This window comes from Oncorhynchus tshawytscha, linkage group LG04 (assembly GCF_018296145.1).
Source record: "Oncorhynchus tshawytscha isolate Ot180627B linkage group LG04, Otsh_v2.0, whole genome shotgun sequence".
Classification (NCBI taxonomy): Eukaryota; Metazoa; Chordata; class Actinopteri; order Salmoniformes; family Salmonidae; genus Oncorhynchus; species Oncorhynchus tshawytscha.
In genome coordinates, this window is record NC_056432.1 from 72,139,797 (window position 1) to 72,417,340 (window position 277,544).

Here is a 277,544-nt window from a genome sequence, read left to right on the forward strand (position 1 = left end):
CGAGCTGACAAGGTGAAAATCTGTCGTTCTGCCCCTGAACGCGGATGCAGTCATTGAAAATAAGAATGTGTTCTTTAACTGACCCGCCTAGTCAAATAAAGGTATATAAAAAAAATGTTTTAAATAAATAGGCAAATCGGCGCCCAAAAATATCGATTTCCGATTGTTATGAAAACTTGAAATCGGCCCTAATTAAATCGGCCATTCCGATTAAAATCGGCCGACCTCTAGTGTGGTGCAAAGACAACAACCTCAATACGACCAAGGAGATGAACGTGCACTATAGGAGAAAGATAAATCCACGATAATCGAGAATTTCAATAAGCATCTCTACGGCTGGCCATGCTTTTCACCTGGCTACCCCTACCCCAGCCAACAGCTCTGCAACCCTGCAGCAACTGGCCCAAGACCCCCCCACTTCTCTTTCACCCAAATCCAGACAGCAGATGTTCTGAAAGAGCTGCAAATTCTGGACCCCAACAAATCAGTTGGGCTAGACAATCTGGATCCTCTCTTCCTAAAGTGAGCCGCCGCCATTGTTGCAACACCTATTACTAGTCTGTTCAACCTTCCTAATGATTGGAAAGAAGTCGAGGTCATCACCCTCTTCAAAGGGGAGATACTCTAGACCCAAACTGCTACAGACCTATATCCATCCTGCCCTGCATTTATAAAGTCTTCAAAAGCAAAGTGAACAAACAGATCATTGACCATTTCGAATCCCACCGTACCTTCTCGGCTATGCAATCTGGTTTCCGAGCTGGTCATGGGTGCACCTCAGCCACACTCAAGGTCCTAAACGATATCATAACCGCCATCGATAAAAGACAGTACTGTGAAGCCGTCATCATCGACCTGGCTTAGGCTTTCGACTGTCAATCACTGCATTCTTATCGGCAGACTCAACAGCCTTGGTTTCTCTAATGGCTGCCTCGCCTGGTTCACCAACTACTTCTCAGAGTTCAGTTTGTCAAATCGGAGGGCCTGTTGTCCGGACCTCTGGCAGTCTCTATGGGGGTCCGAACAGGGCTCAATTCTCGGGCCGACTCTTTACTCTGTAAATATCAAAGATGTTGCTCTTGCTGCTGGTGATTCTCTGATCCACCTCCACGCAGACGATACCATTCTGTATACTTCTGGCCCTTCTTTGGACAATTAACTAACCTCCAAACGAGCTTCAATGACATACAACTCTCCTTCCGTGGCCTCCAACTGCTCTTAAATACAAGTAAAACTAAATGCATGCTCTTTAACCGATCGTTGCCCACACGACTAGCATCTCTGCTCTGGACGGTTCCGACCTAGAATATGTGGACAACTATAAATACCTAGGTGTCTAGTTAGACTGTAAACTCTCCTTCCAGACTCACATTAAGCATCTCCAATCCAAAATTAAATCTAGAATTGGCTTCCTATTTCACAACTAAGCCTCCTTCACTCATGCTGCCAAACATACCCTCGTAAAACTGACTATCCTACGGATCCTTGACTTTGGCGATGTCATTTACAAAATAGCCTCCAACACTCTACTCAGCAAATTGGATGCAGTCTATCACAGTGCCATCCATTGTCACCAAAGCCCCATTTACTACCCACCACTGCGACCTGTATGCTCTTGTTGGCTGGTCCCCGCAACATATTCGTCACCAAACCCCCTGGCTCCAGGTCATCTATAAGTCTTTGCTAGGTAAAGCTCTGCCTTATCTCAGCTCACTGGTCACCATAGCAACACCCACCCATAGCACACCCTCCAGCAGGTATATTTCACTGGTCATCCCCAAAGCCAACACCTCTTTTGGCCACCTTTCCTTCCAGTTCTCTGCTGCCTATGACTGGAATGAATTGCAATTTTAAAATAAATATACACACACACACACACACACACACACACACACACACACACACACACTTAATCACTCAAGTTGGACGTATATCTCCCTCACTAACTAAGCATCAGCCATCAGAGCAGCTTACCGATCGCTGCAGCTGTACACAGCCCCTCTAAATATCCCATCCAACCACTTTTTCTGCTCGTTTGCACACTGTTATTTTTCTACTTGCACATATCACTCCAGTGTAAAGTGCTAAATTTTAATTACTTTGCCACTATTGGCCTATTTATTGCCTTACCTCCTTACTTCATTTGCACACACTGTACACAGGTTTTTCTATTGTGTTATTGACTGTACGTTTGTTACACATGGGATAAACTCTTGTTTATGTCGCACTGCTTTGCTCCATCTTGGCCAGGTCGCAGTTGTAAATAAGAACTTGTTCTCAACTGGCCTACCTGGTTAAATAAAGGTGAAATAAATACATAAAAAGAGGAGAGAGCATGTCCCCATGAACATCAACGGGGCTGTTATGGAGCGGGTTGAGAGCTTCAAGTTCCTTGGCGTCCACATCACTAAGGATGGCCCACACACACCCACACAGTCATGAAGAGGGCAAGGCTGCGCCCCTTCCCCCTCAGGTTGAAAGGTTTTGGCATGGGCCCTCGGGTCCTTCGACAACGGCACCAACGAGAGCATCTTGACTGGCTGCATCACCACTCTGTATGGCAAATGCACCACCCTTGACCTCAAAGCGCTACAGAGGGTGGTGCGGACAGTCTAGTACATCACTGGAGCCGAGCTTCCTGCCATCCAGGGCCACTATATCAGGAATGCAAAATTGGCAAAGACTCCAGGCAGCCAAGCCACAGACTGTTCACTCTGCTACAGTTGGGCAAATGGTACCGGAGCGTCGGTTCAGGCTCAGAGACAGCTTCTACCCTCAGGCCATAAGACTGCTCAATAGCCAACTAATGGTACCCAAACTATCTGCACTGACCCTAGCACGCACACTACATTGACACTCCCACAAAACCTCCCCCACACACACTTAAACACTCATAATTTGCTGCTGCTCTGTTCTTTACTCTTATTATTATCCATCCTGATGCCTAGTCACTTTACCTTGCCTTCATGTACATATCTACCAAAAATACCTCGTACCTCTCTGCACATTGATCTGGTACTCCCTGTATATACTGTATCGCCATTTGTGTGTATTTTATTCCTATTTATCATTTTATTATTAAACGGCATCGTTGGGAAGGACTCCTAAGCAAGTAAGTATTTCACCGTAAAGTCGTATTTGGCACGTGACAAATACGATTTGATTCCAGTTGTTCGATACTGTACTACTGGCCTATATCTTTGCAAAATTTGCCAAATTCTCAATCTAACATTACCACCCAAGCAAAAAACTATAACATTAAACAAATCATGCAATACCCAGATCAATGTAGAATATCGAAAACAACGGTGCAGCATTATTGATGTCATCTATCAGGCAAGCTACCAAATGCAAAGGATAGTAAGGGCTACTCCCGTTCTGAGGATGCAGCAAGCTTGCTCCGGCTGTCCCTCACTGGTTGGCTTGCTATATATAACACACAAGCAAATGTTGATGAAAGCGAAACATAATGCAACCTAGATATACTAGCACGGCTAAATACCGATAGATCACGAGCGTAAAGTCAGTAGATAACTAACTACAGTAAGCAGATATGAGCTCGGAAGACCAGTTGTGGGGAGGTAGATTTTTTTTTCAAGTAAAGAGGTCGCAAAATTGCCCACCCGGCTCGCTAGTTACACTAGATTGTACCTACTATAAATCGGTGATCCTCTTTCAAATCCGACCAGCTTGGTACTAGTCGGTTGTGTGGTCAGTTCAAGTGAGCCGAGTTATCCACCTTTGAAGCATAGAAAAATGCATAGACGTAGCTCGTAGGCTAGTATTTATGAATCTGATCACTATTTAGCAGGAAGGTGCAACATAATCTCCGTAAGCGCAGTACGCCGGTTTCATCGAAACTCATGCAGACAACACGGGGCACTATGTTGCAAGCTATTAATACGGCCCTTTAACGCCCTAAACTACAACGAAATCGCCTATCAGGCTCGAGTGGAGAAAAAGTTCGGCAACATAGTTACACAAAATACATGAGAATATCACTGTAACAAACGCTATTCGGTTTGGAAAAGCATGCTTTATTGTACCTTTATTTAACTTGGCAAGTCAGTTAACAAATTCTTATTTACAATGACCGCCTACCAGGGTCTGCCCCTTGTTCAGGGGCAAAACGGCGGATTTTTACCCTGTCAGCTCAGGAATTCGATCCAGCAACCTTTCGGTTACTGGCCCAACGCTCTAACCACTAGCCCCCATAAGCCACACCCAAAGATCTAACGTTAGCAGCCAAGTAACTAGTAGGCTGTAAATTGTCAGCGTACCATAGACTATTAGAAGGGTTCCATACCTATTGTAAACATGTTTGCCCCCCTCCTTAGACAAGTTTACCTATCTTAGTTACCTAGCGTTAGTTAGCTGGCTAGCTAGCTAGCTAGCTACCTTCCCTGACCCTCGAAAGACACTAATTGAAATTGCCTCGCTGGAAGGGCAAACAACATATTTGCAAAAATAATGTCCCAAAACCAATCAAATCACACTAGGTAACGTTAGCTAGTCCACATTCACATTATTTCAGGGATATCTTAAAATAAATACTAAAAGCCAGTTCGCTACCAAGCATTCATAGTTTGATTGTCTTAGAACTTCTTGCAACTGATGCTAAATTGTAGGTTTCTGGTTAGTAGCTACTGAACAGCCATATAACTCCCAAAGACCACAGCTAACTAGCTAGTTATCGACAACCAATGTAAGCGTTAGCTATCTAGGTACTGTAGCTAGCGCTCTGCGACACGATTTTTTTAAAGCTAGAACACAAAAAACAAACCTAATACAACTGGGACACTAGGGTACTATTCCTTGTTACAACAACTGTTGTTTGTGAAGGGAGTAAATTTGTTAAGAGCTTTCAGATAAAAACGTTTTTAATCAAAGTACAGTTGATAAGCGCATCACTTACCAGCTAGCTAGGCATCCACCCTCTTGACAGCGAATGAAGTCTGTATACAACGGATGTGACGTTTCTCTATAAAAACCAGAGCGCGTGAGCTAAACTACAAACATCGCTTGATCACACGGATCAGACACACTCAAAACCTCGAATTCGATCTGAAGTGAATGCTAAGATGAAAGCGTCAGATATAAACATATTTTTAGAACATCATTACTTCATCACAAATATGATGTTTTATGTAGATAATATGGCATGACATCAGTTACAAATTCAAGTGTGGAAGAACAATACATTACGCTTTTCATAACTAATTTGATCATTATTTTAATCGATTAGGTGTATTTATAAACAATCCCACTGAAACAGTAAAACATGTTTTTGTTACAAGAATCGAATTGTCGCACAATGGTATTTATGTATATTCTGTGGAGTTATCCGCCCTCTAGTGGTCTTTTTAAACTGAATAGGTGAAGTATCACTTATCAAACACTAGCGTGCGACAAAGATTCGACACTAACATGTCTCCCACTGGACGAGACGCACTTAGGTGGTCCACACATTGATGCTGTTCTAATAATATAATTATCACCCGGAGCTACAATATTCAGCATGAATTGAGATTTCCCTTGGTCCTATGTTTAAAAACATTTTTAAAAAAATAGTATCACATCTGGAGGCAATTAGAGTTTATTAATTAGATTTTAATGGTGTGCACTGACGTTTATGTAACTTTAGAAGTTGTATTCAATTATTCAATGATACTGTTGTCACTCCATTTTATAAATGACAGGTGTGATCTTTTTTTGTCATGGAATTTGGTAAAACTACTCTATGTCATGAATTGTAAATTCAGTCGGTTGGTAATGTTATGGACTTAGCTACACAACATAGTCTTGATCGCTGCATTATTGATACAGTATGTGTGGCTGTGCTGCACGATCCGAGGTATCGTGTTATTATAGGAGGGGCAAGTGTAGCGGGTTGGTTGCTCTTCAAAAGCCTCTCCTCTCGCGCCTTACGGTCTCACTCAGCCAGGGTAGTTGAGCTGAAAGGACCGCGCCCAACACGCCCAACACTCGACACCATGGGACTCACACACGACCCAACCTTCCAGAAACTGGAGAAATGGTACCATGAACATGCTCTGCACCTCAACATGAGGAAGATGTTTGAGGAAGACAAGGAGAGATTCCACAAATTCAGGTATCTTTATGGTTGGCATTTATTTTGAAATTGTCAGTGTTAATTTGTTGAAGATACACACGTATCCTTATTCTCAAAAACATTATTACATCACCAGTATAAAATGTGATTTAAATGAAAATGCTGTCCATCAGAAAATGTTGTCTTTACTTCAGGCTATTACCTTTAGACATAAGCTAAAAGCACATAATGTGTCATCATAAACAGATGCCACTGCCAATAAAAAACTACCATACAATTTGAGATCTTTGCAATTCATTCAGGTGCAACTGTCTCCTTCCCCAAAATATGAAGTAGTGCCTTTTATCAGAGTAGCTTATGGGCTTCCACACCATAAAATATGCACAGCACTGTCACTGTATGTAGACTTGTGAACTCTGAACTCTCTTCATGTACTGCTAGTGATGTGCGGGTTTGTTGTCTGATGTCTGTCTGTTTTGCTGTCTGTATTGTAATAGCCCTAACCTTAAGTGCATTACAAGCACTTCCACATACACAAGCAAACAGTAGAATTGGGATACCCTGCTTGCCTTGGAATTAGAAATAAGGGGCTTCAAGTTTCGATTGGGCTACCCCTCAAATTCACTACAAAATGCTTGTGGTGAAACAAAACAGATTTATATTTTGTTTCATAGTAAAGGGATGTTTGATTTTGTAACTCGTGGGCAAAAGTTTATTGAGCTAATTGCCTAAATCCAGAAACAGACAGAATTACATATAGAATCCCTCATTTAATAGGATCTCTGTGGAAACAGATCACTCACCCTGTCAAATGTTCTGTCTGAATAGCACAACGCTGAAGACAGATCATGGAGACATTCTGATTGATTACTCTAAGAATCTCATCACTGAGGATGTCATGAAGATGTTGGTCGAACTGGTAAATCGCTGCTTCTCTATCATTATGATTCAAATAACACAACAATTACAAATAGCCATACTGTATTTGGCATTTACCTACAGTCATTATATAAACAGTCTTCTTCTGCTGTGCGTCCAGTAGCATGTCAACCTTTCTGACATGGAAGGCGCATTTGCCCACCAATAGATGTATATATGTTTTCTCTAGGGCAAGTCGAGGGGGATTGAGGCCGCCAGGGACAAGATGTTCCATGGAGACAAGATCAACTTCACTGAGGTGTGTATCTGAGCTTTAGCCTGAGCGTGGTTTATTATCAATGTTATTATCATTGTGATAATGAATGGCCAAATGTAACACACCTGACACCTCCTCAGAAATAGGCTTGAAACAAATTAATGGCACTACATACATTTGCTGTAATTCTTATATCAGTGTGTGTGTCCTTACTGTATCTTCTCCTCCTGTTTGGTTAGGGTCGTGCTGTGCTCCACGTGGCTCTGAGGAACCGCTCCAACCATCCCATCATGGTTGACGGACATGATGTGATGCCTGAGGTCAACAAAGTCCTGGAGAAGATGAAGGGCTTCTGCCACGTGAGTGGGAGCTGACCCAAGGGTCTCAATTTCATAGCAATCCCCCAAATTGCTTAGTGAGACCGTTTGTATTTCCAAGTTACAGTACCGTTAATACATAGAATTGCTAGCTATCTCCCTGTGGCTTTCAAGGCATAACAAATCAAATTTGACTGAACTGTGTAGGCACTTTATTCAATGGTCTACTCATTTGTGTCTGGTGTAGAAAGTTCGCAGTGGCGAGTGGAAGGGCTGGACTGGAAAGTCCATCACAGACGTTGTCAACGTCGGCATTGGTGGATCGGACCTGGTAGGTAACATTTTCACCGTATCATTTGGTAAAGTGTCAATATTTTATTTATATTTTTTATTTAACCTTTATTTAACTAGGCAATATGATGTTTCACTATTAGGTGTGAAAGCTACCTCTGCCATCACTGTGTATTTGTTGTCTTCTTTGCCAGGGTCCTCTAATGGTGACTGAGGCTCTGAAGAACTACTCCAAGGGAGGTCCCCGTGTGCATTTTGTCTCCAACATTGACGGCACACACATCGCCAAAACCCTTGCTGAGCTCAATGCTGAGACCACCCTGTTCATCGTGGCCTCCAAGGTGCCTGCTTTTAATTGTCTTCACCATACCAGTGCATTCAATGGTTTTATTGTTTTGTCTGAACACTTGAGAGAGAGATATTCTTCTTCAATATTGGTCTAAAAAAATTACAAGAAAGACATACAAAAAGACATTGACAAAGAGAAAAGAAACTGCATCTGATAATATGGAAACTCGTAAAGTTCCACTCAGCTTTAGGAGCAACAGTTGTTTGATACAATGGACGTTTCCATTGAAACAAAGGGATCAGTTGGTGCTGCATGCCATGTTGTACCTTCTCTCCTATGCCTCTGCCTCTGTAGAGTGGTAGCCAAAATTATGTCTGAATGGCTTTCCTATTGTCACCCAGCCCTGAGAATTGATGAAGAGATTAGCATGAACTGTTAGTGGTTTAGTACTGTACACAGTAGCCTAAACACACATTGCATTTCTAATGTCTTTGGTGTTACTGTATTGATCTAACTGTCCCTTTTCAGACTTTCACCACCCAAGAGACCATCACCAATGCAGAGTCTGCCAAGGAATGGTTCATTGAGCACGCTAAAGATGTGGGTAGCCTTTTTACCTTTATAAAAATACAGGGAAAGGAGTTGAATTCTATTACCGAAGATAAATGCAAAGTATGTTAAATTAAACCTTGTCTTCTTTACAGAAATCTGCTGTTGCCAAGCACTTTGTGGCGCTCTCCACTGCCGGCGTAAGTTCTTATTTTTGCAACACACCATCGTAAATGCAGTGATATGCTCTGCATGTGTTTCTGTAAAATAAAATAACATTCTAATTCTGTTCTTTCTATCTCCTCTCTTCTGCAGCCTTTAGTGAAGGCCTTTGGCATTGATCCTGACAACATGTTTGGCTTCTGGGATGTGAGTGCATGTTATCTGATAATGCAGAATATGTCATGTGTGCAGTGCATTTGGGGTAGTACAGTGCTCTTCCTGCAATCACCGGCTTTTGACGGGGGACTTAGGTAACAACTATAAATAGCATAGACTTCTGACCTGTGAAGTAGGTGGCTGGGCTCACAGGCTGGCAGCTGTGGGGTAATCAGAAGCCGCACTCTCCAGCTCTGCCCTCAAAGAGTATTATATTATTGGTAGCGACCTTCTCCCTTGGAGAGGTTACTGTAAAGGCTGGGTCACATCAAAGGTCAGAAAGCTACATTTAGTTACATTGTTGGTATTTAAAGGGTAACGGCTCTAACATGCCGTGCCCTTTCACGTCTGAGTAAAGATAGCTGCTTGCTCTCAGAAGTAATATGTATAAAAGGCAGCAGTGTGTATTCATGGATGCCAAGGGAAGCCAGGCTTCCCCAAAAATGGACCAAGAAAAAATATTTACTCTACTCTGTGTTTCATAAATTTCCTTCAATTTGCAAGAGGCTGAGAAAGCATCCGAGTGAACGAAACAGCGCCCCCTCTGTCTCAGCATGTGTAGCATATATCTGAAAAGCCTTGAATTGTGGCATCTCATTGTCCTGTTGTCCTCTGGTGGCTAGATAGCTAGGTAAAATCATCCCTTTCCTAAATTAGCCATTGATGGAAATAGGGATTTGGACTTGTGGTTTTACTTAATTTTCCGTTCTGGTCAATGACTATAACAGTGATTCTGACCTAATCATAAATTCATACATTGTTCCCATGGCCTGAGAGGATGGAAGTTCAACATGTAGCTAGATGTGGTATGGTAATGTTAACTAGCTGGCCTGGCATATCGTTGCCCATGAAAGGAAGTTAGGCTAGCGAACAAGTATGTTAGCTAGGTAGTAGGACAACAAAAACTAAAAGCGTGTACTGTCATAGACCGTTTAGGCAACATAAAAGAGGAGGATGGCATTAGCGTTTCTCAACACGTAGGGTGAGTCAACATGTTTTTTATACTCACACACACACCAGTGGAGGTTCTAGACCATTTCAACTGGGGGGGGCAAGCTTGGGCCTGTTGTACTGTTAGAGGGGCCAATTACATTGGACGTTACTGTTGTCATATCGTTTTCTTCACTGCATTGCAGGCATAAGCAGGCAAAAGATCATGTTCATAATCATCATCGTTGCTGTCTAATAACGGATGTAAATAAACAGCGATAGCAAAAATTAGTTGTGTAAAAATTATATCATACTCTACATTTAGGGGGGCCACAAGGGGGTCCAAAATTGTTGTCACAGGGGCACTGACACACACACAGACAGAGAGAGAGATAAATCATCACCATGGACAGCCACATCATATTTACCTTACGTTGATTGGACTAATAGTTTCTTGTATCTTTTAGTTGTCAATGTATTATACTAAGAATAGGTGATTCGATGATGTTGAAATGTTGAAGTTGAAATGGTGCTGGAGTAGTGGAGGCAGCTCCTGTTTTCTTTACGACTTGCAGTAACTCTGTGTTCTAAATCAATAGTTGTTTAGTAGTTCGAAAATGTTTGAACTACCAGATTATAGAGAAAAAACGCAATTTTCACAACACATAGATTGTAATATGGCTTTTTTTCTGGATTGGCTTTCCCAGTGATTTTACCCACGCACCATTACTGATTAAAGGTGGCATTCACATTGAAAATAATTATGAGAAGTGAGAATATTTAGAAGTTGGGGTCTGCCTTTTCATATATAGGCCTACCCGGCTATTTGTGACTTATTACACACTGTTTATTATATTATTACCCACATGAAGTGCTGTGTAATATGGGTTTCACTTTCGTTAAAGCGATGAGACCAAGTCGCCGCGTGATGTGAATACATCTTCTATTTTAATGAAACGAAGAACACTTCAACAAACTTACAAAACCGCAAAGCTATATAGAATAAGTGCAGACACAGGCAACTAATACATAGACAATCACCCACGAATTACCCAAGGAATATGGCTGCCTAAATATGGTTCCCAATAAGGGACAATGATAAACAGCTGCCTCTAATTGAGAACCAATCTAGGCAACCATAGACATACAAAACACCTAGACTAGTAAACAACCCCATAAACATACAAAAACCCTAGACAGGACAAAAACACAACAAACCACCCCTTGTCACACCCTGACCTAACCAATATAATAAAGAAAACAAAGATAACTAAGGTCAGGGTGTGACAATGGGGGATTCATTCTCTGCAGTGGGCTGAAATGTGTCACCGGGAGGAGGTGAGGGCCCTCGGAGTGTGGTGTCAGGAAAATAACCTCACACTCAACGTCAACAAAACTAAGGAGATGATTGTGGACTTCAGGAAACAGCAGAGGGAACACCCCCATCCACATCGATGGAACAGTAGTGGAGAGGGTAGCAAGTTTTAAGTTCCTCGGCATACACATCACAGACAAACTGAATTGGTCCACTCACACAGACAGCATCGTGAGGAAGGCGCAGCAGCGCCTCTTCAACCTCAGGAGGCTGAAGAAATTCGGCTTGTCACCAAAAGCACTCACAAACTTCTACAGATGCACAATCGAGAGCATCCTGGCGGGCTGTATCACCGCCTGGTATGGCAACTGCACCGCCCTCAACCGTAAGGCTCTCCAGAGGGTAGTGAGGTCTGCACAACGCATCACCGGGGGCAAACTACCTGCCCTCCAGGACACCTACACCACCCGATGCTACAGGAAGGCCATAAAGATCATCAAGGACATCAACCACCCGAGCCACTGCCTGTTCACCCCGCTGTCATCCAGAAGGCGAGGTCAGTACAGGTGCATCAAAGCTGGGACCGAGAGACTGAAAAACAGCTTCTATCTCAAGGCCATCAGACTGTTAAACAGCCACCACTAACATTGAGTGGCTACTGCCAACACACTGTCAATGACACTGACTCTACTCCAGCCACTTTAATCATGGGAATTGATGGGAAATTATGTAAATATATCACTAGCCACTTTAAACAATGCTACCTTATATAATGTTACTTACCCTACATTGTTCATCTCATATGCATACGTTGATACTGTACTCTATATCATCGACTGCATCCTTATGTAATACATGTATCACTAGCCACTTTAACTATGCCACTTGGTTTACATACTTATCTCATATGTATATACTGTACTCGATATCATCTACTGTATCTTGCCTATGCTGCTCTGTACCATCACTCATTCATATATCCTTATGTACATATTCTTTATCCCCTTACACTGTGTATAAGACAGTAGTTTTTTTTTGGAATTGTTAGTTAGATTACTTGCTCGTTATTACTGCATTGTCGGAACTAGAAGCACAAGCATTTCGCTACACTCGCATTAACATCTGCTAACCATGTGTATGTGACAAATAAAATTTGATTTGATTTGATTTGATTTAATGGTAAGGAATTTCAAGACAATGGTATGGAATTTTTAGATGCTTGGGGCCTCTTTCTGGGGCAAGCTGTAGGGCCAAGTGAGATTGGGCACAGTTCCCTGTCTCTGTGTCACATTCAATTACGTAAGCTTCAGAGTGCTCTGAGGTTTCTGAATCTTCTCAGGACACCACCAGACACCAATTAATATAAAATACATAGACCAGAATGCACAGCACTGAAATAGTAAAGTAATTTCAGTAAGAGTCATGTTTCTCAGTTACATAACATTGGTGTTAGGGTCACTACATTTTGGTGGGGGGAGATACATGTTGCATATTCAAAGTTGTACTGTGAAAATGATTAAGCTCAAGAAATGTTTGTTGATTTTGTGCACATTTCTAACCAGATTGTTGCTGTGTTTTAGTGGGTTGGTGGACGTTATTCCCTGTGGTCTTGTATTGGATTGTCCATTGCTCTGCACATCGGTATGTACATTATGTTGTAGGTTTATTCTCCCGGTTTAGATATTCTAATGCTTTGATCAGCTGCCTGTACTCTACCTGAGTAGAATAACCTTTGTAATCAGTTGTTAAAAGGAGATATTTGAAGTATAACTCAAAGTCTCTGGTCTTTTCTTTCTTCCCAGGCTATGACAACTTTGAGAAGCTTCTAGAAGGGGCTCACTGGATGGTAAGTACAGCCAATTATTCTCACTGTCCAAAGACTTGGAAACTTTTCTATTGGTCAGATGAATACGTGTGAGTTGACCCCCTCTTGTTCCTGTAGGACAACCATTTCAAAACAGCCCCTGTGGAGAAGAACGCTCCCATGCTCCTGGCTCTGCTGGGTGTCTGGTACATCAACTTCTTCCAGGCCGAGACCCACGCCATGCTGCCTTATGACCAGTACATGCACCGATTCGCTGCCTACTTCCAGCAGGTCTGTCACTCACTAACTGGGTTAAGAGCCTTTACCAGGGTTAAGAGTCATTTCCACAATTAAGACATGACTGAGTGTAACATAAGTAAACTACCAAAGCAAAACACAGTGAAGAATGTGTCAGTCTACTTTGGCAATTTACTATAAATACTATAAAAATGTATACACCCACTCCTTGTCCTGAAGGTAGGCTGTTGTCGGATATATTGTCAGATTTGTATTGATCAAATGGAAATGTGTTTTACTGTGCATACTAAGTCTAGGTTAAATAGCCTGATGATAATGTTGTTTTAGTATTAGTTTAAATTGAACTGAAACGGAACACCGAAGATGTTCAATTTATGTGATGTCTATAGGGTGACATGGAGTCCAATGGAAAGTACATCACTATTCATGGCAAACGTGTCAACTACCATACTGGCCCCATCGTATGGGGAGAGCCTGGCACCAACGGACAGCACGCCTTCTACCAGCTCATTCACCAGGGTACTGCCTCCTTAAAGGAACTGTCCAGTTAAAATCAGACTTTTGAAAGTTCATATTCTCTTAACTCATACCCAAATAATGTTGCTGACTGGTCCATAAGCTCTTCAACATATTGATTAATGGTCAGCTGAAATGGATGAGTATGTATGTTATGGAAGAGTAATATGTTATTAGTCACAGATGCAGTGTTACTGCTGTGTCCTCCACAGGAACTCGTATGGTCCCCGCTGACTTCCTCATCCCTGCCCAGACACAGCACCCCATCAGGGAAAGTAAGCACCATAAGGTAGGCTACCCCTACAGGACAGATCTTCCAGCACTACCAACCCACTGGGAACCAACTGGTTAAATCAACATTGTTTCAATGTAATTTGTCAATTTGTCAAGGTATTGTGATGTGTAAAATATATTGGATCTAAAATATGTTGAATTTGGACCTTTTTAAAACAACGTCACATCTTCTTCAAAACAATAAGGCTGGGCAGCCCCTCCTACTGGAGAATGTATCTATCTGCAGCTACCCTTTGACCTCCCATCCAGGGTTTTAACCAAGCCCAGCACAGCTTAGCTATGAGATTTTGTTACAGACAATTACCAATATGCTATTGTGAGAATGATTGTTGAGAGATCACCTCTTAAAAACTAATTAGATTTACTGTTGCTGTCAAGTCATTCCAAAGGGAAGGTTTAAGAGAGCAAATAAACAACAACAAAAATTCACCTTTATTTAACCAGGTAGGCTAGTTGAGAACAAGTTCTCATTTACAACTGCGACCTGGCCAAAATAAAGCAAAGCAGTGCGACACAAACAACAACACAGAGTTACACATGGAATAAACAAGCATACAGTCAATAATACAATAGAGAAAGTCTATATACAGTGTGTGCAAATGATGTAGGATAAGAGGGGTGAGGCAATAAATAGGCCATAGTGGTGAAATTATTACAGTATGGCAAATTAAACACTGGGGTGATAGATGAGTGTGCAAGTAGCGGTACTGGGGTACAAAGGAGCAAAATAAATCCAATAAATAACAATATGGTGATGAGGTAGTTGGATGGGCTATTTACAGATTGGCTATGTACAGGTGCAGTGATCTGTGAGCTGCTCTGACAGCTGGTGCTTAAAGCTAGAGAGGGAGATGTGAGTCTCCAGTGATTTTTGCAGTTTGTTCCAGTCATTGGCAGCAGAGAACTGGAAGGAAAGCTGGCTGAAGGAGGAATTGGCTTTGGGGGTGACCAGTGAAATTTACCTGCTGGATTGCGTGCTGCGGGTGGGTGCTGCTATGGTGACCAGTGAGCTGAGATAAGGCTGGGCTTTACCTAGCAACGACTTATAGATGACCTGGAGCCAGGGGGTTTGGCGACGAGTATGAAGCGAGGGCCAGCCAACGAGAGCATATAGGTCACAGTGGTGGGTAGTATATGGGGCTTTGGTGACAAAACAGATGGCACTGTGATAGACTGCATCCAATTTACTGAGTAGAGTGTTGGAGGCTATTTTGTAAATGACATCGCCAAAGTCAAGGATCGGTAGCATAGTCAGTTTTACAAGGGTATGTTTGGCAGCATGAGTGAAGGATGCTTTGTTTGCGAAATAGGAATCCAATTCTAGATTTAATTTTGGATTGGAGATGCTTAATGTGAGTCTGGAAGGAGAGTTTACAGTCTAACCAGACACCTAGGTATTTGTAGTTGTCCACATATTCTAAGTCAGAACCATCCAGAGTAGTGATGCTGGACGGGTGGGTAGGTGTGGGCATCGATCGGTTGAAGAGCATGCATTTAGTTTTGCTTGTATTTAAGAACAGTTTGAGGCCACGGAAGGAGAGTTGTATGTCATTGAAGCTCGTCTGGAGGTTAGTTAACACAGTGTCAAAAGAAGGGCCAGAAGTATACAGAATGGTGTTATCTGCATAGAGGTGGATCAGAGAATCACCAGCAGAAAGAGCGATATCATAGATGTATACAGAGAAAATAGTCGGCCTGAGGATTGAACCCTGTGGCACCCCCATAGAGACCGCCAGAGGTCCGGACAACAGGCCCTCCGATTTGACACACAACTCTGTCAGATAAGTAGTTGGTGAACCAGGCGAGGCAGTCATTTGAGAAACCAAGGCTGTTGAGTCTGCCGATAAGAATGTGGTGATTAACAGAGTCGAAAACCTTGGCCAGGTCGATGAATACAGCTGCACAGTATTGTCTTTTATCGATGGTGGTTATATGATATTGTTTAGGACCGTGAGCGTGGCTGAGGTGCACCCATGAGCAGCTCGGAAACCAGATTGCATAGCGGAGAAGGTATGGTGGGATTCGAAATGGTTGGTCATCTGTTTGCTAACTTAGCTTTCGAAGACCTCAGAAAGGCAGGGTATGATAGTTAGAGGTCTGTAGCAGTTTGGGTCTAGAGTGTCTCACTTTGAAGATGGGGATGACCGCGGCAGAATTCCAATCTTTGGGGATCTCAGACAACACGAAAGAGTTTGAACAAGCTAGTAATAGGGGTTGCAACAATTTCAGCTTTTAATTTTTGGAAGTGAGAGTCCAGATTGTCTAGCCCTGCTGATTTGTAGGGTTCCAGATTTTGCAGCTCTTTCAGAACATCAGCTATCTGGATTTGGGTGAAGGAGAATTGGGGAGGCAAGTTGCAGTGAGGGGTGCAGGGCTGTTGACCGGGGTAGGGGTAGCCAGGGGTAGCCTTATTTAAGATGGTGAGGAAAGCACTCTTAAAGAATAACCAGGCATCCTCTTCTGATGGAATGAGGTCAATATCCTTCCAGGATACCCGGGCCAGGTCGATTAGAAAGACCTGCTCGCTGAAGTGTTTTAGGGAGAGTCTGACAGTGATGAGGGGTGGTCGCTTGACCACAGAACCATTATGGACACAGGAAATGAGGCAGTGATCGCTGAGATCCTGGTTGAAGACAGCAGAGGTGTATTTGGAGGGCAGGTTGGTTAGGATGATACCGATGAGGGTACCCGTTTTTACGGATTTGGGGTTGTACCTGGTGGGTTCATTGATCATTTGTGTGAGATTGAGAGAATCAAAATTAGATTGTAGGATGACCGGGGTGTTAAGCATGTCCCAGTTTAGGTCACCTAACAGCACGATCTCTGAAGATAGATGGGGGGCAATCAATTCGCATATGGTGTCCAGGGTACAGCTGGGGGCAGAAGGTGATCTATAGCAACGGTAAGAGACTTGTAGAGACCTGGATAGTAAGACAGAACTCTGCAGGCTATCCCTGCAGTAACTCTGCCCCCTTTGGCAGTACTATCTTGTCGGAAAATGTTATAGTTAGGGATGGAAATTTCAAGGTTTTTGGTGGTCTTCCTAAGCCAGAATTCAGACACAGCTAGGACATCTGGGTTGGCAGAGTGTGCTAGGACAGTGAATTTAAAAAAAAATTAGGGAGGAGGCTTCTAATGTTAACATGCATGAAACCAAGACTTTTACGGTTACAGAAGTCAACAAATGAGAGCGCCTGGGGAATGGGAGTGGAGGTAGGCACTGCAGGGCCTGGATTAACCTCCACATCCCCAGAGAAATAGAGGAGGAGTAGGATAAGGATACGGCTAAAGGCTAAAAGAACTGGTCGTCTAGTACGTTCAGAACAGAGATTAAAAGGAGCAGGTTTCTGGGCACGGTAGAATAAATTCATGGCATAATATACAGACAAAGGTATGGTAGGATGTGAATACAGTGGGGGTAAACCTGTACATAGTGATGATGAAAGAGATATTGTCTCTAGTTAAGCTAGCGGGCCGGGGCTAGCCAGCTAGCAGAAGGGCCTTTGAGGGACGTCGTGACGGAAGAAAGTCTGTTGTGGCCCCCTCGTGCTGTTACGTCGGCAGACGGATCAGCAGGGCTCCGTGTGGTAAACCAGGCCAATTGGCAAAATAGGTATAGTGGCCAAAGAATTAGCTCCAGGCTAATTGGTTCTTGCTTCGGGACAGAGGCGTATGAAATGTGACCATACTTTACCACTCATATATCATCAATGATGCTATTTAGGACTATATAGCATTCTCAAAATATTAAACAGCTATTGTTTTAATTCAAATCCAGAATTCAACTAAAAATAGACCATACAATAGGCCTTGGATTTCAAGCAGTGGTTGATTTCAAATGTAATGATATTTAGTGATATTGAATTGTGTTTGGTTGTCAACGCTTCCAACACTTCTGCTTGGATAGTTCCACCTGTGGCATTGACATAGTCTGGCTTGTCTACAAATGAATAATTGATATATTGGATTCACATCTCCATCTCAACCAAAAGTTGAGTTAAAGAATAGGACTAAATCAAATCAAACTTTATTTCAAAGCATTAAAAGTTTGAATTTATTTGATTTAGTCCAATTCATTAATTTAGAATTTTGGTTGAGATGGAGATGTAATCCAGCATATCAATTATTCATTTGTAGACAAACAAAAATTAAAGCCAGACTAAGTAGTGGCACAGATGGAACTATCTGCAATGAAGATAAGTCTCCTTCAAATGTTGATATCAGGCTGCATTGACAACCAAACACAATTCAACATCACTTTTCACATACAATAAATACTGTAGCCTATTATTAACTTGTCGACAAGTTATGTCAACAAATGATATGTTGCATTCACGTCTCCAACTCAGCCAAAAAGTTAAAGAATGGGATTAAGACAGTGGCTCAGATGGAGCTATCCAGGCAGTAAATACATCTCCTTTTAAATATTGATATTTGGTTGCGTTGTCAACCAAACAAAATTCAATACTACTTTTGTAATATAGTAAATAGCTTAAAGTTAAGGCTTTCTTACAAACTAATGTAACATTCAACCTTAAAATGAGTAACACATCCAAGGCCACATTATGAAGTTACTGTCACCATACATTTCTTCTTACTGTATGTAATCATATAAAACATGCATGTTGCTGTAATAATCTATATAGAATCTCAAACTGCATTGATCTCTTGCACCATGCACTTTTAAAATAGTCTCAACTTCCATCCAGGCCATTTGGTTCAGCTATTAGATGAAGCACAGTAATAACACATGCATCTGTTGTATAAATAAACAATATCTGTCAGTGTATTCCTAATTTGAAATTTCCTGTGCTTTTAAATGGATGAAAGCGCAATGACAGACATTTGGGTGATAACTAAACCAAAAATCAGATATTGTTTTTCCATTGGATTTGGTTAAGCTTTAAATACAGTGCCTTGCGAAAGTATTCGGCCCCCTTGAACTTTGCGACCTTTTGCCACATTTCAGGCTTCAAACATAAAGATATAAAACTGTATTTTTTTTGTGAAGAATCAACAACAAGTGGGACACAATCATGAAGTGGAACGACAATTAATTGGATATTTCAAACTTTTTTAACAAATCAAAAACTGAAAAATTGGGCGTGCAAAATTATTCAGCCCCCTTAAGTTAATACTTTGTAGCGCCACCTTTTGCTGCGATTACAGCTGTAAGTCGCTTGGGGTATGTCTCTATCAGTTTTGCACATCGAGAGACTGAATTTTTTTCCCATTCCTCCTTGCAAAACAGCTCGAGCTCAGTGAGGTTGGATCGAGAGCATTTGTGAACAGCAGTTTTCAGTTCTTTCCACAGATTCTCGATTGGATTCAGGTCTGGACTTTGACTTGGCCATTCTAACACCTGGATATGTTTATTTTTGAACCATTCCATTGTAGATTTTGCTTTATGTTTTGGATCATTGTCTTGTTGGAAGACAAATCTCCGTCCCAGTCTCAGGTCTTTTGCAGACTCCATCAGGTTTTCTTCCAGAATGGTCCTATATTTGGCTCCATCCATCTTCCCATCAATTTTAACCATCTTCCCTGTCCCTGCTGAAGAAAAGCAGGCCCAAACCATGATGCTGCCACCACCATGTTTGACAGTGGGGATGGTGTGTTCAGGGTGATGAGCTGTGTTGCTTTTATGCCAAACATAACGTTTTGCATTGTTGCCAAAAAGTTCAATTTTGGTTTCATCTGACCAGAGCACCTTCTTCCACATGTTTGGTGTGTCTCCCAGGTGGCTTGTGGCAAACTTTAAACGACAATTTTTATGGATATCTTTAAGAAATGGCTTTCTTCTTGCCACTCTTCCATAAAGACCAGATTTGTGCAATATACGACTGATTGTTGTCCTATGGACAGAGTCTCCCACCTCAGCTGTAGATCTATGCAGTTCATCCAGAGTGATCATGGGCCTCTTGGCTGCATCTCTGATCAGTCTTCTCCTTGTATGAGCTGAAAGTTTAGAGGGACGGCCAGGTCTTGGTAGATTTGCAGTGGTCTGATACTCCTTCCATTTCAATATTATCGCTTGCACAGTGCTCCTTGGGATGTTTAAAGCTTGGGAGATATTTTTGTATCCAAATCCGGCTTTAAACTTCTTCACAACAGTATCTCGGACCTGCCTGGTGTGTTCCTTGTTCTTCATGATGCTCTCTGCGCTTTTAACGGACCTCTGAGACTATCACAGTGCAGGTGCATTTATACAGAGACTTGATTACACACAGGTGGATTGTATTTATCATCATTAGTCATTTAGGTCAACATTGGATCATTCAGAGATCCTCACTGAACTTCTGGAGAGAGTTTACTGCACTGAAAGTAAAGGGGCTGAATAATTTTGCACGCCCAATTTTTCAGCTTTTGATTTGTTAAAAAAGTTTGAAATATCCAATAAATGTCGTTCCACTTCATGATTGTGTCCCACTTGTTGTTGATTCTTCACAAAAAAATACAGTTTTATATCTTTATGTTTGAAGCCTGAAATGTGGCAAAAGGTCGCAAAGTTCAAGGGGGCCGAATACTTTCGCAAGGCACTGTAGATGGTTGAAAGCAGAGTGATAACACTTTGGAAATTCAACAAAAATCTGGTTGTCTTTTTGAGTGGGTGAATATAGGTTGTAATCTAATTGACTGTAAACTCTCCTGCCAGACTCATATCAAACATCTCCAATCTAAAATCAAATCTAGAGTCGGCTTTCTATTCCGCAATAAAGCCTCCTTCACTCACTCACGCCGCCAAACTTACCCTAGTAAAAATGACTATCCTACCGATCCTCGACTTCGGCGATGTCATCTACAAAATAGCTTCCAACACTCTACTCAGCAAACTGGATGCAGTTTATCACAGTGCCATCCGTTTTGTTACTAAAGCACCTTATATTACCCACCACTGCGACCTGTATGCTCTAGCCGGCTGGCCCTCGCTACATATTCGTCGCCAGACCCACTGGCTCCAGGTCATCTACAAGTCCATGCTAGGTAAAGCTCCGCCTTATCTCAGTTCACTGGTCACGATGTCAACACCCACCCGTAGCACGCGCTCCAGCAGGTGTATCTCACTGATCATCCCTAAAGCCAACACCTCATTTGGCCGCCTTTCGTTCCAGTTCTCTGCTGCCTGTGACTGGACGAATTGCAAAAATCGCTGAAGTTGGAGACATTTACCTCCCTCACCAACTTCAAACATCTGCTATCTGAGCAGCTAACCGATCGCTGCAGCTGTACATAGTCTATCGGTAAATAGCCCACCCAATTTACCTACCTCATCCCCATACTGTTTATATTTATTTACTTTTCTGCTTTTTTTGCAGACCAATATCTCTACCTGTACATGACCATCTGATCATTTATCACTCCAGTGTTAATCTGAAAAATTGTAGTTATTCGCCTACCTCCTCATGCCTTTTGCACACAATGTATATAGACTCTCTTTTTTTTCTACTGTGTTATTGACTTGTTAATTGTTTACTCCATGTGTAACTCTGTTGTCTGTTCACACTGCTATGCTTTATCTTGGCCAGGTCGCAGTTGCAAATGAGAACTTGTTCTCAACCAGCCTACCTGGTTAAATAAAGGTGAAATAAAATAAATTTAAAAAAACATCTCAACTGAATATTACCCAATTATCCACATTGAAATGACGTGGTGTCAGTGGGAATAATCTGGGAGTAAATACCTTCCCATTCGGTGACTGAACTAATCATTCAGTTATTCAAGTGATGCCTACTTTTACTGTTTATCTGACAAAAGAACCTATGCTGTGTGATACTAGGGATAATGCACAGGGATAATGTCATAATGGGATAATGCCTTACTTGTTGTATCCTCTGTGTCTGTAGATCCTGATGGCCAACTTCCTGGCCCAGACTGAGGCTCTGATGAAAGGAAAGACCACAGAGGAGGCTAAGAAGGAACTGGAGGCCGGTGGCCTGACAGGAGAGGCCCTGGAAACCATTCTGCCACACAAAGTTAGTGAGAGCAGATCCCTCATGGCGCAAGTCCACTGCAACCCCAGTCCTGCCTAAAACTTTCTATGGGCTTAAACCCTGTTGTTATACTGGGGAGATTGTGTGTCTATTGCTAGAGCAGACACTGTCGCTCTGATAGGGACGTTCGTCCTCCTAGTGGACAAAATAAGTTTTGCATCAGGATGGAAGAAGCTTCAAACAGGGTGCAATATTGTATAATTACAAGTATGCAACAACTGTCTTACAACAGGTTGTGTGATATAAAATGTTTCCTCTTGTTCTGCTGTAAGGTATTCCAAGGAAACAAGCCAACCAACTCTATTGTCTTCAAGAAGCTGAACCCATTCACACTGGGAGCACTTATTGGTAAGAGCTGAATATGGACCTGTGAACCAACAACCAATGATATTTGAAATATTGATCAAAATAATGTATTTACTTGTTATGCTCCCAGTAACAATGTATGGTGTTGTTTCACAGCCATGTATGAACACAAGATCTTTGTCCAGGGTGTTATGTGGGAGATCAACAGTTTTGACCAGTGGGGGTAAGTGTGACTATTTGAAACCAAGCTCCTCGATAATGTGAAATCTATGACAGATTACACACAGAGCCATTATCCTATGAAATTCTACAAAAAAAATGTTTCACTGACATTCTATTCTGTCCACTCTGGTGAGTTTTCTGGTGACATTCTATTCCGTCCATTATTATCTCTTTCTCTCTCTATCTCAGAGTTGAGCTGGGTAAGGCTTTGTGTAAGAAGATCGAGCCTGAGCTGCATGGCTCCAACGAGGTCCACTCTCACGACTCCTCCACCAACGGGCTCATTAATTTTATCAAGAAGAACCACGCCTAACCTGCCCACCACCGTCATCCATCCTCCCTGTCCTGCCCCTCTGCTGATGGGGGTGCCTGGGCTGTAGTGAAGGTAGACTCACTGCAGCATCAGTCACCATGCAGAGGAGTAGAAGCACTTTCTATGTCTGTAATCATCTGTCTGCGTCCTGTCTGTTTGTTGTGACATCGGACTGTATTTTATGTACTGTTGTATGTTTAAGCAATAAGGCCCGAGTCGGTGTGGTATATGGCCAATATACCACGGCTAAGGGCTCTTAGGCGATACGCAACGCGGAGTGCCTGGACACAGCTCTTAGTCGTGGTATATTAGCCATATACCACAAATCCCTGAGGTGCCTTATTGATATTATAAACTGGTTACCAACGTAATTAGAAGGGTAAAAATAAACGTTTTGTCATACCCGTGGTATACTGTCTGATGTATCACGGCTGTCAGCCAATCAGCATTCAGGGTTTGAACCACCCAGTTTATAGTTTTGGGTTTACCACTGTAAAGGGGAACGCTACTGTAGAGTGAGCCTGTGGAGGGGAGTGTAAACTACATCCCAGACTATCCCACTCCACTTATGGGGAGTAAAGCTTTTAATTAACATCTTTACACCAATCTATTGTCTGTGTCCTTAGTTGATTCTAGCCTGCATTCTGTTCAGAAGTTTGCAGTTGCAGACAATCCTAGAGGATAATGATGCATTTATGTATGAATAATGGAAACTACTTTCAAACCACACTCTCAATAAATCCAATGAGTTTTACTCATAGGGGAATGAAAGTGTTCCTCTATGTCCAAACCATCACTAGATGGCATTAGAGGACCCCAGATTTGGCCCAGTATAAACCAAACCAGCCTCAGAGCAAATCACTGCTGTGCTTATTCTCTGGAACAACAGGGTCAGAGGTCAATCTGTCTCCTATATTTTCCATCCCCACAAATCCCCAGACATCACAGACTGTTAAGTAGCATCCATACTCAGAGAAAAACAAACAGCAGGCAGAAATACATCTGGAAAACATCATTTGATATGCAGGCCCCTCAATGTGAGACAGTTTAATCATCATTAACTCTATGATATGTGGCTAAAACTCCATTAAACAAAATACTCTGTGAATTTCAACCAAACCATGTCTCATCCTAATTTCTGCTTGTACATTACAGATTACTTTGCTGTGCAATGCACAAATATGTCTCATCATAAATACAGCAAGTACATTACCATGATGTTGTATGCAAGAATACACTGAGTGTACAAACGATTAAGAACACCTTCCTAATATTGAGTTTCACCCCCTTTAGCCCTCAGAACAGCCTCAATTCATCGGACATGGACTCTACAAGGTGTTGAAAGTGTTCCACACGGATGCTGGCCCATGTTGACTCAAATGCTTCCCACAGTTGTGTCAAGTTGGCTGGATGTCCTTTGCGTGGGGGACCATTTTTGATACACACAGGAAACTGTTAAGTGTGAAAAACCCAACCGTTTTACAGTTCTTGACACACTCAAATCGATGTGCCTGGCACCTACTACCATACCCCGTTCAAAGGCACTTAAATATTTTGTCTTGCCAATTCACCCTCTGAATGGCACAGATATACAATCCATGTCTCAATAGTCTCAAGGCTTAAAAATCCTTCTTTAACCTTTCTCCTCCCCTTCATCTACACACTGATGGAAGGTGTAGAAGGTGACATAAATAAGAGATCATAGCTTTCACCTGGATTCACCTGATCAGTCTTTGTCATGGAAGAGCAGGTGTCCCTAATGTTTTGTACGCTCAGTGTATGTCTCATCATAAGACCAGCAAGTACATTACAGATGACTTTGCTCCGCACATGCTTTTTCCATAATACTGTATGCAAGAATATGTGATGTTTGTTTCAACCAACCTAGAAGTACTATTTTTCTCTGTACCAAACTGCTCCTAGTTATAATTTATTGAGTGCCAAAGAGCACAAAGAGAAAAACCAAGGGACCCAAGACACTGTGATGGGCTCAGCAATCCTGTTGCTTGGCAACAACTCTATACTTCAATCATAACTTAGCCTGAGTTATTTCAGGCTCAGTGGTACAGAATATAACAAGCGAGTTTTGATATCATTTTGGAGCTTGAGAGAGAGAGAAAAGATGTTTCTTGATTTATATTTGCACCTGCTTGGTCAGGGAGAAAAGTATTTGAGTAAGTAGTCTGCCGAATAGCCTACCAACCCATTCTAGGACACATGCACTTTTCAAGTTACATTCAGGAATGCAGCTCAAACTGTTCCATTGAAACCATGAATTTTGAACATGAATACGACTGCCAGTTCAGAGCATGTTCCTGAGATGTTTCAAAAACCATGCCTACTGCATTCCCCCACATTCCCCCTGCATGCTTTATTGGTTGACCTGTCAGTCATTCTCACTGAGGCCTGTTTAAGAGTTGCCCCTCAACCTCCAACACTACAGTCGCCAAGGCAACGTCACCCCTCCAGTCTGTACACACATTCCCAAGTTCACAGAGGTGACAGAAAGTAGGAGCTGTGTTAACTGGCTATTAGCCAGCTGGTTTGTGTTTGTCTATGCCTCATCATCACTTGAGAGATGATTTGAATTCCTGTTGTTAAGCTATGTGCTTAACAATGAGGACCAGCACAAGCCTCCTGGAATATTTTGAAGTCAATACTGTATGTATGACACATTTCTGCATGTGTAACACGTACCATGAAAACTTCATTCTGAGGAGAAATTCACCCTGCAGTTCGACAGTTATGTTTGCTAGTCACTTGAACTTTGCAGGGATGCCATTGATCAAATATGATCTCATATCTCAACACACTTTCCATGGGATATTTATTTTCTAAGGCAAATATTACTCCTGAAATACTTGCAAAGCAAACTCACAGATTCCTCTCTTATAACCCAGAGGATGGCCCTCTCATTTGATCAGTTGGTCTCCAGTCTGAATCTGCATTTGACATCCCTCACATGGCAGACCCTCGGCCTACAGCTGTAAAAAGGGGCCATTTAGTCAGGCCCTGTTCCATATTTCCCACGACTACTAGAGTTATATAAAGGTTAGTCTAAGTGCGTGGGCAGGCATTGCTCCTCGTCATCATACTGCTGACTAGTATAAAATATAGGGGGACAGTGGAAACAATGGAGCTGTGGGCCTGAGGCTCTGGGTGGTCCCTGGCATTGTGGATCCCAGTCTGCCAGGGGTGGCAGTGATATTGTCAGTCACATCTCTGAGACATACAGTACATGCCAGGTTTTTATGACCCCCACGACAATCAACTTTTTGACTTGATTTCTGCCAAACTACCAGACAGACAGCTGTGGCTTGTTTAGTCTCACGGGCCCGTGGCCGCCTCTCTGTCATTTATTCAAGCCATGTGATTTTGGAGTGAAGAGTAAATCGACTTGAGCCTTCAGTTGGCGTTCTATCGCTCCAGCACGGTGACGTTGTTGATGGTCATAGAGGGCAGTAATGCAAATTGATATTAACATGTCAGAGGTCACACCCTGATGTTTAACTAGTTAACTATTTAACATCTAACACATTTCATTGGTACACTTTTAGATATAACACCACAGACTAACGTGTCTGTAACCATAGAATCATGTTGTGTATGAGGTCATTCTGTTGACTGCATATTTCAGCCTGGGCTCCTGGTGGTGGAGGGATCTCTGTGCTCCAGAGGGAAGGCTTCCTTTGTATGGTGTAACAGATCTCATCTCACAGTGGGTCCCTGGGGCTCCAGCTATACCGCACACACAGAGCTCCCTGAGTAACAGGGCGGTACCCTCACACACACACATAAAGAGTGCTTTGTGCCCCAACTCCTGGAGCTGTCAACCAACACCAGAGTTCTTCCTCACGAAGACTGAACTGAACATGACTGTTCAGAAGCGCTCAGCTCGGCTGCCCAGTTGGGGACAGACTGTTCTGCTGTTTATGCCTACACATATACAGTACAGTACATATCCATACTGAATTATACCTGAGCATGTCTCAGTCATAACAGATTACAATGACATTGAGTGTGATTTATCTGGATGGGTTGAGGTGTATTTTAGGAGACTTGGTAAGAACCTCACACGTCCTCCTCCGCGTCTGACCCTGAATGAGCTCTATTGTAAGTACATATTTTACCAGTAAAATCTACCTGCCCACTCATTCACCAATACAGTCTGAAAGAGAGATGGCGTGAGGGGATAACAGTAGTTAAATGATCTACTTCCAGTTCCTGCAGTCCTGCCCAATGCAATGCCTATCCATTATCCATTACACAGAACAACCAAACGGCAGAAGTAAATACATTTTGGTGAGTATACATTTTAAAAAGTATATTAAGGTGGTCTCTGCCACTGAACCTGTCCTTGGAACCATCCCAACATTCTAGTCCAGCGGGTCAGTTTGTATGCTTTCTATCTCAACCCTGTGCTGACCTTCATTTTCTGCACTGGCCCTGATAAACATTTTCCCAATCCATGTTAGCTCTAGGCTCTGTTCTGTCACAACCAACCGCTCCTGAATTCCAGGCCTGCTGACTGACCAACCTCAGGCCTTCACAGCCTTTGTTCTGGACTTCAGAGGGGAATACCTCAAAATCAAAAGCAGCACATTTCCTGATCAACAATGATTCTGTTCACTACTTTAAAAGCAAAGTCAGGCAATTCAGTTTTGTATGACAAATATAAACCTCTCTACACTCAGAATAGCATTAATTGTGTATGCTGATGGTATTCTCTGTACACTTGACAGAGAATCAAGGCATTGTTGCCATGGCGCCTTTATGGCAGCCTAGGCTGATTGCGCTGCTATTTCATTGTAATGTATTGTTTTAAGTGTTTTTTAACAAGCATTTTTATTTTGAGTAGCTAATCAGGTATTGATATTTTTTATCCAATAATTTTTTACCTCAATGTTGAAATTAGACAAAAAAATGCATCAAGAAAGTAAAGCTAGCTGATTGCTTCTTTTGAATACCTGCATTGAAGAGTTTCACCTATTATCTCCTGGATGACAACAAAGGACAGGAATGGGGCACATTGGCATTGTTTACTTACGGAAGATTCCTTCATAATTTGAAGAAGATAAAACAAAGCCTGAGTAAGGAACTAAAAAAATGAGCAATTCAACTTGGAATCCTATGGAAAAAGCTCAAACATCGAGGATGGAGAGGTGGTAGGAAACGGCAAGGGCGCAACGTTGGAATTAGAAGTGGAGGGGGACATATTTTTTATTTAAAAAATATATACAGTACCAGTCAAAAGTTTGGACACCTACTCATTCAAGGGTTTTCCTTTATTTTTGACTATTTTCTACATTGTAGAATAATAAGAAAGACATCAAAACTAGGAAATAACACATATGGAATCATGTAGTAACCAAAGAAGTGTTGAACAAATCAAAATGTATTTTATATTTGAGATTCTTCAAAGTAGCCACCCTTTGCCTTGATGACAGCTTTGCACACTCTTGGCATTCTCTCAACCAGCTTCATGAGGTAGTCACCTGGAATGCATTTCAATTAACAGGTGTGCCTTGTTAAAAGTGTAATATATTTAATGTGTTTGAGACAATCAGTTGTGTTGTGACAAGGTAGGGGTGGTATGCAGAAGATCGCCTTATTTGGTCAAATAAGCAAAGAGAAACGACAGTCCATCCTTACTTTAAGACATGATGTTCAGTCAATGCGGAAAATAAAGACATTTTTAAATTTCTTCAAGTGCAGTCGTAAAAACCAAGTGCCCTGATGAAACTGATGCCCTGATGAAACCGAGGACCATCACAGGAAAGGAAGACCCAGAGTTACCTCTGCTGAAGGGGATAAATACATTAGAATAACTGCACCTCAGATTGCAGCATAAATAAATGCTTCACAGAGTTCAAGTAACAAACATAACTCATCTTCTGCACATCTATCACCCCAGTGTTTAATTTGCCATACTGTAATAATTCCGCCACTATGGCCTATTTATTGCCTCACCCCCTTATCCTACCTCATTTGCACACACTGTATATAGACTTTCTCTATTGTATTATTGACTGTATGCTTGTTTATTCCATGTCTAACTCCGTGTTGTTGTCGCACTGCTTTGTTTTATTTTGGCCTGGTCGCAGTTGCAAAACTTTTCACCTAAATCCAGTGACATGAAGAAATGTTTGTTTGATGTCATGTTGAATTCACATTAGTTGACAACTCAACCAAATCTAAACTAAAACTAGACATTGAAATGACATGTGTGTCCAGTGGGTATCTCATTTACAACGGGCAAAAAAGTTCCATGCGACTCACGCTGGCGTGTCACAATACCTGGTACTCTAGTCCTGGATCTTGGAACTGCTACTCACGCAGGTCCTGAATTTGTTTCAGACAGGGTTAGTTTGTGTTTCGCATGTGCTTAATAGCACAGATTAGAGCACCAAACGCTCTACGATCCATACAGTCATACTGTATGTGAAAGGGCCCTATAAATCTCCCAATCCCCCCAGTGTGACACTAATCTATCGCCCCCTTAAAACCAACACAGTCTCTTTTAAGACAGTTTTCTGAGCTGATCATCTCTCTGTGTTCTACCCTCTTCAATGTTGTTATCCAAGTTGATTTCAACATTCCGTTGATTCAAGAAAATGTTCCTATGCCACTGACATCCTGACTTCCTTGGAGCCAACAACTCCACACAATCGTGGACATACCCTAGACTTCATTATCACTGGAGAAGTCCCTGCCTCAGACCTGGATATACATGAGATAGGTGTATCTGATGATAGAGATGTGACAATGTCTGTGAGTACTCCTGCACTTCAGCTCCGGCCAAGCACACTATTAAATTCAGAAACATCAAATCCCTTGACACGTCCTTCTTCCGGGAGTCTGCTTGCCCTGCCCTACAAGCTGATGTCATGAGTCCACCCCTGATGAGATGGTTAACCTATATAATAGCGCTCTAAGGAACAACTTAAACAGCCTAGCCCCTGAAAAAACATGTAAAGTCTTCCATCATCAGTCATCTCCTCCCCCCTACAGACTCTGGCCATCCCACAGCAACTACCGAACAACGCAACATATTTGCTGAGTTCTTCAAGGCTAAAATCAACACCATCCAAAAGAACATTGTATCCTCCAACCCTAATCTCACTCTGGCTCCTACCCCACCACCCATATCTAGTCATCCTTTTAGTGACTTTGCCACCCTTTGCCTTGATGACAGCTTTGCACACTCTTGGCATTCTCTCAACCAGCTTCACCTGGAATGCATTTCCAACAGTCTTGAAGGAGTTCCCACATATGCTGAGCACTTGTTGGCTGCTTTTCATTCATTATGTGGTCCAACTCATCCCAAACCATCTCAATTTGGTTGAGCTTGGGTGATTGTGGAGGCCAGGTCATCTGATGCAGCACTCCATCACTCTCCTTCTTGGTCAAATAGCCCTTACACAGCCTGGAGGTGTGTTGGGTCATTGTGCTGTTGAAAAATACTCATGGTAGCATCCACATTAATATAGAAGTGTTTGGAAACATATTATATTCTTATTTACAATAAAAGTGACTCCAAAATGACAATACATTATTTACCATTCATTACTATTGGGCACAAAATATTTTGAAACACAACCAAAACAAACAGCAAATGAATCCAACAAATTTGTTGTCACAAGGTTGATGTAGTCAATGTGTGCTAGGAATATGGGACCAAATACTAAACTTTTGACTTCTTCAATACACATACTGTATAAGTGAATTTGTCCCAATACATTTGGTCCCATTAAATAGGGGGACTATGTACAAAAGGACTGTAATTTCTAAACGGTTCACCAGATATGGATGACAATACCTTTAAATTAAAGCTGACAGTCTGCACTTTAACCTCATAGTCATTGTATTATTTATATTTTATTTTATGCACTTTGAGATTTTTCATCTATAATGAAAAGTTCTTTACATATATAAAAGTAATATTACTTTTCTATAAACATCTAATCATGAGCATGACATGACCCAAATGAAGGAATACAAATCATCTCAGAGAATCTCATCCTGCAATCACAGCAAATAGTGAATAGATTTATTTTAATTTGAAAGTATCTGATTATGTGATTATTTCTGACCTAATGTGATGCCAAAAGCTCAATGATAAATTGTCAAGTGGGATGACACACACTTAACAACCTCAGAGACTGGCCGCCCCCAGGGGGTGAGGGTAGGCAACAACATCTCCACCCCGCTGATCCTCAACACTGGGGCCCCACAAGGGTGCATTCTGAGCCCTCTCCTGTACTCCCTGTTCACCCACGACTGCGTGGCCACAAACGCCTCCAACTCAATCATCAAGTTTGCGGACGACACAACAGTAGTAGGCTTGATTACCAACAACGACGAGACGGCCTACAGGGAGGAGGTGAGGGCCCTCGGAGTGTGGTGTCAGGAAAATAACCTCACACTCAACGTCAACAAAACTAAGGAGATGATTGTGGACTTCAGGAAACAGCAGAGGGAACACCCCCCTATCCACATTGATGGAACAGTAGTGGAGAGGGTAGTAAGTTTTAAGTTCCTCGGCGTACACATCACAGACAAACTGAATTGGTCCACCCACACAGACAGCATCGTGAAGGCGCAGCAGCGCCTCTTCAACCTCAGGAGGCTGAAGAAATTCGGCTTGTCACCAAAAGCACTCACAAACTTCTACTGATGCACAATCGAGAGCATCGGGCTGTATCACCGCCTGGTACGGCAACTGCTCCGCCCACCACCGTTAGGCTCTCCAGAGGGTAGTGAGGTCTGCACAACGCATCACCGGGGGCAAACTACCTGCCCTCCAGGACACCTACACCACCCGATGTCACAGGAAGGCCATAAAGATCATCAAGGACAACAACCACCCGAGCCACTGCCTGTTCACCCCGCTATCATCCAGAAGGCGAGGTCAGTACAGGTGCATCAAAGCTGGGACCGAGAGACTGAAAAACAGCTTCTATCTCAAGGCCATCAGACTGTTAAACAGCCACCACTAACATTGAGTGGCTGCTGCAAACACACTGACTCAACTCCAGCCACTTTAATAATGGGAATTGATGGGAAATGATGTAAAATATATCACTAGCCACTTTAAACAAAGCTACCTAATATAATGTTTACATACCCTACATTATTCATCTCATATGTATACGTATATACTGTACTCTATATCATCTACTGCATCTTTATGTAATACATGTATCACTAGCCACTTTAACTATGCCACTTTGTTTACATACTCATCTCATATGTATATACTGTACTCAATACCATCTACTGTATCTTGCCTATGCCGCTCTGTACCATCACTCATTCATATATCTTTATGTACATATTCTTTATCCCCTTACACTTGTGTCTATAAGGTAGTAGTTTTGGAATTGTTAGCTAGATTACTTGTTGGTTATTACTGCATTGTCGGAACTAGAAGCACAAGCATTTTGCTACACTCGCATTAACATCTGCTAACCATGTCTATGTGACAAATAAAATGTTATTTGACTGTCACAAAGAAAAATATATAACCACCACCTCTTTGCAAACCAAATCTCCATAGGCCCAATGTGTGACTGTGTGGTATTTGTAGTGTACTTGAGGTGGCTCCTCCAGGCTTGTGGTTATTGTGAGGTATTATAGAGTTGGGGGATTCACTTAAGAGTTTAAGAGGAGCATTACAGTAACCATCCTACTTTATGCTCCAATTGGCACAAATGTAGTCCAACAGGTAATTTAAGAATCTGTCTTAAATCCTCTCACTTGTACAATAGGAAACCGTGGGGGTGCCATCTTCTTGTTCATCTAGAAAGTTTGCTAAGTTGATTCAGTTTATAATCCCTGTAGTGTTATTTAAACCTGATTATAGACAGAAAACAAAGGGTAAATGTGCAGAAACAGACCCGGAGCAGATTGTCTGTGTGTCTTAGATGCTTCTATCTCATTTTAAGATTCAGAACTTGATGAGTGAATTGATGGTCAACCCCAACTCATCATAACTCAAATTTAGTGACCAGAACAAGTCCAGTAGTGAGGGTCTTGGGCTGTAAGTATCAAGCGTCTCAGAATGGGAGTGCTGATTTAGGATCAGTTTTGCCTTATAGATCACAATGGGCAAAAGGGAAAACGATGTCAGCAATCGCAATCTGAGATGCATGATACATGGCCTCTGATTCCAGTAAAGTGCAGATGGACTGTTTACTTCCAGAGCCAACAACACCCCAGAGACTACCCTATCAGTGATGTCTGACAGGACCAGAGCTATCATACTGTACATACCACGGTGGGGGCTGCTCTCTGCTCTGCTCTCTGAGGGATCCTCCATCACACGACTTGCTGGAGAGACTTGCGTGCGGGGATGTAATTACACACCACAATTACAGTAGCTCTGATCTGATGATGATATCTTTCTAGAACAAACATCTGAGTGCACAGAGGTAACTGGAAGGCATGAACAACAGCATGGGACTTTCATCCAGAGCTGGGATTTTTCATCTTTGTAAGCATCCATCTTCTCCACTGGGAGACAAGGCAAGGCCATGGGAAAGCCAGTTGTCCATATCACTATCAAGTTCAGGCTAAATCATTCCCATATCCTTCCCAAGTTTACCAGATTTCGTTGTTGATGTATGTCCAATGGCAGCACTACATTACAGCATGCAATAAAATGGTAATAACATGTTAATTGTGGTATTTGTGTTGTAGTTCAACAAAGTGCCATCATTTGGATAGAAATGATCATGACTTCACATACAACAAAAAAGACATCATCATTTGGTTTAAGTTAGCTACAAAACCACTTTATTTAAAAAGCAGATGATATAATCTACAGTTAAATGATACGTCCCGATTTTTAATACATTAAATAACTTTAGACTTTTTCATGTTTAGATAAATAAATCTAGTTTCCTTTTTTATGAACCATCTAGGTAATCAAACACTTATACAAAAGCGATACAAAAGTGATGTGACAGAGGTGTCATATGTGCTTATTGAAAACTACTGATAGGAGAGAGAGAAGTCTTCACTTTCAGAGTGATTTATGACAGAGGATGAAAGGAAAACTAGCCTCTTTATGCACAGGTCTGGGGAAACTAGCTGTGTGCTATGCAATAGAAATGGAACTGAAGTAGTATGTTTTAAAAGAGGTGTATTAAGACATTGTTAAAGGGGATCAACTCTTGTCAAGTTTAAACATTTTCTGATTTAATGGAAAATTATTTGAGATTGATGAGTGGGTCTTATTGTACTATTCAAACTACAGTTCAGAAAATGCCATTGCCTCATTCTTCAAGTGTATTACACATTCCTTGACTAGGAGTCTCATCATACTATGCTGAGATTCAGTTTATCTACCATCAAAGGGAATTTCCCAGCAAAAACATGTACTCCAGGGATACTAGCCTTTTTCACTTTTGAAAATGTACAACTGGGAGCAGAGCAAAAATTAAACAACAGTTTGCCAAACATACACTAATAATTACATTCCAAAGAATTTCATCGAGGGATACATCAGAAAGCACATGATGCCTGTGTCGGCCACTCCTCTCCGTAATCTCTACGTCAGCCTCCTTGTCTGTTAGATTCAGTAGTATGAGAGGACAGTTCCTCTGACTAGGCTACTGTGAGCAGGTACTGGGTAGGCCTGAGTCAGAGCCTTAACCCATCCTTTCTGTTGGAGAGAGATTGAGAGAGCATGGGTCGTTTTGTGGAGCTGGATGGCTGTTGTCCTGCTCACTCAACAAGGTACATGCACCATGGCACTGCCACTGGTGCACACACTCACACACACACACACGCGCACACACACACTTCTGTACACACTGAGTATACCAAACATTAAGAACACCTTCCTAATATTGAGTTACACCACGTTTGCACTCAGAACAGCCTCAATTCATCGGACATGGACTCTACAAGGTGTTGAAAGCCTTCCGGAGGGATGCTGGTCCATGTTGACTCCAATGCTTCCCACAGTTGTGTCAAGTTGGCTGGATGTCCTTTGGCTGGTGGACCATTCTTGATACACACGGGAAAAACCCAGCACCGTTACAGTCTTTGACACAAACCGGTACCTGACACCTACACCAAAACCCGTTCAAAGGCACTTCAATATTTTGTCTTGCTCATTCACCCTCTGAATGGCACACAGAACACAATCCTCAATTGTCTCAAGGCTTAAAAATCAGGTTGAACCTGTCTTCAACTACACTGATTGAAGTAGATTTAACAAGTGACATCACCTGGATTCATCTGGTCAGTCTATGCCATGGAAAGAGCAGTTCGTAATGTTTAGTACACTCAGTGTCTATAGACCAACAAACTAACACACACACACACACACACACACACACACACACACACCGGCACAACCAGCGAGGGAAAACACGGGGGATGGATTCCCAGAGACATGGGTTGGACCAGCAACTCCCACAACCAACCAGACAATCAGATCAACCAGTAGGTATGACACAGTAACGTGTGCATGACGAGGATATGTGGGGACTCTCGATGGTCAGACACTCATTTACTCAGTGCTACCATATGGGTCAAATAACCAGTGTGTGGAACTGTACATGTTAACAGGTCTGTGGATCGCATGACCAAGCAGAGTGACAACACAGAGGCCTCTAGGACATGTGTCCTTGAGGAGAAATTAAACAACGGACCAATACCCTTCAGAGGACCGTTAAGACGGCGACAGCTCGCTTGGCCTCCGATTCCATTTGATAATAATAACGCAGCAAAAAAATACACTACACTTCTAGAATCTTATGTGGAAAATGTCTGCAAAATATATAGGCAATCTACATGCTTCTAACTTTTTATCTTGTTATATAATCGTTGAGACACTGCTTGTGAATTTCTCGAGGTCACGTCTTCTAAGACTGCTAAGTGGAATGAGTGCCAGCCCAGGCTAGCGCTGTGGCTACTGACAGGGCATTTGGTGCCACAAACATCCACTATGCCAAGTAGCACTGGAGCAAAGGGATGGTACAGGAGACTATGTCACAGAGTCACACGAAGGGATGGTACAGGAGGGTGTGTCACAGAGTCACATGAAGGGATGGTACAGGACACTGTGTCACAGAGTCACATGAAGGGATGGTACAGGAGACTGTGTCACAGAGTCACACGAAGGGATGGTACAGGAGTGTGTGTCACAGAGTCACATGAAGGGATGGTACAGGACACTGTGTCACAGAGTCACATGAAGGGATGGTACAGGAGACTGTGTCACAGAGTCACATGAAGGGATGGTACAGGAGACTGTGTCACAGAGTCACATGAAGGGATGGTACAGGAGACTGTGTCACAGAGTCACATGAAGGGATGGTACAGGAGACTGTGTCACAGAGTCACATGAAGGGATGGTACAGGAGACTATGTCACAGAGTCACATGAAGGGATGGTACAGGAGGGTGTGTCACAGAGTCACATGAAGGGATGGTACAGGAGGGTGTGTCACAGAGTCACATGAAGGGATGGTACAGGAGGGTGTGTCAGAGTCACATGAAGGGATGGTACAGGAGGGTGTGTCACAGAGTCACATGAAGGGATGGTACAGGAGACTGTGTCACAGAGTCACATGAAGGGATGGTACAGGAGACTATGTCACAGAGTCACATGAAGGGATGGTACAGGAGGGTGTGTCACAGAGTCACATGAAGGGATGGTACAGGAGGGTGTGTCACAGAGTCACATGAAGGGATGGTACAAGAGGGTGTGTCAGATTCACATGAAGGGATGGTAAAGGAGGGTGTGTCACAGAGTCACATGAAGGGATGGTACAGGAGACTGTGTCACAGAGTCACATGAAGGGATGGTACAGGAGACTGTGTCACAGAGTCACATGAAGGGATGGTACAGGAGACTGTGTCACAGAGTCACATGAAGGGATGGTACAGGAGACTGTGTCACAGAGTCACATGAAGGGATGGTACAGGAGACTGTGTCACAGAGTCACATGAAGGGATGGTACAGGAGACTGTGTCACAGAGTCACATGAAGGGATGGTACAGGAGGGTGTGTCAGAGTCACATGAAGGGATGGTACAGGAGGGTGTGTCACAGAGTCACATGAAGGTGGTACATGAAGGAGCTTGGTTGTTGCTGGTAGACTCAGTACCCTTGCATAGCCAAAAGGAGCCGTAGCTATCTGGATTGTGCCATTGTCACTGTCACCATGCGGTAAGGTTTCTCAGTGGAAGGCCACTCTGAAGGCACAGCATGTCCAACCCTCTAACCCTGCCAGACAGTGCTGGAATGTTATGTAGCGACCTGTTTCATGGCCTCCCAGCCTCCTGGCAGAGACGCTGTCCGGCTCTCTCTCTCTCTGACAGAGGAGCAGTAAATGCATCATGGCATTGGGCTTCAGCTCGAAGGAATGAAGAAAACAGAAAGGCAGTAAAAAAGAGAGGGATGGAGAGAGAGTGGCCCCCTCCCTCCATCCAGGCCAGGCCCCACTGTGATGAATGTGCAGGGGTCATTGTGCTGACGTCAGCCAGGGTATCTGGGTGGGCTGGGGCCTCAGCCTGCTTCACTGTTCATAGACCGAAAGGAGGGAGAAAAAAACTGATGAGAGAGAGAGAGGGAGAGAGAGAGAGAGAGAAAGGGAGAGAGAGAGAGACGTGGACTCTCCCAGCCCGGTCTTGTGACTTGTCCATGGCCCTGTATCTATCTCCTCTCCCCAGGGCACGGCCGGCAAGTAGAGAGCGAAGTCTCCCAGGGTCTGTCTGTTCCGAAGTTCCCGGGATTCCGTGGGCGGGGGATTCCTTCTTCTTTCTGCTATGTTGTCTCAGGTCACCTGGGAGGCGGGTCAGCGGTGGGTTGGGGTTGGTTCCTCTCACAGCTCAGTGACGTGTAGTGGGTAGCTGGGGGCGGGTGGGCGGGCACTGCGACCTTTAGCCTGCGGATGTGGCAGCCGTGACAGAGCAGGTGGCAATCCAGGGGGTAACAGCGGTGACCCTCCTCGTCATTTAGCTGGAGGCCACAGTCCTACAACACCAAGGGAGAGAGATAGACTCAGTGAACTGCAGTAGCTAGACATTTGTGAAGGAAAATATTATATACACCCATCTAGGGTTGGGCGATATGACGATATATATCGTGTGACGATATAAAAACGTCTATCGCTTCATATTATGCTCTATAGTTTATTTCGTTGTGTCGCAAATCAATTGTCAATTGGACAACACTTTGCGTTCTTCCACACGGAAATTTGTAACGCAAACAAACATGGAGGAGAGTGAACGTGACACAGAGCACAGAGACACGGAGCTCGTACCTAAAAGAGGGGATACTACGGTCACGTAGACGTGGTTTGGGGATGAAAAGTTTGACACAGACCAGAAAACCATCCTCTGCAAAAATATGCCGCAGGCCGGTCCCGACAACATTCTCAAACACCACTAACCTCTTTTACCACCTACGCAAGAATCATGTGAAACAGTATGGAGAGAGTCTACAGATGAGACCCAAACAAGTACAGTCGAGTGCTCAAAACAACCCCCCCGACTCAGGCGTTGCAAGAGGCTTTTGCCCGCGGCACAGCATATGGCAAAGCATCACGAAGATGGAAGGAGGTAACAGCTGCCGTTACAACTTACATCTGCAAAGACATGGCCCCAGTTTACACGGTCCAGAAACAGGGGTTTCATGTGCTAACACTCGACCCAAGGTACCAAATACAAATTGATATGTAACATGTATTAATGCCAAAATAACATGCAAAACAGGCAAGCCCCCCCAATATATATATATATATATATATTTTAGGCCTATTTTTATTTTGTTTGCAACTATAGTTGAAGTGTATTGTATTGACCTTTTGAGATTTTATACATTTGACATTTTAGTTGAAACTTTGCACAAAGGTTCTAAATAAAAGGAGAAATAATCAAACATGAGTAAGTACCTTTTATTTGTTGAGTATAATTCAAAATGTAATAAGAAATAGGCCTTTACATGTGGTCATTTAATATAAGCTATTTATTTATTACAGAAAATGTGCTAAATCATGATGTGTATCGTTATCGGGATATGAAATTACCTACAGTGCCTTGCGAAAGTATTCGGCCCCCTTGAACTTTCCGACCTTTTGCCACATTTCAGGCTTCAAACATAAAGATATATAAAACTGTATTTTTTTGTGAAGAATCAACAACAAGTGGGACACAATCATGAAGTGGAACGACATTTATTGGATATTTCAAACTTTTTTAACAAATCAAAAACTGAAAAATTGGGCGTGCAAAATTATTCAGCCCCCTTAAGTTAATACTTTGTAGCGCCACCTTTTGCTGCGATTACAGCTGTATGTCGCGTGAGGGTATGTCACTATCAGTTTTGCACATCGAGAGACTGAAATTTTTTCCCATTCCTCCTTGCAAAACAGCTCGAGCTCGGTGAGGTTGGATGGAGAGCATTTGTGAACAGCAGTTTTCAGTTCTTTCCACAGATTCTCGATTGGATTCAGGTCTGGACTTTGACTTGGCCATTCTAACACCTGGATATGTTTATTTTTGAACCATTCCATTGTAGATTTTGCTTTATGTTTTGGATCATTGTCTTGTTGGAAGACAAATCTCCGTCCCAGTCTCAGGTCTTTTGCAGACTCCATCAGGTTTTCTTCCAGAATGGTCCTGTATTTGGCTCCATCCATCTTCCCATCAATTTTAACCATCTTCCCTGTCCCTGCTGAAGAAAAGCAGGCCCAAACCATGATGCTGCCACCACCATGTTTGACAGTGGGAATGGTGTGTTCAGGGTGATGAGCTGTGTTGCTTTTACGCCAAACATAACATTTTGCATTGTTGCCAAAAAGTTCAATTTTGGTTTCATCTGACCGGAGCACCTTCTTCCACATGTTTGGTGTGTCTCCCAGGTGGCTTGTGGCAAACTTTAAACGACACTTTTTATGGATATCTTTAAGAAATGGCTTTCTTCTTGCCACTCTTCCATAAAGGCCAGATTTGTGCAATATACGACTGATTGTTGTCCTATGGACAGAGTCTCCCACCTCAGCTGTAGATCTCTGCAGTTCATCCAGATTGATCATGGGCCTCTTGGCTGCATCTCTGATCAGTCTTCTCCTTGTATGAGCTGAAAGTTTAGAGGGACGGCCAGGTCTTGGTAGATTTGCAGTGGTCTGATACTCCTTCCATTTCAATATTATCGCTTGCACAGTGCTCCTTGGGATGTTTAAAGCTTGGGAAATCTTTTTGTATACAAATCCGGCTTTAAACTTCTTCACAACAGTATCTCGGACCTGCCTGGTGTGTTCCTTGTTCTTCAAGATGCTCTCTGCACTTTTAACGGACCTCTGAGACTATCACAGTGCAGGTGCATTTATATGGAGACTTGATTACACACAGGTGGATTGTATTTATCATCATTAGTCATTTAGGTCAACATTGGATCATTCAGAGATCCTCACTGAACTTCTGGAGAGAGTTTGCTGCACTGAAAGTAAAGGGGCTGAATAATTTTGCACGCCCAATTTTTCAGTTTTTGATTTGTTAAAAAAGTTTTAAATATCCAATAAATGTCGTTCCACTTCATGATTGTGTCCCACTTGTTGTTGATTCTTCACAAAAAAATACAGTTTTATATCTTTATGTTTGAAGCCTGAAATGTGGCAAAAGGTCGCAATGTTCAAGGGGGCCGAATACTTTCGCAAGGCACTGTATATCGGGATATGAGATTTTGGCCATATTGCCCAGCCCTACACCCATCCAATGCCTTTGAGCAGGTGCTGGATATCAAAACTATCCATATTTCAAATATTTACTGTACCTTTTATACCTCTGGACTGATATGAGAGGCCGCTGATGGGTATTCCTGTCAAGTTTACGAAGAGGTGGAGTTTGGGTATGAAGTTAGAGCGTTGGGCCAGTAACTGAAAGGTTGCTAGATCGAATCCCTGAGCTGACAAGGTCAAAATCTGTCGTTCTGCCCCTGAAGAAGGCAGTTAACCCACTGTTCTTAGGCCGTCATTGTAAATAAGAATTTGTTCTTAACTGACTTGACTGGTTAAATAAATAAAAAAATAATTACATACGGGGCTCTTAACCATTTTTTAAATATGTGATGAATTTTCCATCCCCTGCCGACCTGGACTTCAGACCCCTGTAATGACTATCAACCCCACAGAGGCTGCTGAATGATTACCTATTGTATACATAATACCTTTATCACTCACCTAGACGGGATATGAGCTATTCCCTGGAATGTGTGATAATGAAATGAGTCAACCAGCTTTTGCCATTAAACATGGAATTCTTGATCAAACTCACACACACTTACAATCACACTTTATTTGAGCCCTGATTACAATGACTCACACTTGACACAGCTATCATTAAACTGCTGTGTTAATGAATGCACTGTCAGGAATTCAATTTGGCTGACTTCACTAATTACTTTGATTACACTGAGGTTTGTAAGTCATGTGGGATGATTTCCTGTACATGTGTCTGAGTGAGTAAGTGGTCTGAGCGGTATCTCAGAGTGCTGAGATTCCAGGGTAGTCAAACAACGACCCCTGGTCTGATGTCCAGCTGAGTCCAGCGCTATCAGCCCTACCCTCTCCTCTCCCACAGGTCAACTCTGGAATGTGCCTGGACAATGAGTCACCACATTGGGTTGCCCCTCACTCAGGATCAGTTTGTGTGTGTAGTGCACATACTCACAGAAACATACACCCACACTGCCGTAGCATTTACACTAAAATGGATGAATGATCATAGCCAATGTGCTGGTTACGTTCAACACATACATAAGACAAGAAACACAAACAGGTTGGTAATGACATTGTCTCACCTCACAGTGATAGCACTCCACATGGTAGTCCTTGTCCATGGACACCACCCGGATGGTCTCCTCAGAGCCCTGTCAGGAAACACACACAGTCAGTCAGACCCTCCCGTCTCCACTGGCACCAACAACCAGAGCTGTATATTAAGAGAGTTGGGTCAGAACGGACGCCATAGGTTTTAGAAGGGACACCCTGTTAGTGCCTTTATTCTCAAAATGTAGGAGTCGTAACGATACGAGAGCTTCTCCGACAATTCCCTATGAAATGACCCGCTGTAAACAAGCAAAATAGAGCAGCGAATTTAACAGAGGTTTTTATTGATTAGCATTGGGGATAAAGTGTATCCATGTCGGTACTGTGTTGTGGTGTCAACTAATTGCTCATCTGCCTTCACTGGAAATCTTCATAGATTTTGAAAACTATCAGAAATAAACAGCACAGCGCGGAAGCATCAATTATCACTTAGCAACGGCTATGGAGGAGAAAATGGCAATCTCGGAACGTTCAGACAGAAACCGCATTGGCCCAACCCTCGACAGTATATATTATATATGACTCTGACAACTAGTGACAGGAGCTAAGAGGATACAAGCAGTCATTGTCACATCATTACCTGAGCAGGGAGGATTGGCTGGTTGCATGAGGCACATTTAGGGGCAAAAACCCTGTGGGGGAAACAGAGTAGAAGTTAAGTCTTGGTACATGCTGCATAATTTATATCAGTTTCAGCACAAACCAGGATTTAAAGAGTACTGTGGAATGAAGAAACTCTTGCATGCAGACTTCATCACATGTTGGCATTTTCTATGAGAGACACATGTCCTTACGTGTGGTAGTCTTTAACACAGTAGATGTTGTTCTCCACGTCCACAGTGAAAGGCACTCCGTCCAGACCCTCTGTGCAGACCACACAGCGGAAGCAGCCAGGGTGGTAGGACTTGCCTAATGCCTGCAGGATCTACACACACACACACACACACACACACACACACACACACACACACACACACACACACACACAGAGATAAGAGTGAGGCTAGAGATTGAGGCCTCAGTAGGAGTCAATCACACCAGCCCGTTGGCATTCAGATACAGAAACAAAACTAAACTAGGAGGTATGATGCCACATGTCAAGAAGAGATACAGTACTTCCAAAGAGAGATCCCAGAGAGGGACAGGCATACTGTTCTGCTGATTGTCTCCTATCACTATCTAGCAGGCCCTCCTACAGTATTAGGTTATTTCTTACCATTTCCATGATGAGGTGACCACATACAAAGCACTTCTCTGCCGTCTGCTGAAAGCCAGAGTACTGTGGGAGATTAAAAAAAGAGACTTATCATGGGGTTTGTTTTGATTCTAACATGTAGCAATGGAAACTGTTACATGGTGAATGTTAACTGTGTATGGTTGAGACTTGGGAGTGCAGCATTACAAAAGAGAGGATGGCTAAATTTGACACCTTTAAGTGTTTGAGACAGGGTTGGGGTTAATTCCACAAACTAAATTCTAATTTCCTTCTCCCTGTAAATTCCATTTAATTCAGATTTAATTGTATGTCAGTCTTTGAATTCAGAGATAATTCAATTCCTCTCAATTCCAATGTTAAGTCAATTCCAATAATTCAATTCCCAATTCAATATTTTCCTGAACAATTCCACAAATATTCAATTCCATTTCAATTCAAACAGTCCAAATAGTCTTAATTCCAAGTCAATTCCAATTGAATAGAATAGAATTGTTTTCAATGTAAATTCTCCACTTCTTAAATGATTTCAAGAATTTAATTGGAATTTCAAATTCAATTGGAATTGACTCCAACCCTGGTTTGAGAACCCCTAACACTATGACCTAAATGTAAATGTAGGGACCCAGAGTACAGCCTAAATGACACCATCTATAGGGGGTGCTGCTGGTCTCTTTATATTGATGTGAAAGGAGTTGGTCCTTTTTCCTTTGTCTCCTTTCTTGGTTGAGATGTATATGAGAGACCAGCGGCATTGCTGAAACGATACCTGTCCTAAACCAAACCCATCAGAGCACTCTACTAACAGAAGGAGTACAGCACACATCCAGTCCTCAGCTCTCTACTATTGGTGGTCTCCAAAAGTCTGCACCACAGTCACACAAACACAAGGAGATGTACCCGAACTCGAGGTAAGACATGTGTAACTTGAACATAAGATATCACATTGAAGTCAATGAGGGATTTAAATGTGAGTTATACATGCATTACCATCGTTATGTTTGTCCCATAGTGACCATCTGCAAAGCACATGACCCAGAGGTCATGACCTGATGAGAGGAGGGGGAGGGTAATGGTGGGACAGGGGCAGCAGGTGGAGATGCGGTGGTGAGGGGTGCATGGGGAGGGTGACTCCAGATTTTCACTTTAACCCACCAAGACAGACTATGACGGGGCAAAGCTGGTGGTCAATACTCTTGAGGAAGCTAGGGACTTTATCACATCCACCATCTGATCCCTTTAGGATCTATTCTTTACATCTATAGTATGAGGAAACCCAATACCAGTCTTAGCACTCATCCTCTGAACCAATTAAAAGTCTGTTTTAGGGGGCAATGTCTATGTGTAATGGAGTGATTCATTTACATTAAGTAAGTAAATGGCAACCTAACAACCTAATTCAGTAGTAATAAGGTCTGTATCTTTTTGGAAGTCAAAAACGACTGCTATAAAACACCTGGTTCCCATTGATCATAGATTGACGGACGTCTATAAGAGATCAATACATAGTAATAACTTGTGTCTGTTTCCCATTGTGTTCAGCCTGGGCAGATGGATACATCATACAGGAGTCCGTCTGAGGCCTGCAGCTGCCCACAGCCACTCTGCCTCCCTCTATAATTCTAAGTGCTGGGGAGTAATGGGATGAGAGCAGTGGGGTAATTGTGCTCCTTGGGGAAATTTGGGGGAAATTAGTGGGAATTGGAGGGGTGGTGCTTAACTTTAATTGTAGCAGTGAAAGTCTGTTTTCTCTGGAGGGTTTTGAATGTGCAACCGCTCCTCTCCCAAGTCTGTGATGAACATAACATAAACATAAATGCATGTGCATAAGGAGGCATGCAGGGACAACAGATGTTGTAACTCACCAGGAAGTCCTCTTCACAGTAGACCTTGCCGTTGACGTTGTAGAAAGCTTTCCCTCTCAGCCTCCTCCCTGAAGAGGAGAAGTAAGTGTGTGAGCTGGGGTATAGAAGTGTTCCTGTATCAGACCCTGTCAAAGTGAAGACTGTAAAACTGTTGCTATGTGATTTTACCCAACCCGTAGGCTATAAGAAAGTTAATACATCAAGGAAATAGTGTTTCCAGCCTTTTGAACAATGCTGAAATGCTCCAGGGGCTTCTCCTGATGATATTTTAAATACATTTTACAAAACTGCATTGTTGAGAATAAACAGAAATGGGAGTTGACTTTCTGCCTCCTACTCCCCTGACTCCTCTCTGTTCCATTAAAGCCACAACAATAACAGATGTCAACAGGAAACACCAGTGACTAAAGCAGATGATAGTAGCATAATGTAGGTTTACTCGTTTGAGGTCCACACTACTGTTTCAATACTCTGGTCATCCATTGATCCCCATGGGACTCCTTCTACTTAGAACCAGCAAACAATCAATACAGCCCCACCATCCAGACCAGGCCCAAACTGCTTTACAAACTCCCCTTCCTCCTCACCCCTCCTCGCCACTACCCCTGCCATTGTGTACAGCTCACACACACTCACCACCACAGCCCAAATATAGGAGCCTGAGCAAAGGATTTCCCCATGTCTGGTATAGGCAGGATCATACTAACAGTCAGTCCCTCCCCAAAGTCACCATTTTGGGGCTCCATGAGCACAGTAGCAGTAAATTCCACAGGATAAAAGGGAATTCCACCTAAAAGGAAAGATCTCCTCACTGCTCACTCCCACTGGCCCTGGCCTTTGCGCCCCCTGCGATGCTTCTCTTAATGCATGCCCATTCAAATGCACTAAATGGCAGCAGCAGTCTCTTCTCTTTCTGGCAGCGCAGTGACTTCAGCCTGGCAGACAGAGCGCATGGAGCTCATAAATCTGCAGGATTAGTCAGATTTAATTGCCGTCCTGAGCTGCCATTGATTTTATGCGTGTCCCGGCTTGGGAAAGACATGTCCCCCTTTTTACACCCAAATGAATGCAATCACTGTATTTCACACACAGTGTCACATTGCTGGGAGATAGCAATACATTAACACCCACATAAATGGCTATAGCAGCCGAAGAATGCTGTTCACACAATAGGTGAGACTTAAGACTGAAAGCGAGGAACTATTAGCATTTAGAGTTGGAGGCTGGACGAGAGAGAAAAACATATTTCCTGTTGACTACAGAGGAGGAGCTCTTTTAATTCAGAGTGACTAAACTTATAAAAACCATTACATTCAAATCAACAACACACCAGTGAGCCAGAGTTGGGGCATGTTGCTGTGTGTCTGTCTGGTGACCTTTGCTCTGGCGAGTGCATCTGGAAGGTGAAACACAAAGCCCTCGGCGCTCGCTGACTGTGGTGCTCTGCTAAGGGAGCGGGCCGCCTGAGCAAACGGGCACATTCTTTCTGCCTGAGGTCACTAGTTGGTCCCATTCAACTCCCCTCCACCACCCTCCCTCCCTCGTTCCCTCATAGAGAGGGGGAGGGCTCCCTGCCTCCCTCTCTCTCCCTCTAGCCTTTGTCACAGGAGAGGAAAGTGCTGGGCTGGCTGTAGTGGGCTGGGGCTCAGGGCTCCTCTCCTCTTCTCCTCAGCTCACAGCCCCTGAGCACAGTGGGACATGTGGCATTTTCCATGGAGTTCAGGACCAAATGGCTCCCTGATTGGGATTTTACACTCAAGATACTGTACTTAGTTTTTATTGCTCCAACATTGGTTTCCCATGACTCAGTGCTGCGTTTCAAAGACATGCACATAAAAGGCCGTGCATCTTGAAATAATTGGAGCGATTCTCTCAGCTAGATATTTAACCCATCAGAAATCATTTTAGAGAACTACAACAAACTGCAGTGAACTGGTCAAATAAAATAATTCTCTGAGGAAAAATAAAATCCTTAGTGAGTCATACTCCAGCAATCAAGTCTTGTGATCATGTGGTCAGTGTGGTAGATTGTGGACCAGTCATGGATGCCTGGTGGCGGTACTGTAGCACTGCTGACTGCCACTCCTGGTGCCAACCAGCCCGGCATCTGGACATGTCATTTTATCTGTGTCATTTATAAAATCCCTATGCTACTATGTTGACTTTTAATGACCTGGCTGTTGGCCATAGGCAACTTTTTAAAATTTAATTTAAACTATAGTTGCTAAGCCAAGACATGAGATCACAATAAATACTGAATGAATATCTCCTTATGTAAATAATCTGAATAATGCCCTAGATTACCATATTTTAAATGTTCAGTATCCCCATATTCTTCCTGTAGGAGGGAAACATCAAGCATGTTGCACCCTCTCAGTTTCTATCCCTCCCTCTCCTCTCCTCTCTCCTCTCAGAACAAGTGGGCCTTTATCACCTGCAGGCAGGCAGCGGGGATCTGAGGGGGAGGAGGCAGAGAGGGAGAGGCGGAGGGAGGGCCTGCCCACTACTGTGGTAAGTAAAAGAAGGATGCTGGAGGTAGTGACTCACTCAGATTGCTCAGGACTTCAGACAGGAATGTTTCGATCCCGGCAACGTGAGCATGTGCTGACCTGCTGCTGTTTCCAAATTGTTTTTAAGTAAGTCTCTCTTTAAAGAGAACAGCCAAGTTAAGACACCAACAGAGCCACAAGCACATCTCTCAAATAGAAAACCCAGAAGCTACGGAATCTCCCAGTCTCTCTAATATCATTAAGAGCTAGGATAAAACCATGACCCACTCAGTCTCTCTCAGAAACTCCCCCACAACTAAATCACAGCGAAAGTCATGATCAAGTAGTCGAACCATCGCCAAAGGCAGCACGGGTTACACTACCAAGCTGTTGTACATCATTTAAAACCTTGGCCAGATCCCACAATTTACACTCAGATGAGGGAGTAGCATAGTAATAGAATGACTAGATTATATTTATATGGGGAGTAGCCAGGCTAACTCTACTTGGAGCAGCCATCTACCATACCCAAGACAGATCCCCAATAGCAGACAGCAGAACATTAAGATGTGTGCCCTGTGCCAGCCAGCCAGCCAGGTGCAGCTGGTGAGTGACTGAGGAAACCACAATGCATCATAAACGGGTTTCAGAAATACAAGGCCCTTGGCTGTTTTCTCCTGGCTGGTGTGAGAGGCACAAGCAGGATGTGTTACAGTAACACAGATGTAACTAGTTAATCACTAGCGTGCCCCATTATAGGCATGGATACATGTGAGCTAGCAGACAAAAGGTATGTGGAAGGAGGAAGTGGGTGGTGATCCAGTCAGGAGCTGGGCATCAACACCAGTATAGGAAATAAACAGGAGACTGGTCACAGAGGTATGTCTTATGACTGTATAGTTGAGACTAGTAAATAATGAGGAGTGTGTGTGGGTATGTTTGGGCGGGTGGGGGGTGTTTGTGTGTGTGCTTGCGTGATGTGTGAGCGTATAATTACTCGCGTACACATTTTTCTGTGTGTGTGTGCGCGTTTATCGGTGTGTGTGTGTTTATGTGTGTGTTGTTTGCTCAGAGCCCATTCCAGGCCGACCCCCTCTGATAAGCAGGCCTGGTACACTTTGTGACTGTCTGATTGAGGTCCTCATGGGAAGGCCGGCTGAAGTGGAGGGGGGTAGTTTGCATTCCTGGCCATTTCATGAAAAAAGGGTGCAACCATAGGAGCAAGCCAAGAGGAGGGCTCAATTATGCATGGTTAAACAAAGCCCAAGGCTACCAGCCAGCAATGTCTCAGAGAACTGAACTCTCTCTGCTATGGAGCTCCTGACTCTTACAGAATAACGTTTGTGGCATTTTAGTCAAAAAGTAAAACAAAAACAGTTTGTCAAAAAATAAGTTGATACATCATTAGGTGTGTTTAGAGATCTGCGGGCACTTTAAAACTAAACTTCTCAGAGGGGTTGAAAACAGTCTAAAAAAGCAAACATTCCCATTCATAAGAGACCCAACAATACATCACAGAGTTTACGTTAGGAATAAACCATCGCAAGAGTCAAGATGGGCCTGTTATCATCTATATACAGAGACCACTAGAATAAGAAGGGGGAGACGTGCTTCACTTTTGGATAGATTTCACCAAACGTATTTCATTCTGAATAGCAGAGAAGTATAGATTCTCTTTTTCGGTACTGTTTAAACCATTATAGATGGGCAATAATGTCTGACCAATATAAACAGACTACAGTATATCTCTCTGGTCTGACTCAAGTACACTTTTCAAAGCAGGTCAAAAGGAATCTGTAGAGAAACGTCGGGATTAGAGACACTGCCCCTCATTCTTCAACCACACAATACACCTGAAAGTATATGTATTCAATTACATGTCAATTATATGCATTTCTTCCAAAGCCAAGGGATCAGCATCCATGTACATCAGCGCATGAATGAAAGTAACCTTGCTCCAAACTCTCTCCAGCTTCACCCTCGTCTCCACTTGAAACAAGAGAGGACAATTGGAGTCAGGTGACAGGGCAGCACTACACACACAAATATACACACGCGCAAGCACACGCACTTATACACACATGCACACAACATGCATAAACACATTTTTTCAGGTTGACTGCAGATGAATCATCCGTCTCTACAACCCGTCTCTACAGTTCCAATATATAATCCGTGTTCCTGTCAAATAGAGAATAGAGCATTCTGCTGATAACTCCCAAAGACACTCTGGCAACCAACATCAATGTTGTGCTAAGAAATGAAAATACAGGACATCTGTGATGCCAGCCAATGATGCAGCTGCTGAGTAGGAGTAGAGGACAGAGGGATATATACACCTACCACAGGAGTAACAGGTGAAGCAGTTGGTATGGTACAGATTCCCCATGGCCTGACAGGCTTGGCTGGCTCCATACACACCCTTTCCACACTTGATACAGATACCTGGAGGAGGGAAGAGACACAGGTTAACATCTAGACATAATCATCATTATTTTACATTGACATTGTAGTCATTAGGCAGAGCGACTTACAGGATGACCACACCTCTTGCATCGCGTGCACGAGCATTGCAAAATACATTTAGAAATCTGTTATTCAATTATTGCACCCAAACTGCTCCCGCATCAAATCACATTTTATTTGTCACATAGACATGGTTAGCAGATGTTAATGCGAGTGTAGCGAAATGCTTGTGCTTCTAGTACCGACAATGCAGTAATAACCAACAAGTAATCTAACTAACAATTCCAAAACTACTGTCTTATACACAGTGTAAGGGGATAAAGAATATGTACATAAGGATATATGAATGATGGTACAGAGCAGCATAGGCAAGATACAGTAGATGGTATCGAGTACAGTATATACATATGAGATGAGTATGTAAACAAAGTGGCATAGTTAAAGTGGCTAGTGATACATGTATTACATAAGGATACAGTCGATGATATAGAGTACAGTATATACGTATGCATATGAGATGAATAATGTAGGGTAAGTAACATTATATAAGGTAGCATTGTTTAAAGTGGCTAGTGATATATTTACATCATTTCCCATCAATTCCCATTATTAAAGTGGCTGGAGTTGAGTCAGTGTCAGTGTGTTGGCAGCAGCCACTCAATGTTAGTGGTGGCTGTTTAACAGTCTGATGGCCTTGAGATAGAAGCTGTTTTTCAGTCTCTCGGTCCCAGCTTTGATGCACCTGTACTGACCTCGCCTTCTGGGTGATAGCGGGGTGAACAGGCAGTGGCTCGGGTGGTTGATGTCCTTGATGATCTTTATGGCCTTCCTGTAACATCGGGTGGTGTAGGTGTCCTGGAGGGCAGGTAGTTTGCCCCCGATGATGCGTTGTGCAGACCTCACTACCCTCTGGAGAGCCTTACGGTTGAGGGCGGTGCAGTTGCCGTACCAGGCGGTGATACAGCCCGCCAGGATGCTCTCGATTGTGCATCTGTAGACGTTTGTGAGTGCTTTTGGTGACAAGCCGAATTTCTTCAGCCTCCTGAGGTTGAAGAGGCGCTGCTGCGCCTTCTTCACGATGCTGTCTGTGTGAGTGGACCAATTCAGTTTGTCTGTGATGTGTATGCCGAGGAACTTAAAACTTGCTACCCTCTCCACTACTGTTCCATCGATGTGGATAGGGTGGTGTTCCCTCTGCTGTTTCCTGAAGTCCACAATCATCTCCTTAGTTTTGTTGACGTTGAGTGTGAGGTTATTTTCCTGACACCACACTCCGAGGGCCCTCACCTCCTCCCTGTAGGCCGTCTCGTCGTTGTTGGTAATCAAGCCTACCACTGTTGTGTCGTCCGCAAACTTGATGATTGAGTTGGAGGCGTGCGTGGCCACGCAGTCATGGGTGAACAGGGAGTACAGGAGAGGGCTCAGAACGCACCCTTGTGGGGCCCCAGTGTTGAGGATCAGCGGGGAGGAGATGTTGTTGCCTACCCTCACCACCTGGGGGCGGCCCGTCAGGAAGTCCAGTACCCAGTTGCACAGGGCGGGGTCGAGAACCAGGGTCTCGAGCTTGATGACGAGCTTGGAGGGTAATATGGTGTTGAATGCCGAGCTGTAGTCGATGAACAGCATTCTCACATAGGTATTCCTCTTGTCCAGATGGGTTAGGGCAGTGTGCAGTGTGGTTGAGATTGCATCGTCTGTGGACCTATTTGGGCGGTAAGCAAATTGGAGTGGGTCTAGGGTATCAGGTAGGGTGGAGGTGATATGGTCCTTAACTAGTCTCTCAAAGCACTTCATGATGACGGATGTGAGTGCTACGGGGCGGTAGTCGTTTAGCTCAGTTACCTTAGCTTTCTTGGGAACAGGAACAATGGTGGCCCTCTTGAAGCATGTGGGAACAGCAGACTGGTATAGGGATTGATTGAATATGTCCGTAAACACACCGGCCAGCTGGTCTGCGCATGCTCTGAGGGCGCGGCTGGGGATGCCGTCTGGGCCTGCAGCCTTGCGAGGGTTAACACGTTTAAATGTCTTACTCACCTCGGCTGCAGTGAAGGAGAGACCGCATGTTTTCATTGCAGGCCGTGTCAGTGGCACTGTATTGTCCTCAAAGCGGGCAAAAAGTTATTTAGTCTGCCTGGGAGCAAGACATCCTGGTCCGTGACTGGGCTGGATTTCTTCCTGTAGTCCGTGATTGACTGTAGACCCTGCCACATGCCTCTTGTGTCTGAGCCGTTGAATTGAGATTCTACTTTGTCTCTGTACTGACGCTTAGCTTGTTTAATAGCCTTGCGGAGGGAATAGCTGCACTGTTTGTATTCAGTCATGTTACCAGACACCCTGATTAAAAGCAGTGGTTCGCGCTTTCAGTTTCACACGAATGCTGCCATCAATCCATGGTTTCTGGTTAGAGAATGTTTTAATCGTTGCTATGGGAACGACATCTTCAACGCACGTTCTAATGAACTCGCACACCGAATCAGCGTATTCGTCAATGTTGTTATCTGACGCAATACGAAACATCTCCCAGTCCACGTGATGGAAGCAGTCTTGGAGTGTGGAGTCAGCTTGGTCAGACCAGCGTTGAACAGACCTCAGCGTGGGAGCCTCTTGTTTTAGTTTCTGTCTGTAGGCAGGGATCAACAAAGTCGTGGTCAGCTTTTCCGAAAGGGGGGCGGGGCAGGGCCTTATATGCGTCGCGGAAGTTAGAGTAACAATGATCCAAGGTCTTTCCACCCCTGGTTGCGCAATCGATATGCTGCTAAAATTTAGGGAGTCTTGTTTTCAGATTGGCCTTGTTAAAATCCCCAGCTACAATGAATGCAGCCTCCGGATAAATCGTTTCCAGTTTGCAGAGAGTTAAATAAAGTTCGTTCAGAGCCATCGATGTGTCTGCTTGGTTCTCTTGGTAGATAATGCGGTCTACATTTGATTGTGAGGAATTCTAAATCAGGTGAACAGAAGGATTTGAGTTCCTGTATGTTTCTTTCATCACACCATGTCACGTTAGTCATAAGGCATACGCCCCCGCCCCTCTTCTTACCAGAAAGATGTTTGTTTCTGTCGGCGCGATGCGTGGAGAAACCCGTTGGCTGCACCGCCTCGGATAGCATCTCTCCAGTGAGCCATGTTTCCGTGAAGCAAAGAACGTTACAGTCTCTGATGTCCCTCTGGAATGCTACCCTTGCTCGGATTTCATCAACCTTGTTGTCAAGAGACTGGACATTGGCAAGAAGAATGCTAGGGAGTGGTGCACGGTGTGCCCGTCTCCGGAGTCTGACCAGAAGAACGCCTCGTTTCCCTCTTTTTCTGAGTCGTTTTTTTGGGTCGCTGCATGGGATCCACTCCGTTGTCCTGTTTGTAAGGCAGAACACAGGATCCGCGTCGCGAAAAACATATTCTTGGTCGTACTGATGGTGAGTTGACGCTGATCTTATATTCAGTAGTTCTTCTCGACTGCATGTAATGAAACCTAAGATGACCTGGGGTACTAATGTAAGAAATAACACGTAAAAAAACAAAAAACTGTTTTTTTAGTAGTAGTTTCCTAGGAACGCGAAGCGAGGCGGCCATCTCTGTCGTTGCCAAGGGCTAAAATAGAAATTGGTTCTATTTCTAACGCATATCGTGCTGAAAGTCCTGCTTCTCCCATCTCCTCATTGGTTTATAGAAGCAGGTAACCACGTGCCATCTCCTCATTGGTTATACCCACGTGGGTGACAAAGATGAACGAGGTCAGTGGCGGTAATGCACCTAATTTATGAAAGTTGCCAATCGCAATATAAAGTCAAGAGAAGAACATGCCTAGAAGGAAGAGAGATGACTAGAAACGATTCGGTTGACCGTTTTATGTGTGGATTAATTGCCGGAGTAGAGGACCTTGTGCATTTCAGGTAAAATAACAACTCAATGTTTATATCCCAGGACAAATTATCTAGCAACCTCAAGCTAGCCAAAGAGGACAAATTAGCTAGCAAGTGCAAGCTAACTAGCTAAATTGACATAAATGTTTAATGCTTTTCGACCTGTCCCCAAATTAATATAATTGGTTCAGAGTTTGTTTTGATATTTTAACCTGCGTGTCGTGATTGCGTTTGGTGTGGGGGGACAAAATACATTTATGCCCGATAGCGCACGTGTGCTGCCAGTTTGGGTTCCGTGTTACAGGAAAAATTAGGGTTAAGTGCCTTGCTCAAGGACACATTGACAGATGTTTCACCTAGTTGGCATGGGGATTCGAACCAGCAACTTTTTGGTTACTGGCCCAACATTCTTAACCGCTAGACTACCTGCCAACCATTATCAGCAACATATTCATCATGAATCCTACTTTCATACAGCAGTAAAGTACACATCATTGTAACTGCTTTAGCTAGTAACTGCCATGTTCCATCAATGATCTATAAAGGGTGTATATACAGTACTTGGACCAAACTAATGTGTCTCTGTGTGGTTCATTGATCTATGTTGTATCTAAATTAAAAATAGATTAACCAGAGGTGTTAGGGGTTGGCAGGAAGCATTCTCTTAATGTGGCACAATAACAAAGTGACTCAGCAAACGTTAGTGGGTTATGTCCCAACGGACGACCACTGACCTGGAAACACTAGACAATTTATTGGAAAAAAGGTGAATTACCCACAGGTGTGGACTACAAACTTTCATCTATGTGGTTCTTTTTAGGTTAATAGTAAACCCTTACTAAGGAAGGAGATAAGGAAGGCACCCAGCCGGTGACAACTATTTGGACATAGCATTGGACTAATGATTCCCCTGCTTTCCTCTCACGCACAAGATGGCCTCCGCAGTGGTCACATTCAACAACGAGTGCAGAGTCAAAGCCTGGGTAGGGTGAGTCCAGGGTCACTACGCCTACAGGACACAACATCCCTACAGGGGACTGATCCCCCCCCCAACTTCCTCCCATGATGACAGTAATGAAGAAAGAGTGTCATCATCTAGTCCTCTCTCTAACAATTTATTCTGACAGTATTTCAAGGCAATGATACTTTCTAGAGCCAGGCCAATTTAAAATATGTGCTGGACTTATACTGCTATAGATGCAGGATGTCTCTTTGACAGGTCTTAACCCCTTAGACTCATAAATGGCCTATATGGATAAGGCTAAATGTAAATGTTTCTTACAGAACAAATATGGAAAGCATATGCGCAACCATGGTAGCAATTAAAAGGGAACATTTTGGAGATTCTGGGAAAATTATTAGACTAAAGATGAGGACATGCCAGCTGACAAGACTGAATCCAAACATCACACTGTTGACAATGTAAATTACATTAGTTTTATCGGGGGCGTAACTTTCACTGGGGACAGGTGGGACATGCCCCCCCCCATTCTAAAATTTAAATCCCCCCCCCCACAAATGTATTATTTTAATGTGATATAAAACGAGGCAACTGTGTGACGTTAGCTAATGTTTCATCCCCCCTCGACTGAGGTGAATGAAAAAGCTATGCTAGTGAGTAGCTACCACAGCCAGGCCAGCTCTAGCCTCTAGTTATCTGTCAGATAGTGATATGAGGTGGCTATTATTACTATCTAACAGCAGTTGTAGGTATAGAAATGTTTTGTAGCCTTTGTTTTGTGATGTTGAAAAATGAACTTGGCAAGCTTGGCAGTTTATGTACTGTCAGAGAGAGCTGGCCAAAAATGTAATTACATTTGCTATTATTTTTGCCTCAATCAAACTATACCTCAATCAAACGATGAAACCATCGGCCAAGCAATTGAAGATGGATATTCTGACGTCTTTTCAGTGCAATGTGAGTTCTATTAGTCAGTTATCAATGTAACGTAATCTGTCAGTTTCTCAAGCTAATTCTCCATTTTTCACTCTGACACAGTAATAAACAGCTCTAAAGTTACAGGCTTCACTGTCATGGTGCCCAGTAGAGGCCTGTGTGGGACCGATCTTTATCATCTCACTTCTGCTCACACCTGCTGGCTTTCTGTCCGGCTCCAACCCGCTACAGCAAGAACTGGTTCCAAACCCAACCGCAGTACCGCAATGTTATTTTAGACATATGTGACACAGATCACTTGCCAGGCATGGTCCCAGCAATGTTGTGCCCTATAGCCTATATCAGACTAAGAAATATGGGTGATAAATATGTAGCCCTATTCTAGGCAATGTAGCAAACTATAGCCTAATCATAGACCTATTTAGGAAGTACATTTCCTTGCAAAGATAACTGCTCCGTGCTTCTCCGCCCATGTACACAGAGGCCTACTCTATTTAATTGAGACCACACAGGCACCTGATCTCGCTGGTATGGCTACTGAACTGGAAGCAGCAAGAATGATGACAGTCACACTTGCTACATTTTGCATAGTCCTGTTGTATATCGCCTACCTTTTAGGAGGATGATTTGCAGGCAGAGACAAATTAATGAGTAATCCTTTTCAATGATGATTACATTTTTTGATTATCAATATTTATTTACATATTTAAGTTTTAAGGACCATATCAAAATAATCTGTGGGACAACAAAAATATTTTCATCCCAAAGTCGTCTGTCTGAACACCTGCTCCCGCCTGTGAATGACAAAGTTTCATCTTGAATTGATGGGTAGACCTACAGTAGCTACAGGACAGCAGCTTAAAGCTACAGTCTGGGATCTGGGAATAATGGTAATTTCAATTATTGAACCATTGATTCTATTCTTGGATAATATAATGAATAAATGTACACCAAAGTAATTCTTCCTCATGCCTCATTTTAGGAGGATTGTGACATTACGTGAATGGTGAAAGGGGTCTCAGCAGGGTCAGACAGCCAGGGAAGATCAGTCTGGGACAGAGGTGAGGTGAATTTTTGCAGATACAACACTTTATTCTCTCTGTGCAGCAAACACTGGACAAGCCAGATGCTATTTTAAGGCAGTCTGACAAACCTCCAAAGTTGATTTCCAAACTGTTTCATGGGTTGATAGAGGCTTTTCCCAATGACACAAAACATGTAAAACAAAAATGTGAGGAAGACCTGGGAGACACTATTGATGATGATGAATGGATACAGAGATGTTAGAATGCCCAGTCATGTTCATATACAGTACTAGTCCAAAATTTGGACACACCTACTCATTCAAGGGTTTTTCTTTATTTTTTACTTTTTTCTACATTGTAGAATAATAGTGAAGACATCAAATCTATAAAATACCACATATGGAATCATGTAGTAACCAAAAAAAGTGTTAAACAAATCAAAATATATTTGAGATTCTTCAAAGTAGTAGTTGTCTGGTGTGTCCAAACTTTTGACTGGTATATTTTTTTAAGGGATGTGTCCCCCCCACTTCTAAAACCAAAGTTGCACCCCTGAGTTTTATTATATGTAAATGTGAAGTGCAGATTTGGACTCACATTTACTTGGCTTGCTTGTATGACATCAAAGCGGAATTTATTATAATCCTCAATATTTCATCTTCCAAAAGAAATAGGGTTCTCGTAATATACAGCATTTCCCTCACTTACACGGAAACCGGCTGCTTACCCAAACCGGCTGCGCACATGCGCCATCGTGCATACATTTATTTTGTCCCCCTACACCAAATGCGATCACGACACGTAGGTTAAAATATCTAAATAAACTCTGAACCAATTACATTAATTTGTGGACAGGCCAAAAAGCATTAAACATGTATGGCAATTTAGCTAGTTAGCTTGCACTTTCTAGCTAATTTGTCCTATTTAGCTAGCTTGCTGTTGATAGCTATTTTGTCCTGGGATATAAACATTGAGTTGTTATTTTACCTGAAATGCACAAGTTCCTCTACTCCGACAATTAATCCACACATAAAACGGTCAACCAAATTGTTTCTAGTCATCTCTCCTACCAGGCTTTTTCATCTTTGAACTTATATGGTGATTGGCATCTACACTTTCATAATATTACCACGACAACTGGCAAAACAGTTAGTCTTTCAATCATCCACGTAGGTATAACCAATGAGGAGATGGCACGTGGGTACCTGCTTCTATAAACCAATGAGGAGATGGGAGAGGCAGGACTTGCAGTGCGATCTGCGTCAGAAATAGGAATGACTTCTATTTTAGCCCTTGGCAACGCAGACGCTCATTGGCACACACGAGCAGTGTGGGTGCAATAATTGAATAACATATATTTCTACATTTATTTTGCAATGCTCGCGCATGCGATGCGAACGGTGTAGTCAGGGTATTAGACATCAAAACATTTGCAAAAGTTGCCCAATTAGTGGGAGGGATGGGGGCAACTTCTTGTCACGCGAGGTGCTCAAATTCAGAATGGTTGTCAGTCAAAACCCATACAGAGCCTAATGGAAGAGACCCTGAGTGTTACGGTTTTCTAGGTGTGAAGGATAGTCGGACCAAAATGCAGCGTGTAGATTGCGATCCATGTTTAATGAACAACGTGAAACACGAATAAACACAAAACACAAAACACTACAAAACAAAGAACGTAACGAAAACCGAAACAGCCTATACTTGTGTAAATAAATAAAGAGATAGGAACAACGACACTAAGGACAATCACCCACGACAAACTCAAAGAATATGGCTGCCTAAATATGGTTCCCAATAAGAGACAACGATAAACACCTGCCTCTGACTGAGAACCACTCCAGACAGCCATAGACTTTGCCAGATAACCCCACTAGCTACAATCCCAATACATACACACCAAAACCCCAAGACAAAACACAACACAATACAAAAACCCCATGCCACACCCTGGCCTGACCCAATACATGAAGAAAAACACAAAATACTTAGACCAGGGCGTGACACTGAGCTCTGACGTCAAGTATAGCATATTACAGTACAGCCAGCGTTCCAATTTAGGTGCTTATCAGTGTCCAAGTCTGCCATTTTCAACCCGTATACAGGTACGAGCCTAAAGGGCTTCATTCCAACCTGTGTTGGGGTCAATTCTGTATTGAGTTGCGAATTGCTTTTTAATTCCAATTAAATTATTGAATTTGAATTATCCACACCCCAATTAAATGAGACTTTCATGTTTCACTTCTCTGTTGAATTGCTATGAATTGCTTTGAATTCACTTCTACTTCCTTCAATTCAAATTCTATTCAAAATCTGCTTCCTGTGGGGTGTGGCCAATTCAAATTCAATTCAAATTCATTGTTTGAATTTAATAAAATTCCCCAAATTCCAAATTGACCCCATCCCTGCTTTATACATCTATGACATCAGAGTGCGAATTGTACCGTGACATTCTTGGGAGCCTCGTGCATGCAACATTTTTTTTTAATGGGCCTAATAGTGAAGACAAAAATGCATTACATTTTAATGGGGCATGAACACACCCGGTAATGATGTTTAAATCTGATTCTCAAACAAATCACTTCAAAGAGTAGACTAACTGTGGCTGCGTACGTTCGTCCACTCTAAAATAATTCCAGCATCCAAACAGTGCACTGTGCACGTGTAATTTCATGAAAGGGAAGAGACTAGAGGTAGACCGATTATGATTTTTCAACACCGATACCGATTATTGGAGGACCAAAAAAGCCGACACAGATTAATCAGCCCATTTTTTTATTTGTAATAATGACAATTACAACAATACTGAATTAACACTTATTTTAACTTAATATAAAACATCAATAAAATCAATTTAGCCTCAAATAAATAATGAAACATGTTCAATTTGGTTTAAATAATGCAAAAACAAAGTGTTGGAGAAGAAAGTAATATGTGCCATGTAAAAATGTGTGCCATGTAAAATATGTGCCATGTAAAAATGTGTGCCATGTAAAATGTGTGCCATGTAAAATATGTGCCATGTAAAAAAGCTAACGTTTAAGTTCCTTGCTCAGAACATGAGAACATAAGAAAGTTGGTGGTTCCTTTTAACATGAGACTTCAATATTCCAAGGTAAGAGGTTTTAGGTTGTAGTTAATATGGTATTTACAGGACTATTTCTCTCTATACCATTTGTATTTCATAAACATTTTATTGGATGTTCTTATAGGCACTATAGTATTGCCAGTGTAACAGTAGAGCTTCCGTCCCCCTCCTTGCCCCTACCTGGGCTCGAACCAGGAACACATAGACAACAGCAACACTCTAAGCATCGTTACCCATCGCTCCACAAAAGCCGCGGCCCTTGCAGCGCAAGGGGAATAACTACTCCAAACCTAAAAGTGAGTGACGTTTGAAACAGTATTAGCGCACACCCAGCTAACTAGCTAGCCATTTCACATTGGTTACACCAGCCATTAGGCTGATAGGCTTGAAGTCATAAACAGCGCTGTGCTTGCGAAGAGCTGCTGGCTTCTACTACATTCGCGTAACAGGCAGGATACTCGAGGAGTGCAATGGTTAGAGCGTTGGACTAGTTAACTGTGCAGTTGCAAGATTGGAACCCCTGAGCTGACAAGGTGAAAATCTGTCGTTCTGCCCCTGAACAAGGCAGTTAACCCACAGTTCCTAGGCAGTCATTGAAAATAAGAATGTGTTCTTAATTGACTTGCCTAGTTAAAGAAAAGGCATTAAAAAAAATATATATATTTTTTGTTATTAAAAATTAATCGGAAATCGTCGCCCAAAAATACCGATTTCCGATTCTTATGAAAACTTGAAATCGGCCCTAATTAATCGCCCATTCCAATTAATCGGCCATTCCGACCGACCTCTAGAAGAGACATCTGTTAAAAACACCATAATGACATTCAGCGATTGTCATTAGGCCTACTACAGTGGTGTGTGTGTATTCATGGATGCCAATGGAAGCCATACTTCCCCAGAAATGTGAACAATAAAAAAAGCATATGAAATAATGCTTCAATAAGGTTTCATAATTGTTCAATTCGCAAGTAGTTGAATCTATCTCACCGGAGAAAGCATCCGAGTGATCGAAACTGCGGCCCTCTGTCTCAGTATGTGTATCATATGTATCTGATGCTGTCTGGCCAAAAAGAGTATGACAGGTGCTGTTTCGCTCGCTTGGATGCTTTCTCCTGCGAGATTCATGCGTCTTGCCGTTGGCGCACATCTCGTCAAATTATAAATATTTAATGACCCTCCCAAAGGTGAACTTTTGTTGCCTTTAGAGGAGCTCATGTCTCATTCATCCTCTGTAATTCGCACTCTGTATGACATTTTTTTAAATGAAGGACTATGGTACCCTAAGGCTATCCAAAGGTTAGGCCCACATGCTTCCTGTCAACAAGAGTCACCCAGCTGGACCAAAGTCAAATATTGGTATTTCCTATTCCAACTTAAACTCATTACACTGTTCCTGCATTCAGAAAAGATAAGAGGAAAAATTTGGGCTATTCTCTCTGATAAGGTTAAAGAGCCAAACTATGAATCATCTTAATCACAATAGCTTGGCCAAAATAAATATCTAGAATAGCCATTGGCAAGAAAATAAAATATTACTGTCCAGATGTGGTACTTCCGGCGCCGACAGATATGGCCGCCTCGCTTCGCGTTCCTAGGAAACTATGCAGTTTTTTGTTTTTTTACGTGTTATTTCTTACATTAGTACCCCAGGTCATCTTAGGTTTCATTACATACAGTCGAGAAGAACTACTGAATATAAGATCAGCGTCAACTCACCATCAGTACGACCAAGAATATGTTTTTCGCAACGCGGATCCTGTGTTCTGCCTTACAAACAGGACAACGGAGTGGATTCCATGCAGCGACCCAAAAAAACGACTCAGAAAAAGAGGGAAACGAGGCGGTCTTCTGGTCAGACTCCAGAGACGGGCACACCGTGCACCACTCCCTAGCATTCTTCTTGCCAATGTCCAGTCTCTTGACAACAAGGTTGATGAAATCCGAGCAAGGGTAGCATTCCAGAGGGACATCAGAGACTGTAATGGTGTGATGAAAGAAAAATACAGGAACTCAAATCCTTCTGTTCACCTGATTTAGAATTCCTCACAATCAAATGTAGACCGCATTATCTACCAAGAGAATTCTCTTCGATTATAATCACAGCCGTATATATCCCCCCAAGCAGACACATCGATGGCTCTGAACAAACTTTATTTAACTCTCTGCAAACTGGAAACGATTTATCCGGAGGCTGCATTCATTGTAGCTGGGGATTTTAACAAGGCTAATCTGAAAACAAGACTCCCTAAATTTTATCAGCATATCGATTGCGCAACCAGGGGTGGAAAGACCTTGGATCATTGTTACTCTAACTTCCGCGACGCATATAAGGCCCTGCCCCGCCCCCCTTTCGGAAAAGCTGACCACGACTCCATTTTGTTGATCCCTGCCTACAGACAGAAACTAAAACAAGAAGCTCCCACGCTGAGGTCTGTTCAACGCTGGTCTGACCAAGCTGACTCCACACTCCAAGACTGCTTCCATCACGTGGACTGGGAGATGTTTCGTATTCCGTCAGACAACAACATTGACGAATACGCTGATTCGGTGTGCGAGTTCATTAGAACGTGCGTTGAAGAAGTTGTTCCCATAACAACGATTAAAACATTCCCTAACCAGAAACTGTGGATTGATGGCAGCATTCGTGTGAAACTGAAAGCGCGAACCACTGCTTTTAATCAGGGCAAGGTGTCTGGTGACATGACTGAATACAAACAGTGCAGCTATTCCCTCCGCAAGGCTATTAAACAAGCTAAGCGTCAGTACAGAGACAAAGTAGAATCTCAATTCAACGGCTCAGACACAAGAGGCATGTGGCAGGGTCTACAGTCAATCACGGACTACAGGAAGAAATCCAGCCCAGTCACGGACCAGGATGTCTTGCTCCCAGGCAGACTAAATAACTTTTTGCCCGCTTTGAGGACAATACAGTGCCACTGACACGGCCTGCAATGAAAACATGCAGTCTCTCCTTCACTGCAGCCGAGGTGAGTAAGATATTTAAACGTGTTAACCCTCGCAAGGCTGCAGGCCCAGACGGCATCCCCAGCCGCGCCCTCAGAGCATGCGCAGACCAGCTGGCCGGTGTGTTTACGGACATATTCAACCAATCCCTATACCAGTCTGCTGTTCCCACATGCTTCAAGAGGGCCACCATTGTTCCTGTTCCCAAGAAAGCTAAGGTAACTGAGCTAAACGACTACCGCCCCGTAGCACTCACATCCGTCATCATGAAGTGCTTTGAGAGACTAGGCAAGGACCATATCACCTCCACCCTACCTGACACCCTAGACCCACTCCAATTTGCTTACCGCACAAATAGGTCCACAGACGATGCAATCTCAACCACACTGCACACTGCCCTAACCCATCTGGACAAGAGGAATACCTATGTGAGAATGCTGTTCATCGACTACAGCTCGGCATTCAACACCATAGTACCCTCCAAGCTCGTCATCAAGCTCGAGACCCTGGGTCTCGACCCCGCCCTGTGCAACTGGGTACTGGACTTCCTGACGGGCCGCCCCCAGGTGGTGAGGGTAGGCAACAACATCTCCTCCCCGCTGATCCTCAACACTGGGGCCCCACAAGGGTGCGTTCTGAGCCCTCTCCTGTACTCCCTGTTCACCCACGACTGCGTGGCCACGCACGCCTCCAACTCAATCATCAAGTTTGCGGACGACACAAAAGTGGTAGGCTTGATTACCAACAACGACGAGACGGCCTACAGGGAGGAGGTGAGGGCCCTCGGAGTGTGGTGTCAGGAAAATAACCTCACACTCAACGTCAACAAAACTAAGGAGATGATTGTGGACTTCAGGAAACAGCAGAGGGAACACCCCCTATCCACATCGATGGAACAGTAGTGGAGAGGGTAGCAAGTTTTAAGTTCCTCGGCATACACATCACAGACAAACTGAATTGGTCCACTCACACAGACAGCATCGTGAAGAAGGCGCAGCAGTGCCTCTTCAACCTCAGGAGGCTGAAGAAATTCGGCTTGTCACCAAAAGCACTCACAAACTTCTACAGATGCACAATCGAGAGCATCCTGGCGGGCTGTATCACCGCCTGGTACGGCAACTGCTCTGCCCCCAACCGTAAGGCTCTCCAGAGGGTAGTGAGGTCTGCACAACGCATCACCGGGGGCAAACTACCTGCCCTCCAGGACACCTACACCACCCGATGTTACAGGAAGGCCATAAAGATCATCAAGGACATCAACCACCCGAGCCACTGCCTGTTCACCCCGCTATCATCCAGAAGGCGAGGTCAGTACAGGTGCATCAAAGCTGGGACAGAGAGACTGAAAAACAGCTTCTATCTCAAGGCCATCAGACTGTTAAACAGCCACCACTAACATTGAGTGGCTGCTGCCAACACACTGACACTGACACTGACTCAACTCCAGCCACTTTAATCATGGGAATTGATGGGAAATGATGTAAATATATCACTAGCCACTTTAAACAATGCTACCTTATATAATGTTTACATACCCTACATTACTCATCTCATATGCATACGTATATACTGTACTCTATATCATCGACTGCATCCTTATGTAATACATGTATCACTAGCCACTTTATCTATGCCACTTTGTTTACATACTCATCTCATATGTATATACTGTACTCGATATCAGCTACTGTATCTTGCCTATGCTGCTCTGTACCATCACTCATTCATATATCCTTATGTACATATTCTTTATCCCCTTACACTGTGTATAAGACAGTAGTTTTGGAATTGTTAGTTAGATTACTTGTTGGTTATTACTGCATTGTCGGAACTAGAAGCACAAGCATTTCGCTACACTCGCATTAACATCTGCTAACCATGTGTATGTGACAAATAAAATTGGATTTGATTTGATTTGATCCCATATTACCTCTATATTCCCTTTAACGAGAGAGGCAGAAGACTGGAAAGTGTAGTTACGTAACCACCTAAAATGGAACATGAAAAAGATGCCTGTGGTGTCGAAATGTTGTCTGTTTTGTGCATCTCAAACTACTGTGGGAGTTGAAGACTTTTTCATTTGTATCTGTCCAGCACCTGAACAAGTTAGATTTACTAAAAGTGATCAAGATATCAGATTGGAGTGTTCCATGGTGTTTCTGAAGACTACGGATCTTGAACTGCAAGCACTCTGACAATGTCAACGTGCACACAGTATTCTGGATAATTGCTCATATCCTGGTCTTATTTTTCTTATATTTATTAATCTCTTGTATGTTCTTCTTTAGTTATTTTCTTTTTTTCTTGGGATTATTTGTGTATCAGTATTGTACTGTTTACTGCACTGCTGGAGCTAGGAACACAAGCATTTCGCTGCACCTGCTTCAACATCTGCTCATCTATGTACGCGAAAAATAAACTTTAATTTATTCAGGATAAGCTTTACATGCACCGTTGATTTACCACCCATGAGTGTCTCTGTATTCATAAATAAACAGAATATTGCTCATTTACCCAAGGACGGTGAAAATATCTTTTGAAATGGGGAGCGGAAAAAAATGTTTGTACACCTAATTTTGATATTTTTCTGCTTATAATTTCCGACATTAGGAAGGTCAACTTTGTTAGTCTATAATTATATACAGACAGCTTCTCTTCCGTCATTCCTTGTTGCTCTAGAACACTAAATAAAGCCTTGCTCACCAGAATGTCATTCATCGATAGAATGAAAGCATTATCAATAATGTAGTTGACATTGGTAGCGTTCTCTTTCATTTCTGCTTCTCTCACGCAGCGAAGACATTTAGGGACTGGGGAGATTTTCCGTTCAAAATTGACATCAGTTTGTTGGCCGGTTTTAACTTGTTAGGGCTAGGGTCCTTTTTCTAGATTTTCGGATTCCTATCTTGGCATGTTGAACGAGTGGATTACTCAAATCGATGGCGCCAACTAAACAGACCTTTTGGGATATGAAGAAGGATTTTATCTAACAAAATGATACTACATGTTTTAGCTGGAACCCTTTGGATGACAAATCAGAGGAAGATTTTCAAAAAGTAAGGGAATTTTTAATTTGTGAATTTATAAAACCTGTGCCTGCGGAAAAATATTTTGATGTGGGGCGTGCCGTCCTCAAACAATCGCATGGCATGCTTTCGCTGTAAAGCCTACTGTAAATCGGACAGTGCGGTTAGATTAACAAGAACTTAAGCTTTCAACCGATATAAGACACTTGTATGTACATAAATGTTTAATATCCATCATTTTTATAATTATTTATTTGAATTGCGTGCCCTCCGGTTTCGGGATGCTAGCGGGACACCTAGCCCAAAGAGGTTTTTTAAGGAAATGAAAATCTGTGAAAACAATCCAACATGTTTCTGACAGTAATTCAGTTTGCCTTGGAAGCATATTTTATGACTGAAAGTGAAATACTGTCAGCTTTTTATGTCGCAGGAAAAAAATGCACGTTTAGGTTGCAAACAGCTCCCAAAGTGAGCATTCGCATTTTCTCAAGATGAAAGAAAGAAATCATATTTCTCCAATCCTATTCCCAAGACAAAATTAACATTTGGTCTATCAATTTACTGCAATAAACAATTAATTATGCATGAGTTAATGTTATAATAGCCTACATCAGAGTCCAGACTTCAGTTACTATTCCAACTATTACTTTTCCCATCTGAACTTCAAAGTTGATACTATGTGAAACTGAGTCTGCGCAGACCGTTTAACAACAGTAAATGGGATAAGATGTAAACATGCCACAGTATCCCGTCTAAGATCGGCATATCCCAGGCATCTTATCTGGGTTTCTTAAAACCAGGATAGGAGCTTTATTTGGGTTATTGTAAACTCAAAAACAGGGATATTGGTGGGCATGTAGTGCTGCAGGTAGCCTAGCGGTTAGAGCATTGGACCAGTAGCCTTCAGCAAGGATCTTAACCGTACTACTATGTGTATGTGACAATAAAACATATATAGCCTATTTATGTGTAAATATGGTCATTGATTATAATCTGCCTTGCTTCAGCTGACAGCAGTTAGACTCTTTTGATTACGCCAAGGCTGCTGGCCGATCTGTACTACCTCCAAACTCCAAGCCCAGCATACTACTCTAGTCTGGTCTGGTCTGCTAATGTTCCTGGTCTGCCAATCTCACTGCTAATGGTCTTTAAATACTCCCCCACTGTTCCAGAACTTCCAGGAATATTTCTGAACATGTTTTAGTTTTTCCCATAATTGGGGCATTGGCATCAAACAATTCCATGAACAGTGTGGACAAACTGTTGGCTGCCATACAATTTAAACACATGGATCTGCACTGATAATGGCAGGTCCTGAAAATGTAATGGCACCTCTGTTATAGCATCTGTACCACACTTGCACCTCTTCAACTCCGCTTTGAAAAGATGGCTGTTCCTAGGAGATACAGGCTGGAGAAATGTGAAGCTAGCAGTGACAAGTCTTCACAAGGTTTACAAGGCAAAGGCTATCTGTGGTCTCTGATCTTGGAGTGTCTGAACTTTGAGTGCAAGGCCCAAGTGCTCCCAGGGAGTAGAGCTGAAATGTGTTATAGTGAGGTGGGGAAGGTAGGGGGGAGTCTGCACTCCAGGGTGGTTGATTTTTGGAGGGAATGTGGACTCCCACCACTTGACGATATCTCTGCTAAGCAGGTCATTATCACAACACACACACACACAGTTTATTGTGTATTCTCCAGACCAAGGTCTCCTCCAGCTATCTCAGTCCCATTCTGCTACATTCCAGACGCATGCACTTGCCTGAAGCCTCCTCTGTCTACTACGGTATCTGACTACGAGACAGATAGTGGTGCTGAGATGTTTGCAGGGAAATATGCTGACAATGAGGTGGGGTAGAGCAACATTCTTATAGGCTTTGTTGAGCTTTGTTGAGCTCAACTGCCCCAATACTGTCCTCTCTCTGCCTTTGTTTATTTTCCACTATACTTTATTTCCACTGTAGTCTAAGGCTTTGCTTATTTCCACTGTACTTCTATAGTACAATCCTGCTGGAGCTTCAGTCAGAATTGTAAACAAAACAATGGACCATGTCCATGTGCACACCGCCAGGTACATGTCCATGTGCACACCGCCAGGTACATGTCCATGTGCACACCGCCAGGTACATGTCCATTTAATCTCCCAAGGTGGAAGCCTTGCCGTGAGGAAGGAAAGCTTGACAGGAAAAACTGAACAAAATAGGGAACTTGCTACAACTAAGGAAAAGTTCATGGCATTTTGAGCAAAGTTGACTTGAGATGATTTCCCATAAATGTTGCTGTAAAGCGTAAAAGGCCCTCTCAAACAGATGTGGACAGTGTTTAACATGAATGAAGGGACTAGGGAGGGAGAGGGTTAGAGAGGGAGAAGGACTAAGCACGAAAAGTCTCATTTGTTCTTAATTGAAATCATTATGTCCAGTGTGATCAGGACAGGACAACACCACTGGACACATCTGGAGAAGAAAGAACATTGCCCTTCATCATTAGTAGCACACTCAGTGATGTTGCCCATAACTCAGAGAGTTCCACACCTTTGGGGACCAGGGGTGTAGTGCTGCCTGAGCATGAAGGAGTGGCGCTCCCTCAATTTTTTCTATTTGAGAATACACGCAGCTGGTGTAACTATTTCTGGAAAATTAATTCTGATAAATTTGAAATAAATTATATTTAATTACCACTAAAATTCTATGAAAAACAATAGAATGACAAACCAAATAAATATGTATAGCAGCCTAGAGGTAGGTAAGTGGTGGTTTGTTCCCTTTCTTCTCTCTGGTGGTGAGAATGATGAAGAACTATAAGCTGTGTGTGTGCACTGTGGAAGCCCGTCAGAGGATGGACCACAATGGCCAATGAAAACGTTGAAAAACAACATTTCCCTGTGTGTGTCTGCCTTGATGTTCATAAAACTCCACGCACCCCCTCTGCGCAGAGGAACCCAGAACGAAATGTGACCACTTGGTCACAGCAACATCGTTCTGCCAAGGACACCCAAACCAGAGTGGCCACCGCAAAGCCTGAGAGCCTGACCTTCTCTGGAAGTTGCTGTAGCCCTGCTTGGGATACTTAGCCTACATTGGCTATTAGTTGAGACGCAGGGCTCATTCTAGCTTGGTATGTTAGGATGGGCAATTGGAACTGTGAATTAGGCCAAGTTTGAGGTAATAATGCATTTAGGTTATAGTTTATTGTGATGCATGAATACATCACACTAAAAGCTTGATTTTATGGTGGTTGAAAAAATTCTACATAGTAATGATTTATGTTCACTACTTGGTCAATTATTATGAATATGTTCAATCTATGCAAATAAATTACATGAATTGATAGTTCACCTCTGTTTTCTTTTATTCTGTAATAGGGTATATTGTATTGTGTTCAAGCAAATCAAATCAACGTTTATTTATAATAGAGCATGTAAGCTACACAATACAATGAAATGCCTACTCGCAATAAAGCTCTCCTCGCAAGCAGTGCAATGATATTAAGCTAAGTATTTGTTTTTACATTAGGCAATAACCAAATAGCTACACCACGTAGTATTGTTCCTGAACTGGCCAAATGGAGGAGCTATCCTTCAGCACCACAAGTTGGTTTAACTACTTTAAGATCAGTGTGCTCCTGGTGTTTTCCTTTCAACACTACGAAGAGCACTCCAATTGCTTAAAATGAAATCTCATCAAGATCTGTTGCCTACACCGAATAGTCATCACTTATTACTATTATTACAAATAGAACACTATCACTTCACACAACAAGTAAAAAACAATCCACATGCGCCAACACAACAGTGCGCGCCACTAGGCAGGATATACCCTTTGATTGAAACAAAATACAAGGCTAATAGTTTGTTACCACAATCTACTCTTATTCGCTCATAAAACAGTAGGCTAATAGTTTGTTACCACAATCTACTCTAATTGGCTCATAAAACAGTAGGCTAATAGTTTGTTACCACAATAAACTCTAATTCACTCATAAAACAGTAAGCTAATAGTTTGTTACCACAATCTACTCTAATTGGCTCATAAAACAGTAGGCTAATTCAAGAAGCTCTAATACCATATTCCCATGAAACTGATTGAGATCAAACAAATGATTGGCATGGAGATGCAGTTTGGACGTTTCAGCTGCAAAATGTGAAGAATAATCATTCATGATGGACAGAGATGATGGCCTATTTGAAATGAGGTAGCCTATGCCTAACTTTGTGTTTGAGGGTATTAAAAATATAACATTTTATTTTGCACAATATGGTTAGGCAAAGGCAGATGTTGTGATTGGAGAATGCATTTTATGCATATTCTATAATGATAGGCCATTAAATTGGCTACATCTGTGGGTACAAACTTTGATTGAGTAAATAATGTCATTTACATGATTTTTTTGCGCTCCCTCACCTAAAAGAATAGCAGTACACCACTGTTGGGGACATATGAAATACACTATTAGGCTACATAAGCAAGAATGGAACTAATAAGAAATAGTAACATTCAATTTGTTTGTGTACTTGAAATCATTATGTTGATGTACAGCTGCCTGCAATGTTTGTCCAAAACCTAGATGTTTGAGAAATGGCATAAAACTGGAAAGTCTGAAAATCTCTCACAATATTTAAGCGATTATGCTGTGTTCTGTTGTTGTTCAGGCAGGCCATGGACAGTGTGTTCTCTCTACTCATGGTCTGTTGTTGGAAGGGTAATGGCAGCACTCTAAACACTTCCCATATTCATGATAGGGAGCTAAAATGCTCATACTTCACTAATGAGAGTGAATTTGTGATTAAGCTAATGCATCATGAACATGTATCCTTAATGTGAGCTATGTTCACGTATCAACTGACACAAGAGTTACCAATGACCCTAAAACATTTGGCTACCTATGTGTTTGGTGTATTCATAAGTGTATTTGTCAAAAGAGCAATTGTATCTGCTCCATTTAGCTCTGATCCATACATTGTAGCTCAGACTGCCCTCCAGAGCGGCTGCAGCGAGAGTTGAGAGTTGGGGTGACTGACACCACCACCAACACAGTAAAAGTTGACCAAACCCTTTCTGAGTCAACCATGTAGCATTACTATACCGTCATTATTATTCTGAGCAGGTGATCAGACTTGACCCCCGACCGCCATGTCTGGCCTGCGAGCCAAGATCGTGTGCCAAGTGTCTGGTGCTGCCCGACTCCCCACTGGCTGGTTAATGAAGGGCTTCGCGGGTGGGGGGGTCTGGGCGGGGCCGCTCTGCTCTGGAAGCCTCAATGCTGGTCTGTCCCGGGCCAGCTGTTGATTCACAGCTCCTTCGCCACCACAACAAACAGAGGCCACACAGGGGCTTGCAGCAAGGCAGAGCACAGAGCAGAGCAACGCTGTGTGACAGCACAGACCTCAAAGCCCGGGCGATCAATTTCTCCACTGTCGCCACGGAAACAGAGCCGTGTGTGTGTGTGTGTGTGTGTGTGTGTGTGTGTGTGTGTGTGTGTGTGTGTGTGCGTGTGTGTGTGTGTCTCTCTCTCTGCCCAGCGTACTGTGAGGGGCTTCTGTCTGCTACATTCTACAGCTCTCACCTGCTCCTCTGTGAAAAATGAACAGCCGTCTCAGCATCACTCTGAGCCAGCCAGCGCACTGGAGGAAAACAAAATCAAACCACTGTTCTGTTCTCAGACCGCAGCCATTTGTCCATCAGCACATTCAATAGGTGAATAGATTCTCCCTTCTTTCCCTGTGGGAGGAGAGAGTTTACCCCTTCAATAACAATGATTTCAAGTCTCAGGGAGGGAATATGTTGCAAAAAAGTTACAGCTCAGAGCACTCATGGAGAAAAAAATGCATCTTGAGGAAAACACAGAGAGAAACGGCAGAGAGAGAAGTCTTTCAGAGAATGCCCGCTGCATTGGCCGTATGGCTGGGCGTTTTCACCAAGCAGCAAGACCACTGAATCACTGAAGGGTATCTACTCCGCTCCCTGGGACAGAACAGAAGGTTCCATTCAGTCCTACTCAGCGCTGTGTAAACGTTAGCTCTGCCAAAACAGAAATGTGTATTTTCCTGCAAAAGCCACTCTTATCTGCCACAGAGGGAGTCGTTGTTGGCATTATAGAATACATGTTAGTTGTTAAGGTTGCAACCAGCCACTAGATGAGATGACAACAAAGCTCAGTGAAGCTAGGCTGAAGTCGTGTTCAACTCCCCCTTTTAATACAGCATAACGATTAATAGACAAAATGTACAAGCTCCACAACTACACTGAAATTGTATACAATGGAATTACTTAGCACTACAAAATAGCTGCTTTGTAGTAACATGAGTAACAACAATTAATAACACCTGACTTGTTACACATAAGAAATTCCCTGTTATGTCAATAGGTAATGTAGTTAGGCTGTTATTACTATGTTCTTACACTATTGTTATTACACTTGCTGTGCAAGGTACAGAGATGGAGATCAGGACTGTGATTTTATAATGAAAAGGATCCCCAGTAACTCTTGGGACAACATCCCCCCAACCTCCACCTCACCTCACCTCACCTCACAAAACACCCAAGGACTTGAGGCAAAGGGCTACCTCAGGCGTCAGCAGCCAGTTCTGACTGATCAGTGGCAGGGCTGCTGTGGCCAGGCCACAACACTGTTTGACCAATCAGTGGTCAGCTGGCTCCATGGACAAAATCACTCAGTTAATGCTCCAGTTAGCCTTACACCGCCTCAGCCTCCCACGATACCAAACACACCAAATATTATGACAATACAAAATGTAATGTGAAGGTAATATTCTTAAACTTGAAAAATGGATGCTAGTTTTTGCACTACTCTCAGTAAAACCCATGCTTCAAATAAACTCAAATTATCCCCAGTGTAAACACATTATCACAGGGAAAATATTTATTAGGTAAATCAACCAGAACAGGTGATGAGATGTTTTTGTCTGGCAATAAAATGAGAGGCGTTATGATTGAAAATGTTTCCAAATCTCCATGGCTTGACCTGTGTTGTGCCAATGAACATGTGCTCAGCTATAATGAGGTTAGTGACCCAGCTGAAGATGAAGTAACCCAGTGAAGCCCATCAATTGACTTATCTTCCACACATGTATGGACCACAGGGCACCAGAGTTCAAGTTCATAACCATGAGGGTTATTATCAGACCACCAAACACATGGAACGTGGAGGATGTAGTCTGCCCCTTTTACATTTTTACCTGACTAATTAATTTGACTTTGTGTAAGAATAGCCTAATTCTTATTGAGACATGTTTAGGGAGCTGTCATAAGTTTACAAGTAGTCTAAAAAAAGATATGCCAAGATCAATCAAAATATTGTTTCATTTCATTTTTTGTTTTTCTACTTTAAAGCTTTATTCTCACTTCATTGCACTCTCATACTGTTCCTTATAATCAAGTGTTCATAGGAGGAGTTACACTTACCAAAGTATTCTTTTTTCATGTGCATTTCTAACTCCTTCTCCAGCTCCAAGGTGAGTGCTTCCAGACTCCTTTCTGCTTGGCTTGGGCCACTTTCCCGGCATGGGGTCACCTGGTAAGGTAGTTTAAACCTCTGCCCTGAGGCTGGAGTTTTCATATGGAGCCCATAAGAAGATGATGGTGATCCAGCGGTCACCTCTGTGTTCATCCCTGCCTGGGTTGACTGTTGTGGTGCATGCTGTGGCAGGGCCTCTGGCATCCCAGAGAGCGCTTGGAGATGGATACGACTATGAACACCGTTGGTATCGCCACAATCTTGTGTTAGTATGTCCTCCTGCAAACCAGTCCCCAGCATTGAGGACCTGGGTGAAGGCAGTTGGAGATCTGGGTAGGTGCTCATAGATCCCCTGGAGCTCCGGGAACTTCTGGAACTGTGACTGGAGATACTGGATCGGGGACTAACAACGCAGTTAGCTATTGTCCCGGGTCTTGCACACCCTTCCTGGCTGCAGATGCTTGACCGGGGACTGGCCACCGGCATGCCATGCAAAACTGCACCCTCCAGATCATGGTTCCCCACAGGCATGTAACGTGAATCTGAATAGCTAGAGCGTGGACTGGTGGTACAAGAATACTGGCTCGCTGTGCTGGACCTGGGGCTGATGTGCCTTTGGTCGTAGCCCATACTGATGCCGCTGGTGCGGTTACTGCTGGGCTTACTGCAGCAGTCATAGCTGTTCAGACTGGCCCTTGGACTGGAATGTTTACTTGTGTCGCTGGCTGTACTTGCATAGCTAGACCGGGGGCTGAGGGCACTGCTCCCTTCACAGTGTACCAGACTGGACCTGGGACTAGTGTACTTGTCTTGCCCGGGTACCAACAGACTCGTGCGCGGGCTACTGATGCTCGACCTCGGGCTTGCATGTTTGCTTTGCTCCTGGGAGGAGAGGGAGGATACGAAACTGGACCGCGGGCTGGTTGCATTGTATCTGCCGTCGTGGTTGGTGGTAATACAAATACTGTTGCATCTGTTGCCAGGTGAGGGTACTGGCTTGTTCAAAACCACTCCATCGTACGCGCTACCAGTGCTGTACCTATGCCCCAGCACCTCCAAGGAGTACCTCCTGTGTCGCTCGGACGCGCCGCTATAACACGGCAAAGCAATTTCGGATTTGGTGCAATAGCTATCTTCATTAGGATAAACTATGTCTCTTTGAGGGGTGCAATAATCCACAGGAACGGCTCTGTTGCCATTCACGGGGCGCACCGGAGCCGCAGTGTACACTTTATTCCCAGACATGTAATTCTCAACGCTGTGTATCTGTTGGTGAGGCGCAGAGCTGCCATTCATTGTCTTACTTTTCTGCTCGGGTATTGTTGGAGACGAAAAATCCAAATCGGGGTTGATAACCATGTCTCTCCTTGAACTGTACATTCCATCCTTGTATGCTTCATATAAGGAAAGGTCCTCCATTAATTTACTCGCCCGGAGTCCCAAATCTTCCTCATAGTGATCCATGGTTTGCTCCGGAGCCGACGAACAAGTTCAGAGAAAGAGCGCACTAGTCCACAAACCGACTACCGACTGAGAGATAGCAGTAATTGCATTTCACTTGGAAATCATAACAAAACGCAGGCTCAATCCAGGCATCGTCGCCTGTTTGCTGAACGGCCAGTGTGCTTGGAAATCTCGGAGCAGTGCATGATCTTTTTCTTCGAAAATATAAACCCTTACAACAAAGTTTCAACGTTACGTTTGTCAACTTCAGTTTTTGTTAAGTTGAAAGGTCTTTACAGTCAATGGCGCGCTGCGCGGAGGAATTTTCCCTTGTCAGTTTTTCTCCAGTTTTCCAAAAGAGTCTCAAATGTAAATTTGAGGTTGAGAAAATATTGCAATACACCACTAACAGCCACATCTTACATATTAAAAGACACAGAGTGCGCCAAAACACGTTTTAAACACAATTTAGCGCAAGGGACTCGTTTGTGGAGAAGGAATGCGAGGAAGTGGACGGGGTGCACTCCGCCTCTCTGGAATGTGGTTAATGCTGGAGCGAAACAATGATTGCGACCAACTCAGCAAGGGGGTGCCTGAGTTTGAAAAAGAGTAGTCCCTAGAGTACGGCTGTATTCATCTCAGCCTTAAAAAAAACTGCACAAAATTGGGCCAGTCTCACCTGGCCCAATTTCATTTGCCCTTTTCGGTTTCGGGTCAGAAACAGCTTCACTGAATTTAGAATGGATTGTTTCTAGAGGATGCTGAACACAATGTATTACAGTTTAGATGCCGAATGCAGGGAAGGCTTCTCTTCTGTCTATCTGTTGATAGGGCTTTTGCCACCAAGATTATGCAGCTCTCACTTGTCGCATGGCTCGCATCTATGATTTTAATTCTTGACAGAAAAATATTGCATTGTCTCAAAAACATCGATGTTTTATAAAATACAAAAAAGTTTATATAATATGTGATGATTAAGCTAACACTTGTCCCAAATGTATAATGAAGTTAGCTTATTACTTTGTGCAACTCATTAGAAACACAAATCACAGGCTGGTCAGTCATGTACTTTTATTCTATAATATGAGAACATTATCCAACTAAAATAAAATAAAAATATCCCTTATAGAAAATGTTATTATAAATACCACCAAATGATTGATCCCCATTAGGATTTGGTCACAAAACAACCGGAAAGGTTAGGAATTCAGCAGCAGGCCTGATAAAAGATATCACACATTGACATCATGAAACATTTCCAAGTTACACAGTATAAAATAAACATAACATCTTATCTGTTAAACATTACAATACATTGTTCGTCATATTTCTTATTACCATCTTCAATTGAGATGTAAAAACAAAACCAAAGTAAATGTCGGGTCCCACTTTAAATGAAGTACAACTTATAAAGGGTTTTATATAGCATACATAAAGGCTTCATAAGCACTACATAAATGCGTCACAAATCATCTTTAAGCGTATGTCATCAGGGCGGTTAGAGAGTTGAGCCAGTAACTGAAAGGTTTCTGGATCGAATCCCGGAGCAGTAAAAATCGTTCTGCCCCTGAACAAAACAGTTAACCCATTGTTCCTTGATAGGCAGTCATTGTCAATAATAATTTGTTCTTAACTGACCTGCCTAGTTAAATAAAGCTTAAATAAAAAAATACTGATTAAATGGTGTATAAACATAATTCACCCTACAGTGGGAATTATGTCACCCTTTATGACATATGCTTATAGATGATTTTTGAAGCAATTATGTAGAGCTTATGAAGTCTTTATGTATGCTTTAAAAAGCCTTTATAAAAGTTGTACTTCATTTAAAGTGGGACCAAATTGTGTTTGTACCAACAGACATCTGCACCAAGAGATGTCTCTTATACATAATCAAGTTTAGAGAATCCTTATGTAAATACTGCATTTGGCTAGTGGACTATGGTCAGGTACTTCCATGGACAGGCACAAATTAAAACAAACATTCCATTCTGGCTTTAAAAACCCTGCCAAAAACAAAATGCATTGTGTCCAACAATTGTCAATATAAGACAAAAGTTAGCTATACTATATCTAACTAGGTACATCTATTGTTGGAATTTACACAAAACACATTCATGGACATTTATTAAGGGAATATGGGCTTTATTTTGAACAGGTCTAATTCTGGTTAATCATATTATTTTTATTTTATTACAAACTGTACATTGTAATTAATAAAAGGAGAACCAAACAATCCATCACCACTAGTATAGAACAAGTTTCAACATTTAAAATGTGCCATTGAGATTTATCACTTTATTACTGCCTGCTGATTAACTGCCAACCACTGGGAGGTATGAGAGGGCCAGAGCTACTAATAGAAGAACATCTAGCATCAGTCGCTGGAGAGTGAACCCCTAGGTTTACTCTTGAACCACTGCACAACCTCCTCCAGGTTATACTCCTAGGGCTCATAACCCAGCTTGGCCTTGGGCTTCATCATGCGTCACAACGGTCTTATACACCTCTGTGCGTGTGAGCAGAGGCTGGAAGTTATAGATTGGGCCGAAGAGATGGTGAATCATCTCAGTGAGGAATGCAACAAAGTAAATGAGAGAGAGGGCTAGATGTAATTTCGGGAAAGAGTAACCCAAATCCTCTACCAGAGGTCTGAAGAACTCAAAGTTGTTGACAGGTCTTCCGCCTGAGATGAAGTATGCCTGTCCAGCAGTGCGGTGCTGGTGCTCTGACATCAGAGCCTCTGCAGCCAGTTCGTGTGGAGACACCAGGATATCTACATGGACAAACTCTACTAAACTTCTTGGATCTCCATATACAAAACAGAATATCCCCTTCTCTATGTACCTAACGATCCTGGGCAGGTGCCTCTGCTCGCCAGGCCCGTATATACCGGCTGGACGCAGAGCACAGGCCCTCAACACACCTGTCCCATCTTTCAGCTCTGTACCACTGTCTTTCATCACGGCCATCTCAGCTACCGACTTGATTCTGGAGTAGTGGTCAGGGTGGAGATGGAGAGGTAGGTAGGGGAGGCTTTCGTCACCACCCTCAATGTCTTGGCCTCCGAACACTAGGTTGAAGGTGCTGGTATAGACGAGCCTGGAGACTCCAGCCTCTACACAGGCCCTGAGGACATGCTCTGTGCCCTGGACATTCACCTCTTCAATCAGCTTCCTGTTCAGCTGGTCCCTGACAGACATGCCGTAGGAGCTGTGAAAACACAGTCCATGCCAGTGACCGCAATTCTCCACCTGAGCATATTCACGAATCTCTCCCTTCAGGAACGCAATGCCCTCTGGAACCTCTAGGCTGGGTGGGCTCATATCAAACAGAATGACTTCAGCTTCCTTTTTATGTAGTGAGCAGGAAAGGCTGTAAGAAATGAATAATAGAGTGATCCTGTTTTAAAACATTTTATTTCACCTTTATTTAACCAGGTAGGCTAGTTGAGAACAAGTTCTCATTTACAACTGCGACCTGGCCAAGATAAAGCAAAGCAGTGTGACACAAACAACAACACAGAGATACACATGGAATAAACAAGCATACAATCAATAACACAATAGCAAAAAGAAAGTCTATATACAGTGTGTGCAAATGGCATGAGGTGGTAAAGCAATAAATAGGCCATAGTAGCAAAGTAATTACAATTTAGCAAATTAACACTGGAGTGAGATGTGCAGATGAAGATGTGCAAGTAGAAATACTGGTGTGCAAATGCTAATCTGGAATATTGGATATAGGAAAGCCTTACACATATAGTGAGGGATATTCTAGGAATGTTCAGTTCAACACTAAAAAATGAAATAGGAAAGTCATTAGCCTACTTATGAACAGTGCTTGATTTGCACTGAAATAGGTGCAGGTACTCATTTTGGGTGCCAATACTGTTTATATTTAGGTGCAGGAGCTCCACAATACTTTTTTTTAGCAAATATTCTATAAGAGGAACAGGAGCTTAAGCAGTAGAACATTTGAGGTGCCGGTACTCAGCTCCGGTGAACTCCTGTCCAAGTTAAGCACTGCTTATGACGCTACCATTAGTAAGTCACAACAATTTGTTGTAAGCAGGGATTCAATTGATGGGGTGATAAGGTTCTGCCACTTTGGTATGTAACACAGAATAAATAGCCTACAGTGAATAACAGCATTAAAATAACTGGTATGATAACTCCCCCTAGTGGGGTTTAGGACTACCGTTACCGAATTATTTTTACATTCACTTGGTAATGTACAAGTTCTCTTCTGTATTGATAAGATGAAGACTATGTAGAGGCAACAAATAATGTAAAATATTTATATTTTGATGGGCTTACCGGAAACCAAAGTATCCACTGCCACCGGTCATCAAAAACGTGCATATTCGCGCCTTCACCATTTCACTGAAAAGAAAACTTGAAGTTCAATATGCTTGAAATAACACCACACAGTACCATCAGCGAGACCATTAATTAAAGTATTGAATTTGTAAAAGAGACACGTGCCGAAATGTATAACAACCAACAACCTGCAACTTCATCACGTCTACTGCAGCCATACTTGTAAGATTGTGGCCTATTACTTAATAATGCTACGTTGACGTTTGGCTAGATTTGGTTCATGAACGCAACATTTGATGCAAACTAGTTTAGCTACATAAGAGTACGACAATGACAGTGTAAACCTGTACTGTATCAATCAGGTAGCTGCAATATTCTACTAGTATGCAGGCTATTATTTTATTTATTTATTTATTTGATTTATTTTACCTTAATTTAACCAGGTAGGCAAGTTGAGAACAAGTTCTCATTTACAATTGCGACCTGGCCAAGATAAAGCAAAGCAGTTCGACAGATACAACGACACAGAGTTACACATGGAGTAAAACAAAGATACAGTCAATAATACAGTATAAACAAGTCTATATACAATGTGAGCAAATGAGGTGAGAAGGGAGGTAAAGGCAAAAAAGGCCATGGTGGCAAAGTAAATACAATATAGCAAGTAAAACACTGGAATGGTAGTTTTGCAATGGAAGAATGTGCAAAGTAGAAATAAAAATAATGGGGTGCAAAGGAGCAAAATAAATAAATAAATAAAAATTAAATACAGTTGGGAAAGAGGTAGTTGTTTGGGCTAAATTATAGGTGGGCTATGTACAGGTGCAGTAATCTGTGAGCTGCTCTGACAGTTGGTGCTTAAAGCTAGTGAGGGAGATAAGTGTTTCCAGTTTCAGAGATTTTTGTAGTTCGTTCCAGTCATTGGCAGCAGAGAACTGGAAGGAGAGGCGGCCAAAGAAAGAATTGGTTTTGGGGGTGACTAGAGAGATATACCTGCTGGAGCGTGTGCTACAGGTGGGAGATGCTATGGTGACCAGCGAGCTGAGATAAGGGGGGACTTTACCTAGCGGGGTCTTGTAGATGACATGGAGCCAGTGGGTTTGGCGACGAGTATGAAGCGAGGGCCAGCCAACGAGAGCGTACAGGTCGCAATGCTGGGTAGTATATGGGGCTTTGGTGACAAAACGGATTGCACTGTGATAGACTGCATCCAATTTGTTGAGTAGGGTATTGGAGGCTATTTTGTAAATGACATCGCCAAAGTCGAGGATTGATAGGATGGTCAGTTTTACAAGGGTATGTTTGGCAGCATGAGTGAAGGATGCTTTGTTGCGAAATAGGAAGCCAATTCTAGATTTAACTTTGGATTGGCGATGTTTGATATGGGTCTGGTAAGAGAGTTTACAGTCTAACCAGACACCTAAGTATTTGTAGTTGTCCACGTATTCTAAGTCAGAGCCGTCCAGAGTAGTGATGTTGGACAGGCGGTTAGGTGCAGGTAGCGATCGGTTGAAGAGCATGCATTTAGTTTTACTTGTATTTAAGAGCAATTGGAGGCCACGGAAGGAGAGTTGTATGGCATTGAAGCTTGCCTGGAGGGTTGTTAACACAGTGTCATCCAGGCTATTGAACAGCAAACACTTTAATTTAAATTGAAAACAGGATTTTACCTTGACGTTTTAACTTAGCAACCTTATCGTTTGTCCAAGCATCAATTCTTGAATTAATTAATCGGTGTGACAGGCTGTTACTATTTTACAAACAACTTCCTTGGGCGGAGCTAGTGAAATTCTTGAAGGGAACTGCGAGCGGTGTTTGCTCAATTGTAATTATTTCGCTACTATGGCCTATTTATTGCCTTACCTCCCTAATCTTACCTAATTTGCACACACTATGTAGACTTTTCTAATGTGTTATTGACTGTATGTTTGTTTATTCCATGTGTAACTCTGTGTTGTTGTTTGTGTCGCACTGCTTTGCTTTATCTTGGCCAGGTCGCAGTTGTAAATGAGAACTTGTTCTCAACTGGCCTACCTGGTTAAATAAAGGTGTAATAAAAATGTAATTATTTCTGAAATGTACAACACTTCTCATACACATCACAAGGCTCCAGTGTTTTACAAGTGAGGTCCCTTATGCAAGGCTCACTCGTGAACTTTAGTTTTGCTTTCCAGTACATGAGCAAAGTCTAGGGTGCTCTGTGTTTTTGTCATGCAAGAGCCATTCTTATCTCTTTTAATGCTCAACTGCTTTGCCCTACTTGCCCTGAAGAACTCTGAACAGCAAGCAATACTTTGAGAGGCTACTTTTTCACTGCCTTTGAAAGTAAGTAATCATCAAATGGAAATGAAATATAGCTGCCCGTGCCTCCAAGTAGTATCCTTGTGTATCACAAGTTTTTGTCTATTCTTTAATATTGTATCTTTCAATTCAAGGATAATGCCTATATGGTGGTGTTTCAATTGCAAAGAGGATCTTGCTCTATGTGAAAAACAAATTGTGAATGAGACATTAGCGGATGTCAGTTTCTGTATATGTAGTCGTAAATCCTGCAAAAGCAGATCCTCATGCAGTGTCTTTGTTTTGTTAACTCTTAGGACAAAATGAATCTGGAAGAGTACTTCAAGAGGATCGGGTTCCACGGCCCATTTTCTAAACCAGACCTTGAAACACTGAACCAAGTCCACAAACACCATGTGATGTCAATACCATTTGAAAACCTCAGCATTCACTGTGGTGAGAAGATCACGATGGACCATGAGTTGATTTTCAATAAGATTGTGAGGAGCAATCGGGGGGGTTGGTGTTGTGAGAATAACCTCCTCTTTGCTTGGGTACTAAAAGAGATGGGTTATAATCCAGTAACACTGGGTTCAAGAGTCTACAACAACACCATAAACCAGTTCGGGCCAACAGACTCTCACCTCATCAACAAGGTGGTCATTGATGGGACTGCTTACATTGCAGACGTGAGCTTTGGGGTATCCTCCCAAATATGGCACCCTCTTGAGCTCGTCTCCGGGAAGGACCAGCCACAATCCCCTGGTGTCTTCCGTCTCATACAAGATGGAGACCTGTGGACCTTGGAGAAGACTGGTCGAAAGCCTCTGGTTCTCAATGAGGCCTTTACCAACTCACCTCTGGTAGACAAGAGCCCAACCAAGAAGATCTACGGCTTCACCCTGGTTCCCCGTGGGTTTGATCATTTCCTAGAGACTTCCCACTGCCTTCAGACAGATCCAAAGTCTCTATTCACCAACAAGTCCATCTGCTCACTGCAGACGGCTACAGGATTCAGAGCTCTAATTGGCTGGACCTTCAGTGAGGTCACCTACAACAACCAGGATGGTTTTGATGTTTTGGATATGAAAGACATATCTGATGATGATGTGGATAAAGTGCTGAAGGAAATGTTTAATGTGTTGTTGGCAAACAAGTTGGTTCCCATAAACAACAAAGCTGGCTACACTATTTAAGAACTTGATTGCCTGTAACATGTAATATTTAATGTGATGTAATTGTAATGTAGCCTTGGCAAATCTAGGTGCTGCTACATTGACCAAAGATTCCTCACAACGAGATCAGTGAGATATACAAAACACATTTCGTATTTTCTCTCAATATTACAATTTAATTTCACCAGAGCTGATTGTGCGGTCTTTGAACACTCAATAAACATTATTTTAAACAAATATATATTCAATGGTTATTTGGTCTCTGCGACCTACTTTTAGATCATATCTGAAGAGTGGATGAGTAGGTGCTAGGGGTTGCGCCGTAACAGTTACTTGTTTAAACCAATCACCGTACATTTTCCGAAATCGTCCAATCCACGTTAAGGTTTTCGCCTGTTCCCAATTGCCCAGGAGAACTAGCTAGCACGTCCACCAGACGGAGAGAAGAGCAATGAATTCCTTGGAACAGGCCGAAGGTAGTCAACATGGCAAGCAAATTCCATTTTTTTTTCTCACAAATCATGATGCATGTTATTATGAGTGAAGTTTCACTTTGAAGTAAAACACACGGTGACAAACGTGCCTTTGCAATTCACTTGAGTCGCTTGTTAGCTTGATTAGCTAGCTAGCTAGGCTAACCTTTTCTCTTAAAGGACATTAATGGGTAAATTTGTCAAAATACCAAACTCAAGCTAATTACATTTTCGCTGATTTCCCTACTCGGGGGTTCGACATTAACTTGTACAAAAAAATCCACACAAAGGCTTGTTAGCTACACTAATTAGCCGGCTAGCTAGCTATGCTGTAAATAGTTAGCATACCGGTAGTTGTTAGCCCCAGAAGACCACCGCTGCACGCTCACCAGAACTGTTAACCAATGCAAACGTATACGCACACTTTAGACCATTTGATTGATTCTATTCATAACCTGGATATCTCAGAAGGTCGTTAACTATAGGCTTGTTTTGCCAGTCCAAACTAAACATAATTCAGTCGTTTATTTACTTTTAGATTACTCCCATCGGTTCCAAACCAATCAAGCCAGCACAAAAAAAGCATATTGTATGTTCCTTCTGTGTGGTTTTGATCAAGAACATCAAAAACTGCTTGTTTTTGCAGACCTGAAAGCTTTTGAGAGAAGATTGACAGAATACGTCTCTTGTTTGCAACCTGCAACCGGGAGGTGGCGAAGTAAGTATTTGTTGTTCCAACTCTGTCTAACCATAATCAATGACTACATTGCTACTGTCAAACCATAATCATTAACATTTCAAGAGTAAATGGCCTCCCAGTCTGAGTATTTTGAATTTGATTGTAAAGGATTCAGGCCTACATTATTCTGCCACTTGTTTTCAGGGGATATACATCAATATCTCACATTTGTTTCAGTGATTCTAATAGTGGTCTCAGTTTGTACGGCGACTGGAGCCTGGAACTGGTTGATAGACCCTGACACACAGAAGGTCAGTGTGTTTGTGATGTCTGCTTGATTGTGTATGTGACAAAGTAGGATACCTTTCACACAGATCAGTGTGTTTGTGATTTTAGTTTGGTTGCGTGTGTTTGCCTGTCTAATCTCTCTGTACCTCTGGCTGTCTTTCTCAGGTGTCTTTCTTCTCATCGTTGTGGAACCATCCGTTCTTCACCATCAGCTGCATCACTTTGATCGCTCTGTTCTTTGCTGGAATACACAAACGAGTTGTTGCACCATCAATGTATCCTTCCTCTTGTTTAAAGTTCCACACTTAATTTACTCAGTGGGACTATGAAGAAGGCCACCAGGTCCAAAGCTGTCATTTACAATCCAAACAGTGTCACTACTTCCTTAAAGGAGAATTTTCAGTATAGTGATGCAGGTCTTTAGATATTGTACACATGCAATTGTGTCATTCCAAACTTGAGCCGCAACGTTATATTCCATTTTGTGCAACTCAAGATGTTTCTTCTACCAGTAATGCTGTGCGGGCTATGTCTGTGTATTCTCTCGGACTGCAAAGCTGCGTGGGGGAAATAGCGCTACTTGACTAAAATGGATTGTAACGTTGCGGATAAAGTTTGAAATTACACAATTTCATGTGTACAACATCTAAAGGCCTACATCATTGTACTGAAAATTATCCATTAAGGAAGTAGTGATACTGTTTGGATGGTAAATGACAGCTATGGACCTGGTGGCCTTAATAATCCTATACATCGCTATACTGAGAGTGTGTTTGTTTCCAAAAAGGATGTTTAAAAAAATATATTTTGTCAATGTCTGCCCTGATACTGCACAACAAGCAATGAGAAATCGCTATTGTGGTTTGTTTTTCTCAAAAACAAGCCAAATCACAAGAAAAGTGTCTGGACCCTTCTATAACATTCAATTTACATTTATAAAAAAATGGAGGTTTACTTCAGTAATAGGACAATTCTCCTTTAACTCACTCTCTTCAAGTATTGCAGCTCGCTGTCGGACAGTTTTAGCTGAATACAACATGTCCTGCGATGATGTAAGTTGCATAATCATCTTCTTTGAGGTTAACTTAATTCATAAATCCCTTACATAATTTAAAAGTATGATTTTGAATTATTGCCTGTACATCTATGCATTGTATTGACTTTGATGTTTTTGTCCCTTTTACAGACGGGGAAACTAATTCTCAAACCACGGCCACACATCCAATAACCACAAACTCTTGGGGGAAATAAAATGTTCTTAATGACTATGTTGATTGCCACTAAACGACAGACTGACACAAGGACCAGAATCCTGTTTGGAGGATCTGAAACAACGTAAGAAGGAAGGAGATTGGGGAAATACTGAGGGGTGTTTATGTTGATGTGCTCCATTATGTATTAATGAAGGATTGTGAGGGGAGAGGACATCAACTGCCTTTTTAACAGCATCTCAGTCAGTGTTACGGTCGCCCTTAAAGCTGCTTCTGGGCTCACACACCCTTTGACATAACTCATTCGCCATGAGTTCAGATGTTCATTTCTAATGATGACATGCATTTTGTTTTAGAGATCTTTCTATTTTTAAACTAATTGTTATATACCTAATAAATACTTGTGTGAAGATGTTTTCTGTGATTTACTGTAGTATATGGTTGCAACCTGTAGACAGCTATGCTTTTGCTCCAGATTGTGAATGTCTATACAACTTGTTTGAAAGTAAATCTCAATGTGTGATTTGGTCTTTACAGTTTTTATTGTATTCATACGTTTAAGCATTGTTAACACTATTCACTGAACATTCGTTTGTGGTTTTCCAGCCATGTTAGACCGATAGTTATTTCAAAGAAGGGAGTAGAATTATTAATCTATGAAGCGGAAAAACGGGGCCCTGGTCTCGTCTTTGCGACATAAATACGACACCCCTTCTGCATTGCGAGAGTAAGGACCATTTTACGGCACCCCGACGATTCTCCACCGATGTTCCACATGGCTTAAAATGATGCGAAACGTGAGAGTGTCAGCCTACTACATGATAGATTAAGTGAGAAGCGATATTGATCGAAATAAACTATGGGTAAAAGTAAGACTAACAAATTTAGACGTCCACAGTTCAACGCAGAGGGACTGTCTGTAACTGCTGTAAAGGAAGTGGAAGAGGACCACGATGAAGTCTGTGATGGAGTCGACTCTCCAGCTGGGGAGTTACTGGAGAAAGTAAGAGCACCAAGATCTGACCACAGTACTTTTATTTCGGTCTAATGGATGTTGCACTCTATTTTAGAAAAGCTTGCTGCTTTTCATAAGCATGTCAATGTTTCCAAATGACAAATTAAATGTCTTCCTAAGGACTTTCCCGCAAAAAAAAACAGGCAAACACGTGTTATTACATTTTTATAATCATGCTCAAATGTGCCCCCCCCCCCCAAAATGCATTAATATTTCACAGAACTCTACTGAACAAAAATATAAACACAACATGTAAAGTGTTGGTCCCATGTTTCATGAGCTGATACAAAAGATCCCAGAAGTTTTGCATATGCACAAAAAGTGTATTTCTCAAATTGTGTGAACAAATTGTTTAAACCCATGTTAGTGAGCATTTCTCCTTTGCCAAAATAACTCAGAATCCATCCACAAGTGTGGCATATCAAGAAGATTAAACAGCATGATCATTAAACAGGTGCACCTTGTTCTGGGGACAATAAAAGGCCACTCTAAAATGTGCAGTTTTGTCACAGCACAATGCCACAGATATGTTAAGTTTTGAGGAAGCGTGCAAGGGGCATGCTGACTGCAGGAATGTCCATCAGAACTGTTGCCAGAGCATTGAATGTTAATTTCTCTACTGTAAGCCGCCTCCAACATCGTTTTTAGAGAATTTGGCAGAACATTAAACTGGCCTCAACCGCAGACGACCTGAAACCACACCAGCCCAGGACCTCCACATCCAGCTTCTAAACGTGCGGGATCGTCTGAGACCAGCCACTCAGACAGCAGATGAAACTGAGGAGTATTTCTGTCTCTAATAAAGCCCTTTAGTGGAGAAAAACTCATTTTCCCAGGCCAACCCATGGCTGCTCCCCTGCCCAGTCATGTGAAATCCATAGATTAGGCCGGGCCTAATGAATTTATTTCAGTTGACTGATTTTCTTATAAGAACTGTAACTCAGTAAACTTGTTGCATTTTATATTTTTGTTCAGTATGTTGTAAAATCTAGTTCAGTGCCACTTAACAGTGTTTCCCACATATACAACTGGAAGGTAAAAGAACACAGAGATGGTATGAAAAAGTGAATATCCAAATAGCCCCTGTTTATACTGTATGTGTTTAGTTGCAGAGTCCCAGTGCAGATGTGCGTGAGTTTGCTTGTGCCAGCATATCACGCCTCGTGCAGCAGAGCCAGACCATCCCAGGCTTCCTCCAGCGGGATGCGGTGAGACGTCTCGGGCCCTTACTGCTGGACCGCAGCCTGGCCGTCAGGGAGACTGCCACAGGGGCACTCAGGTGAGCCCTCAGCCTCCCACAGGGAGGTTCTCTACCCAGTACTAGCCACTTAACAGAACCACTTTGAGATGTGAGAGGGATGGTGTGGAGTCTGGACTGAGAATCAAGCCTATCAGATATTGCTAGATTGTTCAGAGAGTGTGGTAAATGTTAGATGTGAATGTAGATGGTTGTTGAAGCCATTATGTGCTGTACGACAGAAGTTGGTTAGTGAAGGATGCTTTGGCTTGCTAAACAGACACTGAGTCCTCTTGAAATAACACACCCTTAATTAACTGTTAGCACTGATGTGATAATTATCGTTCAACGACTGAGTGATGTGTTCTTCTCACATCAGGAACCTGAGTGCCTGTGGGGGACATGAGGTGTGTGAGGACATGGTGAAACAGGACGTCATGACTCCTCTGACTGCTCTGCTTCGAGAGGTGAGGCCGTGCCTCATTAATCATTCCCATGATTGACACCTTAAAGTTGATGTATTTATGGGTGTGGCCCTGTGGCGCAAAGGTTGTTTTTTCACATTTTGAACAACATGTTTCATGGTGTGCATGTGTGAAAAGTGAAGCACCTACATACCTCCATTCCTTGATGGTTAGTTGCATCAATGCATAGCTATTTTATAGGGCTGTATGTTTTCCAGACCTGGGTTCAACCTGACCTGGCCTATATTTTATTTGAAAAGACACGTATTTGAATATTTTAATGTATTTGGAAATGCACTTGGAAACAGTATTTGAAATAAGTATTTGAAAATACTCAAATAAAGGTACTTGTTCTGGGCTGTGAATTTGAAAATACTCACTGAAAAAAGTATATTGGATACTCATGTATTTGAACCCAGGTCTGGTGTTTTCATAGTGTCTGAACCCCAGTACTGTTTCTCCACAGTGCTGTGCTGGGTTTGAGACCAATGATGCCCTCTCGTTAAAAGGGCAGAAAAACACAGTGGAAGATGTAGCCAATGAAGCAGTTAACTTGCTGTGGAATCTCTGGTAAGAAAAAAGCAGTAAATGTCACAGTAGTAGTAACACAAATGTCAGCTGGTCGGTCAACCTACTTTCATAGTTCCACCTTGTGATCTGGACATGCATCGAGAAGCCTTCCCATAACCCAAAACTCAATTCAATTCTGTTAGCTTGCCAATGTTTCTATGGTTCTTTCACACCATACTCTCCTGTTGTATCATCACTCTGTCTGTCAGTGAGAGCAGTAGCCAGGCACTCTCTGTGTTCAACAAAGCAGGCATTCTGGATGTTATCCTACAGTGTCTGGAGCGACACACTCACAACATCAAGCTGGCTTTGTCTGCAGGTTAGTCTCATCAAACCAATTTTCACACAACGTTAATGAGCATTTTCATAATTTAAATATTTGACTTGATTATGTATTTTGTAGTAAGTCCCTGCTCCCTCTGTCTTTAGCCCACTGTTTGCACACAGTGACTGAGGACAACGCAGAGTTGCTGTGTAGTATGAACAATGCTGTATTAGGGACTCTAGAGAGTGTGCTGCGATCCTCACAGGCGGACATGGCTCACACACTGCTCAGAACACTGGCTGCAGGTATGGCTACAACATATTTGTTGTCACATTATTTACAGATTTTTTTACCTCACAATGTCAACCGGTCATTCACTCTGCATTCATTCTCTGACTAAAGTCAGAGTCAGGATTTGATTTGATTTGATTTGAATAGAGGTCGACCGATTATTATTTTCCAACGCCGATACCGATTATTGGAAGGCCAAAAAAAAATGCCAATACCGATTAATCAGCAGATTTTAAAATAAAAACGTTTTTGTTTTTTAAAATTATATTTTTATTATATTTATGTATTTGTAATAATAACAATTACAACAATACTGAATGAACACTTATTTTAATTTAATATAATACAATAAAATATCAATAAAATCAATTTAGTCTCAAATAAATAATGAAACATGTTCAATTTGGTTTAAATTATGCAAAAACAAAGTGTTGGAGAAGAAAGTAAAAGTGCAATATGTTCCATGTAAAAAAGCTAACGTTTAAGTTCCTTGCTCAGAACATATAAAAGCTGGTGGTTCCTTTTAACATGAGTCTTCAATATTCCCAGGTAAGATGTTTTAGGTTGTAGTTATTATAGGACTATTTCTCTCTATACCGTTTGTATTTCATATACCTTTGACTATTGGATGTTCTAATAGGTACTTTAGTATTGCCAGCCTAATCTCGGGAGTTGATAGGCTTGAAGTCATAAACAGCGCAATGCTTGAAGCACAGCGAAGAGCTGCTGGCAAATGCACGAAAGTGCTGTTTGAATGAATGCTTACGAGCCTGCTGCTGCCTACCACCGCTCAGTCAGACTGCTCTATCAAATATCAAATCATAGACTTAATTATAATATAATAACACACAGAAATACAAGCTTTAGGTCATTAATATGGTAAAATCCGGAAACTATCATTTCGAAAACAAAACGTTTATTCTTTCAGTGAAATACGGAACCATTCCGTATTGTATCTAACGGGTGGCATCCCTAAGTCTAAATATTGCTGTTACATTGCACAAACTTCAATGTTATGTCATAATTATGTATAATACTGGCAAATTAATTACGGTCTTTGTTAAGAAGAAATGGTCTTCACACAGTTCCCAACGAGCCAGGCAGCCCAAACGGCTGCATATCTCCTGACTCTGCTTGCACAGAACGCAAGAGAAGAGACACAATTTCCCTAGTTAAAAGAAATTAATGTTAGCAGGCAATATTAACTAAATATGCATGTTTAAAAATATATACTTGGGTATTGATTTTAACAAAGGCATTGATGTTTATGGTTAGATACACATTGGTGCAACGACAGAGCTTTTTTCACGAATGCGCTTGTTAAATGACCCGTTTGGCGAAGTAGGCTGTGGTTCAATGATAAATTAACAGGCACCGCATCGATTATATGCACCACAGGACAAGCTAGAATAACTAGTAATATCATCAACCACGTGTAGTTAACTAGTGATTATGTTAAGATTGATTGTTTTTTTATAAGATAAGTTTAATGCTAGCTAGCACCTTACCTTGGCTCCTTGCTGCACTCGCATAACAGGTAGTCAGCCTGCCACGCAGTCTCCTCGTGGAGTGCAATGTAATCGGCCATAATCGCTGTCCAAAAATGCAGATTAGCAATTGTTATAAAAACTTGATATCGGCCCTAATTAATCGGCCATTCCGATTAATCGGTCAACCTCTAGTTTGGAAGAGGTTTGTTAATAGCCTAACTAAATAACTATTCTGATTCAAGTGCTCATTGTGTGCTTTGTGCTCTGTCCATTGACAGGGTCAGTGTGGAACCTGAAGAGCAGCCTGCCCACGGCCCGCCAGGCCCAGACCCTCAACGCCCTGATGGCCACCCTGTCCCAGTGCTTGGAGCTGGATGCTGGCACGCTGATACCCCAGCTCCGCCAGGCTGAGGTGGCCCGCAGTGCCACTGCCTCAGAGGCAGGGAACATGGAGGACCACCAGGCAGCTGCAGGGAATACGGCTGTAGAGGAGATGGATGAGGAGGAGGGGGTTGAACCGAGGACAAATGGAAAGGCAACCAAGATAGATAAAGACTTCTCTGACCTCCTGCCTGTAAGTCCTGTCCTTTTTCACTCAAAAGGGTTTGATGGGTTTGTTTCTGAGTTATGGTTATAGAGATCCAAAGTGACAGGGTTGAGTAAAGAGTATTTCATTTTCAGTTTTTAATATTCAGAGTACGTACCTGACTCCTCACTGTTGAATGCTGTGAAACAGCTGAATATTGATAAAGTAGCACAGAGTATTGCAGTTGGTATTCAGAGTTGTAGTGGCTCTCTCTTCAGGGAGATACCGCTTTGTTCAGTAGACAGGAAAAGAGGGACACAGCAGGGTTTACTCAGGGACGTAAGAGGTGGCTGTGTCCCTGCTGCAGTGTCAATAGTCTGCTTTTCTTTAGAGGGGCAAGGAGGAGCTGAGGGAGGCGACGGCCTTGCTGACAGCCCAGCAGACGTCCTTGGAGATCATCGTCAACATGTGCTGCTCTGATGGTGAGTGCTGTGGGCAGCAGTGTTTGGGCAGCAGAGCAGTACTGACCTGGGGAGCTTTGTATTCATTACTGTTTGACACAGCTGTCTGGTGCATGTTCATAGATAAGAGGACAGCATTTTTACTGTTGTCTGGTGCTCAAATGCATATTTAGGATTTAAAATGAGCTTTTGTTGCTTTTGAGGTGTACTTCGGCAGTTGTGGCTCATGGTGTGTTTATTTTGTAGACCCGTCAGACGATGAGTGGGAGGAGGCGTCAAGCAGCGACGAGAGTGAGATGTGTCCTGACGGCCTCTCTGAAGGGAACACCAGCCTCCTGTCCCCACTGTGTCTGTCTGCTGAGGTCCATGGGGCCCTGATCAACCACAACATCCCAGAGAAGGTGTGGGGGATTTCTTTCCTCACCTAGCATAATTGTTTCACCTCACATCTCATGTTTGTCTTTTTTGATGTTCCCTCTGGTTTCACATGCAAAATATAAAATAAGTAATGTCATGGTACAAGGCTAATGTGTGTTCCTACTGTCTCTGTTATAGCCACTACACTGTATGAAGGTGATAACTATCCATGTCTCTATATGTTCAAGGTTCTCAAGAAGACCCAGTTCCCCAGCAGCGAGGCGATGGACGTATGTCGTCATAATCCCACCTGGAAAATGTTGATAAAAAAGTAATTATCTGTCAAGCATGGTGTCATTTTCTTGATGATTGTTGCCCTTAATGAATGAGACACTAGATATTCTGTGATATAGTATATCACAAGATCATTTGAGAGGTTTGTCATGATCCTATTAACCCTGAACCGATATGCATTAGTGTACACTAATTTGATTGAGGTACTCTATTTTTCTGGCTTCATTTTTATTTTATTTTTTCACCTTTATTTAACCAGGTAGGCAAGTTGAGAACAAGTTCTCATTTACAATTGCGACCTGGCCAAGATAAAGCGAAGCAGTTCGACACATACAACAATACAGAGTTACACATGGAGTAGAAAAATATACAATAGAAAAATAAGTCTATATACAATGTGAGCAAATAAGGTGAGATAAGCAAAAATATAATATAATGGCATTACTGGGTGTACACTTTGTTTACCACATCGCTACCTGCCTTTAGGAGTTGACTAAAATCAATTCCCCCCCCCCAGGATGCATCGGGTGCAGTACAGGGCCCTGACGTGCCTTCACAACATGCTGTCTACTATGGACGCTGAGTCCCTAGGGGGAGCAGCCGCTCTTCAGGCTGTCGCACAACACCTGTCCACGCTGGTCTTCAGTCCTCCAGGTTAGATCTACATGTCGTACCATCTCTTCATTATTTGTATTAAATCTTTATTTTACTAGGTAGGTTGATTCACTTTCACAGCAATGACCTTAACAAAAAGGAGAGTAATTGTCTCTTTCATAATTTATTTCTGGTTAATTTGCTTACTCAGACATCCCTAAGGAGGAGGAATTCCTTGAGGCAGTTACCGGTGCCATGCGATCCCTCTTACAGATCATAGCCTATATGAAAATCCCACAGGTAAGACAGCTGACTCAAGCAGAGGAGAGTTTCCCTCTGAAGTACATTTTACCAAGCCTTACTGTCAACTATCTGTTAGTTTATACAATACCATAGCACTATCCCGATGTGTCTCTTGGATGACTCATTGTTTATGTCTGTGTGTGTGTGTGTGTTGCCAGTGTATGACCCCCCAGCAGCTGATGAGCCTGAGCGAGGCGGCGACCTGCTGTGACGTGGTCAGTGTGAGAGTGAACGCTCTGGCCATCCTAGGCATCACAGGAAGCACACTGGCTCAAGAGAAGAGGACAGCTGAAACTCTGCAGGTAAATTATTATTTTCATCCCTAGTTTTTGATTCGTATGAAATGTATTTGTTATGAAATGTATTTTAGATTATGGTTTCTTCTGAATTAACTATTTTTGTTCCTCTTTTCTTTCTTTTTAAAAATGTTTTATTAACCCATCTTGGCTTTGTGACCATGATGTAATAACACTGCAATATATTTTTATAGATGATTGGCAATGCCTTACTCCAAGTTGCTACAAAGGATGCCAACCTTGTGGTTTGTGGAGAGGCCCTGGATGCTCTGTTTGATGTTTTTGCGGATGGAGACGAGGCAGAGAGAGCAGCTGAGAACATCAACTTACTGTCTGCTCTGAAGGCACTTCAACCTGTCTTCAAGGCTAAGGTAATAAAGCTGCAGCCCATCACTAGGAACAGTTTGTATGCATTCTTTATGCAACACACTGTTGTCATCTGTTTAATTGCTGTTTCCTGTCCTCTATTATATGTCCTCTGTCTACAGATTCGTAAAGAGGGGAAGGGAAAGTACAGCCCTGAGCAGCTGTGTGTGCTGGACAACATCAAAGTCAACCTAAGAAGGTTTATTGGCTACCTGGAGACTGTGGTAAAAAAATGACAGCGGCCTGACACTACGACACCATCTGACTGACTGGCTGACATAAGATGAAATGACTCATAATTTACAGTACAATGGACCCAGAGTTGCCCATAGAGCCTTGGGACAGAACAGAGGGAATGGGGTTGAGGGGAATTCCCTAATAGACCCTCATTAAAGGGACAGTTCATTCCAAAATCAGTGTTTTTGAGTAAACTATCCCTTTAACATCTATATAACTGATTTTCATGTTGGGTATCTTTTTGTTTTAATGTTCTGACTGAAATGCTTAACTATTTTCCTTGGTAGGTGAGTGTTTACATAATTATGTGTACAACATTTTTTTTAACGTGCGCTATTTTGAATTACTGTTGCAGTACATAGTGACGCATTGTTTTACTTTATGTATAAAAGTACATTTCAATGTGCTGTATTTTAAAGATATTGACAGAACATTTTATGGTTTATTTTACACATCTTTATCAACCAACTCTCACGTCACACACTCATACTGTAGCCCTCGATGTTAGGAATGACCAGTTGTAGTATTCATGTGCTTCTCACCCAAGAATCCGCTATCTGACCCCATTTAATGACTCTGTCATGTTGTGCTGTCATGGAAAATGAGATGGACAGGCCCAGTGTTTCCTGACCTTTGGTTTGCTATGGCTCTACTGCCTGCAGGCATTTGCCATTGTATGACAAGGCCATCTGTTTACCCCCCAGTGTCTACTGATCATGTGAGATGTCATGAATAAAGCAGAACACACAATCCATTTACAAGGTGATTTATTTAACATGATTTGTGTTGCTGACAGTACATTGATTACCTTGTTCTGATACTGGGGAGGATATAATACATTTTATTTGATGTGTTTTTCACGACACCCAAAGTCACTTTATATACAATAGAATCAGCAGGATAAAAAGCAACAAAATCACAAAAATAAAATACCGTTACACTAAACATAAGGACAGACTAACCATGGACAACACTAAACATGATGACAGATTAACCAGGGAGAACACTAAACATAAGGACACACTAACCATGGAGAACACTAAACATGATGACAGACTAACCATGGAGAACACTAAACATGATGACAGACTAACCATGGAGAACACTAAACATGATGACAGATTAACCATGGAGAACACTAAACATAAGGACAGACTAACCATGGAGAACACTAAACATAACACTAAACATAAGGACAGACTAACCATGGAGAACACTAAACATGATGACAGACTAACCATGGAGAACACTAAACATAAGGACAGACTAACCATGGAGAACACTAAACATGATGACAGATTAACCATGGAGAACACTAAACATAAGGACAGACTAACCATGGAGAACACTAAACATAAGGACAGACTAACCATGGAGAACACTAAACATGATGACAGATTAACCATGGAGAACACTAAACATAAGGACAGACTAACCATGGAGAACACTAAACATAAGGACAGACTAACCATGGAGAACACTAAACATAAGGACAGATTAACCATGGAGAACACTAAACATAAGGACAGACTAACCATGGAGAACACTAAACATGATGACAGATTAACCATGGAAAACACTAAACATGATGACAGATTAACCATGGAGAACACTAAACATGAGGACAGACTAACCATGGAGAACACTAAACATAAGGACAGACTAACCATGGAGAACACTAAACATAAGGACAGACTAACCATGGATAACACTAAACATAAGGACAGATTAACCATGGAGAACACTAAACATGATGACAGATTAACCATGGAGAACACCAAACATAAGGACAGATTAACCATGGAGAACACTAAACATGATGACAGATTAACCATGGAGAACACCAAACATAAGGACAGATTAACCATGGAGAACACTAAACATGATGACAGATTAACCATGGAGAACACTAAACATAAGGACAGATTAACCATGGAGAACACTAAACATGAGGACAGACTAACCATGGAGAACACTAAACATAAGGACAGACTAACCATGGAGAACACTAAACATAAGGACAGACTAACCATGGATAACACTAAACATAAGGACAGATTAACCATGGAGAACACTAAACATGATGACAGATTAACCATGGAGAACACCAAACATAAGGACAGATTAACCAATGAGAACACTAAACATGATGACAGATTAACCATGGAGAACACCAAACATAAGGACAGATTAACCATGGAGAACACTAAACATGATGACAGATTAACCATGGAGAACACTAAACATAAGGACAGATTAACCATGGAGAACACTAAACATAAGGACAGACTAACCATGGAGAACACTAAACATAAGGACAGATTAACCATGGAGAACACTAAACATGATGACAGATTAACCATGGAGAACACTAAACATAAGGACAGATTAACCATGGAGAACACTAAACATGATGACAGATTAACCATGGAGAACACTAAACATAAGGACAGATTAACCATGGAGAACACTAAACATGATGACAGATTAACCATGGAGAACACTAAACATAAGGACAGACTAACCATGGAGAACACTAAACATAAGGACAGATTAACCATGGAGAACACTAAACATGATGACAGATTAACCATGGAGAACACTAAACATAAGGACAGACTAACCATGGAGAACACGAAACATGATGATAGATTAACCATGGAGAACACTAAACATAAGGACAGACTAACCATGGAGAACACTAAACATAAGGACAGACTAACCATGGAGAACACTAAACATGATGACAGATTAACCATGGAGAACACTAAACATGATGACAGATTAACCATGGAGAACACTAAACATAAGGACAGACTAACCATGGAGAACACTAAACATAAGGACAGACTAACCATGGAGAACACTAAACATAAGGACAGACTAACCATGGAGAACACTAAACATAAGGACAGACTAACCATGGAGAACACTAAACATGATGACAGACTAACCATGGAGAACACTAAACATAAGGACAGACTAACCATGGAGAACACTAAACATAAAGACAGATTAACCAGGGACAACACTAAACATGATGACAGATTAACCATGGAGAACACTAAACATAAGGACAGACTAACCATGGAGAACACTAAACATAACACTAAACATAAGGACTCGGCATTCAACACCATAGTACCCTCCAAGCTCGTCATCAAGCTCGAGACCCTGGGTCTCGACCCCGCCCTGTGCAACTGGGTACTGGACTTCCTGACGGGCCGCCCCCAGGTGGTGAGGGTAGGCAACAACATCTCCTCCCCGCTGATCCTCAACACTGGGGCCCCACAAGGGTGCGTTCTGAGCCCTCTCCTGTACTCCCTGTTCACCCACGACTGCGTGGCCACGCACGCCTCCAACTCAATCATCAAGTTTGCGGATGACACAACAGTGGTAGGCTTGATTACTAGCAACGACGAGACGGCCTACAGGGAGGAGGTGAGGGCCCTCGGAGTGTGGTGTCAGGAAAATAACCTCACACTCAACGTCAACAAAACTAAGGAGATGATTGTGGACTTCAGGAAACAGCAGAGGGAACACCCCTATCCACATCGATGGAACAGTAGTGGAGAGGGTAGCAAGTTTTAAGTTCCTCGGCATACACATCACAGACAAACTGAATTGGTCCACTCACACAGACAGCATCGTGAAGAAGGCGCAGCAGCGCCTCTTCAACCTCAGGAGGCTGAAGAAATTCGGCTTGTCACCAAAAGCACTCACAAACTTCTACAGATGCACAATCGAGAGCATCCTGGCGGGCTGTATCACCGCCTGGTACGGCAACTGCTCCGCCCTCAACCGTAAGGCTCTCCAGAGGGTAGTGAGGTCTGCACAACGCATCACCGGGGCAAACTACCTGCCCTCCAGGACACCTACACCACCCGATGTTACAGGAAGGCCATAAAGATCATCAAGGACATCAACCACCCGAGCCACTGCCTGTTCACCCCGCTATCATCCAGAAGGCGAGGTCAGTACAGGTGCATCAAAGCTGGGACCGAGAGACTGAAAAACAGCTTCTATCTCAAGGCCATCAGACTGTTAAACAGCCACCACTAACATTGAGTGGCTGCTGCCAACACACTGACAATGACACTGACTCAACTCCAGCCACTTTAATAATGGGAATTGATGGGAAATGATGTAAATATATCACTAGCCACTTTAAACAATGCTACCTTATATAATGTTACTTACCCTACATTATTCATCTCATATGCATACGTATATACTGTACTCTATATCATCGACTGCATCCTTATGTAATACATGTATCACTAGCCACTTTAACTATGCCACTTTGTTTACATACTCATCTCATATGTATATACTGTACTCGATATCATCTACTGTATCTTGCCTATGCTGCTCTGTACCATCACTCATTCATATATCCTTATGTACATATTCTTTATCCCCTTACACTGTGTATAAGACAGTGGTTTTGGAATTGTTAGTTAGATTACTTGTTGGTTATTACTGCATTGTCGGAACTAGAAGCACAAGCATTTCGCTACACTCGCATTAACATCTGCTAACCATGTGTATGTGACAAATAAAATTTGATTTGATTTGATTACAAGGACAGACTAACCATGGAGAACACTAAACATGATGACAGACTAACCATGGAGAATACTAAACATAAGGACAGACTAACCATGGAGAACACTAAACATGATGACAGACTAACCATGGAGAATACTAAACATAAGGACAGACTAACCATGGAGAACACTAAACATGATGACAGACTAACCATGGAGAACACTAAACATAAGGACAAACTAACCATGGAGAACACTAAACATAAGGTCAGATTAACCATGGAGAATACTAAACATAAGGACAGACTAACCATGGAGAACACTAAACATAAGGACAGACTAACCATGGAGAACACTAAACGTAAGGACAGACTAACCATGGAGAACACTAAACATAAGGACAGACTAACCATGGAGAACACTAAACGTAAGGACAGACTAACCATGGAGAACACTAAACATAAGGACAGACTAACCATGGAGAACACTAAACATAAGGACAGACTAACCATGGAGAACACTAAACATAAGGACAGATTAAACATGGAGAACACTAAACATAAGGACAGACTAACCATGGAGAACACTAAACATAAGGACAGATTAACCATGGAGAACACTAAACATAAGGACAGATTAACCATGGAGAACACTAAACATGATGACAGATTAACCATGGAGAACACCAAACATAAGGACAGATTAACCATGGAGAACACTAAACATGATGACAGATTAACCATGATTAACCATGGAGAACACTAAACATGATGACAGATTAACCATGGAGAACACTAAACATGATGACAGATTAACCATGGACAACACTAAACATGATGACAGACTAACCATGGAGAACACTAAACATAAGGACAGACTAACCATGGAGAACACTAAACATGATGACAGACTAACCATGGAGAACACTAAACATAAGGACAGATTAACCATGGAGAATACTAAACATAATGTGGAAGGACCACCAGAGGGCAGGCTGGGCTCATGGATAGTAGCCCAACAAGGCATGGGAGACAAGGTAACCAGAGGCAATTAAGCACAGCTGACGGTACTAATGACATACTCTCCTTCCCCTATAAGAGAGAGAATGGAACCAGCAGAGGTGGGGGGGGAAACTATCTCTGGAAGATGGCCACACACACACACACACACACACACACACACACACACACACACACACACACACACACACACACACACACACACACACACACACACACACACACACACACACACACACACACACACACACACACACACACACACACACACACACACACACACACACACACACACACACACACACACACACACACACACACACACACACACACACACACACACACACACACACACACACACACACACACACACACACACACACACACACACACACACACACACACACACACACACACACACACACACACACACACACACACACACACACACACACACACACACACACACACACACACACACACACACACACACACACACACACACACACACACACACACACACACACACACACACACACACACACACACACACACACACACACACACACACACACACACACACACACACACACACACACACACACACACACACACACACACACACACACACACACACACACACACACACACACACACAGACAGAGAGAGAGAGAAGCTATCCAGGAAGAACCACTAAGACGGTGACAATCCCGTGACTTTTTGTTGTAGTTTAAAGATAATCCTATTGTGTTCTTGTTTCATCTGGAGAAGAAGATGTATGTTTTTTCCTTAGAAGATTTTCATTGATTATGTGTTTGTGTTGACCAAATGCCCTCAATAGAGAACTGTGTTCAATCAAGAAAACCTACTCCTGACTCGTTTATTCCACCTTTCCGCTTTAGAGTGACACCCAATTACTTGGTCCTCTCACAATAAGGACAGACTAACCATGGAGAACACTAAACATGATGACAGATTAACCATGGAGAACACTAAACATGAGGACAGATTAACCATGGAGAACACTAAACATGAGGACAGACTAACCATGGAGAACACTAAACATGAGGACAGACTAACCATGGAGAACACGAAACATGATGACAGACTAACCATGGAGAACACTAAACATGATGACAGATTAACCATGGACAACACTAAACATGAGGACAGATTAACCATGGAGAACACTAAACATGATGACAGATTAACCATGGAGAACACCAAACATAAGGACAGATTAACCATGGAGAACACAAAACATGATAACAGTTTAACCATGGAGAACACTAAACATGACAGATTAACCATGGAGAACACTGAACATGACAGACTAGCCACGGAGAACACTGAACATGATGACTGACTAGCCATGGAGAACACTAAACATGACAGACCAATCAAGGAAGTGAGCTAGAAAATATAAAAACTAAAACAACAGCGACTACGGGTAAGCCTGTGTGAAGAGGTCTGTATAGTGTGGACTTGAATATGTGTATGCATTGTGAATTTCTGACATGGAGTGGAGAGAGTAGGGGACCTAAAATCCTCATCTTCAATGGAGCGGAGCCTGGTGTGATGGATTGTGAGCAGGCCAGTGTCCGAGGAACGCAGTGAACAGGTAGGGGTGCAGGAGGTCAGTAAATTATCTGGGTGCCAGTAGGTCAGTAAGTTATGTTGGTGCCAGTCCAGTGTGTGCGTTATTGATCTGGGAGCTGGTGGAGTTTGAGTATGGGGGTGATGTGGTCCCTAGGTCTGGTGTGTGTGTATGAGGACTTGTGCAGCTGAATTTTTTAATATGTTGAAGTCTGTCCAGTGTTTTGGCGGGGAGACTAGAGAATGGTGTTGCAGTAGTCCAGGCTTGATAAAACAAAGGCATGAATCAGGTTTTCAGCATTGGGGTCAGTGAGAGAAGGTCTGAGTTGTGAGATGTTTTTGAGGTGGAAGAAGGCTGACTTGGTGATGTTTCGGATGTGGGGTTCAACGACAGAGTGGGGTCAAATGTTTCACCAAGGTTCCTGACTGTGGAGTTGGAGTGGATGGTGCAGCTGTAGATTTTCATGTTGAGTTGACCCCGTTTATTGATGAGGGATATTTGGCCCATGATCTCTGTTTTGTCATCGTTTAGTAGAAAAAATGTATTGCTCATCCAAGTTTTCAGTTCACGGACACAGGCAATGACAGAGTGGGGTGGCAGAGTGGAGTTGGGTTTTGTGTGGATGTACACTACTGTTCAAAAGTTTGGGGTCACTAAGAAATGTCCTTGTTTTGAAAGAAAAGTGACATTTGCATCCATTAAAATAACATAAAATTGATTAGATATACAGTGTAGACACTTAATGTTGTAAATTACTTTTGTTTCTGGAAACGGCTGATTTTTAATGGGATATCTAAATAGGCGTACAGAGGACCATTATCAGCAACCATCACTCCTGTGTTCAAATGGCACTTAGTGTTAGCTAATTCAAATTTATCATTTTAAAAGGCTAATTGATCATTAGAAAACCCTTTTGCAATTGTTAGCACAGCTGAAAACTGTTGTTCTGATTAAAGAAGCAATAAAACTGTCCTTCTTTAGACTAGTTGAGTATCTGGATCATCAGCATTTGTGAGTTTGATTACAGGTTCAAAATGGCCAGAAACAAAGTACTTTCTTCTGAAACTCGTCAGTCTGTTCTTGATCTGAGTAATGAAGGCTATTCCATGTGAGAAATTGCCAAGAAACTTTAGATCTAGTACAACGCTGTGTACTACTCCCTTCACAGAACAGTGCAAACTGGCTCTAACCAGAATAGAAAAAGGAGTGGGAGGCCCCAGTGAACAACTGAGCAAGAGGACAAGTACATTAGTGTCTAGTTTGAGAAACAGACGCCTCACAAGTCCTCAACTGGCAGCTTCATTAAATAGTGCCTGCTAAACACCAGTCTCAAACGTAAACAGTGAAGAGGTGACTCCGGGATGCTGGAAAGAAAAAGCCATATCTCAGACTGGACAATAAAAATAAAAGATTAAAATGGGCAAAATAACACAGACACTGGACAGAGGAACTCTGCCTAGAAGGCCAGCATCCCGGAGTCGCCTCTTCACTGTTGACGTTGAGACTGTTTTTTTGCGAGTACTATTTAATGAAGCTGCCAGTTGAGGACTTGTGATGCGTCTGTTTCTCAAATGCATGCATTTACAATCTTGACCACCAGGAGGCAGAACAGGGAGACATTCCTTAACTAAGGCAGTGGTCATAGGGTCAAGGGAGCAAATTGTGGTTTTGGATTTAGAAAATAGTTCAGCAATGGTGGTTTCATTGAAGGGAGAAGGCACAGCTGTTGGTATATATCCTCCACTTTGATATGCTGCTTTCATACTTTGAAATAATGGAAATATAATTTATCAGCCTGATGGATAGAATATCCTGTCATGACATGAAGTAACCATTTAAGTTCGGGCTATCTTGGCATTTTTAAAATTGTATTACAAACCTCCCACCGACTTATTTCAGTGTGTGTACCTCATGTTCTCATGTGAAAATAATTAATCTGTCGCCCATTGTTACGCAACAGGTAACATGTTCTGCTCTTGCGTAAGAACGACACTTTCTCCGCCCTTTTCGAATCACCGTTTCACTCTGCGCGAATCTGCGGTTGCGCAGTGTCCGCCATTGAGGACCCACAATCAGAAGGAAAGGGTCAGAAATCGCTTCGATAGGCAATGGTTGCACGTTTCCTTAATTCTTGAATCCAAACTTTGACAACATTCTTTCATTAAACACGACGCCTACTGTCTAATAATAATAATAATAGTATCTAATAGTCGTTTTAATTCATGGATAGCAGATTTAGATATTTTATAGCAATTTGAACTAACCTTCATATCTAACGTTAGTCCACTGTAAAGCTTGAGTGAGGTTAGCTAGCTAGCTACCTGGCTAGCTTTAGCTACACGAACTGAGCCTTGCTCTGGGACAGTGTGCCTGCACTGTCGTTTGATGGATCCAAGAATCGCTTGGTTTCAGCCAGAACAACGTGGACCAGCCAACAGCCTGTGGATGCAGATTTGGGAAACAACACAAGGTCTGGGGAATCTGTACTTCAATAACAACTGTAACACGGGTAGTTTGTCTAGCACGTCAAGCCTCAGTCAGAAATCGAACATCAACGGGACATTGGGTAACGTAATCTCTAGCAAGAACGGAGCTGTCACTAACAGCGAACCCAGGAACAAGGGAATGTCCAACTCAACGAAAGACAGAGATGTAGTCGAACAACGAGACTTTATTCCGTTGGAAGCTAATAACAACCACAACAACCGTTCATCGTTGGGGAGGGGCAGCGGAGGGGGGCAAGTGGGCTCTGGGGTCTCAGGACACCCCAACAAAAGGAAAAGAGACAACAAGGCTAGCACTTATGGATTCAACAGTAGCCTCGAGACCGGAGGCTGTGGTTACACGGGAACACCATGGAAAGTCAAGAACTACTCTGAAGGAATCTTGGGGTAAGAAACAAAATTACACTCATCAAAACTAGCTCGTTGCTCATATAACGTTACAAGTTAATCATAAATCACGCGTTATCTAGCTAACGTTATATATCTCTGCCACACTAACGTTAGTTGGTTAGACAACTAGCTAGCCAGCTAACTTGAGCGCACATATTCATATGGTTAGACATCATAGCCATATTTAGGCGTGCCGATTTGACCGTCACTCGTCATTATCTGTTATGTTGGGGGACGTTCCTAACCAGCTACGGTCAGTCGAAAGTAATGGGACAGTCAACGTTAACTAGCTAGTTAGTTAGCTACATCCAGCAATTTGTTTTATGACCTTGGTAGCTAGCTACCTCGTGGTTGCCAACATCTGCATGTGGTCACTACACTGACGAGCTAAGCAAAAAAAAATCTAATCCGAATGACATTTAGCTAAAAGCACGAGTACTGAGCAGTAACCATTGTCAAGTCAATGCAGAATTATTTTCTTGATAGTTGACATGTGACTGACTGACTCAGGCTAAGCCTACCTAACCTAACTATATTACTATACCGGTATTTCTCGTCTGTTTCACTGTTGCCTATTTGCAGCAATTAAAACCGAAAATCTTACTTCTCTGGTGGATATAATAGTCATAAGCATCTATTCTAATTCCAAAATGTACTACAAGATGTAAATAGGATACTTTTGGTTAATGTCAGTATTTTCCAAAATTGAGATTTGCGAGATTGAAGAAACCCATCAAATGCTTTAGACAGCAGATCTACTCATTAGCATGCATCACCTCTGACTTCTTTGTGAGACAACACTACTACATCGTAGCCAATGTTATGTTGAAGGAACAATACTTGTTCTTTATTAAACAGCATGTTTTTTTTCTTCCAAATCACACATCCTAAGAGCTAACTTTGGCATCACAAACACAATTTATTCCTTTAGCCAAAGTCATAATAGGGTGGCTGTTTGGGGATATCTTAGCTACTGTGAGTGAATAGGAACCAACAATGATAACTGTCATATAGCAAACATAACAGGCCCACATCAAACCACAACCCCAAGTTGCAATTCGGAAATGGTATCTTTCATAATGACTGTGGGAAAGCGAGGTGACATCAGTGAGTTCTGCCCCCCTTTAAAGGGGAGCGACTGGGCAGATGCAAATGCACAACATGTATCCTAAAGGTTCAGCAATCTTGGCCAAAAACCGTAGTATACAACATGTATAGGGAGGCTGAACTATTTCCCTTCTCTCTAAGTGTTCCGTAAGTTGACAGGTTCATGAGTTGTCCCACTTTTGACACAAATGTAGTTATCAGGGACAGTCAGTGGGGCTTGTGGCCATGTAGCTACAGGGCAAGTATACCCTCCCAGCCGTAAAGGTCCAGACCTCTTAGTAGAGTCTCTTAGTATAGTATTTTTATGTAACCCATATTTCACTAGGTGAGTCAGAACAAATTCTTATTTACAATGACGGCCTACCCCGGTCAAACCCTAACCAGGAGGACACTGGGCCAATTGTGCACCGTCCTATGGGACTCCGAATCATGGCCGGTTGTAATTCAGGGTCGAACCAGGGTCTGTAGTGACGCCTCTAGCACTGAGATGCAGTGCCTTAGACCTCTGCGCCGCTCGGGAGCCCCGAGCACACTGTCTTTAATATAGGTTGGCTATACTAGCTTACTGATTATGATCAATATGTCAGGTTGGTACAAAGCCGTTAGGGGTTAGGTTACTGTAACCATTTTCTCTGTATTGACAGAGGGTATTTCCCCAGACATGTGATGCTGAAATGAAATGTGCTTTACAACCATCCAAATGCCTTCCTTATCTTATCACTGTTGTTTTGCCTGATTCCCCCTCTCTGTTTATTCGTCCAGGTATGAAGGACCAGGTCTGTCTTGGGAAAAAAAACATATTGACCAATTAGTTTATATAGTCTTAGTGTGACAGAAATGTAATGAGACAGCTATTTCAGAAAGGCAGTTCTTACTAGTTTAAACTAGAGAAAAGTCCTGAGGTGGGTGGGGTATTGTTTTAAAGGCTGAGGTGTGGAGACGTTTTTTCCCCCTCTTCTACGTGCCTGACAAGCGTAGGCTAGCAACATGCAAGAGCCCAGAGCAAAGTCTTAGCTAAGCTGATCCTCATTTATAGTAATATAAAGTACACTGTTTGCGTAAGGACATTCCTTAGTGATTACTCTAATACCCTAACCTTTACTATACAGCCTGGATCACAGTCACAACCAGGCTCTGTCTCCCACACTCCTGGTTCTTATTCTGCTCACAATGCTTAGTTACTGAGTTGCATAATGAACATATATTTTACAATATATACATGTAATGCCTAAATATCTGCCAATTGATAGTGTCGCTTTCAGAAAGTGTTTTTCAGGCTTGTAATCTCTGGTTGTGGAAACGTTTCATTAGCTTTCTTCCCCAAGTCCCTGACTGGGGAGGGCAAAATTTGAAAGTGATTCACATCAAGGTGCATTTTCCTGTGCTTGTGATACCTGAGGGATTGCCTATTCAGGCTCGCATTAGTCAAGGGGGTTGATTTTGCATTAGTGTGACTGTGACCACTGTGGCATACACAATTTGATGGGGAGGGGAAAGAAAAGGGTGGGGGAAGATGAACAATTTTCCTTGGACGAGTAAGGTACTGTTGTTGGTTGCGAGGGTGGGGATAGGGTGGATAGGGGTGGAGGTGTGTAAATGCGTGCAGAGTTGTTGGACTGCATGATTGTGCTCAGAAGGTCCAGCCGCTCTGTATAAGGGGTGCTGTGTTTACATGCAGCACACGCTGAGCATGTCCTGGCTTCGCTCTCCCAAAACAAACCCGCCCCTCCAGGAGAGAAACCTGAGCTCTTTCTCTGATGTCACAGAGCCCTCCATCCAATGAGCTCTGGAGCAGCAATGGCGTTCTGCCACCTCTGATTCACTGAAACAAAAGCTGTTGTGAAAGACCCAGAAATGTTATTGGCGTGTGAGTGGAGTGGACTGCCTAAAATAGTATTTGTATGGCTGCACTGTGCTGTCACACACAACTAGCTGTGGAAAAACCTGGGTTGTGTTCACTAGGCACAAAACAGAAAACTTCTCAAAATGGAGTGAAACAGTGAGAGACTGTCTGAACTTGTCCAATAAGAAATGTTCGTTTCATTACCTTTTGCTACCGTGTGTGCTATTGAACACAACCCTGGCCTTGGTCCTGTGTTTTGAGATCCGGGGTCACACAGTGGCAGATTAGTTTTGTATAATGTTTACCCCATGGGCCATCTAAATGTGCTGCTAATTGCTCGGTGACTATCAGTATCGGCACATTATTGTTTTTATAACCATCTCTGAGATTTATGATCTAAGTCCCACCGCTCCAGCTTCCAGATATCACCTCTTGTTACCCCAACACAGCACCACTCGTAGAGCTATGGCTCGGTCTATACTGTGCTGGCTGTTAGATATCAATGGGGTTTTCTCGTTTGGGCAAATGTCCGTCCTCCATCTTTTCTCCTCCGTGACCCGGAAACCGGTAAGCGGTCGTTGAGTTTGTCATTTCGTTAGTAGGCAAACGGAAGATGGTCCTCCTCGATAGCCTCCTTTAGGTGAGGAAACAAACAAGTGTATCCTACCTGAGTCCTTCACGGAAGAGTTTTGAAATCTGCCACACCCCCTTTGAATCAGCTATTGTTTTCTTGAAGGAGAAAAGCATGCAAACATTTTAAAATGACATGCTACTTATAATTTTGTCTTTGACATGTCTTGCAAATCTAATTGAGAAAAGGCATTTGTCCCCCCCCTCCTTCTGGCATACAGCCAGGTGGTGAGGCGAGGACTTGCAGAGAGCTATACATGCTGCTGGTCCTTTGGACTGTGGGTAATATACCCTTCCCTCTACCAGCACGTGTGGGGATCCCTCTATCTCAGCGATCCCATGTGCTTAAAGAGGAATGTTTTTTGATTGATATGTTCTCCCCATCTGGCCGAATTGAAAGCCGTTGAGTTAATGTAGTCTGAACAGCATAGGGGGTAGCAAGTTGTTTCTTGTTGTGGTACAGCCCAGACAAATTCAATTACTGAAAGACAATCATATTTATTTTGTGAATGTTGTACTGTTTGACAATAAGTTTAAATTATTGGAGACTGCTGTGTTTTTTTGGTGGCCGTTTCTGTTCAAATTATGGTAATTTTAAAGATGTTTTGAAATCTCTTTTCACGGTCAGTATTTAAACAATTGCATTTTCATAAGCCTGTATAAATGCCTTTCAACCAGGCAGATTAAAAGAAACCTACCTAGGTACAGGCGTCACTTCATGCCATGTGACTAATGATGAAAAGCACACCTTGTGCTCTCTTCTCTACTCCAGTCTTGATGAACTCAATATGCAACCTGTGTACCACAGATCTCTATGCTTGTCTGATAGGTTGCCACTCACATGTTGCATCCTGGCTCTTTTTTAAAAGACCTCAAACAGTGGGAGGAGCCATGATTGACTTGGTTGATAGGCAAACTAGGGTCATGTAGTGATTGGAGTCTAGCCTGTGAGCTCAGAGATGGAGTGGAAATTGTCATGGAGATCAGAGGACATGACATGCAGTACGTTTACACCAAACACACAAGTTTGAGTAGACAAGACTCTTGTTGCTAATGTTTAGATTTGTGCTGATGGCTCAAATCTGTTAGCATTGTGTCTGCAGATTGTATTTGGGGTAGCCCAAGATCTAGCAGCCCAATTAATAAAGATCAGATTGTTCTTTTGATGTCTGTGTCTGTCCATGGGTCTCTGTACTTCTGAATATAGGCCTAGATGTTATGGTGGATCGAGCCTTAGGGCTTTAATTGAAGAGGATGGTGTAATATAAGTGTAGTCTAGTGTTTATGGCTGGACTTCCAGCACGCCAGATGTTTTGGAGCCTGTGGAGCCGGGAGCTTTTTTTGCAGCACTAAACACATGGTTTCAACCGCAGCTAGTGTGTGCCGGATAACTCCACTGAGGCCAAGCAGGTCACTAACGATCAGGGACAACTGGGGTCCTCGTAGCCCTAACTTGTCTTTAACCCAAATCCTCTGGTTATGGTAGCCAGTCTGAGCCACCGTAGTGCTGCTGGAGGATAAGTCAGGCATTGGTGAAAGCTTAATGAATTATCCACCTTATGTCCAGTGTGTGGTTTGGGTTGACATCCTTTCCTGTGTGTGACTGTGTGTATTGCTGGCCCTGTCACTCATAGGCTAGCCTACTCATGTTTTTGTGTGAGAGGCATATTTACACATGTGGCACTGCCAACAGGTACTGCCTAATAAGCAGTGAGTGAGGAAAGTTTTTGCGGGTTCACGTGAAGAGAATGCCTGCTGGATGACATGTCTCTCACTGTTTCTGGCAGCGCTATGAAACATGGGCATGGTACAGTACCCTGTTATTTCTGTCCCTGGTCCTTCTGCAGTATTTATAGCTGGTTGCTCTAATGCTGTTCGGTGGAGGCCGTTCTAAACCAGGGGGCTGGTCTTGCACATTCGAAAAGCCATCTGCCAGCGAACCCTCTCCTTTCTCAAAGGCACTTTGGCAGCCAGTTTGATTTCCCTCTGTCTTTTACTGCCTGTGTCTGAACCGTTCATCTGAGCAGCTGGTCAATAAGCAGTACCAGTCTGCCACTGCAGCCTTAAACTTTCAGATGAGATCCTGATGTTATGCTTCTCCCCCTCTTTCATATGAAAACATATATCCTCCACCACCTACTCTGCTGCCTCAGAAACCTACTGGCACTTGCTGCTCAGTTGTACACTACAGTATCTATATCTTGGAAAAGATGTTGCCTGTTTCAGTTGCAAAGCCATTCCTCCAAACCCAGGGCTCCCAAATTTGCCTAGTCCTGCTCTTTGCTTGTCACATGCTCGAGGCACTGGGCTGCTCCTCCTGGTCTAAGCCGGTTCCCTGGGTGACGAGGCGATGTGGCTTAACCCTGAAACGAAACCCATTCTCCTCTCACATGGACAGCCAGTCAGACACTGCTGCTGTGAAATGAAACTTAGCATCACCACTGGTCTGAGCTGGAATAAAGAGCCTATGCTTAGGCTGACTCTCTGAAATGAAACTGACTCTTGCACAGTTTTTTGCTTGTTATAAGCACAGTGTAGGAGGCTGGCAGTGTGAGACACATTTCTATTGCCATTGACTCCAAATTGTTGGGAGATTTGTTTGATCTCCCCCGATAACAGTGTATCAGTCATTGTGTGTCACAAAAGTTTGACTATGGACTTTCTGTGGGAGTGTATGTATGGAAGAGTGTGTGTGCGTTCGCATCATATCAATATGTGACGCGTGTGTCAGTCAGTTGAATTGAATGTGTCCAAGTTAATGGCTATATGTGAATTCGATATGAATGGATTTTTGATGGCTGTATCTCCTGGCCCAGTGCCAGACTGCTTCCCTCCTGGGCCGTATGTCTGAGGACGGCCCCCTCCCCTGTCCTCTATTGTTACTGGTGGCTCTCGATGGAGTGACTTAAGGCATCAGCATGCTTCAGTTCAGCTGGCGGCAAACCGAACGAATGTGCTTACATCTTCTCTTTAAAAAAAAGCAAACTGCAATAGTGCTGTTTGGCCACGTTGAGACACTAGCCAGTATACACTTCCTCAAAATAGTCAGAATTAAATCTGTCATTAATTTAGACGCTTTTGTATCGATTCCCCCCTCCCCATCACTAGTTCTCACTAGTCATACCTTGTTATGTTGACTCTAGGTGTGTTCACGGTGCAGTCTTTGTTGCAGTGACTGACTGGGCGTGATGAATGCTGTCAGCCAGGTTGCCTCTGCAGAGCGTATCTGTGGGCCTGTTGCTGCCTGTGTGTGTTAAGTGTTAAAGGTACTTAACTCCTGTTCCCATGTCAGTCTGACCAACACCAGAAATGAAGAGACAAATAGAAAGAGAAGGAAGGAATCCCCTGCATAGTGCTCCGCTTCAGTCACCTCAGAATACACTGTAATGTCAGGCCCTGGCCCGTCCAGAAAAACAGCTCATGGTAGCTCAGGACAGGGAACCTCATGGTGGGTGTCTTCACACACAATTACCGGGCCTGCCCTGAGGAGTTAGCTTGGCCTACTTAAAATGGGAGAGGCTGGTGCTTGGGTGAGGAAAGGTGTAGAAGTTAGATTAGTTTAGCAGCCTATTGTTTATATTACAAGCTGTGTGATACACCCCTCTGTGTGAATATAAAGGGATCATTGTTTGAGGATGAACACCTGCAGTGATGTAGCTGGAAAGGCCTGGTATCGTCACATCAGGGAGGAGTACTTCTACCCAGGGACTGATGGCATTGAACTGGCATGACTGTCTGGCTGGCTGGACTGCTGTGTAGATTGGGCCAACAGACAGGCTGGTGATTGGGGCTGCTGTCGGCTGGGGTCTAACCGGGTCAGGGCCCTTCAATAGGACTCCTGGCTGCTACACCAGGAATGTTTGTCTGGGTGTCGATGAGGATTAGGTGAAACAGACTACTGTAAGCGCCAGGGAAGACTGTTATCTAAAACGCAGCGCTCCACAGAGCGCTACCCAAATGACAAGCAGGCTGAATCCTCTACAGTAGCTACTAGTGTTTCTCACAGCTGAGCCCTCTCGGGTACACAAGCTCAGAAGTAGCTACCATTTCTTTCCCACTCTCTTTGATTTTCCTGCCAACGGAAGCTGTGCTGCAGGCCTGTCATTGGCTGGGTGCTGTGTTGTGTTTACATGGCCCTGTGGGTGACTGGGATTGTGTGTGTAAAAGGGCAACCTTTTCAGAGTGACCTGCTCCACTGCCAGTCCACGACAGCCCCAGCCCTCTGGTGTCCTGGCCTCTAGTACACCCCCTCCAGTATGTGGTGTTCACTCACATTACAGCTGCTCACACAACAGGACTGCTGCCTCTGCTCTACTAACAATCATAATGCTGTATGTGCAGCTTGCTATTCAACTCAAGCTGTTAGTTTCCTTTGTAAGATTAGGAAAGGGAATAAGTATTTTATCCTCCGATGACCGAGTTTCCCTACGGCCTTAGTGTTGGTTGGTCACTGAGTGTTAGACCTCGTGTCCATGTGTTGTCTGCTCCAATCCCCTTTGACTGGCTTGATTCCTCACCATTCTGTTTTTGCTCTGCTTCCTGCCCCCACACTAAGCACTGGCCAGAACATACAAGAGCTAATCAGTAGAGTTTGGAACAACAAGGACGTGTGTTGGTTGGGTCAAAGTATGAGGTGGCAGCTGGCTTAGGCCGCACCGTGTGTGTGTGCGGCAATCAGTACCACGTGTGAATGTTTGTATGACCCAGTCTTTAGTGTTATTGATATAGGCTCTGGTCTAGGCCCTGTGGGTAGGTGTGTTGGTCAATCTGCAGCTTTAATATTAGACAGACAGCAGGGTGAATTGCAGGCAGAAATAACCCCAGTCAGTCAATTACTGACCCAGTCACGGTCTTGTCTCTGTGCCATTGTGTAATGAATCTGACAGTTGGCACAGTCCCTGGTCTCCCTAAACGAGCCATGGCATTCATACCCACCAAGTTTACCTGACTGACTTACCGGGGTGAAGGGAAGCAGCCCTGTTGATCGTGTAGTAAAGTCGATTTGTTGATTTAAGCACCCATTTTTAACTCAAGGACAGCAACACTTGTACTTATCAGCATTGTCCTCCCAAACTATTTAATCAGGCAAGGGACGTTACATTTATGCCAATTGCTTTGGGTTCCATACCCCTAACAGTGGGAATATGCCCTATGATTTGTACCAAAGGTGTAGATGTATTGCATTATTGTGGCTTTGATCTTTTCTCACACACGTCAGCCTGTCTGTCATAATCCTGTAGTTAATGCATTTCTTCCAGTCTTCAGTAGATGCTACTTGATACATTTTGTTGGCACACAGGTGTTGGCAGTTATCCTTTAGCATTACACGCCTCCAGTAAAGAAGCCAGTTAATGTAATAATGATGCTTTACAGTTAACTCCTCACGAACGCCTAGTGTGTTTGAGGAAGTGTCATTTCGATTTTCACCATTTCATTAGATTGTAGGGCAGGTTAATTGTCTCTGTTTTCACCATTTCCATTACATGGTAGGGCGGGGTAATTGTCTCTGGTGGCTGTTCAGTGAGCTACCTGTGAAAGTTGTTAACAAATTGCATTGACTGACTGGCATAATAAAATATGTATTGTAGACCCCATCAATTGTATTGTAGACTTGTTTATTTAGATTTTTCTCTTACAATATATTCTGCCTTCAATCAATGTATTCTGCCTTCAATCTTTGTTCGTGAATTTTGATCTGTTTCAGACTCTATCCCCATGACCATGCTACTTCTCCCTTTATTCTTTTTCTCGCTCAGTCTTTGTCTCCCTCCCTAACCCTGATCATGCTGTTTTCATTCTGTGTTCTGCAGGCTCCATGAGGAGATCAATGACTTCTACAAGCACATGTCTCCTCGGGAAGAGGAGGAGAGGATGAGGATGGAGGTGGTGGACAGGATCGAGAGGGTCATCAAAGACCTGTGGCCCACTGCTGATGTAAGAGATCACTCGCATCGCTACAGTTCCAGTCCTAAGCCCATACAGGTCTAGCCAGGTCCCAGATCTGTTTGACCATTATTGGCGTACGGCGAACTCCTCTGGTTGTTGAAACTTTAACATAGTTGAAAAGATCTGGGCCCAGGCTAATACAGGTCGTCGTTCAAATAAATATTGCAACCATGTAGAGTTCATGCTTACATAAAAGCCAACACCAACTACTAGAAGTGACAGGCAGAGCAAAGGTTTGGAATGGAAGTGGTTTCTAGCTACACAGACAGGTCACACCCATACAGCAAGCTGCTTGAGATTCTCACAATCTCCTGTTCCCTCATTTTACAAATTCCCTTCATTGCTAGAGACAGCATGAGAACTTGCTGCTCTATGTAGAATTGCTGTCTTTTAATCTTTCTAGTCTTTCTCTGGCTGGCTCTATAGCTGTCTGAAAGGAGTCTCTCTGTAGGAGAGAGTTATTTTCTCTCCCTATAGGCTGAGCTGTAATGAAGAGGAAAGACAGGCCGTATATGGTGGGGCATGTGACCAGCAACCATTTGTGAAAGTGCCTGGTCGGTCTGCTCTTATCTCCCTGCTGTGTTATATTTTGGCCTGTAATCTACAGGGCTCCAGGTGTCCTTATTCCTGCTGACTTGGAGCCTGCTGATAGAGATGTGTGTTTCTGCTCTCAGCTTTACAAGTTGTACCAGGGATGGACAACTGCCGTTTTGTAGGCCCGCGGATCACTTTTTTTTGTTTATGAACTCCGTCTGGGTCTCAATTTACTGTTGAGTTGGAATAGTAGAATACACAAGGTGCAATTTCTAAATGAGGTTGTACATCAGCAGTTCTCTTATGTCAGTCACTGACACTAACTCAATTAGCCCATGTCAGCTAAAATGTCTAGTGGCCAGCTATCTTGTAGTAATCATGGTTGAATTACCAACCGGGGGGCCCCTATGGATTTTGTTAGTCCCTCTTACTCAGACATCATATAAAGACATTTCATTTCTTCACCCTATGGCAAAATATGTCGAATTTACAGGGAAGTCGCTGTGAAACTGCACATTTTTCTCTGTCCCACGGCAAATTGTGTAGTATCACAGGAATTGATCTCAAAAATGTAAAACAGTTGCACATCCCTGAGCTAAACAGAAAAGTCCACTGCTGTTCCTGGTACTGCTCCTACCTCTTACTCTATCCACTGAGGCAGGAGAGCAGTTTATATCTTGTCCACAACAAGAACAGGACTAAGACTCCCAGCAATCCCCTGACCTCTTACACACACTCAATACGAGACCTGTCTGTGACTGGGTGAACTGAACTACTGTGAACCCACCAGATAGCTGAATAATTAGTCTAGGAGGCAGCCACCATGTCTTTCTCTCCCTCTCTAACTGCACCCCGTCTCTCAATAATTTAATTGATGACCACTAGCTCTTTATACAGTACCGTCTCTCAATAATTTAATTGATGACCACTAGCTCTTTATACAGTAGAGAGCCGAGCCATGAGTTAAGTTTACCTTTTGGACACAGTGGCAATCCATCACCATCACCCCTCTCATTTCCACCCACATCACAATCACATGCCCTGCCTCTAGTAAGCAGATTGGAGCCCAGGCTTTAACCCCCTTGGTCGGTTCAGGCAGGAGCTCGGCCCAGGAGGGAATAATGGCTGGTTTAAGGCTTAAGCAAAGGCTATTTTTGAGCCCTCAGAACCAATGTGAAATACTGTTATGTGATGTGACATTGGTTAATGCCCACAAAGCTCAGATAAAGCGGAATATTTGTCTGGAATCTGGATGCATTAAATAAAATGCTTATTTAATTTATTTTTTGTCCAAACCGTTGGGGTTTAAAGCATTTTATCCTTGTTCTCATAACTACAGTAGTAATGGTTTGTTCAGATCCCATTTTTTGCCCCCAAGAACATTGCATGGTTGTCAGATAATGACTGGTTGTCAGTGCACTGACTTGCATAAAAGGTTAAATAAGTTGATGCATGTTAGACTCTCTCCCCACTTAGCATAAATATTATATATGTATCGCTTTAGTTGACACCTGTCTCCAAGTATCAGACTGTTGTCACGTGACATGACAGAAGTCAAAACAAATAATTTGTCTTTATTTTCTAACAAATTACCTGCAATTGTATCAGTTCAAAGCTAGTGTATAGCTCGGCTTATCTGACTGATAAGTGAAATCAATAAATAACACATTTGACTTTGTTACAGGTTCAAGTGTTTGGGAGTTTCAGCACGGGCCTCTATCTGCCAACCAGGTAAGCTGTTTGATTCAGGTAATGGAGTACATAATGGCCTTCCTATCATAATCTCTCGTATAGTGTGTTGTTGATATGCATGTTGACTCATAACCTGCAGACCCTGCGGATATAACCGCGGGGCGGTCGGATTTAAATATTGTGTGGATGAAGGGTGGGTGGATGGCGGGTTGAATAAAGAGAAAACAACACCTTAAAAAATCTGTCTTAGGGGCCAGTTGCGGGCCTCAGATTCACTTTTTCACATATACTTGGGCGGTTGTGGATGGGTTATTAGCAATAGCTGGCGGGTGAACAAGCAGCTGACCTGCGCACCATTAGTAAGTGTAAACTGACCCTTAACCCAATGAGTCCCACCTTATCGCTGGTGTGTTTTGGACTTCTAACCACTTTTAAACAGTGCTTGTTTGAGCTACGGACTTCTGGGTTGAACCATTTGATTTTGTCTGTTCTACCAAAATGTCTTGAGTTACAGTTTGAGCTACAAACTATTAAAAGCCATCTGTTTTTCTCTGATGCTCATAAGTGTCGTTAGAAGGTAAGGGGTTCTTCTGCATAGAAGATCATGGGAAATCCCAGGACATAGTTTCTATAATACTGTAATAAACTCAGTTGCAGTCACAAACCCCACACAGTTGTCACTGACTAGTTAGATATTCATTTCCCAGTGAAAAAACTATTTCTATACTTACTGCATTCATATCATTTTTTAAAATCAAGTTTTTACTTTGGCAGACTTTAAAAAATAATTTAAAAAACTCAGATGCAACTGTTTTGTCATTGTTTTATCCTCACAATGAAACACTTAATTGTGAGGCTAAATACAGTGCCTTCGGGAAAGTTTTGAGACCACTTGACTTTTTCCACATTTTGTTAGGTCGCAGCCTTTTTCTAAAATTGATTCAATTGTTTTTTTTCCTCAATCGACACACCACTACCCCATAATGACAAGGCAGAAACAGGTTTTTTACATTTTTGCAACAAAAAAAACTGCTATGGCATTTACAAAAGTATTCAGACCCTTTACGCAGTACTTTGTTGAATCACCTTTGGCAGCGATTACAGCATTGAGTCTTCTTGGGTATGACGCTACAAGCTTGGCACACCTGTATTTGGGGAGTTCTCCCATTCTTCTCTGCAGATCCTCTCAAGCTCTGTCAGGTTGGATGGGAAGCGTTGCCGCACAGCTATTTTCAGGTCTCTCCAGAGATGTTCAATCGGGTTCAAGCCCGGGCTCTGGCTGGGCCACTCAAGGACATTAAGAGACTTGTCCCGATGCCACTCTCCTGCATCGTCTTGGCTGTGTGCTTAGGGTCGTGGTCCTGTTGGAAGGTGAACTTTTGCACCTGTCTGAGGTGAGCGCTCTGGAGCAGGTTTTCATCAAGGATCTCTCTGTAATTTGCTCTGTTCATCTTTGCCTCGATCCTGACTAGTCTCCCATTCCCTGCCACTGAAAAACATCCCCACAACATGATGCTGCCACCACCATGCCTTCACTGTAGGGAGGGTACCATGTTTCCTTCAGACGTGACGCTTGGCATTCAGGCCAAAGAGTTTTATCTTAGTTTCATCAGACCAGAGAATCTTGTTTCTCTTGGTCTGAGAGTCTTTTGGTGCCTTTTGGCAAACTCCAAGTGCCTTTCATAAAGGCCTGACTGGTGGAGTGCTGCAAAGATGGTTGTCCTTCTGGAAGGTTCTCCCATCTCCACAGAGGAACTCTGCTCTGTTAGTGACCATCAGGTTCTTGGTCACCTCCCCGACTAAGGCCCTTCTCCCCCGATTGCTCAGTTTGGCCGGGCGGCCAGCTCTAGGAAGAGTCTTGGTGGTTCCAAACTTCTTCCGTTTAAGAATGATGGAGGCCGCTGTGTTCTTGGGGACCTTCAATGTTGCAGAAATGTTTTGGTACCCTTCCCCAGATCTGTGCCTAGACACAATCCTGTCTCGGAGTTCTACGTACTATTCATTCAACCTCGTTGTTTGGTTTTTGCTCTGACATGCACTGTCAACTGTGGGACCTTATATTGACAGGTGTGCCTGTCCAAATCATGTCCAATCAATTGAATTTACCACAGGTGGACTCCGAGTTGTAGAAACATCTCAAATATGATCAATGGAAACAGGATGCACCTGATTTCAATTCCAAGTCTCATAGCCTTTCGAAAGGCATTGTATAAGGGCTGGACATGCGGATAAATGAAAAGCAGATATTTGCTGGGTTCTCGGGACTGATGGGGTTAAACTACAAAAACTACCCACTGGGCAAAAACGGGTTTAATCAACATGGTTTCCACGTAACTTCAACAAAACATTTAATTTGATTTTGAAAAAGCAATCAACGTAAAGGAATTTATTTTTTAACCTAAATCCAATGACAGGTGATTGTTTTTGTTAATTTCACTTATTTAATTTATGCTAGGTGACAACTCAACCACATGTAAATCCAAACCAGATGTTTAACTGACATCTGTTCCAAGTGGGTAAGCTCTTAGGCCTTTCCTACACACTAATCAGTATTTGGTATTTTGACTTGCCTTATTCAGTTGCGTAATGTCAATATGACACATTTTGCATCATATGATGCCGTGTTTTGCATCATATAAGGCAAAATGCATCATACCGGCTGTATTTTTGTATTTTTAAAGTTATACATCTTAAACTTGATTGCTGACATGGTAAACATTTTGGGACTATAACCGCAATGGACTAATGAAACAAATACCAAAATATTGTTTTTGGGTGGAGTTTTCTTTTAAGTTCAAGGTCCGAATACATTATTTTTATTTATTTCACCTTTATTTAACCAGGTAGGCTAGTTGAGAACAAGTTCTCATTTGCAACTGCGACCTGGCCAAGATAAAGCACAGCAGTGTGGGCAGACAACACAGAGTTACACATGGAAAAAACAATTAACAAGTCAATAACACAGTAGAAAACAAAGGGGGGACTCTATATACAATGTGTGCAAAAGGCATGAGGAGGTAGGCGAATAATTACAATTTTGCAGATTAACACTGGAGTGATAAATGATCAGATGGTCATGTACAGGTAGAGATATTGGTGTGCAAAAGAGCAGAAAAGTAAATAAATAAAAACAGTATGGGGATGAGGTAGGTGAAAATGGGTGGGCTATTTACCAATAGACTATGTACAGCTGCAGCGATCGGTTAGCTGCTCAGATAGCTGATGTTTGAAGTTGGTGAGGGAGATAAAAGTCTCCAACTTCAGCGATTTTTGCAATTCGTTCCAGTCACAGGCAGCAGAGTACTGGAACGAAAGGCGGCCAAATGAGGTGTTGGCTTTAGGGATGATCAGTGAGATACACCTGCTGGAGCGTGTGCTACGGATGGGTGTTGCCATCGTGACCAGTGAACTGAGATAAGGCGGAGCTTTACCTAGCATGGACTTGTAGATGACCTGGAGCCAGTGGGTCTGGCGACGAATATGTAGCGAGGGCCAGCCGACTAGAGCATACAGGTCGCAGTGGTGGGTGGTATAAGGTGCTTTAGTGACAAAACCGATGGCACTGTGATAGACTGCATCCAGTTTGCTGAGTAGAGTGTTGGAAGCCATTTTGTAGATGACATCGCCGAAGTCGAGGATCGGTAGGATAGTCAGTTTTACTAGGGTAAGCTTGGCGGCGTTAGTGAAGGAGGCTTTGTTGCGGAATAGAAAGCCGACTCTTGATTTAATTTTCGATTGGAGATGTTTGATATGAGTCTGGAAGGAGAGTTTGCAGTCTAGCCAGACACCTAGGTACTTATAGATGTCCACATATTCAAGGTCGGAACCATCCAGGGTGGTGATGCTAGTCGGGCATGCGGGTGCAGGCAGCGATCGGTTGAAAAGCATGCATTTGGTTTTACTAGCGTTTAAGAGCAGTTGGAGGCCACGGAAGGAGTGTTGTATGGCATTGAAGCTTGTTTGGAGGTTAGATAGCACAGTGTCCAATGACGGGCCGAAAGTATATAGAATGGTGTCGTCTGCGTAGAGGTGGATCAGGGAATCGCCCGCAGCAAGAGCAACATCATTGATATATATACAGAGAAAAGAGTCGGCCCGAGAATTGAACCCTGTGGCACCCCCATAGAGACTGCCAGAGGACCGGACAGCATGCCCTCCGATTTGACACACTGAACTCTGTCTGCAAAGTAATTGGTGAACCAGGCAAGGCAGTCATCCGAAAAACCGAGGCTACTGAGTCTGCCGATAAGAATTGAGAGAAGTGCATAAAAAGGGAATACTTTTACATTTACACATATTTAACTGTGTTCAGAATTCACCCCTTTATGTGGTTATATGGAGAAAAAGATGTGGTTGGCCATTGTGTAATAATTTGCCTTTGTTTTTTGGGATTAAGGCTGTGGTCATTTTAGCGCTGCTGATCCAAAGCCTTTTTAACCTGGTTTCTTGACGAGCCAGACTGCTCTCCGCTCCGACGTCACACACACACACACACTGTAACTGGAGACTCTGGATTAGTGACAATAAGCTGTGTGTGAAAGTGAACTGGAGAGTCCTCTCTTCAGATCCGAATGTGATGTTGCTCTGACCTCTACTTACTCCACTTCCTAGTGACATCGATCTGGTGGTGTTTGGGAACTGGGAAAACCTGCCCCTTTGGACCCTGGAAGAGGCCCTGCGGAAGAAAAACGTGACTGATGAGAACTCCATCAAAGTGCTGGACAAGGCCACGGTATGTTTGTATTTATTATGGCAGCAGCTACTCTTTCTAGAGTCCATGCAAAATTAAGGCAGTTATACTTCTTTTTTTTAAACATTACAATACATTTACAACAGATTTCACAACATTAAGTGTGTGCCCTCAGGCCCCTACTCTACCACATATCTACAACACAAAATCCTTGTGTAAGTGTGTGTATAGTGTGTACATTATCGTGTGTTTGTATGCATGTGTCTGTGCCTTTTGTTTGTTGCTTCAGTCCCCGCTGTTCCATAAGGTGTATTTTTATGTTTTTTTTAAAGTGTAATTTTACTGCTTGCATAAGTTACTGGATGTGGAATAGAGTACTGTGTAGTTATGACTCCCATAGTCTGTTCTGGACTTGGGGACTGTAAGGAGACCTCTTGTGGCATGTCTTGTGGGGCATGCATGGGTGTCCGAGCTGTGTGCCAGTAGTTTAGACAGACGGCTCGGTCCATTCAATATGTCAATACTTATCACCAAATACAAGTAGTGATGAAGTCAATCTCTCCTCCACTTTGAGCCAGGAGAGATTGACATGCATATTATTAATATAAGCTCTTTGTGTACATCAAGGGCCAGCCGTCCTGCCCTGTTCTGAGACAATTGCAATTTTCCTAAGTCCCTCTTTGTAGTACCTGACCACACGACTGAACAGTAGTCCAGGTGTGACCAAACTAGGACCTGTATGACGGGGGCGGCAGGGTAGCCTAGTGGTTAGAGCGTTGGACTAGTAACCGGAAGGTTGCAAGTTCAAATCCCCGAGCTGACAAGGTACAAATCTGTCGTTCTGCCCCTGAACAGGCAGTTAACCCACTGTTCCTAGGCTGTCATTGAAAATAAGAATTTGTTCTTAACTGACTTGCCTAGTAAAATAAAGGTAAAAATAAAAATGACCTGCCTTTTTGATAGTGTTGTTAAGAAGGCAGAGCATCGCTTTATGGACAGACTTCTCCCCATCCTAGCTACTGCTGTGTCAATATGTTTTGACCGTGACAGTTTACAATCCAGGGTTACTCCAAGCAAGTTGCTTATTACCATATTATTCATTACAAGATTTAGTTGGGGTATAGGGTTTAATGAATGATTTGTCCCAAATACAATGCTTTTGTTTTGGAAATATTTAGGGCTAACTTATTCATTACCACCCATTATGAACCTAACTGCAGCTCTTTGTTAAGTGTTGCAGTCATTTCAGTTGCTGTGGTAGCTGACGTGTATAGTGTTGAGTCATCTGCATGTTGTGCATGCATACTAACTGCAGTGTGTCATTGCCTCCAGTGACTGTGTATGTGTAAATCAATCCTCATCACTATGTTCCAGGTACCCATCATCAAGCTGACAGACTTCCGCACAGAGGTGAAGGTGGACATCAGCTTCAATGTGAAGAACGGCGTTAAAGCTGCCCTTCTCATCAAAGACTACAAAAAGGTATTTGAAGCAGACATCTCTTATTCAGGGTACATTGCTTTTACCTAATGCAGTCCGGTAAGACCTAGCTGATGAAACAGGCTTGACAGTTAGCATGCATAGATTGTTGTATATTTGTCAGGTTCTTTGGGTTCTGACGGAGGTGTTGGTAGCTAATACACTTAACTACGTCTCCTCAGTCCCTCAATCCAGCCATACCCAATGTCCTAGTCTGAGACATTCCCTTCTAGAGGGCACTATAACCATAACCACAGGTTTAACCATAACCACGTGTTTCTTTTATCCATAAGAAATACCCAGTGCTTCCGAAGTTGGTTCTGGTGCTGAAGCAGTTCCTGCTCCAGAGGGATCTGAATGAGGTTTTCACTGGAGGGATCGGCTCCTACAGCCTTTTCCTTATGGCTGTCAGCTTCCTGCAGGTGAGAGACTTCTGCTCTTCTGCTATTCTCTCAAGTAGCCCACACACACAGTGCAGGATAGATCGCATCTAACATTACTAATTTACTGTCTATAACAGACTTTTGACACATTTTAAGTCTTTCTCATTCAGTGAACTAAGACGATTTGGCTTGTTCCTCTATGCAATTGACCTCTTTCAGCTTCACTACAGAGAAGATGCGTGCAGCCCCAATGCCAATGTGGGCGTTCTCCTTATAGAGTTCTTTGAGCTCTATGGGCGCCACTTCAACTACCTGAAGACGGGCATCCGGATCAAAGATGGCGGCAGCTATGTGGCCAAAGATGAGGTTCAGAAGAGCACTGACCTCTACAGGCCCTCCATGCTCTTCATTGAGGACCCCCTAGCACCAGGTAACATGGCCTTCCATTCAGTATGGGTGCACTTGCACAGGTGATACCTCTTTTTAGCACTGTGACGCTCAAGATCCGTAACATCCGTCAACTACTGATAACACTAAACCTAAGAATCACACACTTTAACGGGCATGAATAAGACGGCTAGAGGTCCCAGGTGCCCATACAAAGGCTAAAAAGTCAGCTCAATATCAGACAATATCTGAAATCTGTCACTCTTCCCAAATAGATGATCTAAGCATGCCTCTTGCCTCCTGCAGATAACGACGTTGGCCGCAGCTCATACGGTGTGTTGCAGGTGAAGCAGGCCTTTGACTATGCCTACATAGTGCTCAACCACGCCGTATCGCCCATCGCCAAGTACTACCCAAACAACGAGTCTGAGAGGTGAGATGGTGAGCTAGGGCTCGCTTTAACCAACAACAGCTCTCACATTCCTTGGCTGCTATCTTTAAAAAATCTTGTTATTTATTAAATACTCTCTTTGAACTACAAGTTCTTCCAATCTGATATGTCCTATTTTCTTTCCTCCAGTATACTTGGCAGAATAATCCGGGTGACCCAGGAGGTAGCTGAATACAGGGACTGGATCACCAAGCTCTGGGGACCACAGTCTCAGAATGAACCTGCCCTGAATGGTATGTTTTCACAGTACTACTGTGAGTCTTGACACTGTCTCAGATCTATCGAGTTGATAGTGTGTTTGAGGGGATCAGTTTCAGTAAGACAAGGTGCAAAATTGGTCATCTTAATTACGTTTGAAGTTGTTTGGGATCCAAGGTGATTTGTAGATCAGTGAAGTCCGACTGCTATTTAGTCGATCTAAAACACACACACACACACTGTCTTACCACTGTTCGTTCATGTGCTGTTGCCGTAGGAAATGATGTCACACTGTTGGTGAAGCCTCAGCAGCTGGACGAGTGCAACAACAACCTGACGGAGGAGGTGACTGCATCTCGCAGCAAGTCCTCTTCCAACTCCTCCTCATTAGTGTCATCCTCATCCTCCACGGTATCCAGTTCCAGTGACGTTGTGAGTTTTGTTACACTCAAACACCCCATGTGTGCACACTAAAACCACAATACCTGATGAAATCAACTCTTAACACGACATTTAATGTGATGCACCCATTGCTTGCTGATTGCTCGTGACTGGTTGTCCCCAGGATTCTGACGGGACGCCCTGTAAGACAGTGAAGCAACTGCCTGGGCGGGGCTCCAGCGCCCACAGAGAATCCTCAGGTGGCGTGACCAATCACAGAACACAGAGGCACACCACCAGCACTCCTACTGACAACAAGGGGGGCAAGGTAGGGTGAGCTTGACGAAGCCAAAGTCAACCACTGAAAAACTCTGTTACTGTACCTACAAATGCCTTGAACTTTTATGACCTGAGCGTTACAACACACTGTCGGTACATAGATAACCATTTAAATTTTACATTTCAATGGCACACATAGGCCTACCAGTGATCTGTTCTAACTAGGTGTGTGTCTGTCCTGTTTCCCAGGCCAGGTTGTTCCGCTCGTCCAGTAAAAACACCCACCACGTCCAGCAGAACTCGTCCTCATCCAACATCAAGAGCCAGCCGAGCAGCAAGCCACACTACCAGGGCAACAGCAAGAAGAGGAAACCTCAGCAGAACTCAGAGGCCCAGGACCTCTGCAGATAGGGCGGTCTTGGTCTGCTCTGCAACAGACTGACTGTCCCACTTCTGCTGCCAGACCACGTACTGACTGAGTAGTATTAAGGATCTTCCTTCTCAAGTGACACGCATCTTTTTATAGCTGAAAAATATCCCAAAAAAAGAAATAGGAAATGCTGGGGCTTAGTTCTTGAAAGAAATGCTCATTTTCTTCCTTGACATTAACCTGTTCTACGGTGGAGCTACACACATCCAGTACCTACAAATCTTGCCTTTTACCATAGCGCCATCTGGTGTTTTGGAGGAATAAGTGTCTGGAAAGTAATGTAGATTTTGACAAGCAATACCTGGAACTTGGCTGGCGAACGAACTTCAGCAAGAAAAGTTTAAAAAAAAGAATAAAATACGCAAATAACAAAAATTTACAAAATGTTATATTGAAGAAAGAAGGGGGGAGTACACAGATTGAAAGACTAAACCCCAAAATGCAATCTGTAAGTGGAGACAATAATTTTGTTTTTTTTGGTGGGCGGTTATTTTTTGGTTGTAATCAGATTACAAAGATTTGTACAAAGATTTGTACAAAAAAAGACAAACATGCAGAAATCTTTTGAGAAAAAAATATCACAAGAATGGTTTGACTTTTTACAGGATACTACGGATTCAAGGCAAATATATATGTGCACATTTGCCTGCTAATCTGAGTAGTGGCAGGTTTGGGTTTCATTGCCAACATAAATCATCAGCATTCTATTTCTACTTGGCTGCTCTCTCAATGTGTTGACAGGCTTCTTTCCAAATTATACCCCCTTCCTGAATTAGTACACTACTTTCACTAAATAGGGAATAGGGTGCCATTTGGGATGCACTAACAGTGTTAGCAGTATGCCTTAGTCAGGTAACGTGCACACACAGCCCTTAAAGATTACTGGCTGGCTGGGGACAAATCACTCATTCATACACACAGCTCTATACAACAACAGTGATGGTTTTTAGAGGTTCTCCCAGACTCATAGAATTACAGTTAGAGGACATAATGATTTTAGAAAGATTCTCCACTTGAAATATGTCTAAGATCCATAGGTGTGGGAGGTAATATTTTCCCTTTGGTAATTTACCCATTATAAAAATGTGTATTTGTTCATGTATTTTTCTATTAATGATATGAATATATAGTACTATACATGTTATACATATTAACGAGAGACCATATTCTTGTATCTTATATTTGGATAGTGGGATATTGGGGAAGTATAATTGGTCAGGTACAGTACCAATGTTGCTGTTTTGTGGCATTTTGTTTTAATATGTGGCTGGTCTACTTTAAAAGGGAGCTGAGTTTTTGGTCAGAATATAATGCAAACAAACACCTCTTTGTTAATGTGTCAACAACCCCTCGCTGAAATGTCTGGTATGTCAACATCTGATTGCAGTTCCACAACTAACCTGTAGATGGTGGCATTACTCGACTCTTCACAGCTGGGACCTTCATACTGCATTTAGACCTTTTCTTCAGCGTCATAGTCCATGTATTCAGACCCCTTGACTTTATCCACATTGTTACATTACAGCCGGATTCTAAAATTAATTAAATTGTCCCCCCTCAATCTACACACAATACCCCATAATGACAAAGCAAAAACTGACATGACATTTACATAAGTAATCAGACCCTTTACTCAGTACTTTGTTGATGCACCTTTGGCTGCGATTTACAGCCTCGAGTCATCTTGGGTATGACGCTTCAAGCTTAGTACACCTGTATTTGGGTAATTCCTCCCATATTCTCTGCAGATCCTCTCAAGCTCTGTCAAGTTGGATGGGGAGAGTCTTGCACAGCTATTTTCAGGTCTGTGCAGAGTTTTTTGATCGGGTTCAAGTCTGGGCTCTGGCTGGGCCACTTAAGGACATTGAAACTTGTCCCGAAGCCACTTCTACGTTGTTTTGGCTGTGTGCTTAGGGACTTTGTCCTGTTGGAAGGAACCTTCGCCCCAGTCTGAGGTTCTGAGCGGAGCAGGTTTTCATCAAGGATCTTTGCTCTGTTCATCTTTCCCTCAACCCTGAGTAGTATCCCAGTCCCTGCCGCTGAAAAACATCCCCACAACATGATGCTGCCACCACCATGCTTCCCCGTAGGGAGGGTGCCAGGTTTCCTCCAGACGTGACGCTTGGTATTCAGGCCAAAGATTTCAATCTTGGTTTCATCAGACCAGAGAATCTTGTTTCTCATGGTCAGAGTACTTTAGGTGCCTTTTAACAGCCCGCTTGGAGATTGCCATGTGCCTTTTACTGAGTGGCTTCCGTCTGGCCACTACCATGAAGGCCTGATTTGGTGGAGTGCTGCGGAGATGGTTGTCCTTGTGGAAGGTTTTCCCATCTCCACACAGGAACTCTGGAGCTCTGTCAGAGAGACTTGGGTTCTTGGTCACCTCCCTGACCAAGGCCCTTCTCCCCCGATTGCTCTGTTTGGTTGGACGGCCAGCTCTTGGAAGAGACTTCTTCCATATAATGGAGACCACTGTGTTCTTGGGGACATTCAATGCTGCAAAAATGTTTTTGTAACCTTCCCCAGATCTTTGCCTGGACACAATCCTGTCTTGGAGCTCGACGGACAATTCCTTCGACCTCATGGCTTGGTTTTCGCTCTGACTTCCACTGTCAAACGTTATACAGACAGGTGTGCCTTTCCAATCATTTGAATTTATCTCAGGTGGACTCCCAAGTTGTAGAAACATGAAGGGTGATCAATGGAAACAGGATGCACCTGAGCTAAATTTTGAGTCTGATAGCAAAGGGTCTGAATAATTATGTAAATAAGGTATTTGTTTTATTTTTTTATAAGTTTGCAAAAATGTCAACCTTTTTTTGCTTTGATATTATGGGGTATTTTGTGTCAATTTTCTTTTTAAACATCCATTTTAGAAAAAGTAACTTTAGAAAATGTGGATAAAGTCATTTCCGAATGCACTGTCTGTGCACTAGATAATCACTGTTTCCTAACCTCGGTCCTCGAGGATCCCCAACAGTACACAGGTTTGTTGTTGCCCTTGACAACTCATTGAGGGCTTGATGGGAATGGGGGATACCGAGTCAGTTGTACAACAATGCATTTAACCCAACCCTTCTGAATCAGAGAGGTGCGGGGCCTGCCATAATCGACTTCCACGTCTTCGGCACCCGGGGAACAGTGAGTTAACTGCCTTGCTCGGGCAGAATGGCAGATGTTTACATTGTCAGCTCGGGGCTTCAATCCACCAACCTTTCGGTTACTGGCCCAAAGCTCTAACCACTAGGCTACTTGCCTGATGTTCAGTTGAATCAGGTGTGCAGGGTTACAATAAAAAGGGTTACTGTTGGGGCTACTCGAGGACCAGGGTTGTGAAACACAGAGATGATCCACTGGCTGTAATTACATTTATACACATAGTAGGAATGTCTAATTTTAGCTACAATTACTATTTTAGCAAATATGTTAGACAACATATTTGGGCGTTTTTAGATGGTTAAAAAATATTGTCTTGGAAAAGTACAGTTTGGACCTAAATGCAGTATATATCTGTGAATTTGATTTGACACTTAGGAAACACAAGTCAGGGAACACCGAATGACTTATCTGTGCCGTCACAATCTGTAATCATATCTTCTCACTGCAAGTACTTCAACAAAACTGTATCGACTCATCCAAATTGTAGTTTCTACAGCTATTCAAACCCATGCAATAAAACCCACAGTACAATAATTGAAACTCCTGGTGAACGTCCTAAGGTATATTGCTGCTCCCTGGTGCTTCATTCCTGCACCCCTAACAGGAAGGAAACGGTAACAGAAGGTAAGTAATACCTCCATTAGTAGGAAAATTTGCAAAACCACTGGGGGAACAGACAAATGTACTTAAACCAATAGATAGACAATCACGCAAGTAACACCAATCTGGGGAGTCACGTGGGCTGCGTTTATACAGGCAGCATAATTCTGATAGTTTGTGCACTAATCTAATCGTCATTAAAATATATTGATGTGATTTTTCAAAAGACCAATTAGTGGAAAAAATAAACTGGGCTGCGTGTATAAACACAGCACATGTCTTCCCTGACAGGTGTTGCTTGCTTCATCTAGTCAGTGGTTTAAGTATATATTTTATTTTTTTATTGGAAGTGTGTTCACCACCACGATGAGCTGTATTTCACACAGTGAGACGCATTTGATTGATATTCCCCCAGTTGTTACATAATTGTGCAACTCATAAGCGCCTAACAATCAGTTGATCCGAGAGGGGAATGGCTGGGGCAAAACCTATATAACTATCTTCTGTTCGCGCTTCATGTGGGTGTGAGTACACCGTAGCTTCTTGACGAACATCTTTTCCGCATTCAAAAGCAAGCCCTCAAGAGCGCGCGGGGACCCAGAGAACATTTCGCTCGCAGTGGAATTACAATTTAACTGCAGTGGACAAGAGAAGAATTCGTCCACAACCAAGTCGTCTCTAGAATACGTTCATTCTATATTTCGAGACTACCGGTATACGTTTTCCTACAAACAGGTAAGACGCATTCTTAATTTGGGTTTGCCCAAGTGATAATACGTTGTAAACTACTGAGAGGAATGTTCTATTTGTGGTAGGCTACCCCAGTGTAAAAAAGTTGTCACGTTTTCTGAGCATACATTTAGGTGGCGCATTTCAAATTATATTTTTCTATGTTGTCTATCCGTGTTACAATGTTGGTTTTAATGTGGCCTACAAATCCCACCACATATAGCAGTCTCACCTTCGCTTTACGTAAGTACTAAATAGAGAGGTAGCACATTGTGGGAGGCAACCAGTCGTTCTAGTGCAGGGCTGCCCAATTCCGGCCCTAATGGGCCTGAACATTCTGGTTTTCATCCTCCAAATCAGGGACTCATTCAGACCTGAGACACCAGGTGAGTGCAATTAACTACCAGGTAGAAACAAACAACAGCAGTGTTTCGGCCCTCCAGGACCGGAATTGGGCGGCCGTGGTCTGAAGTGCAGAGACTAATAAAATCGCATCACTTGAAGACGGTTGAATCAACTTTCCCGTGTCATCTTTTTAATTGAGGACCTACCGTTGTGTTTTGTAGCGCATTATAAAACATATTTGCTCAAGTACACATCTAACAATCTATTCAACCTAAAAATCATTTTTGGATTTGCCTAATGGTAGCCTTCATGATTATTATTATAGACATATTTATCAAAATATAGGGGACCAGATCTGTAGTGTCTGACTACATGTCCATCTGAAAACGATCCCATTAATTAGTAAATAATAAAGGCTGTTTTTATAGATATGCAGCAGTATCTCTTTTAAGAATGGGGTTTCAAGGGTTCCCCCTAATATTTACCTTTCAGCTCATCATGTTTCCTTTGCTTCTCAGTGGCCTGCCCATGGGAGATAAGCAGGATGAATCTTCCCCTTATTCCCTCAAAAACAGGAAATCTGAAAGCCTCCAATGTGTTTCGTCACATTATAATACCATATTATGTTACAATTAGAAATAGTGAGTGGTGTGCATTGATTTGCCAATATAGTGAGTGGTGTGCATTGATTTGCCAATATAGTGAGTGGTGTGCATTGATTTGCCTATATAGTGAGTGGTGTGCATTGATTTGCCAATATGGTGAGTGGTGTGCATTGATTTGCCAATATGGTGAGTGGTGTGCATTGATTTGCCAATATGGTGAGTGGTGTGCATTGATTTGCCAATATGGTGAGTGGTGTGCATTGATTTGCCAATATGGTGAGTGGTGTGCATTGATTTGCCAATATGGTGAGTGGTGTGCATTGATTTGCCAATATGGTGAGTGGTGTGCATTGGTTTGCCAATATGGTGAGTGGTGTGCATTGATTTGCCAATATGGTGAGTGGTGTGCATTGATTTGCCAATATGGTGAGTGGTGTGCATTGATTTGCCAATATGATTTGCCCATATGGATTTGACTCACAAGATGTTTAAATTGTTTGAAGAATGAAAAAGAACATCTGAGGTTCTCCCTCTTAGTAGGCTACCAAGCAGTGTAATCATGAGATTGAGCAAGGTTTATTTTTATGGAAAAGAGCCTAGCTTAAAAAATATTCAATTTACTGGGGGTGTAAGTAGGGCATTCCCTAACCCAAGTTTCTAGACTGAGTATGTATCTCAGACTAGCAGTAGAACATATTATATGCAATTCACCACACAAGGGAAATTATCCGGAATGAGGATGGTTCTGTTGGGGTTGTGCGAATGCCCCATTCTGACCCAAGTTGAAGGCACTACAGTCTGCAGTGGCCTGCTGTTACACCCAGCTGTGCGTCAAAGGATGAGACAAGATATTGCTGTCTTATTTGTCATGTTCACTGTAACTTGCAAAAGCCTGTTTAAATCCACCTTCATGCATAGCCATGATTGTTTTTTCCCAATTGAATTACATGTCAGCGCTGCTTATTGTTTACCAAATTTAATTAGTTTGCAGATGCAAACGGTGCATTCCGAATCAGAACTATCCGACCAAAGCATTGCCGAACAGGCACATGTCGGTAATTGCGTTGTACGGTGGGATAATAAAACTGCTTGTAGACTACTAAGCCCAAGGTATTGAAGCCATTTCAATGTCTCTTATGTCAAACAGCTCCGTCTGCGCTAGCAAAGAAGAACCATCTGCATATAGATGTCACCAGTGCATACATTGGGCTTTGCCTATGCTATGTGTATCATTTGGCTGATTACATCACTAACCCATTGTCATTTTGACTCAGTGGAGAAATGTATGCACCTGCCAGTAGCAGAACTAAATACATACAGACAGACACATTGAGGCAGGGGCCTGCTGCTCATGGATCTGTGAGTCAGTGTTTAGTGTCCTCGTAGTAGAGCAGTCAGATCAGTCTAAACAGTGAAGTGTTTTAACGTTTTCCATTGATTTTGTAATCATCTATTGTGTTCTCTCCGTAATGTGTTGTCTACTGCTCTGCGGTAGTTATGGAAAGGCTGGTACTTTGATAGATTTGACAGTGTGACGAGTTGGGACGGAGCAGAGCAGGCCTCAGTACTACACTGAGGAACACATCTACACTGGCTGGACAGATGCCAGGTTTTCCATCCTCATTGAGAGTTTTGTGTTGAATCTCTAATCAATGTTTTGCCTGAGTTGTTTTTCCTACATCGTGGGGTGTTTGTCCTGTATGGCTCTGTCTGACCCTGCTTGTTTGCGTGCCGGACCATATTGCAGATAAATATTCTGATTTGTCAGCAATTATTAACTTCCCTAAAATCCTTAACTTTTAGGGGCCTGATTTTAAAGGGGAATAAATATGTTCAACAGTTTAGCCGTTGAATCCACAGGATCGGAGGAAGAAATATATTCAACTGGGTCATGGAACCTACAGTATGGGTGAAGACACGATGAGGAACATGCTGTATGCAGCGCCATGTTGAATTCAACATCTTACCATTGGTGGTAAAGACAGTACAGACAGTGAAGATATACAGGCAGTTACAACAGGAAGTGAAAGTGCCTGTTTGCAGGTTCTCTTGAGAACGGGGGTCACCACAATCTGTCAGAGCCACCCCCGCGTAGTGGAACATGTACACACACTCTCCCCTACTAGCTCTCCTGTGTGGATGACTAGTGCTGCTCCTCCACCTCCTGGAACCCCTGAGTGTTTCAAATGCTCCATTTGCTTTAGTGCTCCCTCTGCTTCCGTACATCAGTGTTTCACAGAGAGTTTACTTTGTGTGTTTCAATTAATAAAATAATGAAAGTTTAGCCTCCGAGCAGATACTGGCATGATGATGATTTGGCCGGCCCCAGCCTGATCCTCTCTCTTATCGCTTTTGGGTGGGGTCCAGACATATCTACCTCTCCCTAGTGCTAAAGACTTCCTTCCTGTATCTCCTGGGGAAGAATTTGTGCCCCCCTACCAACGCCCCCTAGCTGGAGCACTGTTTACACAAACAATCAGACCGAGACACACACACAATTGATAAAGGTCTCTTGTCCTCCGTCTCAATATGCCCATCTCCTTCGATTGCCCCCCCTCTCTTGGTTGACATTAGGAGACTTCAGTGTGGCCAGTGTGCTAATCCCTGGGAACACACAATAAGGACTAATCTGACTCATTAACTCTGACTGCAGGGCCTCCAGCCAAGGCCTTCTACTAATCCTGCTGCACCACAGCCCTCACCCCAACCACCCATCCATCATGATCATACTGTGCGCATGCAACACAGACTGGCAGAATGTTATGCACTCTCAGTGAGATATGAAAATGGACTAAAAACAATGGGTTTATTCATTCAAAACAAAGTTTCTAGGTAAGTAATGACATTTATGTAGCAGACATATTGTTGTTTTGGTAGAGGCTTTATTCCTCTGTTATGTCTGGTTGTAAAAAATGATTTAGGAGAGGGTTGGATGAAGGCTATAACTTGTGCATTTAGCTTTCCATTGCTGTTGAATGCTTTAACACAGAACGTGTTTGATCTATTTGCTGTGTGCCGCTTGGCAAGTCGTTCTCCCTACCTGTTCCCTTAAACATAGCTGTGAGGTCAAAGGAGCATTGGGTGGACATGACCTTTTGGGTGAAGTCCCCCAGTTGTCACTCCCAGGATATCCGCCTCTTTTGTGTTCTGTAAGCATAGGAAGTTTACCCCCTGAAAAAGATGGGCATGAGGACGACATTATTGCAAAGTTCCTCCGAAGCAGGATAAGAGACCATTCTATATGATCATCTACATACTAACTTTAGGCTGTTCTTAACTCCTCTGTTATAAAAGGCCCAACTTGACAATTTACCTTTGTCACAGACATGCACTAATGTAATGTGTTCTGTGGGAGGGTTGACTTTGTTTCCATTAAATCAATCACATTACCTGTAGGTCACTGTTGACCTGTTGTAGTATCATTATGTACATCAAGTGTTATTTGTTTTATTTAGATTTGAAGGTATGCCCTTTTTATATACGAATTAGTCCAGCTAACAATAATACTGTATATTATCAACACATTTTGGTCATTTTACCAGACACTCTTATCCAGAGGAACTTACAGTGCGTAGTTAGTACATACATTTTTTTGTATTGGTCCCCTGTGGGAATCGAACCCACAACACTGGCTTTGCAAGTGCAATGCTCTACCAACTGAGCCACATTGCAAACATTTGTATCATTACTGGCATACTGTGAGCTGGCACACTGACTAGGATATAGCTCATTGCTCAGCCAGGAGTCAGGACACTACAGACAGTTGGCCGTCTGTCTGACTCAGCCTGCCATTATCACAGCTGTTGTTGCATCAGGACAAACTGAGCCTCTAGTCTGCTACTCTATAGTCTTACTACCTCTATTTCTCAGTCAACTACTCTACAGTCAATGACACTCTTATTACAGCCCAGAACACCTGCAGTCAGACTGCGCTTTGTGTGCTGTACCACTACCTACCCAGCATGTGCATTAGTTGCTAGCCAGACAGGCAGTCTTCACATCACATTTAAATGATGATTATCTGACCACTGGATGTGATTCTTTTTTAAATTCAACCTTTATTTAACTAGGCAAGTGAGTTAAGAGCAAATTCTTATTTTCAATGACGGTCTACAGGGGAACAGTGGGTTAAGTGCCTTGTTCAGGGGCAGAACAACATATTTTTTTTACTTGTCAGCTCGGGGATTCGATCTAGTAACCTTTTCGGTTACTGGCCCAATGCTCTAACCACTAGGCTATCTGCCACCCCAAACTTAGAGATGGGAAACTAGATGGAAGGGTTGACCTCCTTCATCTATTCCCAGTATATGCCTTGGTTGTGCAGTACGGGGGTATGGTAGCTAAGTTTGGTTGTCATATGATTTTTGGCTGTGACTCCAGTAGTCAACTTGGATAATTGTTGAGTGCACTAATCACCACCACACCAAACCCAAATCAAACAGGCTAATTTACCCCGTGTCAAATAAAAAGTTGTTGACAACATCTCTTGAGATGTGAACAAAAGAGACTTCAGTACAGACCCTAGGACACAGACGTGACCAGGTGGTCTGGCTAATTGCCTGGATCCATACGAGAAGTCTGTATATAAGGAGTTGCTGAGTGTTATGTAATGAAGGAATGCCAGGCACCGGCCTTAAGATCTCTGGCTCACTCTGAATGTCATTGCTGTGCTCTCACACGCTGATGGACAAGTCTGAGGGAGCTGTGACTCATTAGTTTACCTCAGGACAGACTTGTCATGTGGTCTTTTTAACTGTCAGAAATGGTTCAACTTTCATAGTCTGTCATTAATATAGAGTTAGATTTCCTCAAAAGGCCATCAGCTGTACACTGAACTAAAATATAAACGCAACATGTAAAGTGCTGGTCCCATGTTTCACGAGCTGAAATAAAAGATCCCAGAAATGTTCCATATGCACAAAAGCTTATTTTTCATTTTGTGCAAACATTTGTTTTACATCCCTGTTAGTGAGCATTTCTCCTTTGCTAGATAATCCACCTGACCGGTGTGGCATATCAAGAAGCTGATTAAACTGCATGATCATTACACAGGTGCACATTGTGCTGGGGACAATTAAAGGCCACTCTATTTTTGTCATGCAACACAATGCCGCAGATGTCTCAAGTTTTGAGAGCGCATGCAATTGGCATGCTGACTGCAGGAATGTCCACCAGAGATGTTTCCAGAGAATTTAATGTTAAATTTGTCTACGATGGTGTATTTCCCTTTTGTGTGAAAAAACTAATTCGGATTAGCTGGGCCTATGCCCACCAATGGCTGTGCCCCTGCCCAGTCATGTGAAATCCATAGATTTGGGCCTAATTAATTTATTTCAATTGACTGATTTCCTTCTATGAACTATAAACTCAGTAAAATCTCTGAAATCATGTGCGTGTTGCGTTTGTAGTTTGTATACAGTGCCTTCGGAAAGTATTTAAACCCCTTGACCTTTTCCACATTTTAAGTTACAGCCTTATTCTAAAATTGATGAAATAAAAATCCTTAGCAATCTACACAGAATACCCCATAATGACAAAGTGAAAACAGGTTTTTAGACAGAAACAGATACCTTATTTACATAAGTATTCAGACCCTTTGCTATGAGACTCGAAATCAAGCTCCGGTGCATCCTGTTTCCAATGATCATCCTTGAGATGTTTCTACAACTCGATTGGAGTCCACCTGCAGTAAATTCTATTGATTGGACATTATTTGGAAAGGCACACACCTGTCTATATAAGGTCCCACAGTTGACAGAGCAAAAACCAAGCCACGAGGTCGACGGAATTGTCCGTAGAGCTCCGAGACAGGATTGTGTAGAGGCACAGATCTGGGGAAGGGTACCAAACATTTTCTGTAGCTTTGAAGTTCCCTAAGAACACAGTAGCCTCCATAATTCTTAAACGGAAGAAGTTTGGAACCACCAAGACTCTTCCTAGAGCTGGCCGCCCGGCCAAACTGAGCAATTCGGGGGAGAAGGGCCTTAGTCGGGGAGGTGACCAAGAACCCGATGGTCCCTCTGATAGAGCTCTAGAGTTCCTTTGTGGCGATGGGAAAACCTTCCAGAAGGACAATCATTTCTGCAGCACTCTACCAATCAGGCCTTTATGGTAGTGGCAAGATGGAAGCCACTCCTCAGTAAAAGGCACATGACAGCCCACTTAGAGTTTGCCAAAAGGCACCTAAATACTCTCTGATTATGAGAAACAACATTCTCTGATCTGATGAAGCCAAAGATTGAACTCTTTGTCCCAAATGCCAAGCGTCACATCTGGAGGAAATCTGGCACCATCCCTACGGTGAAGAATGGTGGTGGCAGCATCATGCTGTGGGGATGTTATTCAGCAGCAGGGACTAGGAGAATAGTCAGGATCGAGGGAAAGATGATCGGAGCAAAGTACAGAGAGATCCTTGATGAATACCTGCTCCAGAGTGCTCAGAACCTCAGACTGGGGTGAAGGTTCACCTTCCAACAGGGCAATGACCCTAAGCACACAGCCAAGACAACGCAGGAGTGGCTTCAGGACAAGTCTCTGAATGTCCTTGAGTGGCCCAGACTTGAACAAGATCAAACATCACCGGAGAGACTTGGAAATAGCTGTGCAGCATGCTTCCCATCCAACCTGACAGAGATTGTGAGGATCTGCAGAGAAGAATGGGAGAAACTCACCAAATACAGATGTGCTAAGCTTGTAGCGTCATAACCAAGACGACTCGATGCTGTGTTCGCTGCCAAAGATGCTTCAACAAAGGACTGAATACTTAGTTATTTAAAAAATATATACAGTGCCTTGCGAAAGTATTCGGCCCCCTTGAACTTTGCGACCTTTTGCCACATTTCAGGCTTCAAACATAAAGATATAAAACTGTATTTTTTTGTGAAGAATCAACAACAAGTGGGACACAATCATGAAGTGGAACGACATTTATTGGATATTTCAAACTTTTTTAACAAATCAAAAACTGAAAAATTGGGCGTGCAAAATTATTCAGCCCCTTTACTTTCAGTGCAGCAAACTCTCTCCAGAAGTTCAGTGAGGATCTCTGAATGATCCAATGTTGACCTAAATGACTAATGATGATAAATACAATCCACCTGTGTGTAATCAAGTCTCCGTATAAATGCACCTGCACTGTGATAGTCTCAGAGGTCCGTTAAAAGCGCAGAGAGCATCATGAAGAACAAGGAACACACCAGGCAGGTCCGAGATACTGTTGTGAAGAAGTTTAAAGCCGGATTTGGATACAAAAAGATTTCCCAAGCTTTAAACATCCCAAGGAGCACTGTGCAAGCGATAATATTGAAATGGAAGGAGTATCAGACCACTGCAAATCTACCAAGACCTGGCCGTCCCTCTAAACTTTCAGCTCATACAAGGAGAAGACTGATCAGAGATGCAGCCAAGAGGCCCATGTTCAATCTGGATGAACTGCGGAGATCTACAGCTGAGGTGGGAGACTCTGTCCATAGGACAACAATCAGTCGTATATTGCACAAATCTGGCCTTTATGGAAGAGTGGCAAGAAGAAAGCCATTTCTTAAAGATATCCATAAAAAGTGTTGTTTAAAGTTTGCCACAAGCCACCTGGGAGACACACCAAACATGTGGAAGAAGGTGCTCTGGTCAGATGAAACCAAAATTGAACTTTTTGGCAACAATGCAAAGCGTTATGTTTGGCGTAAAAGCAACACAGCTCATCACCCTGAACACACCATCCCCACTGTCAAACATGGTGGTGGCAGCATCATGGTTTGGGCCTGCTTTTCTTCAGCAGGGACAGGGAAGATGGTTAAAATTGATGGGAAGATGGATGGAGCCAAATACAGGACCATTCTGGAAGAGAACCTGATGGAGTCTGCAAAAGACCTGAGACTGGGACGGAGATTTGTCTTCCAACAAGACAATGATCCAAAACATAAAGCAAAATCTACAATGGAATGGTTCAAAAATAAACATATCCAGGTGTTAGAATGGCCAAGTCAAAGTCCAGACCTGAATCCAATCGAGAATCTGTGGAAAGAACTGAAAACTGCTGTTCACAAATGCTCTCCATCCAACCTCACTGAGCTCGAGCTGTTTTGCAAGGAGGAATGGGAAAAATTTCAGTCTCTCGATGTGCAAAACTGATAGAGACATACCCCAAGCGACTTACAGCTGTAATCACAGCAAAGGTGGCGCTACAAAGTATTAACTTAAGGGGGCTGAATAATTTTGCACACCCAATTTTTTCAGTTTTTGATTTGTTAAAAAAGTTTGAAATATCCAATAAATGTCGTTCCACTTCATGATTGTGTCCCACTTGTTGTTGATTCTTCACAAAAAAATACAGTTTTATATCTTTATGTTTGAAGCCTGAAATGTGGCAAAAGGTCGCAAAGTTCAAGGGGGCCGAATACTTTTGCAAGGCACTGTATGTTTTTATTGAATATCCGAAACATGCACCAACAACAAAGAGAATGAACTAAAGAGAAAAAGGAAACGGTAAATAACAATGCAAAAAAATGTTATTTAAAAAAAATACATTTTGAACAAAGGACATTTAGGACAACTAAAATGATAACAGCAATGCCAACTGTATATGTTTGGGTGCATGTCTGGCACTATTCCATGTACAGTTGAAGTCGGAAGTTTAAATACACTTTAGCCAAATATATTTAAACTCAGTTTTTCACAATTCCTGACATTTAATCCGAGTAAAAATTCCCTGTTTTAGGTCAGTTGGGATCATCACTTTATTTTAAGATTGTGAAATGTCAGACTAATAGCAAAGTATGATTGATTTATTTCAGCTTTTATTTCTTTCATAACATTCCCAGTGGGTCAGATGTTTACATACACTCAATTAGTATTTGGTAGCATTGCCTTTAAATTGTTTAACTTGGGTCAAACATTGTGGGTAGCCTTCCACAAGCTTCCCACAATAAATTGGGTGCATTTTGGCCCATTCCTCCTGACAGAGCTGGTGTAACGGAGTCAGGTTTGTAGGCCTTGCACACGCTTTTCCACAAATTTTCTATAGGATTGAGGTCAGGGCTTTGATGGCCACTCCAATACCCTGACTTTGTTGTCCTTAAGCAATTGGAAGATCATTGGACCATTGTCCATTGGAAGACCCATTTGCGAACAAGCTTTAACTTCCTGACTGATGCCTATAAATCTTGCTTCAATATATCCACATAATTTTCTGTCCTCATGATGCCATCTATTTTGTGACGTGCACCAGTCCCTCCTGCAGCAAAACACCTCCACAACATGCTGCTGCCACCCCCGTGCGTCACGTTTGGGATGGTATTCTTCGGATTGCAAGCCTCCCCATTTTTCCATCAAACATAACGATGGTCATTATGGCCAAACAGTTCTACTTTTGTTTCATCAGACCAGAGGACATTTCTCCAAAAAGTACGTTCTTTGTCCCCATGTGCAGTTGCAAACCGTAGTCTGTCTATTTATGGCGGTTTTGGAGCAGTGGCTTCTTCCTTGCTGAGCGGCCTTTCAGGTTATGTCGATATAGGACTAGTTTTACTGTGGATATAGATACTTTTGTTGTACCTGTTTCCTCCAGCATCTTCACAAGGTCCTTTGCTGTTGTTCTGGGATTGATTTGCACTTTCCCACCAAAGTACGTTCATCTCTAGGAGACAGAACATGTCTCCTTCCTGAGCGGTATGACGGCTGCGTGGTCCCATGGTTTTTATACTTGCTTACTATTGTTTGTACAGATGAACATGGTACCTTCAGGTGTTTGGAAATTGCTCCCAAGGATGAACCAGACTTGTGGAGGTCTACAATTTTTTTTCTGAGGTCTTGGCTGATTTTCCTTTGATTTTTCCCATGATGTCAAGCAAAGAGGCACTGAGTTTGAAGGTAGGCCTTGAAATACATCCACAGGTACACCTCCAATTGACTCAAATTATGTTAATTAGCCTGTCAGAAGCTTCTAAAGTCATTACATAATTTACTGGAATTTTCTAAGCTGTTTAAAGGCACAGCCAACTTAGTGTATGTAAACTTCTGACCCACTGGAATTGTGATACAGTAAAGTATGAGTGAAAATAGTCTGTCGGGGAAAAATTACTTGTCATGCACAAAGTAGATGTCCTAACCGACTTGCCAAAAGTAGTTTTTTTTAACAAGAAATATGTGGAATGGTTAAACTAGTTTTAATGACTCCAACCTAAGTGTATGTAAATTTCCAACTTCAACTGTATATGATACTGAAAAAATTCAGTTATAAATAATTTAGTGTTAGTTAGAAATAAATTGTCCTCCAGTAAACTGATATCCAATATCCCCGTCCACGTGGAAAATCTATAAGTTATGTGAATGCCAATTAGATGATGATCCGATCGCATTTGGTCTCAGAATAGCTGTCCATCTATAAAGAGTTTGTCCACATTGAGAAAGGCACACTTACCCTTCTCCCTTTTGTTGCCTTTGTTCCGGATACAGTCTTTTACGACGTTCGTTTATCTCCCTGGGAAATTGGTAATTGAGACCGAATTTGGTCCCTTTTAAGCTCCCTTCCTCCGCTTTTGATTAGCTCCTTTTGTTGGTAGTGTTCAAATTTTGCAATGATCGTTCAGGGACCCTTGGTCTTGTCGCTCCAAGTCTGTGTACTCTGTGGAAAGCCACCTTGTTTACAGTTTCTATAGGAAGTTTCAAGGCGGATAGCAAGAATTCTCTGATCGCGCCCTCTGGATTATTGGATGTGTCCTCATGAATCCCAGAAAAAAAAAGTATTTTCACGCATGCTACGACTTTTTCTAGTAGCGACTCCATCATCCTGTTTTCCCTGAGTAGACAATCCATGTTTTGTTTTCTCCTTGGAGCGTGAGAATTTCACTCTGGCTGAACTCAACTCCCCCTCAGCTCTGCTACCTCCTCACACAATTTTTCCAGTGTTGCATGGATTCCAGCCAGAGCACTAGCCTCTACTTCAACGGTAAGTAAATAGTCCGTCTGTAGATTAATCTGTTTTTCTTATTTTTTTTCGGGTTAAAGTTATTTTTTTGAGGTAGCCGGATCTTTCCGTGATGGAGTATGTTGTTCTTTCATAGCGTAAAACTGTTGGTTCCCATCGTCTTCCCTCAGGATCTCCTTAGTATCCTCTTTACTGCAACCAGTTGTTTTACGAAAATGAGTCTTTTCCACAACGATGACAGGTGTATGTAGTACAGACAGCTAACACTGACGGAATCCACGCAAAAAAATTTAACATAATCTTGCAGTCCCAACTGTAAAGGCTAACCGCATTGTGGAATACTTAGCAATAAAACTTTAGTTCTGATTAAAATCGATTTAATGGGAAAAAAAAGTAATTTAAACAACACATCTAGTGTAGTCCGTAAAATATTCTGTTGTGCACCCTGATGACGTACTGCTGGGACGGAATAATTATGTAAATGTCATATTTCAGTTTTTTAGCAAAAATGTCTAAACCTGTTTTTGCTTTGTCATTATGGGGTTATTGTGTGTAGACTGATGAGGGGGGACAATTTAATCCATTTTAGAATAAGGCTGTAACGTAACAAAATGTGGAAAAAGTCAAGGAGTCTGAATACTTTCTGACGGCACTGTAAATTAGTTAAATTCCCCTAAAGCAGACCCACAGTCGGAGGATGTGCTTTCTTTTCTACACTTGCAAACAAGTCGTGACCAGATTAGTTTGCATGTGCCAGTTTTTTATTTTCCAATAGGCTTTAGATTTAAATGTTTTACAAAAAGATCAAATCAAAGTTTATTTGCCGCATACACAGATTTGCAGATGCTATTGCAGATGCAGCGAAATGCTTGTTTTTAGCACCAAGATGTTTGCATGTCAAAGTGTGTAGCATTGAAATATGCAGTATAGCAGCTGTTACATACAGTTTTCTTCCAGCTAGCATTACCCTGAGCCCCTCTGTCTCAGGCTGCAGTTCTGAGCACCAGCAGTCTCTTTTGAAGAGCAGAGGACACTCCCACTCAGTGAAACTGCCTTGGGGGCGTAATAGGCCTATTTGAATTGTATAGACTAAAAACCAAATGTGCTTTTCTGGAAAAAATTGATAGACTTGATGAATCATTATAAGAAGTATGGCAAGGAGGTATGAAATTCAAAACTTGCATGCATAATTGAAAGAGAAGTGTGACGACACAATCTTTCAATAATTAGACTTGATGTGGTATACACATTCCAAAAAGGAATATAAATATTTGACCGTATCATCATTTTTGTAAACTAACATAAATGGGTCTTTGTTGCAAGGGCTCATTTGTTTCTACCGTTTGAAGTGGATGGGTGTTATAGTGATGTGGTGCTTAGAGTACTCCATCCCATCAGTGGAGAAAGTGCTCTTCACGTCATTGTCCGGTTAATTGTTCCATTTCCAGGAAACCACTGGTAGCCCTTGTGAAACCACTCATCAGAATCCACTGTCATGCGGCTGGGCGATTAAAACATTCCAACGTGAACTCACACTCCCTAAATGTTGGGATGGATTAAATTCCACAGTCCGTGTGCAATTGGCTACAAATACGTCTACATATGCTCTAGAGATGACAACTCAATGCATGTGTGTAAGCAGTCTGAGTCACTGTGTGCGTACTTCTGCCTAGCGTATGATTGTGGGTGTGTGTCTCTGTGTGGGTGTTATTCTCTTTTTCGATCCCGTTATTTTTTTGCGTTCTTTATGCTTGCGGCTCAAGGACATTGTGTTATGCCTATGACAGCACCCTAACTGGATAAGTGCCATTTGACGATGCCAAGCTTTTCACAGCTCACCTAGCTACAGTATTTTAGCTGGGTGTACTTTTTATCAAAGACAATGTCATTTGGGGATTGGTCAGAGTTGGTATTTTGAGTTGGAACAAATAAGTATGAATAAGTGGGGTGACTTCATCGCCATTACTGTCCTATTGGAACAGAGGGTTAGAGGGTGCAGTCCTTGGTTTGGTGAGTGTTTATCTGAATAATTTGCTAATATGGAAGTACAATGCATTGCTAATGTAAAAGATGTTAACTCTCATTATTACGAAGTGAGTAATGATGCAATGTTATGTCTTACAGGTTGTGTCGTGGACCTGGACTGTAATGTATGATTTGTTCCTATTGTTCGGGTGTACTGTATGCTCTCTCTCCGATGGGTATTTCTTGCTTGCCACAGCGAGGTTTACATTAGCTGGAGGGATGGTTACAGACCGGAAACGTGTTCAACAGACCTTCATTGTGCTCGGTTAGTTAATGACTGATTTTTTTCATGATTGGGTCTCTGTTTGAAGAGGTTGTTGAGGACCTGTTTGGCTGAATAGTGAGGAACACAGTGACCCTAAGCTGGAGGAGGCAGGAAGGGATGCAGGGATTGGATGGACTTTGGCTGGTCTATTGTTTTGAGAAGACCGCACCACAGTGAGCGAATGGATGCTTTTGCGTTTTGCCCTGCGAGCAACTGGATCCTCTAGATGTGGCCGCCACCCCACATATCATCCTTTTATCATGCTGTCAGTCACACAAGGACCAGGACTGTCATCAATTGTATGTGATGCACTGGCCTCTACCTGACAGTGGAGAGACGAGAAGAGCATTGATTTCAGATGAGGTCAGAGGTGAATTGGAACATCTTCATGTAATACATTACTCATCAAGCCAACTAAGTATGTTCTGTCTTCCAGCTCAGGGATTCCCAAACTCGGTCCTGGGGCCCACCCTGGGTGCACTTTCTGTTTTTTGCTCTAGCACTACATAGATGATTGAAATAATTAAAGCTTGATGATGAGTTGGTTATTTGAATCAGCTGTGTAGTGCTAGGGCAAAAAACAAAATGTGCACCTGTGGGACCCCAGGACTGAATTTGGGGAAACCCTGTTCCAGCTGACAAAGCACAACCTTTAGCTATAAAAATGCCCTTGCTATTTTGAATCCCCTGGCCTATGGTCGATCCCCTTTTCAAGGTATGAGTGATCTAGGCTCCTTAACCTGGAGTACCAAGCTTATTGTAACCCTCTGGAGTTCTAAGCCTATTGCAACATAGTTGACCTTGGTGGACTGAACTGAAAATGACATCAAATTTAACTTTTATTTGTCACATGCGCCGAATACAAGTGTAGACTACCGTGAAATGCTTACTTACAAGCCCTTAACCAACAGTGCAGTTCAAGAAGAAAATATTTACCAAGTAGGCTAAAATAAAAAGTAGCATAATAACAATAACGAGGCTATATACAGGGGGCACCGGTACAGAGTCAGTGTGCAGGGGTACAGGCTAGTTGAGGTAATCTGTACATTTAGGTGGGGCGAAGTGCCTATGCATAGGTAACAAACAAACAGTGAGTACAGCAGTGTTCAGGGGGTGGGTGTCAATGTAAATTTCCTCTGACACTGCCTATTATATAGGTCCTGGATGGCAGGTAGCTTGGCCCCAGTGATGTCTACCCTCTGTAGCGCCTTACAGTCAGATGCCGAGAAGTTGTCATACCAGGCGGTGATGCAACCGGTCAAGATGCTCTCGATGGTGCAGCTATAGAACCTTTTTAGGATCTGGGGACCCATGCCAAATCTTTTCAGTCTCCTAAGAGGGAAAAGGTTTTGCTGTGCCCTCTTCACGACTGTCTTGGTATGTTTGGACCATGATAGTTCGTTGGTGATGTGGACACCAAGGAACTTGAAACTCTCAACCCGCTCCACTACAGCCCCGTCAATGTTAATGGGGGGCTCTTTGGCCCGCCTTTTCCTGTAGTCCATGATCAGCTCCTATGGTCCTTGTTGGATACAAAACCATAGCCTGCTTCTAACAGAGTTATCCAGAAAACAGATTAATTTATATATTTTGTGCTCCGGTAATGACATCAATCATTGCTTTCAATGACAATTTGTCAAAGACTGAGGCTGACTGACTGACGCTTCCCTTCTTGGAGATGTCCTTGCCCTGTTGTCAGGGAAATGAATCACGGTTGCCAAGGAAATGAGACTGTGTGGTTGACTACGGTGTTGACTAAGGTTCGCCTTGGCAAGACTATTTTGATGCGAAAGTAGACCCACATGCTTGGATGCAGTGTGCAAAAGCCATCAGGATTCATTTGGAGATCCATTTGTCCCATTGTTAGCTGATTTATGCATGTGAATTAGTGGCTTTATTGACATTTCCACTCTGTAATACACTTAACCATGTCTCTGTTTGCTTCTGAATGCAAGAATAAGTGGGGTTAATCAGTTCCGTGTGTGAGGAAAAAGAGTGGGAATGAGAGATCGAGAAAGGGGAAATTAAGTTTGCTCTACCTTGGTTGCCTTTGCTGTTGTCTGGTTTTCTATGTTCTTATATTAGAGGCATTTAAAGGCTGTCAGAACCACTGCCGGGTAATCCACAGGTGGTTGAGAGACAGGGGTGCGCGCATGTTATCATGACTTGTACAGTACCAGCATAGCTCAGAATCTTTCCATGACATCACTCCTACTGTAGGCATGGTTTTCATTCCAAGCAAGCCATTCTTGTGAGAGGTGATACAATTAGGAAAGAGGACTATAACAACTGTATCGAGAGTAATGTATGCTTCTGCTCTGGTGTGTAAATTAATGCCATGAGAAGGATAATACCTTCTTTCTAAAAAGGAGAAACTGCTAAATGGCATAGAACCCTCAAATTAAAATCTGAACTTCGAAGCTTGTTCCACTGCTTCCCCCCCATTCTTCCCTTCTAATCAGGCACTGGGACACCAGGTGCATGCAATTAATTATCAGATAGAATAGAAAACCAGCAGGCTCCGGACCTCGTAGGGTAAGAGTTGTGTACTCCTGGCATAGAATAATGGCTCCTTGTGTGCCGTTTTCAAGTCAGTGTCCTGTTTTTAATTAGACACATCTGTGTAGTGAAAGAGTAAGTGAGCATGTGTGTGTTTGTTGTTTTCTAACACCAGCCGGTAAGTGAACCAGTGAAGGTTCTGGACAATGGAGCTGTGGAATCCAGTGAAAGGAGGAAATTCCTGTGGCGTTCAGGCTGAACTATCTTCCATCCTCTGAGACTTAGCAGCTTTTAAAGTCAGCTCGGTTGCTCATTGATATACCGTTGCCTATTTCCTGGAAAGATGTTTCATTGGTGTCCTAGCCTCTAGGGATTTAACAGCACCCAGTCAAGATCATACAACTGAAATGAGTCATTACCATGTTGATATGGTATACTACTAGAAGTAACACTTGGAGTGTACACTTCACACTTGTATGATTTTGGCTGAGAAACACTGAGTAAGGGCATGTGGCATTGACTCGTTTTGAGGCAGAGGAGTAGGCTGTCATCTCCATTCTCCAGCCCCACCACAGTCTCTAGTACACCAGACACATCCAGCTATAGAGTAGCCTCTCCTTTAGCTCAACTCTCTACCACAGTAGGAAACTCCACCAGGAAGGGTGCTGGTTGCTTCAGACATTCCTGACTGTGTGGTTGTTAGACTGAGTCCTTTTCGGTCACATTCCTTGGTGAATACAGGAGGAGCTTTAAAAAAGAAAACTAACCCTAGCTCTGCACATATGGGTTACCCGCTGGCACAGACCAGGGGTGCGTTGAGAGCTGTGCGAGTCTCTGTGGCGACAGGAGACAAAGTAGTATAAGGCTCAAGACCTGAGGAAATCTGGATAGATTAGTGTAGATACGAAACTCCATCCTAGGATCAGGATGTTTAGTGATAATTCACTGGGCAGGCCTCAACGAAGGACATAGATACAGACAAAGAGGCTGTGCCCTAATCAACAATGATGACAGGACTCGTGCACATTGGGGATGGGGAGGAAAGGGGGATGCATTAGTCTTCTCCTGGCTCCATCCACATCCACTCCAGTGGTCCTCAGGGGAGGCATTGAGTGTAATGAGAGCTCCCTGTGGTCCCTGAGCTTCTCCTGCGTCACTCCTGCTGTCTGGTTGGTTGTTCTCCGCAGCACAGCTGTAATTGAGAGCTTAACAGTGTGTACTCTCTGCTACACTCAAGGTGCATACAGAGTTGCCCTCTCCAACGTCATCTTTTGGAGCTATTGTCATCAGCAGGGGATAACAATAACTGGGTGAGGCTTAACCGTTTCTCTGTGGCCCTGCTCTCTGTGGCCCTGCTCTCTGTGGCCCTGCTCTCTGTGGCCCTGCTCTCTGTGGCCCTGCTCTCTGTGGCCCTGCTCTCTGTGGCCCTGCTCTCTGTGGCCCTGTCTGGAGGGTATGTGTTGGAGTAGACTCTCTGGTCTGGTACTCAATGGCTGAGTCTGGAGGACTGGAGTTGAGCCAAGCAGCTGCTGCTAGCTTTGAGTGTTCTGGCTCTCTGGCAGACGGGGGTGACCGATGATCACTCCCTGCTGTCAATCCCCACTACACACCAACGTCACAAAGTTTTTAAAGTCTCCCATGCTGCATACACACATAAGCTGCCATTTACACACACTCCTTTCAAACACACACACACACACACACACACACACACACACACACACACACACACACACACACACACACACACACATCAATGCACTGACATGTTTGGCATCAACTGGAAGTAAAGCTTCTAAGCACTGCCTCAGGCCTTCACGGTATGCTCAGAATTTTCCGATAGTGTTCTGATTTACAACACCGCATAGACTCCTCTATTTGTGCAAACAGGCAGTCTGCACCACCATTTTCAAGACTTGTTCACCTCTAAGTGGTTTCTACATCTTCAACATCTCTAAGTGGTTTCAACATCTTAAAGAGGACCAATTTTACGCCCTATGAGATCAACTTAAAGGCCACCGTGCCTGAATGACATTACTGTCTGTCTCCTTTCTGTAATAAGTCACCAGTGTCACTGCCTCGACTGCTGCTGAGGTTACAAGTCAGAAATCACAATCTTTGCTCAATCCTACGTATTTTAGGTGCTGCTGTGCTTTCCTGTGACCCCTAACCCCCTGTCCCTTTAACAGACCTGGGTTCAAATTAATGATATGTATTAACCCTAGATGACTTACAGAGGGGTGCTGTTTTGAAGAAACCATGCAGCCATCTTGGTACTCCTCCATTGTTTAAAAAAAAAAAAAAAAGATTTGGGAAGCTATAGAAATGCATTTATTAATGTCTACAGACACCTTAATAAATACTTTTAAATTATATTAAGTGCCATGAACATGACAATAACAAAAATGACATATTCCTTAATATATTTTTTAGGGGTACTAATGTTATTGACCCTACTACAACAAAGAAATTCTTTAAAAATATGTAACTTATTGAATTGCTTTAGAATTCCATTAATTCCTATGGAGGACTGCTCCTTCTGGGGAGTGCCAATATGGTGGCCGGAGGCCTCAAAGCCTCTCATTGGCCATTTATATATTGTCCTGGATTTCTACACATCATTGTTTCAAATACTAAACTCAGCAAAAAAAGTAACGCCCTCTCACTGTCAACTGCGTTTATTTTCAGCAAACTTAACGTGTAAATATTTGTATGAACATAAGTTTCAACAACTGAGACATAAACTGAACAAGTTCCACAGACATATGACTAACATATATGGAATAATGTGTCTCTGAACAAGGGGTGGGGGGGTAAAAAGTAACAGTCAGTATCTGGTGTGGCCACCAGCTGCATTAAGTACTACTGTGCATCTCCTCCTCATGGACTGCACCAGATTTGCCAGTTCTTGCTGTGAGATGTTACCCCACTCTTCCACCAAGACACCTGCAAGTTCCCGGACATTTCTGGGGGGGAATGACCCTAGCCCTCACCCTCTGATCCAACAGGTCCCAGACGTGCTCAATGGGATTGCGAGCCGGGCTCTTCTCTGGCCATGGCAGAACACTGACATTCCTGCCTTGCAGGAAATCACGCACAGAACGAGCAGTATGGCTGGTGGTATTGTTATGCTGGAGGGTCATGTCAGGATGAGCCTGCAGGAAGGGTACCATATGAGGGAGGAGGATGTCTTCCCTGTAATGCACAGCGTTGAGATTGCCTGCAATGACAACAAGCTCAGTCCGATGATGCTGTGACAAACCGCCCCAGACCACCGCCCCAGGCAGTTGTTGTTGCCATCCTGTAGCTGTCCCGAAGGTGTGATGTGCCGATCCTGTGCAGATGTTGTTACACGTGGTCTGCCACTGCGAGGACGATCAGCTGTCCGTCTTGTCTCCCTGTAGCGCTGTCTTAGGCATCTCACAGTACGGGCATTGCAATTTATTGCTCTGGCCACATCTGCAGTCCTCATACCTCCTTGCAGCATGCCTAAGGCACGTTCACGCAGATGAGTAGGGACCCTGGGCATCTTTCTTTTGGTATTTTTCAGAGTCAGTAGAAAGGCCTCTTTAGTGTCCTAGGTTTTCAAAACTGTGACCTTAATTGCCTACCGTCTGTAAGCTGTTAGTGTCTAAACGACTTTTCCACAGGTGAATGTTCATTAATTGTTTATGGTTCATTGAACAAGCATGGGAAACATTGTTTAAACCCTTTACAATGAAGATCTGTTAGTTGGATTTTTACAAATGAATTATCTTTGAAAGACAGGGTCTGAGGCTGAGTTTATTTAGGATATTTCAATTACTTCCAAAAACATTTCAAAGTAAATATTTGAATATGTTTTCTTAGAAAATATAAGTAGTTGAATATTGGCATGTATTTGAAAATACTGAAATACACAGACGAGTGTATTTTCAAGTACAAATATTTAAATTCATGCATTTCAACACTATGCAGAAATCGCTCTGCCATATCTTGGTTGCTGAAATTCTAATAGCCTAATTTCAGTTTGTGACAAAACAATCAGTCATTGTGTAGAGAATCATTGTACCATCTAAACCTCTGAAATATATTTTCCATAAACAATAATAATATATTTTCAGCTGTTTTGAAGCTGTTGAACAAAACCGAAAAGTAAAAGATGCAAAAACAGAACTTAAGCATAAAAATAACGCTGGTCTGTTTGGTCCTAGAGTAATTTCAAATAATGTATTTGAAAATAGTTTCAAATAGTAGGCTAAAAATACTAAAATACACCAAAAATAAGTATTTCAAATACAAATACTCAAATGCATATTTATTTGAACCCAGCTCTGCCTGGTGATAAAACATGTTTTATTCCTAGTGCTTTTCAAGCACCGAAAGACACTTGTACAATAAGCCCATCTCTCCTCACGACAAGGCACCATTTAACTGATGTGAACTGTCTGTATATGTAAACCCCAAGAATGAGGACAGATGTGGCCATCAGACCTACCCGCAGGCAGCGTCTGCCTGACCCAGAGCCCTAAGACCCTCAGCTGCTGCTGCTCTGGAGGAATTACTGGAGGATTACATTTTTTGATTTGTGGTGAAGCTGTAATCCACTAGCCTGGCTAAACCAGACTGAAAACTACAGCGCCTGAGTGTAGCGGCGTCATAGACCTTAGTAATTGGAACACTATAGTAATTTAATAGGATCTCTATGGGTGGCGTTCAGTCCATTTTAACCAGGCTAGTAGGCCTAATCCACGTGCCATCTCTATTAGAGGCTAAACCTCAGGACCGACTGTGGGGTGGCGGGGCAATGAGAAGATGAACTGTGTGTGTAACCAGATTTAAATGATGAGCCTTGTACACTAGGAATTAAATAGTATGGTGGGATGGATGAAGTCAGTCTGTGCACAGACTGACTCACAGGGGGAATTTTAATCCTCTGATCTAAAAGCTTTAGTCTAGTGGCCAACGTGAGTAAAACATTTAAATGTGTTAACCCTCGCAAGGCTGCCGGCCCAGACGGCATCCCTAGTCGCGTCCTCAGAGCATGTGCAGACCAGCTGGCTGGTGTGTTTACAGACATATTCAATCAATCCCTATCCCAGTCTACTGTGCACACATGCTTCAAGATGGCCACCATTGTTCCTGTACCTAAGAAAGCAAAGGTAACTGAACTAAATGACTATCGCCCCGTAGCTTTCACTTCTGTCATCATGAAGTTCTTTGAGAGACTCTAGTCAAGGATTATATCACCTCCACCCTACCTGATACCCTAACCCTCACCAATTTGCTTACCGCCCCAATAGGTCCAGAGATGGTGCAATGCCATCACACTGCCCTATCCCATCTGGACAAGAGGAATACCTATGAAGAATGCTGTTCATTGACTTCATCTCAGCATTTAACACCATAGTACCCTCCAAACTTGTCATTAAACTTGTGACCCTGGGTCTCGACCCCGTCCTGTGCAACTGGGTCCTGGACTTTCTGAGGGGCCGCCCCCAGGTGGTGAGGGTAGTAAACAACATCTCCACCCCGCTGTTCCTCAACAAGGGTGCTTTCTCAGCCCTCTCCTGTACTCCCTGTTCACCAATGACTGTGTGGCCATGCACGCCTCCAACTCAATCATGAAGTTTGCAGACGACACTACAGTGGTAGGCTTGATTACCAACAACGATGAGACGGCCTACAGAGAGGAGGTGAGGGCCCTCGGAGTGTGGTGTCAGGAAAATAACCTCACACTCAACTTCAACAAAACAAAGGAGATGATCGTGGACTTTAGGAAACAGCAGAGGGAACACCCCCCTATCCACATCGACGGGACAGTAGTGGAGAAGGTGGAAAGTTTTAAATTCCTCGGCGTACACATCACAGACAAACTGAAATGGTCCACTCACACAGACAGCGTTGTGAAGAAGGCGCAGCAGCGTCTCTTCAACCTCAGGAGGCTGAAGAAATTTGGCTTGTCACCAAAAACACTCACAAACCTTTACAGATGCACAATCGAGAGCATCCTGTCGGGCTGTCTCACCGCCTGGTACGGCAACTGCTCCGCCCACAACTGCAAGGTTCTCCAGAGGGTAGTGAGGTCTGCACAACGCATCACCGGGGGCAAACTACCTGCCCTCCAGGACACCTACACCACCCGATGTCATAGGAAGGCCAAAAAGATCAAGGACAACAACCACCCGAGCCACTGCCTGTTCACCCCGCTATCATCACTAACATTGAGTGGCTGCTGCCAACATACTGACTCAATCTCTGGCCTCTTTAATAATAAAAAAAATAGGATGTAATAAATGTATCACTAGTCACTTTAAACTATACCACTATATAATGGTTTACATACCCTACACTAATCATCTCAAATGTATATACTGTACTCTATACCATCTACTGCATCTTGCCTATGCCGTTCGGGCCATCGCTCCTCCATATACATTTTAATGTACATATTCTTATTCATTCCTTTACACTTGTGTGTATTAGGTAGTTGTTCTGAAATTGTTAGATATTACTGAATGGTCGGAACTAGAAGCACAAGCATTTCGCTACACTTGCATTAACATCTGCTAACCATGTGTATGTGACAAATAAAATTTGATGTGATTTAAAATTAAATAAGTTTCCTAACATGAGTGACTGTTAATGGGACAATTGATAGGTGAAGTTTCTACTACTTCTAATGTTGCAATAACTACTAATATAAAAAAAACTGATGCACATTAATGTTATAAACATATTGTTTAATTTACCGTTATGATAAATTTACTGAATTATCTTGATATGGATTTTTGTCCATATTGCCCAGCTCTACTAAAATCCACAGCCGGAAATAAAACTGCCATAGCTGTGGGAAGTAGCCTCAGCACTCCAACAAATCAGAATTAAATAAAAAATGTATTTAAAAAAATACATCTCTGAGACTTCATTATTTCTGTAAGGGTGAACTTAAAAGAGCAGTCCGCAGCGCTGGGAGAAAAATTCACATCTTCCCACGGCCATTTATATAACCCCACTCCTAGATATAGTGTTTGTAGAGCAGGGTGGTGAGACTGTTTGGCTGGCCTTAATTTGATATTGATTACAGTCTTTCACAGATCTGATTTCTTTATCACATTAACAAAGGGTTTGTTACGCAATAATTGAAGAGCCCTTGATTACTATTGCAACACTTGGTAACACACCCACACACAGTTAACACAAAGCATCCATTAACCCTCACCAATATCAAAATCAGTAAAGACTGATCAAATTTTATTGGTCAGCAGATGTTAATGTGAGTGTGGCGAAGTGCTTCTAGTTCCGACAGTGCAGTAATATCTAACAAGTAATCTAACAAATTCACAACGACAACCTTATACACACAAATGTAAAGGGATGAATAAGAATATGTACATATAAATGTATGGATGATCGATGGCCGTGTGACACAGGCACGATGCAGTAAGTGTCAGAAGTTTACATACACTTATGTTGGGGTCATTAACTTGTTTTTCAACCCCTCCACAAATTTCTTGTTAACAAACTATAGTTTGAGATGAACATACTTTGGTGCGAAAAGTGCAAATCAATCCCAGAACAGCAGCAGAGGACCTTGTGAAGATGCTGGAGGAAACGGGTACAAAAGTATCTATATCCACAGTAAAACTAGTCCTATATCGACAACCTGAAAGGCCGCTCAGCAAGGAAGAAGCCACTGCTCCAAAACCGCCATATGGCAGCATCATGTTGTGGGGGTGTTTTGCTGCAGGAGGAACTGGTGTACTTCACAAAATAGATGGCATCATGAGGTAGGAAAATGATGTGTATATATTGAAGTAACATCTCAAGACATCAGTCAGGAAGTTAAAGCATGGTCACAAATGGGTCTTCCCAATGGACAATGACCCCAAGCATACTTCCAAAGTTGTGGCGAAATGGCTTAAGGACAACAAAGTCAAGGTATTGGAGTGGCCATCCCAAAGCCCTGACCTCAATCCCATAGAAAATATGTGGGCAGAAATTAAAAGGTGTGTGTGAGCAAGGAGGCCTACAAACCTGACTCAGTTACACCAGCTCTGTCAGGAGGAATGGGCCAAAAGGCACCCAACTTATTGTGGAAGGCTACCCACAACGTTTGACCCAAGTTAAAGAATTTAAAGGCAATGCTACCAAATACTAATTGAGTGTATGTAAACTTCTGACCCACTGGGAATGTGATGAAAGAAATAAAAGCTGAAATAAATAATTCTCTCTACTATTATTCTGACATTTCACATTCTTAAAATAAAGTGCTGATCCTAACTGACCTAAGACAGGGAATTTTTACTAGGATTAAATGTCAGGAATTGTGAAACTGAGTTTAAATATATTTGGCTAAGGTGTATGTAAACTTCCGACTTCAACTGTACATATGAAATTAGTAATGTAGGATATGTAGACCTTATTAAAGTGGCATTATTTAAAGTGACTAGTGATACCTTTTATTAAATCCATTTATTACATTCATTAAAGTCGCCAGAGATTTGAGTCTGTATGTTGGCAGCAGCCACTCTATGTTAGTGATGGCTGTTTAACAGGTCTGATGGGCTGGAGATAGAATCTCTCGGTCCCAGCTTTGGATGCACCTGTACTGACCTTATTGTCTGGGCCGGTAGCTTTGCGAGGGTTAACACGTTTAAATGCTTTACTCACGTTGGCTGCGGTGAAGCAGAGCTCGCAGGTTTTGGTAGCGGGCCGTTTCGTTGGCACTGTATTAACTTCAAAGTGAGCAAAGAAGTTGTTTAGTTTGTCTGGGAGCAGGACATCGTGGTCCGCGACGGGGCTGGTTTTCTTTTTGTTGTCCGTGATTGACTGTAGACCCTGCCACATACCTCTCGTATCTGAGCCATTGAATTGCGACTCTACTTTGTCTCTACTTTGACTCTACTTTATACGGACGCTTATCTTGTTTGATTGCGTTGCGGAGGGAATAGCTACACTGTTTGTTTTCGGTCATGTTACCGGTCGTCTTGCCCTGATTAAAAGCAGTGGATCGCGCTTTCAGTTTTTCTGCCATCAATCCATTGTTTCTGGTTGGGGAAGGTTTTAATAGTTGCTGTGGGTACAACATCACCGATGCACTTGCTAATAAACTTGCTCACCGAATCAGCGTATTCATCAATGTTGTTGTCCGACGCTATGCGGAACATATCCCAGTCCACGTGATCGAAGCAATCTTGAAGCATGGAATCAGATTAGTCGGACCAGTGTTGAATAGACCTGAGCATGGGCGTTTCCTGTTTTAGTTTCTCTCTATAGGCTGGGAGCAACAAAATGGAGTCGTCGTCAGATTTTCCGAAGGGAGGGCGGGGCAGGGCTTTGTATGCGTTGCGGAAGTTAGAGTAACAATGGTCCAGGATTTTTTTCTGTCCGGGTAGCGCTTTCGATATGCTGATAAAATTTAGGGAGTCTTGTTTTCAGATTAGCCTTGTTAAAATCCCCAGCTACAATGAATGTAGCCTCAGGATATGTGGTTTTCAGTTTACATAGAGTCCAATGAAGTTCATTGAAGGCCATCGATGTGTCTGCTTGGGGGGATATATACGGCTGTGATTTATAGTCGAAGTGAATTCTCTTGGCAGATAATGCGGTCGACATTTGATTAAGGAATTCTAGGTCAGGTGAGCAGAAGGACTTGAGTTCCTGTATGCTGTTATGATCACACCACGTGTCGTTAATCATAAGGCATACCCACCTGCCCTTCTTATTACCAGAGAGATGTTTGTTTCTGTTGGCGCGATGCGTGAAGAAACCAGGTGGCTGTACCGACTCTGATAGCGTGTCTCGAGTGAGCCACGTTTCCGTGAAACAAAGAACATTACAATCGCTGATGTCTCTCTGGAAGGCAACCCTTGCTCGGATTTCGTCTACCTTGTTGTCAAGAGACTGGACGTTGGCGAGTAGTAAACTCGGAAGCGGTGCTCGATGTGCCTGTCTACAGAGCCTGACCAGAAGACCACTTCTTCTGCCCCTCCAGCGGCGCCGTTGTTTTGGGTCGCCGGCTGGGATCCGATCCATTGTCCTGGGTGGTGGTCCAAACAGAGGATCCGCTTCGGGAAAGTCGTATTCCTCATCGTAATGTTGGTATGTTGACGTTGCTCTTATATCCAATAGTTCCTCCCGGCTGTATGTGATGAAACTTAAGATTTCCTGGGTTAACAATGTAAGAAATAATACATTAAAAACCAAATACTGCATAGTTTCCTGAGAATGCGAAGCGGCCATTTCTGTCGGCGCCGGATGCACTAAACCTCACATTTCTCTAGTAGGACCCTATAGGTTATTTATCATAATGAACAATATCAGCCAAATGCCCATGATAAGTGGACGGTGCTGCTGCTATAGTATGCAGTGGACTCCTATATGCTGATGGAAAGTCATGTCTGCCCAGTTTTCAGCTGTGTAAAAACAGTCTATACAGTAGAAAGCACATACTGTATGCATAATATTGATGTCGGTATATTCATTCATGTACTCCTAGTTAGATCATTTTAATTTGGAGGAAATAAATACAGCTCTGCTCTCTGGAAGCTCAGTTGTGACTAGTTCACTGACTTACTGACATATGTCATTCAACACTGTATAACAAAATGGTACAGTGCCTTACAAAAGTATTCATCCCCCTTGGCGTTTTTCCTATTTTGTTGCATTACAACCTGTAATTTAATTTAATTTGGATTTAATGTAATGGACATACACAAAATAGTCCAAATGAAGAAAAAAAAACTTTTTTTATTTTTTAGAATTTTTTTAAACAAGTGGTGCGTGCATGTGTATTCACCGCCTTTGCTATGAAGCCCCTAAATAAGATCTGGTGCAACCAATTAGCTTCAGAAGTCAACTCTTTTAGTTTATTTAAGTGTCACATGATCTGTCACATGATCTCAGCATATATATATAGGCGCAACGGCACCATGAAGACCAAGGAGCTCTCCAAACAGGTCAGGGACACATTTGTGGAGAAGTACAGATCAGGGTTTGGTTATAAAAAAAATATCAGAAACTTTGAACATCCCACGGAGCCACATTAAATCCATCATAAAAGAATGGAAAGAATATGGCACCACAACAAACCTGTCAAGAGAGCTGCCCACAAACTCACGGACCAGGCAAGGAGGGCATATATCAGAGAGGCAACAAAGAGACCAAAGATAACCCTGAAGGAGCTGCAAAGCTCCACAGTGGAGATGGTAGTATCTGTCCATAGGACCACTTTAAGCCGTACATTCCACAGAGCTGGGTTTCACAGAAGAGTGGCCAGAAAAAAAGCCATTGCTTAAAGAAAAAAAAAGCAAACACGTTTGGTGTTCACCATAGGGCATGTTGGAGACTCCCCAAACATATGGAAGAAGGTACTCTGGTCAGATGAGACAAAAATGTTGCTTTTTGGCCATCAAGGAAAATGCTATTTCTGGTGCAAACCCAACACCTTTCATCACCCCGAGAACTCCATCCCATGTTTTTCATCGGCAGGGACGGGAAACTGGTCAGAATTGAAGGAATGATGGATGGTGCTAAATACAGGGAAATTCGAGGGAAACCTGTTTCAGTCTTTGAGATTTGAGACTGGGACTGAAGTTCACCTTCCAGCAGGACAATGACCCTAAGCATACTGCTAAAGCAACACTCGAGTGGTTTAAGGGGAAACATTTAAATGTCTTGGAATGGCCTAGTCAAAGCCCAGACCTCAATCCAATTGAGAATCTGTGGTATGACTTAAAGATTGCTGTACACCAGCGGAACCCATCCATCTTGAAGGAGCTGGAGCAGTTTTGCCTTGAAGAATGGGCAGAAACCCCAGTGGCTAGATATGTGCCAAGCTTATAGAGACACCCCGAGAGACTTACAGCTGTAATTGCTGCAAAAGGTGGCTCTACAAAGTATTGACTTTGGGGGTGAATAGTTATGCGAGCTCTTGTTTGTTTCACAAGAGAAAATATTTTGGATCTTCAAAGTGGTAGGCATGGTGTGTAAGTTAAATGATACAAACCCCCAAAAAACTAATTCCAGGTTGTAAGGCAACAAAATAGGAAAAATGCCAAGGGGGTGAATACTTTCGCAAGCCACTGTGTATTGTCAAGTTTGTTCATGTACTGTCAGTATTTGGCATCAATCATTTAGACTCCGAGGAAATAGGATATTAAATGTTCACTGGAAAAGAGTTGAGTTGTGACTGGTTCACTAACCGACTGACTCATTTGAGTCATTGGAAAATTTACAACAACCAGGTTATGACAGCTTAGTGTTCAAAACATGGGCCATATGGCCATGTCAACACCCGTAAATGTATGGCACTATGGAAAATTACCCTCATTAAGCCTAGCTGGTGCTGAAGCTGGTGTCTCCCCCCCTTTCTCCCTACAACATCTCGGTAGGAGAGGTCAACACTGTTTAGACTTCAAATCTACTTAAGTGATAATGCCCTCGAAGCTGGTGTTTGGAGGATATATTGGCATGGTGTGCAACAAAACCTATGCCAATATATCCTCCAAACACCGGCTTCGAGGGCATTATCACTTTTATACAACTGGTTACCAACCTAATCAAATAATTATTGACATGTTTTAATTAACGGTATTTTGATGAATTTATTAATTTGATTTAGTCATACTATGCTTGTTTGTTCTATCGGTTCGGTTGCCAGAGACACAACCCAGTTAAGTATTTTTGTTCTTGTCGTTTGTTCTAAATGTTCCATTACCATGATGGCTGGCATTGTTCTTATCCCTTGCTTGCTAGCTAGTCAGCTTTGGCTAACACATTCACGTCAAACAGTGCAGCCTGTCACGCCTGCTCCTGCTTCCCCTCTCTGGTGCCTGAGGGTGCCAGGCTGCCCTTCATTACACACACCTGTCACCACCATTACGCGCATCTGTGCTCATTGGAAGTGCCTCGGCTGGCTCATGGGGCTTCCACACCTTAGCTGGTTCGACAGGTTTCCTTGCCTCGGTTGGCTCGGTCGGCTCCTATCCCACGTCATGCCTCAGCCGGCTCGTCGGGCTGACATAGAACATTTCCCCTCTCTCGCCAGGCCACTGTTCAGAAGAGATAGCTAACACAATCATTTCAGACTGAAGCTGGAATGACTGCAAACTAGCTGCATTTTGTGTTTTTCTATTGACATTTCTTTGTAAATACCCATAAAAATTATTATGCTGATTCATGATTTCGAATGGCTGAGAAAAGCTGCCTGTCTGTCTTTTCCCGACTCCAGACATGTTCATTACCATAGGACAGCTAGAGATCGAATTTCAATGTTGAAACAATGTTGCGAATGTCGGAGAGACAGACCAAGGTTATTACTATTCTCTGCTGTTGAAACCCCAATGCTAGTCTAAAAGAAATGGAAGATAATGTCTAGATGCTTTTTTACAGTGTATATGTTGTATATATAAATTGCTTGGCTGGGTTGATGAGACACTGGATTGCACAGTCAGATGGAACAGAGTAAATAGGCATTTCAGCATCATATATTTAGCCAGTGGTATTTTGTGGAATAGACACCGTCTGGAATGTGATTTTTAACCAATCAGCATCTAGGATTAGACCTACCTGTTGTATAATCTACTGTATTGTACTGCACTGCACTCTTGGGATTATTTAAGGGTTTTGAGTGTGTAGATCATAATATTTCTATGATGTACTTGCTGAGATTTCTATGAGTCTGTGTCAGTAGTTCATTGGCTAGCGTACCGAGTGATCATTATGGCTACATGATCAGTGCTGTGGAGGCAGGGCCAGGGAGGGCCGTGAGAGGGGTTCAGAGCCAGACCCTAGCAGGCTGCTGTGGGTTGGGAGGTCCTGGGCTGGGGCACTTAGCCAGCTCGCCTCAGCCTGGCCTGGCTCTGCTAACAGAGGGGTTATGAAACCAGAAATAGGGATGTGGTTGGCTGCACTGACTGGAAACAATGCTCTCTTCTTTCTTTCCTCCTCCAGTGTTTTCTTTTTGTCTCCATTTTAGAAAAATGCTTTACTCGCATGCACAGGGAGTTATTGATTATTCAGTATGGGAAGGAAGGAACACTTGTGATATTGAATGTGCAGGCAGTGGTTCTCATGTCCATAACTAGCTACATCTTGAGAGAACAGAACATTACCCAGTCTGATTGATTCAACCTAGATATTGGCTTTTAATTATGAATTTTCTATGAATATCACTGTCCAGGGACCATTCATTGTGTGTGTGTGTGTGTCATGTAACAAAATGGATGGCTCCACTTGTGTGTATGTGACACAGCATTTGTGGAAGTGAATGTGAAACACTTGTATGTGACAAGGGCCCGGCTTCCGACCCACGCTTTCGCTCTCGCCTACACTTCCTGTGTTTATCATAAACAAGCTATGATAAAGTAAAGAGCTGAAAACAGCCTGAGATAACATCCTGTTAATGTCATTATCTTTCGACAGCTCTCCCTGCTGCACAAAGCTAATCCAATACCACTGGATGATGCTACTGGGGTTGTGGGAGGAGGGGGTGATGGGAGGCAGATCTAATTTAAGGACAGTGCATTACTGTACATATTTCAGTCAGCTGTGAGACCATGCAGACAGGGTCCTGTTGTGTGGTGAGTTGGTTGACTCTGGTAGCCTGGTTAAACGAGACTGAATGCAACGCTCTGAGTGAAATGCACTTATTTTCTTGATATACAGTGCCTTCAGAAAGTATTTACACCCCTTGACTTATTCCACATTTTGCTGTGTTAATCTGAATATCAAATGGATTACAGTGAGATTTTGTGTCACTAAGCTACACATAATTCCACTGACATTATGGGGTATTATCTTTTTCAGACATTTTTACAAATGAATAAAAATGTAAAGCTGAAATGTTTTGACTCTTAAGTGTTCAACCATTTGTTATGGGAAGCCTAAATAAGTTAAGAAGTAAAAATGTGCTGAACAATTCACATAATAAGTTGCATGGACTCATTCAGTGTGCAATAATAGTGTTAAACATAATTTTTGAAATACTACCTCATCTCTGTACCCCAAACATACAATTATAGGTCCCTCATTCGAGCAATGAATTTCAAACACAGATTCAACCACAAAGACCAGGGAGGGTTTCCAATGCCTCGCAAAGAAGGGAACCTTTTGGTAGATGGGTATTTGTATTTATTATGGATCCCCCATTAGCTGCTGCCAAGGCAGTTATACAATTTTTTAGAACATTACAATACTTTTATTACAGAATTCACAACACACTAATTGTGTGCCCTCAGGCCCATACTCCGCTACTACAAATCTACAATGCAAAATCTATGTGTGTGTGTGTGTGTGTGTTTGTGTTACTTCATAGTCACTGCTGTTCCATAAGGTGTATTTTTACCTACTTGCATCAGTTACCTGATGTGGAATAGAGTTCCATATAGTCATGGCTCTATGGAGTACTGTGCGCCTCCCATAGTCTGTTCTGGACTTGGACTGTGAAGAGACCTCTGGTGGCATGTCTTGTGGGGTATGCTTGGGTGTCTGAGCTGTGTGCTAGTATTTTAAACAGACAGCTCAGTACCTTCAGCTTCTCAACACCTTTTACAAAAATAAGTAATGATGAAGTCAAGCTATCTTCCACTTTGAGCCTTGAGAGATTGACATGCCTGTAATTAATGTTAGCTCTCCGTGTACTTTTAAGGGCCAGCTGTGCTGCCCTGTTCTTAGCCAACTGCAATTTTCCCAAGTCTGTCTTTGTGGCACCTGACCACACTACTGAACAGTAGTCCAGTTGCGACAAAACCAGGGCCTGTAGGACCTGCCTTGTTGATAGTGTTGTTAAGAAGGCAGCGCAGCACTTTATTATGGACAGACTTCTCCCCATCTTAGCTACTGTTGTATCAATATGTTTTGATCCACAGTTATTCCAAGCATTTTAGTCACCTCAACTTGCTCAACTTCCACATTATTCATTATGAGATGTAGTTGCGGTTTAGTGAATGATTTGCCCCAAATACAGTGCTTTTAGTTTTGGAAATATTTAGGAATAACATATTCCTTGCCACCCACTCTGAAACTAACTGCAGCTCTTTGTTAAGTGTTGCAGCCATTTCAGTCGTTGTAGTAGCTGACGTGTATAGTGTTGAGGCATATGTAGACACACTAGCCTTACTCAAAGCCAGTGGCATGTCGTTAATAAAGATTGAAAAAAGGAAGGGGCCTAAACGGCTACCCTGGGGAGTTCCTGCTTCTACCTGGATTATGTTTGAGAGGCTTCAATTAAAGAACACCCTCTGTGTTCTGTTAGACAAGTAACTCTTTATCCACATTATTGCAGGAGGTGTAAAGCCATAACACATACACTACTGTTCAAAAGTTTGAAGTCATTTAGAAATGTCCTTGTTTTTGAAAGAAAAGCAACCAAATGTTGTCATTAAAATAACATCAGATTGATCAGAAATACAGTGTAGACATTGTTAATGTTGTAAATGACTATTGTAGCTGGAAACTGCTTTTTTAATTTGATTTAAATATTTTTTCATGCAATATTTACATAGGCGTACAAGTCCTCAACTGGCAGCTTCATTAAATAGTACCTGCAAAACACCCGTCTCAACGTCAACAGTGAAGAGGCGACTCCGGGATGCTGGCCTTGTAGGCAGAGTTCCTGTGTCCAGTGTCCGTGTTCTTTTGCCCGTCTTAAACTTGTATTTTTATTGGCCAGTCTGTTTTTTTTAATAGCAACTCTGCCTAGAAGGCCATCATCCCAGAGTCGCCTCTTCACTGACGTTGAGACGGGTGTTTTGCGGGTACTATTTAATGAAGCTGCCAGTTGCGGACCAGTGATGCGTCTGTTTCTCAAACTAGACAATCTAATGTACTAGTCCTCTTGCTCAGTTGTGCACCGAGGCCTCCCGCTTCTCTTTCTAGTCTATTTAGAGCCCGTTTGTGCTGCTCTGTGAAGGGAGTTGTACACAGCGTTGTACGAGATCTTCAGTTTCTTGGCAATTTCTCGCATGGAATAGCCTTAATTTCTCAGAACAAGAATAGACTGACGGGTTTCAGAAGAAAGTTCATTGTTTCTGGCCATTTTGAGCCTGTAATCGAACTCCCAAATGCTGATGCTCCAGATACTCAACTCTAAAGAAGTCCATTTTTATTGCTTCTTTAAAACTTCTTAGGGCTAGAAGCCCAACTTCTGGGGGGAAATTGGAGGGCATGCAATTCAAATAAATAATCATACAAATTATGGATATTACACATTTAGTTACATACAAGTGTCTTATATCAGTTAAAAGCTTAGTCTTGTTCATCTAACTGCATTGTCCGATTTACAATAGGCTTTACAGCGAAAGCATGCCATGCGATTGTTTGAGGACGGCGCCCCACATCGAAATATTTTTTCAACCAGCACAAGCTTCATAAAATCACAAATGCCGATTTAAATATTCACTTTTTTAAAAATGTTCCTCTGATTTGCAATCCAAAGGGTCCCAGCTAAAATATGCATGGTCGTTTTGTTAGATAAAATCCTTCTTTATATCCCAAAAAGTCTGTTTAGTTGGCGCCATCGATTTGAGTAATCCACTCATTCAACATGCAGAGAAAGGAATCCAAAAAGCTATCGCAAAACTTTGTTAAAACAAGTCAAAATACATTACTATTTAATCCTCCGGTATCCTAAAATGTAATAAAACTACATTTCATACGGAAAGAAGTATGTTCAATAGAAAAGCAAAATTAGCAGTTGTGCGTCCTCTTTGTCGCGCGCGCACAGACTGATTTCCAACTCTGACTCCCAGTACTAAAACTCAAAATTCTTCCTTGTTTGGGAAGAAACAAACCTGAAACAAAGACTGGAGACATCTAGTGGAAGCCATTGGAATTGCAATCTGGGAGCTGGATTTGGATATGACCCTATATGTTTCGTTGGAAGAGAAGGGCTCTCAAAAAAACTAAATATTCCAGTTGTTTTTTCTTTGGATTTTCTCCTACCATATCAATTGTGTTAGTCTCATACATGACTTTAACATTTCTACAAACTGAGTAACAGGCAGTTTTACTTTTGGCACATCAGACAGGAAGTGGAGAAAAATAGACCCTAGCCTGAAGAAGATTTTAATCAGAATAACAGTTTTCAGCTGTGCTAATATAATTGCAAATGGGTTTTGCAATGATCAATTAGCCTTTTAAAATTATAAACTTGGATTAGTTAACACAACGTGCCATTGGAACACAGGAGTGATGGTTGCTGATAATGGGCCTCTGTACTAGAGGTCGACCGATTATGATTTTTCAACGCCGATACCGATTTTATTTGGAGGACCAAAAAAGCCGATACCGATTTAAGCGGACGATTTTATTTATTTATTTGTAATAATTACAATTTACAACAATACTGAATGAACACTTATTTTAACTTCATATAATACATCAATAAAATCAATTTAGCCTCAAGTAAATAATGAAACATGTTCAATTTGGTTTAAATCATGCAAAAACAAAGTGTTGGAGAAGTAAAAGTGTAATATGTGCTTTGTAAGAAAGCTAACGTTTCAGTTCCTTGCTCAGAACATGAGAACATATGAAAGCTGGTGGTTCATTTTAACATGAGTCTTCAATATTCCCAGGTAAGTAGTTTTAGGTTGTAGTTATTATGGGAATTATAGGACTATTTCCCTCTATACCATTTGTATTTCATTAACCTTTGACTATTGGATGTTCTTATATCTCGGGAGTTGATAGGCTTGAAGTCCTAAACAGCACAATGCTAGACGCACAACGAAGAGCTGCTGGCAAAACGCACGAAAGTGCTGTTTGAATGAATGTTTACGCGCCTGCTTCTGCCTACCACCGCTCAGTTAGATAATTGTATGCTTGTATGCTCAGTCAGATTATATGCAACACAAGACATGCTAGATAATATCTAGTAATATCATCAACCATGTGTAGTTAACTAGTGGTTATGATTGATTGTTTTTTATAAGAAAAGTTTAATGCTAACTAGCAATTTACCTTGGCTTACTGCATTCGCGTAACATGCAGTCTCCTTGTGGAGTGCAACGAGAGAGAGGCAGGTCGTTATTGCGTTGGACTAGTTAACTGTAAGGTTGCAAGATTGGATCCCCTGAGCTGACAAGGTGAAAATCTTTCGTTCTGCCCCTGAACGAGGCAGTTAACCCACCGTTCCTAGGCCGTCATTGAAAATAACAATGTGTTCTTAACTGACTTGCCTGGTTAAATAAAGGTATAATTATTATTATTTATTTTTTTATCTGCAAATCGGCGCCAAAAAATACCGATTTCCGATTGTTATGAAAACTTGAAATCGGCCCAAATTAATCGGCCATTCCGATTAATCGGTAGACCTCTACTCTGTACACCTATGTAGATATTCCATAAGAAATCTGCTGTTTCCAGCTACAATAGTCATTTACAACATTAACAATGTCTACACTGTATTTCTGATCAATTTGATGCTATTTTAATGGACAAAAATGTTGCTTTTCTTTTAAAAAACAAAGACCTTTCTAAGTTACCCCAAACCTTTGAACGGTAGTGTACATTTAAAAGTGAAAAATAATGGAATTGCCCAGCTCTGGCTTACTCTGCCACATAAAAATGTAGTATGAAAGGTGGTCTTCTGCACCACAATCCCACCAGCTCAAATATAGTTTGCTCCCCTTCAAATGTTGTGGCAACTTTTTTCATTTCCTAGCCCTCACATGTTGCGAGGCCGATGAGAAGACAACATTCAGTCCCTTGAACATCACGTCCTCTATTATCTTGTGTTAATGCACGTTGCCAGTTTGCGACAGCAACCATGTGCATTCCCAATCTCGGTGGCTGGGCTCTGGGTTGGTGATGACGTCTGTGGTTTTGTGCTACTCCAGGAGTCAAATGACACCAGTTTGCGAGACCTCTGTGAGAATGCCTCGCTTTGCCTCAGCTCTTTCAGAGAAAGGCCTCCCCGACAATGTAGTGCAGTTACTGCTATTCATCCTGTTCTTGAGAGACTCCAGCCTATTCAAGCCAGGCCGCTATTCCAGCACTGCTCCGCACGACTCCACTCAGCGGCGGAGACAGACAGAGATCCGCTGCATCTGTCCTTTGCCATGACAACTTTAGAATTGGAACATAAAGCAGTTGTTGGGCTGGGAGCTGTAATATCAAGCCGTTGTCTCACAAACAAGCGCTCTATGGCGGTGTTAAATGGCTGCCTCTGGACAAAACATCCTGGAATGATCAGTACTAGTATCCTACTGTCCGACTGAGACGGACCTATTCACTGATCGTTAACATCGTGGGGAACTGGGCCATCTGCCCCAGTACGAGGCTGCTCTCCAAATGTCTTCATTATTTCCTCACTGTCCTGACCTCCTAACATTGGAATGCACACAGACAGTAAAACATCACAATGAAAGTGATCCCAGTTTAACCAACACACAGAGTAAGACAAAGTAAGCAACAAAGTCACTGAAAAGCAAGAAAAAGCATAGAAACTGTTTTATCACCACCCCCTGAGCTGCCTGGCTTAAGTGAACAGGAAGATGCACAGATTTTTGATTTCTTTTTTCTTTATTTAACTAGGCAAGTCAGTTAAGAACAAATTCTTATTTTCAATGACCTAGGAACAGTGGGTTAACTGCCTGTTCAGGGGCAGAACGACAGATTTGTACCTTGTCAGCTCGGGGATATGAACTTGCAACCTTTCGGTTACTAGTCCAGCGCTCTAACCACTACCCTGTCACCCCAGGGAAGGAGAACCATCATCCTGTGTTTCATTCATTGATAAGCAGAAGTTCCCTGGAGCCTTCTAGATGATAAGTCTCCCCTGACTGCTCTCTGAGATATACTGTCTCAGTGCTGTTTCACCGTCCCTTTGTCCCAGAACCATTCTCTAACAGTACCACCCTTAATGGTCTATTTGGACATCCCTCACAGTTGTGGCTCATTGTCTATCTCTGCCTCTGGATCTCTCACTGTGGACTATGGAACCCTGACCTGTTCACCGGATGTGCTACCTGTCCCAGACCTGCTGTTTTCAACTCTCTAGAGACAGCAGGTGCGGTAGAGATACTCTTAATGATCGGCTATGAAAAGTCAACCGACATTTACTCCTGAGGTGCTGACTTGCTGCACCCTCGCCAACTACTGTGATTATTATTATTTGACCATGCTGGTCATTTATGAACATTTGAACATCTTGGCCATGTTCTGTTATAATCTCCACCCGGCACAGCCAGAAGAGGACTGGCCACCCCTCATAGCCTGGTTTCTTCCTAGGTTTTGGCCTTTCTAGGGAGTTTTTCCTAGCCACCGTGCTTCTACACCTGCATTGCTTGCTGTTTGGGGTTTTAGGCTGGGTTTCTGTACAGCACTTTGAGATATCAGCTGATGTAAGAAGGGCTATATAAATACATTTGATTTGACTCATAACTTACTCTCTAAGTCTCCCTGTTTAAGGGTGATCACACCAACCTACTGTGCTGCATTATCCAGGAGATGAGTAGTCATGACAAAATGGGACCTTTGGTCCTTTATTGTCTGCCATTGGGGCCTGGTTATCCTCCCATTCACCCTCCCTACTGTTTACTCTGGTTGCATGCATGAGCAGTCATCTAGCCTGTGGGTTGAATGTCTGAAGGAGCTAAATCAGAAATGACAGTGTTTTGTTTAGGTGTTCTTTTTGAAGGAGTAATTTCCTTCATATGAACAGTGTGTATATCATATATCTGAGGGGCCCTGACCTCAAGACCCCAGCTGTTTTCTAATAGAGAAGACGGATCCCTTACCAGTATGTGCTTTACCTCGTCCTCCGCTTTAACTCCCTAACTCTGTCTGTTAGTCAGACTGCAGGATAGCCTGGGTAGTGCAGGATAGGGGCTGGGTAAAGGGTTGTTAGTTGTTTGGCAGTAATAGTCTTATAGTAATAAAAGGAACAGTTAAACAGCAAGGCTGTAAATTGCTGACCGGACCTCCATCAACACACGGCCTGTTGTGACAGAGCAGGTTGTCACTATGACTGTAGCATCCTGAGTGGTTGGCTGGCTGGGATATCCATTCACACAGCCCAACAGGTGTTTCTCCCTCTCTGGCCTTTAGGTACATAACCTCATCAGCCTTTGCTATTTTATGGCACATGGCAACTGTTGCAGCAACAATGCTTCATACTGTTAGGACAGTTCCAGGAGTCAAGACTATTAGCAACTGCTGAGATGAGGTTTATATTAACTAACTTTATGCAAGCTTAATTTCATATAGTTTCAACCCAGCAACATCTAGTGCCCCCCAAACACACCAGCCTGTTTATGAAGCCAAGAATGTAATCCCTTCTACAAAATGAGAAGTGCTATCATTATCAGTCTCTGAGCCCAATGGTTTACGGTCACGCCCATATTGTAGCTGTGCTGTTGTGTTTTGTGATTTTATTACCAGGTGAGACAAAGACCAGCCGCTGGGCCCTCTTTAAACCAACCAGATAAGGATGCCTAGTACGTCCTACTGCGTGCTTGAGACAAGAGCCTCCCGAATGTATTTTTCATTCAGCCTTTTTGTAAATACCACGTAGCCTCTGATTCATTGAGCAAACTTCCTGCGTGACAGGGAGCCAGCCAGCGAGGGCAGACCGACTAAGGGGAATCAGACTCCTCATATACTGACTGGCTTTAGTGGCCTCTGCTCTGTGCTCATTAAGACTGGAGCAAAGTACATACTCTGCCCAGCCAATGGGATCCTAACAAAACATAGACCTGTTTTATTTTCCTACAGCTTAATACTCCTTGATTTATTGATATTTTATGTAACTTCTAAGGGGCTGCATTCATGTCCTTAATCATTAGCAAGACTGCAGTTTCACGTAAAGAACGGTTTGGACATACCCCAGTGCCGGAGATTTAAAATATGCTTCTTTCAGAGCGGACCAGTTATTTTTGTCCATCTTTTAAATGTGTTGCGTATTAAAGCGATGAATGACAATCTGAAAGAAGCATATTTTAAATCTCCTTAAACTCTTGTGAATAATGGATTGCTAAGGTAAAATTCTTGGCAGACATAGACTGAGACTTTTGGCTAGCGTTTAAACTCCACAATGCTGAATGTGTTTTGTTAGAGTAAAATTAATAAGATATAAGTAAATGAAGTCGAGACCAGGGGGTTGTTTCATGTTGCAAGAGTTCTTCCCTTGATGCTGTATTCTCGAGTAAAGTGCTCCATGGGGAGCTTATTCATTAGAAGGTCTAGGTGTCATCATGGCAGTTCTCTATGGAGCTGTGGCCAAACCGGGACAGAGACTGAGGACTGGGACTGAATACAGACAAACCAGGCTTTCTTGATCGTGGGAACAACTGCAGGGCTTTGGTTGAATGAGGATGGAAGATTCACTCACTTGTGATAATTTACACCCTTGGCTAAACGACAGTCTGTCTTTGTCATATGAAGGGATTCACTGTACTGTACTCTAACTGTGTACAGTTTGGCAGACAATAATGTAGTTTGAAATCATATCGCTAAACTGTTTTTTTTCTTCTCACTGCCAGATAAAAATGTAATCTGTTTATTGAAACATAACAAGCTTAGGGAGTGTGCATCAACATTTTCTGACATGTCAACAAGAGAAAGTGCTTTGAAGAGCCATGCCCCTCAAGTGTTGTGGATTGCTATTTCATTCTACTTTTGTCATGATCAGTGGTTCCAGTAAGCTCACCCAGTCTCTCTCTGTTGTCTAATCCCCAGACCTCTGACTGTGACAGCTCCAGTGGGTGGAGCTACATTGGGCCCCTCTCTCTACCCGCTCAGCACTGATGGGACAGAATCCTGAATCCTTGACGACCCCTCTTTCCTTCTCCGCCCTCCCAGGCTCCACCCTCTTTCTCCTCCTCTCCTCTTTCCTTAGACTCTCCTCCTCCCCCGGTCTCTTCTCTCAGCGCTGGGATCATTACTCAACCCCACTGAAGAATGGACCACAGTAGCTGGCAAGGATGAACTGGGTCTGCCTGCCAATGCAGAAAGGGAGATAAGAGGGAGAAAGAGAGAGCGAAAGAAAGAAAAGCGAGCGAGAGAAAGTTCAAAACCTGTGAGTGAAAGAAGAGAGGAACATATTAAAAATGCCCATGAGGGATAACATCGACAACTGCACTTGAGTAGTATGAGCTAGAGATCCTCAGCAAACCTGCCCACCTGGACGTGTGGATCTGTAGACACACACACACACACACACACACACACACACGTCTGTCTCAGTCACAGCAGAAGACGGCTCCTACCCTGCCCTACACTGTGGGGTGGTGTTTTCAGCGTTATTCCCTGCCTACCATACCTGTGTGAGGAGTGGTGGAGAGGAAATTCAGCAACTCTTAGAGGACAGTGGAAGCTGACAAAAATGCTTCTATGTTAAAACCAGCAGCCCGTAACCTTTTATCAGGGTTTTAGTAGTGAACAGGTCACCACCACCATGCCGGCTAAAGGGAAGTACCTGTTAAATGACCAGGAGCTGAAACATGAGGCCCTGTACAGGAAGTTCTCCTGTATCAGCCAGTACCAGACTCTGGTGCTGCTACTAGGCCTCTCCATGCTGTTCTGTGGAGTCCTCATCATCCTCTTCTTCGCCCTGCACCTGGTGAGTTTGTGTGTGTGTGTGTGTGTGTGTGTGTGTGTAATCGCTAGCTAGCGGCCACGTTGTGTAAGTGACGTCATCTACCGAGACCTAGAAGTGTGTGTGCACCTACCCATGTATGAAGTGACAGTATGCTACACATCAGAGCCCAGCTTTTTTGAATGACTTAGTAATATCCCCTGTGGGGGTGTGATGTCCTCTCTGGATGAGTTGACCGATAATGGATGGAGATTAGCACATTAAAGACACCATTGTGTGGCGGCAGATAGCCTAGTGGTTAGAGTGTTGGGCCAGTAACCGAAAGGTTGCTGGATCGAATCCCTGAGCTGACAAGGTAAAAATCTGTCGTTCTGCACCTGAACAAGGGCCGTCATTGTAAATAAGAATTTGTTCAGAACTGACTGGATTCCACAGACACACACAAACTCACCAGGTGCAGGGCAAAGTACGTTATTTTTCTGTAGTACATTGAATAATTGTGTCTAGATATTAGAGGTTGTTTTATGTCTCCTCAAAACAACAGTCAAGGCGTAGCTTACACGAGAGATGATGTTATTGGTGTAGACTTCAGAGTTTAAGGAGCAGGTAATCACTGTATTTGTGTAGCAGGTAAATATGTCACTAGTCTAGAGTTTTAGTAGACATTTTAGGTTACATGTACACTGTAATCACTCTGATGCATAAAATGTAAAGCAGCACTTACACTACCGTTCAAAAGTTTGGGTTCATTTCCTTGTTTTTGAATGAAAAGTTTTAAAATAACATCAAATTGATCAGAAATACAGTGTAGACATTGTTAATGTTGTAAAGGACTATTGTAGCTGGAAACGGCTGCTTTTAATGGAATATCTACATACAGTGATTGCTCCACTAAAAGTTTTGCGATTATGCTGCGGGATTTAGAGGTAATTTGTGGTTTAGTATGGTACCCTGCATCACCACTTCATTGCTCCAGACCAGCTCAAGGGGGAGTTAGAGCACTGATTATGCTTTTGGGTCCTACTGTGTCTCTAACTGACAATGAATGGGCGGCATAAACCTAAATAGAAACTGATAATTGTGCATGATCAGTATAACTTACTAAAACTATTGTTAACACTAAAGTTTTTTTAAAATATTTCTTTTGGATTATTTTGCTCTTACTGTAGTACTGTAACCCACTCCCAACTGGTCATGTGGTACAATGCTTGAGTTGTGCAGTGGTCTAAGACACTGCATAGCTGTGAAAGCTGTGTTGCTATAGATGCTGGTTCGATACCTGTGCCGGCCTTGACTGGGAGACCCATGAGATGACTGTAGGTTTTTGATTTCTCTCCCTCTAAAAACAGAAATAAATCATTCAAAATAACAAACTGGCTTTATTTACAAATTAGTAACAATGTTCAAGAATGGCTTTTTTCTCACACATTTTACGTTATTTGAAAATTAAATCTCCAAAATATTGTTATTTTTTTAAACAAATTAAACGATTAGTATTATTAATTTAGAATGATATAAATGTCACTTTGGATATTCTCACAGATATATTATCAACCCTGTTATTAGCAGGACTATATATATTGGTCACGGCTCCCGAGTGGCGCACAATGGGATTGCCTTGCAGTTCTCCAGCTGTATCCACTGAAACAGTGGTGGGCGCGTGAGGTTCAAGGCACGAGGGCAGGGGGCACGGGATGGGCCGCAGAGCCGCGCACAGAAGATTGACCTAGCCCATGAGGAAGAGGGTAGGGGGGGTGGGACCCCCCCAACCCCCCCACACCGCCACACTGGGTAGCACAGAGCAACACTTTGAGGGGCATTGCACTAATAATGGTGCTGACTAGGGAAACATTCCCACTGTTCTTAGTGCCAGTGCACATTCAAACTAAAACAATGTAACGACTAATGGTGTGAAAAATGCCCCTTAGATATGAATTCGGAGGGCAGATATGATTAAATATTAAGGCATTAGACCTCTCACTAAAGGCGTCACTCAAAAGTTATACTTAAATCGAACTGGATTTTTTTTAAATGACATGAAAAGCACACATTTGTAAATCCCAAACTCTAAAAGTAATTGGAAAGGTAGATACAAATTATTTGTGGTTACAATAAAGAATGTAAACAAGATGCTGTTTTTATTTACAGTAGTGATGGACAGCTGGTGGCATTTTGAAAACAGGTTTTCAAACACTTGTAGACTGATTAGCAGGACAATAGACTCTTTATAGCCTGGCTACTGTAGGTGTGAACATCCCCCCCCTACCTGCAAAAATGACATTGTGACCAAAGAGAACAGACGAAATGGACATAGTTTTCATCAAGCCTGCTTCTTTCTATGGTGCTACCTGTTCCAGTGTTAGGACCGTAACCATGAGAGGACTTTAAAAATAAGCCGGAGCTGAGAGGATCACCAAAACTAAAGGTATTTTGGTTTCAGTGCATTTTCTTTAAAAATATATATTTTGTAGCCGATCAATGTGTAGGCATACTGTGTAATAAAATCGACAATCAATTAAATAACGGTTATATAAATCAAAAATATTGTGTACTAAAAATATGAATGTGTTTTTGCAGAGCATACAAACATGCTGACAACCATCCATGGAGATCAGTGGACAAAGGGCTGGACAACTGGCCACACTGAAAAAACGCATGGTTGCTAAGAAAGCGGTTCGTTTTGCTAGATTCTTAAAATGTGTACGCAGCACTTGTGTGTTGGAGTCACTTTTAATTCTTAATTGATCTACTGTTTCTATCATAGGCCACTGTAATTGATGGGGGCTCAGGGCTGTACCATTCTGCTCATCTGATGAAGGTGCACATGGATCAGATTCAAACTTTGAAGACCAAGATCGAGTCATTGAAGGCAGACCAGCAGACAGAGAAACATTATCCGAGGGCAGAGATACGGGAGACATCTGATGCATTGGTCCAGAGCGGCATAGGCGCAGAATGACACGTTGACGAGAGTGAGGAATGGGATGGAGTCACAATCCATGCCAGGCGCACCTGTGAGCTCTGGAACTCCACCTCCGACAGGCAGAGTCAACATTACCTGGCGGGTTCATCAGGTCGTCGATTCATCCTGACAGAACTTGACCAACTGCTCACTAGGCACAGCAAGGGTCGTCCGGACCGTTATGCTGTTTTGTTTTAGTCTAATAAACAAATGCAGGTGGCTTATCTTCAAAATGCTTTACTATCCAAATGTAAAGCATATACTGTACAGTACTGTATTTCTTCATCAACATCTTTTATTCTTTCGTTAATAAAATAATGATAAAAATACTTGCTTTTCTGTCAAGCATGGTGGGGGCAATGTGTTGGTTTTGGGTGCTTTGGTGATGGTAAAGTGGGAGATTTGTATAATTGGAGCATAATTGGTGCCAATTTCCTCTTACAACAGGACAATGACCCAAAACACAGCTAACTATGCAAGAACTATTTAGGGAAGAAGCAGTCAGCTGTTATTCTGTCTATAATGGAGTGGCCAGCACAGTCACCGGATCTCAACCCCATTGAGCTGTTGTAGGAGCAGCCTGACCGTATGGTACGTAAGAATTTACCGTCAACCAATCCAATTTGTGGGAGGTGCTTCAGGAGGCACGGGGTGAGATCTCTTCAGATTACCTCAACAAATTGACAACTAGAATGCCAAAGGTCTGCAAGACTGTAATTGCTGCAAATGGAGGATTCTTTGATGAAAGCAAAGGACACAATTATTTAAATAAAACATTATTTATAATCTGGTGAACTTGCCTATATTTCCTATTCATTTTGAAACTCATTTCATGTATGTTTTCATGGACATTTCAGGGACATGTACAGTGGGGCAAAAAAGTATTGTCAGCCACCAATTGTACAAGTTCTCCCACTTAAAAAGATGAGAGAGGCCTGTAATTTTCATCATAGGTACACTTCTAATATGACAGACAAAATGAGAAAAAAAAATCACATTGTAGGATTTTTAATGAATTTATTTGCAAATTATGGTGGAAAATAAGTAATTGGTCACCTACAAACAAGCAAGATTTCTGGCTCTCACAGACCTGTAACTTCTTCTTTAAGAGCCTCATCTGTCCTCCACTCGTTACCTGTATTAATGGCACCTGTTTGAACTTGTTATCAGTATAAATGACACCTGTCCACAACCTCAAACAATCACACTCCAAACTCCACTATGGCCAAGACCAAAGAGCTGTCAAAGGACACCAGAAACAAAATTGTAGACCTGCACCAGGCTGGGAAGACTGAATCTGCAACAGGTAAGCAACTTGGTTTGAAGAAATCAACTGTGGGAGCAATTATTAGGAAATGGAAGACATACAAGACCACTGATAATCTCCCTCGATCTGGGGCTCCACGCAAGATCTCACCCCGTGGGGTCAAAATGATCACAAGAATGGTGAGCAAAAATCCCAGAACCACACGGGGGGACCTAGTGAATCAAATAAAATAAAATTTATTTATATAGCCCTTCGTACATCAGCTGATATCTCAAAGTGCTGTACAGAAACCCAGCCTAAAACCCCAAACAGCAAGCAATGCAGGTGTAGAAGCACGGTGGCTAGGAATAACTCCCTAGACAGGCCAAAGCCTAGGAAGAAACCTAGAGAGGAACCAGGCTATGTGGGGTGGCCAGTCCTCTTCTGGCTGTGCCGGGTGGAAATTATAACAGAACATGGCCAAGATGTTCAAATGTTCATAAATGACCAGCATGGTCCAATAATAATAAGGCAGAACAGTTGAAACTGGAGCAGCAGCACGGCCAGGTGGACTGGGGACAGCAAGGAGTCATGTCAGGTAGTCCTGAGGCATGGTCCTAGGGCTCAGGTCCTCCGAGAGAGAGAGAAAGAGAGAATTAGAGAGAGCACACTTAAATTCACACAGGACACCGAATAGGACAGGAGAAGTACTCCAGATATAACAAACTGACCCTAGCCCCCCGACACAAACTACTGCAGCATAAATACTGGAGGCTGAGACAGGAGGGATCAGGAAACACTGTGGCCCCATCCGAGGACACCCCCGGACAGGGCCAAACAGGAAGGATATAACCCCACCCACTTTGCCAAAGCACAGCCCCCACACCACTAGAGGGATATCTTCAACCACCAATTTACCATCCTGAGACAAGGCCGAGTATAGCCCACAAAGATCTCCGCCACGGCACAACCCAAGGGGGGCGCCAACCCAGACAGGAAGATCACATCAGTGACTCAACCCACTCAAGTGACGCACCCCTCCTAGGGACGGTATGAAAGAGCCCCAGTAAGCCAGTGACTCAGCCCCTGTAATAAGGTTAGAGGCAGAGAATCCCAGTGGAAAGAGGGGAACCGGCCAGGCAGAGACAGCAAGGGCGGTTCGTTGCTCCAGAGCCTTTCCGTTCACCTTCCCACTCCTGGGCCAGACTACACTCAATCATATGACCCACTGAAGAGATGAGTCTTCAGTAAAGACTTAAAGGTTGAGACCGAGTTTGCGTCTCTTACATGGGTAGGCAGACCATTTCATAAAAATGGAGCTCTATAGGAGAAAGCCCTGCCTCCAGCTGTTTGCTTAGAAATTCTAGGGACAATTAGGAGGCCTGCATCTTGTGACCGTAGCGTACGTGTAGGTATGTACGGCAGGACCAAATCAAAGAGATAGGTAGGAGCAAGCCCATGTAATGCTTTGTAGGTTAGCAGTAAAACCTTGAAATCAGCCCTTGCCTTGACAGGAAGCCAGTGTAGAGAGGCTAGCACTGGAGTAATATAATCAATTTTTTTTGGTTCTAGTCAGGATTCAAGCAGCCGTATTTAGCACTAACTGAAGTTTATTTAGTGCTTTATCCGGGTAGCCGGAAAGTAGAGCATTGCAGTAGTCTAACCTAGAAGTGACAAAAGCATGGATTAATTTTTCTGCATCATTTTTGGACAGAAAGTTTCTGATTTTTGCAATGTTACGTAGATGGAAAAAAGCTGTCCTTGAAATGGTCTTGATATGTTCTTCAAAAGAGAGATCAGGGTCCAGAGTAACGCCGAGGTCCTTCAGTTTTATTTGAGACGACTGTACAACCATTAAGATTCATTGTCAGATTCAACAGAAGATCTTTGTTTCTTGGGACCTAGAACAAGCCTCTCTGTTTTGTCCGAGTTTAAAAGTAGAAAGTTTGCCGCCATCCACTTCCTTATGTGTGAAACACATGCTTCTAGCGGGGGCAATTTTGGGCCTTCACCATGTTTCATTGAAATGTACAGCTGTGTGTCATCCGCATAGCAGTGAAAGTTAACATTTTATGTTTTCGAATGACATCCCCAAGAGGTAAAATATATAGTGAAAACAATAGTGGTCCTAAAACGGAACCTTGAGGAACACCGTAATTTACAGTTGATTTGTCAGAGGACAAACCATTCACAGAGACAAACTGATATCTTTCCGACAGATAAGATCTAAACCAGGCCAGAACTTGTCTGTGTAGACCAATTTGGGTTTCCAATCTCTCCAAAAGAATGTGGTGATTGATGGTATTAAAAGCAGCACTAAGGTCTTGGAGCACGAGGACAGATGCAGGGCCTCGGTCTGATGCCATTAAGAGGTCATTTACCACCTTCACAAGTGCAGTCTCAGTGCTACGATGGGGTCTAAAACCAGACTGAAGCATTTCGTATACATTGTTTGTCTTCAGGGAGGCAGTGAGTTGCTGCGCAACAGCTTTTTCAAAACTTTTTGAGAGGAATGGAAGATTCGATATAGGCCGATAGTTTTTTATATTTTCTCGGTCAAGGTTTGGCTTTTTCAAGAGAGGCTTTATTACTGCCACTTTTAGTGAGTTTGGTACACATCCGGTGGATAGAGAGCTGTTTATTTTGTTCAACATAGGAGGGCCAAGCACAGGAATGACCTGCAGAGAGCTGGGACCAAAGTAACAAAGCCTACCATCAGTAACACACTACGCCGCCAGGGACTCCATCAGCAAGGGCATTGAAGATGAAACGTGGCTAGGTCTTTCAGCATGACAATGATCCCAAACACACTGCCCGGGCAACGAAGGAGTGGCTTCATAAGAAGCATTTCAAGGTCCTGGAGTGGCCTAGCCAGTCTCCAGATCTCAACCCCATAGAACATCTTTGGAGGGAGTTGAAAGTCCGTGTTGCCCAGCAACAGCCCCAAAACATCACTGCTCTAGAGGAGATCTGCATGGAGGAATGGGCCAAAATACCAGCAACAGTGTGTGAAAACCTTGTGAAGACTTACAGAAAACGTTTGATCTCTGTCATTGCCAACAAAGGGTATATAACAAAGTATTGAGATAAACTTTTGTTATTGACCAAATACATATTTTCCACCATAATTTTCAAATAAATTCATTAATCCTACAATGTGATTTTCTGGATTTTTTTTTCTCATTTTGTCTGTCATAGTTGAAGTGTACTTATGATTTAAATTACAGGCCTCTCTCATCTTTTTAAGTGGGAGAACTTGCACAATTGGTGGCTGACTAAATACTTTTTTGCCCCACTGTATGTCTTCATGGACATTTCTAAGTGACCCCAAACTTTTGAACTGTAGTCTAGGTTCCCCCAGCGTAATAAAAGAGGAGTGTTATGAGTGTTATTGCAGGTCTGAGCTGAGGGGGAAGTACATAAAAAAATCTATAAATGCAACAATTTCAAAGATTTTGCTGAGTTGCAGTTCATATAAGGAAATCAGTCAATTGAAATATATTCATTAGACACTAATTTATGGATTTCACATGGCTGGGCAGGGGTGCAGCCATGGGTGGGCCTCGGAGGGCATAGGCCCACCCACTTGGGAACCAGGGCCAGCCAACCAGAATTTATTTTTTTCCACAAAAGGGCTTTATTACCGACAGAAATACTCCTCAGCATCCCGCCCTCCCCCCTCTGATGATCCCGCAGGTGAAGAAGCCGGATGTGGCGGTCCTGAGTTAGCGTGGTTACACGTGGTCTGTGGATGTGAGGCCAGTTGGATGCCATTTTTTGCCTGTTTGTGGACCGCCTGTTAACTTGCATGATCCTTGCCATTCTCCTTTGACCTCTCTCATTAACGAGCTGTTTTTGCCCCCAGGACTGCTGACTGGCTGGATGATTTTTTGTTTGTCCCACCATTCTCGGTAAACCCTAGACACTGTCGTGCGTGAAAAGCCCAGGAGGTCGCCTAGCACTGATCATACCACGCTCAGTCGCATAGGTCACTAGCTGTTCAATCGAATACCTCGATGCCTGCTTTACATAGTAATGCCACGGCCACGTAGGAGCAATCCAAGCAAGCCACTGTCTGTAGGAGCATCCATTTTTGTGAACAAGGTGGTGTACCTAATAAACTGACAGGTGAGTGCCTTATTGTCACAAACACGGGATAGGAGCAGTGAAATGTGTTGTTTTACAGGGCTTCAGTCAGTCAGGGCCGGTGAACAAAGACGTGGTTGCTTCTTAAAATGGCACCCTATTCCCTAAATTGTGCACTTCTTTTGACAAGGGCTCTGGTCTAAAGTTGTGCCCTGCATAAGTGAAAGGGTGTCATTTGGGACACACTCATGTTGTTGACATTGGCAGGGCCTGAGGCACTGTAGCACTTTTCTCATTCAGGTGTTGATGCCAAATTAGGTCCATCATCAGGTCTCATTACTTCTCCCTCCTAAAGGAAAACAAGGGGCTTTATTGGCATTGGAAACATGTTTACATTTGCAAATGTAAGTGGAATAGATATTAAACTAAAGTGAAATAAATAATCTGAAATTAACATTTCAAATGTTATATTGCTGACTATGTACAGTGTTGTAACTATGCAAATAGTTGAATTACAAAAGGGAAAATAGACAGATCAATATAAACTGATTGTTGCATGTTGTGTTTTTTAAACATTTTTGTTGAAAGTTACAGTTCATATAAGGAAATCAGTCAATTGAAATAAATAAATTAGGCCCTAATCTATGGATTTCACATGACTGGGAATACAGATATGCATCTGTTGGTCACTGATACCTTAAAAAAAGTAGGGACGTGGATCAGAAAACCAGTCACCATTAGCCTCATGCAATGCGGCACATCTCGCGCTGCATGAGAGTTGATCAGGCTGTTGATTGTGGCTTTTGGAATGTTTTCCCACTCCTTCAATGGCTGTGCAAAGTTAATGGATATTGGCAGGAACAGGAACATGCTGTCGTACATGTCGATCCAGAGAAACCAAAACATGCTCAATGGATGACATGTCTTGTGAGTATGCAGGCCATGGAAGAACGGGGACATTTTCAGCTTTGTATACAGATCCTTGCAACATGGGGCTGTGCATTATCATGCTGAAACATGAGGTGATGGCAGCAGATGAATGGCACGATAATGGGCCTCAGGATCTCGTCACAGTATCTCGATAAAATGCAATTGGGTTTGTTGTCCGTAGCTTATACCTGCCTATACTATAACCCCACCGTACCATCATCATGGAGTACTCTGTTCACAATGTTGACATCAGCAAACCGCTCCCCCACACAATGCTGTCTGCCATCTGCCTGGTACAGTTGAAACTGGGATTCATCCATGAAGAGCACACTTCTCCAGCGTGTCAGCGGCCATCAAAGGTGAGCATTTGCACACTGAAATCGGTTGCGATGCAGTCAGGTCAAGACCCTGGTGAGGACGACGAGCACGCCGATGAGCTTTCCTGAGACTGCTCCTGACAGTTTCTGCAGATATTCTTCAGTTGTGCAAACCCACAGTTTTATCAGCTGTCCGGGTGGCTGGTCTCAGACAATCCCGCAGGTGAAGAAGCTGGATGTGGAGGTCCTGGGCTGGAGTGGTTACACGTGGTCTCCGGTTGTGAGGCCAGTTGGAAGTACTGCCAAATTCTCTAAAACGACAGAGGCGGCTTATGGTAAAAAAGTTAACATTCAATTCAGTGGCAACAGCTCTGGTGGACATTCGTGCAGTCAGCATGTTAATTGCACGCTCACTCAACTTGAGACATCTGCAGTGTTGTGACAAAACTGCACATTTTAGAGACCTTTTATTGTCCCCAGCACAAGATGCACCTGTGTGATGATCATGCTGTTTAATCATCTTCTTGATATGCCACACATGTCAGGTGGATGGATTATCTCGGCAAAGGAGAAATGCTCACTAACAGGGATGTTAATATATTTGTGCACACAATTTGAGAAATACGCTTTTTGTGCACCTGTAACATTTCTGGGATCTTTTATTTCAGCTCATGAAAAAAGGGACCAACACTGCGTTCATAGTTTTGTTCAGTGTAGTTTGTATTGACAATGGTGTTTGCTTCACTGACTGTCCTTTTCTTGTGAAAACAGGTCACAAATATTGCTGCTGTGTTGGCACACTGTGGTATTCACGTGATAGATATGGGAGTTTATCAAAATTGGATTTGTTTTCAAATTCTTTGTGGGTCTGTGTAATCTGAAGGAAATATGTGTCTAATATGGTCATACATTTGGCAGGAGGTTAGGACGTGCAGCTCAGTTTCCACATTTTGTGGGCAGAGAGAGAGAGAGCGAGAGAGAGGGCTATGCCTACGGTGGCCTCTCTCAATAGCAAGGCTATGCTGATTTCCTTACTTTTGGGTCAGTCACAGTGTTCAGGTATTCTGCCACTGTAGTCTCTGTTTAGGGCCAAATAGCAGTCCAATGTGCTTAGTTTTTTGGCTAATTCTTTCCAATGTGTCAAGTAATTGTCTTTTTGTTTTCTCATGATTTGGTTGGGTCTAATTGTGTTGCTATCCTGGGGTCTGTTTGTGTTTGTGAACAGAATGCCAGGACCAGCTTGCTGAGGAGACTGTTCTCTAGGTTAATCTCTCTGTAGATGATTGCTTTCTTATGGAAGGTTTGGGAGTCACTTCTTTTTAAGTGGTTGTAGAATTTAACGTCTCTTTTCTGGATTTTGATAATGATCAGATATTGTCTGAATTCTGCTCTACATGCATTATTTTGTGTTTTATGTTGTGCACAGAGGATGTTTTTGGAAAATGATGCATGCAATCTTAATTATTGGTTTGTGAGTGGACCCTAGACCTCACAAACATAGAGGGCAATAACTGATTCAAGTATTCTTTGCCAGATCCAAATTGGGATGTCGAATGTTATGTTCCTTTTGATGGCGTAAAACCCACCACTAAGGTTTTCGTGACAGGTTAGTTAGCATGTGTAGGCTAATGCCTATTGTTAAGTGCACAGGCCTGTGAGTACAAGTATGATATAGTCACTGTGTTCAACTTGTAGAATTTCCCTCTCCACTGTGGATAGATAGACTACCTGTTAGAGACCATGAGCCCACCAGTGAGCGAGAGGAGGGCATTCCAACATATATTTATTTCTAAGTGGTACTTAAACAGGATAGTTGAGGCTCAGATTGAACAAAGGGCCTATTGAGAGCCCTGTTGTTTTTAGGTGAGTAAAGTCCTCTAGATTCTAACGGAGTACAGGGAGTGTAAGAGAGTCAAAGAGAGCACGGAGAGGATGCTTTTACAGTGGTCCTCATTTTACATAAGTTAACTTAACCCGCCAACAGACACTAGAGAGAGTGTATGTTCTTGTGGGTTTACTTTGGTCATTATTGCAGAATTATGTTTTGCACAGTTTGTTTCCTTCCCTAAAGAAGTGATCTAATTTAAGATCTACACCACAGAGCACGCAATCTTCACCATGTGATAACTAACAAAACCTGATGTGAATTTCAATGTCCAACAGATGAAAACATTAACTTATGGCAGGCTGAGACTGAGCAGATCCCACCTGGGTCATTACTTTTCAGATGAGATTTCAAGAGGAGAGGAGAAGTAATCTGTTCTCTAATTGTATAGATGTTTACTACTTCCTTCCTTCTGAAAATAAATAAGAAAAGGAAATTAAATGAACAAGTCTCCTATAGGTTGATTTAGTGGGTGTAGCCGTATTTAAACGTGCTAGTAAAAGCCTTCACTTCTGCTACCATGGAAACCAGCATGCTCAATATACAATGCCGAGATGGCCTTCTGCTCAGGGACCTTTACGCAGTCATTCCCGCTCTCTTTGGCATCTAACTCTTTCCCATTCTCTCTTTCTCTCGCTCGCTCGCTTTTTCTTTAACTGGCATGTACGCAAGTTGACGCAAGTGTATACACACACACATACACACCAGAAATCTATATCTGAGCCTTCCTCTTCCCTCTCAGTGTAATTCAATCAGGAAGATGCTGTGGCCTCTAGCAACAGGACATGACGCAGAGACAGATGTGCATAAGCCTGAATAAGCCACGATGCTGAATTAGATATGGGCCTCTCTCATGACTAGACAGTACATAGGCATAATAAAGGGACTTGAATGATGTTGAAGGGAAGTTGAGTGAATGTTGTTTCGACATATCATTGTACCTGACCTATATAACACTTCAAAACCTGTCCTCAGACAGAATGTATATTATAGCCTGTTTTTTAATCATTGTCTTTTCATTAGAGGAGTAGAGCATTGTGTGTGTGTATGGCTGTGTGTAGATGGATATGGCGTCCGTGTCTATGAATGTGTGTATATCTCAATGTAGAGTATAATGTAAATTCCATGATTGTGATTCAGTGTGCGTTATGTTTTCCCTCTCTGTTTCAGAGTGCGGAGGAGCACTGTGCATTTGTCAGCGTGGTGAGCTGCAGCCTGTGTGTGTTCCTGGCTGTGTTTGTGCTGGTGTGTACAGAGACCCTGACCCAGCGCTGGAGGAGACTGCTGGGTCTGGTGGTCTGGGCCACTCACCTCACCATGGGATTCACCTTCATCTTCAGCGGACCCCTCATCCTGCCCTGGGACCAGGTATACACTCTCACTCTAAATAAAGGTTGCACGACAAAGCCTGTTGGCTTTCAAAATAAATGTTTGAAGCCCATGTCGTGGTAATTATTCTAATCAAAGGAGAGACTTTTAGATTTCTTCAAAACCATCAAACTTTATTAATAATTACTGCAGTAATAGTGTTAATGGTCACCCAATGGTGTGGAGTTAAAGCCCAAATAAACAGGATTCGTTTACAACTTTTCATAGTCTTCCTGAGTCCTTGTGACGAAGAACAGATACGTGAAATTATACAAAGGTACATTGCGCTCTCATTCAACAGATATCTGTCTCTAGTTCATTTACTGCTTGTTTATACAGAAATACTAATGCAACATAGGATTCTAAGCCCTTCCCTCAGAATGATGGAGTCCAGTATTCATCTGCTGTATAGGATAAATTAACTGGAGATTGGGTCCCCCTGGCACCGACCGACAGGCACACAGACACTAATCATGGAATGGAATGCAGTCTTTAGGTTATCACCAAGCCATGGTAAATCTACTGTCAGCGTTAACACAGACACATGAGAGTTCAAAGAACCCTATTCTGTTGCCTCTAAGAAAAACAGTATGAATGTACTAATATAAGAATACATTCTAATATAAAAGTAATGTGATTAACATAATGATGTATTTCTATGACACCCACTTCCTTTTGTCCTCTTACTCTTTTCCTCCATCTTCGCACCAGACAGTTTATTAGGTACACCCATCTAGTACCGGGTCGGACCCCCCTTTACCTCCAGAACAGCCTGAATTCTTTAGGCATGGATTCTACAAGGTGTAGCGTTCAAGCGTTGTGCAATTGATATCAATGGACCTAACGTGTACCAGGAAAACATTAGCCACACCATTACACCACCGCCACCAGCCTGTACTGTTGACACCAGGCAGGATGGGGCCATGGACTCATGTTGCTTACGCCAAATCCTTACTCTGGTCATTATATTGCAGAATTATGTTTCACACAGTTTCTGTTTCCTTCCCTGAAGAAGTTGTCTGATTTAAGATCTACCCCACAGAGCACTTCTCCATGTGATAACAAACAAAACACTCAGTGGCCAGTTTATTAGGTAGGCCACCCCGTTCACGAAAATGGTTCGCTCCTACAGATAGTGAGTCATGTAGCCGTGGCTTGCTATATAAAGAAGGCAGACAGACATCAAGGCATTCAGTTACTGTTTGATTGAACGTTAGAATGGGAAAAATACACCATTACAGCACTGCCAACTGATGTGAATTGTGATGTGAATTGAAATTCACATCAGTTGGCAGTGGTGTAATGGTATAGGGAATGTTTTTCTGGCACACGTTAGATCCCTTGATACCAATTGAGCAACTTTTGAATGCCATATCTTGTAGAATCCATGCCCTGATGAATTTAGGCTGTTCTGGAGGCCAAGGGGCAACGACGATCATGCCACTCTCTGTTGCTTAGGTCACTTATTTAGCCCATTCTAACGTTCAATCGAACAGTAACTGAATGCCTTGATGCCTGTCTGCCTGCTTTACATAGCAAGCCATGACTACATGACTCACTGTAAGAGCGAACCATTTTTGAGAACGGGTTGGCCTACCTAGTAAACTGGCCACTGAGTGTACATATATGATATACACACATGAACAGAAGCATTAAAAAGTTATATTTGTCTAGTTATAGCATATCTTGCCAGTACACTGAGGTGACAGTTGTCCAGTAAAACCACTTGTTCTTTGGATAGTGCTGCCAATCCGAGACTCTTTCCCCACAGTGTTTCATGTCATATCAGTCTGACCTATCTCTCTCTCTCTCTCTCTCCTTTTCTCCTGTAGGTTCCCTTCTTCCTGTTCATCATCTTCACAGTGTACACCATGCTGCCTTTCCAGATGTGTTATGCTGTGGTGCTCAGTGTGATCTCCTCACTCTCTCACATCATGGTCCTCACTCTACGCCTCACTGTCTTCAACACCCAAGATCCCAGCCCCTTTCTTGCCAATCAGGTGTGTTATTTGTTATGCTGTTAGTAACAATTATACATGTGTTACGTGATCTCCTGGTGATGCATAACGTTATGTATGTTCACAATGTTGTGCTTTAAATAGTTTTCTATAAACGGGAAGTATCACTGTGTGTGTGTGTGTGTGTGTGTGTGTGTGTGTGTGTGTTTTAATAACTCATGTGTCATGTTTGTTTCAACGAGATTGTGTGCTATAGTGTTGTTTTTGATGTCCTGTAAGGACTTTAAGGTCGTAAGACACATTTCTGTGAAAACAGACAATGCTTATGCTGTGCAGCTAGGTTGTAATGTCTGTCCCTCTGTCCCCAGCTGCTGTCCAATGCGGTGGTGTTTCTGTGTGGCAGTGTGGTGGGGGCCTTCCATAAGGTCCTGATGGAGAGAGCACTAAGACAGACCTTCCAGGATACACTCAGATGTCTGGGCATCCGCATGAAGCTGGAGATAGAAAAGAGACAACAGGTGAGAACATCTTATCAGACACTCTGCTATCTTCTTGATTTAGTTATTTAACCTTTAAGGAAAGACCCTTGAGAATAGAAATCTACTTGGCAAGGGTGATCTCCCAGGGGTGTCTCTTTCTGAACAGAGGCACACCCGACTGAATACAGGAAGTATGAAAGACTAATAAAAGTTAATAGTGTTAGGCTAAAATATTTGTTGTCATAATAGCACTGGCTAATTTTTACTTAATTTAAGACCAGCAGCCTTGTTGTTTTCTAGCTTGTATTTTTCATTACGATGATCAAATCCCCTTCAAATAAAATGTAATTAATGATTTTTTTAAGTAGATGTCTGTGTGTACTCCGTTAGTAAAAACGGGTGTCTGTTTCAAATGGATTTTTAACCATAATTGTTTTTCATTTAGAATAATAGTTGCTTAGGAAGTGACACCACACACCATGAGAGAGAGGAGGCCGCTGGCTGCTCTGTTGTCTAGCAGGACAGAATGGAATGATATAATCGTTAACATTTGAACCGGCTCTGTTCTACTCTGTTGTATTGAGCCTGAAAAAAGGAGCAGTGCCACAGGGGTTAGCCAAAGAGCACAGGCACCATAAATAAAGAGAAGAGGGAAGGGAGGGTTTGAAATGGGTCCCAACGCTGAGGTGAACAGTATTCCCTCCCTCTCTCCCTCCCACAGATCACTAAGCCATTGTTCTCTAGACCCAGTCAGATAGAATCTGCCAGATCAATTACAGCACAGAGCTGAGCTGACTGAACCAAATCAAGGCCACTTTGTGCAGAATGACTTTCCATGCTTTACGGTTTACTGGAAAACCTGCTCCAGTCATTTGAACCAGCAGGTGGTAATCTATCTGGGAGAGTATGTAGGCCTAACCAGTTGCCCCGTGACACTGGTCTTGGGTCAGTTTTACATTGCTTCCACTAATGGTTAAGGTTAGGATTTGATACTAGTTCTGTACCTAGGGGCAACTCCCCCCCCGATGAATGCAGACAAACCAGAGAGGAAAGATAGTAGTCCAGTGCCTCAGTATTGCATCATACGGGTGAACAGGAATTATGACGTGGTCAATGGGGATTGAAGAATGATTTCCTGAGACATCCTCTTATTAACTTCTTAGATTCTCATCTCACCTGACTCTATTCCATCCAGAGGCTCTCAAAGCAATGTTCTATCTGTCTGTTGACTGGCTGTACAACCAGACTGGCAGCACAATGATTATAAAGCTTTTAACAGTAATCTGAATGAATGGGGCCCTTGTTAGTGGAGTTACTAGATCAGCAAGACACTCTGACAGCTGGTTGATACTCAGATTGGGTTGGGTTCATGACCTTTTGTCTATCGGAAAGTGTGTGTGGTTGGGTGGGTGTGGTGTGTTGATGCTAACGTGTGTGCGTGCGTAGGAGAACCTGCTGCAGTCTGTGCTGCCGGTCTACATCTCCATGAAGATGAAGCTGGCCATCATGGAGCGTCTGCAAGACTGCAAGGACAAAGAAGAGCAGCAACGACTCGTCAAAGACAACAACTTCCACAGTCTCTACGTCAAGAGACACGAGAACGTCAGGTACAGTACAACAATAGCCTGTCAAGGACTAAGAATATGACTGAGAAGCATACAGCCTGTTCAAATAACCTGTTATGTTCTAAGAAAATTACTAAGAAACATACAGTAGAATCCCATCCTTTGCCTGTCACTCATTGCCTGTCAAACTAAGCACGGTTTTCAGTCTACCAAATAACACACATGGAAAATATTTATCCAACCCAAATGTTCTCTTGAACGAAACTCCGCTTTTGGCTTTAGCTTTTACATTTTGGCTATTTTTCTGCTTCTGGAACGGCCTAGTACATCACCGGGGCCAAGCATTCTTCCATCCAAGACCTCTATACCAGGTGGTGTCAGAGGAAGGCCCTAAAAATTGTCAGACTCCAGCCACCCCAGTCATAGACTGTTCTCTCTGCTACCGCACTGCAAGTGGTACTGGAGAGCCAAGTCTAGGTCCAAGAGGCTTCTGAACAGCTTCTATCCCCAAGCCATAAGACTCCTGAACAGCTAATCAAATGGCCACCCAGACTTTTTGCATTGCCCCTCCCCCCTTCTACGCTGCTGCTATTCTCTATTATCTCTGCATAGTCACTTTAATAACTCTACCTACATGTACATATTACCTGGACACCGGTGCCCCCGTACTTTGACTCTGTATATAGTCCCGTTATTGTTATTTACTGCTGCTCTTTAATTATTTGTTATTCTTATCTCTTACTTTGATTTTTTTTCTTAAATCTGCATGGTTGGTTAAGGGCTTGTAAGTACGCATTTTACTGTAAGGTCTACACCTGTTTATTCGGTGCATGTGACAAATACGATTTGATTTGGTTTTGAAATTGTGTTTCCATAGCTAGGGACTTGAAGTGCAGAATCAGTTGCTTTGTGAGAAGGTGTTAAAGTTCACAGTTAGCCATTGTTATGTAAATGCCAGCTGAAAAGTACCAGTGGCCTGGCTTTGGCCCCAAGTGAGAGCAGGTCCGCAGGATTCATGGCCCAGTGAGACCCGGTGCCGGCCCGCAAAGATGGAAACAATAGTCTGAACACTGGGTTAAATCATATTGTCACGATCTTCGTTGGAAGCATACTCGGACCAACGTGCAGCGTGATCTGGGTTCCACATCTTATTTATTGAAGTAAGTGAACCGCACAACAAAACAATAAAGAAACAACGAAACGTGACTACGTGGTGCACATGCACAAAACACACAATAATATCCCACAAACACAGGTGGGAAAAATGCTACTTAAATATTATCCCCAATTAGAGACAACGATTACCAGCTGCCTCTAATTGGGAATCATACAAATCACCAACATAGAAAAATTAAACTAGACTACCCCCTAGTCACGCCCTGACCTACTCCACCATAGAGAAACAAGGGCTCTCTATGTTCAGGACGTGACACATATGTTGCATGTGTGCTTTGAATAGTTAGTTTGTGTTCTCTAAATGTATTAATTTAATTTCCCCTAACATCCTCTGACCCCGAGGACTGGAGTTGCCCATCACTGCTCTGGGCAGTCTATTTACACTCACAATGCCCAGTCAGTTCTCATGGAATTTAGCATAACAGTGTTAGCTGAGCATTGACCCAGATGAGGCCTTTTGTTTTATGGGCATTCATTTAGAAAGTGCTGACAGACATTGGCTTTGTAGCCTATCCAGTGAACCTTGGCAGATGGCTCAATAGATTCCCTAAGTTTTAGACTCTGCTTACAGACTGTACTGTACCTTCTACCTTCCTGGATAAAGAGGGAGCCCATTTGTTGCCCAAATTAAGGTCAACACGGTAACACTCTTCGATCTTCTCAGTAGCCTAACAAACTGACATTTGTAACTACCTGGTTGATTTGATGATACGTTTAGACCCATAATTAATGTGATTTCATAGAAAAGGAGGGACATTTAAACTGTCTGATCTGAGAAGGCCTTGTGAAGATCAGACTGTATCATGTGCTGCTGTGGCTCGGCTAGTGATGAATCCTCATTTAAGCCCTTTGGTGATACTGTGAATTATAGCCCAACCACCTCCCCATTTGATCCTTGTAATGACACAAGACATGCTTGTCATTAGACATGTTCTTTCCAAGGAAACACCTGGTTGTTGTCAGTCAGAGTTACTGGGCAGCCATGGTTCTCTGGTCTGGTCTGCTTGGCAAGCAACAGGCTAATGTTAGCTACTTTAATGAGGACTGACCTTGGCAGCAGTTAGCCCTCTGAGCCCTGGTAATGAGCCAGTGATTAGGCTGTGGCGGCTGAATGTGTGGTGGCCTGGGTCAGGTGCTCTGTGTGGAGGATAGGGTTAACAATAAGCTTATAGCACTTCCAATTAGTGTACAGTGCAGTGCTTCCCCCATTATTTTTTGTCAGCAGCTGTGGCAAAGTTAGCATTGTGGTGGTGGGGGGGCGTGTTAGTGGATGTGGCCAATGGCAAACATTTTAGTGGCTGTTCTACACATTTTAGTGGCTGTTCTACACATTTTAGTGGCTGTTCTACACATTTTAGTGGCTGTTCTGCACATTTTAGTGGCTGTTCTACACATTTTAGTGGCTGTTCTACACATTTTAGTGGCTGTTCTGTACATTTTGCCATGGACGGAGAGAACACTTTTACAGTTTTAAAGCTAGTTCTCTGCAATTTAAAACTTTTGGTTACTACATGATTCCATATGTGTTATAGTTTTGATGTCTTCACTCTTATTCTACAATGTAGAAAATAGTCAAAATAAAGAAACCCTGGACTGAGCAGGTGTATACAAACTTTTGACTGGTACTGTGTGTTTTAATCATATATTTTGGAGTGGAGGCAACGGTGCTGGTAAATGAATATAGGAAAAACACTGCTGTAGTTTGTCTTTGAGCCAAACCCCTTAGCACGATCTCCCTTCAACTCAGTCTTCACCTCCTCTCTAGCCCCATAGGATTACTGTTCACCCAGGATAGGACCTACAGCTGTAATCAGTTATCCCCACTCCATTTCAACACCCCAGGAGTCAACCGTTATCTGACAATGACACCCTTGTTTAGTGATACAACAACATCAGAGGGATTAATCAGTGTAGCGGCCAGCCCGGCCGTATCCATGCAGACAACAGGTTTCATTATGACACTGATGTCTTGACCCCATATGTCCTGGGTCGGTCGTGATCAGTAAGCATGAAATGCAAGAAAATGCTTGGAAACTATGTGCAACAGGGAGGGACCATCTAAACTTGTCCAATAATGAATACTTCTTGTTTTCTTTGGAAACCGTGTGTCTTAATGAACACACCCTTGTTTTTTCTCTTTTTACAGTATTCTGTATGCTGACATTGTGGGCTTCACCCGATTGGCCAGCGACTGCTCTCCGAAGGAGCTGGTCATCATGCTCAATGAGCTGTTTGGGAAGTTTGACCAGATTGCAAAGGTGAGTTAATAATTTGTAAGATTTGCACCTTTAATTAAATTAACACTGACTTTTCACCTTTTATTTCATATTTAGCTACACTTTTACGCTTATTATGATAACACGACAGTGTAGTAATGCATAATCCACTTGTTATGTGGCATTAATCAGTGCTTGCTTCATCATAATAATTCTAATAATATATTTATTTTATAGAGTGCATTTCATGATACAAATAACCTCAGATAGTTAAAAACAAGTACATTTAGTTCTTGGGCTGGACACGTATGGATGTGTTGTGTGTTTGGTTCTTCAGGAGAACTTCTGATACCTTGTTTGTGTTAATGCTAAATCCAGTTGACATGTCTGCTTCTTGGATGGTCTTCATGGTCTGTGGTATTTTTCTATTTTATTCTTCAGGAGAACGAGTGCATGAGAATCAAGATTTTGGGAGACTGCTACTACTGTGTGTCTGGCCTGCCTGTCTCCCTGCCCATGCATGCCAAGAACTGTGTGAAGATGGGTCTGGACATGTGTGAGGCCATCAAGTGAGTTCAGAGGAGGCCTTCTGGGGGGAAGACCATTACTAAAACATGTGATCCTTCTGGTTAGTTCCAGGACTTTAGCAACATGTATTCTCATTAGATTGTGAGATAAATAGCGTATAGTAAATCAAATGTGTTAAAGTCGGGTAGGGAGGGTAGTGTTATTGTATAACGCAAGGGGGACTTTCTGGCCTAAGTAGTATGTGTTAACATGAGTTGTCTGGGTCAATGATGGTTATGAGAGTGAGCTAGTTCTATAATCAGGTGTTGTGGAGGACTGGAGGGTCTGTCAAAGGCTTTATCATGGCTCCTCTCTGCCCTGTTGGACAATCAAATCACATTTCATTTGTTACACGCTTCGTAAACAACAGGTGTAGACTAACAGTGAAATGCTTACTTAAGGTTCCTTTTCCAACAATGCAGAGTTAAATATAAATGAAATACAAAATAGAAAGTGACACAAGGAATAAATACACAGTCAGTAACAATAACGAATAAAAATAACATGGCTATATACAGGAAGTACCAGTACTGAGGCGATGTGCAGGTGTACGAGGTAATAACATGGCTATATACGGGAAGTACCAGTACTGAGTCGATGTGCAGGGGTACGAGGTAATAACATGGCTATATACAGGAAGTACCAGTACTGAGTCGATGTGCAGGTGTACGAGGTAATAACATGGCTATATATGGGAAGTACCAGTACTGAGGCGATGTGCAGGGGAACGAGGTAATAACATGGCTATAAACAGGGAGTACCAGTACCGAGGCGATGTGCAGGGGTACGAGGTAATCGAGGTAGTTATGTACTGTATATATAGGGAGGGGTAAAGTGACAAGGCAACAGTATAGATAATAGACCGTAGCAGCAGCGCATGTGGTGAGTATGTGTGGCGTCAGTATGCATGTGTGCGCATGTTATGACAAGAAGGAAATAGTTGATTTGTTCACCTGGCTCTGATGTCAAAGCAATAAGAAGGAATCCCAGGGAAACCAAAATGAACACACACACACACACACACATCTGACATATTCTGATCCTGCCCCTCAGACGAGTGCGCGAGGCCACAGGTGTGGACATCAACATGAGAGTGGGCGTGCACTCCGGCAACGTGCTCTGCGGTGTGATTGGCCTCCGCAAGTGGCAGTTTGACGTTTGGTCACATGACGTCACCCTGGCCAATTATATGGAGTCTGGAGGCTTACCTGGGTATGTTAGTAGTTGAGTTAACCATGTATGGTAAATCTTTAATCCTAATGGTGGCATTCATTATTAAGTTACTAGTGGTAACCTAGTCCTAGTAAGTCCATTTTACTAATAGTAACCCCCATCTTTGTCTTGATCAGGCGTGTCCACATCACTGAGGCCACCCTGAAGCACCTGAACAAGGCCTATGAGGTGGAGGAGGGGAACGGTGGGCTAAGAGATGCCTACCTGAAGGAACTCAACATACAGACATACCTTGTCATCGATCCTCGGGTGAGCTACCTCATTAAAAGTATTACCTCCAGAATCCCTTACAAGGGCCTTATCTGTATATGTGAGACTGTACTCCTCGTTAACGTGTGTGTGTGTCATCAGTCTAAGAACCAGGCTCTGAACAGCCACAGCATGCCCAAGCCGCGTGTGAATGACGGACTGAAGATGCGGGCGTCAGTGAGAATGACCCGTTACCTGGAGTCCTGGGGCGCCGTCAAACCCTTCGCCCACCTACAGAGCAGAGAGGGGTACACCCAAGACACCATGGTCAATGGAAAATCACGCTGCAAGGTGAGTGACGGCTGGGGGGACACTGCATTATAACTGATGAAAAGATTACCAGACATACTTCCTCTAACAGAAATAGTCCACTTTACACATCAAATCAAGCATAACAGGTTGAAATGTATTGCTACAAGCATCACGATTTCCTGTGGAAGACTGTTGATGGCATATTGAAATGCTGCTTTACTTCTTGCTGTTTTACGCACGATGTGTCTAACAACAGTTGTTTTAAAAAAAATTCTAGGACATCCCTCTGCGCACAACTCACTCGAAGATCACTGAGAGGTAAGGAAGGCCAAGTCTGAGAACACGGAGAGGATGAGTTCATTTGTTTATATGTTAACAAGAGCCCTGAACTGGCATCATGTCAGAGTGGTGACGTCAGACTCTCCTTACTGGATTGGTACTCCTGCTATGCATCAGTCTGTTGATACAGTGGGTGTTTATGGTTGTGGAGGTGTATTTAGGAAGCCAGTTCTTTTTTTTGAATTACCAAATGCAAACAACATCAGTCACTGTACAGTAAATGTTAAGCAATTTGTAAGTCCACTTAATGTTACACGTATTTTATATAAAAACACAAACACATTTACTTTTTATAAGGTCATCAAGTTTGGTCGCAAAGGGCTTAGAAGTTGTCTCTTTTTCCTCCTTACTGACAAAAGCTGAACCACATGAGTGCAGTAGACAGGACAGGGAAATAAGAAAATTGCCCTGAAAGACCTTTTGTCCCTGCTGTGGTTCTAGTGGACACCGATACTGTGAATGGACACTTAAGAGGTTAAGAGGAACCGGCTGTGTTGCTTCCGATGTGGTCGGTGGCCCTTCCTATGTTCTTTCATTTGGTCAGGAACAGTCCCTCTTCATGTCATGTTTAATAAAAACAAAATAGTTTCTTTATTCAGTTACAACACAAGCTTTATTAATATTTGATCCATTCTACGGAGACAGACATTTGTTGTTTTAGCACACATGAATCCTCACATACAACACACAACAGTCCCATACAGCGACAACGATGTCACCATGTTGAATGTATCTATCTCTCACTGTTGGTCCCTGACAGCTTTGATGAGTCTGTAGAGGAGCCCTTCTCCTCGCCCGCCCCTCCGCTCAGCACCTATAAGTGAGTGGAGCCAGCATGGCTCACAACACAACTGCTCCCTTCTGAGTGGAGGAGGAGAATATTGATGTTTCACAGCACCATTAACCTCCAACCCTTCTTTCTGGGTTAACACCCCCCCACCCCCCATACTGCCTAGAGCAGCCTCCCTCTTCTGTATAACAGGGCATCACAGGGATTCCCACGCCTTTACAAAGCAAGCAGGGCATAGTAACCACTCTCTACTAAGTGTTTAAAAAGTGTCTTTTTGTTTTCCTACTGGAGTTATGTGCTGTTATAAATACCGTGTGTGTGCCTCTGTCTGTGTGTGTCTGTGTGTATGTTTCCTTCCTGGTGGGGCAGGGGGCACAGAGCAGGGGTACTGCTGGGAGACTCCTGTTCAGTCACCCGAGTTCAATTAACACACAACATCCTGCACACACACACATTATAGAATGAATGACACACACCCACCCCCCTTCTCTCTGTTTCCACTAATGCTGAGAATGGCCTAAACCAGTTGCCTCCCTGCACAGCACACTGGGACTGAATAACCTGCATGATCTTGGCTGGTTTACCAGCATCCATCTGTCTGTCTGCGTGTCAGTCTGTCTGCGTGTCAGTTTGTCTGTCTGTCTGCGTGTCAGTCGGTCGGTCTGTCTGTCTGCGTGACGGTCTGTCTGTCTGCGTGCCAGTCGTTCTGTCTGTCCGTCTGCGTGGCGGTCGGTCGGTCCGTCTGCGTGGCGGTCGGTCGGTCCGTCTGCGTGGCGGTCGGTCGGTCTGTCTGCGTTTTGTTCGGTCTCTCTGCGTGTCGGTCGGTCTGTCTGCGTTTCGGTCGGTCGGTCTGCCGGTCGGTTGGTCTGCGTGTCGGTCGGTCGGTATGCTTTTCGGTCGGTCTGCCTGTCGGTCGGTCTGCGCGTCGGTCGGTCTGCGTGTCGGTCGGTTTGTTTGTCTGTCTGCGTGACGGTCAGTCGGTCTGTCTGTGTGTCGGTCGGTCTGCGTGCCGGTTGGTCTGCGTGTCGGTCAGTCTGTCTGCGTGTCGGTCGGTTTGTTTGTCTGTCTGCGTGACAGTCAGTCGGTCTGTCTGCGTGTCGGTCGGTCTGTCTCTGCGTGTCGGCCGGTCTGCGTGTCGGTCGATCTGTCTGAGTGTCGGTCGGTCAGTCAGCGTGTTGGTCGGTCTGCGTGTCGGTCTGCTTGGCGGTCTGCCGGTTGGTCTGCGTGTCGGTCGGTCGGTCGGCATGTCAGTTGGTCTGTTTGTCAGTCTTCGTGTCGGTCGGGTCTGCGTGTTGGTCAGTGTGTCGGGTCTGCGTGTCGGTTGGTCGGTCTGTCGGTCTGCTTGTCGGTCTGTCGGCCGGTCTGCGTGTCGGTCGGGTCTGCGTGTCGGTCGGTCTGTCTGCATCTGTCTGTTGGCCTCTGTGTGTCTGCTAGTCTACCTCTGTGTTTTACAGGAACAAGTCCCAGAAGAGCAAGTTTGATGAGGAGCTGCACAATGAGATGACCACCACCATCGATGAGCTCAGCAGCAAGTGAGTCTCTATAGTCACTAAATAGTCAAGACATTCAGAGAATAGTCACTAGGTAGGACTACAAGTTTAAACCTGAACTCTTCCTAGCCACCAACATATCCCCTGAGAAAAGTCTTATTTAGCCAATTGGGAATAATATTGACAAAGATGAGTCAAAGTTATCAAAGATATTGAGTTGTAATAATAGAGAGCTTGCACTCACTCACACACACCCACTCACTCTTTCACACACTTTTCCTCACACTCTCTCCCCATGTGACCTCCAGGCAGTGGGTGAAGTCTGAGGAGACTAGCAGTCTGGCTGTGTGGTTCCCTAAGAAAGAGCTGGAGAAACAGGTGAGTCTGTCTCAGAGCTGTCTAGACACTGTTGAGAGGAGCATTGCTGTCCTAGTATACACTTTAGTAGGTACATCTCCACAATGAAAATCTCTAGAACCTTATAGATACAATGTGAAGAAATATATCAGTTGTCTCTGGAATAACTACATGTAACTACCAATTGACAGACTCTATGGTCTCTATACACTGTGGAAAGGAGCCTTACTGTCCTAATATTTTATTTATTTTTATTTATTTCACCTTTATTTAACCAGGTAGGCAAGTTTAGAACAAGTTCTCATTTACAATTGCGACCTGGCCACGATAAAGCAAAGCAGTTCGACAGATACAACTATACAGAGTTACACATGGAGTAAAACAAACATACAGTCAATAATACAGTATAAACAAGTCTATATACGATGTGAGCAAATGAGGTGAGAAGGGAGGTAAAGGCAAAAAAGGCCATGGTGGCAAAGTAAATACAATATAGCAAGTAAAACACTGGAATGGTAGTTTTGCAATGGAAGAATGTGCAAAGTAGAAATAAAAATAATGGGGTGCAAAGGAGCAAAATAAATAAATTAATTAAAATTAAATACAGTTGGGAAAGAGGTAGTTGTTTGGGCTAAATTATAGGTGGGCTATGTACAGGTGCAGTAATCTGTGAGCTGCTCTGACAGTTGGTGCTTAAAGCTAGTGAGGGAGATAAGTGTTTCCAGTTTCAGAGATTTTTGTAGTTCGTTCCAGTCATTGGCAGCAGAGAACTGGAAGGAGAGGCGGCCAAAGAAAGAATTGGTTTTGGGGGTGACTAGAGAGATATACCTGCTGGAGCGTGTGCTACAGGTGGGAGATGCTATGGTGACCAGCGAGCTGAGATAAGGGGGACTTTACCTAGCAGGGTCTTGTAGATGACATGGAGCCAGTGGGTTTGGCGACGAGTATGAAGCGAGGGCCAGCCAACGAGAGCGTACAGGTCGCAATGGTGGGTAGTATATGGGGCTTTGGTGACAAAACGGATTGCACTGTGATAGACTGCATCCAATTTGTTGAGTAGGGTATTGGAGGCTATTTTGTAAATGACATCGCCAAAGTCGAGGATTGGTAGGATGGTCAGTTTTACAAGGGTATGTTTGACAGCATGAGTGAAGGATGCTTTGTTGCGAAATAGGAAGCCAATTCTAGATTTAACTTTGGATTGGAGATGTTTGATATGGGTCTGGAAGGAGAGTTTACAGTCTAACCAGACACCTAAGTATTTGTAGTTGTCCACATATTCTAAGTCAGAGCCGTCCAGAGTAGTGATGTTGGACAGGCGGGTAGGTGCAGGTAGCGATTGGTTGAAGAGCATGCATTTAGTTTTACTTGTATTTAAGAGCAATTGGAGGCCACGGAAGGAGAGTTGTATGGCATTGAAGCTTGCCTGGAGGGTTGTTAACACAGTGTCCAAAGAAGGGCCAGAAGTATACAGAATGGTGTCGTCTGCGTAGAGGTGGATCAGAGACTCACCAGCAGCAAGAGCGACCTCATTGATGTATACAGAGAAGAGAGTCGGTCCAAGAATTGAACCCTGTGGCACCCCCATAGAGACTGCCAGAGGTCCGGACAGCAGACCCTCCGATTTGACACACTGAACTCTATCAGAGAAGTAGTTGGTGAACCAGGCGAGGCAATCATTTGAGAAACCAAGGCTGTCGAGTCTGCCGATGAGGATGTGGTGATTGACAGAGTCGAAAGCTTTGGCCAGATCAATGAATACGGCTGCACAGTAATGTTTCTTATCGATGGCGGTTAAGATATCGTTTAGGACCTTGAGCGTGGCTGAGGTGCACCCATGACCAGCTCTGAAACCAGATTGCATAGCAGAGAAGGTATGGTGAGATTCGAAATGGTCGGTAATCTGTTTGTTGACTTGGCTTTCGAAGACCTTAGAAAGGCATGGTAGGATAGATATAGGTCTGTAGCAGTTTGGGTCAAGAGTGTCCCCCTTTGAAGAGGGGGATGACCGCAGCTGCTTTCCAATCTTTGGGAATCTCAGACGACACAAAAGAGAGGTTGAACAGGCTAGTAATAGGGGTGGCAACAATTTTGGCAGATAATTTTAGAAAGAAAGGGTCCAGATTGTCTAGCCCGGCTGATTTGTAGGGGTCCAGATTTTGCAGCTCTTTCAGAACATCAGCTGAACGGATTTGGGAGAAGGAGAAATGGGGAAGGCTTGGGCGAGTTGCTGTTGGGGGTGCAGTGCTGTTGACCGGGGTAGGAGTAGCCAGGTGGAAAGCATGGCCAGCCGTAGAAAAATGCTTATTGAAATTCTCAATTATGGTGGATTTATCAGTGGTGACAGTGTTTCCTATCTTCAGTGCAGTGGGCAGCTGGGAGGAGGTGTTCTCCATGTTCTCCATTCTCCATGGACTTTACAGTGTCCCAGAACTTTTTTGAGTTAGTGTTGCAGGAAGCAAATTTCTGCTTGAAAAAGCTAGCCTTGGCTTTTCTAACTGCCTGTGTATAATTTCTAGCTTCCCTGAACAGCTGCATATCACGGGGGCTGTTCGATGCTAATGCAGAACGCCATAGGATGTTTTTGTGTTGGTTAAGGGCAGTCAGGTCTGGGGAGAACCAAGGGCTATATCTGTTCCTGGTTCTAAATTTCTTGAATGGGGCATGTTTATTCAAGATGGTTAGGAAGGCATTATATACAACATGTACATCTGTACAATGTCAATAGCCTTTATGTAAGATACAGTATAAAGAAAAATATTCATACATGCCATTTTAGTTCCTAACCCTTATAACATGCTAAATGTTATATTGGAATCAATCTCTTGATATCTCTGATTAGCCTACACAGACCACACCTGTTCTTAGTGCTTTCAGAAAGTATTCAGACCCCTTTCCTTATTTCCACATTTTGTGACGTTACAGCCTTATTTTAAATTGATTAAATCTTTTTTTCCCTCATCAATCTACAAACAATACTCCATAATGACAAAGCAAAAACAGGTTTTTAGAAATTAACAAATGTATTAAAAATAAAAACGGATACCTTTTTTACATAAGTATTCAGACCCTTTTCTCTGAGACTTCAAATGGAGCTCAGGTGCATCCTGTTTCCTTTGATCATCCTTGAGATGTTTCTACAAATGATTGGAATCCACCTGTGGTAAATTCAATTGATCCCACAGTTGACAATGTGTGTCAGAGCAAAAACCAAGCCATGAGGTTAAAGGAATTGTCCTAGGAGCTCCGAGACAGGTTTGTGAAAAGGCACAGATCTGGGGAAGGGTATCAAAAAATTCTGCAGCATTGAGGGTCCCCAAGAACACAGTGGCCTCTATCATTCTTAAATGGAAGAAGTTGGTAACTACCAAGACTCTTCCTAGGGGGGAGAAGGGCCTTGGTCCCTCTGACAAAGCTCCAGAGTTCCTCTGTGGAGATGGGAGAACCTTCCACAAGGACAACCATCTCTGCAGAACTCTACCAAATATGCCTTTATGGTAGATAAAAGGCACATGACATCCCACTTGGAGTTTGCCTAAAGGACTCACAGACCATGAGAAACAAGATTCTCTGGTCTGATGAAACCAAGATTGAACTCTTTGACCTGAATGCCAAGCGTCACGTCTGGAGGAAACCTGGCACCATCCCTACGGTGAAGCATGGTGGTGGCAGCATCGTGCTGTATGGATGTTTTTCAGCTGCAAGGACTGTGAGACTAGTCAGGGTCAAGGGAAAGATGAACAACCCTAAGCACACAGCCAAAACAATGTAGGAGTGGCATGTCCTTGAGTGGCCCAGCCAGAGCATGGACTTGAACCCGATCAAACATCTCTGGAGAGACCTGAAGGTAGCTGTACAGCGACGCTCCCCATCTAACCTGACAGAGCTTGAGAGGATCTGCAGAGAAGAATGGGAGAAACTCCCACAATACAAGTGTGCCAAGCTTGTAGCATCATACCCAAGAAGAGTCAATTATGTAATCACTGCCAAAGGTGCGTCAACAAAGTACTGAGTAAAGGGTCTGAATGCTTATGTAAATGCAATATTTTTATTTTGTTTTTAATAAACTTGCAAACATTTCTAAAAACCTGTTTTTGCTTTGTCATTATGGGCTATTGTGTGTCGATTGATAAGGAAATGCTTTTTTAAAATCAATTTTAGAATAAGGCTGTAATGTAACAAAAAGTGGGAAAAGTCAAGTGGTCTGAATACTTTCCGAATGCACTATACATACTGTAAAAACTGTGTTCTTAGTATTTGTGAGAGGTTCAAACATGACTTCTTCTTTCCTCCCCAGTACCGAGCCATTGATCTGCCCATGTTCAAGCACTACATCGGCTGTGCCACCTTCATCTTCTTCTGCATCTTTGTGGTTCAGATGTTTGTGACAAAAGAGTGAGTGATTTTCCCTTGTGGCTATAAGAAACGTATTTCTCAACCGGTAGTAATAATAGTTGTTCCTCTTAAACCATGGAAACAATAATGGCATGACAACTATTATTTGAACTTTTGGGATTCAGTGTTGGATCTTTCCCTTCTTCATCCCTCAGTTCCAAAATGTTGGGAATGTCGTTTGGAGTGCTGGCCTGTGTCCTCCTGTTGACCCTGGGCATCTGTTTCGCAGGTCACCTGCAGGTCAGTGGGAGTTTTAGGTTTAGGTCACAACAAGCCCCATTTCTGGACAGGGCTAGGCTTAGTTGACTGTGTGTGGGGGTGGGGTACTGTGTGTGTACTGTGTGTATGTCTTACTGTGACAGTGGAAACACACTTTCTGGCTTGGATGCATAAGCAATTCCATCTATCCCCGGGTCTTTTCCTGTGAAGTTGTACATTGACGTTATGTGGCCATTGACAGCTGGTGCATACCATCTCAATGCCATGGTGCAGACAGACAGGCAGTGTAGTTATTACATTCAGTAGTCAGAGATACAGAGTGTACAAAACATTAGGAACACCTTCCTACTATCATACCCCATTCAAAGGCACTTAAATCATTTGTCTTGACCGTTCACCCTCGGAATGACATAAACAATCCATATCTCAATTGTCTCAAGGCTTAAAAATCCTTCTTTAACTGGTCTCCTCCCCTTCATCTACACTAATTTAAAGTGGATTTAACAGGAGACCTCAATAAGGGATCATAGCTTTCACTTGGTCAGTCTATTTCATGGAAAGAGCAGGTGTTCCTAATGTTTTGTACACTCAGTGTATTATCCTGTCTTTCTGAAAATAGACTGAACATTCAGTGCTGCTGTGTTAGTAAGTCACACATTGTCTCTTCCATGCATTTCACCCCCCATATACACACTCATCCCTTCCCCTCCTATCCACTCCTCCTCTCCCATGGCTGGATGCCTCGCTCTTCCCACCCCTCAGCGCTTGTTTCCGGAGAAGTTGTCATCCTGCCAGTGGCTGCCTGCTGTGTCCGATGCAGTGGTCAAGAGGCCGTGTGTGCGCCTCCCTCTGGTCACTATCACCACTGCGGTCATCATCATCCTAGCAGTCTTCAACCTGGTAAGTTAACGCAACCAACGCCTTGGTTTTTCTAACGACTGCCTCGCCTGGTTCACCAACTACTTTGCAGACAGAGTTCAGTGTGTCAAGTTGGAGGTTATGTTCTCCGGACCTCTGGCAGTCTCTATGGGGGTACCACAGGGTTCAATTCTCGGGCCGACTATTTTCTCTGTATATATCAAGGATGTCACTCTTGCTGCGGGTGATTCCCTGATCCACCTCTACACAGGCGACACCATTCTGTATACTTCTGGCCCTTCCTTGGACACTGTGCTAACTAACCTCCAAACGAGCTTCAATGCCATACAACACTCCTTCCGTGGCCTCCAACTGCTCTTAAACGCTAGTAAAACCAAATGCATGCTTTTCAACCGTTCGCTGCCCTCACCCACCCGCCCGACTAGCATCATCACCCTGGATGGTTCCGACCTAGAATATGTGGACAACTATAAATACCTAGGTGTCTGGCTAGACTGTAAACTCTCCTTCCAGACTCATATTAAACATCTCCAATCAAAAATCAAATCTAGAATCGGCTTTCTATTTCGCAACAAAGCCTCCTTCACTCACGCTGCCAAACTTACCCTAGTAAAACGGACTATCCTACCGATCCTCGACTTCGGCAATGTCATCTACAAAATAGCTTCCAACACTCTACTCAGCAAACTGGATGCAGGCTATCACAGTGCCATCCATTTTGTTACCAAATCACCTTATACCACTCACCATAGCGACCTGTATGCTCTAGTCGGCTGGCCCTCACTACATATTCGTCGCCAGACCCACTGTCTCCAGGTCATCTATAAGTCTATGCTAGGTAAAGCTCCACCTTATCTCACTGGTCACGATAACAACACCCACCCCGTTGCACACGTTCCAGCAGGTTTATCTCACTGATCATCCCCAAAGCTAACACCTCATTTGGCCGCCTTTCCTTCCAGTTCTCTGCTGCCAGTGACTGGAACGAATTGCAAAATCGCTGAAGTTGGAGACTTTTATTTCCCTCAGCAACTTTAAACATCAGCTATCTGAGCAGCTAACCGATCGCTGCAGCTGTACATAGTCCATCTGTAAATAGCCCACCCAATCTATCTCATCCCCATACTGTTTTTATTCTATTTACTTTTATGCTCTTTTAAACACGAAGTATCTCTACTTGCACATCATCATCTGCTCATTTATCACTCCAGTGTTAATCTGCTAAATTGTAACTATTCGCTCCTATGGCCTATTATTGCCTACCTCCTCATGCCTTTTGCACACACTGTATATAGACTTTCTTTTTTCTACTGTGTCATTGACTTGTTTATTGTGTTATTGGCTTGTTTATTGTTTACTCCATGTGTAACTCTGTGTTGTTGTCTGTGTCACAATACTTTGCTTTATCTTGGCCAGGTTGCAGTTGCAAATGAGAACTTGTTCTCAACTAGCCTACCTGGTTAAATAAAGGTGAAATAAAATAAAAAACAACTCACTATCTCACTGATTAAACATAGAACAGAATGCCCTAACGTGTACATGCAATTACATAAACTTTTTACAGCAACAGGAGCATTAGCTTGTTATTGTAAGAAGAACATCAAGTCATCAACAGACATGCCAATAACACATGCTTCACAGCCTTTTTGTTTTCAGTCAGACCCACTTAGCTGTTGACTGTCAATGAAATCTTCTGGTTCCCTCTAGTGCTTCATCCAGATAAAGTCACCGTGTGATATCAATGGTAACCCTGATCTGATTCCATCTGACAACTCCAGTGAGCAGCATCCAGGCAGCCTGTTCTACCTGCCGGTGAGTGATGCCTACAATATCCCTCACTAACAGGTCTTCTGTAGCTCAGTTGATAGAGCACGGCACGCTTGCAACACACAGTTATGAAATTATACTTTCCATTTCAGTGTTTTTATTGTTTGCAAATATATACTCTGCAATTTCAAATAAATATAATCAATTACAAATAATAAACATTGAAATGAAGAACTGGCACTTTCCATTGATGGTTTTCATGGTCTCCTCATTCCATTATCTCTCGCTCTCTCTCTCTCGGTCTCTCCCCATCTTTCTCTCAGTACTCTGTGTTCAGCTGTATCCTGGCTCTCATAGCTTGTGGAGTGTTCCTGAGGGGGAGCTTTGAGCTTAATGTGGTCTTCCTCACCCTGGCCTCCACAGCCTACTACATCATCATCCTCAGCGCCAAGGCTGGTCTCTTCAGCTGCTATGGACAAATGCTTTACAACCAACTCAATGAAAACAGGTACTATAGCATGTGTTGTGTACCAGGCCTGGGGTAGATTCAGTTTTCAATTCAAGAAGTGATTCAGGAACATTTATATATTATTAAGTCATTTCTGATTTGTTTTCTATGAAGGTTGTTTCAATTAATTAATTGAATTTCAATCCACTCACTGAATTGACCCCAACACTGTTCTGTACTGTGCATCAAACACCTGGTACTATATCCTACCTGGTTTATACTGAGCTTTACTTTAGATTACCTCTAACCCCTGAGCTCTGTGTTCCAGAACTGAGGACTCTGGGACCATCCTAAGAGCATTGGGGCTGGTCAAACACCCTGAGGTGATGAGCTGCATATACATCACCTTGTTCCTGGTCACCATGCTCATCATCTCACAACAGGTCAAGACATGTTCCTCTTCTTTGTTGGCCTCTGTTCTCCTCTCATTGTCTTGACCCCTCTCTTCCCCTACCTCCCTCTCTTCCCCTACCTCCCTCTCTTCCCCTACCTCCCTCTCTTCCCCTACCCCTCTCTTCCACTACCCCCTCTCTTCCCCTACCACCCTCTTCCTCTACCCCCTCTCTTCCTCTACCCCCTCTCTTTCCCCTACCCCCTCTCTTCCTCTACCCCCTCTCTTCCTCTACCCCCCTCTTCCTCTACCCCGCTCTCTTCCCCTACCCCCTCTCTTCCCCTATCTCTTTCCTTTTACTACTAAATGACCATATCACTTCTGACCCGTAGAATGAGTCATGCTTCCGTCAGGACTTCCTTCTGAAGAACAAGAACCGTACGGAGCAGGATGAGATTGAGACCAGGGAGAACCTGAACCGCCTGCTCCTGGAGAACGTGCTGCCGGCCCATGTGGCTGCGCTGTTTGTTGGGGAGAATAAAAAGAACGAGGTGGGATTCCTCACAAACACTTTACTTACTGAGAAGTACAAGGTAGGAGTCCAGGACGGATGACTGGTAGTCGACTGAGTCCAACTCATCCTCCCTTCCTCCTCCTATCTGCACTGGGGTCCCATCTCCACTGGCCTGCACTCACTAAAGCTTAGTGGGAAACACTTAGTCGTGGAATTGTTTGGATTTACCCGTAAATGGTTTATTATGATTTCCAGTAGTGTGGTTAAGGGATGGAACCCCCAGGGTAAGGACGGTCCCACTTCTATGGATCATTGTACCATATATCAGTGCCTGTCTCACCCCACCTACCAACTCACAGCTCCATGAATCAGCCCCTTCGTCGGAATTGTGATTTGTGATGTCATCTTTGTGTCAGCATGGTAGAGACAGAGCCACTGCATTCTTACAGCAACATCCTCAACTCCTACTGCCCCTACTCACAGCCACTCTCAAATAGTCCACATTCAACGTCCTCAACTCCTACTGCCCCTACTCACAGCCACTCTCAAATAGTCCACATTCAACGTCCTTAACTCCTGCTACCCCTACTCTCAGCCACTCTCATAGTCCACATTCAACGTCCTCAACTCCTGCTACCCCTACTCTCAGCCACTCTCATAGTCCACATTCAACGTCCTCAACTCCTGCTACCCCTACTCTCAGCCACTCTCATAGTCCACATTCAACGTCCTCAACTCCTGCTACCCCTACTCTCAGCCACTCTCAAATAGTCCACATTCAACGTCCTCAACTCCTGCTACCCCTACTCTCAGCCACTCTCATAGTCCACATTCAACGTCCTCAACTCCTGCTACCCCTACTCTCAGCCACTCTCAAATAGTCCACATTCAACGTCCTCAACTCCTGCTACCCCTACTCTCAGCCACTCTCATAGTCCACATTCAACGTCCTCAACTCCTGCTACCCCTACTCTCAGCCACTCTCATAGTCCACATTCAACGTCCTCAACTCCTGCTACCCCTACTCTCAGCCACTCTCATAGTCCACATTCAACGTCCTCAACTCCTGCTACCCCTACTCTCAGCCACTCTCAAATAGTCCACATGATACAGACATAAACACACTAGACAAACCACTGATAAGCAGAGGTACTTAATAAAAGTTCAAAGAAATTAACAATATTTATTCTGAACAAGTTTGACAATACTCTGTAATATATTTTTGTCTTACTTCATAAGATATGACAAACTTTCAGAAATTCAGAGCTTGGCCTACATTTACCGCTGAATGCTATGGACATCCCCTCCACTATGATGTCTCCCTCACTCCGGCCCTCCACAGCCCAGTCACAGTGTTATGACCAGCGTGTTACCTCTAAATCACCATGGACACTCTGACACACTTTGACTAAGGTCTTTAAGTCAGTGATGGAGAAAATAATTCAGCCTTTGTATAAATCTGGTTGAACTATTTACTCTTGACATGTTTTTCTGGAAGCACAAACACAACAGAACAGCTATTTGTGTTTGACATGTAGGTTACAGCCTGAGAAGTAGTCTACTGAAGCTGCTTCAGTTAAAGATGAGTGTTCATCAGCTTAGCTTGAACACTGCATATACCTGACAATAGTAATCCCAATTGATGACACATTGTCAAATCAAACACAACAAAAAGCATGAGGGAAAAAAAACAAGAATAAATATGCTTTGAAGTTTTCCTCAGAGATTTGACATCTAGGAGCAGAAGCATGGGACTTCGATGGCCTCCCTCTCTCCCAGAGAATGGGTTTTAGAGGCCCTGTTTAACATTGGCTCCTCTTAAACAGCCTAATCACTGGCCATTTCCTTGCCAGACGTCAACACAGTGAAAACAGTTAGGAACGTCTGGCACTGGAGGAACTGTTGTGGTGTCTGTCTCAGCATTCTGAATTGGCTTTTTCTTGAAGATGTGGCTCTGTGCTCTAATGTCTCCTAATATTTCTTGTGTGAACCTGACACTTCCCTGTATCTCTGTTGTGAAGTGTATGTCTATGTTTTTCTGCTTAGCGTTACTACATGGCATTGCCTCTTAAGTTGTACACCTCCTTCCTCCTCAGGACCTGTACTACAAGTCATATGACTGTGTGTGTGTGATGTTCGCCTCGGTACCGGACTTCAAAGAGTTCTACACGGAGTGTGACATCAACAAGGAAGGTCTGGAGTGTCTGAGGCTCCTCAATGAGATCATAGCAGACTTTGATGAGGTCAGAGAACCGCTGGCAGCCATCAACAAACAAAAATTGCACATGTCCCAGTAATAGAAATAAGTACACAGCTAACCCTGGCTCACATATCCACTTGTTTACCCACACACAGCTGCTGTCCAAGCCCAAATTCAGTGGAGTTGAGAAGATCAAGACCATCGGAAGCACTTATATGTCAGCCGCAGGGCTGAGTGGCACCCCAGGACAGGAGAATAACCAGGTAGCTACTAACTATTTGACCCAGGTCATGTGGCTGGGAGGGGGGTTACACAGCCTGCAACTGTGCATACCTTTTGATTTTCTATACTATAGAACTTTACCATAAAACCTGGTTAATGACGCAGTATAGATAAAGTTATGTATGTACATTTGAACTCAGAAGTTTACATACACCTTAGCCAAATACATTTAAACACAGTTTTTCACTATTCCTGACATTTAATCTTAGTAAAAATTCCCTGACTACCTGGCATGATGACTCCTTGCTGTCCCCAGTCCACCTGGCTGTGCTGCTGCTCCAGTTTCAACTGTTCTGCCTGTGATTATTATTATTTGACCATGCTGGTCATTTATGAACATTTGAACATCTTGGCCATGTTCTGTTATAATCTCCACCCAGCACAGCCAGAAGAGGACTGGCCACCCCTCATAGCCTGGTTCCTCTCTAGGTTTCTTCCTAGGTTTTGGCCTTTCTAGGGAGTTTTTCCTAGCCACCATGCTTCTACACCTGCATTGCTTGCTGTTTGGGGTTTTAGGCTGGGTTTCTGTACAGCCCTTTGAGATATCAGCTGATGTACGAAGGGCTATATAAATACATTTGATTTGATTTGGGTAGCCATCCACAAGCTTCCCACAATAAGTTGGGTGAATTTTGGCCTATCCCCCCAGACAGAGCTGGTGTAACTGAGTCAGGTTTGTAGGCCTCTTTGCTCACACACGCCTTTTCAGTTCTGCCCACAAATGTCTATAGGATTGAGGGCTTTGTGATGGCCACTCCAAACCCTTGACTTTGTTGTCCTTAAGCCATTTTGCCACAACTTTGGAGTAATGCTTGCGGTCATTGTCCATTTTGAAGACCCATTTGCGACCAAGCTTTAACTTCCTGACTGATGTCTTGAGATGTTGCTTCAATATATCCACATCATTTTCCGTCCTCATGATGCCATCTATTTTGTGAAGTGCACCAGGTCCTCCTGCAGCAAAGCACCCCCACAACATGATGCTTCCACCCCCGTGCTTCACGGTTGGAAATGTTGTTCTTCTGCTTGCAAGTCACCCCCTTTTTCCTCCAATCATAAAGATGGTCATTATGGCCAAACAGTTTTATTTTTGTTTCATCAGACCATTTTCCCAAAAAGTACGATCTTTGTCCCCATGTGCAGTTGCAAACCGTAGTCTGGCTTTTTTATGGTGGTTTTGGAGCAGTGGCTTCTTCCTTGCTGAGCGGCCTTTCAGGTTATGTCAATATAGGACTCGTTTTACTGTTGATATAGATACTTTTGTACCTGTTTCCTCCAGCATCTTCACAAGGTCCTTCGCTGTTCTGGGATTGATTTGTACTTTTCGCACCAAAGTACGTTCATGTCTACGCATCTCCTTCCTGAGCGGTATGACGGCTGCGTGGTCCCATAGTGTTTATACCTGCGTACTGTTGTTTGTACAGATGAACATGGTACTTTCAGGTGTTTGGAAATTGCTCCCAAGCATGAACCAGACTTGTGGAGGTTTACAATTTTTTTTCTGAGGTCTTGGCTGATTTCTTTTGATTTTCCCATGATGTCACCAAGAGGCACTGAGTTTGAAGGTAGGCCTTGAAATACATCCACAGGTGCACCTCCAATTGACTCAAATTATGTCACTTAGCCTATCAGAAGCTTCTAAAAGCCATTACATAATTTTCTGGAATTTTCCAAGCTGTTTAAAGGCACAGTCAACTTAGGGTATGTACATTTCTGACCCACTGGAATTGTGATACAGTGAATTATAAGTGTAATAATCTGTCCGTAAACAATTGTTAGGAAAATTGCTTGTCCTAACCGACTTTCCAAAACTATAGTTTGTTAACAAGAAATTTGTGGAGTGGTTGAAAATCAAGTTTTAATGACTCCAACCTAAGTGTATGTAAACTTCCGACTTTAACTGTAAGTAGTAGTGTCCTGTGTGTGGAGTTCATGATGAACTGTGTTGTTTCAGGACCGAGATAGGCAGCAGGCACAGATGGGGAACATGGTAGAGTTTGCCATTGCCCTCATTGGCAAGCTGGATGGCATCAACAGACACTCCTTCAACAGTTTTAGACTGCGTGTGGGTGAGTAAAGCTTGGGCACATTAACTATATTCATTAACTACCCACTACGTCTGCAATGCGTTCGGCTCCATCCATCTTTATTTGGGTTTCATTCTGGTGCTAAGAGTTTCTCCTGAACACCTGCACCTGACCTGGTCAGGAGAAATTGTGAGCTCTAGTTAGCTCTAGAACAAAACACTCCTGGCCCTGTGATACCCAGTCTATCTAACCACGTAGGACATTCTTTCTGTCCCCACAATAGCTAACATTGACTCCATGATTCCGCTGGTCTCCCTGTGTACTGTTGAGACAGTTCTCAGACAGCTTATTCTGAGCAGATCCCCCAGGCTTTAGGAAAACATTTATAATACTTGAGAGATAAAAGCACACATTAGGGTTTTAATACAAACACAGAAAGCTGGCATGAAATACAAGAAAATAAAATTCAAAGGACTTATTCATGTGTCCCAAGAAAAATCTAAATAACAAATTAAGTCCACATAATTCTCCCTGGAAGACATTTTTTATTAAAACGCAGATTCCAACATGAACAACTGGCAGTGGTGGCAGGTAGCCTAGCGGTTAAGAGTTGGGCCAGTAACCAAAAGGTTGCTGGTTCGACTTACCGAGCTGACTAAGGGAAACATCTGTCGATGTGCCCTTGCGATACCCCAATTGCTCATGTAAGTCGCTCTGGATAAAAGTGTCTGCTAAATGACTAAAACAGAATTGTAAAATGGCTTTGGCTCCCTGTGGTTGACTCAGCCAGACAAGCTGATGGTACTTGTTTGACCCTGTTAGTGTATATCACTGAATTGAGCATGTCATTTATATTTTATTTCCAGTTCTGTGTCATCATGCTCTTCTCAGGCATAAAATCAGGTCAGTCTAGCTGATCGTCAGTGTCTTGGTCATCACATTCTAGTAGACTGGTAGACTACTCTACAGTATGTGACTGGTTTATTCCCAGCAGGTATCTTATGTGTGCCCTGTGTCACTGTCTGCCTGCCTTTCACAGGCATTAACCATGGGCCTGTTATTGCTGGGGTGATTGGAGCCAGAAAACCTCAGTATGACATCTGGGGCAACACCGTAAACGTGGCCAGTAGGATGGAGAGCACTGGAGAGCTGGGCAAGATTCAGGTTCAGTACAACAACCTAGTATTGTCCTTGCTAGTCTGGCTGGAGAGATGAACTATAACCACACAAAAACCATGGCTGCATGCATTCAGCATAGTAATGTTTGTCTTGTTCCTTGCTTCGTCTGTTTCTGCTCCAGGTTACAGAGGAGACGTCGGACGTGCTCCAGAAGCTGGGCTACTCCTGCGAGTGCCGAGGCCTCATCAACGTCAAGGGAAAAGGCGAGCTAACAACCTTCTTTGTGTGTACGGACATGAGCAAGCAGCAGGGAATGGGCCTGAGCTGAGGTCTACGGTGAGCACACTACTGTGTGTGGACTCTGGGCCTGGTTGCTTATACGTGTGCTGGGTCAGTTACAGGACACAGTCTAGCATTCAGCACAGACTAATTACATGAACGCACATAAGTCAACATGCTTAGAGTAAACCTACCGGAACACACAAATATAATCCATCTCAGTGCTTCAGTCAGCAATCATCCTGACCGGACCAGATCAAGACTTGAAGACGTGGTCCTAGAGGTTATATTTTGGATTATTCCTGTTTCCAGGAATCCCTTTGGGAGATTCTTCATTGGAAATAAATGCTTAGTGCTGCTGATTTTTTTTTTTTTGAGATCCAGTTCTAATGTATGCATTCAATTAGACTGACATGGAGGTTACGTCAAGCACTGGTTGTCGTCATACTGGATTCTATCACCTAATACTCCTAGAACTTTGCTGGAATCATGAGATACATCTTCAGTCTGCTCAAAACTGAGCTGTTTATCAAGCAAATGGTGACTAAAACAATGGAGTGAGTGCTGCTGCATGTGGAGTGACAGTGTACAGTACATACTCGCTGCCATAGTTTTCTAGACCTTAAAAAAGGTAGACTAAGCAAAATTACATTGTCATGAGCTGCAAGACTTGTGCACTGGTTCCCTTCACGCTGTTATAGCATGGTAGTAACAGAACCAAAACAGTGGAGAAGTTTAAACTTGCGCTTTAACGCGCAGTTGTGGAAATTGACCCACTATGCTGTTTACTTTGGGCATCTACATCATATCGCTGAGTCTACCTTTAACAGTTTGTTTAGTGAACAGTCACCCTCTAATAATTTCTTATTTTTGTGTTTGGTTTGTACCACCATGGGACTAAATGTAAATATCAAAGCCAAATATCCTGCCTACTGAAACAGCTGAGACCGATGGACAGTTTATATGGTATGATGTCTTTCAAAAATAAATGACAAATAAGTGCTATGCACAGTAAAACATTCTGGTGACTAATGAAAAGCTTAATTTGACTGAAAATGATCTTCAGAGCCTAACTCAGTGCTGTGCAGTATGCTTCAGCCATATTAGTTGTAAAGGTATAGATTGCATTGTCTAGCAACAAACTGCAGTGTCTTATATGCTGTCTGTGAATTGCTGGTCAAACTAATATTCTATTTGGTGTTCTTTGTGTACCTAAACACACAGGTTAGAATAATACTATGACAACGTCCTTTTAGTATAAGCGCCATTTAGAAAAGACCACCTGAAATCTCAGCCCGTTTGGTGGGATGGAGTTTTGGCCAGGCAGTAAATTAGTAAAGACCGATAAGAGTTCCAAACCTCTTGGCCAATAACAGCTTGTTTTCAGCTCTCCACTGACAGTCCTAGCAAAGAGCAAATTTAGCATTGTTTAATTAAACAATCACAGTAACATACTTAACTGTTACCCATAAATGATTTGATAGATGAAGGTCCAAGGCAGATGTTTAAGATATGGAACACTGACTTGTCGTGTTGCTTTCATCTTGTCTGAGGACTAAATGAGAGTTTGCATTTTGTACAGTTGCGATAAATTGTTTCGCAAGTTGATAGGCTGAATCCCAACTTGAATTACAAAGACATGGAATATCAGAAGGGATAAGGTGACAAATGGCTTTATATATAAAAAGGTTTAAAAGAAATGCAAACAAAGAACCTTTTTGAACACTACAACAGAGATTGGATGTTATCAGGAGGATGGTTTCTGTGAAATTCCATTATACTGCGATGACTGGAATCTGTTGAACTTCAGGCAAGGTATCCATTGGCTCAGCATCAACTGGAATCAAGATAATGGGAATAGCTTTGAAATTTCAATTCATATGTAGCCATAACATTTTATACACCGTAACGCCATTCAATACAACTTTACCACCTCAGGGGCAATTAAGAAGGTAAGTCAGTTTTGCAAGTAGGCTTACTACTTCACTGAACACCTTCACAAAATCAACCAGTATATGGTTAGAATGTTTACTACCCATGACCTAAATAACCAGGGAAACAGATGCCGGGTGGTTTAAGCCTACCTGTGGTGAGGTCTATGAGTGGTTCATCTGCCTCTAGGGGCAGAGCGATGCCCATGGCCCTCCTGATCCCATACACTGCTCACATCTCCTGGAGCCACCTGACTGGTCAGTTGGGCCAGGTTACCAGTCACCTTCTCAGCTACAGGGAGACAAATGGGAAATTATATTAGAGTCCAACTTCAAGCCAAAGGTGGAGTCCAAATAAAGATCACTGGTAGTGGTGTAGCTGAAAAATGGATGGCCCAGGAATTTCTTCCATTGGAATTAACATAGTCAAAAGGAAATAGCTTTGACAGAAATTCATGTTTAGTTATTTCTGGTTGCACAATCTTTTTTTTTTACAGGGGAAAGGTGATATCTAGTCAGCTGCACAACAATGACTTCAACCGAAATGAGTCTTCCTCAACCCTTTGAATCAGGAGCCCCCCAATAAAATACAGAGTGGAATTCCATTCTCCTTTAAAAAGAAAAAAGGAAGCGTTACCCAGTTGCAGCTCCTTGGTGGTTGGGGCTAGCAGGCAGATGATGTTGGGGGGCTGCTTGACACTCAAGCGTTCCCTCTGCGCTTCCTGCAGCTCGTGGAGGAGCTTTGTAGTCTCATCCAACTTCTGCTGGAAGTGTTGGGCCTCTGATGCACAGAGACATATACACACACTTAAATATCCTAAGGAAGCTTGCATTGACCTGTGCAGGATCATCTACAATGGGTTCTATTTCTTGAATCCGCCCTCTTATCTTCATAGACTACATTCAACTGGGACTGCATAGGACCTACAACAGCCCAGGGAGGCTGCAGGAGTCAGAAACGCCTCAATTACCTTGAGGAAAGGTTTAAGCCTAGGGGATTTAAAATGTAACGCTTGGGCTCTCAGTAGTTTGAGAATTAACTGGCATGCTGTCGGTTTGCTCAGTTAGAGCTGATCTTTACCCTCAGAGAGGAGGTCCAGGCCGACCACAGAGCCCAGGGAGGCTAGTCTGCTTTCAGTCTGCTTGCTGGCCTCCGGATCAACCACCTGAGGGAAAAACAGAAGGATGAAAGAAAGGTTAGTAAAACGCATTTTTGTTTGGATTCCAAGCCAGCGCTGCAGTCAGTGAATCTTTAAAATTGCATTCCTGAAAGGAGGCCCATCAGCCAGGCCAGCTCTTTTCTGGTAGCTCCAGTCGATACCTCTGCCAAGCCCTTTCCAATAAAATAAAGAGCAGCAGCAACACCCAACCAGGGAATGAGGATAAACTGGACACTGGCCAAGCACAGCAAACAGCCAGGTACAGAGAGCTGCAGTGTGCTTGAGACACCTGATGCTTCTCTTTCCTCCAGCCTCTACGCTGCTGTGACTGAGGAGCCATTCAGCCGCCCAACGAAGGAGGCGCAGTAATAAAAGACATTTCCACATCCCTGACAGTGTGTGAACAGACCTGGTGTCAGGGGCTGGTGGAGAGAGGCGGTGTTTTGAAGGGGAAATGTTCTTTCCATGTGTTGGATCATGGCAGCTAGCTAACGAGCCTGCCATGTTGTTGACACAGCTGGAACAGAACAGCTATGGCATGTGCAGAAGCTTTTAATATTATTTAACACTGGGCCTCCCGAGTGGCGCAGTGGTCTAAGGCACTGCATCGCTGTTGCTAACTGTGCCACTAGAGATCCTGGTTCAAATCCAGGCTCTGCTGCGACCGGGAGACCCATGGGGTGGTGCACAATTGGCCCAGCGCCGTCCGGGTTAGGCCGGCAGGGATGTCCTTGTCCCATCAGCAACTCCTATGGCAGGCCGGGCGCAATGCACGCTGACACGGTCACCAGGTGCACAGTGTTTCCTCCGACACATTGATGAGGCTGGCAATATGTCAAGGAGTTGGGTTGTGTGGGGGTGGAGCAGGATAGCTGGGGTTCACTTCAGGAGGGTGTAGTTGAGACCTAGGGTGTGGCGTTTATCTGCTGAGGTTGTCCAGGTTTAGTGTCCTAGTGTATCTGAGACTTACCTCCATGTCCTTGTCTCCAGTCTCAGCGGTTTCTGTTGGCCCTTGCTCATCTGGACGGGTCTGACAGGCAAGAACACAAGTTAGTATTGTCCAAAGAAATGTTAAAATAACTGTAGCCATATAATTCCCATGCAGATACATGCTTAATGGTTCTACCTCTCTCAGGGTTTTGGAGTGCTCCCCGTTAGTCAACGCGTCCAGGAGGTTGTCTGCCAGTATGTACATGTGCTCCTCCGATTTGGACAGGAACTCCGAGAGGCTGCAGACACAATGACAAACACATTACATCAGTGTGTGTGTATGGTAGTCACATTTGGTCTCCTCTCAGAAGCAGCAGTATCAGGTTTACCATGTTGTTTTAGCCTCCACCACAGTGAATCTCATCCACACCAACAGAACCATAAAATGCCTACTCATATACAAACCCAATGAAATACAGGGGCATCTGGACTGTTATGAGCATGCTGGAATGCTCAAAGCTTTGTTTGTTTGGAATTATTTACTGTAAAGTAGGCTCTTGTTATTGTAAATGTCAGATCCGGACCATAATATTACACCGTAATGTAGGGGGAGGATGAGGAGCAACATGCATACCTCTCAGATCCCTGGAGGCTGGCTTCCTCTCCATAGAAGGAGTAGATCAGGTCAGAGTCCTCTTTCCCGATGTTGGCGAAGCTCGAGTCGTAGGCGGGCGCGTAGGAGGTGTACGGACCATAGTTCATGTACGATACTGTGAGAGCAGAGATTGGATTACATTACAGCTCGTAAACACTGATGGAGATACAGGACCACAGGCTGAGAGCTCAGCCTCTCACAGAGATATTTTTATAGAATCACAATCTAACATGGCTACATGACCTTAGGGAAAAACAATGTTGCCCATGAATGGATACATTAAGACTGGTATGTTGGTTGAACATTGGCTTTATACATGCGCTTCTATACAAGCTCTGGGTTCAGATTAAGAGGTTATTCAGCCCCTCTTGGGAGACGATATAAGAAATGCCTTTTTATTATTAAAACTTGTCACTAAGGCCCCTTCAGCTTACCTGGTGTGACCATGTTCCTCTTGTCCTCCTTGAAGCCCTGCAGGGTGTTGATGCCACTCTGCAGCCGGTTGGACATCATGCCCAGCTTCACAGGGCAGTAGCCCACATCTGTAGAGATAAGAGTAGATTGAGAAAGAGGCTCATTTACAATTAAAATCTGATGATTTTATTACACTTGATATAGTTAATGGTTGGAATCAATCATGGACTCCTGTTTTCCCATGTTGCACAAATAGAAATGGGTATAGCGCAACGAGCTAATTGCGGGCGTGACTATGACTGGACCTACCTCCAGCCACAAGGTCAACTGGGTTCAGGATTGCCAGTGTGGTGGAACCATCAGACTTTCTCCTCTCAAAGTCCAGCTACATGACCAAATAAAACAATAGTCGTATTATTACATTAGTGAACATAATGAATACGTTCACTAAATTAGACCATACATTTCCTATATAGTAGATGGGGTAAGAGAGCTTGGTTGGCCTAAACAGTTTAAGCCAATTCTGTAGCTCTCACCTCACTCTCCAGCCCTCTGTTGGACAGCTTGCCTCCTGAATCATCAATGAGCTTGCGGATCTCCTCAAGCTCCTTCTCTGCCTGACTGACAACCTTGGACACTTCGTCTTTGGAGTCGTTGTCTTTCCTGGAATTATTGGAGAACAGATTATAGAGGAGTAGGAGACTTTCAACTTAACTGATTCATAGGGTTTTATTGTTCAATACCAAAAAAAGGATCAGCAGAAAATAATTTATTTTGCTGGCAGCCATTAGTGATTACAATACATTTTGAAACAGTCATAACATCTAAATCTAATAGAGAATACATCTCATGCTATAGCTACAGTACATGTTCCCAATGAATATGCTGCCATCTTAAGTCCTCATGCTGTAGTCTTATTTGCGAAAGCATTTCAATTCAAATGTTATTTGTTGCATGCGCCAAATACAACAGGTGTACCTTATAGTGAAATGCTTACTTACAAGCCCTTAACCAACAATGCAGTTTAAAAAAAACACCTAAAAGTAAGAACATTTTCTACTCATTACAACTCCTAGGTTTCAGAGAGTGATTGGTGTGAAACGTGCTGCATAGTGCTGACTGAACACAAGACCTGACACGCTCAGAGGCATTCCTTTCATTATCGCTCATCCTCCAGCCAGAGTCTGTGGAAAGAACTGATCCACCAAACACTTGGGAGAACAAGCCCACAGAACTTGGACACTATCCATGACTTAATAACATTAGTGTGTAATACTGCTTGCTTGCTTCCTGATTGGGATCTGTGTCTGGCAAATGGCCGGGAACAGCTTCTCACAGTCTAAGCTATGAACAAGCACCTTAAACTAATATATAGACTACAGATAGGGGTTATGTAAATTGTGTCTGAGATTGAAATCCATATGTTGACTAAGCAATTAATACCTGAAAGCATATTGTCAGTGTTCATGTGCAGGGTAAAGTTATCACGGTACCTGGGAGTGTTTGGTGCAGACTGGGTAGTCTCGCTAGGATCTGTGGGGCTGGGGCCGTCTTTACACTGGTCCATGCTTGAGTTTCCCACCTCTCCAGTCTTACTTGACCGGTTGGCTGGGTTCTCTAGGTCAGCCATGAACTCAATACTCTGCCTCAGGCTCTCAAGCCTCTCCTGTGGGACAGCGAGAGAGTTGACTTTGTTTCACCGCAATCCCTTGTTGTTCCAACCAAAGGGTGTTGTGATTACAGGGCACCAATTATAAAACAACAAAAGAAACTTTGTGGTGAAGATTCATATCTAAACATTCAGGGGTATGGATATGGCGCCCTCTGCTGTTCATATGTGGCAACTAGCGATTATTTCACTCAGGCACACACATAGGGCCAGTTTCCTAGACACAGATTAAGCCCAATCCAGGACAAAATCCCATATGCATGTGTGATGTATGTGTCAAATTTCCTTCTGTAGGCGCACTCTCCTTACCGGGCGGAGGATCTTCATGCCAGAGTGGAGCAGCTTCCTGGCAGCTTTGTGGTAAATGGTCTCTGGCTTGTTGTAGATCATGGCATTCTCACACATGATTCTGAAGTCCACCTGTATCAATGGAGACACACTTTAGTCAGTCACTGGACTCTGCATATGTTTAACTTTGGGTTTCTATTTAAAGCAACACCTCAGGCTTGATTGTCAATCAACCCACTGCTTTAGAATGAGACGACAAAATAAAGCTATTCTGAAAATTATTTGTCAAGAAGGTAGAGCAGCTGACAGGTGTACCTTGAGCTCCTCTAGTGACTGGTAATACTCATTCTTGACTTTCTCCTTCATTGCGCCAAAGTCCATGGGCCGCTTGATGATCGTGGAGTAGCCAGGAGCGATAAGGTCAGTCACAGGGAACGAGAAAAACGCACTTGGGTCTTTCCTACAAGAGAAAGTCAGTTATTGCTTTGTTAGGCCTCAATGCAACATTTATTTTACCAGGTAAATTGACTGAACACATTCTCATTCACAGCAACAACCTGGGGAATAGTTACAAAGAAGAGGGGGGGTGAATGAGCCAATTGGAAGCTAGGGTTTATTAGGTGTGAGGGCCAGATTGGGAATTTAGCTAGGACACCAGGTTTTTAAAAATGTTTTATTTAACTAGGCAAGTCGGTTAAGAACAAGTTCTTATTTACAATGACGGTCAAACCCGGACGACACTGGGCCAATTGTGAGCCGCCCTATGGGACTCCTAATCACGGCCAGTTGTGATACAGCCTGGAATTAAACCAGGGTCTGTAGTGACGCCTCTAGCACTGAGAAGCAGTGCCTTAAGAGTCTGGGTGCAGCAGTCTATGATAATTGCCATGGGATCTTTGACCACAGAGAGTGAGGTCACCCGGTTAAAAGCCCATCCGAAAGACTGCACCGGGATAGTTTTTTATAGACCAGAGGAAACAGACTGCTAATCAATTCATTGTCAATGTCTTATTAACAAGCTTCACCTTTGGAGCTGTCTGATGAGCTGACTCAATGCTTCCTGCAGTGGGGTCAGTTCTTTCTCTGAGAATGAGAGAGGGATAAGGCACACGAGAGAGTGAGGGAGCGAGAGGAAGAGTAAGAAAGATAATGGTTAAAATGACTTCATATATCAATAGAAATGAAAGGCAAAGAAAGGATTATGGAAAAGTTGCAGTCATTGTAGAAACTGGCAAGTAACTTACCTTCCACTTTATTCAAAGAGGACGCCAGATCTGAACGGATAGGGGTCCTGCTCGCCTCCCTATCATCCCAGTCTGTATCAGCATCCTGTCCCTTCTTCTTCTTCGTCATCTAAATGCACCATAAGCATGTTTGTTGACACTTCATTTTCATTTTTGAAACATCACCTGTCCGTCAGTCTATGGGCCAAATAAACCCCTATTTGAATTCTGAAAATCAAAAGCCACTTAAATTTAAGTATTGGTCTCTTGGGCAAATCCATGTGGTCAGAGCTGAATTCCCCTAAAAGATAGTCTGCTCCACTCAGTTGGTGGAGTTCATCAAACATAGTGGCTTGCGAAATAAAAAAATGCCAAGGGGGTGAATACTATTTTGTTGCACAGTACCTGGTACTGACCACAGTACCTGCTTCCATATGTTTGGAGAGTCTCCCACATCCCCTTTGGTGAACACCAATGTGTTAGCTTATTTTTTTCTTTAAGCAATGGCTTTTTTTCTGGCCACTCTTCCGTAAAGCCCAGCTCTGTAGAGTGTACAGCTTAATGTGGTCCTATGGACAGATACTACAATCTCCACTGTGGAGCTTTGCAATTCCTTCAGGGTGATCTTTGGTCTCTTTGTTGCCGCTCTGATTAATGCCCTCCTTGCCTGGACCGTGAGTTTTGGTGGGCGGCCCTATTGGCAGGTTTGTTGTGGTGACATTCTTTTAATTTCTTAATAATGGATTTAATGGTGCTCTGTGGGATGTTCAATATTTCTGATTTGTTTATCCAACCCTGATCTGTCCACAACTTTGTCCCTGACCTGTTTGAAGAGCTCCTTGGTCTTTATGGTGCCCCTTGCTAAGTGGCGTTGCAGACTCTGGGGCCTTTCAGAACACACACATAGAGATCACGTGACACTTTAATTTTACCTTTATTTTACTATACAAGTCAGTTAAGAACAAATTCTTATTTTCAATGACGGCCTAGGAACAGTGGGTTAATTGCCTGTTCAGGGGCAGAACGACAGATTTGTACCTTGTCAGCTCGGGGATTCAAACTTGCAACCTTTCGGTTACTAGTCCAACGCTCTAACCACTAGGCTACCCTGCCGCCACACTTAAAGTCCACCTGTGTGAAATTAACTAATTATGTGACTTCTGAAGGTAATTGGTTGCACCAGATCTTATTCAGGGGCTTCATAGCAAAGGGGGTGAATACATAAGCACATACTCTAAAAAAGAAATGGAAAAGTGGTAAGTTATTTTTTTTCATTTCACTTCACTTCACCAATTTGGACTATTTTTGTATGTCCATTACATGCAATCCAAATAAATCAATTTAAAATTACAGGTTGAAATGCAACAAAATAGGAAAAACACCAAGAGGGATGAATACTTTTGCAAGGCACTGTAGGTGGAGCTTAGTCAGCTAGCACCACCCATGCCATGGTCTCCCCTAGATATTTCCCTCAAAAAAACAGTACGAAGGTAAACAGGGGCTGTAATGAAAATATGGATTCCCAAACTCACCTTTTTCTTTTTATCAACTGGTGACATGGTATCGTTCCTTTCCTTATCCTTTTTCTTCTTCTTTTTCTTGTCCTTGTGTTTCTCTAAATCTGGATGTTCGTCAAATGTGTTTTCAAAGCTCGAGCTTCCAGTCGTCACCTCATTTCCAGCAACCTTCAGAACCAATTTAAGTGGTCTCTCCCCGTACTCTGTAGATGGGACACATTGGGTTAGCTTTAAGTACACTGCTCAAAAAAATAAAGGGAACACTTAAACAACACAATGTAACTCCAAGTCAATCACACTTCTGTGAAATCAAACTGTCCACTTAGGAAGCAACACTGATTGATGATAAATTTCACATGCTGTTGTGCAAATGGAATAGACAACAGGTGGAAATTATAGGCATTTAGCAAGACACCCCCAATAAAGGAGTGGTTCTGCAGGTGGTGGACACAGACCACTTCTCAGTTCCTATGCTTCCTGGCTGATGTTTTGGTCACTTTGGAATGCTGGGGGTGCTTTCACTCTAGTGGTAGCATGAGACGGAGTCTACAACCCACACAAGTGGCTCAGGTAGTGCAGCTCATCCAGGATGGCACATCAATGCGAGATGTGGCAAGAAGGTTTGCTGTGTCTGTCAGCGTAGTGTCCAGAGCATGGAGGCGCTACCAGGAGACAGGCCAGTACATCAGGAGACGTGGAGGCCGCCGTAGGAGGGCAACAACGCAGCAGCAGGACCGCTACCTCCGCCTTTGTGCAAGGAGGAGCACTGCTAGAGCCCTGCAAAATGACCTCCAGCAGGCCACAAATGTGCATGTGTCTGCTCAAACGGTCAGAAGTAGACTCCATGAGGGTGGCATGAGGGCCCGATGTCCACAGGTGAGGGTTGTGCTTACAGCCCAACGCCGTGCAGGACGTTTGGCATTTGCCATAGAACACCAAGATTGGTAAATTCGCCACTGGCGCCCTGTGCTCTTCACAGATGAAAGCAGGTTCACACTGACCACATGTGACAGAGTCTGGAGACGCCGTGGAGAATGTTCTGCTGCCTGCAACATCCTCCAGCATGACCGGTTTGGCGGTGGGTCAGTCATGGTGTGGGGTGGCATTTCTTTGGGGGGCTGCACATCCCTCCATGTGCTCGCCAGAGGTAGCCTGACTGCCATTAGGCACAGAGATGAGATCCTCAGACCCCTTGTGAGACCATATGCTGGTGCGGTTGGCCCTGGGTTCCTCCTAATGCAAGACAATGCTAGACCTCATGTTGCTGGAATGTGTCAGCAGTTCCTCCAAGAGGAAGGCATTGATGCTATGGACTGGCCCGCCCGTTCCCCAGATCTGAATCCAATTGAGCACATCTGGGACATCATGTCTCGCTCCATCCACCAACGCCACGTTGCACCACAGACTGTCCAGGAGTTAGCGGATGCTTTAGTCCAGGTCTGGGAGGAGATCCCTCAGAAGACCATCCGCCACCTCATCAGGAGCATGCCCAGGCGTTGTAGGGAGGTCATACAGGCACGTGGAGGCCACACACACTACTGAGCCTCATTTTGACTTGTTTTAAGTGCATTACATCAAAGTTGGATCAGCCTGTAGTGTGGTTTTCCACTTTAATTTTGAGTGACTCCAAATCCAGACCTCCATGGGTTGATAAATTTGATTTCCATTGATAATTTGTCATTTTTTTGTCAGCACATTCAACTATGTCAAGAAAAAAGTATTTAATAATATTTCATTCAGATCTAGGATCTGTTATTTTAGTCTTCCCTTAATTTTTTTGAGCAGTGTATATTCCCAAAGATTTGATTGTAACCAACGCAAGTTGTTACTGACAGTTAGCCAACTAGTTGGTCAACATAATTAGCTATGTTGCAAACAGATTACCAACATGGCGAGTTGGCTAACGTTACCTCTCCACCGGCTAAAATATGTAAATTAGTAAACTATGTAAATAACTTGCTAGCCATTTCAAAGTTCAATCTTTGGTTCAATGCATATAGGATACATGATAAGGCGATCAGCAATAATCGAATTAGATATCTATTCATTTTAACATCTGTTAATGAGCTCGGTACATATGGCTAAGCTAGCTGGATAAGTTAGCTAGCTAACTTGCAGTGAATTCAAATGGGTGATTATGCGTTGGGTGATTATGCGTTAGCTAACCAAAGCTCGCGCGAAAACAGCTATGAAGCGCAAGCCTTTTAGTGGCCCAAGGAATTCAACCAATACCAGCGCATTGGATATCTAAATGTGTCTTACCTTCATATTTTTCAGACTTGTGCTTTTTATGCTTCTTGCCCATTATTTATGGATTCAGGTTTGAATCTTTAAGCTAGCTGACAGCCAAGTTCTTTGTTTTCTCTCCTGGAAGGGATAGCAATCGATTGCAGAGTGCTTTGTTTGGTGCAGCGCCGCGTGTCGGCTGGAGTTAAAATCACATTATTTTATAACCATGTGCAATGTTTATTTGTACATAAGCCAGACCTACATAACATGTCCAATGTCCATGTTGTATGTTTTTACTGTAGTTAATAAAAATAAAAAAACGTTTTTTATTGTGTCAGAAATGGTCCCAGGCTGTATCACATCCGGCCGTGATTGGATCTTCCAAAGGGCGGTGCACAATTGGCCCAGCGTCGTCCGGGTCGGCCGGTAGGCCGTTATTGTGAATAAGAATTTGTTGTGAACTGACTTGCCTAGTTAAATAAAGGTTAAATATATTTTTTTTAAAGGACATAAGAATGTATCAACTTTGGTCACCTGTAGGGGGCGTGATTAACACAGTATTAGTCTCAAGGTTTTCCTAGATTTTTAAAACTGGACAGCAGATTCAGAAGCAGTGTAGGCCTATAGTACATAATGATGTGATTGTCCTATCTCCCTCTGACGTCATCACATCCTCCTACTGAGTAATTGTGTATAGTAATAAATGGGCACTTGCTTTAGAAGGTGAAGCACCCCAAGGTTATCAGATGCCCCTGGCCCGAATAGTCAGGCAGACTGGTTAAAACAGACAGTGCTGAGAGGGATCCCAAACAGAGAGGAACGGAGGGTGAATGCAGCCTCTGATGTGTGAGTAACAGGCTTCCCCTCCGTGCCCTCTCTGGAGCCAACTAGGATAGACAGCTAGACCACTGTTTCTCACCTATTTGTTTATGGAGCCTCACTTTGGAGACACGATAGGGAGTGAATAAGTTAATTTACTCTGAGAAAATGTATAGAAATAAATTAGGTCCAGAGACAGTAACTTTGACCCACTAACTTCCTCATGGCGGTTGCCTGTCCCACTTTCCATTCCCCTTCTCTGTGACTTTTCACTTTGACCAGCACGAAAGGCCAACCGATCCAGGACACATTTTTACTGTATGTTTAGATTTCCCTGAGGCAGCCCCCCGAGGCCATTCACTACATAGTTTACTTCACATTTCCACCAGTCAACTTTGCCTTTAGTCCTCTGTCGGACTGTCTTAGTGTGGATGCCCACACTCTACAACAGATAGATGATAATACTCTAACGTGAACCTGCTTTGAAACACTGGATTGTTTCTCTATCATGTAATAACTCCTATTGTCATTATGGATCACAAATAGGAGTTTTACTTGCCATGGCCTGGGCCCAAGACCAGTAAACTGTGAACTGTCCAAAGGGAGAGATAGCCTAAGCTAACTCTTGTACATGGCTTATTATTAGGACACTGCACAGGCTTCTGCTCTGCCTCCTCTATCCCCTTCAGAGCTGTTATGCTCTGTTAAATCGCCACATATTTTACAGGCCGATGAATGACAGATGTTTTATTCATGGAGGGAAGATAGTGTGCATTCTTTGAAGCACATTCCAGGTTTTATGAAGAGGCAGAGGATGGGGGCCGAGAATCCAGTTGCTCATATTCAGAATTGGTGGAAACGAAAAGAAACAGAATCGGCCATTCCGACCATACCTTCCTTTCAGATGGAAAGGAGATTCTGAGGCTCTGATGAATGTATAATTTTTCATCAGTGGCTAGGCAAAATAATCCTCAACGAATTATAATTTATCTGAATATCAACTCCTCTACATTTTTGTGAAGTGATCATATTTTCATATTTCAAGTTGATCATTGAAGATTTTAGTTGTGTTCTATCTGTACAGCTGTACAGTTTAACATTATCACTGCCTGGCCCGCGCAAGCAAATACCATTTTTATTTTGCCCTTAAGGATAATCATTTTAAGCAGTGAGGTAAATGATATCAGTTGATTTAAAAACCCATCACTCTGGTTCAGCTCAGGCTTAATACTGTCACTGTCTGGTGAGTTCTGATACAGAAGCCTAAAGGAGGAGCAGTGTCGCAGCTTCTTTATCAATAGTCTTGACTATTATCTGCCTGTGTTGTCACTCTCTATCCCTCACAAGCCTTGGGGGGAGAGAATCACTGTCCAGTACTCTGTATCGCTTGAAACTGAGATAAGGCTCAAACCATTCAACACTGACATGTCAAATCTTCACTTTTCTTGAGGAAAGAGCTTGAATAAGCTAACATTACGGCTGAAAATCACTAAAGCTACACTGAATACCTATAAAGATATGACAGAGGTCCGACACTTTCAGTGCATTTCAAGGGATGTACTGTAACTCAATAGAAAGTTGTATAGCGTGTGTCCCAACCTGTACCCTTACTCCCAGCCCCAGCCCCCTCCTCTGCCTGTTTGCCTGTCTGTACTCTGTACCCCTACTCCCAGCCCCAGCCCTTATTCCCAGCCCCACCCTCTGCCTGCTTGCCTGTCTGTACTCTGTACCCCTACTCCCAGCCCCAGCCCTTATTCCCAGCCCCATCCTCTGCCTGCTTGCCTGTCGGTACTCTGTACCCCTACTCCCAGCCCCAGCTCTTATTCCCAGCCTCATCCTCTGCCTGCTTGCCTGTCTCTACTCTGTACTCCTACTCCCAGCCCCAGCCCTTATTCCCAGCCCCCTCCTCTGCCTGCTTGCCTGCCGGCACTCTGTACCCCTACTCCCAGCCCCAGCCCTTATTCCCAGCCCCCTCCTCTGCCTGCTTGCCTGTCTGTACTCTGTACTCTGTACCCCTACTCCCAGCCCCAGCCCTTATTCCCAGCCCCATCCTCTGCCTGCTTGCCTGTCGGTACTCTGTACTCCTACTCCCAGCCGTTATTCCCAGCCCCATCCTCTGCCTGCTTGCCTGTCTGTACTCTGTACTCTGTACCCCTACTCCCAGCCCCAGCCCTTATTCCCAGCCCCACCCTCTGCCTGCTTGCCTGTCTGTACTCTGTACCCCTACTCCCAGCCCCAGCCCTTATTCCCAGCCCCCTCCTCTGCCTGCTTGCCTGCCGGCACTCTGTACCCCTACTCCCAGCCCCAGCCCTTATTCCCAGCCCCATCCTCTGCCTGCTTGCCTGTCGGTACTCTGTACTCCTACTCCCAGCCCTTATTCCCAGCCCCATCCTCTGCCTGCTTGCCTGTCGGTACTCTGTACTCCTACTCCCAGCCCAGAGAGGCCATGGGATCCATCTGTTTCATTTCATCTGTGGCTCTGCACACGCTTTGGAAGTCCATGGACGTCTCGGGATTAAAAGGAGATCGGTTACACCGAACAGGGCTAACAAATGGCAGATGTTGTGAAATTCATTATCCCCTGTCACAACAGAGGGGCTGAGGGGACCCAGAGATTCTTTTCCACATGAAAGCATGCAGCATCCTAACGGAACCATGGGAAACCGCTTCCCACTCTGTGGCCTGTATGGAATGAACATGTTTGGTCTCCATACATTCACAACAAAAACACAAACAAGGGGACACAAAAAAGGGTTTGAAATGGTTTATCTGTCCTTGCACATGGTTTGGGTTTGACCAACCAATCAGCACTCGAGATATGCACAGTGTTTATATGCCATTGTAGGGCCAAAATACTATCATAATTTGACATTTAAACCAGTGGAACAATCCAGTTTCTACAGTTTTAGAATACCAGAGAACCGTGTTGTAACATTTTGTACAGACATTGGTAGTGCTTTTTTATGACCTTGGACAACCCAGTTTTCTGCTATTGTCCATTGAAAATGGTCATATTATGTTATTCTCTATAAGCTTTTGCAATGCACTATCATCCAGGATCTCCAGCACATAATAATGATTTCTAAATGACTTGAAACCATGTAATCAAATCAAAGAAAATGTTATTGGTCGTGTACACAGAATGAATGGCACATCAGTTGTTCCCTGACAGAGATAAACACTGCGAAGCAGATTAATGTTTTCTTCTTTAAACTCAAAGGGAAGCAAGCTGAATCCTATTCAGATGTGACACAGATGATGGTTTAGGGTCATCATGCCTGTCAACAACGAACAGGGTTTGAAGATGTATAACCAGCAATCAGATAAAAGAGATATAAACATCAAAGAGTCAAAGCCAATCATTCTTTCTCTCCTGCCTGTCTGTCCTGATTGCTGCCAATCTGTCACTGTGATGGCTGCTTTGAGACTCCATCACTCACTCAATCACAGAATGACGTTTAACTCTCCTCCTATCTATGGTCTTCACGATGTCTGTGTGTAGCTTTGGTTTTCTGTTAGATTGTTATAAGACTGTATTACTCCCAACGTTCACCATGGCAGATGTCCCAATATCTCTAATACAGTCATGAGCCACTGGATATGACCTGGCTCTGTGTTGGAAGTTCCAACTTGGAGCAAAGCACTGTACATCACTATGGTGATGAAATCATTATCTACTGTAGTCTGTACTGTATTGATTTCGTGATTATTCGCTCTAACATATTATAAAACTAGTTTCAACAGCCAGGGTACCATGTGCTGCTACAGATAGAGGAGAATCAATGCAAATCAAATCAAATCAAATTTTATTTGTCACATACACATGGTTAGCAGATGTTAATGCGAGTGTAGCGAAATGCTTGTGCTTCTAGTTCCGACAATGCAGTAATAACGAACAAGTAATCTAACTAACAATTCCAAAAAAACTACTGTCTTATACACAGTGTAAGGGGATAAAGAATATGTACATAAGGATATATGAATGAGTGATGGTACAGAGCATAGGCAAGATACAGTAGATGATATCGAGTACAGTATATACATATGAGATGAGTATGTAAACCAAGTGGCATAGTTAAAGTGGCTAGTGATACATGTATTACATAAGGATGCAGTCGATGATATAGAGTACAGTATCTACGTATGCATATGAGATGAATAATGTAGGGTAAGTAACATTATATAAGGTAGCATTGTTTAAAGTGGCTAGTGATATATTTACATCATTTCCCATCAATTCCCATTATTAAAGTGGCTGGAGTAGAGTCAGTGTCATTGACAGTGTGTTGGCAGTAGCCACTCAATGTTAGTGGTGGCTGTTTAACAGTCTGATGGCCTTGAGATAGAAGCTGTTTTTCAGTCTCTCGGTCCCAGCTTTGATGCACCTGTACTGATCTCGCCTTCTGGATGACAGCGGGGTGAACAGGCAGTGGCTCGGGTGGTTGATGTCCTTGATGATCTTTATGGCCTTCCTGTAGCATCGGGTGGTGTAGGTGTCCTGGAGGGCAGGTAGTTTGCCCCCGGTGATGCGTTGTGCAGACCTCACTACCCTCTGGAGAGCCTTACGGTTGAGGGCGGTGCAGTTGCCATACCAGGCGGTGATACAGCCCGCCAGGATGCTCTCGATTGTGCATCTGTAGAAGTTTGTGAGTGCTTTTGGTGACAAGCCGAATTTCTTCAGCCTCCTGAGGTTGAAGAGGCGCTGCTGCGCCTTCCTCACGATGCTGTCTGTGTGAGTGGACCAATTCAGTTTGTCTGTGATGTGTATGCCGAGGAACTTAAAACTTGCTACCCTCTCCACTACTGTTCCATCGATGTGGATGGGGGGGTGTTCCCTCTGCTGTTTCCTGAAGTCCACAATCATCTCCTTAGTTTTGTTGACGTTGAGTGTGAGGTTATTTTCCTGACACCACACTCCGAGGGCCCTCACCTCCTTCCTGTAGGCCGTCTCGTCGTTGTTGGTAATCAAGCCTACCACTGTTGTGTCGTCCGCAAACTTGATGATTGAGTTGGAGGCGTGCATGGCCACGCAGTCGTAGGTGAACAGGGAGTACAGGAGAGGGCTCAGAACGCACCCTTGTGGGGCCCCAGTGTTGAGGATCAGCGGGGGAGGAGATGTTGTTGCCTACCCTCACCACCTGGGGGCGGCCCGTCAGGAAGTCCAGAACCCAGTTGCACAGGGCGGGGTCGAGACCCAGGGTCTCGAGCTTGATGACGAGCTTGGAGGGTACTATGGTGTTGAATGCCGAGCTGTAGTCGATGAACAGCATTCTCACATAGGTATTCCTCTTGTCCAGATGGGTTAGGGCAGTGTGCAGTGTGGTTGAGATTGCATCGTCTGTGGACCTATTTGGGCGGTAAGCAAATTGGAGTGGGTCTAGGGTGTCAGGTAGGGTGGAGGTGATATGGTCCTTGACTAGTCTCTCAAAGCACTTCATGATGACGGATGTGAGTGCTACGGGCGGTAGTCGTTTAGCTCAGTTACCTTAGCTTTCTTGGGAACAGGAACAATGGTGGCCCTCTTGAAGCATGTGGGAACAGCAGACTGGTATAGGGATTGATTGAATATGTCCGTAAACACACCGGCCAGCTGGTCTGCGCATGCTCTGAGGGCGCGGCTGGGGATGCCGTCTGGGCCTGCAGCCTTGCGAGGGTTAACACGTTTAAATGTCTTACTCACTTCGGCTGCAGTGAAGGAGAGACCGCATGTTTTCGTTGCAGGCCGTGTCAGTGGCACTGTATTGTCCTCAAAGCGGGCAAAAAGTTATTTAGTCTGCCTGGGAGCAAGACATCCTGGTCCGTGACTGGGCTGGGTTTCTTCCTGTAGTCCGTGATTGACTGTAGACCCTGCCACATGCCTCTTGTGTTTGAGCCGTTGAATTGAGATTCTACTTTGTCTCTGTACTGGCGCTTAGCTTGTTTGATAGCCTTGCGGAGGGAATAGCTGCACTGTTTGTATTCAGTCATGTTACCAGACACCTTGCCCTGATTAAAAGCAGTGGTTCGTGCCTTCAGTTTCACACGAATGCTGCCATCAATCCAAGGTTTCTGGTTAGGGAATGTTTTAATCGTTGCTATGGGAACGACATCTTCAACGCACGTTCTAATGAACTCGCACACCGAATCAGCGTATTCGTCAATATTGTTATCTGACGCAATACGAAACATCTCCCAGTCCACGTGATGGAAGCAGTCTTGGAGTGTGGAGCCACGTTTGAAGTGCTGCATGAGGTCATTTTATGTGCTGTCATTAGCATCTCCCGCTTCCCATCGTCAGACCTAGTCTTCTCTGATCCAATTACTGTAATGTATATTTTATTGGGCTTTACTTCATGTTTTTATAGTTTAACGTCTTGTGCTTTAAGGTGCTTTAATGTATTATTCTGTTTTTGAAAGCTCCATTTCAATGGATGTGGAAGTTATTTTTTGTTTGAGTGGAGAGTTCTCTGATGTGTGACTGTGGGGGAGTCTTGTTGGGGGTTGACAGTGTCTGCGTGTTGTATGACAAAGAGAAGGATGAGGGGGAGGAGGTGTGTGTGTGTGTGTGCGTTCAAGAAGGGGGGGGGGGCAACCAGTGATTTATGTCGCTCTTGGCCTTTTTTCTCCATAAGCCTCTGAAGACAGTGGTCCTGGGGTGGGGAGAATACAGGGGACCAGTGTTCAAAGCCTGGTGATGGTCCTCTTTCAGATCCTAAGCTGTATGAAAAGTTCATATAAACTGTGTAGCAGCCATTAGGAAATGGTCTCGGAGTATGCAAACACAATGAGAGTTTACCATCCAGACACACTAATTTGTACTGTATGAGGGGGTAACACTGTCTGTGCACTCATTGATGATCCACATTTTATGGGGAAAGAACTTCCAACTTGGGTGGTAACCTGACATTCCAACCAAAGGTTGTGACTCCCAATTTGACACCCAATAATGAGAGGCGGTATTGACTCATCCCAAATTGTAACAAAACAACCTGTAAGGCCTATTTTATCAGAGTGAACAATTAACTGCCCCAGGGCAGCAACTTTAACAGTATCTTTCCATCTGCTATACTAACTGCCCTAAGGGTAGTAACATCTATACCTTTCTGTAGCATTGACCGGGACTGTTAGAAAAGGAGCCTGCATGCTGTCCTCTAATGCTCTTACGGTGTTATAAAATTCAATCTGCCGGTAAGGGATAAATAGCCCACATGAATGTGATTTCCAAGGCCTTGGCAGAGAGGGAGGGAGAATACCATGTGGGGAAGACCGCAGTAATTGTCTCATTTCTAGACAGATGCCCACAGGTAAGAGTAATTACAGAGGCCCATTACTCCCCATCCCGTCCGTGCATCTGGTCTATATGTGTTTGTGTGCCGGTCTCTCGGGCAGGCGGGCCCCGCTGCAGATTCAGATTGCATAGGTGTGGCTTTGGTGCGACTTCCGAATGTGACACATGAAAGACAAAAGAGGCCTAGATCAACAGAGGGCGTCTCTGCCCCATTCTGCTGCTTCGGCGTCAATCTGGCAGATGGCATGGGTCTGTCTGAGGCCCCGGCATCGAGGAGTGCAGCGGCTTCAAAGCGCCTCTGTAATCTGCAGGAACATCACAGGCTGGGAGAAAGTGACTGTCTCTCCCAGACACCCGCTCTGCTAAGAGGGCGAGTGAGACCGTAATGAAAGGCAGATAAAGGGATTGTTGGGATCGCTAGGCGCAGGCAGCCAGGGCCGACTAAGCCTCACATCAGGTAGAGAGGTAAGATAGTCTTTCTTCTTCTTTCACGCTTTTCTTTTTCTTTTAAGAATCTGCAGATAAATGATCAAGTCAGATATTTTACACCCCAAAAAAACATGAACACAGCGAACGACAAATAATTACTTGATTCAGTCGAAAAAATGGACACACTGTGATAGGTAAGGTAGGGATATGGGGTAAACTCAGTGGTGGAAGGAAGCATGATGAATATCACAAGTTACTTACAAGTGTTGCAGTTTCTTTTGATGTGCCAGTCAGGCCTGATGTCTGATGTCAACCACAGTACTAATCAGACAGGAACTCAGGTCTTTGTCACCTCCATGTTGTATTCATATGCCACATGCTGACTACTGTGTGGATCCCTCACTTCATTTGGACTAATTACATCTGACTTTAAAGTGACTTCCCAGTTCACTTCAGATTTATGTCTTATTCCAGGGACACATTGGTGCCTGATGATACCAGCAATATCAAAGGCGTAGCGTAGTATAATTTAGTTTCCTTCTCCCCAGTTGTACCATGATTTTATGATTTATAAGGGAACAATGTCAAATGTAGACCTACTTTATCTTCCCCTAGTCTTTCCCCACAGCCGCTGTGGAGCGCCATGAGTCTTACAAGCAAGACTACCTTCCTCCTAATTTGGAAGGGGACGAAATTCTTGGAGAATATTTGATAATTATAGCAATTGTATGGATGGTGCATTCATTTAGGCATTGCTATAGATACACATTGGCGCTAATAGTCTTCGTGTGAGACTAGCTACACTGTATATCCCATTGTTTTATACAGGAACAAGGATCCTCTCCACCTCTCTCTGAAACTCTTTTTGATCCCTAATGTTCCACATGTTTGACGTGGTGTGATGGGGGATGTAGCAGACAGCTCTGTCCCAGGAGACCAGCTCTAGACTGGTGGTAACAGCAAGCGTATGAAGCTGGAGCTGCTCAGTGGGGCTAGATTCGCATGGATGGATCCGTCATTGTCTGCAGCCTCCCACTCTGCTCCAGAGCCTGGGGATTTGTTAGCTTAGCTACCATTTGTCTGGGCAGCTATTCTCCACTCCTATGGTAGGCCTACAGTGCAGATTTCCCTATCGTTTTGACAAGCAACTGGACTGTGCCAGCCTGTCACAGCTCTTAATGGTTCCAGCTTTCAAAATATAGATTTTTCAGGTTTCATTCCCCATCCTTCCAGGGGTTAAGAACCACACTTATTTAGGGCGGTAGTGCAGATAGGCTTCAGTATAATGTACACCTTAAGATGAATATTGGAAGATGGAGCTGGTTACAAACCATAAACCCTTGCAGCCCAATGTATTTAAAGGATTTTGGGGGCTATTTGGCCTAACAAGTGTCAAAAGTCGAGCAGTACTTCATACAGTACAACTTCCCGCATGATGGAGATTACTACTCTTGGCAGCACTGGATCCATCCTTTCACTTTCTCAGTTTAACATCAGTCACATACAGTACATCATTCTTGCATTAAGAAATCCCGCTATGCCCTCAGACGAACCATCAAACAGGCAAAGCATCAAATCAAATCAAATGTTATTGGTCACATACACATGGTCAGCAGTGTGGCGAAATGCTTGTGCTTCTAGTTCCGACAGTGCAGCAATATCTAACATGTAATCTAACAATTCCCTAATACACACAAATCTAAGTAAAGGAATGGAATAAGAATAAAAACAATACTGTTCAAAAGTTTGGGGTCACATAAAAATGTCCTTGTTTTTGAAAGAAAATAACATTTGTAGTCCATTAAAATAACATCAAATTGATCAGACATACAGTGCAGATATTGCTAATGTTGTAAATTACTGTTGTAGCTGGAAACACCAGATTTGTTAAGGAATATCTACATAGGTTTACAGAGGCCCAATTTCACAACCATCACTCCTGTGTTCCAATGGCACTTAGTGTTAGGTAATGCCCCGCCTTATCTCAGCTCAATGGTCACCATAGCAGCACCCACCCGTAGCATGCACTCTAGCAAGGTTTATTTCACGGGTCATCACCAAAGCCAACTCCTCAATTGGCCGCCTTTCCTTCCAGTTCTCTGCTGCCAATGACAGGAACGAATTGCAAAAATCACTGAAGCTGGAGTCTTATATCTCCCTCACTAACTTTAAGCATCAGCTGTCAGAGCAGCTTACCGATCATTGCACCTGTACACAGTCCATCTGGAAATAGCCCACCCAACTACCTCATCCCCATATTGTTATTTATTTTTTGCTCCTTTGCACCCCAGTATCTCTACTTGCACATTCATCTTCTGCACATCTATCACTCCAGTGTCTAATTGCTAAATTGTAATTATTTAGCCACTATGGCCTATTTATTGCCTTACCTCCCTAATCTTACTACATTTGCACACACTCTATATTGTATTTTCTATTGTGTTTTTGACTGTACGTTTATTTATCCCATGTGTAACTCTGTGTTGTTGTTTGTGTCGCACTGCTTTGCTTTATCTTGGCCAGGTCGCAGTTGCAAATGAGAACTTGTTCTCAACTGGCCTACCTGGTTAAATAAAGGTGTTCTCAACTGGCCTACCTGGTTAAATAAAGGTGTTCTCAACTGGCCTACCTGGTTAAATAAAGGTGAAGAAATGTGACAATACGTCACAACTTCCGCCGAAGTTGGTCCCTCTCCTTGTTCGTTCGGCGGTCGAAGTCACCGACCTTCTAGCCATCGCTTATCCTCTTTTCATTTCCCTTTGGTTTTGCCTTGTCTTCCATCACACCTGGTTCAATTCCATGTTGTGTATTTAACCCTCTGTTCCCCCTCATGTCCTTGTGGGTGATTGTTTATTGTAAGTGTTTGTGCACGTCTGTCCTGGTGTGTGTTGGGTTATGGACCCATTTATTTTATTATTCTGTTTCCCGGTGGGTTTTGTTAATAAACTGCGCCGTTGGAAAAAACAGTTATTTCTCTCCTGCGTCTGACTTCTCTGCCACCAGTTCGCACCCCTTACATATATATTATTATGAAGATACAGTAATGGCAACAGTGTCTTCCTTGTGGGCTTAGATATAATTACATTTTAACATAGTATCACCTGAAATTGACAGTGGAGTCCTACTGTACCACACTAGTACCACTTTGGGAATTTGATTACTATATAAACTACACATGATGTTGTAAAATGTCATAAAGTGAAGACCAGAGTTCATCCCATATTCACAAATCTGTTTTCCATCTATATTTTTGAGGCTGTGTCTCAAATGGCAACCAGTTCCCTCTATAGTGCACTACTTTTGACCAGAGCCCTATGGGCCCAGGACTGGTCAAAAGTAGTGCACTATACACTGAGTGTACATAACATTTAGAACATCTGCTCTTTCCATGAGACTGACCAGATGAATCCAGGTGAAAGCTATGATCCCATGTTGATATCACTTGTTAAATCCACTTCAAATAGTGTAGATGAAGGGGAGGAGACAGGTTAGATAATAATTTGTAAATTGAGTGGGAATGGGCAAGACAAAAGATTTAAGTACCTTTGAACAGGGTATGGTAGTAGGTGCCAGGTCAGGCACATCGGTGTGCCAAGAACTGCAATGATGTTGGGTTTTTCACACTCAACAATTTCTGTGTGTATCAAGAATGATCCACCACCCAAAGGACATCCAGCCAACTTTATAGAACTGTGGGAAGCATTGGAGTCAACATGGGCCAGCATCCCTGTGGAACGCTTTTGACGCCTTGTATAGTCCATCCATGCCCGATGAATTGAGACTGTTCTGAGGGCAGAGGGGGGCATTTGGGAGGCACACTTGTAGTAGCTGGCTCTAAGTTAAGAAAGTAGAAGCTGAAAATGTCTGGGTGTCAGCTGGTGTTTCACTTTCAGCAACAACACATACAGGCCCTCCCTACATACTTTCCTTTGAAAGATTCAAGAGGTGTGTAATTAGCTAGAGTTTAATTAAAGACCAATTTGAAATGGGCAGACTGAAAGGCAAATTAAAAAGGCTTATAAAACAGAATAACAAGCTCAATATCGCTCTTCAGCAACGTTATTTAAATGCCAGTTTTTACAGTTAGAATGTTTACAGTTTTGTGGGTTCCATGTTACTACACTGTTATAAAACTGATGCTATATTTAAAATAAAGGACCTAAAATATTTTATAACATGTCAAAAGCTTTCTTTCTCCTACTGTGAGAATAATTTTGACACAGAAGTCAAATACTACAAACAAATTTAATCGAAGAAAATGTAAAAAAAATATAAAATTGACTTATGCAATTTGTTTTTACGAGACACTGTATCCTTACATTAACTCATGAATATCCCACTCTCCAGCAAGCATCCATTCAGAGAAAAAGGCACATGGGTGCAGGTTCACATCCACTATGGAATGCTGGAGCAGGCATGTAGAAAGAGCCACTTGTTTAAATCAGACACTGTACATGTTTCCAAGGAGTCTCTATCCTCACTATGGCTATTAGGTATTTATAATATTGAGCTATATTAATAGGGGTGAAAGTAGAATTCATTTATTTGTGGTATGGGAGCTCCTAAATGTGCACGCATGGACCATTTTTTTTATCAGCCTAATCATAGAATTATATACAGTGTAGAATCCCTATTAATTCAATATGATCTCTGTGGGCCTATTCGTAATTTGTCATTTAACTTTTAAAATGTACTACCTTTTATTGTGACAAACAAAACCAGAAATGATGTTTTCATCTGATTGTCAAACAATCACTTCTAAGGGCTCCTTTACTAAGCTACCTGCGCATGTTCATCCACTCACAACATATTACCAGTCTCCAAAGAGTGGTGAATGGAAAGAGACTTCTGTCACACAAAACACCAACAAGTGTAATGACATTTGGCGATAGTCAGTCATTAATCCAGAATTTATGCATCCACAGCCTTGGCAAAATGTCAGTGTTCTTGTGGAACCACATCACATTTTGGAGTGTAGTCTATACCACCCAGACCATTTGCACATTTTACATGCCTCTGACTTGCAATAATGATAAAAAGTGATCTAATTGCCTACAGTTTTCTTGACATTTTGTTTTAATTATTGCGATAGGCTCATGTTTTACCGGTACGGCGTACCCCCACTATTTATTTTGCCAGGACGCCATACCCGACTGTACCGCCTTACTTTCACCCTGGGTATAAAAGAACTAGAGACTGCGTCCAAGACGGCCGACCGTTGTTTTCAACGTAATCTATTCACGTTCGCATACGCCATTTCGAGGTTCCTGCAATTGTTCTTACTGGGATTACTATGTCTGTGCACTAGCACTCAGTGCTCACTGGACAAATAGCAGTGTTGCACGAACATGCTCCGGGAACTCACTTGAGAGAGGCCAGCAGGCCACAGCCGGCCCGGTTCCTGTCAAAGATATAGTGGGCCTGTCATCACTCCATGTACTGGGCAGGCTCTGAGCTGGGCGCCACTGGGGAGCATACGTTCAGAGATATGTAGCGATTGGTTTTTAGTGTCCTGAGACAGGGCAAATCTGCCCAAATCTCTTGAAATTAATAATTTGACAAAAGAAAATAGATATTGGAACTAAAATTATGAATTAATTCTGAGGAATGGCAGCCCGTTCAATAGAGAGATGTACAGTTCTGCAACACACAACAGTCAATGTGCAGATTTTGGCCCTTTCCCCTCAGTTTTAGATCAGAATTGCATCTAATCTCTCAACTCATTAAAAGTGGTGTAAATGTGAAACCGATCCACCCAACCATGTGTCACGTTCGTCGTAAGAATTATTTGACCAAGGTGCAGCGTGATATGGTTTCCACATGTTTATTAACTGAAACGCACAAAAACAATAAATAATGACCAAAACGTGATGAAAATTGCATGCTCACAGGCATCTACACATAAACAAGAACCTACAAACACAGGTGGGAAAAATAACTACTTAAATATGATCCCCAATTAGAGACAACGATTACCAGCTGCTTCTAATTGGGATTCATACAAAACACCGACATAGAAAAATAAACTAGAACACAACATAGACATAAATATACTAGATCACCCCCTAGTCACGCCCTGACCTACTACACCAGAGAGAAACAATGGCTCTCTATGGTCAGGGCGTGACACCGTGAAAATATGTGCCATATGGATATCAGTCTAAATGTAAGAATATTGAATGATGTTTCTTCCTTGCATAATAAAATCTGACCTGAAAAAATATGTTTGATAAACAGTTGTTAAGGTTTGAATTGTGTAGTGCCTAACTAAAGACAAATTATATTTACTGTATCACAACTTTCAGCAAATGATAAAAACATGATTACCATCTGTTTTTTGAAGGCAGCAGAGCCATTTAATACCTCTAGCAGATGTTGTGGTATACTCAACTGGGAAGACTTTGGCAAAGGCAAATCTAAGAACTTTTTATCCTCTTGGAAAAACAGCTTTCTTTTTTCTTTTACACCTGGGTGACAGATCCATTGTTAAAGCCAATACGTATACAAACTCTCCCTCTGTGCACTTTTGTCATAAGGGCTGGGAATTGCCAGGGACCTCACGATATTGTCATGATACTTAAGTGCCAATACGTTATGTTTTGGGATTCTCACGATTCTATATGTATTGCGATTCGATACTGCAATTCAGAGAGATGAGAAAGCATGAGAAAACAAGTTTTGATCTGTCAGGGAAATAAATAGGCTCACTATTTACAAAGAATATGGAGAACAAGCTATAGGATGAAGCTATGCCGAAGTGTTGGCAGAGGTACAACTGGCTAGCGCTAGATAACGCTACCTACAGTAGCATATATACACTACATGACCAAAAGTATGTCCAATGGCGGCGAGCTTTATATCACTCCAGCCAACACTTAGCATTGCGCATGGTGATCTTTGGCTTGTGTGTGGCTGTTTGGCCATGGAAACCCATTTCATGAAGCTCCCGACTAACAGTTATTTTGCTGACGTTGCTTCCAGAGGTAGTTTTTACGCATTACGCACTTCAGCACTCAGCGGTCCCGTTCTGTTAGCTTGTGTGGCCTACCATTTTGTGGCTGAGCTGTTGTTGCTCTTAGACATGTCCACTTCACAATAACAGCACTTACAGTTGACTGGGGCAGCTTTAGCAGGGCAGAAATTTGCCAAACCGACTTGTTGGAAAGGTGGCATCCTATGATGATACTACGTTGAAAGTCAATGAGCTCTTCAGTAAGGCCATTCTACTGCCAATTTTCAAATCAAATCAAATTTATTTATATAGCCCTTCGTACATCAGCTGATATCTCAAAGTGCTGTACAGAAACCCAGCCTAAAACCCCGAACAGCAAGCAATGCAGGTGTTGAAGCACGTTGGCTAGGAAAAACTCCCTAGAAAGGCCAAAACCTAGGAAGAAACCTAGAAAGGAACCAGGCTATGAGGGGTGGCCAGTCCTCTTCTGGCTGTGCCGCTTGGAGATTATAACAGAACATGGCCAAGATGTTCAAATGTTCATAAATGACCAGCATGGTGAAATAATAGGTCTGGGAAAGGTAGCACGTCCAGTGAACAGGTCAGGATTCCATGGCCGCAGGCAGAACAGTTGAAACTGGAGCAACAGCATGGCAGCTCTTTCAGTAGTTTAGTTGGAATAGGGTCCAGTATGCAGCTTGAAGGTTTAGAGGCCATGATTATTTTCATCATTGTGTCAAGAGATATAGTACTAAAACACTTGAGTGTCTCTCTTGATCCTAGGTCCTGGCAGAGTTGTACAGACTCAGGACAACTGAGCTTTGAAGGAATACCTAGATTTAAAGAGGAGTCCGTAATTAGCTTTCTAATAATCATGATATTTTCCTCAAAGAAGTTCATGATTTTATTACTGCTGAAGTGAAAGCCATCCTCACTTGGAGAATGCTGCTTTTTAGTTAGCTTTGCAACAGTATCAAAAATAAATTTTGGATTGTTCTTATTTTCCTCAATTAAGTTGGAAAAATAGGACGATCGGGCTCTTCAATACTACACGGTACTGTCTTTCCAAGCTAGTCGGAAGACTTCCAGTTTGGTGTGGCACCATTTCTAGGTCCAATTTACTGGAAGCTTGCTTCAGAGCTCGGGTATTTTCTGTATACCAGGGAGCTAGTTTCTTATGAGAAATGTTTTTAGTTTTTAGGGGTGCAACTGCATCTAGGGTATTGCGCAAGATTAAATTGAGTTCCTCAGTTAGGTGGTTAACTGATTTTTGTCCTCTGACGTCCTTGGGTAGGCAGAGGGAGTCTGCAAGGGCATCAAGGAATCTTTGTGTTGTCTGAGAATTTATAGCATGACTTTTGATGCTCCTTGGTTGGGGTCTGAGCAGATTATTGTTGCAATTGCAAACGTAATAAAATGGTGGTCCGATAGTCCAGGATTATGAGGAAAAACATTAAGATCCACAACATTTATTCCACGGGACAAAACTAGGTCCAGAGTATGTGACAGTGAGTAGGTCCAGAGACATGTTGGACAAAACCCACTGAGTTGATGATGGCTCCGAAAGCCTTTTGGAGTGGTTCTGTGGACTTTTCCATGTGAATATTAAAGTCACCAAAAATGTGAATATTATCTGCTATGACTACAAGGTCCGATAGGAATTCAGGGAACTCAATGAGGAATGCTGTATATGGCCAAGGAGGCCTGTAAACAGTAGCTAAAAAAAGTGATTGAGAATTTTATACACCTGTAAGCAACGGGTGTGGCTGAAATAGCCAAATCCACATACTTTTGTATATATAGTGTTATATATAGTGTGTATATACATTTGAAGTCGGAAGTTTACATACACTTAGGTTGGAGTCATTAAAACTTGTTTTTCAACCACTCCACAAATTTATTGTGAACAAACTATAGTTTTGGCAAGTCGGTTAGAACATCTACTTTGTGCATGACACAAGTCATTTTTCCAACAGTTGTTTACAGACAGATTATTTAACTTATAATTCACTGTATCACAACTCCAGTGGGTCAGAAGTTTACATACACAAAGTTGACTGTGCCTTGAAACAGCTTGGAAAATTCCAGAAAATTATGTCATGGCTTTAGAAGCTTCTGATAGGCTAATTGACATAATTTGAGTCAATTGGAGGTGTACTTGTGGATGTATTTCAAGGCCTACCTTCAAACTCAGTGCCTCTTTTCTTGACATCATGGGAAAATCATAAGAAATCAGCCAAGACCTCAGAAAAAAATTGTAGACCTCCATAAATCCATCCTTGGGAGCAATTTCCAAACGCCTGAAGGTACCACGTTCATCTGTGCAAACAACAGTACGCAAGTATAAACACCATGGAACCACACAGCAACCATACTGCTCAGGAAGGTGACGCATTCTGTCTCCTAGAGATGAACGTACTTTGGTGGGAAAGTGCAAATCAATCCCAGAACTACAGCAAAGAACCTTGTATCTAAATCCACAGTAAAACGAGTCCTATATTGACATAACCTGAAAGGCCGCTCAGCAAAGAAGAAGCCACTGCTCCAAAACCGATATTAAAAAAAGACAGACTACGGTTTGCCACTGCTCATGGGGACAAAGATCGTACTTTTGGGATTAAGAATAGAATAGAACTGTTTGGCCATAATGACCATCGTTATGCTTGGAGGAAAAAGGGGGAGGCTTGCAAGCCGAAGAACACCATTGCAACCGTGAAGCACGGGGGTGGCAGCATCGTGCTATGGGGGTGCTTTGCTGCAGGAGGGACTGGTGCACTTCACAAAATAGATGGCATCATGAGGATGGAAAATTATATAGATATATTGAAGCAACATCTCAAGACATCAGTCAGGAAGTTAAAGCTTGGTCGCAAATGGGTCTTCAAAATGGACAATGACCCCAAGCATACTTCCAAAGTTGTGGAAAATGGCTTAAGGACAACAAAGTCAAGGTATTGGAGTGGCCATGACCTCAATCCTATAGAAAATTTGTGAAAAAGTGTGTGCGAGGAAGGAGGCCTACAAACCTGACTCAGTTACACCAGCTCTGTCAGGAGGAATGGGCCAAAATTCACCAAACTTATTGTGGGAAGCTTGTGGAAGGCTACCCGGAACATTTGACCCAAGTTAAACAATTTAAAGGCAATGCTACCAAATACTAATTGAGTGTATGTAAACTTCTGTCCCAATGTGATGAAATAAATAAAAGCTGAAATAAATCATTCTCTCTATTATTATTCTGACATTTCACATTCTTAAAATAAAGTGGTGATCCTAACTGACCTAAGACCAGGGATGTTTTACTAGGATTAAATGTCATGAATTGTGAAAAACTGAGTTTAAATGTATATGAAGGTGTATGTAAACTTCTGACCTCAACTGTAAAACAATATATATACTGAGTGGACAAAACATTATGACATAGATTGACCAGATAAATCCAGGTGAAAGCTATAATCCCTTGTGTCACTTGTTAAATCAACTTCAATCAGAGTAAATGAAGGGGAGGAGACAGGTAAAAAATAAAATGAAGCCTTGAGATAATTGAGGCGTGGACTGTGTGTGTGCGCCATTCAGAGTGTGAATGGGCAAGATACAATATTTAAATGCATTTGAATGGGTTATGGTAGTAGGTGTATCAAGAACTGCAACGCTGCCGGGTTTTTCACACTAAACAGTTTCCTGTGTGTATCAAGAATGGTCCATCACCCAAAGGACATCCAGCCAACTTGACGCAACTGGAGTCAACATGGGCCAGCATTCCTGTGGAACGCTTTTGACATCTTGTGGTGTCCATGCCCCGGGTGCAACTCAAAATTAGGAATGTGTTCTTAATGTTTTGTACACTCAGTGTGTATCTACTTGGAGTCAAATATCAATATAATATTGTCCGAAAATATTGTGATATGTAACTGTATACATTTTTTCCCCCATCACTATTTGTCATACTATGTACAACTATGTAATAAAAAGGTCAATTGTTTGCAATTCCATTTACTCCTATCTTTTGTTTGTTTATTAATGTCATCACTATCATGTGGCGTTACTGTTGGTTTGGTTGAAGCTTTGAGCCATAACTGGGTCCCTCTTTTCCTGCACACGTTTACACAATTACACCTCCAGGCATGCACATCCATAGAAGCATATCAACCCCCCCCCTACCCCCCAAAAACACACACGCACCCCAGCAGCATCTGTCTGACTGTTTCTAGTCTTTCTCTGCAGGATGTGTGCAGATGACAGCCTGAATAAAGCAGTCCATCAGCCTGCTTCATACACCATTACAAGGAAGAGCATTGCACAGAAACATGTTTTCTCTAATTGAACTGGATCGAACAAGAAAGCTGCTCTTTCCATGAAGAGATGTGTGGGTGGATGATAATTCCTGACTTTCTACCTCTTTAAAAAGAAGCAGAAGCCTCCTCCTTTCTCCTGAGAAGCTTTCTGTGTGACCTTGTTTCCTTGGAGTCAAAAAACAGGAGAGAGAGAGCAGAGAGGAGGAGGGTAAAGAGAGGGAGGAGGGGAGCAGACTCGGTAGGGGTAGGGAGGAGGGGAGATGGGGTAACTTCAAAAACCCACATCAAAAGGAATAAATAATTGTTTCTGCTGGTTTTGTTGTTGTGATACGGATCGGTAAAGCAGCGAGTGGTGAGCAGGAAGCTTTGATTTGAGGCAGCCTTCCTGGAGAGGGGTTTCTTCTGTTGGCGGCTGAGTGGAGGAGAGAGTGGGGGCCCTACTGATTAAACTCCTGTTTGTTTTAATCTTCCCTCTGCCCCAGGGGAGGCCCACAGAGAGGCAGAGAGTCTGCTGGGGGGAGACGCAGCACAACGCTGGGCTCCGGAGGCCCACGCCCTCTCCTCTCCACCAGCGTCCTGGAAGAGGGAGAGAGCTAGGCGACGTGTGCTGCATCACCGTGTAAAGAGGGAAAAGGGGGTTGGTGGATGACTAGGAATAGGGTGTTCACAATGGGGGGGTTGAGTGGGTTTGGGGTTAGAGAGAGAGTGCAACAGTGAAAGCTTATGAGCTGTAATTTCATTGCTTGATTGTCAGATGGTGGGTCTACAGTATAATGTTGCCCAAACATCTGTCTGGTTGTGTATTGACTGATGTTTTCCAGGCCTCTGGTCTATCATGTTTGTAGACTGTCTTTGTTTCCCCACTTCCATATGTACAGCCAGGTACATTCCTCTTTAAACTGGCCTAGGCTCTGAGGTCTCCAAATAGCATTGCACAGTAGGCCTATAAATGTTTTACTAAACATTGATGACAAGATGGCTCTGCCAGACATGGTTGCCCTGTTCCTAGCCAACATTGTAGTCTTGTTAATTTTAGTGTTATTTTTACTTTATTTGCTTTGACTCTTATTATTGATATTGATCAGTTGCGGCCGCTGGTTGGCTGAATACACAGGGCGTGAGGTGGTTGGAGTTGTCAACAAAGCAGCATGACAGAAATATGATGCCAGGTTTTCGAACTACCCGGAAAAGTGTCTTTGAGAATATACACTACCGTTTGGAGTTTGGGGTTGCTTAGAAATGTCCTTGTTGACTGACGAGTTTCAGAAGAAAGTTCTTTGTTTCTGGCCATTTTGAGCCTGTAATCAAACCCACAAATGCTGATGCACCAGATACTCAACTAGTCTAAAGAAGGACAGTTATATTGCTTCTTTAATCAGGACAACAGTTTCAGCTGTGCTAAAATAATTGCAAAAGGGTTTTCTAATGATCAATTAACCTTTTAAAATTATAAACTTGGATGAGCAAACACAACGTGCCATTGGAACACAGGATTGATGGTTGCTGATAGTGGGCCTCTGTACGCCTATATAGATATTCCATAACAAATTAGCCATTTCCAGATTTAATAGTCATTTACAACATTAACAATGTCTACACTGTATTTCTGATAAATTTGATGCTATTTTAATGGATGAAAAATGTGCTTTTCTTAAGAAAAAAGGACATTCCTAAGTGACCCCAAACTTTTGAATGTTAGTGTGTATATATATATGCGATCTGTGCATGTGAAAAAAGCAGAAATACACCTATTTTACTAATGACCACTGCTGCACATGCTTCCACTGTTTTGAACAGATTATATTATACTATTTAGAACGAGCAGCCAGGTCAAAAACGAATGGGTGCACCAGTGAGAACGCAACAAGCATGCAGATGCAATAAGTGAAAACACATTATCTAACTGTGGATAGCTAGCTAACATAATGTCAAAAAGCATGATGTGCTAGCCAGTTAACTTTTCATTTTGAGTCAGATAGATATTAGTCTTGAAAGACTTGAAATTGGCATGGGATATAAATAGTTAGCAAGCTATCAGCTAGCTATAGCTACAGTAGTTAGCTGCTTATCAAAAGTAGATCACTTTAACAAAAAAATCGACCAAACAATTTCTCACTGTTTCTCAAAATTACTGTAGCTGGCTAATTCATTTGATCATGCTCTGTGATACACCAGGTTTTACACTGTTTTAGTCCTCACAACATGTCGCCCTGTCACCTAGCTACAGTAGAACCTTATAAAACAACGTGGGGGAAAACAATAAGCCACCGTTATGCTTTTTTGTCCTACCAGATCCCCCATGAGAGCTAGTGTGCTAGCAGTGCTCCCTCATATCAAATAGCTGGCAAAACAATTCAAACAATGTTCGCATGCCTATGTGCCCGTGGAGGTGGAGCTTCTGCTGCTGGCAGTCACTGAGGGGCAGAGTAGTAAGTAACTTAGCAGCTTGTTTTGAACAGTATATTTTTGATAGAGGAACATGTAGATATTTAACACACCTTTACCAATCACAAAGCAGTTAACCAACTGTTCCTAAGGCCGTCATTGAAAATAAGAATCTGGGCTAACTGACTTGCCTAGTTAAATAAAGGTAAAATAAAAAATAAAAAATAAATAAACAAGTGGGGCGTCGCTTCTAACGCCCCAATGGGTGGGCTGCCACTGATATTGATTATTGTACTGCAATGTTGAGGGAGCTAGTGCACAAGCATTTCACTGCACCTTTAATACCTGATGTAAACGGTGTATGTGACAAATACAATTGTATTTTATACAACACTCTGTTTTGATCACCCTCTCTGTTTCTACTCCCTTTCTCCATTTTGCAGCCACCCACATGGTAGCTAACTGTAGGCAGCAGTGGTGGTCGGTGTCGTTTAAGATGAGGGAGGATGTTTTTTAATTTTTTATGAGCATGGCCTTATTTCTTTTACAGCATATTGGATGACTGTCATTCATATTCCATTCACCTGCGGTGCAGGGGAGGCTCTCCCTTCTTTGAGTGTGTGGGGTTACAAGTGCCTTTCCCAGCTGCTCCTGGAACACCCTCCTCTTGTTCCGCATACCAGGCATCCAGGTAGGGTTGATCTTGTTCCATATCACGAAGGCATTGTATGAGGACACATCAATGATGTTATGGAAGATGACCATGGGCCAGTGGGCAGTAATCCTCCTGCAGCTGTAAGTTGCAATAACCTTGTCCAGGTTGTCCACACCTCCTTTGTTATGGTTGTAGTCCAGGATGATGGCTTCCTGTCCTCACAATCACTGATATCAGCCGTGTTGTGCTGTGTGCTCAGGAGGACCACATTCTTGTTCCTCTTTTGGAGGTGCGAAACTTGAATGGTGGTGGGGGTGAAGGCGAACTTTGATGAGAAGGCCTCTCTCTCCATTGTTTGCGAGTGCAGGGGGGAACTCAAGCTTGTTCTTTCTAACTGTGCCAACCATGGTGACTTCCTCTTCAGGAGCTGCTGGCTGAGTTCATAAGAGGTGAAGAAATTGTCACATGTGACATTGTGCCCCCTCAGCCCATCTGTCACATCAAGCACAACCCACATCCCCTGGTTCTTCTCCGGGCCTCCTCTGGTCGGCTTCCCTGTGTAGACTTGCATCTTCCAAGCGTAGCTGGATTGTGCGTCACAGGCCACCCATATCTTGATGCCATACTTTGCTGGCTTGCCGAGCATATACTGCCGGAAAGGACAGCGACCTTTTGACAAAAGAGATTACTATCAGTAATTAGCATCAGTGTCACAGAAAACAGTCACATAAATCAATGATATTACAGCAATATATAATAAAATCAAAATTATAATAAAATGTACATTATTTACCTCTGAATGGAACCAGTTGCTCATCCACTGTTACTTCAGGCCCAGGGTTGTAGAGGTATGGCAGATGCTCCACCCACTTCTCCCAGACCTCTCTTATGGCTGCCAGTTTGTCTCTCACACGTCTTGCAGGTCTTGACTCACGGTTATCAAATCGTAGCATTCTTGAGAAAGTGTGAAAGACTTTCAGTGGCACGGACAATTGCTCTTCCACTCTCTACATCCCAGAGACTACATGTAGCCTCGCCTCAGGACCTATACACACCCGCTAAGATTAGCAGCCCTATGTAGGCACGCAGGTCAATCTCATCCATCCTTTTCCAGTTGTCTCCATATTCACGGAAACTCTACAAATTTGTCATCTCCAGGATGATTTGTTCGATGGCTGGTGTGATTAACATGTAGAATGTTAAGGCGATGTCCTGGGCATGGGCAACTGTATGCCTTGTGGGCCCTGGGGTAATCTTTATGACATTTTGTGCTGCCGTCCTGCCCTGGTTGTCATATGTTGACAAGGACCATGTTATTTTGCTGTTGTTTGACAAAAATGTCTCTTGTTCAGCTTGGGGGATTTGTTCTTCATCTGAAGATGATGCATCGTGCTCTGGGTTGTATTCTTCCCCATCTTCTTCTTCAGATACCTCTTCTTCTAAATTATTGTTCTCTTGTTCCTCCTGGATATCTGAAAAAATCTGATCTACGACCTGTTGGGCACTGAAACGTGTCCTCATGGCTTCAGCAAAGAGAGACTGTCATCTGCAGCACAGTTATGGCCTCTGACTGCATTCCCCAGTAGTAAACAATGCTTTCAAATGTATTTGTTTTGTCTGAAATATTGTTAATTTTGTCTGTGAACTTGAGTCATGTGTGGGGTCGTGGAGGGGAGATGCTGCACATGCAGAAGAAAGTTTTAGTTTTGTCTGAGTACAATCAGTAGCACACATAATCTACATTTCTCATTGTGTTGTGTGTGTGTGTGTCTTTGTGATTTTTGTGCTGTGTAAATTATTTTCGAACTGCTGGGTCAAAAATGAACCTAAGACAGTCTTTGTACCCTGGTTGTGTACAGCTTTCATGGAAATGTGAACAAAGGCGATGTTTCAGTTTTTCTAATGTTGGAGTCACTCTAGGAAAAGTCATCAAATTTCAAGTTGAAAAAATATAATTTAGGGGGTTTTCTCTGCTGTTAAACATAGTTTGACTTAAGACAACACAAAGGTTAAGAAACGTTTTTCAACAGAATCGGCAGAATGAATACTCATAGCAGCCATATAAAAACAGCATGATCACTTTGCTCCTTGTATATATAATTCCTTCTCACAACTACTGTATCTACTCGCTCTCCTCCTGTCATCTTTTCCCTTCACTTGTGGACAAATCAGCTGTCTGTGACCAGGCGAAAAAACCTTTCCAAGCCAAACCTTCATATCATGACTGCTAGGCCGTCATTGTGAATAAGAATCTGTTCTGTAGCTAAGTGAAAGTGAAAGTTTAAAAAAATCCAACCAAATATATACAGTCATGTGAAAAAGTTCACCCTCTGGATTCTTTTTATTTCTTTTTGACATATTTGGACACATGGATATTTGAGCTAAATTCCCAACACATTCATTGATAAAGGTAACCCAATTAACAAATCACACACACAAAAATGTTTACTTTGAAAACGTTATGCAATTAAAATAAACAAAAATCTATTTTCCTTATGCGGAAAAAGTTAGTACACCCGTACCTTAACCATCACATAAAATGGCTACAATTAGAATCAGGTGCACCAAAACAGGTGCAAAAGATGAGAAAATCATAAGTGAGAAACTTAGGAGGGTCAAGCCTTCCATAGATTAGAAACTTGAAATGGTTTGGTCTTAACCCTATGGGTGTGTGATAACACATCATGCCAAGATCAAAATACCTTCAAGGCCCCCAGAAGTAAGGTTATTGATGCCCATGAGTCTGGGAGGGGTTACCAATCCATTTCCAAGCAATTCAAAGTACATCATTCCACTGTCCGACGGCTCATCTACAAATGGAGAAATTTCCAGACCACTGGTAATCTACCTAGGACAGATCGTCCCACCAAATTCAACTCTCTTGCCACAATAAATGTTGAAGTGCATGAGTCAACTGTCAGAAAGAGTGCACAAACTTGGCCTACATGGGAGGTCAGGATGGAAGAAGCCTCTGCTCTCAGAAAATAATATCAATACACGACTGACGTTTGTCAGACAACACCTAGGTAAAGACCAAAACTACTGGAACAATGTGCCCTGGACAGATGAGTCAAAGGTGGAGTTGTTTGGCCGCAATGCCAGAAGCCATGTTTGGCGAAAACTTAACACTGCCTTTGAACAGAAGAACCTCATACCAACCGTAAAGCATGGAGGCGGTGGCAATATGGTTTGGGGCTGCTTTTCTGCCTCAGGGCCTGGCCAACTTGCCATTATTGAGTCAACCATGAATTCTATATGGTACCAGAAAATTCTTGTGGAGAATGTAAGGCCATTTGTCAAAAAGCTGAAGCTGAACCGAACATGGATCTTGCAACAGGACAATGATCCAAAACATAAAAGCAAAGTTACAACAGCATGTCTCAAAAAGAAGAAATGGAGGGTTATGAAATGACCGAGTCAAAGCCCAGATCTCAATCCTTTCGGAATGCTGTCGGGGGACTTGAAGCGGGCCGTGCATGCAAGACAGCCCTCAAACATGACACAGTTTAAGCAGTACTGTAAAGAAGAGTGGGCAAAAATTCCTCCCAGTAAATGTAGGAGACTGATAGACAGTTTCAATTTCAGACAAAGGGGGCAACACAAGCTATTGAAGCTAGGGGTGTACTTATTTTTTCCGCATTATGGAATTACATTTCTGTTGATTTTTGATGAAAAAATGATTGCAAAGTATAATCTTTCAGTGTCATTTGTTAAATTAGGTTACCTTTATCTGTCAATTGTGTTGAAGTGAAGATTACATGTCCATCTGTACAAATATGTTTAAAAAAACTTTCCAGGGGGTGTACTTACATTTTCACGACTGTGTCTCTCTCACTCTCTCTTGCTTCTCCTTAATTTTGGAAGAAATTAATTTGTTCAAAACTGTTCAACTATTGTCTTTCTTTTTGAGTCAACTACCTGCCACATTTTATGCACTGCAGTGCTAGAAAGCTGTAGCTTATGCTTTCAGTACTACTGTATATTAATTATCTGATCCTTTGATTGGGTGGACAACATGTCAGTTCATGTTGCAAGAGCTCTGATAGGTTGGAGGACATCCTCTGGAAATTGTCATAATTACTGTGTAAGTCTCTGGAACGGGGTAAGAACCAAGAGCCTCCCAGGTTTTGTATTGAAGTCAATGTACCCAGAGGAGGACAGATGCTAGCTGTCCTCTGTCTACACCATGGTGCTAACCTACAGAGTGCTGCTGAGGCTACTGTAGACCTTTATTGCAAAACAATGTGTTTTAATCAATTATTTGGTGACATGAATATATTTTCTATAGTTTTATCTAAAAATGATAGCTTTTTACTGTTTCACTATTTACATTTTTATGAAATTCATTGAGGAGATGGTCCTCCACTTCCTCCACTGATGAGCATCCACTGGTACACGGGGGGCTAGACGTGCACCCTACCGACCGCCTCTCTGTGTAAAATGGCAGTTTTAGGGGCTAAGTTGCCAGAGGTGAGGGGTCGTGCTGTGTAAAACAGCATAGCTGCAGGGGGCTGCGGGTTGAATGTGTGCATTTGGGGGAATGGGGCTCTCACATGCTAATCCCATCAGTTGGCCCCATTGTGCACACGCTACCATGCACATGACACTTCTAGCTAGAGTCACTCTGCCCCATGTAGCCCCCTCCTATTCAATGAGGGTTCATGACTCCAAAACAGGAGGCAGAAGAGTGCACACTGTTAAAGATGTAAGGATAAGAACATGGTTCAAAGGGCTATAAACTATGTGCATTTATAGATAATCTGCTTATCTTAACAATACCAGCAGTTGCCCCCCGAGTGGCGCAGCGGTCTAAGTCACTGCATCGCGGTGCTAAAGGAGTCACTACAGATCTGGGTTCTGTCCCGGGCTGAGTTGCAGCCGGCTGCGACCGGGAGACCCTTCAGGTGGCGCATAATTGGCCAAGTGTCATCCGGGTTAAGGGAGGGTTTGGCCGGCTGGGATGCACTTGTCCCATTGCGCTCTAGAGACTCCTTGTGGCGGCCGGGCGCATACACGCTGACTTCGGTTGCCAGCTGTACGGTGTTCCCTCCGATACATTGGTGAGGTTGGCTTCCGGGTTAAGCAAGCAGTGTGTCAAGAAGCAGTGCTGCTTGGCAGGGTCATGTTTCGAAGGGCGCATGGCTCTCGACCTTCGCCTCTCCCGAGTCCACACAGGACTTGCAGCGATGGGACAAGACTGTAACTACCAATTGAATATCACGAAATTGGGGAGAAAAAGGGGTAAAAAGGTTGTTTTTTAAAACTTTACATAACAATGCAGTTACCTGCAGTTACCTGCAGTTACCTGTGGAGTTTTTCCAAGTTTTTAACTCATGTAAGGTTCTAGACTGATGGCAAACTTATCTTTTGAACGCGACCATGCCAACAGTAGATACTGTATGCATGCATGCACGTCATATTTCTTCTCTGATTCCAGTGGAAATTCTTCATAGTATGAGGAAAAAAGTACTGAAGTAGTGCGCTGAAGTTGCTGAACGGCACATTTTGTTGAAGTCCTTTTGTGGTAGTTATTCAAACATAATCGTCTCATCAGACGATTTTCAACTGTTTTCATTCTCTGAGAGTAAACAATCCCTCTGTCCATCCACCTCTCCACCAGGCAGCATGAACTACAGAGCTCGTTATGAAGCTCACATCAAACGCCCCATCACCACCAACTGATGTTTTAAATTTGGAATTGATCGTTCAAAACCTGCAGGCGTATGCACGCATTGGATTTGAGGAGAGCTTGATATGTGCTGACATGAACACAGATGTATATTTTAGCAGCCATTTCCCTGCTAAACTGTGTAGTGGCTGTGGGGATGACACAGATGAAATGAGAGCTGAGCTGCAGATCTTTTGGATATGTCTCTGGGGCTGCTGCTGTAAGTGGCGTGGAACCCTTCCCCCCATCATCCCCCCCATCCCTCCCCTCATCCTTCCTCTGCGCACTCCCTCTATCTTAGCAGAGGTTCTCTGAGCAGAACAGAGGCCCCACGCCAGGCCTCTGGGCAGGCAGCAGGGACACTAACGAGCTGCAATGATCCACAGCCCCGACTATCTCCTGTTCTGTGCTCCTCCAACTCACTCACACCAATACTCACTTACACCAAGACCTACTCAATACTTACACCAAGGTAAACAGAGCAGGCATCAACACAGGGAGCCCACAGAATTCACAGCTTGTATCGGTAGGTCTGTCCATCTCACAGGATTTTTTGGTCTAAGGATCGCTGCCAGATTTAAACATGAGTTTTATCTCACACATGAAGGAGAAAGGGATTAATGGAAAAGGAGTTACTGTAAATTGGGTATTGAGGAAGATGGTAAGAATGTATTGATTGATCTTTTTATACTGCTTCTGGAATAACATTGGAGAATGTCTGCTTTGATATGATCAAGGTGTACTGCTGCCATGCTTCTCTCCCCCTCTCTCTCTGCCAACGCCCCTTATCCCATTACTTTGTGCCCCCATGCTTTTATTGGCCTGTCCATCCTCATAGAGCTGAAGCCAGATGTGAGAGGGAGGGCGGCTGGAGAGAGAGATTGAAAGCCTGGGTAATTAAGAGCAGGTGCCTCTTATCTCGATGGGCCAGAGTTGATGTTACCTAAGGAGAAAGAGAGACGAGCCTGACCCCCTACACACCACAACACGCCACAAGGACCTGGAGGCCTGGGATGTCTGACTGTGTGAAGAGCCTGAGACTGTACTGTCTGCATATAACCCCCTCTCTCTGTGAAGTGCAAATCACTAGCCTTTCAACCATTAATGATGTGCAGTGGCCCAGCGTCAAAACCGTCAAAAGGAAAATCCTGCATAACCAGTCAGGTCATCCATTCTTCAGGGTATTGCACTGTGTGTTGTTGCCGTTGACAACGTCATAGCTGAGGACGCCCCTGAGAGCTTTTCATTTAAGCCCCGTCTTCAACATACAGATGTAGGATCTGAATTTGAGCCATTTTGCTACAGCAGGGAAATTACCCTGCAGCAACAGGAAATGTGAATTATTAGGTGGATTATAATTAATGGACATTTTTGTAGGGGCTGATACATTTTTCATTAGGGCACATTAAGTCTGAAATGTCAAAGTGGAAATTACAATCTTTAGAAGCCTTTTTAAAACTCAAATACATTACAAGTATGCATTTCCTGCTGTGCAGGAAAATTCTCAGCAACAAAATAGTGATACAATTAAGATCCTACATCTGCTAACACACAGCTTTTCTCAGGCCCTTCTAATCAGTTGCTTATAGCATTGTACATACTGTAGCCTACAGCTCAAATGTGCTATTTCGTGGGGAAATGGCAAAGGGAATCAGAATGACATTCAGCCCTGAATGCCTCAGCATGACTCACCTTAAGAACAGCACAGCTGTCACATCAGCACTAAATGATTCTGAGGGTCACATACTAGTGAGTGGCACCAGCATCCCCTACAGCTGACAACAGGGCTTCTGCTGATGCTTGTAGCTGATGGTGTTGATGCTAGTCTACCTCAATTCAAGAGACTCAGACCAACACTAGGTTTCATAGAAAAATAATATGAACAAAACTCAAGTATTATCTCTGAAGTAGGTTTCATCATAGATGTAGCCTGTTATAGTAGTTGTCTTGGTTGTTCAAACTGAACAGCTCCTCTGGGCATTGATTTCAATAGCCTGCCTACTTGAATACTGGCCATCTTCAGGGAGTCTTTCACGCCTGCTATTTTGAGTATGGCAGGAAGTGCCTGTTGTGTTAACAAGCAGGATATCCTTTTAACTTTCAAAGTTAGTTACATAAACCTAGGATTGACCAGCATCCAACAACCTCCCAGGGTTGGCTTATTTATTTCACTGGGCCCTGTGTCTCATAGTGTCTGTGCTGCTGGCTTTTGAAGGATGAGGGCTTGTTGATGTCACCAGCGAAGCTCTACAGAAGTCATCAAACAGGCCATTTTCAGAGGAGGTTCAAGCCTTGGCAAGCGGCCGTTGTCACAGATTAAAAGATGTCTTCATCAAAGTTTTAGCAGCACATTGTTTAGAAAGCAATGCTGTTTGCCGTCGGTTCCAGCTAGGTCTTCTTCCTGGAAATTAAGTTTGAGGCTGAGTGGTAGACTACACTGTAGTGTCGTTGGTTTGAAAACTCTCTGTAGTCAACCCTAGTTGGCCTCAGTGAGAGACAGAGACACACTGTCTGCCACAAAAGTCAGTGTCCCCTTTTTGTTGTTGTGGAGCTGGAGCATATTCCCCTGGTGGAATAATGAGCATGAGGCCGTCAGACAGACTGCAAAGCTGGAGTTGCTCTGTGAAGTGAGTGCCAGGAACGCACATCCATCCTCGTTAGAGTGGCCCGCCGCCCCTGAGAACAAAAAGTTCCCGTCTTCCAGCACTTTGAAAGTCATTGTGTTTGTGTCAGTCCCCCATCAAGTGTGTAATTGAGTGCTTACTGGATCTTTTCATTAACTCACAATTTGGATAGACTACCGCAAGTGACTAGTCCAACTATGGCATAGCATGGTTCAGCTTCACTTTCAACCCAGTTTCCCTTTAAACTCATGTTTCTATGTTCTATGTTTCCTAAAATGTGTCTTGAAGTGCGTGAAATTAACAGTGAACCGACTTCAAGGTCTTTAAGGTTCCTTCTTTGAAATACATCAGTAGCCACTTGCTGCCTTGCCTCGCTCCTCGCTCTGGATATATGAGAGAGAGGTTTGGACATACATTTCATATTGGACGTTCAATGGAAATTAAAATGAAGTTTTGGTTATTTTGATCCAAGTATTGAAAGTAGATAAAAAGCATTGGTCTAAAAAGCGTATATAAATGGCTTACATTTTCTATAATATTAAACCAAGTCCGGCCTTTGATCTTTTAATCCTGTGCTCATAAGGTTGTGAGATAAGCAGGCATTACTAACTTCTCTTTCTTAGCCAATCGAATAGTCAAGGAAGAGCAGAGCCTACATAATGAGCTCCTTTACCCTCTTTTGAAGACAAATTGGAATGAAAGTCCATGTTTAATGGATCTTCCTTTCAACAGAACTCTGTTTAAAGTGGACACCGAGATAGGAAGTGACATTAGGAGTTCCCCAAACCCCAAACAGAGTGGAGAGTACTGGAGTCTTTCCTCTCAGCTCCAGATCTTTATCTCGTCCTGGCTGTCTGCCCTTCTTTCTCATGTCTTCATGGTATCATCTTGATATTATATCTTTATTTAGCCCTACACTGTCACCCAGAATGACTTGCAGAGCTTAGGTAAATATAAGAGGGGACACAAGTCGTCCTACCCATCATATAGAGTCCCGGACCAGCCCAGGGCTCATTGTCTCTCTGTGTCTGTCGGCCTTGTCATCATCATCTTCAGATCTGCCAATGCCAGCTGTGTACACCTCTCCCTTCTGAGTCTATTTGGGATGACCTGTCCGAATGCCTGCCTGTCCGTCTGTGTGTGTGCGTGTGTGTGCCTGTCCTAACATCTTGTCCTGCCAAGTATATCTATTTACTTACAGACAGATTAGAGCTGTCTGTCCCTCACCTGATGGTTATATTTTGGCAATGGGCTCTGTCTGGCTGTCTCTCTCTCTCTCTCTGTCTGACTGTCTCTCTCTCTCTTTCTCTCTCTCTCTCTCTCTCTCTCTCTCTGTCTGACGGTCTCTCTGTCTGGCTGTCTCTCACAGACTGCGTTGGACCTTTAATTGGACTACTCTCTGTCTGTCTCTCTCTCTCTCTCTCTGTCTCTCTCTGTCTCTCTCTCTCTCTCTCTCTCTCTCTCTCTGTCTGGCTGTCTCTCACAGACTGCGTTGGACCTTTAATTGGACTACTCTCTCTCTCTCTCTCTCTCTCTCTCTCTCTCTCTCTCTCTCTCTCTCTCTGTCTGGCTGTCTCTCACAGACTGCGTTGGACCTTTAATTGGACTACTCTCTGTCTCTCTCTCTCTCTCTCTCTCTCTCTGTCTGGCTGTCTCTCACAGACTGCGTTGGACCTTTAATTGGACTACTCTCTCTCTCTCTCTCTCTCTCTCTCTCTCTCTCTCTCTCACTCTCTCACTCTCACCAGCAGAATAGTTATTTACATCGCTAATGCTTTCATCTGATATTCCCTTTGTGCTATTGTTGTGCAACTGCAAGGAGTTCTCGGTTCAGATCTAAAAGACATCACTTGCAGTACAAAGGGGAAAAAAATGTTTTGATTTTATTAATATGTTATTTTTCTCTTATCTTGCATTCTCTGTAGACAAATTATGCCACTGAAATGATTAGGGGTCTGTTTGGCAGGGTAAGACAAGGCCAGCTTGTACTGTATAAACTAGAGAATAATGTCCAGGGCTGGAGCACACCACAGGGACATAATTCAGATATTACATTTGTATTTTATACTTTTGAGGGCCCCTCGATCGTGTGGCTGCATTAATCTGTTCTTTTGATGCCGGCTAAAGGAGAAGGCAGCCATTGTCCCCAATAGCCTGCAGGAATGTTGCAGGCTATGCATAGTGAGTCAATGGGGAGCGAGAGAGTCGGGGGCTGGTTAAATGTCACCCTCACATGGCTGCCTACTCGGAACGCTCCGCTCACACATGTGTCTGGGCCTGAGCTCTGGCCCTCTCTTTCCCCCACTACTCTCTCTGTCTCCTTGTCCCCTCATCCATCTCCGTGTCTCTTTATCCCTCTGTCTCCAGTGTCTCCGCGGTCTGCTCTGTCTCAGATGTACATGCCATCTGGTCTGGCTCCACATCTGTGGATATCCTGTCTACAAAGCCCAGACAGAGACAGCAGCGCTCTTTGTGCAGTGACTCGGCTGTGCTCTCTGTGCTCTGGGGCACCTGCTATGGCTTAAATCAGTTTACTGATGCAAAAGAGGGCTAGACCATTTATAGTGTCCCCCAACACATCGTAAAGCATTTGTTGGGAATATCATTTATAGCCACAGGTTTAGTCTTTGGGACACTCTGGGAATACATGCTTGCGGGCGGCAGTACAAAGGGGGAATGTTTTTCCCTGCAGACCTGTCTGTCTGTGGATGAGGCTACAGTGCACATTTGCACAATCATCAATGTCAACCCTTTGCTATCGAGATAATCATAGTAAGAACATTGGACACGACAAAATTGCTTGAAAGAAGGAAACATTCCTGAGCACCTATCTACATGATAAATTATTGTATCAATATAGCAAAAGGACCTAAATCTGCTTTATTTTATCTTTTGTCCTTTGTTCACTTTTTTTGGTTGAGGGGTTTTGTTTTTTGTCCCTGGCTTCAAACAATGACATCAATGTGTAGAAGACTAATTGTTGTTCATTCCGTTTGGCCTTGGCAGCACTCTGCTCTCCAGATGTGTTCAATATGTGAAAAGACAGAGAGAGCAGCAATGTGCATACGAGGAATGAGGGGCCATGTGTCATTAACGGTTCCCATAGGGATGAGTGCTTGTAGACATTTGATTCATTATACAAAGTTACAATACCTAGAATGGACTTTGTTGTATAACTCCTTGAAAAGGGAAGTCTAGCCTCCTTGTGTAAATATATAATTATAAAGCACATGAGTATATGTATTGGCACAACTTTTTCTAAAAAATGCTATTATGCCTGTGTAACTGCATTGTAATTATCCTAAGCGTTATATTAACAGTCATTTACTGCTTTTATATTACAATGCAGTTACACTGCATCGCAGTGCTTGAGGCATCTTTACAGACCCTGGTTTGATTCCAGGCTGTATAACCACCCGGCCGTGATTGGGAGTCTCATAGGGTGGCACACAATTGGCCCAGCGTCGTCCAGGTTAGGGTTTGGCTGGGGTAGGCCATCACTGTAAATAAAAATGTGTTCTTAACTGACTTGCCTAGTTAAATAAATTTACAGACATACTTTAGGGCAGTGGTAATCAAAGTCAGGGTCGTGACCCTAGCGCAAGGGAACTGCAGTGGGAGGGAGGGATTATTGTATGGAACAATATACAAACATTTTTGAGAAAGATAGTTTGAAAGAGAATTTTATTGAGTAAATGTATTTATTGGTAAAAAAAAATATTTTGATGAGACGAATGTAATTAGATTTAGGGTGGGGTCAGGTCACAAGAAATCCATGGGAAAACAATGGGGTCCCAAGAAATTCTGCCCGAAAAAATGTGGTCCCGGCTGAAAAAGTTTGAATAACACTGCTAAACAAAATCACATTGAGTGAAGAGCAAATTAGGCTAATCCACTTGTTAAACTATTTATTTTTACTTTTTTATGGAACCCTAATTTAACCAACTACGTAACATGCTGGCAATATGTTCTGGTCAGTGCTTTTAAATAAGCCAACTAGACTAGATGATCATGAGAAGCACTCACCTCAATTTAGCTAACATTCCCACAGTGTAATTGCAGCCTAACCAGTGACGTGTATTCATGGCTGCCAACCGAAGCCAGACTTCCCCTAAACATTTACCAATAATAAATGAAACAAACATAAATGCATTGGTCTTTTGTCTCGCTGTGTTTATAATTTTCCTTCATTTCACAAGAGGGTGAATGTATCTCACCAGAGAAAGCATCTGAGCGAGAGAAACAGCGCCCCTCTGTCTCTGTATGTGTAGTCCATCTATCTGATGCTGTCTGGTCAAAAAGACAATGATATTGTTGCTGCATGTAGCGTTGAATGCAATGGAAGCCAGTGAGCATTTGGCCTCCCTTGATAAAAAATTATACAATAATAGCCAATCAGCGTAGAGCTAAACTGAGTGAGCTCAACTGTGAATGGTCCTGGTGCACCAAAAAAGGTGTAAAGGGAAGCCAGTTTGGATTTGGCTTCAGACCAATCACATCAAATCAAGCCAAATGTCATTGACTGAAGAAAATTTGAATTGTTGCATCTCGTTGTGCAGTTTTCCTCTGGTGGCTAGCTAGCTAACTAAAATAGTTCCTTTCCTAAATTAGCCATGGACGGAGATATGGATTCAGACATATGGTTTTACGTACTGGCCTACAGGGAGGAGGTGAGGGCCCCAGGAGTTTGGTGTCAGGAAAATAACCACACTCAACGTCAACAAAACAAAAGAGATGATTGTGGACTTCAGGAAACAGCAGAGGGAGCACCCCCCTATCCACATCGACGGGACAGTAGTAGAGAGGGTAGTAAGTTTTAAGTTCCTCGGTATACACATCACGGACAAACTGAATTGGTCCACCCACACAGACAGCGTTGTGAAGAAGGCACAGCAGCGCCTCTTCAACCTCAGGAGGCTGAAGAAATTCGGCTTGTCACCAAAAGCACTCACAAACTTCTACAGATGCACAATCGAGAGTATCCTGTCGGGCTGTATCACCACCTGGTACGGCAACTGCTCCGCCCACAACCGTAAGGCTGTCCAGAGGGTAGTAAGGTCTGCACAACGCATCACCGGGGGCAAACTACCTGCCCTCCAGGACACCTACACCACCTGATGTCACAGGAAGGCCATAAAGATCATCAAGGACAGCAACCACCTGAGCCACTGCCTGTTCACCCCACTATCATCCAGAAGGCGAGGTCAGTACAGGTGCATGAAAGCAGGGACAGAGAGACTGAAAAACAGCTTCTATCTCAAAGCCATCAGACTGTTAAACAGCCACCACTAACATTGAGTGGCTGCTGCCAACATACTGACTCAACTCCAGCCACTTTACTAATGGAAATTGATGTAAAAATGTATCACTAGCCACTTTAAACAATGCCACTTAATATAATGTTTACATACCCTACATTACTCATCTCATATGTATATACTGTACTCTATATCATCTACTGCATCTTGCCATCTTTATGTAATACATGTATCACTAGCCACTTTAAACTATGCCACTTTATGTTAATATAGTATATCCCATATCTATATACTGTACTCTATACCATCTACTGCATCTTGCCTATGCCGTTCTGTACCATCACTCATTCATATATCTTTATGTACATATTCTTTATCCCTTTACACTTGTGTGTATAAGGTAGTAGTTGTGGAATTGTTAGGTTAGATTACTCGTTGCATTGTCGGAACTAGAAGCACAAGCATTTCGCTACACTCGCATTAACATCTGCTAACCATGTGTATGTGACAAATAAAATTTGATTTGATTTGATTACAACAGTGATTCTGATCCAACCATGAATTCATACATTGTGCCTCAGGCCTGAGAGGATGGATGTTAAATATGTAGCTAGATGAAGTAGGCTAATGTTAACTAGCTGGCTAATTGTTGCCCATGAAAGGAATTTAGGCTAGTGAGCAAGCATTTTAGGCAGGTTGTGTAGGACAAAATAAACGAAAAGCGTATACTGTATATGACAGTCAGACTGTTTCGGCAACATAAAGGAGAGGATGGAATTGGCGTTTCTCTTCAAGTAGGTTGAGTCAACATGTTTTTCTACGCGCGCACACAGACAGACAGACAGACAGACAGACAGACAGACAGACAGACAGACAGACAGACAGACAGACAGACAGACAGACAGACAGACAGACAGACAGACAGACAGACAGACAGACAGACAGACAGACAGACAGACAGACAGACAGACAGACAGACAGACAGACAGACAGACAGACAGACAGACAGACAGACAGACAGACAGACAGACAGAAATCAGTCCCATGGACAGTGACAGCATGGTATTTATCTTAAGTTGATTGAACTAAATTGTTTTGGAATCTTTTATGTGTTACTGTGTAAGACCATGCATAGGTGATTTGATGATGTTGAAATTGAAATGGTGCTGGAATATTGGATCCAGCTCCTGTTTTCTTTGTGATTTGCGGTAACTCTTCTGTATTCTAAAGCAATAGTAGTTTAGTAGTAAAAAATAATGGAAACATTAACTTGACTGACCATGCTGTATGTTATATAACTGTTTGTTGCATGCAATATGCTTTTTGGACTCCACTGGGCAGATGTTGCGCTCTGGTTTTGTGATGAAACAAAGTTGTGTTTGAATTTATTCTGCCACTGTGCTTCTTATTGGCTCAACCTTAGGCCTATATATCACAGTGTCAAGTCATATGAGGCAAACTACGCAATTATCACATAGGTTGTAGTATGGCTTTTTTTCTGACTTGGCTTCCCCGATGATTTTACCGAGGCTCCGCTACTTAGCCCAACCAATATCCAAACGAAGATTCACAGAAAAAAAAATCCGATATTGATTGATTTATCCAGAGCCCACTGTTGTCTCAAAGCAGCACAAAACAGTTGACCACACACAGGTAGGTTATTTCTTTGAATGGAAGGGAAATACTTAGTCAGTTGCATTGAATGAATCAGAGAGGTGCGGGTGGCTGCCTTAATCGACATCCATGTCATCAGCGCCGGGGACCAGTTGTTGTTGGGGGTTAACTGCCTTGCTCAAGGGCAGAACAGCAGATTCTTCCACCTTGCCGGCTCGGGGATTCGAACCATTGATATTTCGGTTACTAGCCCAACGCTCTTAATCCATAGGTTACCTGCCACACATGTAGGCCAATTATAACAATTTGATGACTTCAATTGCATTAGCCTACTTTATTCCAATATTTTCATCATTCAATGATATTTATTCCCACAGTAATTCTTTATGGCTCCATCCAGTTGTGGGAAAGCAAACAGTGCCTGTGGTGGCCTATGTGAAGAGATGGGTGAAGTAGCATGTCTCGCAAAGTTTAGAACTGCCAGGTGGATAGTAGTAACGGGAGCTGCCTAGCAACTCTCAAGAGTTTAAGAGCGTAGTGCGTGCCAATGCCACATCAGCATTACGGCAACATTACATACTAAGCCGTAGGCAGAACTTTAGTGCAATCTTGACTAGGCTTTGTCACCGAAAATACCTTTTCATATATAAAGAAAGGTCGGCAAAAGTTTGGTGTGATGCTAAATTTGGCGAAAAACCGTCTTGGTTTGAAAGGTGTAGCCTAATAGTTTGAGGTTTTCCGTTATTAGACAAATCAAATCAAATTGTATTCGTCACATGCGCCGACTACAACAGGTGTAGACCTTACAGTGAAATGCTTACTTACGAGCCCCTAACCAACAGTGCAGTGTCAAAAAATACAGATAAGCATAAGAGATAAAAGTAACAAGTAATTAAAGAGCAGCAGTAAAAAATGTCAATATATACAGGGGGCGGGGGCACCAGCTAATCATGTGTGGGGGCACCAGTTAGGTTGAGGTAGTATGTACATGTAGGTAGAGTTATTAAAGTGACTATAACTAGATGACAACAGAGAGTGGCAGTGGTGTGGAGGGGGGGGCAATACAAATAGTCTGGGTAGCCATTTGACTAGATGTTCAGGAGTCTTATAGCTTGGGGGTAGAAACTGACCATTGTTAGGGCCTTCCTCTGACACTGCCAGGTATAGACGTCCTGGATGGCAGGAAGCTTGGCCCCAGTGATGTACTGGGCCGTTCGCACTACCCTCTGTAGTGCCTTGTACTCTCGATGGTGCAGCTGTAGAACCTTGTGAGGATCTGAGGACCCATGACAAATATTTTCAGTCTCCTGAGGGGGAATAGGTTTTGTCGTGCCCACTTCACGACTGTCTTGGTTGGACCATGTTAGTTTGTTGGTGACGTGGACATAAAGGAATTTGAAGCTCTCAACCTGCTCCACTGCAGCCCCGTCGATGAGAATGGGGGCACGCTCGGTCCTCTTTTTCCTGTAGTCCACAATCATCTCCTTTTTCTTGATCACGTTGAAGGAGAGGTTGTTGTCCTGGCACCACACGGCCAGGTCTTTGACCTCCTCCTTATAGGCTGTCTCGTTGTTGTGTCATCTGCAAATTTAATGATGATGTTGGAGTCGTGCCTGGCTGTGCAGTCATGACAGTTCCAGTTCTGACATGACGTGGAGCAGGACAGGCAGCAGGAGACCACGGAGGGGGTGAGTAATTCTTGTAACCCATTTCACATCTCCTAAAAGCATGTAGTGGGCAGAACAACAGCTAGGCCAGAGTGAGAGAGAGTGAGAGAGAGCAGAGTGAGAGAGAGCGGTTGAACCACCCATCAACCAGCCAAGCAAGCACTTTAAAACTGCAGGGTAGTCACCCTGAACAGACAACAATGAGTCATAGCAGCCCTGTCTCTCCTGTAAAAACAACAGACAAGAGCAGGGCTGCTGGAGTGTGTCTGGCTGTGTGGGTGGGTGGGTAGGTTGAGGAGAACTCATCTCATCTGCCCTCAGTCAACTCCCAGTAGGATGGTCCCTGGAGGTCTCTGGTTTGATTGATTTGATGGACTTTATTTGGCAGGGGGGGACATGGACCAAACAAATGGTTAAATCATTTGCTTAATATATTTCTGCTCTTTCTACTGTACCTTTTCATGTTGTGGCAGTGCGCCTTAGCACTCCATGTATGCACCATGTGACAGAGCTGGCCAATGTCCTGTGCACATAGGCAGATAAAAACACAAGTTATCACAAATACTGTAGATTTTAACACACTACCACCACCGTCACTGTATACAATAAATCCATTGTTCTTAATTTCATAACCTTGGCCCATCCTTCTCTACCATCCTCTCTACCATAGACACTTAACAAAGAAGGTGGTATCTAGAACCTTAACGGGTTCTTTGGCTGTCCCCATAGGAGAACCCTTTGAAGAACCCTTTTGGTTCCAGGTAAAACCCTTTTGGTTTCCATGTAAAACCCCTACATGGAACCCAAAATGGTTCTACCTGGGACCAAAAAGGGTTCACCTATGGGGACAGCTGAAGAACCCTTTAAGAAACCTTTTTATAAGAGTGTAAAACAGAACAATGTGGTGCTTGGGTAATGGATTGGGAAAACTTCCTCCCCATGCAGTTCCTCAGTAAACTGATTCAGTAGTAAATAATCAGCTCCCCCATGCATTTTCTCAGCAACCACCTTTATAAGTCCCAGCTCTTACATACTGCACCCAGAGTTCCAGACAAAAGACCACATCTATCCTCTGGGATCAAATATACAGTGGGGTCCGGAATTATTAGAACCCTTGTAAAGATTAGCAAAAAATATTGTATAAAATAAATAATAAACATACATACATATTATATGCTAATTTTTATTTTATACTAATACAATTGCTCAGAGAAAGAGATTTTGTTTAAAAGTAATAAATATTTGATCCCCTGTTTTCAATACTCCAGAACCCTCCCTTTGCCAGGATAACCATACTGATCCTTTTTCTAAAATGTTTCATGAGATTGGAGAACAAATAAAATACCATTTTATTTGACACATGCTTCTTAAACAACAGGTGTAGACTAACAGTGAAATGCTTACTTACGGGACATTCCAACAATGTAGAGAAATAATAGAAAAATAATAACATGAGGAATAAATACACAATGAGTAACAATAACTTGGCTATATACATGGAGTACCAGTACCGAGTCAGGATGTGCAGGGTTACGAGGTCATTGAGGTAGATATGTACATACAATGCTTTCAGAAAGTATTGAGACCGCTTGACTTTTTCCACATTTTGTTAGGTTTTGTTTTTCCTCATCAATTTACACACAATACCTCAGAATGACAAAGCGACATACCTTATTTACATAAGTATTCAGAACCTTTGCTATGAGACTCGAAATCGAGCTCAGGTGCATCCTGTTTCCAATGATCATCCTTGAGATGTTTCTACAACTCGATTGGAGTCCACCTGCAGTAAATTCTATTGATTGGATATTATTTGGAAAGGCACACACCTGTCTATATAAGGTCCCACAGTTGACAGAGCAAAAACCAAGCCACGAGGTTGAAGGAATTGTCTGTAGAGCTCCGAGACAGGATTGTGTAGAGGCACAGATCTGGGGAAGGGTACCAAACATTTTCTGTAGCATTGAAGTTCCCTAAGAACACAGTAGCCTCCATAATTCTTAAATGGAAGAAGATTAGAACCATCAAGACTCTTCCTTGAGCTGGCCGCCTGGCCAAACTGAGCAATCGGGGGAGAAGGGCCTTGGTCAGGGAGGTGATAAAGAACCCGATGGTCCCTCTGATAGAGCTCTAGAGTTTCTCTGTGGAGATGGGAGAACCTTCCAGAAGGACAACCATCTCTGCAGCACTCTACCAATCAGGCCTTCATGGTAGAGTGGCCAGATGGAAGCCACTCCTCAGTAAAAGGCACTTGACAGCCTGCTTGGAGTTTGCCAAAAGGCACCTAAAGACTTTCAAACCATGAGAAACAAGATTCCCTGGTCTGATGAAACCAAGATGAAACTCTTTGGCCCGAATGCCAAGTGTCACGTCTGGAGGAAACCTGGCACCATCCCTACGGTGAAGCATGGCTGTAGCAGCATCATGCTGTGGGGATGTTTTTCAGCGGCAGGGATTGGGAGACTAGTCAGTATCGAGGCAAAGATGAATGGCGCAAAGTACAGAGAGATCCTTAAAGAAAACCTGCTCCAGAGCACTCAGGACCTCAGACTGGCGTGACGGTTCACCTTCCAACAGGGCAACGGCCCTAAGCACACAGCCAAGACAACGCAGGAGTGGCTTCAGGACAAGTCTCTGAATGTCCTTGAGTGGCCCAGCCATAGCCCAGACTTGAATCCAGTCAAACATCTCTGGAGAAACCTGAAAATAGCTGTGCAGCAACTCTCCCGATCCAACCAGACAGAGCTTGAGAGGATCTGCAGAGAAGAATGGGAGAAACTCCCCAAATACAGGTGTGGCAAGCTTGTAGCGTCATTTTAATGGTAGGTTTATTTGAACAGTGAGAGACAGAATAACAACAAAATAATCCAGAAAACGCATGTCAAAAATGTTATAAATTGATTTGCATTTTAATGAGGGAAATAAGTATTTGACCCCCTCTCAATCAGAAAGATTTCTGGCTCCCAGGTGTCTGTTATACAGGTAATGAGCTGAGATTAGGAGCACACTCTTAAAGGGAGTGCTCATAATCTCAGTTTGTTACCTGTATAAAAGACACCTGTTTAATTAGATATATTCTGAACAATAAATTATCAACATTTGATCAAATCTGGCAGCCTTTCCTCTCCTACTTGGACGAGTCGGCGCTGTGAATTTGTACTTATTAACGCACTCTCAATTGTAATATTTTAATCTACCTTTGGGCAGCATGTGCTGGCCCCGCCACCCGAGCAGTTGGGGGAATAGGGAGGAAATAAGGGGGAATAAGGGGGGTAAAGGGGGAATAAGTGGGGGTGACATCTACCCTCTGTCTTTCTACATGTCCTTGTTTTGTATGTCGTGTTTTGTATTATTTGTTTTGCACCCAGAACTCTGGGTCTTGTTGTTCCTGTATGCTCCTTTATGTTTAGATAAGAATTGTATACCTGTCTTGTATACCTATACACCATTCTTGTGTGTGTTCAATAAAAAATATTTGAAACAAAAGACACCTGTCCACAGAAGCAATCAATCAATCAGATTCCAAACTCTCCACCATGTCCAAGACCAAGAGCTCTCCAAGGATGTCAGGGACAAGATTGTAGACCTAGACAAGGTTGGAATTGGCTAGGTGAGAAGGTGACAACAGTTGGTGCGATTATTCACAAATGGAAGAAACACAAAAGAACTGTCAATCTCCCTCGGCCTGAGGCTCCATGCAAGATCTCACCTCGTGGAGTTGCAATGATCATGAGAACGGTGAGGAATCAGCCCAGAACTACACGGGAGGATCTTGTCAATGAACTCAAGGCAGCTGGGACCATAGTCACCTAGAAAACAATTGGTAACACACTACACCGTGAAGGACTGAAATCCTGCAGCGCCTGCAAGGTCCCCCTGCTCAAGAAAGCACATATACATGCCCGTCTGAAGTTTTCCAATGAACATCTGAATGATTCAGAGGACAACTGGGTGAAAGTGTTGTGGTCAGATGAGACCAAAATGGAGCTCTTTGGCATCAACTCAACTCACCGTGTTTGGAGGAGGAGGAATTCTGCCTATGACACCAAGAACATCATCCCCACCGTCAAACATGGAGGTGGAAACATTATGCTTTGGGGGTGTTTTTCTGCTAAGGGGACAGGACATCTTCACCACGTTAAAGGGACGATGGACGGGGCCATGTACCGTCAAATCTTCAGTGAGAACCTCCTTCCCTCAGCCAGGGCATTGAAAATGGGTCGTGGATGGGTATTCCAGTATGACAATGACCCAAAACACACGGCCAAGGCAACAAAGGAGTGGCTCAAGAAGAAGCACATTAAGGTCCTGGATTGGTTTAGCCAGTCTCCAGACCTTAATCCCATAGAAAATCTGTGGAAGGAGCTGAAGGTTCGAGTTGCCAAACGTCAGCCTCGAAACCTTAATGACTTCGAGAAGATCTGCAAAGAGGAGTGGGACAAAATCCCTCCTGAGATGTGTGCGAACCCGGTGGCCAACTAATCAAATCAAACTACAAGAAACGTCTGACCTCTGTGATTGCCAACAAGGGTTTTGCCACCAAGTACTAAGTCATGTTTTGCAGAGGGGTCAAATACTTATTTCCCTCATTAAAATGCATATCAATTTATAACATTTTTGAGAAAGGAGAAAAGTGTCAAAGATGTTTTACGCAAACATCCTTTCTGAATTCAAAAGTAATCCTAATTTCACCATGGTTTAACCAGATAGGCCAGTTGAGAACAAGTTCTCATTTACAATGGCCAAGATAAAGCAAATGGCCAAGATAAAGCAAAGCAGTGCGACACAAACAGCACACAGAGTTACACATAAACAAACTTACAAGTAATCATCTAGTTTTTCAAAAGTATCTGTAATCTGATTACAATATTTTTTCTAGTACCGTAACAGATTACAGTTAGTTAAAAAAAAAAATCCCTTACATGTAATGGGTTACTCCCCAGCCCTGGTGGTGCATGCAGGACTGTGACAACTTCCTCCCCATAGAGTTCAGCCACTGTTCCTGAGTAAAGTGCTTCAGTAATCAACTCTCCCCATGAATTTCTGCCACATTGGTAGTCTGTCAGAATGCTTCCAGATGTCCCTTTTCTCAGCCACTACCTTGATTAAGTCCCAGATCTGTTTCAGCTCTCTTAGCACAAGCATGCGGCTCTAAACTGCCGGGTGCTGCCGGGTGCTGGGTGCGCTGTAATAGAACATGCAACGCTGCAGTCTCTACTGACGGAGTTGAGCCCAGGGGTGGTGGAGGTGAATAGGAAGGCCATCAACACTGTACCACGTCTGTCAACATGTTCCAGGAAGGAACTCCAAACTCGCACAGTGATAGAGCCAACTTCAAATGGGATTGTGGAACACCATATTTCACTAATTAAAGAGGGGAGAGAGGTGTCAGATGCAGCAATCTGCAGCATCATTTTATATTATAGTAAAAGGATGGCACAGTGTCTGCTTGAAGAGGTACTGTATGTCCTTGGATTGGGTGACACCCAGTGCAGAGAGTGAGCCCGGGAGAGGAGGCAGTTCCCAACTGCCATTAACTGCTGTTCCCATGCAGTGTTGGATCCTGAGTAAGGATGGACAGCAGTGCTGTCGAGGAGTAACTTCCTCATGTTAAAACACCACAGGACACTCCCAACCCCTTCCGTGACTTTCAAGATTCACGCCAATGTTTCAACACAACCTTTCCGGGGAGGAAAAGGGGTGACAGATGACTATGCAGAACAACACACTGTAGCCTAACTTCCCCATTCCTTCAACACTGACACTGTCTCCTATAATTCTTGGTTCCTCCCAGATTTGGTGCCTGTTTTGTTTTGGGAACAGAAGGCATCTGGGGATTGATCCAGTTTATAGCTAACAACATCACGACTTTGAACTCTGGACAGATCTATTGTGGGACCGGTCTCGGTCTCCTTAGGGAGGGAGTTTGTAATTCCACACAACTACAAAGCCAACCTGGCGAAAGACATCTCTAAGTGATTGCCTGGTTAATTAGCTCTGTGAAAAAGTGTATGTTGTGTTGGAGAGTGCCGGCCCGGAAGCTCAAAGGCCACGTTGCTGTAATCTTACCCCCTGCCTTCTCAGCAGACGGCCTGAGTCTGGGGGTGCTCTGATCACAGGGAAGCTGTGTACTCTCTGATAATGGAGTTTGAGACATTCTACAGAATCACAGCACAGGCCTTTCAAATGTGTTGTTTACGTCATTATTATACTCTTGAATCGGCTGATTGTCAAGGGTAGTTTGAAGATGAAACACTGTCAATTAAAGTGATCTGCATTTGAAGTACGGCTGAAATAAACCGCAACAATCACAATTACAGGCTTTTCTGATGTGTAGACATGAACACAAGCATGTGATTAAAATGTTGTTTCCTATTATTGTTTATTTGGAAATGTCTAAGAAGTTATTTCACACAAGTATAAAAGAGACCCTCTCATCACCATGGAAACACTTTGAGATATACATCAGAAAGACTGTACAATAGAAGCTCATGGTTTCAGGTTTTTGTGGAAAAGTTATTTGACAGATTAATTTCAAACAGATACTGTGTCAAACTGATCTAAAGCTTTGGAATTTTAGAAATGTGAGATTTCTCCCAGAGCCAGTCTTTACAAAATGTTCTCTCAAACGCAGGCTACAGTCCCTCTTTACAAAATGTCCCTCTTTACAAAATGTCCCTCTATACACATGCACTACCTTTTCTTGAAGATCATGAATATGGCTCTCACATTTCACATAACATCAGTTTGTACAGCTGGCTAACCTAATCATTAAAGGTCTCTGGGGAACCTTTAGCAATATCCATCATCTGCAGACTGAGTTCTATAATCCAACTGCTACATATTCTATAATACTGTCTGTAGACTAATTTACAGGTGACCTCACTTTACCACAAGAATAGAGGAACACTTTCTCTTCTATGCGGCTCCTGAGTTGCTATGACGGTAACCAAAATGAGAATTTGGTGAGGAACACACAAGGGATGCCAGGAGAGGCTCAATCGGTCCTCTATTGTCTCTCAGCAGTTGGTAGAGTGGGATACACAACATAACAATTGTTTAGTGTGGGCTCTTCTATTCTCCCTCCAAAAATATATTATCACATTCAGATACACATGGAGGAGAAGATTGTGGTGTTTACAGTTTTTAGGGCGCTTGTTGATCAAGTGTTCCAACAAAGCGAGGCTTCTCTGTCATCATCCCCCTTTCGCCTGGTCTCAAACAGCTCAGCGAACACAATGGCGGCCCCAGCTCTGAGCTCTGAATCACAGCAAGCTAAAGTAATTAACATTGTACAAATTCTCTCGGCTCGCTTCGCTTCTAATGGTGGGGGACTTCAAAAAGCATCTCTGAGGTTTTTCAGAAAACAAACTTTGCCAGGCATTCTTTAGACGTCGCAGCGCCTTCGCCTGGAATCAAAAGGAGCCCTGGCGTCCTCAGCCAGCGGACAATCTCCCCTTTCATCTCCCTGAAGCTGTGAAGGAATGGACTGTGTCCTGCTATGGCTGTGAACTTGCACAGCTTAAAACTGGTGAGGGCCACGTTTTTTCAGAGGGTTTCAATGTTTTTTTCTCCAACCTTTTGATCTAAATCTTCTTAACTTTAAATGAAGTCCTTCAGCCTCTTGAAGATTCTGGAGCTTTCAAGTCACTATTCGTCTAGAGACGGACGGAAAATAGATCATTTGATCCAGCACAGTGGAGAACATAAATATGGACGTTCAATCTCTCTGTCATCAGCATATTCAACTATTAGCCATGACCTCGTCTTTTTAAATGAAGGAAGAAGTCACTTATAAGTTTATCTCCCTGCGACAACTTTGACATTGGGAAGTGATAGGGGAAGATAATGTTTGACTAACTCACTCTACTTAACCATACACAACACTTCTGTAACTAATGGACTATTAAGTTAACCAATCACCTACTGAGGGAAATATTAGTCAACACAATTCAGCTAACAACCCAATCACTTAGGGAATGCTTTCTTTCTCCCCACTCATGTACAGTTGAAGTCGGAAGTTTACATACACTTAGGTTGGAGTCATTAAAACTCATTTTTCAGCAACTCCACAAATTACTTGTTAACAAACAATAGTTTTGGAAAGTCTGTTAGGACATCTACTTTGTGCATGACCCAAGTAATATTTCCAACAATTTTTTACAGACATATTATTTCACTTCTAATTCACTGTATCACAATTCCAGTGGGTCAGAAGTTTACATACACTAAGTTGACTGTGCCTTTAAACAGCCTGGAAAATTCCAGAAAAAGTGGCCATAATGACCATCGTTATGATTGGAGGAAAAAGGGGGATGCTTGAAAGCCGAAGAATACCATCCCAACCTTGAAGCACGGGGGTGGCAGCATTATGTTGTTGGGGTGCTTTGCTGCAGGAGGGACTGGTGCACTTCACAAAATAGATGGCATCATGAGGATTTAAAATTATGTGGATATATTGAAGCAACATCTCAAGACATTAGTCAGGAAGGTAAAGCTTGGTCACAAATGTGTCTTCCAAATGGACAATGACCCCAAGTATACTTCCAAAGTTGTGGCAAAATGGCTTAAGGACAACAAAGCCAAGGTATTGAAGTGGCCATCACAAAGCCCTGACCTCAATCCTATAGAACATTTGTGTGCGAGCAAGGAGGCCTACAAACCTGACTCAGTTACACCAGCTCTGTCAGGAGGAATGGGCCAAAATTCACCCAACTTATTGTGGGAAGCTTGTGGAAGGCTACCCAAAACGTTTGACCCAAGTTTAAAAAAATGTAAAGGCAATGCTACCAAATACTAATTGAGTGTATGTAAACTTCTGGGAGTATATGTAAACCCACTGGGAATATGATGAAAGAAATAAAAGCTGAAATAAATCATTCTCTCTACTATTATTCTGACATTTCACATTCTTAAAATAAGGTGGTGATCCTAACTGACCTAAGACAGGGAATTTTTACTGGGATTAAATGTCAGGAATTGTGAAAAACTGAGTTTAAATGTATTTGGCTGACGTGTATGTAAACTTCCGACTTCAAATGTACTTGCCTGTTTGCTATTATCTTGCCGAAATTAGCATGGAGGTGGTATTGTGGTGGCCTAAGTGTTAAAGCCACCAAAGTTCTGAGTACCCTGACTACCACAGGGATTTTTGGCTCTGAGTACACACCCTGATAGGGCAACTCAATATCACGCCCCATGACATCAGCACTCACAGCTTAATCTGAAAAGTATTGGAATACATGCTAGGACACCAGACCTGGGTTCAAATACTATTTGAAATATTTCAAAAACGTGTAGGTTTTGACCTATACTGCCTGGAGTGAAAGATGTTCAGGGTTTTCTTTCTTGCGACTGTTCTATTGGTTCCATTGAGGAAGCTCAGTGAAGACCAGATAACAACATATTTGAAATAATTTTGAGTAGTATTTGAACCCAGGTCTGTTCAACACTGATGGATGTCTTTCCTCTGCATGTTCACACCAGGATCCAGGAGCACCACAAAGCCTCAGATAAGGTTTTGAATGGCCCTGTGTGTGAATGTGGAGATATGGGTCTCTGGATTATACCCAACAGCTGGTGTGTGTGTGTGTATGTAGTGTGTTCCTCCAGGCATGAGAGCTGCTATAGTACGCATCTCTGTTGATCACACTCAACTGGACCAAAGCCATGCAGGTAATTCAGGGGTATTCACGCATTCCTCTCTAGTATGTGCTGTTTTAATGATAGGCCTACTGTAAATGTGTTGCATTTAGTAGATGTACCCTGTTTTCCAATGGCTGAATGCCCAGATATTCATAATTGAAGTAACTGTGGTGGGAATAAGCATAACATGTTGTCCCCTACATAGGCTACTACTAAACTCAGCAAAAAAGAAACGTCCTCTCACTGTCAACTGCTTTTATTTTCAACGTGTAAATATTTGTATGAACATAACAAGATTCAACAACTGAGACATAAACTGAACACGTTCCACAGACATGTGACTGACTAACAGAAATTGAATAATGTGTCCCTGAACAAGGGGGGGTCAAAATCAAAAGTAACAGTCACTATCTGGTGTGGCCACTAGCTGCATTAAGTACTGCTGTGCATCTCCTCCTCATGGACTGCACCAGATTTGCCAGTTCTTGCTGTGAGATGTTACCCCACTCTTCCACCAAGACACCTGCAAGTTCCCAAACATTTCTGGGGGGAATGGCCCTAGCCCTCACCCTCCGAACCAACAGGTCCCAGACGTGCTCAATGGGATTGAGATCCGGGCTCTTCTCTGGCCATGGCAGAACACTGACCTTCCTGTCTTAAAGGAAATCATGCACAGAACAAGCAGTATGGCTGGTGGTATTGTTATGCTGGAGAGTCATGTCTGGATGAGCCTGCAGGGAGGGTACCATATGAGGGAGGAGGATGTCTTCCCTGTAACGCACAGCGTTGAATTTGCCTGAAATGACAACAATCTCAGTCTGATGATGCTGTGACACACTGCCCCAGACCATGACAGACCCTCCACCTCCAAATCGATCCCGCTCTAGAGTACAGGCCTCGGTGTAACGCTCATTCCTTCGACGATAAACGCGAATCCGACCATCACCCTGGTGAGACAAAACCGTGACTCGTCAGTGAAGAGCACTTTTTGCCAGTCCTGTCTGGTCCAGCGACGGTGGGTTTGTGCCCAAAGGCGATGTTGTTGCCGGTGATGTCTGGTGAGGACCTGCCTTACAACAGGCCTACAAGCTCTCAGTCCAGCCTCTCTCAGCCTATTGTGGACAGTCTGAGCACTGATGGAGGGATTGTGCGTTCCTGGTGTAACTTGGGCAGTTGTTGTTGCCATCCTATACCTGTCCCACAGGTGTGATGTTCGGATGCACTGATCCTGTTTAGGTGTTGTTAGACGTTGTCTGCCACTGCGAGGACGATCAGCTGTCTGTCCTGTCTCCCTGTAGCGCTGTCTTAGGCGTCTCACAGTATGGATATTGCAATTTATTGCCCTGGCCACATCTGCAGTCCTCATGCCTCCTTGCAGCATGCCTAAGGCATGTTCGCGCCGATGGGCATCTTCTTTTGGTGTTTTTCAGAGTCAGTGGACAGGCCTCTTTAGTGTCCTAAATTTAGTGTCTTAATTGACAACATGCCACTGGCATAACCAGGTCTGTCCCTCCGTGCTTGGACCACTGACCTCAGCAATCAGGGGTATCCCTCACAGGTCCCTCAGTGGTGTTAAACTGGGCTTTGTGTGGTGCTACGCTCCATCACTGGGCTTGGACAGACCAAACAGGACGATGGGCCGGCTCTCTTTGCTGCTCAGGGAACTCCAGACCAAACCGTTCTTCTTTTCATATGCTAAGCCACTTGGCCCATGGATGAAGGGATGGAGTGGGAGAGGGAGTGAGAGGTAGAGAAAGGGATAGAGCAGACGGGGAATAAAGGGACAGAAAGAGAGGATTCCTGCCCGCTCTCCTCCTGCATTTGTCCTCGGCACCCTTGGTCCTGATTCACCATGAATTCTTTGGCACGCTTTGGTACTGCTTAATTTACATGTATGCCAACAGGCTTTTAATGTATTTAAAACTTGGAAGATGTTCAAAGGAAACCATAATTCCTCTGAAATGGGCCTTTTGAAGGCTTTATCTTGTTATTTCTCTTCTGGCTAATCTTAGAGCCCCTCAGCATGCCAGAGCAATTTTTCTAATGCCAATTAAGCTAGACATTAGCATTAACGTTAAAAAAAATATATTTTTTCCCAAAACTAAGGAAAGAGAACAATGTTGAATGGACACTTATTTACACTCCAAACAAATGTCTAAGGAGTTTTACCATTAACAACTTAAGTGAAAGAAAGTGGCCTGTCTTTTGTCTTCATTGTTGTTATTCAGGCGAATGAGGGAAATTAGGGCCGAAAATTTGCCATAATTAATAACAACTCGACACATTTTCTGCTAATGAGAAGTCTCTATGGTGAGACATCACAAATTCAGCTTTCTGTTCAAATGAAGGTTATGCTATAAATGCAGAACATGTTGGCTGCCTCGTTCATTCAATTCTCCCCAGAAATGTTTTAATTGCCATACAGTTGTGTTAGGAATCAATTAATTACCATTAGGGCTGCACTCCAAAGACCAAGCGAAAAGCGCGGTTGAAAATGGTTTCATTAGCCATAAATGTGTAAATGTGACCCAGAGGACAATCATGAATTCTTTGCAGATTTGTTTCATATTTGTGTTGAAAGCAGTTGAAAGCATGGTGCTTCCTTCAGTGAGGAGCTGGGAACATTCCTCTCTCAGGGATAGACAGACGTGGTCCAGGGTAGAGGCAAGGCAACACTGTGGGAACTGACCCTGCTGCCTTACTGGGCTCTTTCTTGTCAAATAAGCTGCCAAACTGGGGGCCCAAAGAATTTGAAGTCTACAGAATTGTCCGTGCAACAGCTGTTGAATGAATCAATTAACTAACAGCACTTAGGCTATGGTGTGTGGGTTATTTAGATGATGACAAACGGCTTCATTAAAGCAACACTTTCCCAGTACGATAGATCCCTTTTGGATAACTTACTTTGCTATTGTTTATTTAGTCAGGAGTTGAATATAGAGAAAATAAACTGGACAACCTTACCAGACTAAGTTGTCACAGGTACCAAGGTGAAATGGACTGAGTGAGAACAGAACAGGTTTCTCCGGTTAGGTTTTCAATCAGTTGAGAGGGCTTTAAGTTAACTGAGGCAGGGTGGGAACAATTTCCTGAATTAAGTCGACAGTGTTGTTAGCAAATTTTTAAGTGAAGCACGATGACAGGGAGCAGGTTTCTGAAAAGAGAAGTGGTGGGGTTGAGATTGTTTTTGAGATGCATAGACAGCCTAGTCTTTACTCTCTATATTGTGGTTTAGTCTTGTTATCCAGTTCTTTAATCACCATCCCTCCCTATGCCATCGCTCCACTAGAGTGACTACTCTGCGTTGCTTTGTTGCTGTCCAATATTTGCGTTAGTCATTGGCTACAGAGCTACTGAAAAGCACTGTTGTTGTGAGTCTCAGCCCGATCCTTCTGCAGCTCAGAGCAGAGCAGTGAGAAAGGTAAAACGCATAAAAGTGGCTGTCATCCTGTCTGAGAGAAAGCCAAAGGAATACAAGAACAAACAAGATCATTTGCAAACTTCATAATTTTCTTGAAAGGAAATAAAGTACTCCTCCTATCTTAGAGAGAGAGAGAGAGAGAGAGAGAGAGAGAGAGAGAGAGAGAGAGAGAGAGAGAGAGAGAAAAGGTGTGAGTGCAACCCATTAGCGGCTCGTCATCCACACTGATCGTCAGTATTAGAAAGTGCTTTTAACTCTGCTGGCTGTCAGCAGCTTTGGCAGCTTGGAGGAGCTTAGCTTCTAGTCTGAATCTTAGTGAGAGGGAGGGCTGTGGTCGGCAATGATAAAATCAGTTTGAACTCTTGTGCGGAGGATCTGTGAAAAGAGGTTTTGGATCAAAGCTGCCTAAGTGGGCCAGAATTACCTTGACCATCTGAGAACAGTCACATTTTGAAGAGAGGGGAAGCTAATCTGCAATATGGAGGGTAGATTAACATTTTGCAGAGAAGATCCCTCCAAAAGAACATCAGCTTCAAAGCAGAAAGTCTGAAGTATCCCCCCTTCTTCTTCCACTTTCTACTGACAGTGTTAATTTGATAATTTAGTTGGTGATCTCCCTTGTGTCTAGCGAGGCAAGAAATGTGTTTACCTTCCAGTGTTTGGAGAAAGACTCCAGGGCCCAGTCTGCTTTACTTTTCCAAATGAAATACAGCGACAAAACCAATGTTTATTTTGGTCTTTTGAATATGAATGTACTCAACACCACTCATGGTGTGTGTATGTTAATGTGTGAAAGGAAGGACCAGACTGAGAGAGGTATGCTGCCCGCTCTCAGAGAGCTGATATGGTGGTCAGTTCAGGGCCCTGATGTTTTACTCTTCTGTTGATGCTTCACATCCTGAGCGCCCTTGAACAGAAGATACTTAGATACTTTGAGCTCAGTTGACATATGCAATAAGCCATAGACTGTGTTATTTTGTGCGAACATATTTACAGCTCATCTTCATAATTGATCCTTTGTAATTGATTGGACTGAACCATAGGCGGACATTTTTGATATATCAGATACCGGATAACGTTGTCAAATGAAATCTGACTAGATCCTGCTAATTATGTACAGTGACCAACAGTCTAATTCCTTGACACTTTCTCCTACCCTCCCTCTTTCTGTCTGCTCTCTCTCATGACGTCCTTGTAGAAACACAACTCTCCTGTACTTATTCCAATTCCCTCCTCGGTCACCTTCTTTATGCATAATGTGAAATATGAACAGTGTATCAGCCTAATTCTGAACTGGCTGCAGCAGTAACGAGACAGGGCAGATGGGAGCACTGTTTGGGCACTGCTTGAGCAAATTAGGAAAGGAAAGAAGCCATAATGGATTACTATCAGACCCCAAAAACACTTTTGACCAGTGGTTCAACTTCAGACTCTGTTCTTTAGGGGGATAAAACTTGAGAGAGAAAATACATATTTCCTTTCATTTGCTTTGAGGGAAGTTTCTGCTTCTAGTTGCCTTGGCGTGTGAAATCTAGACCAGTTAGCACATCAGTTATTTACACTAAAACACCATTAGCTAGCCATATGTCCTTCTTTGTTAATTATGTTTCTTTAGAAATGTACAAGTTGTCGTATCACAAACAGGGTGATCTGTCGCTATAAGGAAGGATTTGCAGTTGGAGTTTGTTGAATTTTCCATGGTGTCTGAGTTCATTTGCAGGGGGGATTTTCGTTCTAACCTATGCTGCTCTAATTTCAGCCAGGCCTTTGGTATATGTGAAATAGTCCTTTAAAGGCGGCCTGCGTTTGAAGCCCGCTGCTCTGGGGTGTTCAAAGCTGCAGCTGTTTTGGTGGTGGATGACAGCTATAATTGATGTTTATTTTGGCATCGAGTTCCACAGTCCTTTCATGCAAATGTCCTGCATGCAGTGAAATGGGTCATGACAGCACTGGGTGGTACAGAGCAGTTTGTGTTTTACCAGGATGGAGCAAAGCGCTTAATGAGGAGCATTTACATTTTAAATCGTAGAGACCTCAAAAACAAAACACAACACAAAAGGCAGCCTTGTTATTACTTAGTGCTCAAAGGGCTTCCACAAAGGCTAAACACAACTGACTTGGCTTGGATGAGATAAATAGAACGATGGATAATTAGCTGTCACATTGACATATAACATAAATGAATAGAGAGCCTGTTATAATCATCCTCTATTTAACTGAATCAGCAGGAAGAGAGGATATTTCATCATGAGAATGAGGCAGGCCTGACCCAATGACCTTGTGAGCAGCAGTATAATCATAATATTGACTTGCGCTGTAATTACCTTTGATACACATCTGCAGTTCCTCTTTATGAGTTCTGAACGAGGGACGTTTTTAAAATTTTCTCGCTGTAGGTATCTGACGTGATAGTGTTTGTGTGTGTGTCAGTGTGTGTGTGTGTTTGTGTTTGCCCCTTTTGCTGTCGTTTCCACAGCTCTCTGAGGGGAGGTTGTGCTGCTACGTCTGCTGTGGCTGTGGCCTACTAGAGACCTGCTGCAGCCTTTCAGACATTCCGTCTCACCGCACGTTTCCTCCGCCACGCCCCTCTATCCTCCCCTTCATCCCTCCATCCTCTTTCCACGGCAGAGCCAACACTGACATCACCGGGGAGGCATGTTGGCTGGGGCTGGGGCTCTTTGGGTCTGCTTCCAATTATGACCCTGCACTAGGACTACCTCCTCGACCCCTTGACGGGAAAAACTTCAAACTGTTATGAAACCAGGAGGAAAAACCTGAGACCAAGAGAAAACAAACCGCCGACGAGCCCCACCAGCAGGTTCAGGTCTGAGTCCGACAGGCAGACAGGCAGGCT

At 43.1% G+C, this 277,544-nt stretch overlaps 10 protein-coding genes across 13 annotated transcripts in view; 6 read left to right on the forward strand and 4 right to left on the reverse strand.

The window, feature by feature from the left end:
* The window catches only part of LOC112249331 (granule associated Rac and RHOG effector protein 1), a 48,221-nt gene extending 43,250 nt beyond the window's left edge, over positions 1-4,971 (reverse strand). The window contains exon 1 of one of the 2 annotated variants that reach the window (XM_024419181.2): positions 4,916-4,971. The gene's annotated coding sequence lies outside the window, so the exon portion shown is untranslated. Of the gene's footprint in view, positions 1-3,655; positions 3,797-4,915 lie in introns of those variants that run through there. The other variant, XM_024419180.2, reaches the window with a different exon arrangement.
* A 948-nt stretch (positions 4,972-5,919) lies between these two features.
* On the forward strand, positions 5,920-23,215 carry LOC112249607 (glucose-6-phosphate isomerase). Its single transcript, XM_042321195.1, has 18 exons — positions 5,920-6,112; positions 6,902-6,992; positions 7,182-7,250; positions 7,448-7,567; positions 7,773-7,856; positions 8,011-8,157; positions 8,634-8,705; positions 8,810-8,854; positions 8,970-9,023; positions 12,858-12,918; positions 13,080-13,123; positions 13,220-13,372; positions 13,729-13,858; positions 14,068-14,144; positions 21,994-22,122; positions 22,413-22,488; positions 22,603-22,669; positions 22,858-23,215. The coding sequence occupies exons 1-18, from the start codon at positions 5,994-5,996 to the stop codon at positions 22,979-22,981; spliced, it is 1,662 nt and encodes a 553-aa protein (XP_042177129.1). The 5' UTR covers positions 5,920-5,993; the 3' UTR covers positions 22,982-23,215.
* A 12,011-nt stretch (positions 23,216-35,226) lies between these two features.
* Positions 35,227-75,196, reverse strand: LOC112249608 (Wilms tumor protein 1-interacting protein homolog). The gene is made up of 8 exons (XM_042321196.1): positions 73,138-75,196; positions 49,738-49,839; positions 44,906-44,973; positions 43,044-43,106; positions 42,622-42,752; positions 42,408-42,459; positions 41,800-41,868; positions 35,227-37,974 (listed from the first exon to the last, which is right to left on the reverse strand). Exons 1-8 carry the CDS (start codon positions 74,651-74,653, stop codon positions 37,780-37,782), a joined length of 2,196 nt encoding a protein of 731 aa, XP_042177130.1. The 5' UTR covers positions 74,654-75,196; the 3' UTR covers positions 35,227-37,779.
* A 492-nt stretch (positions 75,197-75,688) lies between these two features.
* LOC121846322 (short-chain dehydrogenase/reductase family 42E member 1-like) lies at positions 75,689-77,958 on the reverse strand. Its single transcript, XM_042320193.1, has one exon. It carries the CDS (start codon positions 77,956-77,958, stop codon positions 77,086-77,088), a length of 873 nt encoding a protein of 290 aa, XP_042176127.1. The 3' UTR covers positions 75,689-77,085.
* Positions 77,959-81,029: 3,071 nt separating this feature from the next.
* Positions 81,030-82,646, forward strand: LOC112249348 (arylamine N-acetyltransferase, pineal gland isozyme NAT-10). The gene is made up of 2 exons (XM_024419202.1): positions 81,030-81,279; positions 81,552-82,646. The coding sequence occupies exon 2, from the start codon at positions 81,558-81,560 to the stop codon at positions 82,428-82,430; it is 873 nt and encodes a 290-aa protein (XP_024274970.1). The 5' UTR covers positions 81,030-81,279; positions 81,552-81,557; the 3' UTR covers positions 82,431-82,646.
* A 102-nt stretch (positions 82,647-82,748) lies between these two features.
* On the forward strand, positions 82,749-85,470 carry LOC112249351 (nuclear envelope phosphatase-regulatory subunit 1). Of its 2 annotated transcripts, none has more exons than XM_024419204.2 (6): positions 82,749-82,897; positions 83,529-83,600; positions 83,799-83,872; positions 84,015-84,124; positions 84,847-84,901; positions 85,036-85,470. In XM_024419204.2, the coding sequence occupies exons 1-6, from the start codon at positions 82,861-82,863 to the stop codon at positions 85,075-85,077; spliced, it is 390 nt and encodes a 129-aa protein (XP_024274972.1). In that variant the 5' UTR covers positions 82,749-82,860; the 3' UTR covers positions 85,078-85,470. The 2 variants fall into 2 exon arrangements, with proteins under 2 accessions (XP_024274972.1, XP_024274973.1); XM_024419205.2 differs by having other exon boundaries at positions 82,749-82,885.
* Positions 85,471-85,780: 310 nt separating this feature from the next.
* On the forward strand, positions 85,781-94,580 carry LOC112249336 (HEAT repeat-containing protein 3). The gene is made up of 15 exons (XM_024419187.2): positions 85,781-86,063; positions 87,182-87,354; positions 87,692-87,779; positions 88,243-88,346; positions 88,556-88,665; positions 88,776-88,916; positions 90,671-90,966; positions 91,310-91,400; positions 91,626-91,780; positions 91,985-92,067; positions 92,548-92,684; positions 92,836-92,924; positions 93,086-93,229; positions 93,418-93,594; positions 93,712-94,580. The coding sequence occupies exons 1-15, from the start codon at positions 85,920-85,922 to the stop codon at positions 93,823-93,825; spliced, it is 2,046 nt and encodes a 681-aa protein (XP_024274955.1). The 5' UTR covers positions 85,781-85,919; the 3' UTR covers positions 93,826-94,580.
* An 8,440-nt stretch (positions 94,581-103,020) lies between these two features.
* LOC112249338 (terminal nucleotidyltransferase 4B) lies at positions 103,021-125,639 on the forward strand. The gene is made up of 12 exons (XM_024419189.2): positions 103,021-103,883; positions 113,277-113,400; positions 115,631-115,677; positions 120,250-120,370; positions 121,703-121,810; positions 122,101-122,229; positions 122,410-122,620; positions 122,884-123,010; positions 123,158-123,261; positions 123,504-123,658; positions 123,792-123,935; positions 124,136-125,639. The coding sequence occupies exons 1-12, from the start codon at positions 103,378-103,380 to the stop codon at positions 124,295-124,297; spliced, it is 1,938 nt and encodes a 645-aa protein (XP_024274957.1). The 5' UTR covers positions 103,021-103,377; the 3' UTR covers positions 124,298-125,639.
* A 2,933-nt stretch (positions 125,640-128,572) lies between these two features.
* On the forward strand, positions 128,573-210,996 carry LOC112249354 (adenylate cyclase type 2-like). Of its 2 annotated transcripts, XM_042321197.1 has the most exons (27): positions 128,573-128,810; positions 169,132-170,014; positions 182,587-182,784; positions 184,617-184,784; positions 185,111-185,260; positions 186,668-186,828; positions 190,109-190,220; positions 190,620-190,747; positions 191,799-191,957; positions 192,095-192,227; positions 192,330-192,518; positions 192,757-192,797; positions 193,579-193,638; positions 195,063-195,140; positions 195,407-195,476; positions 199,753-199,850; positions 200,006-200,090; positions 200,832-200,969; positions 202,656-202,760; positions 203,039-203,223; positions 203,492-203,606; positions 203,947-204,105; positions 206,165-206,311; positions 206,424-206,531; positions 208,505-208,619; positions 209,617-209,741; positions 209,878-210,996. In XM_042321197.1, the coding sequence occupies exons 2-27, from the start codon at positions 169,850-169,852 to the stop codon at positions 210,022-210,024; spliced, it is 3,339 nt and encodes a 1,112-aa protein (XP_042177131.1). In that variant the 5' UTR covers positions 128,573-128,810; positions 169,132-169,849; the 3' UTR covers positions 210,025-210,996. The 2 variants fall into 2 exon arrangements, with proteins under 2 accessions (XP_042177131.1, XP_042177132.1); XM_042321198.1 differs by lacking the exon at positions 193,579-193,638 and having other exon boundaries at positions 128,575-128,810.
* Positions 210,997-211,632: 636 nt separating this feature from the next.
* LOC112249340 (bromodomain-containing protein 7-like) lies at positions 211,633-222,177 on the reverse strand. Its single transcript, XM_024419193.2, is given in 18 exon segments — positions 211,633-211,812; positions 212,060-212,136; positions 212,138-212,198; positions 212,544-212,687; positions 212,988-213,072; positions 214,037-214,096; positions 214,193-214,295; positions 214,631-214,766; positions 215,086-215,193; positions 215,375-215,450; positions 215,602-215,728; positions 216,559-216,731; positions 217,044-217,154; positions 217,338-217,482; positions 218,048-218,105; positions 218,267-218,375; positions 219,778-219,965; positions 222,025-222,177. Coding segments are annotated over 18 exon segments (1,866 nt in total). The 5' UTR covers positions 222,068-222,177; the 3' UTR covers positions 211,633-211,750.
* Positions 222,178-277,544: the final 55,367 nt, after the last annotated feature.

What these genes read in the sequence shown, in the direction of transcription:
- LOC112249607 (XM_042321195.1), top strand. Translation starts at nt 5,994, where the DNA reads ATGGGACTCACACACGACCCAACCTTCCAGAAACTGGAGAAATGGTAC. An exon ending in AAACCATTCTGCCACACAAA is followed by an intron (nt 22,123 to 22,412) that starts GTTAGTGAGAGC and finishes TTCTGCTGTAAG; the next exon opens with GTATTCCAAGGAAACAAGCC. An exon ending in CACACTGGGAGCACTTATTG is followed by an intron (nt 22,489 to 22,602) that starts GTAAGAGCTGAA and finishes GTTGTTTCACAG; the next exon opens with CCATGTATGAACACAAGATC.
- LOC112249608 (XM_042321196.1), bottom strand. Translation starts at nt 74,653, where the DNA reads ATGGATCACTATGAGGAAGATTTGGGACTCCGGGCGAGTAAATTAATG. An exon ending in ACTGTGAAGAGGACTTCCTG is followed by an intron (nt 43,107 to 44,905) that starts GTGAGTTACAAC and finishes AATCTCCCACAG; the next exon opens with TACTCTGGCTTTCAGCAGAC. An exon ending in GTCACCTCATCATGGAAATG is followed by an intron (nt 42,753 to 43,043) that starts GTAAGAAATAAC and finishes GTGTGTGTGTAG; the next exon opens with ATCCTGCAGGCATTAGGCAA.
- LOC121846322 (XM_042320193.1), bottom strand. Translation starts at nt 77,958, where the DNA reads ATGAGCCCACCCAGCCTAGAGGTTCCAGAGGGCATTGCGTTCCTGAAG.
- LOC112249348 (XM_024419202.1), top strand. Translation starts at nt 81,558, where the DNA reads ATGAATCTGGAAGAGTACTTCAAGAGGATCGGGTTCCACGGCCCATTT.
- LOC112249351 (XM_024419204.2), top strand. Translation starts at nt 82,861, where the DNA reads ATGAATTCCTTGGAACAGGCCGAAGGTAGTCAACATG. An exon ending in TAGACCCTGACACACAGAAG is followed by an intron (nt 83,873 to 84,014) that starts GTCAGTGTGTTT and finishes TGTCTTTCTCAG; the next exon opens with GTGTCTTTCTTCTCATCGTT. An exon ending in ACAACATGTCCTGCGATGAT is followed by an intron (nt 84,902 to 85,035) that starts GTAAGTTGCATA and finishes TCCCTTTTACAG; the next exon opens with ACGGGGAAACTAATTCTCAA.
- LOC112249336 (XM_024419187.2), top strand. Translation starts at nt 85,920, where the DNA reads ATGGGTAAAAGTAAGACTAACAAATTTAGACGTCCACAGTTCAACGCA. An exon ending in CTGGGGAGTTACTGGAGAAA is followed by an intron (nt 86,064 to 87,181) that starts GTAAGAGCACCA and finishes GTATGTGTTTAG; the next exon opens with TTGCAGAGTCCCAGTGCAGA. An exon ending in GGACAGCTGAAACTCTGCAG is followed by an intron (nt 93,230 to 93,417) that starts GTAAATTATTAT and finishes ATATTTTTATAG; the next exon opens with ATGATTGGCAATGCCTTACT.
- LOC112249338 (XM_024419189.2), top strand. Translation starts at nt 103,378, where the DNA reads ATGGATCCAAGAATCGCTTGGTTTCAGCCAGAACAACGTGGACCAGCC. An exon ending in TACTCTGAAGGAATCTTGGG is followed by an intron (nt 103,884 to 113,276) that starts GTAAGAAACAAA and finishes TGTGTTCTGCAG; the next exon opens with GCTCCATGAGGAGATCAATG. An exon ending in CCAAACAACGAGTCTGAGAG is followed by an intron (nt 123,011 to 123,157) that starts GTGAGATGGTGA and finishes TCTTTCCTCCAG; the next exon opens with TATACTTGGCAGAATAATCC.
- LOC112249354 (XM_042321197.1), top strand. Translation starts at nt 169,850, where the DNA reads ATGCCGGCTAAAGGGAAGTACCTGTTAAATGACCAGGAGCTGAAACAT. An exon ending in GCCCCTTTCTTGCCAATCAG is followed by an intron (nt 184,785 to 185,110) that starts GTGTGTTATTTG and finishes CTCTGTCCCCAG; the next exon opens with CTGCTGTCCAATGCGGTGGT. An exon ending in CAGTTTTAGACTGCGTGTGG is followed by an intron (nt 208,620 to 209,616) that starts GTGAGTAAAGCT and finishes TGCCTTTCACAG; the next exon opens with GCATTAACCATGGGCCTGTT.